At 38.5% G+C, this 217,013-nt stretch overlaps 2 protein-coding genes, 1 long non-coding RNA gene and 1 pseudogene across 9 annotated transcripts; 1 reads left to right on the top strand and 3 right to left on the bottom strand.

Annotated features, from left to right (window-relative positions):
- Positions 1 to 13,032: 13,032 nt before the first annotated feature.
- LOC113834286 lies at positions 13,033 to 13,736 on the bottom strand. Its single transcript, XR_003482699.2, has 2 exons — positions 13,298 to 13,736; positions 13,033 to 13,182 (listed from the first exon to the last, which is right to left on the bottom strand). It is a non-coding gene; the product is annotated as an uncharacterized LOC113834286 (long non-coding RNA).
- Positions 13,737 to 13,767: 31 nt separating this feature from the next.
- Mfsd4b (major facilitator superfamily domain containing 4B) lies at positions 13,768 to 25,270 on the top strand. 3 transcript variants are annotated; one of them, XM_027402165.2, is made up of 5 exons: positions 13,768 to 14,109; positions 17,753 to 18,219; positions 20,256 to 20,424; positions 21,075 to 21,191; positions 22,307 to 25,270. In XM_027402165.2, exons 3-5 carry the CDS (start codon positions 20,376 to 20,378, stop codon positions 23,518 to 23,520), a joined length of 1,380 nt encoding a protein of 459 aa, XP_027257966.1. In that variant the 5' UTR covers positions 13,768 to 14,109; positions 17,753 to 18,219; positions 20,256 to 20,375; the 3' UTR covers positions 23,521 to 25,270. The 3 variants fall into 3 exon arrangements, with proteins under 3 accessions (XP_027257966.1, XP_027257968.1, XP_027257967.1); XM_027402167.2 differs by lacking the exon at positions 17,753 to 18,219; XM_027402166.2 differs by lacking the exon at positions 13,768 to 14,109 and having other exon boundaries at positions 17,220 to 18,219.
- A 7,291-nt stretch (positions 25,271 to 32,561) lies between these two features.
- Rev3l (REV3 like, DNA directed polymerase zeta catalytic subunit) lies at positions 32,562 to 175,293 on the bottom strand. 5 transcript variants are annotated; one of them, XM_027402163.2, is made up of 33 exons: positions 174,823 to 174,959; positions 164,638 to 164,765; positions 131,493 to 131,682; positions 122,709 to 122,783; positions 120,187 to 120,347; positions 110,029 to 110,125; positions 107,495 to 107,589; positions 106,148 to 106,252; positions 104,907 to 104,991; positions 104,667 to 104,815; positions 101,921 to 102,040; positions 96,056 to 96,293; positions 90,958 to 91,100; positions 86,296 to 90,454; positions 82,608 to 83,515; positions 80,489 to 80,571; positions 79,167 to 79,292; positions 74,650 to 74,842; positions 73,215 to 73,326; positions 71,065 to 71,180; positions 64,798 to 64,916; positions 62,223 to 62,341; positions 59,918 to 60,059; positions 59,279 to 59,523; positions 58,234 to 58,342; positions 54,133 to 54,339; positions 51,027 to 51,136; positions 46,762 to 46,876; positions 44,646 to 44,783; positions 43,585 to 43,775; positions 42,772 to 43,018; positions 39,895 to 40,104; positions 32,562 to 33,692 (listed from the first exon to the last, which is right to left on the bottom strand). In XM_027402163.2, the coding sequence occupies exons 3-33, from the start codon at positions 131,585 to 131,587 to the stop codon at positions 33,552 to 33,554; spliced, it is 9,153 nt and encodes a 3,050-aa protein (XP_027257964.1). In that variant the 5' UTR covers positions 131,588 to 131,682; positions 164,638 to 164,765; positions 174,823 to 174,959; the 3' UTR covers positions 32,562 to 33,551. The 5 variants fall into 5 exon arrangements, 4 of the variants coding, with proteins under 4 accessions (XP_027257964.1, XP_027257963.1, XP_035296251.1 ...); XM_027402162.2 differs by lacking the exon at positions 164,638 to 164,765 and having other exon boundaries at positions 32,570 to 33,692; positions 174,823 to 175,293; XR_003482698.2 differs by lacking the exons at positions 32,562 to 33,692; positions 39,895 to 40,104; positions 42,772 to 43,018; ... (3 more) ...; positions 51,027 to 51,136; positions 164,638 to 164,765 and adding an exon at positions 54,794 to 54,920 and having other exon boundaries at positions 54,203 to 54,339; positions 174,823 to 175,293.
- Positions 66,478 to 67,868, bottom strand: LOC113834294 (annotated as a pseudogene).
- Positions 175,294 to 217,013: the final 41,720 nt, after the last annotated feature.

Below are 217,013 nucleotides of genomic sequence, written 5' to 3'. Positions count from 1 at the left end.
TGGAAGGATGCATGTAACATGGTCCCCAATTCATACTGGTTCAATGATTTTTTAATTTTTTAAAAATATTTTATTTATTATGACTTGTATGATGACAAATGTATTTATAATTTAAGACTGGCTTCTGCATTTACCATCAATTCTTATTATGTTTTAATTTTTATGTTGGTTTATACTTTTCAGAATTCACTTAGTATCTGGTCTCTTAAATTTGTCTTGGGATGTTTTTGGTGTGTTTGGTTGCTAGTTAATCCACAGTCTGGAGAAAGGTTCTGGAGTTGTCACATGAGACAGGGAACTTCAATGATTAGCCTTTTCAAGCTTCTGAACAGAGTATAAGGGGAATAAATCACCCTTTTCTCGTTTTAGCTGTCATGGTTCTTCTCTCTTTTGTGGTGGACAAGTATATAAAGGTGTAATTGATAGTGAGGATGTAAAACCCTAAGCAAAGCTCCCTGGCTTCAGAATGGCCATTCTAGCTGTACACTGAAATGTATGGTTTGAGACTGGGCAAGGTTTTTGGTGGCTGCCTTAATCTAGCCTTGTGGTGTTATTTGAGTTCATCACAGTAAAGTGGTTTTATTTAATAAAACATTAAATGATACAAGGTGCTTTAATTTTAATTATGATAAAACATTTATATAACATAAATAAGTTTACCTATCTTTGTGTGTAGGTTTCAGTGGCATTATGAACATCAATACTGCTATATAATCAAGCACTATCCCCATGTACCAAAGAACTCTCTTCATCTTGCAAAATTAAAACTCTGTATGCTAACACCCTGTTCCCCTGTCTGTGTTGCCATTGATATCCACCATTCTCAATTCTTTGCCTGTGATTTGAGTCAGTACCTTGTATGAGTGGAACAATATCACATTTGCCATCTTTGTTAGCTTCTTGCACTTAGCATAATGTCTTCATGACTCTTGAGTGTTGTAACATGTGTCAGCATTGCTTTCCATGTTTAGCCCAGTACATCTGTAGGTGGACAATTGAGTTGCTTCCACTTTTTTTGGTTACTGGGAATAATAATGCTGGGAATCTCTTCAAATACTGTTTCCAAATCTTTGGGAATAATCAAAGATTTATCAGAGCGAGAAGTGGATATAACAATTCTATTTTTAATATTTTGACATTCTTTTAGCTTTACTACTTGGGCTTAATCCTAATCCTGTTTATCCAGAAGAGAACAATAATAGGAAGCAAATACAAAAACACACTTTCACAAGTATTGTTTCCAGCCCACATGATAAGGTTGGTGCAATAGTGGCACAAAGCTTGTGGAGTAACCAACCACTATCTGATCCATTTAAGGCCCACTCAATGAGATGAAACCCATGACTGACACTGCTTGGGGGGCCAAGAACCTGAGACTATATAGGCCATGGACCTAGGGTTAACCCAAGTACTATTTTCTTTTTTTTTTTTTTTTTTTTGCTAGAGGGATGTAGCGACAAAATGATTCCTAACAACATTCTACTATACCCACTGATCAGTGTGTCACTCAGCCATCATCAGACAAGCTTCTTCTTACAGTAGATGGGAACTAACCCAGGATCTATGTCCAAGTGTCAACCATTCGAAAAGAAAAATTACTTTCCCAAATAGAGTCTCACTTAGTGTGTAAACCACCCCATGCCCAACAACAGTTGGCAAACACAAAATTAATTCAATGATATTTTTGGAATTTGTTTTTGTCTCCTAAGGCTTTGGGAATGTTTTTATCTTATTGGTATTTTGCTTATATATTATTACAAATTTTGTGTTTTTAAGGGTTTTGTGTGTGTGTATCTCTGCAAGTATATGTGTTTCTTGTACTTTTTTTTTTTTTTTTTTTGGTTTTTCGAGACAGGGTTTCTCTGTGTAGCTTTGGAGCCTATCCTGGCACTTGCTCTGGAGACCAGGCTGGCCTCGAACTCATAGCTATCCGCCTGCCTCTGCCTCCCCAGTGCTGGGATTAAAGGCATGTGCCACCAACACCCAGCCCTCTTGTACTTTTTTATATTTTGTTTTATTCTTTTTACCTGTTTTTCTAAAAGGAAAGAGAAAAAGAATGTGTGGAGTTAGATGTGCGGAGGGAGAATCTAGGAGGAGATGAGGGAGGAGAAGCCGTGATTGAAATATACTGTATTAAAAAATTTATTTTCAATTTAAAAAAGTTTTTTTTTCAAATTCTACATACATAGGTGTTTGACCTGCAATGATAGGTATCATCCATGCAGTGAGAGGATGAACTCAGAAAGTGTGCAGAACTCAAAGCTTTGTTTCTAGTTTGTGTTGCATATGTTAAACATATTTTAATTGGTTTGAGATCTTTCTGTGTGCTAGGCATTGCAGACTTAAGAGACTTGACTTCTCTTATCCTTTGATTACTGCTTACCATTGTGTGTGTTAGGATTTGAGACATGACAGAAATGTTAGGAGGTGTGGTCTAGCTGTATAAGCAGGGCAGTCAAGGAGAACTTTTGAAGGATGTCTCTTGTATCTGTCTATCCCTGTGTCTGTTTCTTGCCCACCATGAGGCAAGTGGCTCTGCCTCACCACATCCTTTTCCATGGTGATTCTTCTCACCAGAGGCCCCAAATCAACAGTGATATTTGAGCATCAAATGAAAGCTCTGCAACTGTGAGCCCCAAACAGTCCTTTACATGTTAAACAATCTCTCATGTAATTTTGGTACAGTGATACAAGTATTGACCACTGCAGGGTTTGGTTCTAATCTGCTAAATGAGTAGTGCTGCGTCGCATGCATTGTTTTCTACATGGGCTGCCTCAGAAGTAAAGGTGTGTGCTAGAGAGTCAAGGACTGGGCTAGTCTGTGCCTCTCACAGCATCTCTGCTACTTAGAATTGTTCTCTCCTCCTCACCCTAGGTCCCGTCCTCTGGGTATTCTGTCTAGATGTTGAAAGGAGATTGTGTAACCTGGCACACAATGAGTAAATGCCATTGTTCTATTTATTTATTTTGGTCTTTCAAGACAGGGTTTCTCTGTGTAGCCTGGGATGTCCTGGAACTAGCTCTGTGGACCACTGTAGAGCAGGCTGGCCTTGAACTCACAGAGGTCTACCCAGTGTGAGCCACCACTGCCCTGCTTAATGCCATTGTTCTATGGAGACTACCTCCTGGAGTTTCTGGTCAATCTGGGAATGGCTTGGCCTTAGGTCTGTCCCACTGCTCCCTTCTGGAGAGCTGGGTAGCTCACATGCCTTACCCACTACTCTGAAAGCAGAAGCACTTACCCCTCTGGGAAATTTCACTTTTAGTCTATGCCAGGGTAGACTGGGCTCAGCGACAATAGTCAACGGTGCCTGAATGACACCTGCAGACGCTGTGAACAAAGTTCTTCTTTTCAAATGCAATGACAAAAACAAAACAAAACAAAACAAAACAAAACAAAACAGGTAGCTGGGCAGAGGTGACACACACCTTTAATCCCAGCACTTGAGAGGCAGAGGCAGGTAGATCTATGAGTTCAGTCCTGCCTGGTCTACAGAGCTAGTTCCAGGACAGCTGGAGCTGTTATACAGGGACACCCTGTCTCGAAAAGACAAAACAAAACCCTAGCTAATTGCAAATTTCTTTTTGGAAATGTCTCTTAGTCAAAGTTAGTAGATTCTATTTTTAAAACTTATTTCCTTCGAGTGTGTGTGTAGTTCATGTTTGTGCAGGTACTCTTGGAGGCCACAAGAGGGCACTAGACACCCCCCACACAAGCTGGAGTTATAGGCAGTTTGAGCCACTACATGGATGCTGGAAACTGAACTCTGGTCCTCTAGGAGAGCAGCAAGCACTTTTAACTGCTGAGTGATCTCTCCTATCCCCAGACTGTACTTTTACCCACAATGATAAGTGCTAACACAATAGGGTAGCATTTACACTTGAAAGAGCTATAAATAGATCCCCCCTTTTTAAAATTTTTTTTTAGATCCCCCTTTTTTAATAGATATACTTACACTCCTCACCTGTGGACCAAAAAGGTTCCAAGCTCATGCACTTCAGTCATTTAACAGATACACAGCAAAAATGTGCTGTGCTCAGTGAGCACTGCTGGGAGCAGAGCAGGCAATTTCTGGCCTGAGCAGAGCTAGTTTCACTATTAAAAGTGATGGTTAATCCTGAGTGAGGTAACCCAGTCACAAAAAGACAGATATGGTATGTACTCACTCATATACGGATATTAGACACAGAGCAAAATTTACCAGCCTGCAATTCATACTTCCAGAGAAGCTAGGAAACAAAGAGGATCCTAAGAGAGCCATACATGGTCCCCGGAGAAGGGGAAAAGGACAAGATCTCCTGAGCAAAATGGGAGCACGGGTGGGGTGAGTGGAGAGGGAGTTAGGAGAAAGAGACAGGGAGAAGAGGAGGAGGGGAGGAAGGCATGACGGACCAGGGAAAAATAGAGATATATTTTATATTTACTTTTTTTTCCTTTTTTTTTTTTTTTTTTTTCGAGACAGGGTTTCTCTGTGTAGCTTTGGAGCCTATCCTGGCACTCGCTCTGGAGACCAGGCTGGCCTCTGAACTCACAGAGATCTGCCTGCCTGTGCCTCCCGAGTGCTGGGATTAAAGGCATGTGCCACCAATGCCAGGCCATATTTTAATTTAAATTAGAAAAAAGATGGTTTTACATGTCAATCCCAGTTCCCTCTCTCTCTCCTCCTCCTCTCTCTATATATTATTCTTACATAATAAAGTACATATATATGTATATATTTATATTATATATATGGAAAGAAAGTGATAGTTACAAGACCACATTTGTACAGCCGAGCAGCTAGAACAGCCTGATGGAGTTCCAGAAAAATAAGGTGGCTGCCCTCTTTATTGTTTGCTGTTTGATTTGAGAGGCTCTGGGGTCATACTTCATTTTGCAGTTTTTCTTTTTTGATTAACACAATGCATGTGAATTAATGTACCTATACCTGACAAAGCTACAGGAAGGGATTGACACTCCAAACCAGTGTCAGGGTTTGTCCAGCAGGGCTGAGGGAACACTGTGATGGTGGAGCTGGATCTTAGATTACAGCCCCTAGCACTCAGGGGTAACCCAGGGGATCGGTTTTCAGCCCTGTACTTATCATTGTAAGAGGAGCATGTCCTCTTCTGAGTCCAGACAACCTTTGGGCCTTTTAACCTTGTTTTAGTTTAAAATTGTGTGTGTGTGTGTGTGTGTGTGTGTGTGTGTGTGTGTGTGTGTGTGTGTGTGTGTGTGTAGGTCAAAGGTCAACACTGTGGAGTCAGTTCTTTCCATCCACCTTTACAGGAGTTCCAGGTATTGGGTTTAGACAGCCAGTTTTGCCAAGAAAACACATCCCCCATTGAGCCACCTCTTCAGCCTTGACACTTTGTTGGAGTGACTCAGGAACAGAGGCATTCAGGAAAGGACAGTTTACCTGCTGATGAGAGGTTGAGAGGCTTAACTGAAAAACAAATATATCTGATGTGAAAGTTTCCAAGTGTCTGGAGTGCCATGATAATCCTGTCCCTGAAGATCGCAAGTCCTCATAACAGCAAACACAGCTACAGAAAGACCCACAAAACTGCCCTTGGCGAAGGACTGGGGTTATGAGAAATGATCAGGTTTTATTGTTTTAAACATACAGCTACTAGGTTGATACTGCCATTCTTATCTTGGAGTGCAAAGTGCTTTTCCCTTGGCTGTGAGAAGTGCTTAGTGACACTGAAGGAGGGCAAAGGGCCATGTGCTTCTGCCTCCCTACAGTCCATATAAGCTCCAGGAGGAGAAAGGACACAAGACAAATGTGAAGGCAGTGTCCTCTTGTCCCCAGTGCTAGCAATAAGCCTTTGGTTCCACAGGTTTTAACCCCCCAGTTATGTAAGAACTACCCTGTAGTGTTCCAACTTTACCAGTGCTGGGCACTTTACACTGAAATGCCCACGTGTTTGCAGTGGGGCCTGAGCACTGACTTTCAGTTACTCTGCAGTTGAGAACCAGTGCCTTTTGGAATGCAGGAAATAGGAACCTCTGCTGGGCAGAGCTGGGGTACAGGCTGGTGAGCTGTGCTCCTTGTGGGTGTCTTTACTGTGCATCCTGTCTGAAGGACGAGCAGGGATGAGGAGATGCCCTGTTTTGCTGTCACCACAGCTGCTGCTTGGTCAAGTGCAGAGGAAGGTGGGTTCTGTGGCTGGAAGTTCTGCCCAAACACCAATTCCAGGCTGTCTGCAACTCACCTGCCTTCTGGTCTGGCACTCTAATACATTGTGATTTTATTCCACAATCAGTTGTAGTTTTATTTTCTTTTTGAATGAAATAAGAGGAGGACTTGACCACACATAAAGTATGGAGATTTTTAGTGTAGATATAAGGGAGAAAGCAGACAGAGGGAAGAGTTTAGGCTGAACATGGCCTGAAGACTAAACTGGACCCAAGGGAAGAGAGGAGGAGCAAGAGAGGCAGCTGGGCAAGAGACTGCTGGGGGGGGGGTGAGGGAGTCGGGGAGGGGAGGCACAGAATCCCCAACCCTGAGAGGGAGAGGTTTAGGGTGAGGGGTGGGGTGAGAAGTGCTGGGAGGAGCCACAGGTACTAAGGGTTTCAGACCTAACACTCTTAAAGAGTAGGAGTGGTCTTGTGAATTTATTACATCTACCTATAATTGCATTCACTGTTTATATGGTTTTGTATAACAGCTTGAGTACAATATTGTGCCATGTGATATAAATACATTTATAATTATAAATTCACAACAAATACTTGCTTTAAGCTTTGATTCGGGTCATTCTCTTATTTTTAAAGATGAGCCTGACATCTCTGCTTCAGAATTTAGTCAAGAATACCTTCACGTTTTACATTTGAGTGTTTCACACTTACATCGGGTTCCTACAATGCAGGCAATATTTCACTTCACACTGTTGCTATAAAAGTGACAAGCACAAGCCTTAGTGTTTTTAGCTTCTCTGTAGAGCTTTATGACAATTTCTAACCTTACCAGTTCACTAACGAAAGTGTTACTTGCTGCATGACTCACTATGTATATCGCTGCTAGATTTCCTAATGGAGATGATCATAGCTACTCCTCTGTCTCGGAGGAGAAAGGAGGTTTTCTGAATGGCATGTCAGGCAGAAACTAGACTGTGGGATCCATGGCCCTGCTTTGCACTTAGACAAGAACAGTGACACAGTTGGGTGTTTCCAACTCTGCATGATTCACTTGTTTGCTTATCTCCCCACTCATCACATGTATGAGTCTTTAGAAGATATAAAGTGGGAAAGTTGAAGTTGAAAGTGATTATACATACATCTAAACAATTATAATAAATGAAAGTCCTCAGTTACCAAAACTGTATTCGTCCTTCTAATACATCATGCTTTCTCTGAACTAATTGCAGCATTAGAAGAGACTCCTATCTGAAAGCACAGCTTTGGACCTAGATGTTTCTGGAGTTGCCATTGCACAGCTGTCAAAAACCTAGGCAGCAGCGTAGTGAAGATTAGTTAGCACAAATGAAAGATGATGCCTGAGCTTCTTCGAATGTTTGTAGAGTGAAAGAGGACACTAGGCTGAGAAATGTCAGACCTCAGGGGCAGGGCTCTGGCAAGTTTACTAGGTCCAAGCTGTCCACCACCTTTTCCTCCGCAGGGGACCCTGGGGACGGGCCTCATATAGTGGGTCTGAGAGTGCTTTTCCTTGGGGCTGAGAGGTGTTTTCTGTCAGGAGCCATGTTTGTACCCGCGCCCTGGGAGCCCATAGCCTGGGAGGTGGCTTGGGGCGCGGCCGCCAGCAGCAGGAGCAGGACGGGATGGGCTGCACCCATATCTTACTCCCCAGGGCAAAGTTGAGGGCGTCCAGAGCCTTTCAGAACCGCCGAGCTGGAGCTGGAGACAGAGCTGGAGTTCAGCAGGGCCCTGGCTCCTGACAATGGGCAGTGGCTCCTGCAGGAATCCCGGGCTCCAGCGACTTACAAGGAGCCCGAGGCGGCAGCGACCAGGCACAGCTGCAGGACAAGATGCAGGCTGCTCTGGTTCACCACGCTGGTCCTGTATGCCGCCTTCGTGGGGCTGGTGAGAGCTCAGGCTGCTCCTTCCCAGGCTGAGATAGGAGACTCCCGCAAGGAATGATCACTATCCAGATGCAGACCCACTCACTTCCCTAGCCTACATAGTGGGAGATCTGGTGCATTCATCTTCCCAGGGCTCCATTTCCCCATCTAGAAAATGAGCACAGTTCTAATCTTGGAGGGTTTCTGTCAACTCAAACGGATGGCATTAATGTGTTTTCGAGCATTTGTAAACTTTCATAGGCACCTGGGTGCCATGGGAGGCAATAACTGGAAGGGGGACCAGGGCCTTCTCCTACTTCCTCTTCAACCACCCCCGCAAACTCTAAATTTCTAAACCTTGTTTGTTGCTTCCTGCGTGGCCTTAGCTAGTTCAATCACCTGATCACCATGCAGATGAAAAAAGCGGGCTCCTAGAGAAAAGCGACTTTCTTCATTATCCAGTTGGTTAGGTGATAGGAGCCTGTGAATGTCTGAAGCCACATGGTCATAAGATTTTGTAGTTTTAGACACTGTGACTAAGTAGTCCTAGGCTGAGGCAGCTCTTGTGGTATTTCTGGGGTTACAGATCACCCACACCTGGCTGGCTTCTCCTGACACTTTGATATAGGAGAGACTGCAAAGGAAAATACCACAGGTGCTTAGAGAGCCCTCACTGTGTTAGTCTCACAAGTCCTTTGAAGGAATTTGCTAAGAACCTGTCTTCTGTCATTGAACTTGGTACTTGCTGCTGGCTTGTCCACGATGTAGTCCATAGCCCTGGGTTCCTGCTGCAAAAATAGGGAGCACATTGGTTTGAAGCAGACCAGTGCAATTCCCACTAATTACTCATGAAATGTAGATAAATTACTTAGAAATGTGTTTCTTTCTTTTTCTTTCTTCCTTCTTTTTTCTCTCTCTCTCTCTTTGAGACAGGGTTTTTCTGGGTAGCTATGGAGTCAGTCCTGGAACTTGCTCTGTAGATCAGGTTGACCTTGAATTCACAGAGTGCCTCACAGTGCCAGCCTCTGACTCTCAACTGCTGGGATTAAAGGCATGCACCACCACCACCACCACCACCACCACCACCACCACCACCACCACCACCCAGTCAGAAAAGTTTTTCTTAAAATCACCAGTAATTCCTCTTCAACCTTTAGATCTTGTTAACATGGTGTACAGGCAGCATTTTATCAAAAAAACCATTTTGTAACTGTGTATGTAATATTTCCTTAAAAGCCTTAGGCTCTATACTCTTTCCTGGTGGCTTTGGAATTTCATTAAAAAAGACTATAGATTTAGAAACATTCAGATAGTTGATGTCCAGCATACTGTATTGTGTAGTTCAGAGAAACCAACCTATTCATGTCAGAAGTATTGCATTTTTAACATAACCAACATGACCAAAAAATTAATGTTTGAGAATTTAAATTTTGATATCTAAATTCCTGTATCAGTTATAATAGAGTATATTTAAATTCAGATATTTTGAGAATAAATTTGATATATCTTATTAACTGTTAATGCAGAGAAATCTGGTAAGGTGCCCTTCAAAATCTAAAAAGGACTGCAACCAAAGCCAGACAAATTTAAAAAATGAGTAGATGAAAACTCACAGGATAGTATGCCTCTTATAGTAAAGGGTTGTATATTTTGTCCTGTTTGAATAAAGGGAATCTCTATATAAACACTGCAATCCCCCCTCCCATTCTTTATCATGGAAAATGCTACCATTTAAATAAGCATCAATTTAATGTTGGTAAGTTTAAAGCTCTTGTCGTTTTAAAATTTTAGGGAATAAGCATTGGTATCCTTGGGCCTACATTTCAAGATTTGGCAAGAAATGTGAACCAAAACATCAGTAGTCTGTCTCTCATTTTTGTGGGCCGTGCCTCGGGATTTCTATGCGGCACTATAATTGGTAGAGTTCTCCTCGACTATATGAATCATTTTTTACTTTTGGGTGAGTACACACTGCTTTTTGCTTCTTTTTTAATGAATTTTTAATTTGACTTAAACTTTAAAAGCACAGGCTGCAGAATGGTTGACAATGGAAATGGGTGTGGGTGTCCTCCCGGGCATCTGGGCTTCCATAGTACAGATTCTATACCGAAGTCTCTAGAAAACCTCTTGATAAGGTCTTTCTTAGGAGTGAGTGTTGGCAACCCCAAGCAGTGCTGACCTTCCCTGTAATGTGAGCTCCACTCCAGGCTCACACACTGGTTGACCACAAAGCTATGTAGTGGCATCTTGCTTTGGAAGTGAACTTGTGGTGGTGACCACACCCTATGGACATGGCTTCAGGTATTTAGATGTGACCCCATATAAGGTAGAGGAAGGTCTGGCTGGCTCTCTTGTGAATGGCCCCACAGATAGCATAGGTTTTAAACTGACCATTAACTGGCCTGTGACCCTGTCAACCTCGGGCACATTCATCCAATTGGATGCGTGGTCCATGGCACCAACAATGCGGTTGCTCTTGGAGCATTTCCAGGACACATGTGGCTCATACAGGTGCATGAACAAAACAGTGTAGTTCTTCAGCATGTCAAGGCCTTGCCTGCTCACTAGGCCAATGGGAGCTCAGAAAATGCAGTCTCTGCAATTACAATGTTCTCACCTGCTTTCATCAGTCCAAGAAAGCAAGTCAGACCTTTCTTTACTTTTAAAAGGGTTAAGTCTGAACACCTAAAGCCATGATCATAGGGTGTGACCACCAACACAAATTGACTGTCAAAGCAACATGCCCACTACAAAGCTCTGCTTATCTGAAGGTAGGGCTGGACTTGTGGGGCCATGGGGGTCAGAATGACTCCTGGAACCTGGCCAGGCTTGTGGACTAGGGCTGGAAGATGAAGGGACAGGGCAGTAGGGAAGTGATAAAGTTTACACTTCAGTCCTACTGCCCATGTCAGAGGTGAACACAGGCTGATCCTCTAGGATCCTGACCCTGGAAAAGAGGGCAGAACATGCCTTTTTCAATAAATGGGCACTATTAAAATTTTAGATTACTATGCTAAAACTCCTTTGGAGGCAAGGTGAATAATTTATTGCTGACAAATAAGTAATCATTATCACTTACAAAGTTTGCTAAAAGGCTATTTTTTCTGTCCTTCTTTTTCTTTTATTCCCCCCCCAAATGAACTTATTTGGTAAAGTTTTCCTATAATCTATTATGATTGAGTTTTATTTTTGCATTGTCACCTCACATAAAAATTATCTTTGAAGTAATACTTTTGGGATTGACTCATGCTCTATAAAAGTTATCTTTTGTTGCAATTTCTAATTTGGTCATTAGCAATGATACTGTATTCAAGGCATAGTAATTTGCATTTTTATAGTCCACAAATATTAGAAAAGATTTAGGAAACGTACCATATATAGCAACTGTATCTCTCATCTACTCACGATCCAGCATTTTGTAGTGGTGGTGATGGTGGTTTTGCCTTTTTGGTTTGTTTGTCTTTGAGACAAGATCTCACTTTGTAGCCTTGGCTGGCCTGAAACTATCCATGCAGACCATGCTGGCTCAAATTCATAGAGGTCTCAGTCTCCCAGGTGTTGTGATTAAAGTTAGTGTGTGCCACCATGTCCAGCCCAAGACCATCTGTTTTAATTCAGTGTTACTTTGCATTTTTAGAATTTTTTGTGATGTTCCCTTCACCTAGGACCCGGAGGAATACTTGTTTCTATAGTTGCTTTATTACCTTTCTTCTCAGGTGTGTCAATGTTGGCTACCACAGTTGGGTTTTATCTAATTCCTTTCTGCAAGAAGGCCATCTTGCTGATTGTCATGATGGCTGTCTTCGTTGCTTCAGTTGGCGCTGTGGATATGAAAGACCCCCGAAGAGGTACTTTCGTAGAGGGAGACCCACACCCAGGAATCAGCGAGGCCACAAACTGGATGCAAAAAACAAGAGGCTTTATTGGAGACGCGGGTACCCGGGGCGACTTAGCTTCTGTGTGGCTAAGCGCGCCGAGCCAAGGGAAAGGGGTCCTTATATAGGGAAAAAGGCGCAAGCTAGGAGCAGGGATTCTATTGGATAATTCTAATGAGGCATTATACAGAGCTATTCCCATTGGTCAATGTATATGAGGCGCTATACAGGGTTATTCAAATAAGGCAAAGTACAGAGTTATTCAAATGAGGTGAAACACAGAGTCTTTCAAATGAGGCGAAATACAGAATCATTTCCATTGGATGGTTCAAATGAGACACAGAGCCATTCCAGATCAGCATATTCTCAAGGTCTGGTGTCTGGTGTCTGGTACAGCAGACTCAATTCCCCCCCCCTTCCTGATGGCTGACCTTGGGGGCGGAGACCTTGGGACGGAGTGTTTCTCTTCGGGCGGGGGCTCAGGGGCAGGGCTCCAGGCCGGCTCACTCGGTGTTTGTTCTCGTGCCGACCCACCTGGTGCTCGCCCTCGTGCCGGCCCACCCGGTGCTCGTTCTCGGGCTGGCCCACCTGGTGCTCATTCTCGGGCCGGCCCACCCGGTGCTTGTTCTCGGGCCGGGCGTGCGGCGGGTGGCGGGGAAAGGCCGCCGGGGGTGGGGATCGGGGAAGCCGCCAACAGGAGGAAGAGGAGACAAACTTGAGAAAGAAAGGGCTAAGGGACAGGGGTCTTTCAGATACAGGTTAGTGAACCCTTCAGTGTCATCCCCAGAACTGGGGAAAGTAAGATGAGGAAGAGGAAATGCAGGCTACATGAAGTTGTAGCATCATTTGTCTTACTACTAAAATGGCAGGGACTCACACAGTCAGCATGACAGTCCCGACACCACTTCTCCTTGCCAATCAGGGCTGGACATGCCGATATACTCTAACTTTAATCACAACCAACCAATTGTTATCCCTAACTCTGAAGTGAACTTTGAGGACTGCTTTATGAGAGATTGTTGGGTTATCCAAACATGAAACATGGAAGGACTGCCATTCTGTGGAAATTACAGTGTAAATGGGGAGGCTTTCATTTTGGGATAGAGTTTGACCACTTTAGTGTAAGAGAAAAAGATGATGAGATAGGACAAAGTACATTAATTACTGTGTAATTGCTCTGATAAAACACTTGATGAAATCACTTTATAGGACAAAAACTGCGGGCTTGGGGTTTCAGAGGGTTGGAGTCCATGGTGGGGGAGCAAAGTCACAGTGGCAGGAGTAGGAAGCCGGGGTGTCTCATCTTGAAATACAAGCACAAAGCAAAGAGAGCAATTACACATGGATGGAGGCTTTTAAATTCTCAAAGCCTGACCCAGAGGCATACTTTCTCCATCAAGGCCACCTCCCAAACCTACCTAAACAGTGTTACCATGTATGAAGATGAGGTGTAATGCCGTTCTCTGGTGATGGTGGGTTGGAGTACCTTAATTACAATGTGGTCTTGGTGTAACATCACAACATCCTACCAACTAATACAGCCACCTCTTCCTCTACAAAGTGCCTGTCAAATTGTTTCCTTTACTTCTAGGTGGGAATGTCCTCATCTTGGCTCTTTGGGGTGACGAAGGAGTTGCGCCCATACAGGCCTTTTACTTCAGTTTTGCTTTGGGTGCCCTCCTGGCTTCTACTGCTGCCTCGCATCCTCCAGCTGCAAAACTCGGTGGCTCAGCTTAGTATGACTCCTCACCTGGGCCAGGAAGTGTAACCCCCAAGGCAACCAGATCAACTTTCGGTTTGAAACCGGCTCCAGGGTGACAAGAGACCTCACTTCCTGAATGTGGTCCGCGCAGGCGCCCTGCGATCCAGAGGGCGTGGCCCCGGAACCGCACCTGCGCGGTGGGAAGGCTTCGTTCCCGGGTCAAGCTCGCGCGGGCTGGTCCCGGCGGGGGTTGGCGCCCGGGGCGACTCTGGGGCTCCAGGGCGGGGCCTGACAACACCCTGCAGGCTTAGGCTCCGGTGCACGGAGCTTGGCGGGTAGGAAGAGTTTGAAGCCGCCACGCTGGAGTTGGAGCTGGAGTTCCGTGAGGCCGGAGGGCGGCGGCTCCTCTCGGCCTCCCCGGGGACAGAGAATGAGTCCGAAGCTGTGGCCTCCGCGCGGAAAGGCCGTGCCCAGGACGTGCTGCGCTGGTTCACCACCGTGGTGCTGTGTGCCGCCTTCCTGGGGCTGGTGAGAGCTAGGCTGAAACCCTCTTTGGCCAAGGCTGGAGCAGGCGCCTGCAGGGAGCATGGTCTCCTCAGTGCCCTGTGCATGCGTGACTCTCGGGTGCATTGGTTAATTCCTTGGGTCTCAGTTTTGTCATCTGGAAATAGTGGGCATAACTCTTATCGTGGAGGGTTATTGTCAGATTTAAATACGTTTTCCAACATGAGCAAACTAAGTTCCTGGTGCAACGGGGTGTTAGAGGATGGGGAGCCCGGGCCTTTACCCTTTTGCACCCACCCACTGATGCTCCAAATTGGTCACAGAAAAGCTTTGAGAGATTGCCCCTTCCTGGAGGTCTGATCAAATCCTGCCAAACGCTTTATTTTGCAGACGGGAAACTAGGTCTGAGAACAAAGTGGCTTTTCTGGTTAGATGATAGCATCAAGGACATGTTTCTTACCCTGTTCACAGCCGGGTTTAAATCAAGCCTTCAGATTCTTAAATGGTTTTCTTCACTCAAGTGCAAGAAAAGAAACACCTTTTAAAGATAGCCTCTCCCTCTGTAGCTCCTGCTGCCTGGCCTGGAACTTGCTATGTAGCTCCAATTGGCCTCTAACTCAGACCCTGGCCTGCCATTGGCTCCCTGCCCACAATGATGATGAATTGAGACAGGGTATCACTCCATAGCCTTGGCTACCTGGGAACTCACTGTGTAGATCAGGATGGCCTTGAATTCATGAAGATCCAGTTGTCTCTCCCGAGTGCTGGACTTGAAGCCCTGGGCCACTTGCCTAAACTTGATCATTTTTGACTTGAGTGTTATGAGGGCTAAACCTTTTTTTAATCTTAAGCTTTATTTAAATTAAAAACAATCTTATTTTACACACCAATCCCAGTTCCCTTTTCCTCCCCTTCTCCCATGCCCCCCCCACCCATCCTCCGAGAAGGAGAGGCCTCCCATAGGGGACCACCAAAGTCTGTCACATCATTTGGGGCAGGACCTAGGCCCTACCCAGAGTATCTAGACTGAGAGAGTATTCCTTCATAGGGAATGGGTTCCCAAAGCCCATTCGTGCACTATGTATAAATACTGATCCACTGCCAGGAGCCCATAGACTGCTTAGGATTCCCAACTGACACCATGTTCAGGGGGTCTAGTTCAGTTATATGCTGGTTCCCAGCTGTCATACTGGGGTCCATGAGCTCCCATTTGCTCAGGTCACTTGTTTCTGTGGGTTTCCCCAGCATGGTCTTGAGCCCTTTGCTCATCACTCCTCCCTCTCTACAACTGGATTATTGGAGTTCGGCTCAGTGCTTAGCTGTGAATCTCTGCTTCTGTTTCCATCAGCTACTAGATGAAGGCTCTGTGATGGCATCCACAACCCCAGAAAAGCAAGGAAGCAAGGAGTACCCTAAGAGAGACATACATGGACCCCCAACCCCCAAAGGGAAAGGGACAAAATCTGAATAAATTGGGAGCACTGGGGGGGGGGCGTAGAAGAAAGGAGGAGAGAAGGAGGGGGGAGGAGGGCATGAGGGATCAAGAAGGCTAAGTTGGGGGAATAATAGAGAAGGAGAGCAAGGAAAGAGATACCTTAATAAGAGGGAGCAGTTACAGGCTTAAGGAGAAATCTGGCACTAGGGAAATCTCCAGGAATCCACAAGGATGATTTCAACTAAGAATCTAAGCAATAGTGGAGAGGCTACCTTAAATGCCCTTCCTCTATAATGAGATGGATGACTACCTTAAATGCCATCATAGAGGGCTAAACCTTTGATGAGAGTCACTTCACATCACTTGGCGTCTCAGAGTCTGAGTCTCAGTTGTTTCTTAAGAATATTTTGATGGGAAAATAGGGAAGGAAGACACCCTACAGATAATAGAGACTCTCACTGTGTGCCAAGTCTTGAAAGTGCTTTGAAGAAGTTTTAGGAGAACCTACACATGCTGTGGGCTTGTGTGTGCCTTGTCTTTAGCCCTTGGTTGCTGCTGCTTGGGCAGGGAATACCCTCTTAGTTTATAGTAGAATAGTGCAACACAACCATTTATTTATTTATTTATTTATTTATTTATTTATATGCTGGGGATTGACCCAAGGACTTAAAGTGTGCTAGGCTTTCACAGAGCTGTATTTCCCACCCACAATCAATGGTTATCAAAATTCACATGTATTAGGAACATTTTTCATAAAGGTTCTTAGGAATTTCATCTGAAAGTGAGGTATAACCCTTGGTTCTTGCTAGTATATTATATAACATCTGTTAGAAACTTTCTATCTGCCGGGCATTGGTGGCGCACACCTTTAATCCCAGCACTTGGGAGGCAGAGGCAGGTGGATTTCTGTGAGTTTGAGGCCATCCTGGTCTCCAGAGCGAGTGCCAGGATAGGCTCCAAAGCTACACAGAGAAACCCTATCTCAACCCCCACCCCCCCAAAAAAAGGAAAGAAAGAAAGGAAAGAAAGAAAGAAACCTTCTTTCCATGTTATATTTGTTTTGCTAAGAAAGCCTTATAGCCCATATGTTTCCCTATGGTTTTGGAATTTGAGGGAAACTATAGACATAGAAACATTCAGATTGTTTATCGGCAGCATTAGATGTAGATACATGCATACGCAGTTAAAGGAGGGACTCCATGTGTTCCAGAAATATTGGCAACTTAATATAAAAGCAGAATAATTTGGAGCTTCATAATTTAAAGTTTTAGCAATTAAATGTCTATATTACTTATGCATATAATGTATTTGAAAATGGTAAGTATATGCTTTGAAAATAGTTCATTACATTTTTTTTGTTGTTGTTGTTGTTGTGCATAGGGTTTGCGTGCAGAGGCCACCTTATTCTTTGACAGGGTCTCTCCCTGAGCTTGAAGCTTACCAGTTCAGCCAGACTAGCTGGCTAGTGAGCCCCAGAGGTTGCTGGGATTCTAGGCATGCTGCTGTGCCTTTATGTGCTGCCTAGTTTTATGTCAAGCTGACACAATTTAGAGTTATTTGGAAGTAAGGAGCTGCAATTGAGAAACTGCCTCCATAAGATCCAGCTGTAAGGCATTTTCTCAATTAATGATTGATGCGGGAGGCCCCAGCCCTTTGTGGGTGGTGTCATCCCTGGCTGGTGGTCCTGGGTTCTATAGGAAGGTAGACTGAACAAGCCATGAGGAGCAAGCCAGTAAGCAGCACCCCTCCATGGCCTCTGCATCAGCTTCTGCCTCCGGGTTCTTGTCTTGTTTGAGTTCCTACCCTGATTTCTTCTAGAGATGGACTGCGATGTAGAATTGTAAGCCAAATAAACCCTTTCCTCCCAAACTTGCTTTTTGGTCATGGTATTTCATTGTAGCAATAGAAATCCTAAGCCAAGTTGGTATCAGGATTATCGGGTGTTGCTGTGACAGACCTGACCATGTTGTTTGGGAGGATTGTGGAAGGACTTTAGAACTTTGGGCTAGAAAAGTCACTGAGTATTGAGGGCTGTCTGTCAGAGCTTGGAAGATAGAATGTTGTGAGCAGTACACAAGATGGAGGCCTGGCTTGTGACGTTTCAGAGGGAAGCAAGGGTTCTACTAAGCCGTTTGGGTTAAGAATCTGTGCTTCTAGTCGGCTGGGCCTGAAGAATCAGCTGTGATTTAACAAGATAACCTTTGCTTTGATCTGACAATGGATGCTGGTCAGTGGGGACTGAAGAATCAGCTGTGATTGAGAAGAGACCAGCATCGTTGAGGTGAAATCTTCAGGGAAGTATTTCTTCAGGATCAGCACACAGAAGCTGTGTTCCAGAAGTGGCCAAGGTTGTACCTCTTGTTGACAGCTGACCTTGATAGTATGAGTCACCCAGGTGGTGCTGGTTTTGAAGGCAAGAAGGAAGGGGTCATGGAGAGCAGCTGAGGCCTGGCACTGTGTGGCAGGGCTGGTGTCCCTGAAGAGAGCCCAGGAGAGGCTATTGGTCAAAGTGCATCCCAGTTGCAGCAGAAGACCTCCCCCCCCCTAGCATTTTGGAGATGCCAGTCCCAGGGGATAGCCACCAAGATCAGCAGCAGGAGTGGATTGGAGCCAGCCGGAGCCTAGATGACAGTCTTTGTGTGCTGCAGAGGGCAGAGCCACACAAGTAACCCAAGCCCTTTGGAGGAGCCCAGGAGATTGTGAGTGAATCCCAGACAGTTGGATGTTGAATTATTCACACTTTTGGAGTTTGGCTTTCCTTTGTTCAGATTGTGACTGTGCTCTGGTTCTTCCCTCTTGAAGTAAGAAAGTACTCAACTTATTTTGATTTTACAGGAGCCCACAGTTGAATTTTAAAAGAGATTTTAGGTTTTAAAAGAAATTTCGAATTATTTATTTATTTTGAATTAGAAACAAGATTGTTTTACATGTCAATCCCAGTTCCCACTCCCTCCCCTCCTCCTCTATGCGCCCCCCCCCCAGCTAAAACCCTACCTATCACATATCCTTTCTGCTCCCCAGGGAGGGTGAGGCCTTCCATAGGGAGTCATCAGAGTCTACCATATCCTTTGGGATAGGGCCTAGGCCCACCCCTGTGTGTCTTGGCTCAGGGAGTATCCCCGTATGTGGATTGGGCTCCCAAAGTCCACACCTATGCTAGGGATAAGTACTGAACTACTACAGGAGGTCCTGTAGATTTCTTAGGTCTCCTCACTGAAACCCACGTTCCTGGGGTCTGGATCAGTCCCATGCTGGTATCCCAGCTATCAGCTGGGGACCAAGAGCTTCCCCGTTGTTCAGATCAGCTGTCTCTGTGGGTTTCACCAGCCTGGTCTGGACCCCTTTGCCCATCACTTGTTCTTCTCTGTAACTGGATTCCAGTTCAGTTCAGTGATTAGTTGTGGGTGTCTGCTTCTACTTCCACCAGCTGCTGGATGAAGGCTATAGGATGGCATATAAGACAGTCATCAATCTCATTATCAGGGGAGGGCATTTAAGCCTCTCCTCTGTTGCTTAGATTGTTAGTTGGTGTTATCTTTGTAGATCTCCAGACCTTTCCCTAGTGCCTGATTTCTCTGTAAACCTAAAATGTCTACCTCTGTTATGGTATCTCCTTTCTTGTTTTCTTCTATTCTTCCCCCAACTCAACTTTTCTGCTCCCTCATGAAACTTTGAATTTTTAAAAAGACTGAATTTTACAGTGTTTAATTGTAAAGATGATGGACATTTTAAAGGTTATAGAATGTTTTCTATTGTGATGTTGATATTAATGTGTGATCTTGGGGATGAAGAAGACAGGAAAGGTTATGGCTTAACAGTGATCTATTTGTGTGTCAAGTTGACGGAGTCCATTGTCTTGGCTAGTTTTATGTGAACTTGAGAGAAGCTAAAGTCATCTGAAAGGAGAGAACCTCAATCAAGAAAACTCCATAAGATACAACTGTAGGGCATTTTATTAATTAGTGATTGATGGGGGAGGGCCCAGCCTATTGTGGGTAATGCCATCCCGGGGTTAGTGGTCCTGGGTTCTATAAGAAAACAGGCTGAGCAAGCCTGTAAGCAGCACTCCTTCATGACCTCTGCGTCAGCTCCTGTCTCCAGGTTCCTGTCCTGTCCTGGCTTCTTTCATTGCTGGTCTACAGTGTAGAGGTGTAAGCCTAGACCAGTTCCTCCCCAACTTGCTTGTTGGTCATGGTGTTGGAACGGTAACTAAGACACTGTCCTTTTTAATATGAATGATGGGATCCACCCTCAGGACCTGGTGTTTGTGCAGCAGGCATTTCACTGACTGAGCCATCTCCTTAACCCCAAGTTTGTTACATAGTAACTATTAATACACAGTGGTCTCTTAGGGTATGATTCAGTACTAAACAGTTGAAAGGAAAGAAAATCAAATAGTTTTGTAAGTCATGTGTGTTGGAATACACGGGTAGTACCAATATTTGAGAGACTGAGAAAGGAAGGTTGTGAGTTAGAGGCCATCCTAAGCTACATAGTAAGGCTGAGTCTCCTAAACAAAGTAAAAACTTAAAATATCAAGGGTTGTGAGTAAAAAGCCACTGGGGAGTGTGTAATTCTACTGCTGGTAATGTTTGTTTCCTTAGGTTTCACTTAATGTAGTCGGAAGTCCCTTATGGTAGATTGCAATCCCCTGGCTGTGGTTTTGTTATCTTGGAAAAGCTACTTGTTGGGCAGTGTCTTAGTGATAGTAACACTGTCTTCTTTTTGTCTGTAGGGACTGAGTGTTGCTATCCTGGGACCCACCTTTCCAGATTTGGCAAGGAATGTGAACCGAAACATCAGCAGCCTGTCTTTCATCTTTGTGGGCCGTGCCTCTGGGTATTTATGTGGCTCTATGATTGGAGGAGTTCTTTTTGGGTGTATTAATCACTTTTTACTTTTGGGTAAGTAGTCATTGCTTGACTTCTTTGTTTCTGTCAACAAATTTACAACTCAGCTTTAAATGTGGAAAATTGTTGATACCAGAGATGGGTAGTGTGCTGGCATCCACCCTAGCAGCTGGATCTCTCTGTTCTTCTTCCCCTTTGGCAGCTGGAGGGAGTCTGTATTGATCCCCCTGGAAACTTGCTTGACCCTCAGGAGTGAGTGTTGGCAACCCCAAGAAGTGCTGACCTTCCTTGTAATGTGGGCTCCACTTCAGGCTCACACACTGGTTGACCATGAAAATCTGCTTATCTGGGGGTTGGGTGGGGCTTCTGGGGCCATGAGAGTCAGAATGACTCCTGGAACCTGGCCAGGCTCTGTGAACTTGGGCTGGAAGATGAAGGGATGGGGCAGTAGGGAAGTGATAAAGGCTGCTTTTCAGTCCTGCTGCCCATGTCAGAGGTGAACACAGGCTGATCCTCTGGGATCCTGACCCTGGAAAAGAGGGCAGAGCTGTCAGCATGCCTTTTTCAATAAATTGGTGTGACAATTTGAATAATGCATTAAAATTCCTATTGAACCAAGAATACTTTATTGCTGATGAATAAGTAAATATTTTTTTGCCAGAGTAGAGCTGTTTTAGCTGATTTTTTTTAATGTTTCTTTTCAGGGGTGTCACTTTCTGCTACCACAGTTGGTCTTTATCTTACTCCATTCTGCAAGACAGCAGTCTTACTGGTTATCATGATGTCTGTCTTTGGTATTTCAATGGGTCTTCTGGATACAGGTTAGTGAATCCGTATTGTCATCTGCACGATTGGGGACATTACTGCTAGGCAAAGGAAAGCAGATGAGATTATACTATCATTTGGAATGTCCGGCTGGGGCCAGAATGCCTGGTCAGTCACCCTCTAACAGCCCCATCAGAATACCCCCCTTTGAGCCTATGAAGTAAACATACAGTGTGTTTCTCTATGAACAAGAGGTAATGTAGAACCACCAAACGTAGAAGTACAGATACTCAGGCTATGCTTTTAGGATAGCACCTGGTCCTTTTACTGTAAGAAGCCATGATTTGGGAGGTCAAAACAAGTAAAGAGCTGTTGTGAGGCTGCAGAGGGGCAAACACAGCTTCCAGCTGAGTTTTGAGCTCAGTGAAGCCGGTGCTGCTTGCTTCTTACTGTTTTTATTCTTTCCTTTTCTGGAAAGTTCCTGTTCTCCTCCCCTAGCAGACCCTCTTCATAGGGTAACATGACAACACAAACTCCAGTACTCTCTTTCCTGCTCTTGTGTCATTAGCTAGATTGTGGAAATATTTTATGCATTAGGTGCTGTTTGGTTGTAAAACTAGAGTGGAAATGCATGCTTCTCTGAAAGTTAAGCCGAGAGCCAAAGATGTGATGCTCTGGCTGTCACCTTCTAGGCTTTCCAGCAGAATAGTGCAGAGCCTGACAGCTGTGCTTGGGGCTGTGATGTATGTCAGGACCCTGGGCATGGACTTCCGTGACAGTGGTTGCCAGGGGCAAGAATAGAAAGCTTTGATGATTTGGCTACTATCTGGTGCTAAAACCAATCTCTCTTGTAAATAGATAGGTGTGTTATGTTGGTTTACCCCCTGGTGTGTTGCAAGCACATTTTATGGAAAGCCTTTGCTAATGTTTTGGCCCTAGTGGGTAGTGGTTTACCAATTCATCGGTTTTATGTGTTAAGAAGAGATGCTGTGATACAGTCTATTGGTAATAGGGTGTCACAGCTACTCAAACACAGCTAAGCCCTAGCGCAGGCTTTTTATCACCACATTGGTTCTGGTTAGTACCAGTGCACCACCCCCACCTCTTTTTAATAGTGATGTAGTGATCTTAATACATGATCGTTAATTTAAATAATTTCTTTTGTTGGCAGGTGGGAATGTCCTCATCTTGGATCTTTGGGGGGATGAAGGAGCCCCTCACATGCAGGCCTTGCACTTCAGTTTCGCTTTGGGTGCCTTCCTGGCTCCCCTGCTGGCTAAATTGGCCTGGGGAACATCAGCATCCACTCAGAACCACACAGAGCCTGACTTTGACCTTCTAATGCTCAACGGATCCTCTGAAGCCACCTCAGACTCTCTGTTTGCAGTACCTGAGGACATGAACCTGCTGTGGGCATATGCTTCCATTGGCACGTATGTTTTAGTGGTGTCTGTCTTTCTGTTTGGTCTGTTTTGTAAAAAAAGCTCAAGGCAGGAAAAAGCCACAGTATCTGCTCAGGAAGCTCGAAGAGCTAAATATCACTGGGCCCTGCTCTGTCTCCTCTTCATCTTCTTCTTTTTTTATGTTGGAGCCGAGGTGACCTATGGCTCGTATGTATTCTCCTTCGCCACCACCCATGTTGGCATGAAAGAAAGTGAAGCAGCTGGCTTGAACTCCATCTTCTGGGGGACCTTTGCTGCCTGCAGGGGCCTGGCCATCTTCTTTGCAACATTCTTAAAGCCTGGAACTATGATTGTGTTGTGCAACATTGGCAGCCTGACCTCATCTTTATTTCTGGTGCTTTTTGACAAGAGCCCTCTTTGTCTCTGGATCGCAACTTCTGTGTATGGAGCCTCGATGGCAGCCACGTTTCCCAGTGGAATTTCCTGGATTGAGCAGTACACCAGCATAAGTGGGAAATCTGCAGCATTCTTTGTCATTGGTGCTGCTCTAGGAGAAATGGCGATTCCTGCAATAATCGGAATTCTTCAAGGACACTACCCAGATCTGCCAGTTGTTCTGTACACGGGTCTGGGGTCGGCCACATTCACTGCAGTATTATTTCCTGTGATGTATAAATTAGCCACCTTACCTCTGGGTCATCAGCCAAAAGGAAGGAAGAGTGAGGACCAGAGAGCTTTGCTTTCCAGCTCTGAGCTCAACGACTGTGAAGAAGAGAGTGAAGAGGAAGATGCAGAAAAGTGGAATGAAATGGATTTTGAGGTGGTTGAAATGAGCGATCCGATGCAGGAGTCTGCAAGGGACACGACTGGAGAGGTCCTTAGGGAGCCCACACCTGAGGCTTCTGACCACTTCCTGTCAAAGGCGTACTTTTCAGTCAGTAGCAGCGATCCTCTTGTGAATCACCAGGACAAAAGGGACTGACAGAGAGATGAATTACTGAATGACTTCACTGAGTAATCGACACTTCTCAACCACCTCTCAGGCAGAGCTTTGGCAGACTTTCCACGTGCATTGGCAATTGAAATGTGTGGGGTTCACAGAAAGCAGTGACACTATTTGAAGTGTAAAATTCTCAGTCTTCTGTAACCCACTATTTTTTCTTATACAGTAGGCTCTTGTTAGAAGACTGTGTTAGGTCCCCACCTGTCAGAAGGCATTTTCGTGTGAGGAGCTGGGTAGTGTGTCAGTAAAGACACTGTAGAAGAGTGGAGCTACTTGGCTGAGCAAATGGTCTTACATCCGGACTCCGCTGGGGGCTTGTGGAGAGTGGGTCACTTGAAAGAGCCAGCTTTGGAAATGGAAAGATATTTTCCTTAATTTTACCCTCTATGTAGGGTAGAGCTGAAAAATACTGCTGTTTCTTATTTCTATGAGAATACAGGTAGGCCATGATTTCTAGATCAATATCTAGCTTCCTTCCTGACTTCATGCTCATCTTTGACATAGTCTGGTTTATTGGGTCTCCTGTGATTCTAGAAATGCAAGTGAGATTATTTCCAAATTTTAGAGTTTGGGTTTGTTTTGTTTCTTGAGTCTTACTTTATAGTCCAGGCTGGCCTGGAATTTATTATGTAGCCCAGGTTGGCCTCTGACTCAACGTCCTGTCTCTGCCTCCTGAATTTTATGCTACAGGTATGTGCCACCATGCATGGTGAAACGTGTAAGTTTTAAAGTTGTCTAATATTTTTGCTAAAATAGCCCATTCATTTCAAATGTAATGTAAAACAAAAGTGATGGTTTAGCCCTCCGAATGTGCTTCAGCTTGTGAAATCCTACAGTTTAGCAAGCAGTTTAGTAGCACCGCTGGAGTCACTGATCTACAGGATGTCCCTTTCCCTTACACTCAAGGGTCATTATTTAAGTGTTCCAGCAAATTTTATTCTTGTTTCCCATGCATTTAAAAAATTTTCCCCAATTGCTGTATCATGTTTGTGTAATACAGCAGTTTACTGCATTTCAGAGATTATGGTATTTTTGCTGACACTTTAGAAGAGAGGGTTTATTTTTATATGTGAGTCTATATTGTGTTCAGAGGATTTGGAGACATTCTGTTGATTTTATGTAATTATTATTTTTTTAATGTTTACTTTTTTTTTTAGTGCTGGTGACTGAACACAGGGCCTTGCACTTGCTAAGCAAGTACTCTGCCACTGGACTAAGTTCCCGGTGTCTTATGTTTCAATTATAGAAGCAGTTACTACGTTGGCAGTAGAGGTGTGGACAGGTCCTTTGGTGCTCATAGCCTGCCTCAGTAGCAGAGGCTGGGTCTGGGCCTTGCAGTTAGGATTTGACTCTCACTGGATTGGGTTATTAATCACATATGTACTGTAAACCAGGCTAAAAGTTCAGTTTACAAATGAGGCACCATCTTTTTTGGTGATTGGAGAACCTGTGTACCCTCCAGGACTTGTTGAATTTGAAGTACCTGGAGACCAAAGTAAGGATGGTGTGATGGCGTAGGAAATCAGGATAAGGGATGCTGCTGCACAAGTGTGGCAGAACTTTGACCAATGGCTTGTACCTCTTCTCAAGTTTTATGCTGAGTGACAATGAATTGCTATTTGATGGCAATGTGTTTGCTAATCTCTTACCAGATTTTAAAATTTGCTTTTCTTAAAACAAGTGCTGTGTGTTTTCTTAAAAAAAATTAAATTTTTTTTTCTGTGTGTGACTTTTGTGACATCTATGTATAGGTGTACCAAATGGGTGCCTGGTGTTGGAGAGTCCAGAAGAGGGTTCAGATCCTCTGGGACTGCAGTATAGATGTTAGCAGCCACCTTGAGGGTCCTCTGACAGAGTAATCAGTGCTCTTAACTGCTGAGCCGTCTTTCCAGCCACCCGTCTTGACCACTGCCCATTGACCTTCCATATGCCAACGACCACACTGGTTCAGGTTACTTAACACAGCATTGGAGGGAGTGGGTGTTGCATGAATTATCAAAACCCGAGACAGATATTGGGGTTAATACTGAAGACTAGACGAGCAAAGCGGCAGCCACCCGAGAGTTCTCACCTCTACCAGTGCTCAGACAGAAGGGGTGATCCTGTCCTCAGACTGCATCTCCACACTGCACTGCTCCTCACACTGCCTGGACTGCAGACTGAATGCCACATGAGACCCTGAGCTCCTGTCTTATTCCTCTCTAGTGCTGGGATTAAAGGCATGCACCACCACTGCCTGGCCTCTATGGCCAGGCCTCTTCTAGGCCAAAACTTAAGGTTGCTGGAATAGGAAACAAAATTTTCCTAGTGGGTCACTAGGATTAATAGTAAGTGCAGCTGTTCCCTTTTCTGTCCCTTGATATCTGGACCCATGGATATTGGCCATGAGAGAAACTTTATCATAAATACGGATTCTGATTCAAAGAATATACTACCCACTGGAAAGCCCCCAGCCAGCTCTGTAGGCTGCTGCCACCTAATCGGTGCTGTAACTGTCTTCAAAAGGCCATTCCATCTTTCTATCAGGCTAGCTGCTTCAAGAGAGTGGATTCTGTGATTGTGGGCCCACTGTCACACTTCTCTGGTGGTGAAGTGAATTCCTTGGTCAGAAGCAATACTGTGTGGAGTATGGTGTCAGGGGATACAACACTGTAAGTTCATGGATGTTGTTGGCAGAAGCATTACATGCAGGAAAGGTGTCTTAGTCAGTGTTCTTCTGCTGTGAAGAGACACCATGGCCATGGCAACTCTTATAAAGGAAAACATCTAATTGGGGCTAGTTTACAGTTCACAGGTGTAGTCCTTTATCATCATGGCAGGACATGGCAATGTGCAGGCAGACATGATGCCAAACAGTCAAACGATGATTCCATGGGGGCCATACCTATTCAAACCACCACAAAAGACAAATCTACAACTGTTGTGCAATGTTTTATTCTTTTGGCTTTTTTGAGGCCCCACCACCCAGCTCCCCAATAAGTCACACACGGATGCTTATTCTTAGTTATAAGTACCTGACTTTAGCTTGGCTTGTTTCTTGCCAGCTTTTCTGAGCTTAAATTATCCTGATTACCCTTTGCCTCTGGGCTTTTTCCTTTTCTTCTGTATATCTTACTTTACTCTTACTCTGTGGCTGGCTGGCTAGGTGGGTGGGTGGCTGGCCCCTAGTGTCCTCCTCTCCTTGTTCTCTTGATCCTCCTTCTCTTCATTTCTCCTTCTATTTGTGCTCTCTGCCTGCCAGCCCCACCTGCCCTTGCTCCTGCCTCACTATTGGACATTCAGCTCTTTATTAGGACCATCAGCTGTTTTAGACAGGCAAAGAATCACAGCTTTGCAGAATTAAACAAATGCAAGATAAACAAAAGTCACACACCTTAAAATAATAGTCTTCAATGCATAACCAGATGAGTATCTACTCCAGTAAGGACAAAGCATTGTCCTTTCCATAGAGGCAATGGTCCAATACTGTGAAGCTAACACCGGGACACTGGCTGGTCACCCCAGGGAATGGTGCCGTACCTGGGGCTCCGTGTTGGTGTTTGCTATTGGCAGATCTGGGATCCAGTACTCAGCAGCAGCTTTAGCCAGGTCAGCCTTTTAAGTGGAAGTCCATGTTGTTGAGTTCTGTCAAAACCATCATCTCTGCCGCCAAGGCCACTTTGTCCATGGGACCATTGGGCAATGACTGATGATGGAGTTTCTGTTCTGCTTGATCTAGTAGCCATTTGGATCCAAATAAAGACACAGAAGCTTATATTAATTATAAACTATTTGGCGGATGGCTCAGACTTCTTATTGGCTAGCTTTCTCTTAATTATTAACCCCTTTCTATTAAACTATGTGTTGCCAAGAGGCTGTGGCTAACTTGTAATGCTCCGGTATGTTACTCCTTTGGTGGCTATGTGTCGAAACCCCTTCGAATCACTCTCTGTGTTCCTATCCCCAGAATTCTCCTAGCCTGGTAGCCCCACCTAGACTTCCCGCCTGGCTACTGGCCAATCAGCATTTATTCATCAACCAATAAGAGAAACACATATTCACAGCATACAGAAGCACATCCCCCATTAAACGACAGGGATGGCTTGAGAAAGGCTGACTGTCCACAGACTGGGTCATCCTATCTACTTGATTACTGAACTCGTCCTCAGCTGGTCACCCTTTGATGAGAATTTATATGGGATACAAGTATCTTCATTCATATCCTTAATCCATTTGGAGAGATCTATATATTTCTTCCCCAGATGTGACAATCCAGCCAATACATTGGCTACAGACTATGAATCACATACATGAGCAATCACACATCTGGCCATTTCTCCTTCCACAGCGCTGCGGTGCTGTGGCTGTCCACTTCTGGGTGATTCGCGCATAATGCATAGAACTTAACTATCAGTAAATCAGGCCCTACTCTTTTTGTCCTCAGTCAATCAGTCATATGGCACACCTCATGAGGCTATATAGGTACATGTAGACAGCACTATGACAGGAATAGAAACCATAGGCATTTGGGCAACTTCTTCATGTAATTTGCTTATGCTCTCAGGACTGCTCTGGCCCAGTCATGTATATACCTTTCAATTTGATAATGGTTTGCTGCTGTGTATGTCCTACTTGTGACTTGGTGGGTTAGATAACACCCAGCTCAGGTTGTATAGTAACTTGGTGGTTCACTGTCAAACTTTTGGTTTCTACTATGGCCCGAAAGCAGGCCAAGAGCTGTCTTTCTCTTTCTTTCTTTCTTTCTTTCTTTCTTTCTTTCTTTCTTTCTTTCTTTCTTTCTTTCTTTTTCTTTCCTTCCTTCCTTCTTTCTTTCTCTTTTTTCTTTTTTTTTTAAAATTAGAAACAAGCTTCTTTTACATGCTAATCTCAGTTCCCTCTCCCTTCCTCCCCTCTTCCCCTGCTCCCCACTTTCCCAACCCCTTTCTGCTCCCCAGGAAGGGGAGGCCTTCCATGGGGGACTCTTCAAAGTCTGTCATATCATTTGGAGCAGGGCCTAGACCCTCCCCAGTGTGTCTAGGCTGAGAGAGTATCCCTCAATGAGGAGAGGGCTCCCAAAGTCCATTTGTGTACTAGGGGTAAATACTGATCCACTATCAGTGGCCCCATAGATGGTCCAGACATCCAAACTGACCTTCTTGTTCAGGGAGTCTGGAACAGTCCTATGCTGGTTTCCCAGCTATCAGTCTGGGGTCCATGAGCAACCCCTTGTTCAGGTCGGCTGTTTCTCTGGGTTTCTCCAGCCTGGTCTTGACCCTTTTGCTCATCACTCCTCCCTCTATGCAACTGGATTCCAGGAGTTAAGCTCAGTGTTTAGCTGTGGGTGTCTGCTTCCTACTGGATGAAGGCTCTAGGATGGCATAAAAGGTAGTCATCCATCTCATTGTCGGAGAAGGGCATTTAAGGTAACCTCTCCTCTATTGCTTAGATTGTTAGTTGGTGTCATCCTTGTAGATCTCTGGACATTTCCCTAGTGCCAGATTTCTCTTTAAACATATAATGGCTTCCTCTACTATGGTAGAAGAGCTGTCTTTCAAAGGGAGAATAGTTGTCTGCAGATGATGGTATGGCCTTGCTCCAAACCCCCTAAGATCTCTTCTGTGATTCACCTATGGGGTCCTGCCGAAGGCTTCAAACAGCATCCCTATCTGCCACTGACACCTCAAGTACCATTGGGTCTGCTGGATCATATATGGTCCAGGTGGTAGAGCAGCCTGGACCTGTTTAAGAGCCTTCTGTTCCAGGCCCCACACAGAGCTAGCAGCTTTCTGAGTTACTTGGTATATGATCGGAGTAACATATCCAAGTGAAGACTGCTGTCTCCAGACTTTGAATTGGCTCATGTGTAGGTGTCGGGTTCAAAAGAAACTCCATTTCCCCAAATTCTGGCCGTTAGACACAAGCTAGCACTCCTCAGTTACTTGTGAAGCTGTTCCCCTCTATCAAAAGGAACCATTTCCCCTATCACAGTCAAAAGGGACACACGGCTATCAGTGGCGCTAATACCAAAGCACTTGCTGGCCTCCAGGATCCTCAGTATCCTAAATATCTGTTACTCATTTCAGAGTCCATCTTCAGCTTCTCTTACCTCCCCTCCCCTAAACTTCTCCAGCTCATAGGCTTCCCTCCCACCCCCAGATTCTCCATATAACTCTATTTCTCTTTTGCCTGTTTTGTCTTCATCTTACCCCACTCTACCTCCCCTCTCCCCCACCAAACCCTCTCGATTCTGCTCCTGCTTCTCTCATGGCCAGGGCCAGTCTGCTGGCCATGTTCAGTCTACCACTTTTTCTGTTCTGGACTCTTTCAGATGTCTCTGGCTATTCTTTTCCATCCATCCATCCATCCATCCATCCATCCATCCATCCATCCATCCATCCATCCAATCCATCCACCTTTTCCTTAACCATACCATGGAGTGGTAATGTCATCAGTTTATACATCTATTGCCAAAATCTCCAGGTGGGCTGTAAATGGATCCCCTGCCAAGGGGCTCGGCTTTTCCTAACCAAACCAAGCTTCTGAATTGACTCTTCTAAGGTATGGATCATTTGCCACCCACCACATTCAACTCCAGATTCTAGAGTCCACCTCTTAGATGCTGCTTCTCTCCACCTACCATGATTCTCCACTGATTCTGGGCATCTCTTGGCTTCTCTGGATCCTGAAGCCTGCTACCCCTTCCTGGGTGCCCACCATGTGACAAGGCTAGCTTCCTTGCCTCGCCCTGGGAGCTGCCTGCTCTGTCTGTTCCTCATTGACTCTCTAAACTGCCTTTTAAGTCCTGAGGGCACACCAAGCAGCTTCTCCATGCCTTCCTGGTCCTCTCTGCTGTTGAACCCTCCCTCTGGTAGAGTTCCTGTTTGCCATGCCTCCTTCCTTCTCTAATCTCTTTTCCTCACGGAGTCTTCATCAAAACTTTGCTGTCTTACTGCAAATAGCCTGTTTTCAGTGGAGCTCGATGGCCAAGGATTGCACTAGATTTCCAGTTTCTGCCACCACAAGCAAATTATCTCAAGTCTCTTATCTCCAAGCCTTTTCTATTTTCCACTATTAAAAATCTCTTATCTCTATGCTTTCTTCGCTGTCTGCTCTTAAAGCAAACAACAAACTCTCATGATTTGTAAGTATATTGGGTGTAGTTAAAAATCTGTAACAAAAAGTCAGCTTAAAATTTGTAAAAGGTGATAGTTTAAAAATCTACACATAGGTAATCTTAATTTGCCACCCCATGTTTATATGTAACTTGGATTCAACTTTTCTTTTTTTTTTTTTAATAGCCAATGCTCAACTTATTTTTCATGGTTAGTTCACAAATGGTACTTTCCCAGGTCATTGACTTCATTTTAGTTACCTGGTCCCTGAAGGTATTTATGTATCAACTAATTCACATTTCAGAAGAAATTTGTCATAAACCACTTGCCCATGTATCAGCGAAATATCAGATTTACAGCTGTTTATTTGAGAATGAATTTTCCTGAAGATACATACCTGCCCTCTCCAGATTTCCTGGTTATCCAGAAGTAAAATACTGTGTCACAGCATCTTGAAGCTGAACTTTAATGAGACGCTCACTGCACATGATGCAGAAATATTTTCTAAAGGCTGGTAATAAATTGGTGTCAACTCCCTCAAGGAATCAGAAACCCAAGGGAGAAGGTCTAATGAGGAAAACATTAACTCCCCCCGCGACCCCTTATTTTGAAAAATAAATCTGCTATGGTAAACTGTATATATAACTCAGATTCAACTCTTGCTTAGGAAAATAATTTTTTTCTTTTAAGAAAGAAGAAAAAGGGTTGTATGCCTGATGGGTTCACCTGGGAATAAATAACAACCATGTGGCTGGCAGTTAAGGTTAAAGAGAGTAAATACCATATAACTTCACCACTATCTTGATTAAGATGACCCCATGGTATAAACCAGCTAAGCACTCAAAACTTCTTAGTCCCACCAGGCAGTGGTGGCGCACGCCTTTAATCCCAGCACTCAGGAGGCAGAGGCAGGCGGATCTCTGTGAGTTCGAGGCCAGCCTGGTCTACAGAGCGAGTGCCAGGATAGGCTCCAAAGCTACACAGAGAAAACCTGTCTCGAAAAACAAACAAAAATCTTAAACTCAAAATTTTAAGGCTCAAACCTAACAGGGATAAAACAGCAAAATCTTAATCTTATAAAACCTGACTTGTAAACTGTTAAAGATAATTAAGATATGCAAATTATGGTCGGTCACCTTATAAATGATCAAATTCTTCCATGTGCTCAAAACTATCCTTGTAGCCACGCTAAATACAAATGGAATTCATTTACAAGGACAACCTTTAGCCTTCTGTAGATGCCAATGGTCCTGCTATCAACCTTCCTAAGGCTGCGACCCTTTAATACAATTCATGTTTTTGATGACCCCCAACTATAAAGTTATTTTTGTTGCTACTTCATAACTGTAATTTTGCTACTATGATGAGTGAGAATGTAAATATCTGACATGCAGGATATCTGATATGTTGATATGTGATCCCAAAGTGGTTGTAATCCACAAGTTGAGAACCACTGCTATAAGCTATGAAAGTTAAACTTAAAACAAGTAACTAAAAACAAAGTTTCTTTAAAAATCAGGTATACTTTATGTATTAGACGATGGCCCTCAAACTCCCCAAAGATCTGCTGAATATAGCATTTAAAGTGTTTAATGAAAAAAGCTTCCCTTGATAGAAATACCAGCTCCTAAGGGCACCTCCAAAGAAGATGATGAGGCACAACTGAACTCCACTGGGAGCTTGCTTTAAATGTGTGAAAGGTAGCCATCGAGTTAAGAGAGATTCTATGCATGTCATCCTCCAGGCAGAGGAAAGAGCATTCATGCTTTTAACCCCAAGTCATCCTCTTGGGTCTCGAAGCTTTTGCTATGGCTCAAAGGCACAAGTCTACTAAGTTTACCTCATTAATTCAAGAAAGCCCAAGGTTAAAGGGAATCCAGGTTGCTTATAGAAGAGATGAAGAGAATTCTACTTGTGGCAAGGTAAAAGTCACAGCATTGTATTTCATATTTTATTCAATTTTTAATTTGGTTTCCATTATTAACTCTTAAAACAAAATGATTTCCAGTTTAAAAAACAATGCACTGACCACATAATTCCTTTTTCATTTTATACAGTTATACAAATATCCTAAATACACATTTGTGTTCAAGGGATGGCAAATAAGATTAACTGTACAGTACATAAGGAAAGAATATTTTAAGCATATTTAGAAGCAATAGAAATGTCTATACAAAACAAGCAAAATGGAATAAATTTTTTATTTTATTTTTAAAGTATTGCAACAGGCCCACAGGTTTGTAACAAAAATGTCTTTGCACAGTTCCTCACAATGCCCCGTTAGTAGCTAAAGCAAGACAGCAGTCTTTAGAAAAGAATGTTTCAAAAAATGCTACACATGGTACTATTTGCACAGTTTGATCAAAGTAACAAATCTACCCTTGAGTCAAGCAAAACCTAGAGGAGATATACCAACAACGTGAAAATCATTGTATAAAATTCATTGCACATTATTTTACTCAGTTGTTTGAAAAGTAAAAAAGTGTATTTACAAAATATTTTGCAGTCAAAATTATAAAGTGAGTGGATATCTCTAAGCAACACATCTTGATACAGACAGTTTAAGGAATACACACAAATGACTTTAAGAGGTTTTCAATATTCCTTTCCACAGGGAAGTAAACATGATCTGCTCAAATGGATTTACAAGATGGTACATAAACTGGAGCAAATTCAACACCTGTATTATTATAAAACAAGGTTAAAAGGTGAGAGAATGAGGAATTTGTACATTGTAAGAAGTGAGCTATTCAGATATCAACATGTATACTTTTTAATTCAGTTAGCAGAAGTCTTCATAGTCTTTGATGACAGACAATGAACATCTTTGACTTGATGGAAGTTGAAAAAGCACCATGCAGAGGAGTTGAGTGGTAAACACTGAACAAATAGCACCTGGAGTTCTGTGATACTGTTAACTTAAAACTGGTCCAGTAACTGCCGAAGATATGGTGCCTTGGATAATTCTCTGTTTACTCGTGAGAGTTTGAAAAGTACTGGGCAGTTGAGTGAAACACATGGGATATGTCGGTCAAAGGAACCCGTACAGTTCCTGCATATCTGAAAGTATAAGAAAAACAGATAAAACAGTAGGAATACTTCTGTGTATGTATGTACAGTTTTAGATCCCTTCTGCTTACATTAGATAACCAGCAAACTTAATTCAGTATAGAAAATTCCATCTGCTAAATCTCCCAGAAACCTCATCTATGGTTTATGAGTGAGGTACTTGCTGATTAGGTCACAACTGAGGACTATACTTTGAAAACATGGGCAACAAAAGCAGTAACCAACAAATTGTGATTACATAGATGCTCTGTACAGCTAAGGAGACAGTCAATGGTGGAATGGAAGAAAGTATCAGGAGACCATTCATGCAATAGGAAATACCAAGAATATATAAGGAACACAAACTCAATGGCAAACCCACAGAAGCAGTTAACACCACTAACAAGCAGGCACTAATAACACCACAGTGGAGATCTGAGTTCCAGGCTAACCTGGGCTATATAGTATTCTCTATCAAAAACTAAAGCCAACACACAAATTTACAATGAGATATCATCTAATCTCAGGTTATTTTAAAAAAGATAATGAATCAGAAAACAGTATGGGGTTTCCTTAAAATTCAGAACTAAAACTATCATATCTATCTATCTATCTATCTATCTATCTATCTATCTATCTATCTATCTATCTATCTATCTATCTATCTAGGCAGGGTTTCTCTGTGTAACAGTCATGGCTGTCCTGGAATTCACTTATAGACCAGGCTGGCCTTAAACTCACAGAGATTCACCTGCCTCTGCCTCCCTAAGTGCTGGGATCAAAGGTATATGCCACAATGCCTGGTGATGCAATTATTTCTAATACTGAGTATATATCCAAAGGAATGAAAACAGAAAGTTGGTGAAGATGTAATTTAACAAAGGGACCATGTTCCAGTCCCAACAAGCAGGAGCACTTGGCAGCTTCAGCCTCGTGGTTCCAGCATTAGAGTTAAGGATAGAAGAAAGGGTTATGGAATTAGCCTCCACAGCTGAGGGAAGCCTCTGACGCCAGACCATGTGTCAGGGGTGTCCCTGAATGGAAGCCTAGAGAGGCCATTCACTGTGGGAAGCTGTGAAGGTGAAGCCTGGATTGCTTTGGAGACAACAAGATGTTGAAGATGGTAGTCATGGGATCTGCCATGGAAAGCTGATAACTGGGAGTAAATCCAGCCTAAAAGAAAGAAACTGAAAGGAGTTGGAGATTAGAAGAACACTTGACATCAGACATAGAGATGCAGAGTTTGGAGTTAGCCCAGCTGGTTTTGGCCTTGCTTTGGTCCAGTCTTTCCTCACTATGTTCCCTTCCCTATGTTTTGGAATGGTAATGTACATCCTGTGCCATTATATGCTGTTTTGATTTTATAGGGGATTACAGTTAAAGAGATTGCACGAATCTCAGAAGAGACTTTGAACTTGGAGACTTTGAACTTTGGAGTTTTAAACACTGTTGAGACTGAGACTATGAACTGAGACTATGACAGACTACGGGAACTTTTGAAATTGGACTGAATGAATTTTTGCATTATGATGGGGCTGCAAGCCTTTGGGGGCCAGAGAGTGGAGTGTGGTGGTTTGAAAGAAAATGCCCCCAAAGGGAGTGGCACTATTAGGAGGTGTGGCTTTGTTAGAGTGGGTGTGGCCTTGTTGGAGGAAGTGTGTCACTGTGGAGGCAGGCTTTAAGACTTAGATATGCTCAAGCTACACTCACTTTGTGTTGCCTTAGGATCAAGATGTAGAGTTCTCTAGTACCATGTCTGTCTGCCTACCACCATATTCCCAGCCCCCATGCTCCCTGCCATAATGATAATGGACTAAACCTCTGAAACTGTAAACTGCCACCTCAATTAAATACTTTATAAGAGTTGCCTTGGTCATGGTCTTTTTTTTTCCTTTTCTTTTTTTTTTTTTTTTTTGGTTTTTCGAGACAGGGTTTCTCTGTGTAGCTTTGGAGCCAGCCTATCCTGGCACTCTCTCTCTGGAGACCAGGCTGGCCTCGAACTCACAGAGATCCACCTACCTCTGTCTCCTGAGTGCTGGGATTAAAGGCGTGCGCCACCAACGCCTGGCTTGGTCATGGTCTTTACACAGCAATAGAAACCCTAATTAAGACAGAGCTTAAGAATAATCAATCATAGGAAGTGTTTCTAGCAAAGGGGCTAGAGTGTAATGATAGTCACAAATGTAGTTAAAATGATTACTAAACATGAAAAACTAGTTAGACCAATACTAGTGAGAACTCTTCTGAGTCAAGGAAATACAGACCATCCATATCTTTAGAAAAGGGAGCCTATGTTGCAAGCATGCAGTCCTAGCTACTCTGGAGGCTCAGCCAGGAAGATGAGTTGAGCCAAGGAGTTCTGAGGCCAGCCTCAGACCACATTTCTGAAGAGACTGAGTGAGCAGACAAGATAGCAAGCAGCAACAGTACTAGACTGTGTTTTAAGAGATGAAGGAGCTCACTGTAATTACAGCTCTAGTTTATTTGCAGGAGGGGTTCTGGTTTAAAGATGGCTCACAAGGCCTTGAAATTTTGATTTCTAAAACATCTCATGCCAACTGAAGGGCACATTTTCCAAGTCACACTGGTTGTAGTATCCAATGTTAGTTACTGCCACAAGCAAACTGCTTAGAAGCACATTCTCTGCAAAGATGGAGCAAATGAGATCTTTGCCAAGAGACTCAATCTCTCCTCCAATATAGTATTTCTGTGGTGCAGCTGTATGTGCTACAGCTATGCTCACGTGCCAGGACAAACTGATGAATATTTAAGAGCTCTCTGTTGCCTGTCTGGTAAACAATCTAGGCTGGAATAAGAAACTTGCTAAATTTAGCCCAAATGTTTACTTTCAAGGCTTTTACTGGCGATTTAAATCCTGAGTGTTATAGCTAAGTCACACTTAAGTTTAAAAAGTCAAACAACACAAGCAGGATACCTACATTTTAGCTAAAGAAGCAGACATTTAAAAAAATATCATTGTGAGATCATGGACCCTGGAGGTGAATCTATAACCACTACTTTACACTAAACCAGTATAATCTCTAACTACAATCTAAATACCTGTCCTCACACTCACAGGTAAGTGTAGTCTTCACCCTCATCAAGGAAACTTCTCATTGCAAGCTACTGAGACATTACAGAAAACCACATCAAACCAAAACACAGAGCTGTGGAGCCCAGAGAACACTGTGTAAGAGATTGAATGTCAGGGAGTTTGCTGTGAGACTGTATCTCTTAGTAATGTCAGAAACTACACTTTTAAGTCTAATCAACATGTCTGCCCATACATGACCTGAACAAACATATATTAAAGTAGACACAGGAAAGCCCAGGAAACCACAACCCCACACAAATAACTACAGGCAACTACAGGAATGCTGAGATAGACAAATAGTCTTTCCCACTAATTGGTTATCTGATACCAACTGGTCAGCACTGAAAACATATAAAAAGTAATACTATACAGACTGACCAGGTTGTGTTTAAGAGAGTGTGTGTGTGTGTGTGTGTGTGTGTCTGTGTGTGTGTGTGTCTGTGTGTGTGTGTGTATGTATGCATATATGTATGTATGTATATATGAATGTAAGCATGTAGCAACAATTAATGAAAAGAGAGGTCATGAACTGGAAATAGAGCAAGGAGAGGTGTAGGGGAGGGTTGGGAAGGAGAAAATCGCTTAAATTATAATCTCAAAAACAAAAGGAAGCAAAGCTTTGAGTTTACACAAATGACAAAGTCTACCATGTTATAAGGATGGACAATGAACATTATGCTTTGACCAAGGCCATGGGTAAACTGTAACTTTCCTGCCCAGTTTCCCTCTTCCTGGAAACTGATGTGAATGAGTGTCTGCATCCTTCAGTGTTTATCTTTGCTTACTTACAGAATGTTACTTCTGCTTCTACAATTCTATCTGAGCAACTGGTTTTGAGAAAATTTTAAGTGGATTTATTGCTTTTTATTATTTATGCGTATATGTGAGTGAGTAAGTGCATGCCATGCTCAGGTGTCCATAGACACACTGAAAGAGCAGGAAGGGATAAGCCATCTCTCTAGGCCCATCGCAGTCAAACATTTTAAATATTGTATAAACACCTAAGATGTGTATTATCTAATTTTGTTGATATACAACTGTGATGGGGGATGTCCTTCTGTAAATATGTTTCTCTTATTGGTTGATGAATAAAACACTGTGGCCAATAGAGGCAGGAACATAGGCGGGACTAGAAGATGAAGATAATTCTGGGAAAGGTAGGTAGAGAGAAGCTGCCAACAGGACACCATGAGGGACCGGGAGGGTACAACATGCCAGGCGTGCTCCGGTAAGATAAGGCCATGCACGTAAAAATACATAGATTAGTAGTTATGGGTTAATAAGTAAGTCAGAGCTGGCCAATAAGAAGCCCTAGCCATTAGCCAACAGTTTCATAATTAACATAGCATCTGTGTGTTTATTTGAGGCTGAGAAGGGCGGCAGGATCTGGTGGGACAAGAAAACTGCAGTGGCACAACCTTAAGAATTAGTTTATGATGTTTCAACCTTCCACAACTGTGTTTTTTTTTTTTTTTTTTTTCTTTTTTTTTTCTGTGTCCGGGAACTAGCTCTGTAAATCAGGCTGGCCTCTGCCTCCTGAGTGCTGGGACACAGATGTATTCATTTCTAATTCCTTGACTCGTCTTGGGCTGAGAGAGCTATCAAAAACTATTAAAACTTTCCCATCTCTCATTTGTAAATTATGATTTATGAAAATTTTCACACACACTTTCACTGTCTTAATTATAGTCATGTCCACCTTGCTTGGCTTCTTAAAGATGCCAATCCATCCTCCATCTTTATTTACAAATGCTGTCATTTCTTTTAAGCTGTATCTTTGTCAAGAGTAAGACCTACTGGCAGGTGAGTATGTTCTGAATCGATGGCATCATTTAGAGTGGTGTTTGTCACTGACAGCCGAAGACAAAGAGATCCTAGGAGAGATTAATTCACAGTTTGACCATAGCAGGTCTGGAGTTGTGCTCATACCAACATGAGACACCAGAATCCAATAAGAGAATTTTCTGAAATTTAGTGGTTGCTGCCACATGACAGAAGGTGGTAAGATAAATAAAAGCCAGGAGTACTCAGTGACTTCAGTAGCTGTACTGACTAGGACCACTCTACTAGTGCCAACAGATGTTACAAACTCCAACAGTACATTTCTCCTCTAGCCATGGACTAAGCAGGAGGTTGTTTATTTGCTTAGCAAATGTTTACAGCACACCACCACCAGTGTGAGCTAGACTCAGGCAGCTTCCACTCTTACAAGTACAGGAAGCAGAGGGAATGGTAGAAGTCTATTGTAGGGAAGGCTTCACTTGTCCAATTAATTTAAACTTGGCTCCTCTCACATGACTTGAAAGGAAGGGAGAAGGAGAGCATTCTTGGCAAGAGGGAACAGGGATTCAAAGACCAGAACATAGGTAAGATTAAGGTATACCCATGGACCCAAAAGGTATGGGAGATGTGGAGGGTACAATGTGACAAGTAAAAGAACAAGAAATGGGTACAGAGAGACACTTTTGTTTAGATTTCATTTTTCAACATAACAAAAAAGGTTTGCTTGTTTATTTTTCCTAGAATTATCACATCTGAGAAACTGTCTTTATATTTCATGTTAATAGTCTAGCTCAGCCACTTACTTATTAGGAGGATAATATGCAACATGCAAATTACTTAACCCATCAGCAAGAGTGACAAGAGCAGTCTCTATCAGGAAGACTATCTGGATTCTCAGAACTGCAGACTTCACAAGTCTACTCATCTATCTCTAAGATTAGTTTGATGAAAATGGCAAGTGATGGATCAATTAGAATCTTTGTGTGTGCTTGCGCATGCCTAAGCTAGCTTATGTGCTTAACATTGATGCAGGTCCCTGTGGTGGCCGATGGGCACTGGATCCCCTGGAATGGGAGTTATAAACAGTTGTCAGCTGACATGTGGGTACTAAGAACTGAACAGGGGTCCACTCGTAAGAGCAATACGCACTTTTAACTACAGAGCCAGCTCTCCAGCCCCAAATGTAGTATTTCTTAAATTTTTAGAAGTTTTCTGTTTAGAATGCTCACTTCATTTTTCATACTGGTTTCATATCTCATCCTACACTGAAGAGTTGATGTTATTTTCCTGGAAAAAAATCAGTGTTTGAGAGTTCAGATCTACTAAGCGAGGCTGTACCTTTACAAGTTGCTCCTGTTTGCGCTCCAATTCTCGGATTTCTTGGTTGAGGATGACTGCTACATGCTGAGGCTGGCTTCGACATTTGCTACAGATACCATGTTGAGTCAGGTCATCGCACACAGGACAGTGTAAAGTCGTGAAATACTGGGAGATAGTGCCTTTCCGCCCTTCAAGTTCACTTCTGGAGGAGCTGGTAGCTTTCTGGATCTATAACAACATCAATTCAGAAGTAACTCTGAGCAGTCTTCACAGCAAAGCAGCTAGTCCCTAATTCAATTTTTTCTTTCTTTTATTCAACAAATGCTGAATAACTACTGTTTTAGATATTGGGGTATACAAGTGGCCAAAGTCTTTACTTACTTGGACCTTAAAAAGATTTTTATTTATTTTACTTTATGTGTATGAATGTTTTGTCTGTCTTGCATGTTTGTGCAACACATACATGCCTGTTGGATCTCCTGAACTGGGTCTACAGATGGTTGTGACCCACCATGTGATTGCTGGGAATTGAACCTGGGTCTTCAATAAGAGCAACAAATGCTCTTAGCCACTTAATTATCTGTGGTGGCCCCAAGCTTACACTATCATCAGATACCTTGTTTTGTTAGTCAGTAGAGTGTAGAGTTCCAATGAAAGCAAAGCCAGAGCATTTCAAATTTAATTGGATGCACATTTTCTAGGAATTCTTCAGTTGACATTAATACCTGATTCAGAGATCTGGTACTCTTTTTACCTTGAAATAATATATTCTGTTCTTGGAGATTTTCGATGTCATCTAAAAATCACTTTGCACAAATATTGAGGAATAAAGTAGCTTAGAAATGTCATTGACTGAGAATTCTTATTGGCCTTGCAATTAAAAAACAAAAAACAAAAAAAAAACAACTGAGTTTCCTGGCCTTTGGCCAGGACATAGCATTTTATTTGTCAGCCAGCACAAATTCTCTGAAGTACACTCTTGACCTTACTTTCCTAGCTTATACTTCTATTTATTTCTAAAATTTATTTATTTTACATTCTGGCGCAGTTTCTCCTCCCTCCTCTTCTTCCAGTCCCTCCCCTATCCCCCTCTGTTCCTACTCCCCCAACCCACTCCTCCTTCATTTCTGTTTAGGAAAGGACATGTCTCCCATGACTATCAACAAGATATGGCATATCAAGTTGCAGAAAGACTAAGCACCTCCCCATGTATTAAGGTTGGGCAAGGTGACCCAGTATAAGGAACAGGGTCCAAAAGCCATTAAAAGAGTTGAAGACACCTCCTGTTCCCACTGTTAGGAGTCCCACATGAGGACCAAGCTACACAACTGTCACATATGCAGAGTGCCTAGGTCAGTCCCATGCAGGCTCCCTGGTTGTTGGTTCAGTCTCTGTGAGCCCTTATGAGCCCAGGATAGTTGATTCTATGAGTTTTCTTGTGGTGTCTTTGACCACTCTGGCTCCTACAATTCTTTCTTCCCCTTTCAATGCAGAATTCCCCAAGTTCTGCCTAATGTTTGGCTGTGGGTCTCTCATTTGTTTGCATCAGCTGCTTTTTCCTTCCTTTTAAAAATGCAATTTAAGTAACACTTTTTTTTCTTTTTTTTTTTTTAACCAGTTTGGCTGAATATCATAGGATTGAGCACATTTGAAATACATTCTCACAGATAAAAATGAGTATTCTCTTAGAGAAACATGCCCCAGATGCTTAGACTCACAATTTACCTTTCCAGGCACCTTGTGAGTAAAGTAAACTAAGCAAGAAGAGTTCAAGCAAAGCTCTGTGAGATTTGCCTAACTCTGCCTCCTGAGTGCTGGGACTTAAAGGTGTGTACCACCACCACTCAGCTGTGAAATGGTATTTTAACATTAGTTCTTTCATCTGGTTTCTCCAGAATTATATTTAGATATGGTATCCTCAAATATTCTTTTCCTTCGAGACAAGATCTTGCTATGTAGCTGAGGCTAACCTCAGGGTCACCATTTTCCTGCTTCAGTTTCCAGAGTTCTGGAATTACAGGTGTGTGCGACCACTCAGCTTATATCCCATGCATTTCATGTGTGTCTTTGTATACCTGTGTATAACATGTGGATCTCACTCACAGGTCGTTCCAGCTGTTTCCTTCTATTGATTTCCACTTTTTTTTTTTTTTTAAAGACAGGGTCTCTTTCTAAACTCAGAGTGTTCTGAATGGCTAGACTGGCTGACTATCCAGCCACTGGAATCCTCTCGCATTCCACCTCCTGGTGCAGGGTTATAGCGTGTGCAGTCATTTTACATGGGTGCTAGGATCTGAACTCAGGAAATCATGCTAGGGGCAGCAAGTACTTTACTTACTAAAACATATCCTCAGTCCACTCCTATGCATTTCTTAAACATCCACTTTGAAGGGGCTGGAGAGATATCTCGATGGTTAAGAGAGCTTGCTATTCTTTCAGAGGACCCAGATTCAGTTCCCAGCACAAACATGGCAGCCAACAAATATCTGTAATTCCAGTTGCAGGGTATCTGATGTCCCCTCTGATCCCCACTGGTGCCAGTCACATTCATGAGGCACACACATCCACCACATAAGCAAAAATACTCATAAAATAAAAATAAATATTAAATTTTTTTGAAGTAATTTTGAAGTATTTTTGTAATTCATTTGTTTTCCACTAACTGATTTACTCAGTTATTCTGTGGCCATTTACCACTTCTTGGGGATTCATTTTAATGTTTATATAGTTTGGGAAACTTGGTAGACGCAAAGAAGGTGTTTATAGACAATTAGTTTCTCTTTGGAGAGCATGGCATCTTTGTAAGTTTGGGTAATGGAGGATAACTTCTTGTAACATATATGAAATACTGAAATTTGAAATATTTATAGCACATGTATTATTTAGTAAACTTACCCTTGGTAATTCATGATACCAGCTGAAGACATCAATACCAATAAGAGAGAAGATTCTTGCCAAGGGTGGAAGAATTTGCTTGGTGATATAGTAGGTGGCATTCAGTCTCAGAGTCGGATCCTGCAGGACTTCTGATGGGCGTCTTATCAGCTGGATAAGGGGCAGTCCAGGGGTCCCATAAATAATAACATATGGCACTCGTTCTCCAACTCGAGGCTCAGAGCGCCGGTCATACGTAAGCATTTTCCTGTTCAAATCCAAATGAAGTACATAGTCAGAATGCCATAGGGGCACCTTCCCAGCAAATTAATTCAGAATTAAGCCTGAAACTATAGGCAATCTACAGGGCTACTTAAAATTAGACTGTTGCTTCTTTGAGAATTAATGTACACTTGGCTCAGCTACTATCAAGTAGACAGTGCTATAGCAGTTTGAAACTTACTCTCCATAGCACCATTACCTGGATGGTATGAGTTCCTAGTAAGTGTTGTTATCTAACAGCGAGAAGAGAGAGATCTGACTAAACATCTGGCCACAGAATGCAATCTAAACCCTTGCTCTGGAAGTTCATAATTGAGGCCTGCCTAGTGAGTCTAGGGAAGAAACAAATGTAATCAGAAACAATCTTATTGCATTTAGTTCCCTAAGAAAAGCCTGGAAATCAAGACCTTACAAAGCACAGGGAACATTTTAAGTGTGGGAAAGTAAGGAAAACCACTGAATCGTGGCTATTGTCTTTTCTCTCAGCGTTGCAGATGGCCTCTGGAATGCCCTGGCTGTGTACTGAAGATGGGCTGTTGTGTGCATCATTACCTTGTAAGTTCAAGAGCTGGAACACAAGCTCCAGGTCTGTAAGAAAAACTTCCTCTGTACTCCTTGGCAAAGATAAAATCTTGTATGCTGGCCTTTCCTTCCACAAGTTTCATACATTGTCGCTGTACATACTGTTTAATTAGACTTATATCTCTTGTTTCAAACAGCAGCTTTAGAGAACACTCAAGTATCTTAAAGCAAAAAGATACAGAAAAGATGAAATAGCTCCCAGTATGTTTCAGCATTACTGTTATGCTTTCATTAAAAAGCTATGAAGTACTGGAGTCAAACACACATACACATACACACATACCCTTGATCTTATGATTAGATAATAAAAATGATTAGAAACTAGAAGTATTTGAGATGTTATATAGCTTGCTGTTTCTAAGAATATCACACAGTTTGAGAAAAATCATATTGGAATGATATTCTAATGAAACACTTGCTATGTGATGAAAAACATAAAACTTTGCTTTTCTTAAATAGTCAAAGCACTTGGAGCATGAGAAATAGGACCAAATCTTACATACTGGAAGAACCCAATTTAGCTAAAGAAAAGATAAGGAGAAATTTAATATCACCAATGAGTCAAAGTATAAAATCAGCCTTTGGCCTTTTTTTATAGTGCTGTGATGGATTTCTGTGTTTTAAGTATTTCTGATATGACACGATCTGACATGCAGTGGGTTGACAGTGAAGTTCCAGTCAACTTGGAATGAACTCAGCTACTTAGGAGGTGTCTGACAGCTTCTCATCTTCATCCTGTTCCATACATTTTGGGAGCTGTTATATGAGAAGCTATCCTATCATCAAAGGTGACAGGAAAGAAACTCTTAATTCTGATAGAACAAAGATATGGCAAGACGTCTGAAACTAAAGTAGAATATTTTCCAATTAGAAATAAAATTCTCAAAATTCACATACTTTCCCCCTGTGGTTCCGTGTAATTATTTGGAACATAGTTCCTTCCACCAGCTGTACGTTCAGGATAGTTATATTTGCACCAGATTCTTTACTACATATTTCTTACTGTTGAAAACAACATATATAGAACTTACCTTAGAAACAGCAGGGCAAGAATCTCTTCTGACTGTTTCTATTCCTTTTGCATCAAATACCGGGTCCTTCTGATCCAGGGTTTCATACATGTAACCCACGTATCTTTTTTTTGTTTGTAAAACACAGGGCAAATATACCTGTATCAAAATTGACAAAATGATTCTCAGAACCACTTTCTCCAAACTATGACTAATTTTCTGTTATTGCTCTCTGTATGCAGGTATCAGTATACAATATTTAAATATTCCTGAGGATGTAATAAATTCCTATCTAGAACCGGGAATGTGAAAGCATACAGAATGAATTGCTATTACTTCTTAGCCATTTACTCCTATTTCTGCACTAACTTGCTTCTACTTCAAGTGACACATTTTTTTTCAAAAGCTATCAATTATATACTAATTTTAAATTACTTTATACCCACAAACGTACAAATTTAAAGTTATAAACAGTGAGAACTTCCTAGAGGTTTACTGTTACTGGCTTCCCTTGTGTCCTCCCAGAGATATTTGCAAATACATACACTTAACATACTATTCTCCCTACCCCAGAAGCTTACCATATATACTGCTTTGCATTTTGTATATTTAAGTCACTAGTTTTCTTGGGAGAGTATTCTTTTTGAGTGAGGAAGGCTCACCTGTCTTATAGCTACTGAGTAGTCCATGGTATAGGGGTGCTACCGATAACCCACTAAAAAGCACTGAGAAAGTCTTCAATTTTTAGGCATTAAAAATACTGCTGCAGTAAATAACCTTATACCTTACATGATTTAATCCTTGGGTCAATGGGACATTCCTTTTGTTTTAAATTATATTATGAATTTTGTCTTTTTCCTTGCCCCTAAGCTCCCCTCTCCAAAACCCCTTACTTAACATTTCCTACTTTTCTTTTTAAAAACACAGTCTCACTTTTTCTCAAAGTAGCTTTGAACTCCTAGGTTAAAAGTGATTTTCCTTTCTAGGCCCCCAGAGCAGCTAGGACTACAGGTGTGTGCCATGGTGTCTGGCATATTTATTCTTTTTTAATGTAAAAAAAAAAATTGATGTTTGCCATGATCAACATGGTAATTTGGAATGTATGTTTATGTGGAATGTCAAAGCTTTAGCAATAAGCACATTAAATGTACATGGCCTTAATATCCCAATCAAAAGGCAGAAACAATCAGACAATGAATAAAAAATAAAACTATTCTTAAGATTATTAGAAATCTATGTAAACATTAGGTCACAAAAGAGTAAAAAAAAACCCCCAAAACTAGAAAGTTACTCATGGTAATATTAACAAAAAGAAAGGCGGAAAAAGTCTTTGTTCAATACAAGGAATATTATAAAGAATAACTCTTTAAAGAAATAAAACCTGACAGTACTGTAATAACCAATTTGTAATTACAGAGACTTTAGCATCTCCATCTTGTGAGTGACAAAGAAACCAGTGAGAAGAGATGAGCTTCCACAACACAATCAATGAAAAGAATTGAGCAACATTTCCTACAGCATTCTAGCCTTTAACCAGATTATAGATAGTGATCCAAGGTCACAGGAAACATTTACAAAGAAAGGTGTTCATCACCATGCAGGCATGGCAGTAGAAGTTATCAGGTGACTTTAGCCCTTAGTGTTGAGTGCTGAGTCAGCCTTTGTAACTTCCCAGCTGAGGGTCTAGAAACTAAAGCAGAGACAAATACTCTGGTGTAGCTTTTCTAAATTTCCAAACCATAAAATCTGTTGATATGTTGGTTGTTTTATACCACTGAGTTTGGAGTGCCCAGTTTTATAGTAAAAGTAAATGAAATCATCTTAAGTAAATTTTCTTATCTTAAAACATTACTGAAAAAAAAAAATTGGGAGGCCTGGTAGAAACAGCTCAGTGGTAGAGTGTTAGTACAGGCTAGGCCCTAACATCATACCCAAACACCAAACACATAAACCCCAAACCAAACAAAATGAACCAAATGAACACAACCATACACATACAACTCTCCCAAACCTAGAGATCATATAAAACTAAAAATTTTAATAGTCAATGTATTTTCAGAGCTCCAGACTGAGTAAGTCAGAAACTTCTAAGCGGCATGTAAAGTCTGCATGTGATCAGTAACACCATTCCCCTTACCTTTTCAAACTTCAATTTCACTGGTTTAGGATTAGTAGCGGTAACAGCTTCAGCAATTTCTTGACCAATCTTAAAAGACTGCTCCTTGGTGGCTCCTTTCAGTAGCACAAACATACTAAGAGATTAAAAGTACAGCAGGGTAATGAGGAAGTCATTGTAAGAACAAATTTCATCAAGAGTCACTTCCTGGCTAATAAGCAGTCTAAACCAAGAAGACCTACTTCACCCTGACCTTTCTTTCTTAAGTTGCTTCCTATCACAGCTTTTCTGTTTAATTATCCCTTTCCCCTTGGATCCTTACAGGGTACCCTGTTACAGCTCTTAAAGGCTCAGCTACAACTAAAACTCAAGACACTGAAGCTTCCAGAAAGGTCCTAGATCACCCCCTATTCAAGGTTTTGTATGGCACATAGTTAATCAAAAAATACAGTCTTTTAAAATTGTACTCCTGCCCCAGGACTAACAACTGATTGGCTTTCTGTTACTACAGATTAGTTTTGTTTTTTCAAGAATTTTGTATAAATGGAACTATACCATACATACTCCATTGTGTCTGGCTTCTTTCACTCAGCATACCTATGAGGGTCACCTATGATGTTAGGATAGCTAGTTTCCTTTTATGACTGGCTATTTCACTGTACGAATATACCATATAATTTCTAGACTGATAAATAAAGTTCCAAAAAATATTTATATACATCTTTTTGCATGGACATCCTTTTTCCTTTAAATTGTACTTAAACATACAGAAGTCGGATTGCTGGTGTTTATGCTAAGAATATGTTTACTAAATGACTATGTTATTATTTTTAAGTTTTTCAAAAGCAATGATAAATTTTAAAAACAAGATGCTCATATACATATCTTTAAGAACAAGTTAAGCTATGGTGTCAGAAACTAGACATGTGGCTGCATGGGGTGTAGGTAGGGGAAATGAGATACTGACTATAGAAGGGAGAAATCAAAGAACTTTTTATGGCAATAGAAATAAATGTTCTGTAACATGACTAGAGTGGTGGCTGGTTACTCTGACCCACATATTTTTATATGAACTATACGCTATGTGATATACTAATATAATATACTTTTGTTAAGACTATATTTCAATAAAAGTGATAAAACCAAGTATGTTTGTGAGGTATATCAAACATGTCATATTCATTACTTTACCAGGTGGGACAAGTGACCACAGCATAATACTTATACTTCTACAACAGCACTCACCTCTATGTTCTCTAATTTTCTCCCCCATCTGTCTCCTAGAGTGCTCACTCTTCAGGACCAGACATAAGAAAGCACATACTGTATAATTCCGTTTATATAAAATACTTGAAAAAATAAAACTAATCTACAGTAATAGAAAGTGACTCATGTTAACCCTTGGGTCAGAGGTACAAAAGCCTATAGGTATGTGTAGTTTGTGTATGTATACATACATACAAGCACTCACTAGTTTAAAAGTTATTATATATTTGAGACTTTAGTTAATAGTATTAGTGGGCTTAGTAGTAGATACTCTGCTATGGCTAACTTAATTTGGAGTTCCGTTTCAAGGCAATTAGCCTGAATTAATGTGAAATTTTGGAAAAAGATGTCTTTGATGTCATAACTGTTTTGTTGGCCTTGTTAAGTAGTCATGTTTGGCCTGGAGCTCACCATGTAACCCACTTGAGCCCAGAACTTGGGATAATCCTTCTGCCTCTTGAAAGCCAAGTCTTAGGATTATAGGCATTAGCTACACCTGGTAAAAAGAGTATCTTATATACAATTCTCATCATCACTGTACTTTTAACCTATTTAAATAATATCCATCTTTGGGTTAAGAGGTTCAAGTACACATTTAGAATAATGATTAATATATATTCTAGGGACTAAATGGAGATATGAGTGTTGTTTAGGAGATTTTTCAATTAAGAAAAAGTTCCCAAGAGATTCTGATTTTACTTTCCTATCCTAGAAGTGTATATATATATTCTTACTAGAAGTCCTTCCCTATCCTGCCTAAGAATTACTATTATGAATAGCTTTCATCAATGATTGAAGCTGGTTATATCTCATTGGATGGAATAAATATGAATGAGAACCATTACATATGAAGTAAGTGTTTTAACCACCAAAACATACAGTGTGCTTATTTATTATACTTAAGTGGGCAGCAAAAAAAAAAAAAAAACTAAAACAAAACAACAACAACAAAAACAACACTGCTCTAGTGGTAAAACAGCCTCATGAGTCTCAGATGGGACCCAAGATTCTTTATGAATCATGATCCTTGAAACTGAGGGAAGCAATGGTGACTCACCATCATTTACCAAATTCCTTCATTCAGCTGATGAAGTAGTTAAGTCAAAGAAGCCAAGTGAATTATGACTAGCCATGTTGATATACTAGGAATATAGCTAGACAGATTTCATATCTTTTCTTTCAGTTGAGATTTCTTTTCCACTGCCAAGCATTACTTTTATTTCCAAGGCATTTTTTCAACCATTTATCATAATTATCCTCCCAATGAAAAAACATGACTTAATTTGAATTAAGGTAATTATTAACACATATATATGAGGAATATTTTTGTACTTCTAATAACTTATTTATACTCCACTGTTAGAATGGACATTCTAAATGAATTGTCCTTACACAGATTCAAGTAATGAAAGTGATACTGTCCATAAATTTAAGTGATTGGAATTTCAATATTCCTGTGAAATCTGATATATAGAGAAAGCACTTGCTAGGAATCAAAACATATATTCACATTATGTCTCAATTACTGAATAGTTGGTGACAATTTCTACCTAAGAGTGTTAACTTCCTAAGCATATAAACTGCTAGCCTAAGTAATACCACCCCCCTTTTGTTCTGAGAGCTTGAATTATATTTTGTTTGATATTATTTGATATTGATATTTTAATTTAAAAAAATTTTTAATATATTTGCTTTAAAGGCAGGGTCTCACTATGTAGCCCTGATTAGCCTGGGACTCTCTATGTAGATCAGACTGGATTTGAACTCACAAAGGTCCACCTGCCTCTGTTTCCCAAGTGCTGAGATTGAAGGGCATGTTCCACTACCCTTGACTTGTAATTCTTAAAGATTTTAAATGGTACATTAATATTCAATAAAAATCATACTAACTTATGATTCTGTGTATCAGCAACTAACACATGTAGACAACCAGTTAAAAGTAACAATTTAAGTATTTAACTTTTTTCTCTTTTCAACAAATTTTGCAAAGAATTCTAACATAATGAAGTTTGTTTTAGTACTTATTTTAATAGACTACCAAGCAGAAGTTAAACTGAGCACTGAATGCCCAAGGACAAACTACAATGTGGCCTTTGATGAGAAGCATTAGATAACACCAATGGAGCTTGGAAAATATCAAACTGTCCTTGTCTTCTGGTGATGAAAGGTTGCTGCATGCAACAAGGTCTCACTGAGTGTTATATAATGCTGATTGTATGTACATTTTCAAGGTCTAAAAGGATTAAATACTGTTTAAAGATCACTTACAAGTTATTTTTATTCGTTAGGAACATTCTCTCCTATTGCTCTGCTGCATAATGATCAGAGGGACTGAGGCAAGTACTCCTAACTTGATCACAATGGGATTCTAAACTTACTATGAAAACCACTTCAGACTGCAACAAATTAGAATATCTACATTCTAGAAGGACTTTAAGGAGCCAAACAAGTAAGATGTTCTATGAATAATGGGGCCTTGAAAAACATTAGAATAAGTAACAAAGAGAGCAGGCTGATGTTAGTACTCAGGGTTCAAAAGCCATCCCATTCTTCACCTGGGTGTGGAGGGGCTTGCAGAAGTCTGCACATGCTTTGGGATCAGATGGGTACATGTGTATGCAGGTGTTTACCAAGGACAGAGTATGACGAGTGCCCCTTTCTATCATTTTCTCCTTTTTCCTGCTATGGTGGCAGCCAGCAAACCAGAGATATTCCTGCCTCTGTGCTCCCTAGTGCTGGGGTTACTCATGTGGCCATGTCTAACTTGTAATGGGGTACTGAATCCAAATTCACAGAAAATGCTCTTATCAACTCTGAGCCTCTTGCTACTTAAATACAGTAACTCAGAAGAATTATCCTACCAAAAGATCATAAGGAAGTTCAGAAGACTGACATAGGCATAAGTATTTAAAAGAATTTCCCCTAAGCTATTGCAAACATCAAAAAGAAGGCATCAATAAATGTAAACAAACAAGAAAAAATCACCCCCAAACCAAATCAAAAACCCGTAAATTCATTACCTGTCAGTATCACCATAAACAACTCTAGCACCCCATTTCTTGGTATCATTTACTAGTTTAATTGCTCGTTCCAACGTTTCTCTGGCTTTGTGAACAATGCTATCGCCAACCTGTTGATATAAACATGTTGGAAATGATTCAACATAGCTCAGTAAAAGTCAAAATTAATTATTGAATATTTCTAGAAATTACGTAAAACCAAAATAGGTACTGGTGTCATCACAAAGTTAAAAAAGTGAATTTAAAAGAACCAACGACTATTGACTTGATGTTCCAACGTATCAGGAAGTACAATGGTTTATACACTTTTACAAGGTACACTGGTACATTTGATTCTTGGAAGAGTAAGCTTTGTTTATTCAAAGTCTGTTCTTTTTTTTTGGGGGGGGGTGGTTTCAAGACAGGGTTTCTCTGTGGTTTTGGAGGCTGTCCTGGAACTAGCTCTTGTAGACCAGGCTGGTCTCGAACTCAGAGATCCACCTGTCTCTGCCTCCCAAGTGCTGGGATTAAAGGCATGCACCACCACCGCTCAGCCACAAAGTTTGTTTTTTATTCCCATACAATCAACCAGGGCACAAATTACATTGTGTTGGGCTTAAATATAAGAAATGTGTGTCTATACCTTTGAAAAATTCTGTCAGTGTTTATGATAATGTATTTAAATGCTGAAATTAAATCTCTGTGGTTGATTATACATATTTTTTGGTAAAACTAAGTAAAAGACAAAAATGTATACAATTGTATGGCAGATAACATATTAACAGTGTTCAAAATAAAAAAAGTAGGTAAATAAATATGCCCCCAGGGTTCTTTCGTTGTGACTAGTGAGTTTTAGCAAGGATCATGGCATAAGCTAATAGAAGATACTAGGACAAGATGATGTGACTTAAGATGAGACACATCTTCATGAGATTACCTAGTTTGATAAGTTAAGGAGACTATAGAGCATTAGTGTTATATAAGCTCACTGAGATTAAAAGATAGAGAAGATTGCTGTCCAAACTAAATGAGGCATTCCCTTTTCAATTTTAAAATTGAAATGCTTTTTTGTCTTTTTGCCAATAACCAAACAACAGTAATAATGATGCTTCCTTTTTTTGCTACAAAAGTTGAAATTTCCAAACTACACGTAGGATTGAATAGTATTTAGAAAGCTGTCTCAAGCTGCACTGAAAAGTAAACACTAGCATATGAACAAAGGGATAGATAATAAAACTGGGAGCAAAAATCTAATTTGGATTTTAAATTAATATATCCTTTTGAGACTTGGAGTATAATAGAAAACCTTGAAAATGTGAACCATAACTTAATACACGAAAATACACTATGAATTACCATCCATAGTGGTGCATATCTTTAATCTCAGTACTCGGGAAGGAGAATCTCTATAGGTTCCAGCCTAGCTAGGATTACATAGTGAGATCCTGTCTCAATTTAAAACCGAATAATTAAAACCAACCAACTAACCATAAAAGCACTAAAAACCATGCTATCTAACTGAAACTAAGAAGTTTTAATAAAACATTGACTCTCTGCCCAACAGCCATTTTCTCCCATGGCCCCTTCTTCCCTCTGGCACTGGGGTTACAGACATGGCAGTCACACCATTTATGTGAGTACTCAAGTTTTCCAGCGTGCATACCAAGAACTTTACTGACAGAGCCATTTTCCCCCTCTTCCTCCTGAGCCACCTCTCCAGCCTTACATTGGTGCCAAAAACAAAACAAAACAAAACAAAAATGCCCAGGATGATGTGGTAGACTTTGGGGAGCCCCTTTTGAGGGCCTTACCCTGCCTGGGGAGTGGAGGGGGGATGGCTAGGGGCAGGTGGGATGTTGGGGGGGAGGGGAGGGAGAGGGAGAAGGATTGACATCTGAAGCAAGCTTGTTCCTAATTCGAACTAATAAAATAAAAAAATAATAAAAATGGAAAAACAATTATGATATGTGACTAGCATACACATGGAATCCAGAAGATAACTCTGGAACCCATTTTCTCCTTCCACGTTTTGTGGGTCCTAGGGACTGAAGTCAAGTTATCAGGCTTGCTCTGGTGAGCACCTGAACTTCTGAGCTGTCAGCCTCTGAGCAGGAGTGAAGCTCACCTGCCTACAATGAGCTTTGAGAAGACTCTGCTCCTCCTCTAGTTTTCTCTCAGCAAAATATGTAAATTGGGTACATCGAAGCCCTTATGTGACATTAAAGATCATTAGATCATTGACTCTCCTGTCTTTTCTCTGTCATTGGTACATTTATTATTCTGTTGCACTACATCATATTCATGTCTAATAAACATCTAAAGAAATCAGTCTTGTTCTATGAAAATGCTTCTCAACTGATCAATCCAAATGAAGGTTTACATTCTTTTATTGGTACACTAACAAATGCAGAAGATTTTACTTTTTGTATACATGGTGTGTGTGTGTGTGTGTGTGTGTGTGTGTGTGTGTGTGTGTGTGTGTGTGTGTGCGCACACAGGGGCCAGAGATTGACATTCAGTGTCTGCCTTAATTATTTTCCACCTTTTTGGAGACAGGGTCTTCCATGGAACTTAGAGCTGACTTACTCAGTTAGACTAACCAGTCAGTAAGTGTCAGCAAGCCCCAGGGATCCTCTGTTGCCCCCTCATCAGCATGGAGACTACAGGCAACAAGCTGTTGTTCCTGACCCTGCATGTGGGTACTGGGCCCCTCAGGTTTACACAGTAGGCATTTTAATGACTTAATTATTTCCCCAGCCTGTGGAATGATTTTTTCTTTATTGTAACATTTGGACAAGTCAACCTCACTATAATTTGGTCTCAAACAAGATATTAAGAGGAATTATTTCATATCAAAGTTACTGTAAACACAAGTATAAGCTGGCACTGAAACCCCAGGCTAATAAATGTGAAAATGTGAATATAATTTAAAAATTATTGAAATAAGGGAACAGAATTTTCAGTGAAAATACACAAATACTCAGGAAGATGCATGTTTATAGACCCAATTAAAAAAAAAAAACCTAATATGCCATGTGTTATGGAAATGACACTTAAGTCAAAAGTTTAAAAACTAACAAAATACTTTAATAGTCCCTTTTGGAAAAGAAAGTATTAAATGTGTTACCTCAATGCATGGCATTCTCCCAGAGAAATTAGCAGATGTATAGCCAAATGTGACATTTGCTATCAGCTTTAGTCCTAGCTGACGTGCATTAAGCATTCGTGACAGGGCTCTGTCTTGCTTGTAAGCCTTCATTGACTGCTTCACCATGAATCTAGTCTTCAAAATTTCTTCAAGCATTCTTGGTAGAACACCCTTTCGTATTGAAGGCTATCATAAAGGAAAAAAAAAAAAAAAAACAATGTGTAAAATTCCTCAGTCAGATATGCATGTGTATATATTTCGGTAACTAAGACGGAAACAAGTATAATAAAGGCCAAGTGTCATAAATTGAAACATGCTACTAACAAAGCCAGAGGACTGTCATACAAAATGATCAATTTTATTTCTTCTGAAGAGGGTTTTTCTTCTAAAACATTCCTGTACTGTTTAGAACTCAAATTCGGCACTTATATGTGAGCTCTGAGAACTCCAGGAAGCAGGATATCAACTAGTATATAAATAACCATACAACAAATTCAGAGGGAAATGCTGTTCAAACTTTGAGACCCCCATCCTTCTAGAAAGACATATGGGCCTGTATTACTCATAAGCAACCTCAGTTTTTAAAGCTCTCACCCTAATGACCCCACACAGTGCTCTGCATGGAACTCCATTTATCTACCTTGGAAGAATGATGAGCTGGGTTGACTCTGCTGACATTCAAACCTGCAGTTCCAGGGACTCTAGGTATTTCAAATCTGATGCTTAGACCACTAAGCCATCCCCTCCGGCCTATATTTATTAGCAATCTGGAAGAGGGGATGAATAATGAGGTGATAAAATTTGTTGTTGCCAAAAAAAAAAGAATCATTGTATTAATCAAGACTAGGGAGGGTTTATGAGAACTCCAGTAGGAATGAAAACCACAAAACAATTATGATGATTCATAGCCACGTGCAAAATAATGCATGTCAAACTGAACAATTAAAACCCGTTATAGGATAACCACACTTTTGAATATTAAAAAATCTTATTTTTATTAAGTTTTACATACTAGGTCAAAATGTAAATTAGGTTTTAAAAATGCTATTAAAGGGAGCTTAAACAAATAACCCATACATGTGACAAGGAAAATATAATCTGGTCTCTAATTCATTTGGTGTACCTTTTGAAACAAACTTAACTTTCCCTCTTTGTTCTATCATAAAAAAAAAAAACAAAACTATTGTTAGTGCACATTGTGAAAACTTTCATACTTCTGTACTATGTCTTCATTATTGTAAACCCTTCCTATTGTCCTCTGTAACACTCTCCTACCACTCCACTCCCCTTCCCGTTGTCTTCCCTACTAGAGCCTGTTTACTTTCAGGTCCTCGCCTCCAAACCTCTATTTTCTACATAGAAGAGAAAAAGTGGCATTTGTCTTTTTTGTGTTTGGGTTATTTTACTTACTATGCTGACTTTGTTTCCACTTCCCTGCAAACGACACAATTTTATTATTTGTTATGGCCAACACCACTCCATTGCATGTGCATGGCACATTCTTCTGTCCTCTCATCTGTTGATAAACAGGATAGGCGCCCAGGCTGATTGTAATACTTGCTGTTGTGAGCAGTGCAGCAATAAACAGAGCTTGCAGGAATCTCTCTCGTATGTTTTCTTTCTGGGTTATACCTACAAGTGATGCTGGATACCCAGTAGTGTAGTTTTAGTTTTTAAAGGAGGCCTTCATACTATTTCCTAGAGGGCTATATAATTTATTGTCCTGCCAGCTGGGTATAAGGGTACTTTACTCCTCTTACATTTACTGGAACCTGTTTTTTCCTTAATGACAGTTACCTAGACTGTGATGAGGTAGAATCCTAGTCCAGTTTCATTTACATTTCCCTGGTGGCCAAAGACACTCAGCACCTTTCACACTGCCACTGAATTTCTCTGAGATCACAGGTTTATTTACTGACTGGATCATGTGCTCATCTGGTATTAGATTTCTTGAGTCCTTTATAGATTTTGTGTATTAATCTGGTTGGAATTTCTTCCACTCCGCTGGGTATGTCTTTACTAGTCATTACTCTTCATTGTTTACTGTACTGACAGCCTTTACATTTTATGCAATCCCATTTGTTAACTGAGTCTCACTCAGGAAACTGTTAACAGTACCAATTTCCAGAAGTGTTTCTCCGATGTTTTTCTGTAGCAGTGTTAAAGTTTTAGGTCTTTAATTCATTTTCAGGTGATTTTAATTTGCTGATTGATGTATTTATTTTATGTGAATGAGTGTTTTGCTTTTATGTCAGTCTGAGCACAATGCATGTGGCTGGTACCCACAGAGCATGGAAGAGGGCATCAGATCCCCTGGAACTGGAGTTACAAGCAGTTGTAAACCACATATGGGTGCTAGGAATCAAAACCAGGTTTTTCAGTGCTTTTAACTGCTGAGCCCTTCAGGTAATTTTTATATAGAATGAAAGGCAGAGGGATCTGGTTTCAGTTTTCCAAAAACTGTTTGTTGAAGCTGACTTTTTTCCAATATATATTTGGCACTTCTGTCAAGAATTAGATGGCTTAGACACAGGTTTATTTCTAGGTTCCCTATTCTATTCCACTGTTCTATGTGTTGTTTTTATGCTAATACTATATTATGAAATTTTTTTTCTTTGGCTTCGTAGTGTATTTTGAAATTAGGTATTGTGATGTCTCCCCTCCATCATTACTCTTTTCACTTAGGATTGGCTTTTGCTATTTGATATCATTTGTGTTTCCATATGACTTTTAGGGTTTTGTTTGTTTGTTTGTTTGTTTACTTTGTTTTTTTTTCAGTTTGTGAAGGTTGCTTAGTATTTTCTTAGGGACTGCATCAAACATGTAGTTCAATTTTGATATGCCATTTTAACAATATTAATTCTCATAGAGTGAAGTTTTCCCATCTTCTAATTTCTTCTATTTTTTTTCCTTTGGTGTTTTATAATAATTCTTTTTTTAGACAGGGTCTCAACAATGTACACCTGGTTGGCCTGGAACTTGTTATGTAGACCAGGCTAGTCTGAAACAGAGACAGGCCTGCCTCTGCCTCCTTAGTGCTGGGATTAAAAGTGAGTGCCATCATGTTTCACTTACTGTATTGTAGTTTTTATTGTCAAGGCCAAAGACATGAAGTCTTTGGTTAGATTTATTCCCAAGGTTCTACCCCCCTCTATTGTGAATATAATTGTTTTCCTGATTTCTTCCTTTCTCAGTGAGGCATAATGTCTTAAGATGTAACATAAGAAGAATCAGGATCAAATGTGCAGAAACGTTACTTGAAAACAGATTTTTTTAAATATGGGAAAACAACAACAACAAAAAAATATACTCCAAAGATTTCTAAGAAAGGAATATACCATGAACTTATTGGTAAAAATTTTACATATAAATTGCTAATTAAAGTTTAGTATTTTCTCTTACTGGTAATAAGTACACCAGAATGAATTGGAGGGTTGGTGGAGTCAGCCTCCACCATCAACATCATTTCGGAAGTGTAGTATACACCAACTCACTGCTAAGGAACTAGAAAAAAAAATGAAGTTGGCATATGAGAGGTAATATAACCTCTGAAATCTCCTATTTTCTTTATTCAGTTAGGAAGCTTTCTTTAGTCTTTCTTGAGGAGAAAGCATACAGAGAATAAAGGGACCTTATCATTAGTTTGGATGACTTCTTTAAAAATGGAATCATTAAGTATACTAAAGTATCATCATATCCCAAGATGGTATTAATTAAATTTAAAATAATGAACATTTGTAGGATATATACATTAAAGCAATTAAAATTTTTGCAGGTAACATCATTTTAACCATCAAATTGCTATGTATGTTTGCCAGATTACAGCAGAAGGTAGGTAGACACTATAGGTGTACATTTATTTCTTTCAATATTTAATTCATTAAAATATAGCAATTAAAATATTTAAAATCTAAATTCAACCAAAGCAAGATGATTTTTTTCTTCAAAATGATTGCTTTTGATTTTATGAGGTAAAACTCTTCAAGTCAGATAACCTTATGTGTCAACAGTACCTAAACACTATTTGTTCTCTAAAGGTAAGCCACAGTTGATTCCTTTCATTTACAGGAGAATATTTACCTTGACGAAAGCTACTCCATTGGGGGACACTGTGATGTCATGCCTAATTTGGTAAAGTAAATCTGGAGGTACTCTGAGAGAGGTACAGCCAAATTTGAACTCCTCATACCTGTTAAGAAAGAAAATATTAAGCAGAGGCTTTCTCAGATGATAGTTAGCACAGAGTTTTTAGGCATCTTTCTAATCTCATCACACCTCCATTTTTCAAACTTGTAAACAGGAATTTATGTAACTAGTAATATGCTTACTTGGTTCATTAACAAAAATTCCTAATATATGCACAATCTATAGAAAGAAGCATTTCTTAAATGGTAGTACTTTACAACTTATGGCTAATACTAAAATACAAAATTTCAACTCAAAATATAATCATGTTACATTAAGCTCCCTAAAGAAATTTTCAAGTAAAAAGATAAGTAATTGCAAATTTCCTTTTTAATAAGAGAATAGGATTAATGACACAGTTTCTACAAATATTCCCTACGAAAGACACTACCAGGCCAGATCATAATACCTGGTCTCCAGCACACAAAATCAGTGAGGAGTTCTGTATTTCTTACAGACCAAGAAAAATATCCACTCCTTTGACAATTTAAAATGTTATTCTCATTGAACTTATATGAACTAACAAACTGTAATTTGTTAATTTTATCTTTTGAAAATGACAGCCTATTTCTAAATCAAAAGGAAGTGACAACTGGAATTAAATCATTATTTTCAAAATTTTCACCGAGAGCTGAATTAATAAAAACAATTCTCATTCTAAAGGAGATGACTGATATGTATGAAGAATCAAACAAAAAGATGCAAGGCTGATCTGTCTCTACTCACGATCCTCTTCCCATGAGCCATCCAGCTACAAAACTGAATCAATCATGTGATTCATGCCAGTTAGTAAGACAACTGCAACAATGAGTCAGCTGTGCTATACCCAATTCCTCTATTCTTAAGGACACTGTGAAGCACAGATCCATGAAGACAGTCTATAATCTTAACACATATAAAGCACAATAACATGACTGGAAATATAAAAAAGAAATCTTACTTTCCCAAATTCTCTACATGGCCAAGGCAAGTGGAAAAACAGTAGTTATATGCAATCACAATGGAAGGGTATAGTGACTGGAAATCCAAAACAAGAACAGAGTTGCTATAGAAGCGAGACTCAGGTTCCATGATGAGGGGAACACACTGTGGGGCTCTCATCTGGGATCTCTGCTGAACACTAGGTGTCACAGGAATATAGTTCATTGGTTTAGCAAAACGCAACATCATTGACTCTACACGGTACTGCAAAGAGAAAAGAATGTAAATGTACCTGGTCAAGTGAATACATGGTAATATTTTGGGGATGCCTTCCCCTGCAGATTAATCATATGGTTCTGTACATTATTTTAAGTATTATTTAGTCAAATTTCAAGGTGTCACTATAATTGATTATCAGATTATTTATTTTTATGTTACAATTATCTTTTAGGACTTGGAAGATGCTAAACTTAGAAATGTAAATCATGAGGTAGATATTCTTTCCTGGTTTCCCCACTGCTAAGGAAAACTCTAAGGATACTAACAAGATTCAATTACTCAGGTTCTGATAGTAGATACAAAGTTTTAAAAACCTAATAATTTCAAACAGGTTAAGAATAAGTATCTCATTTATGTAGTGTATAAGAAAAATTTCTACCTGTGAACCTCTTGTTAACACATGTAAAAACTGAATGCCAAAAAGTCTGGCCATTTCACTGGTTTTTCCAATTAGGTCCAGCTGTTCTAACATTTGGAGATTTCCTCGGACACGGCTAACATAATGATCAACCATTTTCCATCTGTCAAAAAAAGATTCCATGCATGAATATAGGTAGAGTGAGGTTACTTAAGGGGAGAGTCACAATATGAATGAACCTTTAAGTAAAGTATGTTAAGGAGTTAAATGCCAGAAAGCTTCAAGGACTAAAACTCAGTAATAATAAGTAAAATTTAAAATAGCACTTATGATAAGATATCATAAAGATAGTAAGTTTCAAATTTCACCTTGATTTTGCTAACCTGGGTACAGTTCGCTATTTCATTTGGCAAAAAGGTATTTATCCAGAATACCTAATTATAGGTGGCAAAAATGCATTTAGAGCACTATGCCATTACTAAACAAATCACATACAGTTTTTAATGTTAAGTTGAATATAAATATTATTTATTGCTTTACGTAAGACTTTTTTCTTGAGTGAGCACTCTTATCAGTGAACTACAACCTAACTTCTCTGTAAAGTTTTGACAACAATCCCTGTCCTTACTGTAGTTTACTTCAATTCCCTGAGTCCCTCAAAGTGGAATGGAAGATAAGTGAACACTGAGAGAGAGAGAGAGAGAGAGAGAGAGAGAGAGAGAGAGAGAGAGAGAGAGAGAGAGAGAGAGAGAATGGGAGCTGGGTGGGTGGGGAAGTAGGGAGAAAAATGGAGGAGGGGAAACCATAATTAGAATATACTGCATTAGAAATCTGTTTTCAGTAAACTCTCAAATATATGAGTTGTTTTTAAAAGTTGTATCTTTTCCAACATTACCACCACCATTTTTTAAAAGATTTTATTTATTTATTATGTATACAGTTATCTACATGCATGCTTGCACATCAGAAGAGGGCACAAGACCCCATTACAGATGGTTGTGAGCCACCATGTGGTTGCTGGGAATTGAACTTTGGTCCTCTGGAAGAGCAGTCAGTGCTCTTAAACTCTGTGAGCCATCTCTCCAGCCCCCTTACCACCATTTAACCTTATATTTAATAAGCCAAAATGCACTCATTTTTAATGCTGGACACCTGCCTTTCTTTCTCTTTCCAGAGTCTAAGTCCTGACAAATTAGAGATGCTTAGTTTTTTCTTTAATAATTTATTTTTATTTTACATGCATTGGTAGAGGTGCATAGTTAGGAAACACCTGGAGTCTGGTATATGCCATTCCCAAACACAAACCTGTCATTCAACAGAAGAACACCAGTTACTGGGAAAGAGGCAGGACACTTCCCATCACAGAACCTAAGCAAAGGAGCTCTGCAGCTAAGGAAGAAGCAGGAGAATCACTGTCTGCCTCTGGAGACAGGCAGAAAAATCTGTCTGGATGGAGAAACTGGTAATTACACAAATCAGATTTTCCCACAGTAGCAAGAATAGGACTGAGGAAGCTCATCTTTAGATCAGAAAAGAACTTCCAAAGACTAAGGCTGGACCAGGAGAAAAGAGCAATGCCCTCAAATTCACTCTGCATCTCATAATGAGTAACAATGAGCCGAGTGTCATTTTGTACAACTGTAATCCTAGCTCTTGGGAGACTGAGGGAGGATTTCAAGTCCAAGGCAATCCCAGGCTATGTACAGTGATTATGTCTTTAAGAAGAAGAATGAATAGGACAGATTAGGAAATGTGAATGAGTGTTGCCTTATCAGAAACAATGAGAGTCAGAAAGAAATCAAAATCTTTATAGAAGTTAAACAGAAAACAAAGCAAAACTCAATCCTAGAATGAGACAGTACAATAACAGTGGAAAATATTTTTTTTGTTTCTTCTGGTAAGTGCTGGACAGACTTTCAGTAGATGAACTACCAAAGGAAACAGACAACTGGTAGCAGACATAAACCAACCATGTGGCCCAGAAACATGACAACTACAGAAAGAAAATATGTGTTCACATAGACTTGCATGCACACTTATTATATGTTTTACTCATAGTAGTTACAACACACACTGGTGTCTATTAAGAGTTGAATGAAAAAACTGTTATGCATTTCATGTAACTATTACTGAACAATAAGAATGATCAACATGCCACATATTGAATCTCACAACAGTTGCAAGTTAAAAAAATTATAGCTTGAGCTTCATCAAACAAGTCTAACAAAAAGCCAGTGCATAAAACCACAGAGCTCTTTCTCCAGCCCCTAATGCGGATCTGGAATAAACACAAGATACAGTATCCTCTCGGGAGCATGAACATTACCTGTAGAGATCTGTCTTGTTATCAAACCAGTCTGACAGGACTCGAAAGGTAAAAAGGGGAAAGCGCTGATGGAGGACATGAAAGCTCACATTTTCAAAAGTGTAGTTAGTCAGAGCAACCTAAAAAAAGGGTAAGGCATAATTATATTTATGTAGATCATTTGTTTTTTTTTTTTTTTTTTTTAGTTAGCCCCAGCTCATTTGGTTTTAAAAAGTCATATTACCACTTAGAACTTTTTATAGAAAACATGAAACCTAATTGTAAAGACTATTTGCTACAAGTAAGCTACACATAATTAATTCAAAATATGTATAGCTTACTGAACATAAATTTTTACACAGTTACAATCAATTACAATGAGATTTAATATTAATCTCATCTCAGGATAGTGCTCCAAACTGGTCTATTTTACTTAAGTTTTGTCATCTCCACAGCAATGACATACTTCAGTACTCATGTTCTCTTGCCCTGTCACTCACTGGCTGACAAAGGTAGAAGGGGCAATGGATGAGGTAAAAACCCAGGAACTTGAAATGAAGAAGGACTGCACAGACACTGATAACAGCAGAGTAAAGCTCACCTTGAAAGCTGTAGGGAGAACACATGCATTAGAGGTCAAGTTAGTGCTATGGAGAGTAAACAGAAATGGCTTTCTTTAAATGCAGACAATGAGGGAAGTGATGGAAGTAACGGGAGGGATGGTATGGGGAAGATGTGACTAGAAACGATGATTGTTACCCTATCGGCAAATCTAACACTGTTCTCTGTACTGCCAAACCACCTGACAAAATCTGAAAGCCTAGATGGAGCTAATGATTCAAAAGGTCTTAAATATATTCAGTTTTCAGAGTAAGAGTCATATATTCCTTTAAATAGCTAATATATATCTTAAGGACTCAAGGTTCTAGTGGGAACAGCAGAAATTTTATTTTTAGAAGAATCATACAAGTTACAAATTTCCAAGCATCAAGAGAGAAACTCATAAGACACAAAGATTAAAAATGGGCCTTTAGAACTATTTAAACCCAGAAAACACACTGAGTGTCTCTAGTATGAAGTAAACACTCAAGGTCAGCTCTGGTTCAGAGTGTTGAGTGACAAGATACTACTATCACTCAAGATTTTATGGAAACTGTCAAATTGCCAGGAATAATTAAATTTTTAAGAAGTGCTGGGGAGATGGTTCAGTTGGTCAAATGCTTTATGAGGACCCGAGTTCAATTCCTTGAACCCATGCTTGGTAGCACAGTTTTTTTTTTTTTTTGTTTTTGTTTTTTTTACCTAGACAGGGTTTCTCTGTGTAGCTTTGGAGCCTATCCTGGCACTTGCTCTGGAGACCAGGCTGGCCTCGAACTCACAGAGATCCACCTGTCTCTGCCTCCTGAGTGCTGGGATTAAAGGCGTGCACCACCAAAGCCTGGCTTTGGTAGCAGTTTGTAATCTGAGTGCTGAGGAGGGGGTAAACTCCAGACGAATGAGAGATCCTGTTTCAAAATATAAGGTAGATGGCTGGCTCCTGAGAAATGATACCCGAGGCTGATCTCTGGTCTCCACAGACATGCACGTACACAAATCCTCACACACCACGTAACGACACAAAATAAAATTAGCCTCAAGAGATTCATATAATGCAGGGTTTCAAGTTAGATTAAATGTGAGCACAACTTCAGACTTGGGCATAAAGAAGAAACAGGAAGAAAAATGAGGCTATACAGTTTTATAAAGAGCCCATTGCTTTATCTGGTAGAATTTGCATGTGATAGGGCCCTGGAACGCTTGGAAAGTCAGTGTTTAACAAACTCAGGATAGCCACATGGTCAGTAAATAACAAGGGAAAAATAGAAAGCGTATAATGAAAAAGTAGTTTCAAATAGGAGACACCATTGGAGAATCAATTTTCATCTAATCGTTTTAGCTGTTATTACTCAAAGCCCAAAATTTAAAAAACAAACAAACAAAAAAAGCAACAAATCTTCATACTTCATGTAGAGAAAACAACCTCAAAGATGTAAATATCATCCAGTAAGCTCTATAGGCTTACTTTTATTGTGGGTGAAATAATTATTTCTATGAAGGATTTCAAATCAGTGGCAGAGTTTGTTGAAATTATTCAACCCAAAAGCCTACCCACCTGGATGCTGCTATTAACTATTTCCAAATAGTTTCTCTCCAGTTTGGCACAGTATTTAAATGTATTTATTATGAAAGTTTTCTTCCTAACATTTTCTTACGATGAGGAAATTATACAATATTAAACACAAATACCAAAATATTTTATTACAGTTAGACTTTATTTTTTTAAGGGTCTCATTATAAAGCTCAGGCTAACCATGCATTCATTCATGAGATGTATGTACAATGATACTGATTTTTCTAATTGCTAAGTTAGACGTAAATAAAAAAACAATGAAGGCATAATATTTTATTTTGTCATTTTATCAAGTATTCTGCAACTTTACTTACATACAACAATAATAAATCACAAAACAGAGAATTCATACTAATACTCTATAATAAGTAAACTGTTATATTGGTCTAATCTTTATCTCCAAACATTTTAAATAAAATACCTCACCTCATTTCTCATGATTCTCCAAAGGTTTAGTGTAATTCTGCCAACAATATTTATCTCACTCATTGTATCTGATCCATAGTCATCTCTTTCTGCAGCAAATCTGTTTTCAATTTTGTCATCTGTAAAAAAGAATGCAGATTGTATCAAGACTCACAGAAAACAAGCTTTTAGGTAAATTATGACGAAGAAAATGAAAGCAACAAAAATGAGAATTAAGACTAAAGATAAAATCTGATTCAGTGTATTTCATATTAGAATAAAAGAATACTCATTATTTTAACTAACAAAAACATTTTTTCTTTCTTAAATCATGTATGAATTTTGTAAAATAAATATACTTAAAGATATATGCATTCTCTTCCTCTTTCTATAAGTATATACACTTGTCCCTTGGATGTCCCAGAGGATGATTCTAGGATATTCTGTAGGTAACAAAATATGTGAAACACTCCTTAAATTAAATGGCTTAATATTTGTATAAGACCTATGCATAGCTATATCCATGAACATCAGCACACTGTCTACATATTGAGTACAATGTAAATAATTGCTTAGAACACATGTATTTTTGATCCATAGTTAGTAGACTCCATAGATGTGGGACCCCCCAGGATATTAAGATACAGCTATGTATATTTATTTCTATCTATACAAAATCCAAAAATATTTTAATTTTAGTATTTCTCAATGAAAACATTTCACTGATGTTTGAGAATGTACTTTGAATATAACTCCTACTAATATAAAGTATCTTCAAATCTTACTCTTACTTTTTTAGTACATTATTTTGCATATATAAAATAGTTTCATCAATAATAATTAAAATTTTACTACATTAATTTAGCAAATGTTATTTCCTTATTTTGCCAAGTGACAATTTTTTTATTTTTTGGGGGGAATTTTTCGAGACAGGGTTTCTCTGTGGCTTTGGAGGCTGTCCTGGAACTAGCTCTTGTAGACCAGTTTGGTCTTGAACTCACAGAAATCCACCTAACCTCTACCTCCCGAGGGCTGGGATTAAAGGCATGCGCCACCAATGCCCGGCAACCACGTGACAATTTTTAACAACATACTGATAGGACCTTTTTTCTCTGTACCCTCAAGTACATTTTTTTTTTTATAGGAAGATTTTCTTTTAAAGACTTATTATGTATACAGTGTTCTGCCTGCACATATCCTTGCTGGCCAGAAGAGGTCACCAGATCTCATTACAGATGGTTGTAAGCCACCATGTGGTTGCTGGGAATTGAACTCAGGACCTCTGTAAGAGTAGTCAGTGCTCTTAACCTCTGAGCCATCTCTCCAGGCCCACGTTCTATTATTTCTAACTAAAAAATAAGTACTGTTAAAAAATAACTAAATTTTTTAACTAAAAAAATAAGTACTATTAAAAATTCCAATGGTATAATACTTGTTTGTAATGAACAGTGATGAAGTTGTAATTTTTAAATTTTAATTATTTCATTAAGTCAAATGGACTGATCAACTGATTTTCATCCTCTTGCTGATATCCATAGCTTTTTCGCTAACAAGAACCATAAACTTCACAAGCATGAAGGTTTCATACTTTGAAACTTTAATAATACAAACTTTGTGCACCATTTAAACTGACAAGAAGGCACTGACAATAATGCAGACACTTTTTTCTTTAAATGATAAGGCTGTTTTCCACTCCATAAATACAGATTATGTGCTTTTATTTTATATGCATTGTTGTACAGTATCAGACAATCAAAGCTGCACTTCATTATTAATGTAATTTCTTCTTTGCTCTGGCAAATCTGATGACAATGGCTGTGGTAGAGTAGTACTGAGTAGCGTGTTAAAGAAGGTGGAATAGCAGCAGGATCAACCACTGGGCACCTTACAGACGATGCTTACTTAACACAGGAGAACCCCCGTGGGACTACTCTGTTTCTGACACACAGATGTGTTTCCCCCTGGCAAAAGGGTCTTCCTTTTCATCATGAGCCCTCCACTGTTAGCTGAATAACATCTACCTTCTTCATTGCTTCAGTCACTGAATGTTTACTAAAGACATCTGAACTTTTTCTATTTTTTTACAGAGGGCTGGGTAGATACTTTCATAGTGTCTTTCTTTAGTCTCACTGAACAAGAACTGTCTTCTTGGAATTTGGTCTCATCTTCATCAGAACACTCATTGAGAATTTCTATGAAAAGCCCACCTCAGACTTTCATAGGCAGCCCTTTTGTCACAAACAGGACAAATCCAAGTAGACTTCTCATCCATTTGAAGATAAAGAGCAACATCAAATCATTGCAGATGCCTATGAGTCACTGCATGCGACAGAGTCAGCCTCATATTCCCCAAAGGGAACATCAAGCATACTCAAAAATGAGTGTTATCAATTTCATTATCAGATGTGCAGTAAGTTTTTCTTTAATTAGTATTCTATTAAAGTGATGAGGTTTTCTACTACCTTTTATTTTTAATCTCTGTAATAATATGGCTGATATGAGCTGTCAAACAAGATACAAAGACATGAAGTAATTCTTTCCAATTTCAGTGCCCAAGATATAGAAATATGATTTGGTACACTGGAAGACAACCTAACTAAAGATGTAATATCAAGAGCACCCAGGGAGCTCCTGTCAATCCCAGTTTTAGGTAGGCAAAGCCAGGCAAAGGAGTTTCTCATTTTGCTTTTATAGATGGACTATAAGAACAGTTATCTTCTTTAGGACAGCCAGACCAAGTCATAACTGGACTTGGGCTGTATGACCTCTCCAGCCATCTGACCCTGCTCCCCCCAAAAAACCCCTTGATATGCAAATTTCTCCAACTTGCTAAAGGGTCAAGGCAAAACAAGCAAACAATAAACCCCCCCCCCAAAAAAAAAAAACTTCTACTGAAACTGATGAATACTGCTTTGAACTAAACATGTGGGCTTGATGAGAAAATCTAGGACATCAAGGGAGGGTAGGGATTTTAACGGCACTTTAGGAAGGCCAAAAGGAACTAGAGGAGGTGGCTGCTGCGTCTCAAGTGTGGGCTTAGTATCCTGAAGCAGCATAGGACCTACAGGAACCGATGGCAAATGAGGTGTCATTGAAGTAAAAGACAACAGGTGGACTCCAGCCACAGCAATTCAGGTTCTATTAGTGTTTTGATTCTGGATAAATCATAGTCTTTCAAGTGTCCATGGATACTGGTGTCTATATAATTCTTGAGTTTTAATCTGAACTGAAAGGCTGCAGTCACTATTCAATAAATGCAGCACCTTTATTACATTTATTTCTTTGCAGCAACTTTTATTCCAACACTGGTAATCCAGAAAGCCTAAAACCACAAATCACATTCACTGAAACATGCCATTTTATGCCCCTTCTCCCTCCCTCCCTCCCTCCCTCCCTCCCTCCCTCCCTCCCTCCCTCCCTCCCTCCCCCCTCCCTCCCGAGACTCCTCAGCCACCAAGACCTCCACCTCCTGTAACATCATGCACTAAGTGCCATTGAAGATGTGCCAGGGCTGTGTATATTTAAAACATAATATACCTTCTTTTAATTTAGCAATTTCCGTGGCTATTTTTTACTTACACATAATGCTACAGCATTTTTGTTTTCTTTTTTTTCCTTTAGCATGAAAAATGTCCATTGATGCTAGGTATGTACACAGAAGGTAGAATCAGGAATATTACAAGTTGAATGTCAAGTTATAATAAGACCCTATCTTAAACAACAAAACAAAACAATCCATTGATACACTAGTTATTTTTTTTTGGGGGGGAGGGACGATATCTTGTATAGGGGGTGTATATGCCTGCAAATGTGCACAGAAACCAGAGGTTGACATTGGGTGTCCTCCTCAGTTGTTCTCCACCTTATTTATTGAGACATTCCCTCACTGAACCTAGTACTGATTGATTTATGGAGGCTAGATTGTCAGTGAACCTCGTGATCCTCCTACCTCAGCTCCCAGGTGCTCACCACCATAGCTAACTTTTGCTGGGCACTTAAGGGCCTCAAGCTGGTGCAGAAAGAGATACACTGATTATGCCATCTTCCCAGCTTTTATTTTTTATTTTTGGTTTTTTGAGACAGAGTTCCTCTGTGTAGCTTTGGAGCCTATCCTGGCATGCGCTCTGGAGACCAGGCTGGCCTCGAACTCACAGAGATCTGCCTGCCTCTGCCTCCCAAGTGCTGGGATTAAAGGCATGTGTCACCAGCTCCCAACTTTTAAATATACATAATTCTTTCAAAATTTGAGAAACTCAGGACAAATCTCTTAACCTTAGAGTAAAGAGAACTGAATCTAGCTTTGTGGGTAATGATTTCATTGAAAATAATAATAACAAAAGAAAGCTGAGGGGTGCTGGCACACACCTTTAATTCCAGCACTCCATCTCCGTGAGTTCAAGGCTACAAAGTGAGTTTCAGGACAGCCAAGGTTACACAGAGAAAGCCAGTCTTGAAAAATCCAAAAAATGGACTTAGTGAATGCTGTTGACAAGAGGTTCTACAATATTTAAATATGTGTTTTATATCTTATACATCTATCATGTTCTAGGAACTTTACCAACATTGCTTTCTTTCCTTTAGTGCACCCACTGTAAGTTTCATTTTGTATTATAAAAATTCTACTTAGAAACATTACATCTTGTCCTAGGTTATATGGTTAAGAACAAGTTGTATTCTAAACAAGGATCACTTCACCTTGAAGGCCATGTACACTTACTGACACAATGTACAAAATACCCTGTTTTTACTAAGTTAGCAACAACACTTACACAGTGTTTTCTCTGTTTTCAGTCCCCATTACAATCACCCGGAAAGTCCTATTAGAACCTCCACTTTACAGAGGAGTAAATGGAGGCATGGCTCTGTTGAGTAATTTACTTGACATTATATAGGTTGATAGGTGCTTAGCCAGAATTTGAACCCGGGGAGTCTTTTCTCCAGAATCTCTGAATTTCACCACTACTATGCTACCCCTAATACCCCTTCTGTTGTACTCTGTTGCTTAAGAAAAAGTTTCTTTCCTCCCTCCTTTCCTGTGGTGCTGGGAGATCAAACTCAAAACCTCTGACACTCTGCTGCTGAGCTACACCCCTAAGGCAGGACACTAACTTCATCATTCTTTTGATTCTTAACTCTTACAACCAATTAAATGTAATTAACAAAGTATACCTGAGGTCTGCTTCTTCTGAACACTCAAGGTCAGCCTTGATATCATATACATTCAAAGGAACACCAAATTAATGCAGCAGGTTGTATTTATATATTGGTGTATATATATTTATATATATATGTATATTAGATAATAACATATATAATAACAGTCAAAGAAAAACAGCCCACCAATTTGAAAGGGAGTGGGAGTGGAGGTGTTGGAGGGGACAAAGGAGGGGCTAGCATGAAGAAAGGGAGGGGGGAAATGATGTGATTAGATTTAAAAATTTCAAAAGGACATTAAAAAGAAAAAACTAACAAAAATCAAAATGAAATATGGATAATAAAAATTGATATAGAAGAAACAAAAAAAATTATTCACAGTCAGGTGTGGCAGCTCACACCTTTAATCTCAGCACTTGGGAGGCTGAGGCAGGGAGATCTCTGTGAGTTTGAGGCCAGTCTGATCTATAGATCTCGTTCTAGGACAGCCAGGACTACACACAAAGAAACTCTGCCTCAAAAAAACAAAACCAATAATAAAAAACAACAAAAAGATTCATAAATTACAATTAATTTTGATATTAAAAATTATTACTCCCTCTCTCTAAACTCAATACCAAAACCTTTGGGAATTACCCTCAAAATTCATACTATTTTTTATGCTTATATTCAAATAAAGATAAAAAACTTAACTATTAATCTTTATTACTGCTCTTTGGCTCTTCTTCTCCCTTTCTACCAATTTAATGGGGAAAAAATAAAATCAGAGAAAACAATAAAATTATGGCTTATGGAATTCAAGGAAATATTAAGCAGTTTCACAATAACCATGAAGACTATCTCATAATATGGGAAAATGGTTTTAGGATACAGGATGGAAGAAGTATAATAAAGATGTAATAGATGGTATGATTTGTTATGAAAAGATTTATACATGAAAAGATGACTAAAAGTGGGAAAATCCTCAATATATAAAGAAGCATATATAACAGTGAGAATGCAGATATTTTTCTTTTGCTTTAACCTTTTCTATATGGAATTATATCTTACCATAATTTAGTATAAAATGGAGCTAGAATAACAGTATTTCCTTTAACACTTTGTCATTATTTACTTTATAACAACTCTACATACCTGGCACTCGAGAGATCATCTGACATAAGTCGACACTTAGAGCAGCAGCCCTCTGTAAGAGGTATCCCCAGGAATGCATCTGAATCTCATATCCTAGCAGAATATCAGGGTCATACCTAAACAAGAGGGTAAAAAAGATCAAAGAGCATACCTCACAACATTTAGACCTTTGCCCGTAAGTACCCTTTCATGGTGTAGAGGAAAAACCTAAAATCTGTATTCCACAATGGCCATTCTATAATGGGAAGGGATATGTCAGTGGTGCCTGTAGAATGGTTCCTATAGAATGACTTAGAATAGGTGACTATATGAATTAATTATTTCTTAAAATGAGCTTAATTTTCCTAAGACTGTATTTGTTCTACATTTCTTGGGAAAGGGCCTGATGAAATTTAGGGTGGAAGACAAGCAATTGCTACTGGAATATATGAGAGAGGGCATGACTGGGTAAGATGTGGGAGAGGTGAAGTGTGAGACATGTGTGGGTATGGTATGAAGATAAACATCTTCTAGGTCACTGAATTGTCATTTTTATTCTTAACCTATCTGGCCTTTCAATGCTGTTAATGCTGAAAAAAGAAAATAATTAAAACACATTCCTTATGTGTTGCTTGATTCTCACACAGGGTAGTGCCTGAGAGTGACAGGTTTGTCTTCTGAAAGAAGGACAATTCAGTTCAGTAGGAGGTTAAAATACTGAAAGGTTGGGAAAGTGAGCTCGAGGATCTAAGGGAAGGGCACTCCTTGTCATTACAGAATTGTTCTGGTAAAGCTGAACTGACAACCTGGATCAAATTCAGGAGGTTCCTCTTAGCACCTCCATGTGGTGAGTTATGGAAATATTTTGGCTACATACAGGAGAAAATAAAGTTACTTAACTTCAAAGGAAACTGCAGGGAAGAGAGGAATTGATTATAGTTATATGCTTTGAGAGTAAAACCTAGAGTAACTCCATAAAGAAACCTCAGAACCACTCTGATAGGTTTACTTTTTTGTATTATGTGTTTCATTTGTATTATTTACTTGTATATGTAACTTACTATTTCGTTACTAGCTGTATGCTAGGCAAGTATTCTACCACTGATTTTCAGCCCCTTATTATGTTTGAGACAAGAGTCTTATGTAGCCCAGGCTAACTTCAAACTTCCAATCCTCCTGGCTTTAGCCTTCTGAGTGATGGGATTATAGAAATAAGCCAACATGCCTGTCTTATTTTCACTGATTTTTTTATATTTAGCATGTAGGGTTCCTTTTTACACAGCAGATGAAGTACTGACTGTGTGCCAGATACTAAGCTATTTGTTTTATATGCATTAGCATATTTCTTATACAGGTTATTAACTTTTCAGATGCAGAAAATTAAGATTATGGGAGTAAATGAAGTGGGTAAGATGATAATACAGGTACTAGAAGACACCAAAGTCTGTGTTGAGCAATTACTTACAAATGGGATGAAAGAATGAAATAATCTTTTCATATTTTTAAATTAAAATGATTTTGTTTAAAATAACTTCATAAACTCTCACAAGATTTTACTTTCAACACAGATCAATTATTAAAATAAAAAAGGATAAAATAAAACAAATCAAAATATTACTGAAATGGCTGGGCATTGGTGGTGCATGCCTTTGGTGGTCCCAGCACTCGGGAGGCAGAGGCAAGTGGATCTATGTGAGTTTGAGGCCAGCCTGATCTACAGAGCGAGTGCCAGGATAGGCTCCAAAGCTACACAGAGAAACCCTGTCTCGGGGAAAAAAACAAACAAACAACCCCACCCCAAATAAATTACTGAAATGGTGTCTACCTCCCAAGGTAGAAACTTATTTATAAGTGAATACTACAACCAAACTTTTGTACAAACCCTATTACTTCAGAACCATAGCAAAATTATCTTAAAATCCAACTAGAAGCAAGTATTTTTCTTTATTCCCCAACTGTAAAAACAGAACATTGCTTGTCCTATCCTTATTTGATGGGCAGAGGAATGGTGACAGGAGGCTGAATGCAAAAATCTCTCTAAGGATAATTATATACTTCCAAAGGTCCTGGGAATGATTCTAATTCTCTTTTATATCTTATATCATCTGCATCTGCAGGAAATGACTGAACAAGAAAGACCAGAAAGAAAATCAGAAAAGATAAGATAATACCTCTTTATTATATTTGTAATTTCTTGAAAGAGTGCCTTCTCATCTGCAGCATAGGTAATTTCTAATCCTGTAATTCCAGATCTGATAAGTAATGGGGTCTGATATCTGATATCTAAGGAATAAAAAGTTTATTATATATAACATATCATATACTATTAAATAAAAGTAATACTAGTCTTTACTTTGAGTAAGAGAATATGAAAACTGAACCCCCAAAATAAAACTATAGTCTTAGTATTTGAAGATTTTCTTAAATGGTTTTTCTAAAAGTAACATATAACTTAAATTCAAGTTTCCTATTTTCAGTTATTCTCCTAAAGTCTTCATTTATAAAATTCCCAGGTACATATTACTTGCAAAGAAAATTAGTTTCTATGCTTAATTTTCCTAATGGTAAAAGCTTTGCTTCGCAGAAAATAATAGTATGCTAGAAAGTGGGTAACATCTGTTCAAGAAAAAACAAAACAAAACAATTGAACGTGTCTTTGCTTGCCTGTTTCCATTATGTAAAGTCATCCCATCATCATTAATTTCAAACTATTAACACTAGTTATCATTAAAAAATTCACAAAAATTCAATAATTGTCTTGTTAGTTGATGTTGGCCACAAGTAAACATCAGATTCTTACCAGTTTTCTTCTATACTAAATCTTCCTCAGTGAACTCAAAATAATTTGTAAGGGTTACCTTTAAAACTTCAGAGAAACACTTGGATTTCCTAAAATGCTTATATGGAATATAAAAAAAAACCTCTGAACTAAACATATACTTATTTAGGAAGATACATGAACAGTTATATCTCATGATATGAGATATAGCTCATAAACTATTAACTTACAATAGTTAGCAATGTCTGAAGTAAACAAAGTCTACATTAGCAGCAAATTATCTGGAGATACTGAAGACTGTCTACCCAAACTAATGATACCCGATTATGTGGATTTGTTGTGAATAATTTGTAGTCTATAAGCTATGTGGTAATTAGAAACTTTCTTAAGATCTTTGTGTCACATGGCTTCTGATTTCCCTCCCTTGTAGTGCTGAGGGCAGAACCTGGAGACCTCACACCCTGTTCAGTGCTTTATTCCATCTCCATTCAACTTGGCTGTAATTCACAAAGAAAGAATCACGAATCTACAAAAAAGTTATGTACAGCTTCATACCCCAACCTCAGCCAACATTAGTGAGGAGTCTTCCTCCTTTCTGTGGCTCTTCTAGAAGAAATTCTGTTAAGAGTCATTCTAAGCCATACATAGTAGCTGGCACATGCCTGTGATCCTAGCACTTAAGAAGCAGAGGCTGAAGGGTCAAAATTGAAAGCCAGCCTGAGCTGCACAGCCAGTACAAAGTCAATCTGGGCTATGTGAGACCCTTCCACTACGCCCCCCACCCCCACCCCGCACACAAACACATCATTACTAAAAATGAACAATACCTTGATGGGTGACTGTCTTGTCTTTATCAATCACTATCACACCTGTGAGTTCTGTTTTTTCTGTGTCTGGGAGTGGAGTGTCAGATGAAATGCAGTAGAACAGAGCACAGATTGGGTCAAACTCAGGATCTGGTTGTAAGTCTCTTCTAGTTCGAGCATGTAACTCCACACTAATTAAGGTAAGATTTTGTATCTACAAAAGGAAACAAAAACTATACTTAAAGTGTTTTGCAGTATGCATGTTCAAAGAAATCCTTTTCACTACTAAGACTTTGAGGAGACAAATAAGTACAAATACAGATATTGACATAAAAGACAAAGCCACAACCAGGTGGTGGCGGCATACACCTTTAATCCCAGCACTCAGGAGGCAGAGATAGGTGGATCTTGAGTTCGAGGCCAGTCTGGTCCACAGATCAGGTTCCAGGACAGCCAGGATTACACAGAGAGATACTGTCTTCAAAAAAAAACAAATCAAGGGCCTGGAGAGATGGCTCAGAGGTTAAGAGCACTGACTGCTCTTCCAGAGATCCTGAGTTCAGTTCCCAGCAACCACATGGTGGCTCACAACCGTTATGAAATCTGGTGCCCTCTTCTGGTGTGCAGATATACATGGAAGCAGAATGTTGTATACATAATAAATAAATAAAATCTTAAAAAAAAGACAAAGTCACAATCTAACAGTTCATAAATTTATGAAATTTAAGACTTTTGATTCCAAAATTAGATTAACTCATGTTCTTATTTCAGAAAATTCTTGGGCTGTTACTTCCCAATGGAAAAACTTAAAAAGTATTTGTTTAAAATATATGCAGTGCTTCTTAATTTCTGTTTGAGAAAAGAATGATTCAAACCACTCTGTCACTTTTGGCAATTAACTGCATTCGAGTTCTGCCTTTAGTTTAAACTGAAAAAGAAATTGTTTAAAGTTCATATTTACTAGTCTGCTACTATCTAAGGATTACTTAAATTTAGACAGTTTTGCACATGAGTCCATTTTTTAAGTTTTAATTTTACCTTAAGAAAAAGATTAAAAGAACTGTAAATCAACCATATAGTAAGCCTTTCATTCTACCAATGTCCATACTCTAACTGACATGCAACACTTTACACTTACTAAACTTTGCTACTAAAACCCTTTCAACTGTAATTCTTAGTTTCTTTTTAAAATCAAGACAGAGATGGGCTCAGTAGAGCACACTTGAAACCCAAACTACTTGGGAGGCTGTAATAGGAAGAATGGCTTCAGCTTACAAGCTCAAATCCAGCTTGGGAAACAGCAATATTTTGCCTCAAAAAAAATAAGTAAAACTAAAAATAAATTAAAATAAATCAACATAGTACAGGAAACAAAATTTGGTCTGGATTCATGATTATATGCTATATGGTACGATATACATACAGCTGGCATTGGAAAATAAGACTATTCATAGTCTTCTCATAATTATTCACATCACATAAATTAGCAAGTGTTGTAGTTATCATCCATGCAAGCCAATGAAGAATGTAAGTGCATGACTTCCATTAGTTACAGGAATAGAATCTAGCAAATTCTATTTTAGTCAAAAAAAAAATCTTCTTGGAGGACAATTTGAGATTATCTATCAAAACTTAAAATTTTAAATACTTATCTTTTAACCAAGCAATCCTACTCCTGAGACGTTATGCTATAAACCCATTCATTTAATCAGAATATAAGTAGAAGGATGTTCACTTGAGACTGTAAGAGCAAAAAACTAGGAAAGAAACTCATTGTTTAGATGGGAGATTAGTAACTAAATTAGCACCATAAAGATCATGTAATGACAAAATAGTAACTTCTAACATCTTTCAAAATAAAGAGCTAGATCTATATGTGCTAATATGGAAACATCAGTATAATATATTGACAAAAGGAACCACTGAATGTAGTATGTCTCTATATATGTAAAAATGAAAGCATTTGCACATAAAATATCTACAGAGGCAAGAAAATGTATAAGTACATAGGGCTTTTACAAAAGTAAACTGCTGGTCTGGTGTAGGAGGGAGGCTTATTTTACTTTGTCTATCTTTTTGTCCTGATTAAAATTTAATGCACACATGTAATATGTGTATTTGTTAGTATATTTACTATTATTTTTTTAATATGCAAAATATTATGTATGAGGAAGGCACAAGAAAAAATAAAGTAACCCAAAATCGACTACATTCATCAGAACTACATCCTCAAGATTTTGAAAAAAAAAAAATCCAACAACTAAGAACCCACAAACAGCTAGGCATTGGTGGCGCACGCCTTTAATCCCAGCACTCAGGAGGCAGAGGCAGGCGGATCTCTGTGAGTTCGAGGCCAGCCTGATCTCAGAGCGAGTGCCAGGATAGGCTCCAAAGTTATACTGAGAAACCCTGTCTCAAAAAACAAAAACAAAAACAACAACAACAAAAACCCCCACAAACAATAAAGTCGTGAGCCATGGGAAAGATTTTACTTATTTTCATTTTACTGGGTTCAAACCTGGGAATCTCATACAAGTTAAGCATACTCTAGGAACCTTATTTGTGTGTGTCTATGTGGTGACCGTGCCTGTGTACATGAGGCAAGCACATGTTGGAAGTAGATGTTGGTGTCTTTGTTGCGTTCCATCTCCGTTTTTTTGAGATAGCCTCTCCTGCTAACTTTGAGCTCACTGATTTACTAGACTAACTGGCCACAGAGCCCCAGGGATTCTCCTTTCCTTCCTCCCCAGTCTGGGGACACTATACCGCACATACTGCCACACCCAGCTTTAGATGTGGGTGCTAGGGATCTGAACCAGCAAGCATTTAGTGACTGAGTCATCTTCCAAGCATCCCCAAGTCCTAGGAATTTTTAGTTGGAAATGTATACTTTTCAGGATTTGATTGTTAGCACACGATAACTTAGCACAAAAAATTTTAAGTGGAAAACTTCTCTCCTAAAGCTAAGTAGAACAAACCAGCCAATTTAATTAGGAAGGATCAACAGGGCTAATAGGTACAGAGACTTGTGAGGACAATTTTAGGTCAAAAGACCCTTAAAGACTAATTTTATTTTTAGAAATTTCACACTTAAATTTTGTATTTCTGTCCTGAGATTTAAAATTCACTGCTGCTCTTAAGTGTTCCTAAGGGTGTAGTTTAAAGCAAACAGAGTAAAGAGTGAGCTAGACAGGTAAGAGGAAGGTGAGGAAATGGAACAGGAGTCCTTGTGTTATCCTGTACTGAGTACTGATAGCAGAAGAAAGATAATGGAAATACAATGGACAAAGTTCCCTAGACCAAGTATTCTGCAGAGAGTTCATCTCCTGTTCTGACCACTGGGCAGGTAGGTATTGAAAATCTGACCTGAGACATCATGGACTGATTGTAACTTCAAGATGTTATATCCATATAATAAAATTGTGTTTTTCAAATGAAAAGAGAATACCCAAAGGTAACCAGTTTTTCTAGGGGCTCGAAAGATGGCTCAGAGGTTAAAAGACCTTGCAGCACAATGATGAGAACCAGAGTTCAGATCCCAGAACCCACATAATATCTTAGGCATCTGCCAACACCAATAACTTCAGCTTCATGGGATATGTCCTTTTCTGTCGTCTGTGGACACACAGACACACAGACACACACACTGTGTGTGTATAGATCATAGGACAACTTATGGGAGTTAGTTCTCTCTTCCCACCATGTAAGTTCCAGGGATTGAACTCAGGTTGTCAGGCTTGGTGGCAAGTGGCTTTATTAGGCAAACCATCTTGCCAACCCAATAACTATAGTTTTAAAACACATTTCCTTTAATTTTTAATTATGGGCACACATATGTATTCCTGAATTTATCTCTTAATTTGTGATTTGGGATTTTGGTGCATAGCATAGTGGGATCTTGCTCCCTCTACTGGCTTCCTTGGGTATCAGCCATACACATGATGTACTTAACATGTAGGAAAATGTCTCTCTCTCTCTCTCTCTCTCTCTCTCTCTCTCTCTCTCTCTCTCTCTCTCTCACACACACACACACACACACACACACACACACACACCCCTCCCTCAATTTCACTACCAGTTAAACATGTGCATTGAGTTTCCAGTCCATACTGTGACTAATTTACATTATTTTTGTTGCTTTTGTGTTTTGAGACAGGGTTTCTATAAGTGTACCCCTAATTGTCCTGGAACTCACTCTGTAGATCAGGCTGGTCTTGAACTCACAGAGATACGCCTACTTCTGCCTTCCAAGTGCTGGGATTAAAATCGTGCTTCACCACTGCCTGGCTTTTCTAATTTAACTTGTATAAACTAAATTTTTGTTACTAATTTTGTGAAGGCTGTGAAACAAATCAGTCTCAGCAACTGGTCAATATTTAAGCTTTTTTCTATTTTACACAAATACAATAGAATAACAACATGAAGATTAATGAAGAAAACTGAACATATCTCTTTCTAGCTAAAATTCTCATACTCATCCTATGGACAAACCCTGATAGTTAAGCCCAGTGTGTACAACCTTAAAGTTGCAGTTTTACCTCGTGTAAAGCTTTCGCCTCTTGTAAGTTTTGTATGCTGACTTTGAAACCATAGGTATTATTTAAAGATGGTCCATCAATCTGAGAAGTTTCTTTCTTTGGAGTATTTACTGCTGCAAACTGATTCTATTAAGAAAGACACAGTCAGAAAAAAAAAAAAAAAACAACCAAACATGAACAGCCATTTCTTTAAGAAAAAAAGTTTTGTTAACATTCATTTTATTACAGTAACTGCAAAAATATGATATAATCTATAAACAAACCATGTGTTGGTATTTGATTTTACAAGTCCCAAAAACTGAAAGCAGTAGTCAGGTAGAGATGACTTATATTCCATGGATATTTATCTTGACTTGGCTAAAGTTTTCTAATGGTGTGAAAGTCTGCATAGTGTATCTTACCTCACTGCTACATGTATTAGGAAAAGCTTTCAAGCATTTAGAATAGATACTTTTTATTTCTCTGTCTCACTCTCTATAGCACAGATTAGCCTAGTACAGTGATCTCTCTATCTCAGACTCCCAAGTGCTGGGATTATATGTGTGAGCCACTTATCCAACTCTATTTTTCTTTAAAGTACCTTTTCTGCCATTTAAATTCATTAACCATTTTCCCCAATATGTTTACAATTCAGTTATGTGTTTTTAATACCAATAGCTTATAATTCAAAAGCTTTACAAATCCAAATTTGTAGTATAGGCTCAATAACATAAATATTAAAATACATCTCATATGTAATGATCTTAATGAGAAGTAGCTAATATGGAAGTGGTTCCTATCATTTATTTCCAATGACAATGTCTAATGTATTTCTTTCACATAATCTTATACTTCTCAATTAAGTATTATCTTATCTCTAGTATTTGAATAAGGACATTTATAATTTCTCAACTTCAACAGTAAATAATGTTTTCCTTTGTAATTTAGTGAAAGAAATTAAAAAATTAAGTTATATTTTTAAAAATAAACCAATGAAAAGGATATATTTCTGGTGGGATCAAAAATCACTTACTTGAGCTCTGCTGTGATTGGACTGCTCTGATACTGCCAGTTATCAGTTAATGTATGTGTATCCTCATAATCCACACTTTGGCTATCATATTCACTTTCTCTGTAATATTTGTATTTACACATAAGAATCTTTTAGATCCCAACAATTTAAAAAAAACCAAAGATAACTGTAATTTTTGTTGTCTCAAAGACATGTAAATAATGATGCAAAAAATAATGAAAACATTAAGTTCAGATACAGTTACAAGTTATCTGAGAGCTATAATTAATTCTTGGTCTTGCATTGACCTATAGATGTTTAGTATAGTTACCTTCATTTGTGTTGTCAGGAGAACTCTCCTGAGACTTTCAGCATCACTTCCTTTCTTATTACACAACTTCTGGGTTTTTGGTTCTGTAGAAAGAAATTTTATTTTTAACTTGCACATTTGCTTCTTTTTTAAAACGAATTTTGTTGTTTCAAACACTTAAATATCATTTGTAAGTATTGTTCTATAAGCCAGATTTCATAATTTAAAAGTAATAAAAACGTCAATCTCCACAAAATACTTCAAAATACTGTATTTGTAAATAAGCACACTTGTGCCTTACTATTGAATTTTATAACTTAGTCATTACCCTTGAGGATAATTCACTCATCAAATATTTATTATGAGGAGGGAACGGGATCAAGTTTCCCCTGTGTTCTAGAAAGAATCATAAATTCACCACACATAAATGAAGGCGAAATTACAATAGCTTCCTTTATCTGTATAGACTATGTTCTAAGACCTTTCAGTGGATATTAATGAATAGTACTGAATCCAATATATATTATGATTTTTGCTATATCTACCTACCTATCCCACATAATAATAGCATTTAATTTATAAACTAGGCACAATAAGATTAACAATACCCAGGAATAAAATATAATTATAATAATATACTCCAATAATTTATGTGAATGTCATCTTTCTCAAACATTCTTATTTTTTTCAACTTTTCATAAAGAAAGTATTTTCCCATTTCTCTTTGGCATCTATAAATTGTCAACATCATTACTTCTGTGTTTTGGGGTCATGAAGTAAAATAATGACTCTTTCATTCTAATTCCACAAGTTGACCGGATTACTAAGATACCTACTAAATCATTAACAAGAGAGCAATGTGTACAGAATGGATATATTGGACAAAGAGATGGTTCATATCCACAATACTCAAAACAGCACATGATTTGAAACTTATGGATCATTTATTTACTGAATTTCTAATTAGTATTTTTGGACTGCATTTGTGTGCGTGACTGAAACTGCTAAAAGCCAAATTCTGACTAATTGGGGATGTATATCTAGTTAAGACTTGGTGTCTTTGAACTGAAATATGCATAGTAGGAAGATGTAAATGATTTCTCCTGATTGCCATGCAGTAAGAGAGTAAGAAGGCCAGGAAAGAGAGAATACTGAGCCAGCATAAGGCTGTGGTGGCAGAGATAAAAATGAAGTAGAAAAATTTGAGTTATTTATAAGGTAAAAGTGAAAGAACATGGTAATGGATTGAACAGGGCACTTACTAAGGGGATCAGGTGATGTGACATGTGTACTGTGCCTAACTTTGGTGACTAATGAAACAATGCCATTAGTCACAGAGAGAGAGAGAGAGAGAGAGAGGAGAGGGGGGAGGGAGGACTAAGATTAGATGGGTCTGTAAATGACTAACAGGTCACATGAATCTGAGTGTGTTGGTCCTTTGAACATTCAATCAGAATGCCATATAGTCAGCAGGATAGTGTTCTACAGTCTAAAATAGAATTCACAACTGTAAATAAAAATTTGTAATTACCAGTATTAACCCTGTGGACAGGAATTTCATCATTTAGGAGAAAATCCAAGGAAAGCATTAGACTTAATGAACTGCAACATTTAGACAATAAATAAGAATAGCAAGATATGCCAGGCGGTGGTGGCGCACGCCTTTAATCCCAGCAGGTGGATCTCAGTGAGTTCAAGACCAGCCAGGTCTACAAGAGCTAGTTCCAGGTCAGCCTCCAAAGCCACAGAGAAACCCTGTCTCGAAAAACCCCAAAAAAAAAAAAAAAAAAAAAAAAAAAAAAGAATAGCAAGATATATTTAAAAGAAAATCAAGTAGAAACAAATAAAAATAAATATAAGAGAAACTCCAGAAACTATGTGTGGTCAACAGGCTTATGACTGCTTAGAAGGCATAATTAGAAAACTAAAATGCATCTGTTGGCTTTAGTTACAAGAAAATTATCAAGAAAGATGAAAACATTTCCATCTGAAGACTTCCTAAAACATGATGAGTCAAAAATAAACTTCCATTTCCTGAGCTACAAGTTCATTTACAAGACTATGATTTTGTCATATGTAATGCTTCATATCTCTATTTCTGAAGAAGGGTATGTAATCTTTCTACTATTTCTACACTTACCTACTGATAAAGGGCTAAGGCCAGTTACTTCAGGAAGCTTTTCAAGAAATTTTCTCTGCATAACTGGTGTACTATGAAGGCAAAGTGGATCACATTTCCCAGTTCTTGCTCTAGCATTTATTGGTGAGATCACTTGAGGTTCCCGAGAGTCACTGCATGGGCTTTTTGGGATACTATCTTTTATTGGCTTTAAGAAGTTCTCAACAGCTAAGGAACAGAGCTCCTCCACTGGTGATGAGTGTCTATCATCCCCATTTAGTGCTTTGAAATCTGGGGATGTCGCTTGTTGCCAAGGTGGAATGCCTGGAGAATCAGGGGAGCTGTAACTAACATAATTATCATCACCTTCATCTTCCTCAGGAACAGCTGCAGAGGCAACTGGTAGCAGTGTCTGACTGGCACTTACAATCTGACCACATCCTGTAGTTGGTGCTTGCAAGGCAATGTGAGCCTTAGTAACTTCTTCCTTGGTGTGTGCTGTAGTGGAAAGGGTATGTGGGCATGCATCCATCTGTGGAGACACTGCAGGTGCATCACCTGGATTAACTAAATGACTGACGTTTTCAGCAGATTTTATCACTCCAGTTAACTCAGTTTTAGGGAGTTTCTTTGAACGTTCATATTCTTCTTTGGCTTGAAGCCATGCTTGAACCAGTTGTCGACTTGGGGCATATTTGCAAGGCATAATTACAATTTTTTTATCTTCAACCATCTTATGGCTATTACTTGACCCTTTATTGACAACTGCTTGGCCATTACGAAGCGGGGACCCTGGTCTGGGACTCTGAGTCATTGCTGAGAATGCTGTTTTCCATAGGCGAAGTCCTTCCAAGGAAAAGTCTCCTTCAAATTCAACCAGGTCATTTGGAAGTCGAGTTTCCACCATGAGGAGCTGTCCACCAATCTCCCTATAAAAACATTTTAGAACAACTGTTTTTGACTCAAGAAACAATTAATTGTCCAAATAAGTTCCCACCTAACAGACTTAGAGTTCCTTTTGGTGTCTCAAATATTACAATTTCTTTTTTCCCACTCACCCCAAATGCAGAAAAAATATTCTTCAGCTTCAATATGCTTTTCTTCACTGGTGTGTAATTACAAAATTAATTTCTTTGAAAGGCATCATCAATACGAAAGAAAGAAGGTATTTTGTTTTATTTTAGTGTCTCATGAAACTTTTTCATTGGAGATGACACAAACTCATCAAAATCCTTACCACTATTAATCTCTGTATGTGTTTGGGTATATGTTTTTATATAGCTAACATATGTGGAGGCCAGAGGATGATATTATGTGCCTTCCTTACTTGCTCTCCTCCTTAGATTTTGACACAGCAATCCAAACTAAACTATAAGCTCAACACTTTGATTAGCTGGATAGCCAACGAGGTCTAGAGAACTGTGTGCCTGTAACCCCCCAGTACTGGGGTTATGGACAAGTGCTAGCTTGTCCAGATCTCATGTGAGCACTAGGAATCCAAACTCAGGTTCTCATGGTTATGCAACAGGTACTTTATCAACTGGTTCATCTCCCCAGCCACTCATTGTTAATTTTAAGTAATGTTCCACTGTCACCATACATAGATTAAAAAACAATGGAGTAATTTATCATTTATCTACAGCTTCTTTCTATATATCCTAGTACCTACAGTAGTTTAGCAAAATTAAATTCTCTCAATATTAAAAAAAAAAAAAAAGCATACACTTGGTGGTGGTATACCATGAGGCCTTGTGGTCAATGTTCAGTATCAAACAAAAGCCCATCTAAACAGCAGAGGGAAATAGCCATAATTCCGTTCTCTCATGCACTTGAGTTTGACATAAACATAAGAACTTTGGAACTGGCAGAACAAAAAATGAATAGCCTACATTCCACTAATGTTTGAGCTCATATGTATGCATTTAGATAATTAAAAGACAGACCTATTTAGCTGGTGTGGTTGTGTGTCTGTGTGAATGTGGCTGTCAGAGGACAAACATCTGGATGTTGTTCCTCAGGTGTTAGCCTCTCTCTTTTACTGACCTGAAATTCACCAAGTAGGATAGGTTGGCTGGTCAACAAGCCCTAGGCTCTACCTGTACCATCTCTATAGAGATACAGGATTACAAGTACATACCACCAGTCCTGTTTTGTTTTTTTTAAACAAACAAAAAAACCACCATGAGTCTGGGTTACTGGACTTATGTCCTCAAGCATTTTACCAACTGATTTATCTTCATGGCCCCAAGCTCTCAGATTAGATGATGTACTCTGTTAGTTCTCATCAGTTATATGCTACCTTGGTGATGGAACTACCACTGCAAAATAAAACAGTACTTCCCACTTCACTCCTTGAAGCATGCATCTCACTTCTCTGAAAATCTTGAATGAAAGAAATGAAAAGGAGAAACCACAACTTAATCACACCTCAGTAACTATAAAAAACTAGCAGCTCCGTCAACAAGACTAAGGATGCTGAAATCAAATGAAAAATGTTTAAAACAGAAACACCCCCAAACTAACGTTCATTTACTACCATAAAAGAACTTATGTGTGCTCAATGCTATCTTCTGGGTCTTTAGTGGTCCCCACAGGTCCATGCACTAGAGGTTTGGTCTCCAGCTTGGGACTTTGGGAGTTGCCAGAAACTTTAAGGTGGGACTTTCTGAAGGGTCTTTACATTATGAGCACTGGTCTCTTCTTTTTGGTCCTAACCTTTAAGTGAGAAGTTTTTCTCTGCCAAACATGCCTATCTTGATGTGCTACCTTGCCACAGACCCACGTCATAAGCTGAACATGAACGGGAACCTCTGAAACGCTGAGTCCATTGGATAAACTCTGTTGCATCCAGTATTTCTCACAGTGACAGAAAGCAGATGAACACATTTATTTAAAAAATAAAAATCTAAGAAAACGAGTTTTTTTTTTTTTTTAAACAGTTCAAAAATTCCAGGCGGTGGTGGTATATGCATGCCTTTAATCCCAGCACTCAGGAGGCAGAGGCAGGTGGATCTCTGTGAGTTCGAGGCCAGCCTGGTCTACAAAGCTACACACAGAAACTGTGTCTTGAAAAACAAAAACAAAAAAACAAACAAAAAAAAGTCCAAAAGCTTAATGTTGGTCTGGTAAGATGGTTCTACAGGTAAAGGCACATGGCACCAAGTCCGATGACCCCAGTTTGATCCCTGGGACTCACATGGTGAAAGGCAGGAATTGAGTTCCCTAAGACTTGTGGTATGCATACACCTACATACACATAATTAACACACACACACACGCTCGCACGCTTATTAATTAAAACTTCTACTGATGGGGTAAACCCCAGTGGTAGAGTGCTTGTCTATGATGTGAGGTCCTGGGGTTAGTTCCAGTACTGAATTCACGCACACACACAAAATCTCTCTCATCCTGACCTCCCCTCCTTCCCCCTCCTCCTTAGTAATTCTGCATCATGTCAAAGTGAGCCTCTGTTCCACTAATCCTTAATGGTGACACAGAGTTAAATACTAGTAAATTAAAGCCCAAGAATTCTCTCTCGGTGTAGTTTTTCAGTTAGTTTGTAAATGTTCTTAATCAGTCTATAATTACAAATAATTTTCTTCATTGTTCTTAAAAATGCAGTATGGAAAAGCTAGCAATCAGTTATGAAAAGTTACATAAATAAAAACTATTCAAAGTAACCCAAGGGGAAAAAATTAATTCTGATTACCTGGGTCTTTCTGGCACATCAGAAGGATTACTGCAAAATGGTTCCTGATAAATAGTTTCTGAAAGATCATGATCCAACAAAGTTGCCACAATTTCTTCCCTACTTGGTGGGGACATAAGTGGTTTCAGTATGTGAGCAGTCCGAGGAGTAAAACTGCCATTTTTAGATTGTAAGGGAGAACTGGCAGACCTTGGTGAACTATCAGGAGTTGGTGTCAACACATCATTGTTTCTTGAAACATACAATTCTAAATCTTCAGAAGCTGCATCCACAAGTTCTCCATCAGGGGAGGAAAGTATGGTAGTAAAAGAGGAATTAACTGAGTCAAGAGACTGTTCCATTTCTTTTCTGTTATGACCTTTAATCCAGTCTGAACTGCTTGCCTGTGGGAGACCGAGAAATACTTCTTTACTCATTGAACTCCTATTCAGTCTGGATTTTTCATTTAGACAGCCCTCTGCTTGCTGGACACAAAAAGACTCCATTATTGAATTAGAACGAGATGTCAGAGGATGAAAGCTATTTTTCCACTGGCTGTGCCGATGATTTTCATTGTTATCTGTAGAGGATTTCTCAAAAAGTTCAGGGTTTAAAGTACTGGTTCTAATCCATGGGCTTGAATCAGAGACATGATGCTTCTCCTCACTGCAACTCTGTTTGTCATGACTTAAAAGCTCGTTCTTTTCTATAGCTTGTCCCGGGAAAAGATCCTGAACAGCATCACTTAGAAACTTCTGAGGCAAATTCTGATCAGCTGGAACAAACTGACTACCAGAGTAAAAGCTACAAAACCCAGTCTGACCAATTGTGTTAATATCAAAATTATAATTATGTTCAGGAGACAGGCTATCTTCAAGTGAATAACAACTTTCAAAACCTGGATCTGAAAAAAGGACGGGACTGTCATCTGACAGAGAATTATCCAACTGGCCAGAGGTCTGTAGATTTAGAGGGTCCACTTTTAGACATCTGGAGGTTTGCTCCTTAGGTTTTGTTCTTCTGGGAGTCCGGGGTTTTCTTGGAGATGCCACCACTCGTGTTCGTTTATTAGCTTTCTTATGCTCAACCGAAACAGAAATATTCTTATCTGGCTGATTACTAGATGTTGAGTCTTGTATGACATTTGCACTTTGTGCTTTCTGCTGTCTTTTTTGTAACAATTCTTTTAGAACAGCTAGCCCAGATTGTCCTTCACCAAATACCGAAGGTGTTGACACGTTTTGATTTTTACATTGAGACAGTGCTTTGGTTTGTGAAATTGCTTCTGACAGTGACCTTTGTTTTACCTTTTCAGGCTTAAAACTTGACATATCTAAAACAAAGCCCCTGTGTTTCTGCTCCCATGCTATTTGTTTGATGGGACTTCTCAAAGAAGTTACAAAACAATTAGGTGCCTGGCCTTCTTCAGAAGCTGCATTTCCTGGAGAACATGTTTCACTGTGTTTTGGCTGTTCTGACATGCACACAGTCTGCTGCTGACTGTCTTTGCAGTGCAAAAAGTTAGGGGCACAGACCTGCTCTGGCTTTGATTCTAGGGAACTGCGGTACTCATTTAACTTTCCCATAGATGACACACAGTTTTTCTGTATATTGGCGCTCTCCTCTGTCTTTGGAGACATTACCCTGGAAGGTATCTGTGTACTCTGTGCTACCTGAGACAAATGGTTGGAAAGGTCAAATATACTTTTTTGAATCAAGGTGGATTCCTTCCCAGTAAACATAGCACTTTGATTATGAGACCGCTGAATATTAATTTTTGAGATTCCAGGTCCTATAGAACTATGAACAACTGATGAATGTAAATCATCTCGTGAACTGGGGAATGTTTGCAAATCCATAGACTTCCTGCTTTCTAAGAAAGAGGAGAAGCAGTTAGACAGTTTCTGCTGTGTATTAAGTCCAGTGGGTTGGCAAGTAGAAAGTGGATGATCCACAGCAGGGCCTGTTTGTGACATCTCTTTCTGTTTAAAAAGTCCTTGAGTGCCAGGGCTATTTGTGAGTCCAGACATATTCTGGTGGTTAAAGGCAAGCTTTGCTTCAACCTCAGACTGTGGTTTTATCTTTTCATCTGTAGCTGCTATGTGCTTTCTTGATGTACCTTTCTCATTTGTTCTTTGTTTCTGTTTTGCTCTTGGTTTCTTTTTTCCATTATCTACTAGTTTATTTGTCTGACTTCGTCTGTTTCTGTTTTTAGTAACTACAGAGGGATTAGCAAGTCTTGCTTTTGACTTCTTAGCCTGTGCTTTCACTCGACTAGCTTTACCTACACGAGGATTAACAGTCTTAGTGTTATATGCATTAGGACTCTTAAAAAGCATTGATTCTTTTTCTGCAGCAGCCAAAATTTCTTCAGCTCTTGGGTCTGTGGGAGACCAGCAGCGAGGTGGAGAAGAATTGATAGGACTTGTGCTTCTCTCAGAAAGAAAACCTAGCTTCGACATAACATCACTATAATTCAAGTCACAGTCTTCGGTTTCAGCAATGTAAGATGGTGAGGGAGGAGACAGAATAGCATGTGTCCGTTTTTTTCTGAAAGATAAAGTTCTCTTAATATTTTCACTATTTGTTCTTTGTTGCTTACCAGTTTTTTTCTTAGCAGACTTATGTTTTGACTTCCTTCTGTGACTTTTCTTTGGTGTTAATGGATAAATGGGATATTTGGTTGCAGGGGAATCAGGAACTTTTGGCCAAAAATCCTTCAAAGGTGCAAGCTTCTTATATAGCTCCATTTTTTCCTCAGTTAATATTACTTGCTTTTCTTTAGAGTCTATTTTACCTAGTTTCACAAGCATATTTTTTCTCCCTCTAAATCTATTAATAATAATATACTTTATAATGACAGGGGGCAGCTTTTTAGACATTTTTCTTCTTTTTCGGGATTTCAGAGTTCCATCTAAATTTTCACCAATTTCCATGGGATGAGGTAGGCTAATTTTCGAGTTATGTGTTACAAAACTTGACTCACTCTCTTCAGTTTCATAATTCACCTTGCGTTTGGCTCTAAGTGTGTATTTATTTCCATATAGTCCAAAGGACTGTTCTGTTTCTAAAGACCCATCTCCAAAATGACAGTCTATAAAATTTTCTGTAGATGCTTTATTTTCAAATGTCCCATGAGTAGCTTTAATTAAGTCACTACTCGATGTATTATCCTTCTCAGAAGTACTGCTGTAAGGGTTATTACTTGTACAACTGTCTTTTGTGGTTCCAGTATCACTACTTTTGGTAGAAGTTTCCTGATGGCCTATTAATTTCTTTTTATTCAATTTTAACCGGGCAGGTTTACTGCCAGATTGTAGTTTGTATGTAACAGGAGATAGTTTCTGTGGTCTACTGAGACAATTAGAAAGAACAACACTGGGAAAAAACATATAATGTGCTGCCTGCTGGCTGAGACTTGGCTTTTCCATTTTATGTTCTTGGAATTCTTCATATCGGATTTTAAGTTTATTTAGTCCACTCTCATCAGTGATACTATCAAGAGAATGCACCATAGTTCTATTCTCTCCTGAGCTCGACAGCATGTCACAACTTTCAGCTAATGAAGAGGGAAATATACTATTAAAAGATGTGCTGTTTCCTTTTTCAATTCCTTCAGAGGACAATTTAGTTTTTGAATGACTTAGGTCAGGAAAGTTAAAAGAATTTTTCCCCAATGTATTCTCACTAGTGTGACGGTTCACATGTATGAAAGGAGCATCCTTTTCAATTTTTCTCATGTTTGTATACTTTCTACTTGGTATTTGTCTTGTAACAGATGGAATATCTTCTTCATAATCAAAAATACTACTTTCACAGGAAGATACTGGCAAAGATTTGTCTTTCTTACAAATCTCTTTATGAGAATTATCCGAATGAACAGTACTGCTTAAAGATCCAGAGTGCTTCATGGAGTAAGTACTTTCATTTGTAAAAGTGATTGAATTATCTCGACCTTTTTCTGTATTGTTTGGTTGTGAAAGGTCTTCAATTAAATCTTCTTTGTTTAAAACATGGGAAGAAAGGGCACTTGTGTGTTTACACTGAAAGGTAATCTTAGCAGAAGATGGGGGTTCTAACGTAGCAGCATCCTTGTGAAAGATGGAGGGTCTCACTGATAGCTTGCTTGTTGCAATCACAGAAGAATGGGTTCTAGAATTTTCATTGTTTAATGGATTGTCTGGAATAAGAGAAAGAAAATAATTTACTCATTCACAGTTTAATCCCTTAACAAAGAATTTATATTATTTGTACGTCTAAAACAGTGATATGAACAAAAAGTTTAGCTCTATCATTAAGATTATACAACCTAAACAATCAAGGAACAATATTAGTCATTATTTTAAAAATACATTCTTTTGATCAGAAAAATGTTATAGTGGCTTTAAAGAATATGGGAAAATACTACATTATGTAAGCTGTTTCATAAAACAATATGTTTATTCTTCATGTTATATGAAATATGGTTAGCATATTTCTTAGTTTCTTGTCTACCTGAATGATACTGATTAAGGTTTATAGAGCTTCAATCAAGCAACTTACAAATATCCTACCCTTTTAAAAATAAGGAATCACGTATCTCCACCTTTAAAAAGAAAAACTCTTGTAGAAAGACAAAACATAATTGGGTCACTTATAGCCTCACACACAAACCAAATACCTACAATAGATTTGTTTTCTTACCACTATTTTCATCTGCAGTTCCATCTAACTGAGGTATAGAGAGATTGGCAAAAAGCAAACTATTATCACTCCACTCCATTTCCTCTTCTGAAGATGAGTCATCATCTTCAGTTGAACTTCTGTGGGCATTTCTACACAGTGACCTAGAGAATATTAAAATTCATTGGTGAGTATGATCGTTAGAAAAAGATGCATCTGGGACTTGAAAGATGGCTCAGCAGTGAAGAACATTCACAGCTCTTGCAGAAGACACTTGTTTCAGTATCAGAACCCACACAGTGGTTCTCAACTGTCCTTAACTCCAGTTTCAGGGGATCCAACACTCTCTCCTGGCTTCTGTAGGCAATGCACACATGTGATACACAGACACACATGCAGCCAATCATTCATACACATAAAATAAGTGTATAAAATATTAAAACAGTGCATCTTAGATGCAAATTTTCTGACTTGATTATGATAGTAAAACAATACAAATACATAAAAGTAACATTTTAAAAGGAAAAACAGATTTATTCTGCTTTATTTACTGCTATGCGACCTGCAAAAATTATTATAAATAGAATTTATGATCTCATTCATGAAGTAGAAAGCATCATAATTCTTACTCATAGCCACAATATCTTCCTCATAGTCTCCCCTTTATCCTAACTGTGGATATGATACACACACATACAACAAAGGAGAATCAAGTCACTTTTAAAAAGTTAGCATCCTAACATATTTTAAGGTATTCATAAATGAATCACTAAATTCTGACATGAAAAATAAGGTGAGCTGGGGCATTGAAATCAGGGATAGAGAAAGTAGCAGTGACCTAAGAGCTAGAAGACAATATAATAACTGAGTTGATCTTGCAATAGCTACAAAGCAAAGTTACTAAAATCTTTAGGAAAATTTGAGGTTCAGCTAGTTTAAGTTCTATCCTATATTTTATACTAGCCTGGAACTTTCACTCCCATCTAGATGCTCAAAATCTTTCTTCCCATACCTAACTTTTTCCCTTTGGCCTCAACTGCTTGAAAATAGTTTACCCTTTAAGTCTTCCAAATCACAATTTGTCATAAAATCACCTTTAAGTGCTCAAAGAAATATTACATCAGACATCATCTAATTATCATTATTATTATTTAGGTTTCTCGAGACAGGGTTTCTCTGTGTAGCTGTGGCTGTCCTGGATCTCATTCTATAGACCAGGCTGGCCTCAAACTCAGAGATTCAACTTGATATCTTTGAACTAGTAAACACCACTCAAGGATCGCTTTGGGACTAAAACTGCTCTAAACAATTCCAGACAACCTAGCTGAGATGGTGCAGCTTCTTGTAACACTCTGGCCAGAGCTTCAGATTAGAACTTCAGACATCACCTGCTACTCAGAGACCAGCTACAATGTTACAGCTCATCCTCTTGAGACTTAACCATTGCTTTAGTTTTTTTGTTTTTTTTTTTTTTTCCCCTTACAGGATACCATAGTCACCTTCACTCCAAGACAGCTGGGAGTAATTCTAAGAAAATAACTCCCCCTTTCCTTAGAAAATGGATACTTAACACCTGCTAAGGGTGTGGTTTTAAGTTGTGTAAGCTTGGGAATGGAAAATGATGTTCAGACTCAGAAATCTCTTTTAGAAAAGTTTAAAGGACATGGATGGGATGGGATATAGGTAGATCAGCATATTTTCTTGTGAACTATTTTAGCAACTATTAGCTACAGACAACTTACATTGTCATAGGTTCTTGTATGTTGAAACTTATGTAAAATTAATTTTGTATTTCTGCCTTGGATAATTTGTATATTGTTTCAAACTTACAATTATATATCATACTGTGTAGGCTCTTCTGTTTACGATGTTTTTGCGCACAAACATAAAACTTATCTTTATCATATTCTACCTATGTATGTTTCTACATATGTTTAAGATATTTTGTATATTGATAGAATTTAGGGTATTTTTATTATGTTGCACTATATAGTTCTACCTCTGATTTAGAGATTTATATAAATATGTATATAGTTATAAATTTGAAGTCATTGTCCTTATGCTGCACATCGGTTTAAAGATTATTTAAATTATATTTGGGAAACGTCACTGAACAATTATGTTTCTGAGAATTACAGATTATAGTTACCCATTCCCCTTATACCTAATGATGTTAGTCAGGTTCTATATGTGCTCAAAGATATACCCAACATAGATATTTGATCCTCAAACACTTCAAAGACCTACAGAATATGGCATTTAAATGTTTTAATAATTTAGAAATCCACTGACATGAGACATAATTGCTCCTGACAGCACCAAGCTATTCCTGAGTATGATGGGCATTGGTGACACTTCAATTGGGAGTTCGTTTTCCTCTTGGCTATACTGGCCTTTTGGGAAAAAATTGCTCCTACCTCACCACTGAATTTGGATACCCTGTCCAAACTGGACTAACAGCAGATGAACTTAAAGAGACTGCTAAATCTTGCCAAGTCAGGATAGGACAATTTTTCAGTTTTCCTGCTTCTAAGATGGGCTGTCAGATACTCTAGGCCTTAGCCAAAGTTGGTTGCCCAGATGTTACTGTGAGACCTTGGGTGACTGTTCAGGTAGCCTGATGTTTCTGTCTTTGCTTGTATCTTTAGGAAGTTGCATGCTTGCACTTCCTCCTTACTCTAGTAATATTATTTTCTTTCTCGGGTGTTTGATAAGGTTGAAGACTAGACACTCACAGCTAACATCCTCTCTTATCTTAGATAGAAAATACTAGGTACAAGACTTAGACTTTCCAGATTAGGACAGCAATCAGAATAATCTCTGTTGTATGCCTTTACCCTGGACCTGGACATATGTTTATTGCTTAATGCTGCTCTTGCTGGTTGTAGGTCTTAATTTGTATATGTTTCTACTTTTCTTTCTCCTGGAATATACTTGATATTTGTTACCATTGAATATAGTTTTTGTATCAGGTTTAAAACCGCCTTCTTTAGACAAAAGGAGAATTATAGTGGCATCTTGCCTTGCCAGTGAACTTCTGGTAGTGGTCACATCCTTTGGGCGTGGTTTCAAGTGCAGATGTGACCCATTACAAGGTAGAGGAGGGGTTGAGTCATGCTCTCTTGGGTTGCAGAGAGCATCAGAAGGGCAGAGACTGCATCTTCTAGAGCAGGAAGACCACACTGGTTATTTGCTCTTATCTATGTAAGTGCCCCCTAATAAATGCCTATTTATCATTTATCTTGGGTCTGGTGGAATCATTTAAACCATGCCTTCAGATCCTAATAATTCTAGTTTATCTGATACAAAAATCTTATTTTTAATAACTCTAATATAGCTCTGTTTTCATGTTCTCTGTATAAGGGCTTGCTGTGTCACAGGATAACCCTTCAATCAGTATTGGTTCTGTTAGTAGCTAACTGCCTTTTGTTATCACATACAATGAATATTTTCTTTTTTATTTAAAAAATTATTTTTCATTTTACATAGCAACCCTAGTTCCCTCTCCCTCCAGTGAATATTTTCAACTTCCATGCTATATTCATGGTTTATCCTCCAACATCATAAGGAATAGATATAGGCCATTTCCTACATGTTAATCTTCAATATTCACTTCTCCCTTAGACCAAATATTTTCTAATCTATTGTTCTTTAAAAATGATAGTGTTCACAGATCTTTGTAGTCATCTTCATTTTCTTTCCCTTTATTTTCTCCATCTTCTTAAACTGTGGTACATGTGGCAAAACATAACATTTAGTTATCAGAATACGTTTAACAAATTCCTTTCCATGTTTCTACTATTCAACTTCTCTCTAATATGGTTATGAAATTTTTGAGTCTCAGGAGCAGACTCAAACTAATCAAGCTCAGAGACTAATTAGAAAACCACACCATCTGTGATGGCTACTCTTGGGTTACCAACCTGACTGAATCTGGAATCACTTGAAATGTGTATCTCTGGGCACTCCTGTGAAGGACTTTCCTGACCAGATTTTATCTGAAGCAGGTAGTCCTGTGGGCAGCAGGTTCTGGTGGTAGCCTAGATAAAAGGGCATGGATAAAGGAAACTTGTTTTTTGCCTGTTTGCCCTCACTGTTGCTGGCATGTTCACCTATCCTGTTGCTGTAGCATTCCTTCATCAATATTAGAAAACACTTCTTTGGAACTCCAATGTAGACTGAAGAATAGCAGCTCTCCTGGAATCCTCCTGGCCTTCAACAACAGATCAGGCCTGCTGAGACAACAGCCTTGGAGACTGAGCAACTACCAGATGGCCATTGTTGGGATGACCTAGACTGTATCCAGTAAGCCAAATTCATGGATTCCCTTTTATATTACACATTATATATAGTTATTATAAATATATATTCCTTCTATCAGTTCTGTCCCTTTAGAATACCCTGGATAAAGGGTACTCTATCCAGTCCCCCCCCACCCCCACCCCTTAGGCATGGTCTTATACTGTAACCCTGGCTGGTCTGCTAGAACTTACTATGTAGATCAAGATGGCTCTAACTCACAGAGATCAACTTGCCTTTGCTTCATGAGTTCTAGTATTAAAGGCATGCACTATCACATCCAGTTCTTACTGACTTTAAAAGTAAACCAACAATAACAGTGTTATTGAGTTGCTTCTCAGACTATTTAGAGATAGGGTCTTACTATGTAGCCTTGGCTGGTATTAAAGGCACTTGTCACTAGAGCAACAATTTGCTTATGTTTAGTATTTAATTCATTCGGTCTAATCAGAACAGAAAGTTACTTCTTATTTTTAAGCTGACACTGCACCCTGCTACTTAGATTCATTCACAGTTACTCTCAGAGGGAGTTACTCTTTTCATGTTCTATGGTAAGGGAAAGCTTCAATTTTACCCACTGGTTCCTCACATGTGTCAATACTGTATACAAAACAGATGGTTTCTAGGCTTGGTCTTTTAAAATGTAGCAGATTATTTTCTGGGCCTATTAAATATATGCTACATAAAAAGTCATTATTTAAAAGAGATTTTAAAAGTCAATTTAGTTCACAAGACATTTTACAGTATGAAAAATAATTTTCTACTAAAGTACAGAAGTGACAAAAGTATTAGAGTAACTGAAATAACTTTAAAAAATCACCTCTTTTTGGCACAGTGTTCTTCAATATCATTGTCCCATCTCTGGGACATCACCAAACTAAGCTCCATTTCCTCTTTTTCAATCTGTGGTGCATTTTCTTCATCATCACTATTTTGGGGATTTTGAGAGTCTCCAAAGGAGTGACATGGTAATGGCATCCTATTCTTTTCTCCTTGATATCCATCACTTTCCAAACCAGCAAGAAGATGTACCAGCGCTTCATCAGGACTACTGTCCACTATAAAACAAGCAAATCAATCACCAACAAATAACTTAAAATTTCTAAATGATCTAATAATTGAGATCAATTATGAAACAACACAATAGATGCTGACACATACTAAAAATAATATAATTAGCACAAAGCCTCAAGTGTTGATGATGTAGGCCACCCATCAAAATGAGCTCCTTAGACCATCTGAATGAGAAGAATGTAGTGACCTGATTAAAAAGAAGATTCTCAGATTCCCTCTCACATCTACTAAATGATAATTTCTGAGCTAGGACCCAGGGATTGGTGTTTTTGAAGAGTTGTCCAAGCTTACTTAGGTACGAAGAGAATGAAAGAACATATGGCCATAACTGTTAAACATATTCAAATCAATGATAGCTAATTAAGTATAAGTATACATGTAAACATCTTCTCCTACACTTAAACTTTACTCACAGGATAGTCAAAATCTAGTTGAGATACATAAGTTTTAAAAAGTAGTTTATAGTTTTTTATGAAACAATACCATATATATTAAGATTCCTAAAGCTAAAAAGTCACATAGTGTCAAGTGTTAACAAGGCTGTGATAAAACTGGAATCTTCATCTACTGCTTGCTACAGAGGTTGTAAAATGTCTCCAAATCCTTGTAATCTTGAAAGTATGTCTTTTAATGTGCTAAATTTAACAGGTTGAGTGTTGGCAACCCAAAGAGAAAGGCAGGTTTAGAGTTGACACTCAGTCTCATTCTCCAACCTTCAGGGTAGTACAGAGTGGCTGATGGATGAGTTAATCACTATTGGTCAATGAGTTGTGCCTACATAATGAAACATTCACAAAACCCAAATAACTATACATTTTCTTTAATTTGGGGTTCCCACATTATATACAGGTACATAAAATCACACATATATTTGTATATATGAGATTTGAAAGTAGATGTAAAACTGTCTAAATTAACTAAGAGGAATTATGGAAGGGAGAGTGAGGTGAGAAAAAAAGTTAGCCCGTATGAGGGGAAATATTCTCAATGTACAAAATATACATTTCAGAAAGTTTAAATAAATAAATAAATAAATAAATAAATAAATAAATAAATAAGAAATGGTGGGGGTGCAAATCCTCAAAACTCAAAAGAGCTTACTTTTGAGAGCATCTGAATAGACAACACATCTGAATCCCTGGAGCCTGGCACAGATGACATGGGTGCTCTGGGCCTCTTCTCTCATCGCTTGCTATACCCACTGGTTCTGGCTGTTACTGGTAACCTTTGTAATAGCCTTTATAATTCAGTAATAAATCTGCTTGCCCTAGTTTGGTGATCTGTTCAATAAAATTAATTGAGCCTGGGGAAGGAGTATAGAAGCCCTTACTTGTGGAATCTGATATAGTCTCCAAGTGGATAAGGGTTAGAACTGAATTGAATCCAAGTGTTAACCATTCCAGAACTGACTGCTTGCTAGGTATGTGGGGAAAAAAATGCCTACATATCCAGTCACAAACATATTCTGTCTTGATTGTTATGGTTAGGAATTTATGAGAAACTGAGTTTATTTCCCCGCTACACCCACACTACATAACCTATTAACTCCACTACCACATGTATATGCAAGAAAACTTGAAAATATTTTGATGTTTTATACTTTTTAATTCTAGTGACTATCTGAGTCAACATACAAAATAATGGATTTCATTATGTCATTTAGATATAGGCACATCACTTCACGACACTTGAGTCTCCTCTTTTCCCCTACTCTCATTGCTCTCTCCCCATTAACTGCCTCACTTTCTGCTCTCATGACCTACATATATATTCATTTTTCTCCTCCATGTGTTTGTGTGTGGTGTGGGTGTCTTTGCATGTGCAAGTAGAGGTGTAAGGTTGATGTTGGGAATCTTTCAATTTCTTTTCTACATTAGCTTTTGTGGAAATCTTTCCATTGCAGTTATTTATAAAATGGGATTGATACCAAGAATATATAAAGAATTAAAATAAGTGCTAAAAAAGAAATTAATTAGTAACTAGGGAAATGGGTTAGTTCACAAAAGGAGAAATGCAAATGTCAACTAAATATATAAAAATATACTGAGGAAAGGATTTTTTTTTTTTTGAGACAGGTTCTCTCTATGTAGTCCTGGAATTCACTATGAATATCAGGTTGCCTATACTTCACAACTGCTAGAATTAAGAGCTTGGGTCACCAAGCCATGCTGATGTAGTACTCTTAATCAAACCCAGAACTCACTGATAAGGCTAGTCTCATTAGCCAGCTTACTCCTGGCATCCATCCTCTTTACCTTCTCAGGACATAATTATAAGTGGAGTGCCATGATCCCCTGGCATTTATGTGAGTTCTGAGGGTTTGAATGCCACTCCTCTTGCTTGCATGACAAGAACTTTAACTCTATATTCATTTAAAAATATGTATTTGTCTGATTTTATGTGCATGGATATTTTGTCTGCACGTAAGTCAGCACTCAAAGAAGAGGGCAGAAGTAGGGGTTGGGTACTCTGGGATAGGAATTAAAGACAAGTTTGATATTTGGGTGCTAGGAACCAAACCTGGGTCCTCTGAAAGAGCAGTCAATGCTCTTAACTGTAGCCATCTTTCCATCTCATAACTTAGTTCTTTATGGCTCTAAAACAAACAAACAAAAACACACCGTATGTACCTAAACCACATTTTCTTTCTCTACTTGATTATCTGTTGCTGGACATTTAGACTGGTTTGATATCTTGGCTATTGTGACTCAATAACCAGAGATGTACTGGCAGCTATTATCCAGGAGAGAGACGGTTGGGTTACTGGCAGCTGCTAATGTTTTGAGGAACTCTGTACTATATCCCATTGGGGCTGCACTAACTTATACTCCCACTTACAGTGTATAATATTGTCTTCACCTTTTGCACCCAAAAGTGGTATGTGAGCTCAGGGCCTCACGGGGGGAGGGGGGGGCAACGACTCTACTCCTTCTCCTTTATCTTCTAGTCTTCCCTTTCATCCTAGCAGAGCAGGCCTTGTACTTGCTCTCCTCCTGCCTCAGGACCAACAGTTGTTTGTTTCCTTGATGCCAGAGGTTCTGCCTGGGATGAGGTGGAATTACAATGTAATTTTGATGGCTAAGAATGTTGAAGATTTTTCCCATATACTCACTGGCCACTTACATTTCTCCTTTTGAGAACTGATTCATTTGCTTAGGCATTGACTTCTTTCTTTTAGGACTTATTTTGTCTGTATGAGTATTATCATGAGTGCATGTATGTATGTATACCACAGACATGCTTGGTATTCATGAAGGTCAGAAGAGAGCACCATATTCGTTGTTGGGAGCTGCTGTGTAAGTGCTGGAAACTGAACCTGGGATGATGGAGGAGTAGCACAAGCACTCTTGACTGCTGAGCCATCTCTCCAGTGCTCCCCACTTAAGAGTTTAATTATTTGTGTCCTATAGATACTCTAGGCTATCAATATTCTGTCATAAATATGGCTAGCAATGATGATAATTCCACAAAAACTTATTATTCCAAGATAAACATGTAATATTTATAATACCCCAAATTGGAAAAAACCCAAATACAAATCAACTGATAATCAAATTGTATTATGAGGTAAACGGTAGAATACTACTGATCAAGAAAAGGTGATTAAAAGCAGTGACATAAGCTATAGCGTGGATGAACTTTGAGAATGTTATGCTAAAAGCAGCCAAATACAGGAAAATATTTGAATGATTCCATTTATATGGAATGTTCTAGTTAGGTAAACCTAGTAAAAGAGAGTGTTTGGCCAGGGGCTAAAAAGAAGTAATTGTTGTTAATGAGTACATGGATTTTCTGGGGATGATAAAAAGGTTCTGAAATTGGAAAATAGTACAGGTTGCACAATTACAATAATGTACCTCAGTAAATTTTTTAAAGGATATTAAAGCAGCCCCCACCAATCTGTTACACAACTCTTCTCTCTATAAAAATGAGGCAAGGTAACATTCTCCATTCACTAAAATATCAAATTTTATGTTTTCTTTGTTAATGTTTAAGAATTTGGCTCAGGGAGGGGCTGGAGAGATGGCTCAGTAATTAAAAGCACATAAATCTCTTGCAGAGGGCCTTTAAGTATCAGGGGATCTGATGCCCTCTTCTGGCCTCCATGGACACCTGCACATTTGCCATCCTCCAGCAGACACATTTCAGTCATGTTAACAAACGTAATACAAAATGAAAATAATCACTTACAGCTTGTTTTGGTAATATCTGCTTTTTTTTTTTTTTTTTTTTTGTAAATTTGTTTTTCGAGACAGAGTTTTTCTGTGTAGCTTTGGAGCCTATCCTGGCACTCGCTCTGTAGACCAGGCTGACCTCGAACTCACAGAGATCCGCCTACCTCTGCCTCTCGAGTGCTGGGATTAAAGGTGGGTGCCACCAGTGCCCAGCCAATATCTACTTCTTAAACCTAAAATTACAATTAGTTTCATTTTTCTGCCTAATTCTTTTAGAGCTTTGATAACACTTAAATTGTTGGAATCATAAGGCAAGTTGGAATCATATCTGCTACTAGAATAACATATTTGGCTGATGAAATGAATTAGGGATCTGCCACTCACACTCCTTTTTCAATTTCTTAAATTCTTCTACGCCCTCTCTTAACTTTTGCTTAGCTAAATTTGATGTATGTATTAATTATTCAAATAGAGAAATATGTTTGAGATCACAACCTCAAATTAAAACAGTAATATGTTCATAAGACAATTTCTTTTTAAAATTTTATTATTCATTTAAAGGTTTAAAAGTTCCTTATCCAATATATTTTTAAATGAGTATATACAATAATTTTGGGATTGCCCACAATCAGTCGGTTTATGTTCCACCTAGATGAAAATGTAGACAGAAGGCATTAGATGGAGCTGGGATCATACCTGATACTATAAAAATTAAAAAGGGAAGCAAAGAAGCAACATAACATTGATGATATCAAGCCAAATAAGAAGCATAATGTATAAATGGTTTATGAGGATTAAAAGGCATTTAAGGTGATACAACAACACTCAGAAATAGCAGTCATGTGCTACACTGTTTTATTACGCTCCAATTAGAGTATTATTTTAAAATGCATGTGTTTGGGATCTGGCTTAGTAGTTAATGTGCTTACTTTGCAAGTTTAAGGACTAGAGTTTAGACCCCCAGAAATCCATATAAAAACTGGTGGGTAGAGCAACCGTGGGTAGAGCAACCCACCTGTAATTCTTGCTCTGGAAGGTGGAGACAGGGGGTTCCCTTTTGGGTCTGACAGACTTTGCCTCAATGAATAAGGTTGAAGAGTGTTTAAGGATGGTTTTTGACATTATCATGGGGCCTCCAGATGCATGTACACACACTTACCTTCTTATCTCTACACACGTAAAAACATGTACATATGTATGCATACTACACACATGGAAAGGAGAGAAATAATTTTTCTTTTTACTCCTAGAGTAACATGCTTTTACCCAATGTAGAGCTACAAGAAAGGCTTTCTTTTACAGCTTTTATTTATTTTTTTTTTTAAGGAAAAACTATGCAGCAAACACAAAACTACCTGATTTAATGTGATGCTTAATTTTAAGAAAAATAAAAAAACAGAAACTCACTTTGATTAAAACATGCTATATTTACTTACTGAAAGCTGGTGTCTCACTCAGTCTTTGAGTCAAAGGCTGGAAAGTCTGACTATTTTCCATGAGGTTCAAAATTGCTTCTTCATTAATAAGTGCCTCTTCTACTTTCTGTCTAGTGTTACCTTAAGATGACGAAGAACACAAAAGCATTGAGGCAATGACGAGGTTCTAAAAGTTATCAGCTTATAAGCTTATAACACAGAATTTGTGTTAAGTTATGGAAAAATACAGTGTCAACCTACTTTAAAATTCTGAAATGTTAATGAAATATACTCAATAAAAATGCAGTAGAAACTTAATTAAAAAGCCATAGGAACGTCTTCATCAATCACATGTGTTTAAAAAAATTGAAAAATGTTTTATTATCTACAAACTATAAGGAACTCCTATATAACAGACCAGAACTTGAAAGATGGCTAAGCAGTTATGTCCTTAAAGTTCGTTCAGATGATCAGAGTGCAGTTCCCAGAAACTATAACAGGCGGTTTACAACCTCCTAGTAATTTCTGCTTGAGAGGATGCAATGCCCTAATCTGGTCTCTGTGGGAACCTATTCATACACACAAAGACATGCAAGCAGTGCATGTGCACGCGCAAATACATACCCCTTAAAAAAAGTCAATTACCTAATAGGAAATGAGCAAAGAACATGAAAATAAATTATTAGATAAAAAAATCCATATGGTCTTTAATTTGTTTCAATTCACTGGTCATCAGAAAATAAAGATTAAAATAAGGAAAAGCCATTTCAAAGAACTATAGTGATGGGGGAAGACCTGTGCATATGTTTGTCTTATTGGTTGATAAATAAAGTACTGTTGGCCAATGGGGATGCAAGTTAGGCGGGACTAGCAGTCGAGGAGGATTCTGGGAAATGTAGTAAAAAGAAGTCTTCCTGTGCAGGCAGGAAGTGCCATAGCAGGCCGACTCAGAATATAAGCAGGGACAAGCAGAAAATCTCTCTCTTCTCTGTGGAGTTGCCATATGATCATTGGGAAGACAGGATGCACATGGCCAGCGTCCTCCATAAGATAAGTCTTAAAAATACATAGATTAGTAGTTATGGTTGATAATTAAGACTGAGCTAGCAGGTAAGAAATCCTAGTCATTGGCCAACAGCATTGTACTTAATATACATCTCTATGTGTTATATGGGTGCCCACGTGGCGGTGGGGCCCAGGCAGCTTGTGGAAAGATTTATCGTTACATTACAGCAGCATATATTTTTTTGTATTTCATTTGTATCTATTATTTAGCATATTCAAATGTTCTCTAGGGTCCTCCTGCCTAAAAACACTACATATGAAATAAAGTGACTAATCAACAAAATCTTCATTACTCTCCTATATACCAATTGCATACAAGCTATATTTTTGCATACATCCTAGCATCCAAATATACAGAAGTATTCTGTAGAGAAAGTCTTGCACAAAGCCATTAAGAAGGTAGATGTAGCCTTGGGCAAAAGTGAAAATGATCTAATACTTGTAAAGAAACAGGTAAGTATTAAAGTAAAACATTAGTGGCTAAAATGAATAAACAATGATAAATTTCAATTAAGATGTTTATATAAAAAGATAATAACTATTAGAAATGAAGGAAATAAAAATTAGGTCTCAGTAAGATAGCATTGCATACTCTGTAGAACAATTATATTAAAGAGATAATATCAAGTGTTAAATAAAAACACTAAATTATAGGAAGCCTTATATAATGTTATAAAATAGTGTACCCATTATGGAAAACAATTTGGCATTTCATTTAAAAACTAAACACAAATTTACCACATGCTCTACAAATTCCACTCACTGGTATCTACTAAAAAGAAATGAAAACATATTCATACAAAGACCTGTTTACCTAAGCATTACTTTAATCTTTTCCCCTTCTTCAAAGGCAATTTTTACAGTAAAGTTTACTTCACAACTGGTTTATTTGCTACTATTTCCAATGTTTTATAATTCTTCCTGTGACATTTATGTTAAATTTTGCATTTTATTGTTCATAGCAGCATTATATTTATGTTTCAAAAGTGAAAGCAACTGAAATATCTACCAACTGATACATGAATTAATAAGTAAAGCATCTGGTAATAAAAGGAATGAAGTATTGATAATTACCACAGCATAGATAAACCCTGAAAGGGTTTGCTAAGAGAAAGAAGAAAAAAGCCCATATTGTATGGTTTCACTTATCTGATGTATCTAGGAATGTAGACAGACAAGACTCTAAGGAAATGGTTATTTGGGAGTTAGAGCTGGGAATGGCCATGACCACCAATAAGAAAGCCTGTAGGCTGATGGACATTTCCTGAAATTAGAACATATGGAGTAATTATGTGCTTAAAATGAGTGAATTTGATGCTCTGTAGCTTATTTCTCAATTATCTGTTTAAAAAATATGCAATTTTGAATGTAAAGGCATGTTGCTTAATCTATGCGAAGAACAACATTGTTTTTTATAAAATTTGAAATGTTAACCAAAGCACATATTGTGGATACACATATATAAAAAATTGTCACAAAATTTTATGTTGAGATAGTTTATAGCAACTTTAGTATAGTGTTTATCTTTAGAGACACAGAAAGGGTAAAAGAACAGATAATTTTTGCTATGTCAAAATTTATTTCTTAGGAGAAAACCAAACAAACAAACAAACTAGGAAACAGCCAAATAGTAACTTAAGTGTTCAACGCAATGATGCTTGTTTTAGTATTTTCTGTTTAAAAGATACGCAAATAATCTCACCTTTGCTCAAATCTGTATCTTTGTGGACTTCTATCATATTGGCTGGCGTACACGGAAGCATTTCAGGAGAAAGAATCTCAGAGTGCAATGTTAATTCAGCAGAGAACTCTTGGGATCCATTGCTGTAGTCCACAGATCCTGATAATGTTCTGTTTAATTAAAGTGTAACTTTTACATATAACAAACTATACAACAAAGCAATAAAATTAGCTCTCAGATCTGTTATAAATAATCACTCACACAGAGAAATCATTCTGTTTGAGAATTTCTTGAAGTCTCTTCTGAAATAGCTTTTCACTTTCTGTTGCTGGCACGAATCTGCAATCTTTAAATTTGAAAGATGCATTAGATAGCAAATGAATGAAATACTTTACCTTTATCTTTTGAAAAAAGTCACAGCAAATTCTTATCTTTCTCCTAATCCATATTCACAACCTAAAAAGTTGTTATAGAATCATACAAAAGAAAAATGAATGTTATTAAACAATGAAATTAAGAATTTATCATCACTTCAAGTTTTATAATTACAACCTAAAACAAAACAGAATAGAAAAAAATATTCTCTACTCACAAATGGATCACATATCTCAAAATCAGAAATTTTCCTCTTTGTAAAATATATTTCTATTTTAAAGGGCATTAAAAACACACTTAAGTTTTATCAAAACATTTTTGGCACTCTAGATGTAACGCTGAAATTTAAAACTTCTAATTGGACTTCATAGAAACTTACTACAATATTGTTTTCTGAGTCATCCTTTATACTTTTAACAAATAATTTACTTGTTTTTATTTTATGTACATTGGTTTTTTTGCCTGCATATTTGTCTGTGTGAGGATATAGGATCTTGGAATCACAGACAGTTGTTATCTGCCAAGAGAGTGCTGGGAATTGAACCCAGGTTCTCAGTGCTCTTAACCTCTGAGCAGTCAGTGCTATTAACCTCTAAGACACCTCTCCAGTCCTTTACACTTTTATCTTTAAAGGTTTGCTGTATTCTGTGGCATCTGAACTTTCAAATTCTTTCAGAATATAGCAACATTTAATAATAAATGAGTATTTTCCTCAGAGTTGTACATGTTGATCAAGGTGAGGGTTTATAAATGACAATTTCGGGAAAACAGTGGAGGACAATTATTTCATGGCTGACACTTTCAAAGTAGAACAAATAAACTGGTGTTTCTAAGCTGAGAACCATGGTTTTCAGTATCTTATTTGGAAATAATGAAGAATATACTAGAGTAAGAAAAAGGCAAGAAGATAAGGTACTCAAAAACCAAGAACACACAGAGAGATAACAACAAAGTGACATTTTGGAGTAGTTATAAAGATTTATTGGTTAAATACCAATGACAATAAGTTCACAGAAAAATTAAAGGTAATTTAAGAAATAAAATCTAGTGCTAAGGGAAAACTCAATGACTATCTTTTCCCACTAAAAATACTTCCTTAAATCATTAAAGCATTATCAGGCTTATACCTTGTGATTCAGGCTGGGTAATTTGAGAACTTTCATTTCTGTTTCTTCTCCGTTGCTTTTCATCTTCCCATATGGCCTGCAGCCCAGGGTTTCCACCGATTTGAGCTGCAATCACAATACTACAAGGGTCAAAGTGAAAAATTCTTTCTATAAACCCCCTAAGCTTTAATAAATACATTTCTGGGGTGGGGCAGAGTCTTAGTGTATTATCCCTGACTGGCCTGGGATTCTGTAATCCAGGCTGGTCTGGGATTCATAGAGATCTGCCTGCTTACATCTCCTCAGTGCTGAGATTAAAGGCATGCACTACCATACCCAACAATATTATCTTTTAAGAAAAACATGTACAGCCAGGCAGTGGTGGCACACGCCTTTAATCCCAGCACTCAGGAGGCAGAGGCCAGAGGCCAGAGGCCAGAGGGCAGAGGCAGAGAGATCTCTGTGAGTTTGAGGCCAGACTGGTCTACTGAGCGAGTAGACAACCTCCAAAGCTACAGAAGAAACCCTGTCTCAAACAGCCCCCGCCCCCCCAAAAGAAAATACGGTATACACTATAATGGACAAATTATCCTAACTCTAAGTTTATCATGCTGCTTCCTTTCTAACTTTTTTCCTTTAATGACTGAAAAGAAAAACAAACTAAAAAAACCACCAAGGGAAAAAAAAATCAAGTATCTGATAAGATATAAGCCTAAGACATAGTATATGAGATTATTTTATGCTGGATAATGTTATTTAGTGTCACTTAGTTTCATATCTAGGTAACACAGTCATGTAGATGGAAACATAAATGAGCAAAAGACTTCCTGTTGTGACTAAACATGAAATGTTTTCTGGAAGAGTTGTGTGTTGACAGCTGTACTTGAGAGGTGAGTGGATTATGAGAGCACTAAGTCCATCAATTAATGATCCATTTAATTTAGAGCTGAATGGGCTGTTAGGAGTGGGCATAGTTGGAGAAGTAGGTTATGGGAGTGGGAGTGCTGCAATATTTATCTTCTGTCGGTCCCTTTCTGTCTGATTCCTAGCTTCCGTGAGGTGAACAACTTTGCTTATCATGCCCTTCTGTCATGTCTTACCATAGGCATGGAAATGATGGAGCCCAATTACCATGGATTGAAACTTCTGAGACTGAGAAGCCCAAACAAGTCTTTCTTTAAGATGGTTTCCTCTGGTATTTTTGTCAATGCAGAAGAAAGCTGGCTAACACACCCTCCCATCAGAAACAAACAGCACACTTAAAACATCTTGCTTTCTCCTTCTATAATATCTTACTTCTCTGCTTCTACCCTTACTTTCATCATGTTTTACAAAGAAAAATACGTATTAAGAAAATTGTGTGCGTACCCTCAATGTCCAGCCTGTTTAAGATGTCAGCAGCTACAGCATCCACTTCTAATTCACATGTGCTCAGAGGTTCAACACCTTCCAGTAATAAAGAGCTGAAAAGAAACAATATCAATGAAAACAGTAACTGTGCTAGCATGAGCTTCCCAAATTACAGTTGCTGCTGGGGATCTGAGATTTTTTTTATGCTGAAATTTATGTTTTGGTAGTAATGAGAAAACATGAGGATAGGAAATGAATTCATAATTATTCATGATACTATGTGCATGTAATAAATTAATAACAGGGTAAGAAAAACTGTAAGGACAGCCTATTGTTACCATGGTAAAATGCGGTCTATGTATTCTAAATATTTTATATGGAAGGAAAATTTAATGTTCAGCATGTGGTTCTGACCAAGAAAATAGTTAACAGAGGGATAACATAACAATTCATTAAAAATCTTAAGTATAGAAAGTAAGTTCTGCATTTCCCCCCGAAATCATATATGCTTTTCAGATAAGGGACGGTAAACAACTGAAAATAGGGAAAATGGTAGTCACTATTCTTGTCCTCAGCTGCTCCTAAGCTGGAGATGCTTTACAAATTTTCACAACTACTCAAGTGATAAACCACATGAATGTTGAACAGTGACAACAGGTACTTTTTATAGGAACTACAGCACCTTTTCACTAATGCTTTTGACTTGAAAACACGGGTTAGTTGGATTATTTTTGACCTTCTGAGCCACTGAAAAGAAAATTAGGAAGACACCATGTAACTGTCCACTGCTTCCAGAGTGCACAGAAACCTGGTGCAGGCCCTAGTCTGCTTGTTCCAAATGTTAGCTCTCAAGCCAGGGTATACACTACATGAAAATGAAAGATCAATTACTTTACTTGAAAGTAGATGATGCACATTTTATTGGATGTTATTTTATATAATTTAAGAAACACATTAGGAAGTTTTCATTTTCTATTGTCTTTTCCTAAGGAAAATGTGATGGGACGTAAGACATTAATTTGTCATGACTGGTGGTATAAACCTGCCTGGGATGCTTGAGGTCTGACCCTGACCCTTAACAGTACCCTCCCACTACAAAACAACAAACTAATTTGTTAAATCACACACACACACACACACACACACACACACACACACACACACACACACACCTACCTACCTACCTTTGTGCCATTTCTACAGAAGAGCATAGTAAGCTAACTTATCACAACATATCCCTTTACCTTTCAGAAAAAAAAAAAAAAATTGGCAAAGTAGATTGCACTCTTTATCCATATAAATGAACCAAATCCACTTTGCCATGATTTAAGTGCTAGACAGCAGAGTTCATGGTCAACAAATTTTCTTCTTATATTAATATGCTTTGTAATTTTGAAGAATTATATTGACAAAATGTAATTGTGAAAAAATGGGCATTATTAAGATTAGTACTTTGGGAACAAAGAAACACTTGCTACCAAACTTGATGACCTGAGTTCTATGTCCAGGGCTTATATAGTAGAAAGAGAAAACTGACTCCCACAAACTGTCCTCTGATCTCTGTGCATGTGTGCACATACCCAACAGATAAATAAATGCATGTTTAAAACCTTTTAAAAATTGAGTGACTCACATGTAGTTAAAAGGAGGAAAACTATAGCCATGTTGCCAATAACACACTGAGTAGTAAGAGGCTCAAGAATGCTTGAGCAATGCTACTTAAGATTAAAAAAAGAAATCCCTTAACTTTATACAGAAAAGCTACTGACTAATAATTTAGACAGATGGTGATTACATGTCTGTTTTATGGTATGAAATCTAAGCATTTGGAATATACTAGAACTTTAACAAAAAGCATAATCAACAAAAGAGTTAAAAGAAACAACAAATTGTATTTTGTCTTGTATTTATTTCTATAACTCCTTAATATTTAGAAACCTAAAGGGTTATTTAAAAAAATGTGCCATTTCAGTTGTAAATTGCTATTTTATAATAACTGAATTTTTAACTTGATAACTTACAAGACCTCAATTTAGATGGCATGATGAAGATCAATACTGGCAAGAAATATAACAACCTCCTTCAGATCCCTTTTATTAATTAAGTAATAACTATGTATGATTCCATGGTCTGTTTTTTTATTTTATTTTTACAATTACAGCTAATTTTATATTGTGTTTTATATTGTTCAGGTGTATGTGCCATCAACTGCATACAGAGATCAGATGACAACCAGTAGGAATCTGTTATCGCCTTCTATCATGTAGGTTCCAGGGATCAAACTCAGATCATCAGATTTGGGAGCCTTTACCTCTTGACATGTTGCTGCTCCCACCACCATGATCTACTCTTTAAACCTATAAATCAATGTTATAGTCCAACACTAAGACTTACCTTTTTATTTTTATCATTTTTTTATTTAAAATGAGACTTACTTTTTAAATAAACTTTTAAAAGACCCAATGTACTGAAACGTTAAGTTTTAATGATGATAACCAATGGTGACTAACTACATACATAAAACTTTCCCTTCTTTGACAACATTGGCTAACCTTGGTATTTCATCTTCTTCCCACCTAAATAAAGTACCAGCAGCACAATTTCCTGATAATTGATCCTTGAACGATCCAGTTGCATGTGATGTATCACCTAGAAAAAGAAAGGTACATTTAAATAAACTGTTCTTTTAAACTTTTATTTTATCTAATAAATCCATCTATGTACTTATTGATTGGAGACAGGGTCTCATTACACAGCCTTAGCTGACCTACAACTCACCACGTAGACTAGGACAGCCTCAAACTCATAGACCTAGCAAATAGTGCATCCTGAGTGCTAAGATTAAAGGCATGAACCACTATATCTGTGAAATTATATTTATAATTTGTACAAATTTGTTCTCTTTAAAGTAATTTATAAATCATGTAAAAGTACCTACACATTATATCTTAAAGATTCACTGATACACAGGATTACATACACACAGATGAGTGTAAGTAATTCCAAAGTAGAGCAGAAAGAAAGGGTTTACAATGAATTGGTTTGAGTAACAAACAGTTATAAAATTTCATAATATAAGTATATCTAAATGTTCAGGTAAATATAATTAATATCTCATTAAAAAATAAAGAACTATATTTTTTAGAGTTCAAATTGCTATAGTATTCTGAGCCTCAATAAATTTCAAGCGGAAATTTGGCAGGAAATTGAAAATATATTTTGATCCTAATGTACAAACAAAAGCACACAATTTATTCCAGAAATAACACAAATAGTGATATGATAAATTCTTTTTTTCAGTGAACATCTAAACTGATTCACACTTTTAGTATCTATGAATAAAGTTGCTGCAAAAATGTGCATTCAGATTTGATGGGACTACATTTTAAAGCACTTGAGCAAACACCATGGAGAACAATGGCTGGGTCCAACTGCAAGTATGATTAATGCTATGAGACTATGAAATTGTGGTCCAAATAACTACTATTTCACATTTGCCATTAGCAATGAATGAGAGTTGTTATGGTTTAATACACCACCCAGCATTTATTATCATGAATCTTTTGAAGTGCAGCCTTTTATAACAGGTGTGTAGACCTTTCTAGTTTTAATTAAAATTTTCCTATTATATAATTGTTGCAGATTTGTTAGCACTGTCACTCTGAGACTGCCAATAAAATTAAACCTTGAATCAGAGGGCAGAGTCCATGTTCAGCTGGCCAGAATAAACCACAGTTTTTGGAGGACCCAGAATAGGATACAGAGACACAGGAAGGAATAGGGAGGGGCTTAGAAGGATTCAAGGGCCTTTTTCATCTGGGAAGGTGGAAAGGCAGGGCCAGTTAATCATTTCTCTGTTGCTCTGTGGATCAGGTATCTACCCCAATACCTGACTCCTGAGTTTTTACTAATAAAAGAATAATCTAAGATAAACACTTCATATAATGTTGAATATCATCTTTTTATATGCAATCAACTTTAGGGGAAGGAGAAATGTGTTTAGGGCTTTTGGCCATGTTTAACTAGATTACTTTTTAAATTGATTTTTCAGAAACCTTTATATATTATAGGTACATTGTATATTAAATATATAAAATACAAAAATATTTACACTGAGACTTCTATTAAAAAAGATTCACATGGCATGAACTTGTGCTCTTTCTCTTGGCCGCACTCAATTCTGGTTACCTGTCTTTTGCCAAAGCTTGCCATGGATAGTCACCTCCTCTTGGCCTGTCTTCCTACCTCTGGGACCTGCCAGATCCCAGCCTGACCTCCATCAGAGACTCTTCAGTCACCACATGTGACCCAGAGTCCCAGAGCCTTGTCAGCTGCCTGTCTGGGACTCTTCTTCCCTTTTACTATCTGCCTTTGAGACCCAGGACCAATCCAAACCAACAGGAGAAACTTTTCCAGGTTCCTTAACCAAGCAGCTGAAAGTACTAGACTACAGCAGAGAAATAGAAGAGATGAGATAAGGCTGTTTCCTCAAAAGCCAGATAGCACAGGAAATGGAGATCGTAACCCTCCTATGATTGGTCCATTCCTAAACAACATAAACACCTCTGCTGAAAGAAGGTGACAAAATAAAAGAAAGAAAAAGAAAAACTCAATGAACAAACTAACTCCACCTGTGCAAATACAACACAAAAACAAAAGTAATGCAAAAATCCAAAATAATGTATCATCTCCAAAACACAAAAATCTCATAGCAACGGGATAGAAAATGCCATGGAAGAAACTACCACGTAGACAACTCAAAAAAGAGAAAGACAAAGAAATGAATGAAATAAATTAATTCAAGCATGAAAATAGTTTGAATTTTTGAAGAAAACCAAAACTGAAATGATGCTACAATTGAAAACCTCAATAAACCAATTACAAACAGTGTAAAGCCTCAGCAACAGACTTGATGTTGAAGAGAGTCAGGCATGGAAGACAGTATTAGAACTGAATCCCTGAGTAAAGATCAATGAAATTTAAAAAAAAAATCAGGAGGAGAAAGGTCAGTGACTTAGAAAGTGAGGCCTGTTAGAACACCTGATTCTTTAATAGAAATCTTTAAAGTCAGCAGGGCCTGGAAAGATATATTCCAAGTAATTGTCAACCTAGACTACTGCACTCAGCAAAATTATCTGTTAAAATTTAAGGAGAAATACTTCCCATGACAAAACAGAATAAAGGAATTTAGAACTACAACATAAGCCCTACAAAGTGTACTAGAAAAAAAGTAACTTCAATTTGAAGAGAAGGATAAACACACCTAAGAGATCACAGGGAACAAACAATGCTAGGACAGTTCATCTAAAGAGATCTGAGAAAACACCACAAAAGCAACACAATGACAGGAATTAATACACACCTTTCTCAATAGCAAGTCTGACTATCAATGGTCTCAATTCTCAAATAAAAGAACAAAAACACAGATTAACAGACTGGATTAGAAAACAGGGTCCATCTTTTGCTACTTCCAAGAAACACACCTCACCAACAAAGACAGACATCCCCTTAGGAGGAAAATGATGGGAAAAGATATTATAAGCAAATGGAATATCTGACTTCAAACCAAAATTAGTTAGAAGACATAACAAGGGGCACTTTATACTCATTAAAGGAAAAAAAAATCCATCAACAAAATACTATAATCCTAAACGCAGAGGCACCTAATTTTATGAAGAAAACATTGATAAAATCTATAGCAATAGATTGAATTTAGCACAATAATAGTATGCGATTTCAACACCCTACTCTTACCAACAGACAGGTTGTCTTGAAATGAACTAAACAGAGAACCCTGGAGTTAATGATATGGATCTAACAGATATCTTTAAGGCTTCCCACCCAATCACTAAGGAATACATATTCTTACTAGCAGGTGATGGAACTTCTCTGAAATCAATCACATATTAGAACACAAAGCAAGTCTCGACAAATATAGAAAAACTGAAATCACATCCTGCATTCTCTATCTGACCACAACAGAATAAAGGTGGATTACCAACAACAATAGAAACAACAGAAACACACAAATGAAAAACAGGTAGACTACTGAATAACAACTGGGTAAAGGATGAAATAAAGAAAATTTAAAAATTCCTAGAAATGAATGAAAATGAAAACACAACATTCCAAAATTTATGAGTCACATTGAAGACCGCCTTAAGAGGAAAGTTTATAGCAAATAAGCACCTACATCAAAAATTTCACCTTTAATCCCAGCACTCGTGAGACAGAGGCAGATGGATCTCTGTGCGTTCAAGGCCACCCTGGGCTACATGAGAGTAACTCAATCTAAAATAGAAACAGAGCCTGCACCTTTGATCCCAGCACTTGGAATGACATGCCTTTAATCCCAGCATAGAGAGGAACATAAGGCTGGAGCTGAGAGGAGCAGTGAAGGCAGTTGGAGGAGCAGTGGAGTCTGGAGATGCAATCGGAGGACAGGATAACCCCTTTAGTCTGAGCATTGGTAGAGGTAAGGGCTAGTGGCTGGCTGCTTTGCTTTGCAGATCTTCAGCTTTAACCCCAATATCTATCTCAGTTTTTATTATTAAAAACAATTATTATTTGTGCTATAAAGAGCACTTAATGTTCTTGCAACGAACCTGAGTTCAGTTACCAACACGCACATTGTAGCTCACAACCACCCTTAATTCTAGTTCCAGGGGATTTACCACTCTCTTCTGGCCTCTGCAGGCACCAGGCACACACATGGTACACACACGGAAGTGAGGCAAAACATGTGTGTCCATAAAATAAATAAATGTTTAAAAATATACCTTGGAATAAACCTAATCAAAAAAAGTAAAAGACTTGTAGAATGAAAAGCTTAAGACACTAAAAAAGGAGACTGAAGAGGAGGTCACAAGATGGAGACCTTCAATGCTCATGGATTGGCAGGAACAATATTGGAAAATGTACATCCTACCAAAAGCAATCTACAGATTCAATGCAATCCTCATCAAAATTTCAATGCAATTCTCACAGACACTGAAAAAAATCTTAAATCTCATATGTAAACAAAGGACCAAGGACAATCAAAATAATCCTCTGTAGGGAAAAGGGTCCAGCCAAAGAAGCACACCCTGAGCAGAGCCGAAGAAATACACTTTGGCCTTGCAACCAGAACCAAAGAAATGTACCCTGATCCTGAAACCAGTGCCAAAGAAACACACTTTGTCCCTGAAACCAGAGCCAAATCTGACCCTAAACCTATGCAGAAAACTAACCAATCCCTGAGCATGAGATCTAGCCATCTTAAACTCAGAGACTGAAATTTGACCAATCCCCACCCTGGAAAAACTCCACCTCCTAAGAATCCCTATTTAATCCCTGTGGTTGTTCAGCTTGTGGCTGTTCAGGTTGCCCAGCTGTCAGAGGGCAGCCACTCTCCTGGATTCTTCCTTCCTAATAAATCTCTTTATTAGGAATGAGGTTTGAGTGAGACCTTCTTTCTCCTGAGTGGAGCAGAGCAGAGCAGGGCTGTAACACTTTTCACTGAGAAACCTTTTCCTACAGGAGCAGAGCTGATACACTGGGGAAGCCTTTCCATGAAGCATGGCTGTAAGCTGTTATGTTTACCGTGACCTGTGGTATTCCCTGGCTCCCAAGTGCCAGAATACTTTCCACCCAAGCTGTAACATTCTGTATTCTTTGGCTCCCGAGTGCCGTAATACATCCCCATCCATGCCGTCGAAATGCTTACATCCTCAACAATAAAAGAATGGCTGGAAGTCTCACCATCCTAGATTAAAGTTATACCACATAGTTATTTCACATGTGTTTTGGTTAGTTTTTGTCAAATTGACATAACTTAGAGTAACCCGGGAAGAGGAAACCTCAGTTGAGAAAATGTCCCCTCAGAGTGACTTGTAAGCAAGCCCCTGAGGGGCATTTTCCTGATTGATGTGAAAGGGTTCAAACTACTGTGGATGCCATCCCTAGGATGTATAAAAAAGCAAAATGGACAAGGCAAGTGGAATATAAGCCAATAAGCAGCATTCCTCCATGGCCTCTGACTCAATGCCTGTCTCTAGGTTCCTGCCTTGGGGGGGGGGGTCTCTCAATGAGCTCAAGATATGTAAGCCAAATAAACCTTTCTTCCCCACCTCAAGCTGCTTTTGGACATGGTCTTTATCACAATAGAAAACAAACTAGAACACTATAATAATAAATCCAGTATGGTACTGGTATAATAAGACACACTGACAAATGGAATAGAACTGAAGACACATACACAATAAATCCACACTCCTCCAGCCACCTTCTTTTTGATAGAGAGGCCAACAACACATTAGAGAAAAGACAGCATCTTCAACAAACCGTGCTGGTCAAACTGGAAAGCTACATGTAGAAGAATGAATTAGATGCTTATCTTTCGCCCCATATAAAACTCAACTCTAAATGGACCAAGAACCTCAAAATAAAACCTGATAGCCTGAATCTGACAAGGAAAAAGTGGGGAATACATTTGAACTCATTGGCACAAAGAAAGACTCTCTGAACATGACCCCCAAAGATGTAAGCATGAAGAAAAGTAACTAATAAATGAGACCTCATGATGCTAAAAAGCATCTGTACAGCATCACTTTCAGTGAAGAGGTACAGAATCTGAAAACACATTTACCAGCTATACTGTGTTAGTTCTAGAATATACAAAGGGTAAAAAAAACAAAAAACCAAAACCAAAACCAAAAAACTAAACTACAAGGAAACAACTCAATTTAAAAATGAAGAATGGAAGTAACAGTGTTCTCAAAGGAAGAAACACAAATGACTAAAATATTTTTAAACGATGTTCAGTATCCCAAGCTATAAGAGAAATGTAAATTAAAACTACTCTGAGATTTCATCTTACTGCAGTCAGAATTGCTAAACAGACAACAACAACAAAATAACAGGCCAGGTACGGTGGCACACACCTTCAATCCCAGCACTTGGGAGGCAGAAGCATGTTAATTCAAGGATTGTCAGTTCCAGGGCAGCCAGAGCTATGTAGAGAGACAGTAGGTCAAAAACAACCAACCAACAAAACTACAAATACTGTCAAGAATGTGGGGAAAGAGTAATACTTACTCACTGCTGGTAGGAATGTAAAGTCATATAGACACTATGGGAATCAGTGTAGAAGTTCCTCAGAAAGCTAGAAATACATCTACCACATGGTCCATCCAGCTATACTACTGCTCAAGTAAACTCTTAGAAAAGAAATCTTTTAACTGGGATTTGCTTACAATTTTGGAGGTTAGTCCATTATCATCATGGCAGGGAACATGGTGACATTCAGGTAGACATGGTGCTGGAAAAGTAGCTGAGAGTTCTACATCCTGATCTGTAGAGTCTGGGCCTGCCATGGGCTTTTGAAACCTCAAAGCCCTAGTGACATACCTTCTCCACCAAGGCCACATCTCTTAATTATTCTAATCCTATCAAAGAGTTACATTCCCTGGTGACTATGAGCCTATGGAAGTCATTCTTACTCAAACCATCCCAGGGAAGGATAATTAACACTAAAGATATTTCAAAAATTCTTACAAGAAGTTTCTTGAAATACATACATATACAAATTCAAAGAGTTACTCCCTAACAAGGCAACAATGTCCCTACTAAACATCACAGAATAACAAATAAAAAACCCAGTGACAGTAATGGGTTACCTCTTTTGGAGTTGTTATCAAGTGAGATCCAATAGTCACCAAATTCGGGGAATAACTGGAGAGCAGTGCAAAATGATAGATAGAAGCACTCCTTGTAAAGTTCCAGAGGGAAGTTTGAGAGTCCCTTAAACACTATCAGGGGTGTTTGTATGATATATTTGAACTCTCTGGAACTGGAAGATAAGGCCCTATTGCTAAACATACCACATACTTGATTCATAGAACACAAAGGGAAATCAAGCTGATATCCACCTGGAAGCTCTATCTCCACTGGCTATATTGTGTAGTGTTTCATTTACAGCAGTCAAGCTATCATATGTAAAAGCTCAAGCCAGACAAAATTCTAGCATGGATAGGGGAGTTGGACTTCTACTTGTAGCTATGGGGTTATTGGTACTGATAGCTGCTGGGGAGAAAAAAGTCAGCTTCCTTTAAAGGTATGATCCCTAAAAGGTTAACCACACTCCAGTTAAGTATATGGGTAGGAGTACATGGGCAGCATAAACTGTACTTGATGAGATAAAAAAAAAAAAAAAAAAAAAAAAAAGAGGACACAAAGTATCACTGTCAAAGGCAAGGTGACCGACCATATGTGAGCCGTTTCAAGTGTGGGCTTATTCCTGGGCTCCACAGTGCTATCCTTTCACAAAGAAGCTAATAGGCAGTCAAGCCTATCTCACCTTTTTTTCTTAGTGATTCTTAGGACCCTAAGGAGAACTAGTCATTCAGACGATCTGGTTTCTTTTTCGTTTGTTTTGTTTTTGAAAATAGAGTTTCTCTGTGTAATAACCCTGGCTATCCTAGAACTCACTCTGTAGACTAGGCTGGCCTAGAACTCATAGAAATCCACCTGCCTCTGCCTTCCCAGTGCTGGGATTAAAGGAGTGAGTTACCACAGCCTAGCAAATCTGGTTTCTCATGAGAGATTTTTATATTATGCTAAGTCACTGAGAAATTAAGAAAGTATAATGTCATTAAAACTTGCTTACTATTAGCTAGTATTTATAAGTAAATAAATAAATAAATAAATAAATTATTTTGGCCTTTGAAGGGAGTAATGGACTGGGTTCAAGCCATTAATATTTAAGTAAATGTAGTATATGTTTGTCACTACAAAGTATTTTCTTTCTAAAAGGAGTTTTATTGCATCTAAATTGCTCCAAATAAAGATATTAACAATTGGAGAGCAAAAAATAAATTTAAAAACTGTTAATGAGAATGGCTTTGTATAGAAGAACTCTGCACATAGCATCTTTACTGGATAAAGACAAATGATAACTTTTCAATAGCCACCCCAATAACAATAACATCTAAATTCTTTGCTACTTTGGGCTATGTTTACTAGGTTTTACTTATGGAGACTAATTCTAATATATTCTAGTACAGTATGTATTGAACACATACTTGAATATTAAGAGAGTATGCCCTAGGGAAGATTTGCACTTTCTCCAACCAGATCTAAATATATTACCAGTTTAGCACCACCTTAGATCACATTCTATATTTGAAAATGTTTTAGTCCTAGGATATCCAAATTGGATTGAGTGTCTCAAGAGTGTTCTTTGTCTGTGTTTAACTTAAGGGTGTATCTACTGGTGGTCCTACCTTATTCTGGAGTCTCCATCTGCCAGGCAGACCTGGACTTGGGTTTCTCTTACAATAAGTATGGTTGCCTCAAAGAAGACTCTGAATTTCCCAAGATAAGTAAATGTCTTCAGAGCAAAAGCCGTCCTTACTACATTACTACACCTTTTGGACTTTTAATTGTTTGCAAATTCTTTGGTGCATTTACTACTGTTTGAATATTACCCAACTTTTAAATGATTTTTTAAAAAGACTGACCTCAAAATATAGACCATTAAAGTTTGAGAGTGACCAAAGAAATGGAAGAAATTAAACCAAAGGAGAATGGTTGGTAAACTTAGAAATAAAAATGCTGATCTCTGAGTGAAGAAGTATGGCAATGAGGGAAGAATATATGAAATCAGAAAGAACATTTTGGCCAAAAGAAAAATGTCCATTTTATTTGGACATTCTAAAAGAACTAGAAAGAAGAGATAACTCAGTAGGTAGAGCATTTGTCTGCACAAGTATATGTGCATGAATGTGTATACACACGTGCTTACTCGATGCCTCTCCACCCTCCTCCCCCTCATAAGCTCCACCACTGAACCCAGAAATTTTATTTCCAAGTATATGCTCAAAAGAATAATAGTAGTTTTCAAAATAGCATTGGTAAACAAGAATCAGAAAAGGAAAAATCTCCAAATGTCTATCAACTAATAGAGACAAAAATGTAGATTATACACACAGATTATTACTGTGTCACTAAAAGGAATGAAGGACTGATACATGATACATAGATTAGCCTTGAGATTATAGTAAGTATAAAAATTATGTTTCCATATATATTATAATTCTACTAATACTAAATATACAGGATAGGTAACTATACAGAACCAGAAAGTTGACTGTTGATTACTTAGCAATCATAGGCCTGGGGAGCTTGCAGATTAGACTGCTGAAGTATAAAAAGGTTTCCTTCAAGGTTACTAAAATATCTGAAATCTACATTAATGCCTGCATAGTTCCAAATAGATGAAAAACCTTCAAGTTGTCTTCCTAGAAGTAGGTGAACTATACAGCATGTGAATATTTCAGCAAACTAGTAAAACGTCTTTGTTATTATGTTGAAGATTTATTCATTTCTATGTGTATGGGCATTTTGCCTTCAAGTGTTTCTATTCACCACTTGTGTGCTTGATGCCTGAAAACTACACTGAATCCCTTGGACTAGAATTCAATATAGTTGTGAATCCAAATGTGGGTGCTGGGAATCAAACTGGGATTCTCTGGAAGAGCAGCCAGTGCTCTTACGTAATGAGCTATCTCTCCAGCTCCAGAAAATGTCCTCTCAAAAGCTAACCATTTTGAGCATTTCTTTTTATTCATTATCCACTCAGCATTCATTTCTCAATGCATACTACTTTGTAGGCCATTGATTACATAGCACCTGTTTCAAAGCCTTGACCTGAACTTGAAAATTAACCTTACCTTTCCTTCTTGCTTTTCGGAACTTGACAGCAGCCAGGTTTATTAAATTCATCCCATAAAGATTGTAGTCAATGAAGAGCTGCAGGAGGTAGGGAATATGTGCTTCATGAGGCTGATAAAATTTATTCATTATGGCTCCACTTTGTAAAAGTTCACATATCCTAAATTAGAAAAAGAAAGTTATGGAATTATGTTCTTTAAAATATCAAATGAATCAATGACTATATAAATATAGAGAACAAAAAACTAATACACAAATTTTCATTTCAATTTTTTGAGAAATGCATTTTATTTGAAGTAAAAAGTAAAATCAAAGTTTTAAAGTGAATAAAATGAAATTTTCTCAATGAAAAATAATTTATGGATAAATGGGGGAAAAATTTTAAAAACCACTTTTGAAAATTTAGAGAAATACGCACTGGGCCTAGCAGTGCTTGCCTTTAAACCTATCACTTGGCAAGCTGAGCAGGAGGATATGTTTGTGTCCAGTCTAGGTTTCCTGACAAGACCCTGTCTCAAATCACCAAGATGGAGTTGTTTGTGTTAGTGCTTCCAAAAGTAACTAAAAGCAACAAGTTATTTTTCCCATTTTTTTTTTTTTTAAGAAAAAATTTAGCACTCATGTCAAGTAACTTACAGATACTGGTAACTCCAGTTTAAGGGGATCAAACACCCTCTCTGGCCTCCTCAAGTACTCTATGTTCATGGGGTACACAAAGACAAGTATACACACACGTATACACACACAATAAATTTGAAGGAGTATAAGATAATACTGTGATAAGTTATTTTTTAAAAGGAAAAATACTGATGTTTACTTTCTGACTACTGAGTACATGAGAGATGATAGTAATCCCAACAATTGTTCTTTTGTACTCCATGGTTATAAGAAAAGTGAATAGAGGAGAACTGATACAAAACATCTTCCTTGGCATAATTCTGGAAGATTATTTTAGAAACTTAATAGAAGCTATTTTGGGTAATGTTAGGGGTATGTTACACAAAAACTAGTTTAAAGAAAATAACTATTGGGATTAGGGCACTCTGTCTCTGTCTCTCATATATATGTACACACACACACACACACACACACACACACACACACACACACACACACACACACACACACACACGGATTAGGGCACTCTGTCTCTGTCTCTCATATATATGTACACACACACACACACACACACACACACACACACGAGAGAGAGAGAGAGAGAGAGAGAGAGAGAGAGAGAGAGAGAGAGAGAGAGAGAGATTTTGTTTATGCTATAACAAATACAGCTTGCCTGAAGATCAGAGTACAAAGCTAAGCCACTAGGTAACCACAGAGGCCAGGCAGTGGTGGCACACCCCTTTAATCCCAGCACTGGGGAGACAGAGGCAGACAGATATTTGTGAGTTCAAGGCCACCCTGGGCTACACGAGATTGAATCTGTCTAAAAGAGAAACAGAGCTCACACAAGGATAATCTCAGTACTTGGATCACATGCCTTTAATCCCAACACTAGGGAGGTGGAGACAGGAGTGATGTAGCTAGGCGGAGACAGGAGCTCAGGGCAGTCTGAGGAAGTCAGTCTGAAGCAGTCTGCTCTCTTTGGTCTGAGCACTGGTAGAGTAAGAACTCTAGTGGCTGGCCTCTCTGCTTCTCTGATTCTTCAACATTCACCCCAATAGCTGACTCCGAGTTTTTATTATTAAGAACACAGAGAATTCATGCAACACACTTGTGTGTGTGTGTGTGTGTGTGTGTGTGTGTGTGTGTGTGTCTGTGTGTGAGAAATTTGGTGTTTAATTAGTTTAATTCAGAGCAAATCTCATGTCATTGGTTCTTGTGTCTCTTACAGTTCCTTAACTCACTGTAGAGAAACATTCAACTTATATCTTACCAAATGGTTAACTTTTGGAACTCAATATTAATCAGCTGAGAAGCTCTTACAAATAAGAAAATTAAGCAATAATCCAAAAGACCATTTATATTTTGTTACCATGTACATTTAAAAACCTTGAGAACTTACAATGAAATACATGTGTTTGTTTCATTTCTGCTTTCAATAACATGGGGTCTAGAATAACTAAAAAAATAAACTAGATGCAATAGACTAATTAAGGACAAAACAAAAACAAAAATTCAAGATATGAAGCAGCTAGTAAGGAGTCAACAAGAAGCCTCCTCACTGTAGTCTGTCTTTAGCAAGTTTCTCCTTACTTTGAAATCAAAGGGATAACTGCTTTTTTAGTTTTGAACATATGGACTGGTCAACAGGGCACTGACATTATATCACACGGTTATCATCTCTCCTTACATGATTCAACAAACACACTACATCTGAGACAGAAAAGAAGTAGGCAGGGGCCATAAATAAAGGACCTATCTTTGAAAGATCCTTCATACAATCTAAGCAATATGACTTTTTCTATTCATATGTGTGGGCATTTTACATTCTCTACTGTAATTAAACAGCCTTTCCTCATTTAAGTCATGGTCATTGAAATTTTGGTCTCATTTGTCTCTGTACCTTTTCACCATTGCAGGGTTGTAAAGATAGATCTTCATAAAGTGTCTTTCCTTCTCATGATAACCATAAAAAGGCCTGCAATAAAAGAAAAACATTTAAAAACAATTCCGTAATCCAGAAATGAAACAATGCAATTCACTGTCCTAATTAGGCTCAGCTGGTCTAATTCAGTCTTTAGTAGTCATTTAATATTATCCAAAACACATTTAAAAAATGCTCCAAGATCTTTCAACTAAACCTATTAAAGATTTACATATAAGAAACACCAAAGTATTTTAAAAAGATTTTTTTCAAAAATACTGCTTTGACAAAACTAGGGACCAAAAAGAACAGCAAACCATTTCTACCTTACACTTGCTCTTGTCTACTGTGGTAGTTTAATGAGAATGGTCACTATAGGCTCATATATTTGAATACTTGATCCTCACTTGGTAGAACTGTTTGGAGGAGGTATGTCACTGGGGGTGGGCTTTTTGGGGGGCTTTAAAAGTCCACTGCAAGCCTAGTCTGATCCCACATCAACCTCTTTCTTTTATAAGTTGCCTTGGTCATGGTGTTTCATCACAGCAATAGAAAGGTAATATACCTATCAATCAAGACCTCTAGAAACAGAAGAGTAGCTTTACAATTATGTTTGGTTCAGTCTACTGAGGTCCCCACAACATTTCCTGTTTAGTTTGGCTTCGCCTGCTTGAGGATCCTGGGGAATCAACCATACAAACCTGATGATAGGAAAGTCTGTACTACTACTAAAGTCACCCCACAAACAGGCACAGTGAACTAATTCAGCAGATGCACAAATACCAGCATAAAGAAGCATGAAGGTGCTTCCAAAGGAACACAGTAATTATCTAGTAGAGTACAAAGAAGGAAATGAATTAATTAGTTGGCAAAAAACCCAAGAGAATGAATTTTTCTGAAAAACTGCATGCACTATTAAGGAAAAGCAGACAATTAAATGAACCTAGGAAGATAATTCAAGGCATAACTGTGAAATTCAGAGAGACTGGGAAAATAAAAAAAAAATTAACAAATTAAATTATTAAAGAGATATATACTGGAAACATTTAAAACAGGAAATCTTGAAGGTAAAAAGCATAATAAATGATGTTGAGGATCTAGCTGATTGAGAACCTCAACAGTAGAACTGAGCATGTAAAAGAATTTCTGGGCCTGAAGATAGGTCTTTTGCAATAATCTAGCCAGGTTTTAAAAAGTAAAAGGTGTTGACACGTACTGAATTCCATTAAGCAAGTCAATATTCATTTTATGAGATTTCAGAACAGAAAGGAAAAAGCATAAGAAAAATCTGCAAACAAAATAAGTGATTAAAATTGTTATAATTGGCCAGGCAATTGTTGAGGTTAAAGGCATGATGTTCTGGAGTTCACAGTAGACCTAGGTACATGATACTGATATTCATATTCAGGAAGCTCAAAGGACTTCTAAAATATTTTATTTAAAAAGCATCTCTCTGAGGAATATTATAATCAAAAACTCGAAGACAAAGTAAAAAAGTTAAAACAAGGAAAGTACTAAGTCATTGGGATAAAAGCAGGAGTCCCAGGTGAAACAGACAGGGGAGAAAGAGACGTGATCTAACTTCTGAAAAACAAAAACAAAAACCAAAAACTCTGTCAAACATGAGCATTCTACCCAGCAAGGATTGGGCTAGGGTGCATTTGATAAATACTTGTGTGGTATGTGCAAAGCCCTGGATTCTATCTCTTGCATCACACAGGCAGACACACGAAGGGAAAAGGTACAGTGAACAAACAGAATGGAATAGAGCAGCCAGAGGAGAACTATGGCAAATAAAGACTGTGTGCCTTCCTCAGTCTCTCTAACAAAACCCAAAATGCTGTAGATGCTTAAAATAAAACAAAGTAAAAATATTGGGGCTGGGCAGATGGTTCAGTGGTCAAGAATGAGTATTAACCTTGTAGAGTTTGGCTTCAATTGCCTGAAACTCCAGCTCCAGGAGAATCCAATGCCTCTACAGGCCCTCACATATGAATACACATGTGTACACACACATAATTAAAAAATAAATCTAAAAATATGTTGCAGTAACATGAAGAATACCATAGCCACCAAAGCTATTTTCAGACATGAAGGAGAGTTTTGTGTGTGTGCACTTGTGCAGGGTACATGCACCTGGGATCTGGGAGGACATCTGGTGCCCTGTCCTATCACACAATCTCCTTATTCCCTTAAAACAGGATCTCTTACTGTGGTGGTTTGAATAACAATGGCCCCCATAGTTTCATATATTTGAATACTTATTGATCAGAGAGTGGCACTATTTGAAAGGATTAAGAGGATTAGGAAAGGATTAGGAGGTGTGGCCTTGTTGGAAGAAGTGTGTCACTGAGAGTGGGCTCCTCTGAGGTTTCAAAAGCCCATGCCAGGCCCAGCGTTGCACTTGCGTGTGCGCTGTCTATCTATGTATCTATGTATCTATGTATCTATCTATCTATCTCTGTGTGTGTGTGTACCCAACGATCAGGGTGTAGCTCTCATCTACTACTCTAGTGCCTGCCTGCATGCTGTCATGTTCCATGCCAAGATGAAAAACTAAGCAAGTCCCAATTGAATGTTTTCTCTTATAAGAGTTGTCTTGGTCATGGTATCTCTTCACAGCAATAGGACAGTGACTAAACACTTACTAAACTTGGAGTCAGGCTGACAGCCAGTAAGTCCCAGTAATCCTCCTGTCTTTGCCCCTCAAAACATTGGAGTAATAAGCATACACATAGATGTGCAAATTTAGATTGTTATGTGGGTCCTGGAGATCCAAACTCAAGTCCTCATGCTTGGACAGCAAACATTCTTAACTCAGTTAACTATTTACCCAGCCCAAGAAATGCTTTTTAACAAAAGCAAAACCTGAGGGACATCAGAGGGAACAATGCCTTTCACTTCAGAAATTATGCAGTAACAAAAGCTCCAGTGACTAACAAACAACACCTCCCTTCAAGTTAGATGGAGTCCAAGAAACATAGACTACTACCATTACTATTGCACAATGTTCTTTAACAACACTTATATGACCTTCCTTACTCAGCTTTGTTTATTAATTTCACAAGTTTACTAGAGAAAGGCAAATTATGTATCATATACATGGACTCATATGTATATGTGTCAACACATGACACATTTTAATAGCTGATGTCTTTAACATCTATACATATCATATGAATCCAGTGAAAATTGAACAAACCAGAAATTAAGAGCTTGAATGGGGCTGGTAAGATGGCTCAATGGTTAAGGGCATCTGCCGCCAAAACTGTTGACCCAAGTTTAAATCCTGGAACCCACACAGTGGAAGGAGTACCAAGTTACCCTAGTTTCCTTTGAGCCCCCTCAATAAATAATTAAATAACTATCTAGGGGCTTAAGAATCCTATTGTGTTATCTCAGGATACAAGACTGAACAAGAAAAGGGAGATGCAGATGATCATACTAAGGAGAAAAGTTTTCAGTGCAGGCTGAAGAAGCTGAGGTTTTCATATAATTTTAGGAGGACCTAAAACTCTAAAACCTCTGATTTTTTATTTTCAAACATGTTGTAATTAGAACAATACATGAACAAGGAGCTAGGGAGATGACTCAATGAGTACAAGTGTTTGCCATTCAAAAGCAAAAGAACCTAAGTTCAAACCCCAGTAACACATGCAAAGCAAGGTACAAGACACAGGTATCTGCAATCTCGCTGTTCCTACAAGGAGAGCAGAGATAAGAGAATCCTGGAAGCTTATTGGCCAGCACATTCATCCTAGCACACAGCAGAAACAAATGTAGAGAAGCCCCATCTAAAAATCAAGGCAGAAGATAAAAGACAACATCTGACTTTGTCCTCTGATTCCATATATGTGCCACAGCACACAAGTGCCCACACCCACCAGACACTGTGTACATAATCACACAATAATAAAATTTTAAAAATTTAAAAACAACTTCTCATACACTGGGCCACAGCTACCTCTATTATTGTTACCAAGTAATGTCTAATGAAATTTTTATTTTGCTAGTTCCCAACATCTAAAATGTGCCCCTATCTCATCCTTGTCTCTCACTTTAATACTGTCATTATCATTCACTATTCTTTTTCTCTGGCCATTTTAAACCAACTTGGCTCACTAATATGATCCCTTACTTGTATCTGATCCTTCCTCATGTATTTCTTTGCTTGCTATCTCCTCAGTCTAGAAAGCTCTGCTCCTGGCATTTGCATAGATTCCTTTCTATTTTCATTCAGATTTCAGCTTAACTCACCTTCCTCAGAATTGTATTCTCTGATCAACTCTGTCTTTCACCCGTTATTGTTAAGATTTATTTATTTTATGTGTCTATGAGTATACTACACATGTGTGATGGGGAATGTCTTTCTGTATATATGTTTCTCTTATTGGTTGATGAATAAAACACTGATTGGCCAGTAGCCAGGCAGGAAGCATAGGCAGGGCTAAGAAAGGAAGAAGGGGACAGAGAGGCCTTAAGAGAGACGCCATGTAGAGACCAGGAAGATAGGATGCACCAGGCATTCTCTGGTAAGATAAGGCCATGTAGAAATACATTTATTAGAAGTTATGGGATAATAATTGAGAGCTAGCCAGTAAGAAACCCTAACCATCGGCCAACTGTCTATAAATTAATATAAGTCTTTGGGTGTTTATTTGGGGCAAAGCAGCTGTGGGACCAGGTGGAACGAAAACCTCCATTTTCACATGTGCCTGGTGCCCCATGAGACCAGAAGAAAGTGTCAGATTGGATGGCCTGACACTGAAGTTGAATGTCTATGAGCCACATGTTCTGAGTGCTGGAAACTGAACCCGGTCCTCTGCAAGAAAAATAAATGCTCTTAACCACCGAGTCATCTCACCATCCCACTTTTATCATTTTATAAATAATAGTCAGTATCTTGTCCTATGTATGTGTGTGGCATGTATGCTCACATATGTGCATCTATGTAGCGTGTGTGTATGCATGTGCATGCATGCATGCATGAAGAGGCCAGAGGCTGATGTGAGGTGTGCCACTACTCCTTCTATAATTTGCTGCTTTTTCTATGAAGAAAGTGATAAAAGATGTATGGCACTGCGATGGCTGTTCTTGGGGATCAAACTGACCACATCTGGAATTAACTAAAAACCCAAGCAGTTGGACTTGATTGGACCATTTGAAGTAGGAACACCCCACCCTAAATCTATATAAAGGATGTGGAAGGAAGAAACGTTTTGTTTGCTTGCCCTCAATCTCACTGACAAGGTCACATAGCGTGCTGCTGAGGCACCCCTTCAGCCTCCATCTTCAGGATTCAGAAGTACACTGAAGATCAGTTGAGACATCCAGCCTTGTAGGCTGGACAATTATTGGATGGATTCTTGAACTTTTTTTTTTTTTTTTTGGAAACAGCCCCATAGCCTGTAAGCCATGCTAATAAATCCCCTTTATATGTGTATATAGATTTTATCAATTCTGTTTCCCTAGAAAACCTTGACTAATACAGATGGATTCTCATTTTTTTGCTAGTAAATTCTAACTTTTTCCTACGGTTGTTGTAGTTTTCATATACATAAACACAGCTCTCAGGAGACAGGTCAACTTCACCCCAATAAATGAGAAGAAAACCTCCACTAATGTGTTGCATGTTACCTTTGCTAGCAATCTTTAGTGCCCCCCCCAATTCATCTCTTTATTTCAGACACTGAGTAAGTCTGTAACTACTAAACCAAAATTATTTGGAAATATGTGATCCTGGTTTCTTTCATTCATATATATGTATATCCCTAAAATATAGCCTAGAAATTCTATATATTGACCTCTATTTCTTTTAGCCATGAAAGTCTCTGAATGATTTTGGCTTGCTTAGTTGGGGAATACAGAAAAATAGACTTATCTACATGTAGGTGAGCACTATCCAATTTGGTGTAAACAAAAAAGACAGAGAAAGGGTGATTTTTCTCTCCTTTCCCCAGAACTGGGATACATATTTTCTCCTGCTTTTAGTGACCACAGGTTCAAGCTCTCCAGCTTCACAGTCCCCCTAAGAAATACTCTCTCTCTATCTTATCCAACAGCCATATTTATAACCTATTGTTGTCTCTCTTTTGGCTAATATAGTGCTCAACATTGTGAAAAGGTACTAGTGTGTACTAATAAACAAATACACATGGCTCTTTCTCTGACTTAGGCTTTTTGGGTGTTTTTTTTTTGTTTTTGTTTTTCCAAGACAGGGTTTCTGTGTAGCCTTGGCTATCCTGGATCTCATTCTGTAGACCAGGCTGGCCTCAAGCTCATAGAGATCTGCCTGCCTCTGCCTTCCAAGTGCTAGGCTTAAAGGCGTGGGCTACTACCGCCCAGCCAGAGCAAAACTTAAAATAATTCAAGTTAAGGGCTAAAGTAAATAAAGAATGGGCTAATATATAGAATACTGATAATCATAACAACATTCTTCTGAAAGTAGTCATGCTTGTACAAAGAACTCAGGTGGGAAACAGTCTAGCATACACAAGAACTGAAAGCAAAGGTCAATGTCTCTCAATGGAACACAGTAAATAGGTAAATAGAGGTCAGATCATGTAGCTTGGTTAGAAGGTTAAGCTTTATTTCATGAGCTCTGTGGGTGACTTTTTAAAAAATGATCCAATTACATTATGAGAAGAGTTTTTTTTTTTTTCTGATTTGAAGTCAGGCAATTTGAAAAAAAAATCAAAACAGGAATCAACTAAAAATTACTATCCATAGGAAAGTCTAGATTAAAATGTGGAAAAAAAATTAAGTTCTATACTCGATTGTACAGACATATAAATCCAAAACATCCAAGCACAGACTCCAGATCTTTCCTTCAATGTGCTCCATCAATACAGACTCAAAAACAAAAAGTCCTATTGTCATTCTTGACATATTTCACAACTCTCAACCAACTGAACAGCAAATCTCAACAGCCCTCAGAAGTATATCCAGAAGCTGATCTTTGCATTACTCCCTTGCTACTACCCTAGTTCAAGCTACCATACTTTATTACCTGGACTGATAAAACAGTCATATTGTACTTCCTGCTTCTCTATCCATGTTTTCCTACATCTTTGTTCCCCTATACAGTTGCTACAGGAACCCTAGTTAGCTTACAGCAGACCCTGGCTGCTCAGTACCATGCAGCAACTCAGAAGAAAATTCCAAATTCACAGAACAGCCTCCTGCAGTGATCCTCAAATTTGAGTGCGTATTAGAACTGACAGAGAGTTTTATTAAAATACAGACTGCTGGTCCCTAATCAACAGAGTTTCTCCTTTAGTTTAAGCTTGCTAAGAAAGAAATGCAGTGAGCAGAATTTATTAAGGAGAACAAGTAAAAGGAAATGAGCAGAGAGACAAAGAGGCAGGGGATAGCCATCAGGCTTAGATACTGATCTGATCCAAGATAAAGGAAGAAAAGATGGAGGCAGGAGCTATTATCTTTCACTGCAGTGTAATTCAAAAAGGCAGAATACAGCAAAGCTATTGTAGAATTCTTGTCAAGTCCCCAAATAAGAGACCTTACTTAGTATTCTTCTTGTACTCAGAGGCTGGCTAAAAGTAGCCTACGGAAAGCCCTACATTTCACCATACCATTGTTCAGGTGCAATCCCTGTCCTTACAGATTTGAGAACCACCATCTCACAACTGTCAAATCAAATAGAGCCAACGCTGGAGAAACTAGAAACCAAAGTATGGAAAATGCACCTTTAAAGTTAGTGGTCTACATGTTCTTCTACCTACTCTCCTTCTGCTTCAGCCACCTGGGCCCCTGCTACTTCCTTCCATCTTACTCTTTTATGTTTTTATCCATGTAATAGCAACATCACTGACCTTATCAATGAGACCCTTTCTGAGCATCCCATCTACAATTGCTACAAGTCTTCCATTCTTCTTAGTGTTTTCCATCTTCTTTCCTTCTACACCAATTACAATCCAACAGATAAATTAGTCTACTTCATGTAATATGTACTGGTTATCACCTTCTTCTTCTTCTTCTTCTTCTTCTTCTTCTTCTTCTTCTTCTTCTTCTTCTTCTTCTTCTTCTTCTTCTTCTTCTTCTTCTTCTTCTTCTTCTTCTTCTTTCTTCTTCTTTGCAATATGCAAGTAAAATAGTTGAGATCTTGGATATCTTCTAAAGGTCCATGAGTTAAAGGCACTACTGAGAAGGTACCTTTAAAAGGAATAGTCTAATGGGAGGTCTGTCATTGGAGCACATTCTCAAAGGGACTTAAGGAACTAGTTTCTTCCTTTTCCTCTCCTGTGTCCTGGCCTATGGTGAGTAGTTTGTTCAGCTACATGTTCTGTACTGATGTACTCTCTCAACACAGACCCACAGCAACCAGATCAATGGGCACTGGACATATAAATGGAATCTATAAACTGTAACCCAAATCAAATATTTTCTCTTTATAAATTGATTGTCTCGGGTGTTTGGTACAGTGACAAGAAGCAGAGCAACATTCCAAAGACCAAAACAGTATATACAGTAAAGGTGCCATAAAGTAAGTATGAATTACATGAATTTCTTCAGTTCAAGGAAGCAGAGAAATGGGAAACGTTAAAACAAAAACTTGCAGCCATTTATTTTTCATTCCTGTAAAAAGTTACTTTGCAAAGTTTCAAAAAGAAATTCACCATAGCACCATTATTATAAAAGTAAAACTAGTATGAACAAAATATATTTCATTTGAATGTTTTCATCTAATTAAAATAACAAAAGAAATACAGAGAAGCAAAATTTAAAGGATAATCATATACTTACATTCCTGATACTAATGATACTTTGAACACATGCTGAGCAGTGGAAGATGGATTGCCTAAAGCCACATTAAGTGCTCTGTCGATACTGAATGCCATCTGAGAAAGATAGCTTTCTGGCTGTTGTCCATAGCCATCGTATGGCACATAGAGGTAAGGAAAGATGCCATGTAGATGAAGACATGTCTTCTGACCTAAAATGTAACACATTTTAAAGTTTAGTCTTCAGACAGTGTAACAATATAACATTCAGAATGCAAGTCATTTAAATGTTCTAATGGTGACATAGCTTATGTAAGGTAGGAGAAGAAAATTAATCCATAGCCATCTGTCTTAACCATATGTAACAATAAAACATTTGTAAGCATTTTGTAATCACAAGCACTATAGTATATTATTTAAATGCTGTACAATTTTGGTGAAAAGGAATGTAGCTACTTTATTATTACAATCTGACTAGTTTTATGTATCTCATTGAATATTCACAAAAATCAATGACTACCTCTCTGTGTTAATGTTTTTACCTAAGACAGAGATAGCTCTAGGAGAAAGAATAGAAAAAAGGAGTTTCGGTATATGAAATTTTGCTATTGGGAATAAGAAGGGAAATAAGGATAAATTTGTGTTGTTAGGAACAAAACAAAATAAAATAACACAACTTATAGACCAATTGTATATAACAGAAATAGACTTCTGCATATTTAAAATTCCTATTTGATGGAATGGTTTTACAGGGAGACACTATGTGATGGGAGTGGAAGACCCAAAAATGAAAAACCAACAATAATGCACACTTTTCAGATGCAAAAAACACTACTGACTCACCAGCACACTACTTAGGCACAGCCAAGATACAGAAAGAAATGAGGGGCTGGAAAGATGGCTTAGTATTCACTGCTCTAGAGAGATCTGGGTTCAGTTCCCAGGACCTACCCTCTTGTGGCTTTCATAAGCTCCTGAACACATGTGGTATACATAAATTCATGCAGGCTCTCATGAATATACATAAATAAAAAAGTACAGCAATAGTAGGAAGGTCAGTTTCACAAGGGATTAGGATCTAGAATTCCTAGGCCACAATATTCTGATTATTACTTTAGTGCTGGAACCAAACTTTAATAACTAGATTTCATGTGTGTGAGACAAGTCTTCTATCACTGATCTATATAACCAGCTGTGGGCTGCAATATTCTGATTCAAACTACCAGCCATCCTGTTTTAAAAAAACTGCTGTTTCTGCACTGGAAATTTATTTTCTATTTGTTTAAGCAGTTATGAAACTTAATTTCAGAGGAATAAAAATGTATTTTAAATTAAAAGCAAGTTATGTAGCAAATTTATTTCTAAATAAAATTATTTCTTAAAATTATAGTTTAAAATTCTTCAAATAAATAAAATTGGTTATAATGATGACTGGATCTTAGAAAAGATATCAATCTACTAATGACCTGCTTAAATATCTCATGAATGAAAGTTTTAAAAACTACCCTCGTAATATAAACCACAATTGAATTAACAGCAAATATGCTAAACTAGAGATTGAAGGAAGTAGAGAGACAGAAATGTTTTCTTTTAAGTAGACAAATTCAACACCAGTGACTTACAGAGCCACTAGTAACATTTACAGAACCACTAGCAACTGTAAAGACCTAAGATAGTATTTTTTATGATCCATATATCTTAACGGAATTTTTTATGCTAAAGTACTTAAGAGAAACAATTACAAATTGAGTGCCATTAATAAACTATCTTTAAAAACAACTGTATACCACCACTTTTCACATTTTCTGCTTAGTAGGAATCAAATTATTTTTCTATTCATAAACTTTGGAATTAAGCACCAGGCTAAATGTTTTACACCTATTTCATTCTGAAACTTAGAAACAACTTTGCCAAGTATTACATGGGCTAACATAGTTGAAGTTCTCAACCTTCCTGATGCTTCAGTCCTTTAACACAGTTTCTCATACTGTGGTGACCCCCCAACCATAAAATTATTTTGTTGTTACTTCATAACTGTAATTTTGCTACTGTTAAGAATCATAATGTCGGCCGGGTGTTGGTGGCGCACGCCTTTAATCCCACCACTTGGAGGCAGAGGTAGGCAGATCTCTGTGAGTTCGAGGCCAGCCTCGTCTCCAGAGCGAGTGCCAGGATAGGCTCCAAAGCTACACAGAGAAACACTGTCTCAAAAAACAGAAAGAAAGAAAGAAAGAAAGAAAGAAAGAAAGAAAGAAAGAAAGAAAGAAAGAAAGAAAGAAAGGAATCATAATGTAAATATATGATATACAGGATATCTGATGTGACCCCAAAGGGTTACAACACACAGGTTGAGAACCTAAGGCATATAGTGTTTTAGTAACCAAGGTTAGTTAGATCTGAAAGCAGATTGACAAAATCTGAAACAAATCATCTTTTTATTCAACATTAAACAATTTCTTTTTTTAAAGATTTATTTATTTTTATATATATACAGTATCCTGCCTGCATGTATTCATGAAGGCCAGAAGAGGGCACCAGATCTCATTACAGATAGTTGTGCATCACCAAGTGATGCTGGGAATTGAACTCAGGTTCTCTGAAAGAACAGCCAGTGCTCTTAACCTCTGAGCCATCTCTCCAGCCCCTAAACACTCAATTTCTAAAAAAGTTAATATTGGTTTCCTTAATCTTTTAACTTCTCAGTTCTTGTTTTGTTTAAAATTGTTGTTTCCTTGACTCATTTGATGACAAATTCTTGATAGGAACTGTTTATGTTTGAAGAACACGGTAATTTCAGGACTCAAGTGCAAAACACATACAATGTGTTTACTAAATACAAAGTGAAAGAATGTTCAACAAAATAGAATGATTGCTCGGGGATAAAAGAATGAAGTAAAAGCCTGAACATCATCTGAAGAAAAAAAAAATCATGAAAACATTGACTATGATATAGGAGAAAATGGGCATATAGTCTGATAAGACTTCCAGTTTATTTAATTTCCCATTCTGAATACTTTCTGTCTATTCACAGCCATACTGTCTGCATCAACACAGACCACCTTTCTCTGGTCCGTAGGGATGGCTTGGTACCTCACACATACCAAACAACTACACATGAATTCCTTGGCATACTATTAACAACTCTAATATGGAATAGGTATCATAGAAGAGAAAATTAGACAAGCCAAAAAACTCAAAAGTTAAAGAGACTTGTACAAAACTAAGTATGGGCCGGGTGTTGGTGGCGTATACCTTTAATCCCACCACTTGGGAGGCAGAGGCAGGCAGATATCTGTGAGTTTGAGGCCACCCTGGTCTCCAGATTAAGTACCAGGATAGGCTCAAGCTACCCAGAGAAACCCTGTCTCCAAAAAAAAAAAACAAAAAAACAAAAAAACCTAAGTATGTAAATCAACTTCTTTATAGCAGCAGTTTTTACTGTAAAATTGTAATTCAATAATAGCACTGTTTATCTTTACAAGGTATGAACCACATCTGTCGCCTAATAATAGCTCTACTTCATTTAAGTGTGTGGGACCACAGGTCAGAAAAGTCTTATTAGAGATAAACTATTCCATAAACTATTGCATTTCAACTTCATTAGTCAGGATTGGGCTCAGTTTAGGGAGAGCAATATAAATTCAGTAGCTAAAATGGCTACAGGTAGATAACTGTACTATGGAGAATTGCAGTCTAGTGAAGAACCTTGTCTTTAGTCAAGGAACCTATCCACTACACCACACTCAAAGATGCTGCATGTATAGCATTCTTTTAAGAATATTTTGCAACAGGCTGGAGAGAGGGCTCAGAGGTTAAGAGCACTGACTGCTCTTCCAGAGGTCCTGAGTTCAATTCCCAGCAACCACTTGGTGGCTCACAACCATCTTTTATGGGATCTGGTACCCTCTTCTGGTGTGCAGATATACATGGAAGCAGAATGTTGTATACATAATAAATTAATAAAATCTTTAAAAAAAGAATATTTTGCAAAATTATTAAGTATTTTAATCTAACAAATTATATTGGATTCTTAAAGATTTAGGGTATAAGCTATTTCTAGATGATATATAGATCTAAGGAAACATTCATTTTTTTGTCTCCAGACATCTTAGAAAAGTATAGTTTATAATAAAAACAGTGCATGTTTTGATATGTATATATTGTAAGATGACTAAATAAGGTGAATTAATACATCTATCACCTTGCATACTTATTTTGTAGTAAGAATTCCTTAAGTTAAAATCCAGTATCACAACAAATTTTAATTATTTTCTTATTTTTAATTGTGTGTATGTGGATATACCTGGGGGCCAAAAATGCAGGATTCCCCATGAAGTTGGAGTTACAGGTAGTTGTGAGTTGCCAAATGTGGGTCCTCTTAACTACTGAGTCATCATCTTTCCAGTACTCAAATTTTTCTGTTTTGAATTTCTACTTTGAATAAAATTGTCTAATCCAGAAGCTCTAACAAAGGTATTTAAGGAATGATTTGGCAAAATTCGTCCCATAATGGTTTTCAAACACCTGGTAAAACGTGGTAGATTAAGAGTGCCTTCTAATGATGTTTAAATAGATCTTATTTGTATATAAATATAGAGATGATATGAAGTGTAGCTACCAATAGTAAAAACATTGAAAGCAATAGAAAAATTTCAAAATATTGGAATTAATTATGATACAGCTTTTGTAGAAAACTTAATTACCTATTGTTGTAACAAATGTTTACTGAGATTCTCTGCATCCTATCTTGAATGAGGCTGTATAATTGACTGCTTTTGTTACAAGTTGGATATACTGCACAAGAGACACAGACTTCAAAGCCTAAAATACACATTATCCAGTACTATACCAAAGTTTGTCAACTTCAGCAACACATCCTATTGCATTATATTTCTCTGTATGAAGAGACATCTATAACCTATGACTATGTTAGACATTTCATTTTCTCCTCTTACAAATAGTGCTTTGGCATTCACAGTTTTTGTCATTTCAAGAGTCTAATCATACAACTGTCTAATATATACTTATATTACTAATAATGAGCATAACTGGTTCCTTCACGCATAAATACAGCTATAAGTTTTCTATTAAAGAACTCTTCAATGCCAATGTTAGATAATAAATCACAAACAACTTATATTTGTAGTCCCTGCACTCATAGTCATTATACTCTACTCAGAGATAGAGATACATAATCTGGAAATAATAGGGTGGTATAACGGGTGCTGCAGTGACAATCTATAATTACATGTAGAGATACAACTAACATCTGTGGGAACCTATGAAGTCTTCCTAGAGAAAGTGACATTTGAAATTTAAGGCTTTTAGCTTTTTAAAAAGGGAATGCACAGAGACCTGAAGGCACATGCATTCTAGAGAAAGGAATGAGAGAGAGAGAGAGAGAGAGAGAGAGAGAGAGAGAGAGAGAGAGAGAGAGAGAGATATTAAGAAGGCTATGCACATTCACAGGTCCTTGCGCATGCCCAGGAAAGCCCCGAGAAACACTCAAGTATCCTTTCATAAAAGCTGGGACAAAGCTAGGAGGAGGAGAATGGGCAAAAAGTCCCTTCCTAATCAAAAAGCTATTCACAACTGATAGTTGCTGGCTTGGAGAGGGAGAATCAGTTTCCTTGGGTATCCAGAGTAAGCGGTCAATATAAATCCAACTCCATGGTGTTTTTTTTTGGGGGGGGGTGGCTTGGTTGTTGTTTTGAGAAAGAACAACATAAATTTGGGGGTGTATGTATGTACGTAGGGAAGGATCTGGGAGGAGTTGGGGAAGGGGAAGTAATATGACTGAAATATATTGTATGAAATTCTCAAACAAGTAAAAACATTTTTTAAAAGCTTTGAGAAAAGCTAGTTCAAAACATTTAAAAAAAATAGCTGATCAATCATTAACTGTGTTAGGCAGGCTGTGCAGAACGATCTAAGAATGGAGACTATACAAAAATCTGTCAGCAAAATAACGAAATAATTAAAAACAAATACAAACACTGAAGGTGTGGAAAATCTGACTTAAATATTGGCTACTAACTTTTAAAAATGTCTAATTTTTAAAGAAAAGATTGCAAATAAAACAGTAAATGTGGGCTTATAGACAGGGAGTAAAAAAGCATTTCAGAAAAACTGTCCTTGATGTATGCTATACAGTGAACTTACTGGACAAAAACTTCATAACCAGGTACTACTAATATTTCAAAGAACTAAAGGACTATATCCAGGAAACATAAAGAAAGTATGAGACCATGTCTTACTAAATGGAAAGCATCAGTGAAAACATAGGAACTATGAAAATGAACTAAATAGGAACTTTGGACTTGGGAAAGAAAAATAACTGAAATTTTTAAGATGTAAGATTTTTGTGATATGAGGAAGACTTTATATATATATATATAATATATATATATATATATATATATATATCTGTTTCTGTAAAGTGGTGTGACTTTGTTTGTTTTTGTACATTGCACAATGCTGTTGATAAAACCCCAGAAGTGGCACATGCTAGGCTTTACTTTACTTCCACACCACATACCTAGCCATTCTTTTTTGTATTTTGTGTATTAACAGGATGACTAGTCCCTGTGGGTTCTGCATGCAGAGCTGAATGCCAGAGGAATCACCACAAACAGGGAGGCCTAGAACTTAGCCCCACCCCTAACTTCCAGGGAAGGCAAAGAAGCTGAAAGTTGAGATGATAACTAATGTCCAATGAAACAGCTAATCAGGCCCATGTGATGACACAGCAGCAAAAGCTCAAAAAGGGCTGGGTTGACGAACTTGTGGACTGTTGAACTCGGAGAAGTTCCTAAAGAGAAACAAGCCATAAGAGGCCTGACAACTCTGCCTGCCCCCTTTCCCTGTTTATCTCTTTAATCTGTTTATTCACCTGTACCCTTGTAACATTCTTTATACTAGCTAGATAAACTGTTTCTTTGTGTTCTGTCAGTTGTGTTCTAGCAAATTAATGAAACATGAGGAGAGTAGGTCATGAGAACCTCATTTTATAGTTGGCCAGTCTTAGAAGCACTAGCAATTGGCATGTAAGAAGAATGGTGGTCCCCTTTATACCAGACCCTTAACAGACAGGATCTAAGTCTTCTATCTCCAGGTAAACTGTTCAAATATTGAGTACAGCTGGTGTCTTGCCCTTGAACTGTTTTTAAAAAATAGAGAAGATGAAGAGAGGCCAATTAAGATTCTCAAATCTGAGGAATAAAAATGAATTTAAAAAAATGACATTTCAGAGATCTTTGGGATGCCATCAAGCATGCCAATTGCAAACACAAGGTGAGCCTTGGAATGAGGGGATAGGAAAGAGAAGCAGGGAGAGTATTTGAAGAAATAATGTCTAACAAATTTCTAATAAAAAATGAGTGTCAAAAAACTTAGGAGATATAATGTAAGGTAAACTCAAAGAAAGCCACATCTGAACATATAATCAAACTGCCAAAAGACAAAGACATATTTTCAATCAGCAGAAGAAAAATGTCATCACATACAAAACTGTTTCAGTGAGATTCATAGATAGCTTATTTAGAAACCATGGAATCTGAAAGGAAGTGGGAATGACAGTTTATGGGGTGGGGGACATCAACAAAGAATCCAGTATCTAGCAAAATTATTCTTTATGAAGGTGACCACTTGAAGTGTGTGTGTGTTGGGGGGGGGGTGTTAAGACATTCCTTGGTAAACAAAATGAGATAATTTGTTAGGAGCCAGCCTGTCCTAACAGAAATACTAAAGGGTGTTTTACTTCAGGCATCAATGAAAATATGCAGTGACTGAAATCCACAAAAATAAGGAGCAAGGATAAAGGTGACTACATAGATAAATACAACAGACGAGACAGATACAATTTTGTCTATACCTGTTTTATTCTATGTCATTTACGAGAAAAAAACATAAAGCCATAATTATAAAATTATATTGAGGGGTTATGAGGCAGAAAAATGTACTTTGTATAATGACAACAGCACAAAGAAAAGAGAAGAAAATGGACCCATAGCTGAGCAAAATTGTACAGTAAAATTACATAGGGGTTAATTCAAGTAATAAATGCCACTTTAAGATGGGGAAGTATAATCGCCACAAAGAAAATAATCCTGAAAACTGCATAAAATAAAACATACTAAAAAACCACCTATTTAACATATAAGGCAGTGATAGGGGTACAAAAAGACAAAACACATAAGAAACAATTTACTAAATGGGAAATATAAAACTATACAGAATTAGATGGCAGTGTAAGACATACTATATTTCAGTCTATAACACTCCACTCAGTGGTTTTGACGGTTAATCTTGATTGCCAACTTGACAGGGTCTAGAATCCTCTAAGCAACAAACCTCTTTGAAGGTGGACTTTAACTGAGTTGAGAAGATCTACCCTAATTGTGAGCAACACCATAAGCTGGGATCCCACAGCAAACAACAGTTAGGGAAGTAACCTAAGGCTCATATATCTATATCTCTCCCTGCTTCTTTACTGGAACACAATATGACCAGTTGTCTCATGCTTCTGCTACCATGCTTTCCTGTGAGACAAAATACCTTGGAGTGCCTTGTAAGAGAACTTGCAATTGAAACTGTTAGAAAATTGTTTTATTCTTATCTCATTTTTCTCCTTATAATTTCTTTCAAATGCTAAAAATGAAAACATAATGCCCTTGTATCTTCCTCTTTTTGTAAGGGAATTAGAATGAAATGAATTAAGGACCCTGTTTCTAGATGAACAACTGCAACACAAGAGCAAAATATATTACAAATATTCTTTAATAGTTAATATAGCAGAAAGTTGTTTAAGTAATACCTAAAAGCTCATTTAACTTAAAATTGTTATACAAAAGAAATCAGTAATTACCTTGAATTTTAGTAACTATAAAACTCAATTTGCATACTGCCAAAAGCCCTACACTGTAGCATACCGTTTTCTTTTTTGTAAAGCCTGCTCTTGAATGAATGAATAAATGAATGAATGAATGAAAGACTAACAGCAGTTTCAAGATTGAATCCCTAAGAAAATATATATTTCATAATAAATGTCATTAAAATAACTATGTTTGTTAACCTCAGGGAAAGGAAAAAATTGTAGCTTGTGAACAAAAATTTTGTTCAGATGTTTTGGTCAGAATGACCACACCCATTAATTTTTGTGGTTTTTCAATCTAAAGAAAATAATCAGATCTCAAAGTAAAACTAGCAATCTGGTTGTGATTTTTAAAATTCATCTTAGATACTTTAAACAACAGTAATAAGAAATCAAGAAAGACTTATCTAGTAAAAGTGTTTCTGTAAATGCCCAGGTTTTCAGAGGCTCGGTGGGTAAAGAGCACCCTGATCTTCCAGAGGACCTGAAGTCCAATTCCCAGTAGTATCCATATGGCAGTTCACAACTGTCTGTAACTCCAGTCCCAAGGAATCCTCACAGCCACTAGCCACACATGGTACACAGTCACACATGCACATAAAATACCCATATATGTTAAACAATACAAATATTTTTTTTAAATTAAAAAACATGAGCTTTCTTTCAAAAACAAAATACTAAGGGCAATTAACATCATCAGTAAGTCTAGCAAATTGTTCAACAGTTCTGCATGGTAGCTGAATACTAAAGGCCATTAAATTTAAATTTCTACAAGAAATTTTAAAAGCCCACAGAATGGGAAGAAAAATGCATATCCATATCTAGTATATAATTTTTATCTAGAATAAAAACTATTAACTCAGTAATAAAAAGAGATCCCTATTTTAAAATGTGTTTTCTAGTTTAAATCTTGAATGTCCTCAAATATCACATGTTGAGGTGAAGTCTTCAGCCTATGGCACTCCTGGAAGGTGACAGAAATCCTTAAGGTATGAAGCTTAGTGAAAGGAATGGGGTCACATCCTCCAAGGGGATGGGGCCCCAGCTCCTCCTCTTTTCTAGGCTCCCTGGGTGTCATGAGGTAAGTAGCTTTCTCTAATTCATACTCCTGTCATGTCTTTTCCTCATCTCAAGTACACAGGTAGAAGTGCCAAGCAGCTATAGACTGCATCCTCTTAACCATGAGCCAGAGCACATCTATACTCCTTGAAAATAAATTCCTTTTTTTTTTAGATGAAAAAAATGAATAGCATAATAAGCAATGAATCTAAATAAATGTTTTTCTAGAGAGGGTTCATGAATGGACAATAAGCACATGAAAAGATGCTCAACACCAGAAACTTCAGTAAAATGCAAGTCAAATCCAGAAGGGATGTTGCTTCACTATCCACCAAGATGGTTAAAATACAAGATAGAAAACAAGATGTCAGAGAAAAAAAGTGAAGATCTCATACACTGCACATCTACACAAAAACAGTATGTGAGCATTCATAGCAACATTGTAATAGTCAAAAGGTAGAAACAATTTCACTTGTCCATCAACTAAAAAAAGATCAACATAAAAGTAAAATACACATTGAAAGAAATGCTATTCAGTGATTGGGAAAAAATGAAGTGCTGATATATGAATCTTAAAGCTAGGCACACACACACACACAAAATCATTCATATGGATGAATCTTAAAGCTAGGCACACACACACACACAGAAAATTACATATGATTCTGTTTATAAGAAATGTCCAGAATAGACATATTTTTGAGGCAGGAAAAAAAGATTAATGGATGCTCATGCTTAGGGGATTAGGAGGGGGGCGGGAGAAAGTAGTAACTGATCCAGGGGATAGAAGATATTTGTGAGTGATGAAAATGTTCTTGAATTACAGTGCTGGCTGTCCAAATCTGAATGTATTAGAGACCATGAACTTGTACATATTAGGTGAGTCACATAGTATATGAATTACAGCTTAACAAAGCTATTAGAATGTTTAAATCTATCTATATTGTTTTCTTTTGAAGTCTCTAATGACAAGGTTTAACTTTGAATGTGCCATTAGTATTGGTATGTTTTATCAAAACTACTGGCTTTATAAAAGAAACCATAAATACACAGGGAAAACAATACTTAAGTCACTAATGTCACTTATAAGTCTTTGTTTTCATTTAGAGATATTAAATGTAGTACTAAACCTTAGATCTCATCGTATTTTGTCAATTTAGAGGTTCAATCATCATTAAATAACCAAAAAGTTAAAGATAAAGACTTACCAATATGGAAAAACTTTACCAAAACAATAAAAACTAAACTGCTGTGGTATTTAATAGTTACAGTGACCCTCACAAAAAGCAGCATAGAATTCTCCCATTCTTTAAAACTGTCTACCCATACCTAATATCCTAAAACTTTGTGTATGAATTTAAAAGGAGTTTTCTTAGGACTACCATTTATTAGAGCACTGAACTGATAGTTCCACTAACTTCTGCTAAACATAAATGGTCATTGAGAAGGCTAAATAAACAATAAATTATAAAAATTTACAAAATAAAGTTTTAGGCAGAAATATACTACCCAAACCTGGTAAGTATAATGCAATCTGAAAGTCAGGGGCCAATACCTTTAAAGGTTTTTTGTTTTGTTCTGTTTTTTTTTTTTTAAGAGAAGCTGTCCTTTTTTGTTGTTGTTGTTGTTGTTGTCCACATGGTTAGAGTATACAGTTTACAACTAGTCTACTCCACCTTCAGGCATGACAGTTTTTCAAGTGGTACAGACACCCTACAGCAGCATTCCAAATTGCTCTCTCCCGTTCCTTATAACAACACTGCCATTCACTCCATTTATAATTTTTTCTTTTCCTTTGATTTCCTGCAGTTTGAACATGATTTACCTAGGTATTCGTTTCTGAGAACATATATTGATCCTGTCCTAGATCTGCAATTTGGTATCTGCCATTAATTCCTGCCTTTATTATTTCAAATACTTTGTTTGCTTTTCTGATGAGCCCATCAAAGCTACTCTTCATTTGTTGTAGTGCTTTCGATTTCTAGCACCCACACACACACCTTTTTTTTTTTTTTTTTAGACAGGATCTTACTATGTAGCCTTGGCTGACCCAGAACTTAGTACATGGACCAGGCTGCTTTCCAACTCAAAAACCTACGTGTGTCTACCTCTAGTGCTAAGATTAAAGGTGTGCACCATCATGGCACGCCTTCTAGCATTTCCTAGTCTTGCAACTGGTTTTTACATTAGAACCTTGACTCTTAAATTCCCAATCTGAAAACCCCCAATCTCTGGCATATGTATATAAGAATTTAGCTACTGTTCTACTGTTTGTTGTAGCTATAGCCATTAATAGCTAAAATTAATTCAATGTCCTTGTGTTTGTAAGTCATCTTTGGAAACTATTTAAAACATTCATTCATGCCTCATAGTTCTTTTAGTTATACTAGAACTGTTGAAACAAGTTGGGAGAGATGAGGTGTTCTACAGCTCCATGACTAGATTTCAGTTGCTAGTACAGGCTGGGATTTCATAAGCACTTCTCAGCTTTTCTTCCCTTTTCCATAAAACAAGAATGCTAGTCATGTCTGCAACCTGATTTCTCTTTCCCTAAATTAATAGACTCTAGGTAGTATCCCATTTCCAGCATCCCTTTTAGAAGTTCAAAGGCACCCCCTATCCCATACACTGTCATCTTCGTTATAACAACCTGAAAAGGCTCCTGGAAGCAAACATCTCATGGAAGAGTGAAGGTTTCCTAACATTTGGCCCCAGCAACTTTTAAACAAATGTTTACACTCAGATTCAAAATATTTTTAAACTCCATTTCCTTACCATTTCTTGGCTTTACTGACTTCTGGTAAGATGTGACTCTCAATATTCACCTGTCTTCTAGTTTGGACATTTATTTACCTTGTGACATCGTTTTTCTTATTGTTTGTTTGTTTTCACTATGGAACTCTGGCTGCCCTGGAATTTGCCATGTAGACCAAACACTGACCTTGAACTCAGGGAGATCTGCCTGCTTCTGCCTCCCAAGTGCTAGAATTCAAGGTGTGAGCCACTATACCTGGCTTTGGTTTGATTTTTATAAAAAACAAACAAACAAAAAAACAGAAAACGATTTTGGGGTTGTTCAGTTTCTTTTGTATTGTGAATACAAGAATAACAATTTCCCTCCCCTCCTCTTTCCCTCTCTTCCTAATCAGGACTTCTGTGCAGCCCTTGAACTGCCAATCTTGCCTCAGCCTCCCAAGTGCTGCTGTATGCCACCAAACTTGGCACAATTTCTAATTTCTTTATATAGCTAATTGAGTCCTAAATTGAAATATCTAATTCAATTTCTCTTTCTGGGAATAAGACACTTTAGGTTTGCCTTATACTTTGTCTGCCCCAGATATAGAATAAATGATTTCTCAAGAGATAACACACCCCTTTAAAATTGGATAGTGTTTAGAAATCAGAATCTGAAAATGGTGTAATCCCAGCACTAAGATAGCGGCAGGAGAATCAGATATTCAAGAATTTCCCCCTTAGCTACATAGCAAGTTTGAGCCAGCCTAGACTACATGAGATGTTGTCTCAAAGTACAAATAGGATACTGAATATTTTCATACACTCAATATATTTCTTTATTTATCCTTCTATGAGAAACTCTGAGCTCAAAATGATACCCACCTCAAAATGATAGCCAATACCACAGAGACATTCTGTTCCTCTATGTTTCTCTCCTGAGAATAGCAATAAACCTGGATCCTGCTATTCTAAATATATGGTTTACTCTTACAAGTTTAGAATACACACGTGCATACACGCATGCACGCACCACTCCCAGAGTTACTAATCTTTACCACCGAGAAAATTTTATTTAAAAACTACAATTCAATGCTTACTTTTCTTAGTGTAGAACACTTTCTATAGAGTGAAAACTATGTTAATTAAGTGAACCTTGATCTTTTAGAAGTACATCTATCATGTCATACATATTTCCATCATGTTTGTGTTAAGTCTTTTTGTGTATGGTTTTATTTATCTTAGGTAAATATTCGTCAGACAGCGGGTCAACTGTTTGAAGTCAAGAGAAAGTCCATTCTTAAGTGTTTACCTAATTTTATATTCTCACCATCAATGCATTAAAGCTAGAGTCATATTACCACATTCATACCAGTGTTTTGTGTTAGGTTATTTAATTGTAGTCATTTTAACTACAATTAAATTGTAGTTATAATTTATAGTGTAGTTATAATTTATAGGGCTGTATAGTGATATCTCATAGTGACTTTAATTTGAACTTCTATGATGACAAGATTATATCAGGTATTTTTTTCCAGCCGGGCATTGGTGGCGCACACCTTTAATCCCTGCACTCGGGAGGCAGAGGCAGAGGCAGGTAGAGAAACCCTGTCTCGAACCCCCCCCCCTACCCCCGACCCCGCAAAAAAGTATTTTTTCCATACTTGCATACTAGATATTCAAAAATATTCCTTAGTGAAATGTTTATAGCCTTTTGCTGATTGTTTTCTAAAAATGAGCTACCTTTATAATTTAGCTGTAGAGTTGTTTAGACATAGAAAAAGTTGTTAGCTATATGTTTTAAAAATATCTCAAAATCTATGAATCACTTATTTCATTGTCCTATCATCATCTTTGTGCAGGAAGGTGTATTATGTTGGGGTTATATATACTGTGTGGAAGGCTCCCACATTACAGGGACTTGAATTTTTTCCTGAGATTCTCTCAGTTCCTAATTAGGAGTCTCCTACTGTGAAGGTCATTGGCTACAGCATTTTAAAGAGTGAGGAAATGTTAAAGATGACTGTAACTCTCCTCATTGCAGTAGAGGTAAAGAAGTAACTTATGAAAACCCCAGAAACATCTTTATTTTTATCAATGATAACCATGAAGACAGAAGACCCAGGATGGTAATTTCTGAGCTTCTGTGTTTAATTTTACATTTGGGGGAGGAGTTAATTTTCAACCATACTTAAAGTACATTACTCATTGTGTTAACATATTGAGGGGGAAAATTGTATTTATTGAAAAAAATTACAACCCTTCATGATTTGCAAAGAGTTATGTGGGTGGTTCCAAGACTCAGCCTCTAGCTAACTCTTGCCAAACAGCATACCACATGTGTTCTGAATCATCAGTAAACCCAAATGCCTTTGTATGAAACACTGCAAACCCAACTTTCAAATGCTAGAAAACCCTTCTACAGAAAAAAAAAAATTCATAGTAACACTGGCCAGAGTTAACTAAGAAACAAAATAATCCTATGGACAGAAAGAAAATGAAACCAAAAACTTCTAATACAAACTGAGGACTTTGGAGGAGTAATTTACCTTTTCACATTAATTTTGATTCAAATCTAAGGCCCAATTAAGGAAGGTCTAAACTTTGAAAAAAAAAGGTTTTTTTTGTTTTTGTTTTGTTTCTTATTAATTTTATGCTATGTTAGAGGCTGAACAACTTTTTTTTTTTTTTTTACAACAGGACAAAAATCAATTATTTTAGGATTTAGGAGCCAGTCTTTTACAACTAATTCACACCTATGGAGCAGGGGAACCACCATAAATAATAGTGTAATAAGCAGGAGGCAGTATGGTCCAATAAAACTTTAGTAACAAAAAACAGAGACGGATATGCTGCAGAGGCAGAGTATGTACACAGAATGCTTGAGGTCCTGAATTGGGCTGACTTCCTGTCTAACATATAAGCTCCTTTGTATCAAGAGTATCTTAATGCCTGGTACATGTTCTGTAATGCTTACAGTTATTTTTATTTAAAAATAAAAAAATTAAACAAAAATATATATTAGTGTAAATATTTATCAAGCACTATTAAGTATTAAAAACTCATGTTAAAATTTCAAAATTATTCCTCACACTAAGCTCTAATATTTTGGTTTTTTAATTTAAAACACTACTTCTTTAAATTATAAAACATTGTTATGTCAATATTGAAATCTGTTCAAAATTAATATTAATCTTCTGACTCCCTAGGTCATTTTGCAGAAATAAGATATCTGACTACTTACTGTAAGAAGTAAAGCTAAGGGATGGCAAGACAGTGCAGTGGGTAAAAGCACTTGTCATACTAGCTTGACCACCTGAATTCAGTTCCAAGGACCCATGTCAAACATAGAAATGGCCAGATACAATGGTACACACCCTGATCCCCAACATTCCTACAGTAAGAATCAGGAAAATGGCCTGTTGTATACAAGCAGTAACAGAAACAAGAGCCTACTTCAACAATGTGCAAAGGACAGGCTCTCTTAAGTTGTACTCTGACCTCCACATGTGTGCCATGGGATGTGCCTACCCAATCCACCACACACACACACACACACACACACACACACACACACACACACACACACACACACACACTAAATAAGCAAATTTTGGTTTTGTTTTTTGAGACAAGGTAGTACTATGTAGTACTGGCTAGCCTGGGAACTCACACTAGTAAAAATTGTTTTTAATCTGAAAAAGAACTGAAGCTGAACAGTGATATTCAGTTATTTCCCCAGGCAAATAAGAGCCAAAGTCAAAAGAAAAGAATTTTGTCAGCTGGAGGTGCTGGTGCATGCTTTTAATCCCAGCACTCGTGAGTTTAAGGCCACCCTGGTCTGCAAATTGAGCTCCAGGACAGCTAGAAGTGAAGAAATTATATAGATGATAAACCTAGTAAGCAGAAGCTTCAAAATTATTACAACAATATTTATATATTCAAGAAACTGCCAGGTGTGGTGGTGCGTGCCTTTAATCATAGCACTGGGGAGGCAGAGGCTATGAGAGTTCAAGGCCAACCTGATCTATATAATGAGTTCCAGGACAGTCAGTGATACACAGTGAAACCTTGTCTTGAAAAAACAAAACAAAATTTAGAAGAATGCTTAAATTAAGTAAAGATGTAAACTATATAAAAAGACTACAAATCAAAAATTTCAATTGGGGTGAATAAAAATACACATCAAAAATGCCTGATCTTTAATCAGTAAACTTGAAGACAGAACAATAGAAACCATCTTAAGCATGGAAAGAAACAACCCTAAAAAAAAATTCACAAAAGCACCCATAAACTACATGACAACTTTAAAGAAAGCCACATATGGTAGCTATAATTTAAGTGTCCGGGGGCAGGATGGGGAGGGGATGCATAATATGGTCTTAAAGTTGCACATAAGAGAAAACCACTATAGAGATGAGGAAAGAATTATGAAAAGTTGTATATAGGAGTCATTTAAGAAAAAGTGATTAGACTAAAATTGTACATTTAAAAAACTCTTATTAGAATGAAGTGGACCACAGTTGCCTCCTATGCTCTGTGATGGCAATGGAGGGACTGTAGTTTGAGCTCTGTCACTTCTTGGCTACTGAAACTCAAAATGTTCTCACTTTACTATGGTACTCCATAGTGACAAGTTTGAAACAGCAGTAAAAATAAAATTTAAGCAACAAGTTTTGTCAACCTAGATGGAGGAGAAAATATGTATGTCCTTCGTCCTTTGTGCATTTTGAGATCAAAATACATCAGAAACACGTACAGGGATGTCACAATGAAACCCCTCAGGAAAATTCATACATAAAAGATTAGATGCAGCAATGAGTGTAAACTCACACAGATATGATATGGTAATAATAGTTAAGTAGTCAAGTGTTTTGATTTTTTAAATACCAAAAAGTTCTTTGTAAATTTTAACTACTCTCTCAATCTTTATATTTTTGTCCTAAAACTAAATCTCAATTTGTTTTTTCATTGATCTAGTTTTTATTTTCCCTTAAAATGTTTTTTGGTAACTAACTTCTCTAAAAGGACTAAGTTTGTTTGACACAGGGAGTTTTACTGTATTTCACTGTGAATTTGTGGCAACACTCTCTTTCTGTAATGATTCCACATGTTTTATGTCTGTCCAGATATTCTATATTAAAACCACATTGCCACTTGCTAATAGATATGAGGTACTTCAGTGGAGTGGATGAGGTACCTTCTCAAATGAGCATACAATTCTTACGAAAGTCAAAATTATGTTCTAGGAATGGTTTGATTCTTGCCAAATCTTGCATTGAAAAATTACATTACTTAGGAAGTTGTCTTTCCAGTTTAGGATCAGATTTGGTTTGAGAAATTACTTTCTTTTAATCAAAACGTACTCATATTAAATTTAATTTCTTTAGTGCCAATTATAAGATATCCAATCTCATTAGATTGCAAGCCCATTAATTTATTCAGAAGTCTATGACAGTAAAACATGAATTCAGATCCTACCAGAGAGTGTTTGTATTTTAATCTTGTCCTCATAAGAACACTGCCTCATGGATATGATTGCATTCACATGACCCTGTAGGTACTTCCTGACACCTTCCAGGGGTGCATTTCCAGGGCCTCTTAAGATGAGGGTTCCTTCCTATGTGGGTGGGGCTTACACTAATACTAATACTAATACTAATACTAATACTAATACTAATACTAATACTTAGTAGGTCAGACACTTTTTAAAAAAGAAATTGCTTTTCAATGATACTTCAAAATATTAAATTAAACTGTTGGGTTTGTTTTGAGCCAGGGTCTCATCATGTAGTCCTGGCTGGCGTGTAACTTGCTGTATAGACCAGGCTGGCATCAAATTCTCAGAGAACCACCTGTTTCTGCCTCCTTGAGTACTGGGATTAAGGCTTTTATCATCCCTCACCATCCTTTCTTAGGGGAAAATTTTCTCCATGGTCCAAAATGAAATAATTATTTAAAATCTGTGAGGGCAGAAATTTAAGGTGGTAATAAGTGTGGCAATTTTATTTGCTTTTGATCCTGTAAAAAACAAAACAACTCTTAGTAGAATGTAATAAGTGAATAGGAGAAGCAGGGTTTTCATATCTGTTTTGGTTATTTTGACTGGGAAACAATCAGCTTGTGTAATGCAGAAGAATATCATCAATGAAGTACACTAGTTATCTCACAAGATGAAGAACTGGAGATGCTACTTAACTAAATTTATTCTGCATGGCACCAAGGCCAAAAGCAAACAGAAGCATAAAGAGGTCCCATACTGAACTGCATAAATGCAGTCTTACATGCAGAACAGTAGACACCTGGAACTGAGCTGGGAGTTTGAAGGGTAAGGAGCCAGACCTCTAGCAATTACAGAAAAAAGAAACAAGGCCATAATGGAATCACAACAGGGAGAAAGAAGGCAATTGTGTGTCTAATTAAGGATACCTCACTGGTATCCAATGGACACTGTAACTAGCTTTGTTACAAATACAAACTGGCTACTTGTCAACTTCTAGACTGTAAAGTTACAAGGAAAGGCATTCTGTTCCACTCATAATCTCCTTAGGTCTGATTTACACAAACCTACACACACAGACACACAGACACACAGACACACAGACACACAGACACACACACAGACACACACACACACACACACACACACACACACACACACACACACACACACGATTGAAATTTAACACTTTTTAGACATATATCTGGGCTTATATGGAAATGAAGTATTTTAACTGCAACTATGAAGAAGATACTAACTTCCCAGGAAGTCAGAAATGTAAATCCTACAGCACAAGTAAGTGTATAGTATATACTACTGACACCTTGTCCAAATTTAAATCAAATTTTGGCCAAATATAGAAAAAGAAGGTTTTATTAGATACATCAAAGCCTGACCAAACATTATCTCTATTAGGCACGCTGGACACAGTGTCACATGCCTATAAACAACACTCAGGGGATAGAGAGCCAAATGGGGGGGGGGGTGTTACATATCAAAACTTTTTAGTGTGACATATGCTGAAATGACTAGACATGTTTGTCATAACGCATCAGCTCAATAAAAATTGATTCAACTTAAACAGAACAATGAAAACATCTGCCGTTTCTCTCACTTCATTCACAAAGGTAACAACAGGGAGGAAAGTAAAGAAGTGGTAGTGACAGGCAAGAAAAAACAGCAGATAGGAATGATACCCAAAAAGCAGCAGCAGCTTAGTACACTTAGGTACGTTTTAACTACCTGAATAATGAAACCCTACTTAGCTTCTAAAACAAAAACAAAAAAGTACTAATGGTATCATCAAAATAACATTGTTGTTGTTGTTGTTTTCCCCAGACAAGGTTTCTCTGTGTAGCTCTGTCTTGGAACTTACTCTATAGAGGGGCTATAATTGAATTTAAGAGAGCCACTTGCCTCTGCTTCCTGAAGGCTGGGATTAAAGGCATGCACTGCCTGGCTCAAGTGGGTCTCTGATTATTGTGATTTCTCTTGGGTTCTTTTCTGCTAGTTTGTCTTGTCAACTTCAATGAATAGCTTTTGTCTTATCTTCCTATATTCTATTTTGAATATGTATAATTTATATATATATTATTTTTGTATATATAGACTGTATATATATATTGTAAATATAGCTGTTTGTGTATGCGCACACACACACACACACACACACACAGAGAGAGAGAGAGAGAGAGAGAGAGAGAGAGAGAGAGAGAGAGAGAGAGAGTTTTGTTTCAGGCTGGCCTCAAAGTCAAGAGATCTGCTTGCCTCTCCCTCCTGAGTGTTGTGATTAAAGTTTGTGGCACTACTGCCTGGCCATATTTTTTTTTCTGGCTATATTCTTTGAATGAATGAATGAATGAATGAATGAAAGAAAAAGTAGCTACTAGAGTAAAGGTTAATAACTAAACTGTTACTTCTACCTGCTGAGTGGGGATAAATTAATTTTCTAATAGAGTGACACTGGGTATATCAACCAATCCAGGGCAGGCCTCATGTTCAGGAGTAGTTCACTAATGTAAAAATGGACTTCAGTTTTTTTGTGTGTGTGCTTTTATTTGGTTATAGTTTGGTGTGTGTGTCTGAGGGGGTGTCTTACTGTTAATTTTTTTGTTTTTCTTGTTTTGGGTGTGGTTTTTGTTTTCTTGGTTTGGGGGATTTCATTGTATTGGGTTTTGTTTTGTGAAAAAGAACTTGGGGGAGGGGAAGAATATCAGTGGGTAAAAGCACTTGGTACCAAGCCTGAAGACCTGAATTCAGTCCCTGAGACCCACATGGTTGAAGGTCAGACCAACTTGCAAAAGGTCTTCTGACCTTCATGTTTATGTTATAGTAGAGAATGATAATCCCCTTTTATCTGTAGTTACACATGGTGTGGTCTGAAAACAGTAAGTGGAAATTCCAAGTTACATATGTGTGTGTGTATAAATTTTAGTGTGAATGTTTTGCCTTAATGTATCTTATAACATGTTTTGATCCACTATGCCTGAGTCATTCTTTTGTCTAGGCGCCCACACTGTATGTTCTACCCATCCACCAGTCACTTAGTTGTCTCAGTGTCACAGTATTGTAGTGCTTATGTTCAAATAACTGCTGTGTTAATTATGACCCCCAAACACAAGCAGCAGTGACACTAGCAATCCAGGTATGCCAAAAAAAAAGCTGTAAAGCTCTTCCTTTAAGTGAAAGGAATAAAGTACTACATTCATGTACCTTTTAGTATAGGATGGTATCAATTTTTTATTTATTTAAAACATTATAAATTTATATAATAGGATGTACACAAATGAAAAATATAGTCTGTATGTGGTTTAGCACTACCATAGTTTGATTCAACTGGTAGTCTTAGCAGCAAGTAACAACTACTTCAATCATTATTTTATATACTGTTAAAAAATCACAAGAATATTTTATATGTGTTATGTTTTCCCTTTATAAATTTTTAAATAGACTTTCTAATGGGCTTACTCTGCATATCCAATTTAATTCCAAATATTTTTCTACAATCAAGTATTATGTGAGGGGTAGATGTGTTCAAGATACATTGCTTACATGTATGAAGTTTTCAAAGACTAAAACATTTAAAAATATTTAGCTACAATTTCAACAATAAAGGAATGAGCATTACAAACTGTTGAGAACAAAGGTTAAATAGACCAAAATCCTTATGTCTATGAATTTTATCTTCTAAAAAAAAAATTGTCAGGGGCCAGACAGCTGGCTCCACAGACCAAGACACCCCTGTGAGGCCTAATGACCCAAATTCAACCCCTGAGACCCACATGGTTGAAGGATAGACCAACTCCCACTGTCTTCTGACCTCCATGCTCTTGCTATAGGACATACACACCCACACACACGTATACGCACAAAATAAATAAAAATTTTAATAAACAGAAATTTAAAAAAAAAAAAGCAAAGCTCCCTCTCAGGGCTGGAGAGATGGTTCAGCAAGTAAGGACGCTTACAGTGAGGTGAGATCACATACCCCTGGAACTGCAGCACAGTGAGGGACAAAGAAAGGAGAATTTCTGGGGCCTCTACACTCACAAATACACATGCACACTATTATACACAGATGCACACACAGCATACATAACATTCATACATACACACAAAGTAAAACCTAACACAAAATTGAACATTTAATCTTCTTGGGATGCACAATTTAGTGACAGTATTATTCAGCCATGACCACTAACCACCTTCAGAACTTTTCCATCATCCCAAACCAAGACTGTCCTCATTGAACAAGAAATTCCCATTCCCCTCCTCCTAGCCACTGTCAACTATGAAACTGGCTATTCTAAGTATTTCATATAAGTGGCTAATATACCATCATTCTTTCCCATGATTTTTTTCTAGTTATGGCATGTCTAGGCACCATGCATTGAGAACAGAGATGCACAGCATACTGAGCTACTCTTAAACTCACACCGTAGTAGAGAAGCTAAACAAAACACTCCCAGTCATTTGATACCTGTTCTAAAGAAAGCACAATGATGACACAAAGGCCAGGGTAATGTCTCATGACAGTCTTGCATGAAGAATTCACCATGATGAGCAGAAAAACAACACATTCTCTTTCAAATTTATTTGGGAAGGGTGACATTGCTAGATACTCTGCACACTTAAAAACATCCAAGGTCTGTGTTCCTTAAGCCACGAGCATATGCAAAGCCTTGAGGATTGTTACTTGGAGGAAGAACAAGCAGTTAGCGTGAAAAACTTCAGGAAGGACCAGTGGTGGCTGAAACAATAGCTTGGTGCCACATCATGAAAAATTTTGGTTACCCACAGTCTGACTTTATTAATATGGAATAGTTTGAGTACCTAAAAATATGTAAGAATCCCACTGGTACTTTTTAGTACTGACTCCTGGGATATTCCCAGAGATTTTTATTTCTTATTAACAGTAGATACTAGGAATATATTTTTTAATTATTGTTATTTTAGATGTATGAGTGTTTTACCTATATGTATGTCTGTACACATGTGTGCCTGGTGCCCATGGAGGCCAGAAAAGGGTATCAGATTTTCTCATAGCTATGGAGCTACCATGTGGGTGCCAGGACTTGACCCAGGTCCTCCCAAGAGCAACAAGTGTTCTTAAATACTGACTCACCTCTCCAGTCCAGAATTAATTTGTATTAATGAAAATGTTGTAATTCTAAGACAGTTTTATTCAGAGACTACAATTTGGGAAATACCTTTGGAATACAGGAAGTTGATACCTGGAGACTAGGCAGCAAGAACGAAAGGTCTAAGGACAGCCTGTGCTACCCTCCCACAGGCAGGAAGACAGAACACTGACAACTAAATACGGCATATCACTTATAACACACATTCCAATTGCTGATATATAAAAATATGGGGAGAAAGCATACTTTTTAGGATGAATAGAATATAGAATAATCCTTCTACCAAGTTTTCAGGGGCTAGAGAGAAGGTTGAGTGATTAAAAGTGCCTATTACTCTCACAGAAGACCCACATTTCATTCTCAGCACCACATCAAGAAGTTCATAAGCACTCCTCTCCAGTTCCAAAGGATCTAATGCCTCCTTCTGGCCTCCTTGGGCACCTGCATTGTCACACTTACACACACACACACACACACACACACACACACACATCATTAAATACAATAAAAATACCTACAATTCTATCCTGGAATATGGTGTTAGCTTTCATAATAATAAATAGGCCAAGTACAGTGGATCATGCCTGTAATCCTGGCAATTGGGAGACTGAGACATGAGAACTGCTGTGACTTAAGGTCACCCATAGCTATACTATTATTTCAAACAAGCCTGTCCTAGACTGAGACCCTGCCTCAAAAAACTAAAAATCAAAACAAGAAACAAATAAATTAGCTTCCATTACTTTTAAGGGCATTTACAATTTAGAGGCTTTCATATAATGATCTCACTTAACAACATAACACAGTGTCTTGGGTTACCTAGGAACATACTAGTTTCTACATACCAAAGCAGTATACAGAGGCAACAGGGAGAAACAGATCCTAGTTCAATAGAGGAAAACTGGATGAATATTTATGTCTCAGGGGTTATACAAAATCATTAAAACTGCAAATCAGGCAAGGCAATTTTATCGTTTTGTAAAGTAAAGATGACAAAGTAGACTAGACATACCCTATCCACTGGAAAACATTAGGTTGCTGGTTCATAGACATATTTATCTGGAGTGAACTTTTACAAATAATAGCAGCATTAATTTTTTTTAAATGCTACTGTGTGTACCCAAACACATGTAGAGGCACACATGTGAAGATCAGAAGATAACTTGTAGGAGTTGGTGCTCTCCATCTACCGTGTAGGTCCTCAGGGATCAAACTTAGGTGGTGATAAGGTTTGGTGACAAGTTCCTTTACCTAATGGTCCACCTAGCTAGTTCAACAAATTATCTTTATAAAATGGCCAAAGATAAGAATCTGTGATGGGCTAGTGAGATAGCTTAGTTCATAAATTATTTGCTATACAAAGCACTGGAGTCCAATTTTCAGACCCATAAAAAAAGCTGAGCATGGTAGTACACCTTTTGGGAGGTGGAGAAAAGAGGATCCCTTTGGCTCAATGGCTAGCCATTGTAGCCTACCCAAGTCTCGGGTGTCAATGGGAGATGATGCCTCAGACAACAACATGGACAGCTATCCTGAGGAGCAGTTGATACTGACTTCTGGCCTTCACCTATACAAACACACACACATGTACACACATGCACAGAATCTGTGGTAATTTACAACTTAAAAAAAATCACAATCTGATTGGGCTGGAGAGATAGCTCGGTGTGTGAAATGCCTGCTATACAAACATGAGGAACATAGTTCAGCTCCCCCCACCCCACTTCAGAAGCCAGGTATGGCTGTGTGCATCTGTAACCCCTGTGCTGGAATGAAGGAAGAGGCAGAGACAGCCAAATACTTCAGTAAGAAACCTGTCTCAAAACACAGAAGTAGAAGCAGTGGAGAAAGATGTTCATCTCTGGTCTTTACATGCACACACAAATATATATGTACATATTCACATCAGAATGGTACACAAGAAAAAAAACTAAAGTAAGGTTTCTGTGAAACTATCATAAGGAAAGCAAATAAATTGAAAAGGTCAAAAAGAAACGAAAAACACCAGACATATGCAGAAATAAGATACATACAAAACTCTGTAAGAGAGAAAGGAATGGAAACTACATTGGGAATGAGAAAGAACACAATATTATTGAAAACTATATCAGTAATGCAGTGAATAATAAAAAAGCTCATCAATAATGCAGAAATTAAAAACTAGCAGTAAGAGTGAAGATGGAATTGAAGAGATGGCCCAGCAGGTAAAGATACTTATTGCCACACCTGACAACCCACACTATGGAAGAAAACCAACTCCTACAAGTTGTCTTCTGACTTGTATGTGTGTTGTGGCACATGTGTACCCATACTCACTAAATAGATAAACAGAAAAAATGAATACTTAAAAGGAGATAGTGAGACCAGATGGGATAAAAAAAAATGCCTTTAATACCAGCATGGACCTCTTTTGAGGCCACCTTGATCTACAGAGCAAATTCCAGGACAGCTAGGGCTACAGGGAAAAACCTTGTCTTGAAAGAGAATTTAAAAAAGAGAGAGAGACAGTGAAAATGGGCACATTTTAAAAGAGACAGAAAGAAATGTTACCTAATCTGTAAGTAATTAGGAACTGCTAAAACTGTTTATTACTTAATATTAAAATATTAAAACACCACAAAGCCGGGCGTTGGTGGTGTACGCCTTTAACCCCAGCACTCGGGAGGCAGAGGCAGGCAGATCTCTGAGTTCGAGGCCAGTGAGTGCCAGGATAGGCTCCAAAGCTACACAGAGAAACCCTGTCTCGAACCCCCCCCAAAAAAAAAACACCACAAAAAGGAATAAGAACAATAACCAAAAGTATAATATTGGAATCCCAAACTAAAAAGCACCCACATCTTTGTAGCAAAAGGAGTTTCTTTACACAGTCAGAATTAAAAGACAAGAGCCTGTGTGATGGCTTAGTGGATAACATGTGCTTGTGCCAAGCCTCATAACCTCAGTTCAATCTCTGAGACTCCTGTGGGAGAAAGGGAACTGAGTCCCACAAGTTGTCCTCTGACCTGCATACTCATGTTGTCACACACATGTGCCCACAAATAAATGAAGAAAAAATTAAAGACATCAGAAAAATGTTCAAGACAATTTATAAAGAAAGAAATACCTGAGACACCTGCACAATACAGTATACTTCAGCTTGCTGGTCAGTAATATGCACGTGCAACAAAACTCATTCTCAGTCTAGCGTCCAGAAAAACATTGTACAAACATATTTGCCTAAATAATATCCGAAAACATTATCTGAAGAAACTAAGTTAATAAAAGTTGGCATCCAAGCTGGGAATATTGAAACACCTCTGTAAACAAAAATATCACAAGGCAGGGGGATCAAATTCAAACCTGGGCTACATATCAAGTTCAAGGCCAATCTGGCAAACCAGAGATGTTGTCACTCACGAACAAGCCATGAAAGCAACTGAATCTTAAAAACTGGGATTAGTGGTAGTGTTATACACATAATTAGTATGTACAGTGGGGTCTAAACTATCTTAATACATAAGCTATCTTTGTTGCTATTCAAGATATCTTTTAATTAGCTGAAAATTTTACATGTATTTTGACATCTTCATCTCTCTACCAACTCTTCCAGAGCCACACCTCCTTCCCTTCCCACACAACCTTGTGTCTTCCTTTTTTCCCCCATTGAGGTCAACTTGTGTTGCCTAAAACTTTTTTGATGTAATCACATTAAGGAATATGTGTCCACTAAGAAAAGCTATTGTTTAAGACAACATGTATAGTTTAGAACATTCAATACTTAATAATCTTACAAATTACTGTGGGAAGCTAGAAAGACCAAAAAACTAAATTGTTTATACAGGTTTAGTATCCCTACTTTGAAAATCTGAAATTTGCAATGTTCCAAAATCCCAAACATTTTGAGCATTGACAAAGTAAGTATGAAAATTCCACATTCAATCCACTGTAATGGGGCTACACTGTTAGGCTGTATGTATGAAACATAAATGAATTTCATGGATCCGGTCCTTAAGATATTTCATTATGTACAAGCAAATATGAAATCTGAAATTTTTCTATTATATGCATTTTGGTTGAGTGATACAAATCTGTATTACATAGAAAAATATTTTATCCTGTTCTTGGATTGTATAATTAGTCACAATTACATTTCAGTGTATATGCTTTTTTACACTAAAACATTTTACATTGCAAAAGCCAAAACTAAAGGAGGGAAGTTAAAGAGCCAACGTTAAATTAAGGGGTAACTTCTAATGCATAAAATTATAAAGATAAAAGAATAAAGCATATTTATTACATGAAAAATTTTACTGTCTAAAACCTTACTGAAAATGGGTTCAGACAGGTTTTTTAAAAACAGGAGTGACCTAAAAGAATTAAAATATAGCAACAGGCCATGATTTACAGTAAGTATCATAGAAGCAATCAAGTTAAAAGAAATAATGACACAGAACAAGAAATGGGATTCAATCGGGAATCAAAGAATCCTTTTGGATTGCTAAATGCTATTCAAGTAAATTTGTTACAGGCCTGCAACAAGACAGATGTAGAACCCTAAAATTAGCATTTAGAAAATTATGACACTCTGACAACAATTCTATCACTGTTAGGTAATAATTTTTAAAATGCAGCTTGTATTTGTTTCTAGTAATCAATCTTATTCAAGTACAGGAAGAAAGTTTCTTCACTATAAAGAATTTAAAGAACCGCTGTAAAGTCCTATCAGTCATGAAGCTTTTGTGTGTGTCAAATAACATATACAAAATGAAACAATTAGTGATGAAAAGTAAGACAAAACAGAAGTAGGAAACAAACCGCTCGTGACAGATGAGACAAAAAATATATAGAATTTACAACATTTGAAAACAAATTTTTTAAATGTCATATTTTCTTTATGTAGTTTTATGTTCTAAGATACCTTACCAGTTTAATATCAGCTTTTGAGGAAGAAAAATCATTGTACCAAATAAACATACTGTGAGCTACATTGCAATCTCAGAAATGCTTTTTAAATTTTTTAAAGGAAGAATCAAGGAACTAACCATCTGTCAATAATTTGTATCAAATAAATGAAAAATTACTTCAAGTTTCAACGATATGTATATGTATATGTATATAGATTGGTGACATAAGGAATTCTAAAAGAAACCTCAGTAAATTTAAAAAGTTAATAAAAATAGGATACAAAATACTGGCTTTCAACCATGTTCTACTATATCACTTAAGAATTGCTATTTGGTTTGGTTTTGATCTTTTTTTTTTATGCTACTGAGAAAAATTAACTTTGGAGAAAAGGTCTGGTAACCTTAAAAATGTTGAAAACTACACTAAATTACTGAAAATATGCTAATCTGTCTTTCTTACAATTTTGAATTTTCTTTTGTACACAGTCCAAGAGAGGCAAGTACTTCTCATCAGATGCTACACAGGAGATGACAGACACTTCTGCTGTCTCTTCCACAGCTCTCTGAAGTTTTTCATAACCTCTGGATTACTATTTGGTAGTGAGCAGCATTATTATTTTTTCCAAAATGGCTACATTTTATTTATCTCTCTTTTATGTGATCAATGAGAAACTAATAATGTAGTCATTCTAATGTCTGCATGGTTGGTTAGGGAAAGGGGCTGGTTGAAAAGATAAAGCAATGTTTGAACTACTACTGTTGTATATGTTTGTGTTAAATACACAACTATATATACAATGTGAAACAGGCAAGACTCAAAATGATATTATGAACAATTATTCTAATTAATATGAAGCATTTTTTCTATCTATGCTATACAATCTGATCATCTAAAAATAGTCCTTTAAAGGATGGCCCTATTTCTTGACTGTTATGTCAGAAAACAGTCTCACAATAGAAACAAATCTAGAAGAAGAAGAAGAAAAAATGACAGGACATTTTTGAAAAATTTTAAACCACAGACTTTTAAGGATAAACTCTCCAAATAATATATGTCCATGCTGGATCTTTTCTTTCCATTCTTGTACCAAATATTTAGGTATAACTTCATTGGAATGTGTTTAAAGGTCCATTTAAAATACACACACACACACACACACACACACACACACACACACACACACACACACACCAAAATTTTAAAAGTCATTATTTAAATAAAGAACACAGAACCAAGACTTCCAAATGGAAGATGAGGAAAAGAGAAATGGTGTATTTTAAAAGAAACGTATGGACTGGGGAATGTAGCTTGGTTGGCAAAGTGCTTGCCTAGCATTCACAATGCTCCAGGTTTGGCCCCCAGTACCACATAAACCAGGTATAGTGGTGAATGCCTATAATCCCAGCACTAAGGAAGTCAGGGCAAGAGGATCAAGTTCAAGATCGTTCTCAGCTAACAGTGACTTGCGGGCCAGCCTGTACTATAAGAAATACTTTCTGTCTAAAAATACATGTATGTATGCACACATGCACATATATGTGTGTACGACTCTCAAGCATATACAAAGACAATCTTACTATAATAAAAGAATGCAGGAGCCCAGAAGATAGTTCAGCAGATAAAGGCACTTGCTACACAAGCCTGGTACCCCAAGCTGGATTCTGGGAACCCAATGTAAAAAACGGAAGGGGAGACCTGACTCCACAAGGTTGTCTGTCCTCCAGTCCATACATGCATGCTGTAATGAGCACATGCACACGTACACACACACAAATAAAGAAATGTAAATTAATATTGCACTGAGACCTACACTTTTACCCATCAGATTTGACAATAAAACACAAGAACAAAATCTTCAATATCTGGTCTCATTTCTGATGGCAGTACAGATTAAACAACCTCTGTATTATAATTTTTATGATTTAAGGAATGTCTGGTAGAACATTTTTTAAAATGTGGTACACAAGATATATATGATATACAGTATAGGGTCATTTAAAAAATACTGCAATTACCTGCTTTTTCAGGTCTCTGTATAAGGCAGACAGCTAAGAAACTTTATCTAACAATAAATACCTTATTGTACAGTTAGTGGTATACAATGTAGGTATTTGTGAATGGGACGCAGAAGAATAAAAATAGAATAAAAGTGAGTAACAGAAAGAATTAAGTTTACCTGAACCATCAAATACACTATTTATGAAAACACCTCCAGTTTAGGGTATAGCTTGGTGACAGAATACTTGTCCATCACACACAGGGTTCAATCCCTAACTTTATTTTTTAAATTAAAAAAAAATACTACTTATTTAACAAAGGGAACAATGTCATAGTGTCAGCAAGTGGGAAATATGAGTCAGTCAGCAAAAATATAACAGATTATAATGACCTTTAATTAGCCATACATCCTTAGGAAACCCCTAAGGACAACCTTGTGAGTTGATTTGAACCATCAAACAAGAAAATATAACAGGGCTTGCCTTTACTTGCTGCTCCTAGAAACTCTGGTGTTATCTTCAGATGAAGAGTCATGACTAGCCTGCTAGGAACTTACGGTTCTATGGCACCCTAGCTAACAGCCAGTACCAAATTCCAGACCAAATAAAACTATTCTAGACTAACCACCTGACCTATCTGCTAATGGCAGACATATAAACAAGCACACAGAAAAGCAGTAGCAGAAATGCTTAACTAATAGGAGCCCCGAATCACAGGTTAATATAGCTATTTATTTCTTGACAATAGTAAGTTTACGGGAAGATTAATGTACACTAAAAGTGGGTACACAAATAAGACTTGTGATCAAATAAAACTTCTACTTTATTTTTTCTGCTTTAAAGTTCCACAGTGAAAATATAGTTGTCTCTACTATCTGTATAGGACTGGTCCCAAAGTCCCTATTCTTCTAACTCAGATATTTAAGTCTCTTCTATGAAATGGAGTGGTACTTGTACATAACCTATCTATAGCATTCCATGTATTATCTATGGGTTACTTATAGTACCAAATACAATATAAATGCTAAGTAAGTAGATACTATATTCAGTTGTTTGAGAAACATAACAAGAAAAAACAGGTCTGTACTCCTACAGCACAGATACAATTGGATTTTCCTCCCCCAATATGTTCCAAGACTGGATGAATTCCTGAATATAAAACCTACAGATATGAAGGTCTGACTGTAGATTCACAAACTACTTCCTTAATTATACTAAACTTATAAAAATATTTTCTATTAGATAAACTTCGAAGTCCAATTTTCTTACAAAGACATTTACCTAAAGTAATTCAGTCTAAATGATCACAAAATGTTGAGAACAGATAATACTGCTTAGGAAAAAAACTGATCAATGTGGATAACCAGTGTACTATTACTGAGACTAAGAATATGCTCACAGTCACTGTCATTTACAAACAATTTTCTGAAACATCACATATTTGCTTTTCTGTTTCTTTCGTCTAGATGAGTAATAACCTAATATGTGTTCTCTCGTTTGATCTCAGGTGCTTTGAGGCAAATATGCTACAAACTTAGACAAGAGTCAGTGAGCCTCTTCACATCTCATTTCCTCAGGTGTAAAACAGGGAAAACAGTACTTTTTATAGTTACAAGGACTAAATAAATTACTTGGAAAATGATATATAGTAAAGATCAAAAAATGGTCCAACACCTGTTACTAAAAATAGTGTAAAATTTAAGTACTTAACTAACATATGCTTTCTATTTTAGAAACCTTAAACCTAATCAACCAAAATATGGTAACAAAATTAACTTGGAAGATCTTTCTGACTTTGTGGGGAAAAAAACCTAACAAATTATTAAAAAAAAAAAACTGAGAAATATATTTATAAAATATATAGTGAAGAGAATTAAAGCACTAGGGAATAATGAATCATTCGACATATATTTCACAATCTTAAATAGGTTTTAAAACAAGAGGCTTCATTTTTTCTATGTTTATTATAAATTTACAAAAGGCAAAAACAAGGAAAGCAATAAATCCCTTTTGACACGTCACCTTTATTGTGACATCTGACATATGCTTTTAATATGTTCTACCATAACTTATGTATTTTATAAGCACTACTAATGACTATGGAAAATCAGGCTCCTTTAAAGAAATTCATTTAACTTAATCTGCAGCATTCAGAAAACTATAGTTACTCCTTAATCAATGACTTATCACTGCTCACTTTCAAGGAAAGATCAGACATGGACATTGCCCTGCCCTACATGAAACAAAGGGTTGGTTTTGTTTTGTTTTTAAAGTTATACCTGGATGAGGTGATTATAAAAATTGGCAAACTTTTAAAAGGTGTTTTAAATACATAATTTTTTCATCTAAAGACATGAGTCATTGACCAACTATAAAGAGCCTATCCCACAATGTGCAAGTGATCTACTTTTAAACTATTGTGAGGAATGCATAAATTTAACAAAATGTTACATTTTCTATTTCACTTCAATTGAAATATGTTAAAGAGCACTTAGTACAAATGAGGTAACAAAGAAGATCTTAGAAACAAGTATAAAAAAGGGTAACATTATGCTACTATATGGCAGGCATTTGCTTGTTATTTTATTCAGTAATAATAGTCCTGTGAGGTAGAAATCGATAAAACTCATGTTTTACAGAGAAGGAAGTTAAGGCACATAGAAGTAAAATAACTTGCCCAGGGTATCTCAGCACGGAAGGCAGTAAGATGGAGGAGTTATTGCGGGGTGAGGGGGTATAACTGAGGATAGAACTACATGACTATCTCTACATGTTCAATGCAGTAAGTCCTTTAATAGTAGTGTGGGAAAGGGTCAGGACTTGGAAAACCAAGAAGATAAACTCTGGGAGTGATCAAAGAAGCCAGAGGCTTAAAGAGCTGGATATTTGAGTTGTTACTTTTAAGGATGAGTATCAACTTCAATGCCAAGGATCACCCACCCCCCTCACCCCCAATATATTAACCAAAATAAATTACTTACTTGAAATTGAGAAAAACAATTTTGAGAGTAATCTTCCTCAGATATATTATTCCATAGTTTTAAAACAAATAATATGATGACAGTTTAATTTTTAGGTTGCTTTTATGTGGCTTGTCTTGGTTTTTATTCTGAAATGAAATTTAGATTAGTCATTTTCTTGTTCTGAGAAACTAGGAGTATGCCAACATGTTTTAACTTTACATTCTTTCACACAGCAACATGTATTCTTACTTACAAAGCCGTCTCTTTCACATCTTAAACAAACCTAATTTAATATATAAATTACTTTTAAGTGTAAATATATGTATATTCAAACTAAATGACTTCTTTTAAATCTTGTTACACTTTCTTGGCAATTGTAATTAGTGTAAGAAAAATAGAAAACTTTTACAAGCTGTTAAATATTAGACAAGGCATTTCTGAGGCAACACTCTTTTATTTGTTTATATAGCTAATGTTCCCCAAACCCAAAGAAAATTAAATAATCGTCCCCAAGGAAACTGATTTCTTAGTATTTTCCAAAACTATCATCTAAAATTAAAATAGAATTGGCCACAAAATATATATAAGTAATTTTCCATTGACAATGACTATCCATTTGTTTCAGAAATCACTTTGCTAGACATATATTCAATTTCTGCTGCAGAAAACAGTCCAGTTTCCCAATAATAACTAAGCAACCAATTTTCATTTAAACAATTGAAATATTTAAAAATCTGTAAGAACCAGAAGAAACACGGGATCATCTGGAAATCTTCAAAGAATAATAAAAATCAAAACAAAACAAACCAAAAAAACACCAAAAGGTTAAAGAACTGTAACTGGGAGTCTTAATCTTACTTAAGTATTTTGGTACCCTAAATACATCTACATCATGTTTGAATAGTAAGTGTCTTTCTGATTGCCTAAGATACCCATCTACATTTTATTTATATTTGCATGGCAACTACAAGTTAAGATAATTGTACTCAAAGTTCACTGTATCCTCACTCTTATGATTTCCTCTTATTTAGTATCATTGTGGTGTTAAAATAGAAACTAGGCCCCAAACACACACTCCAAAGCATATCACAAATCACACTCATTAAACTTGTAAGTATGTCTTCAAAACTAATGGCAACCTACCCTATTTTTTAAATGCAACCTAATTCAACTGAAATATTTTTTTGCTGTATACTAACTGAATGTATTATGATCCAATGAAAAGCCAGAGGAAAAAGCACACCACCAAAAGAATCTGAGAAGTCTAATACATTTTTAATTGTGTATAATTCTAATATTGATTTTCATTTCTAGCTTCCCTAAATTCTTCATTTATGTAAATTCTAATTATTATTATTAAAGATCAATTAACATCCACACACCCCACATACACTTACTTGAATGTATTCTGCAATTATATTCTCTCCTCTTCTAGACATAGTAGGCTTTTAAAGAGTTCTAAACTATGTAAATGACATCAATCATTCTACCATCAATATCTTCCTACAATATCCCCTCTAATCTGAGGGAGTAAGGGCCAATGTGAGTAGTAAAGGCTGTCCAGTTTCCCAGCTTTCAAACCTATCCCCATACTAATCAACTACTAGACACTGCTTGAAGCTGCTGCCTGTCTAAAATTCATGTGTGTGAAAAATATATATATATATATATGTGTGTGTGTGTGTGTGTGTGTGTGTGTGTGTGTGTGTTATTTAGTATATATTCTCACATATAAAGTTTTACATATACATACATATATACATATATATATATATATATATATATATATATATATAAAATAATAATTCTCCACCCTCACATTGTTAGTAGATTTTAACACCTTGGATAACAGAAGGACGCAAGGAACATCTCTATGGTAGTTAGTGAAAATCTGTGTGTTAAGATTCAACGTATTATGATATTCTTTGACATAGGTAATGCAAAAATTCATGTGTATGAATTTTAAAGCCAAACTTCTCACATCGAGAAGAATTTTTTTTTAAAGGGGACATACATATTCTATTAGTTACCTTGCAGCAAGCTAAAATGGTCCATCAAATGCACATAGCAAGCAGAACTGAAATTTGGACCTAGAGGTGGTTTTTCCCCCCACCTGCCCAGGCACCTTCTGCTTCCTTGTTATCATCAGTAGATGCACCTTGCACTGGATGGCATGCTCCTCAGGTATTTTGAATACAAGTTCAGAGCAGCTCCAAAATCTCTTTCCCTCAAGAAACAGCTGAGGCTGATGGCTGAAGTCATTCCAATTAGTAAGCATTTCAAAAACAAAAGAATTATTACTCACCCTGGTGTTTATAGGTACCCCCCAGAAAAGCCTCCCTTTCCACCTCTATTCCACTAGGGCCACCCTACAATGAGCCACAGTCAACAACTCCTGAGCAAATTGGGAGCACAGGGAGAGGGACTTAGGAGAAAGAGAAGGCAAGAAGAGGAAGGGGGAGGAAGACATGAGGGACCAGGAAGATTGAGTTGGGGGTAGAATAGAGGAGAGTAAGAAAAGTGCTACCTTAATAGAGGGAGCCATTATAGTTTAAAAAGAAATCTGGCACTAGGGAAATGTCCAGAGATCTACAAGGATGACACCAACTAACAATCTAAGCAATAGTGGAGAGGCTACCTTAAATGCTCTTCCCCTATAATGAGATTGATGGCTACTTTATATGCCATTATAGAGCCTTCATCCAGTGACAGAAGCAGACACCCACAGCTAAACACTAAGCCAAATTCCTGGAATCCAGTTGTAGACAGGAAGGAGTGATGAGCAAAGGGGTCAAGATCCTGCTGGGGAAACCCACAGAAACAGCTGATCTGAACAAGGGGGAGCTCATGGACCCCAGACTGAGAGATTGGAAACCAGCATAGGATGGAACCATGCCCCCTGCATGTGGGTGTCAGTCAGGAGGCCTGGGCAGTCTATGGGTCCCCTGGTAATGGAACAGCATTTATACCTAGCAAACGAATGGACATTGAGAGCCCATTCCCCATAGAGGAATACTCTCTCAGCCTAGACACACAGGGGAGGGCCTAGGCCCTGCCCCAAATGATGTGACAGACTTTGATGATCCCCGTGGAAGGCCTCACCCTTTCTATAGAGCAGAATGGGTTGAGGGTGGGTGGGGGAATGGGAGAATGGAAAGGAGAGGGAACTGGGATTGATACACAAAATAAGATTGTTCCTAATTTAAAAGAAAAAGGAAAAAATTACACATAAAAAGGCTCTGAATCAGAAGATCTCTAACAAAAATTAATATTTAATATTGTAACAATCATTTTGCAGCTGTTTACAGCAATTATTAGGATCTTTTCTTTTTGTTCTGCTTTACTAATTCCTATAACTACAACTTAAACCAGTTCTACTGACTGGTGGCAATTACTATCATCAAATTTTCCTATCTTGACAACAAACAGTACATAAGCATCACATCCGATTTCTCTACCTAAAACACACTCCAGTCTTTCACCTTTCCTTTTTCCTCTGACGACATGGCACCACTGATACACATGCAGCATTGTATCACAATGCAGCCACAGATATTCTTACATTCTATTTGACACATATGCAAAAATGTGAAACAAAATTCTTGAGGGGAATTGCTAATTTATAATAAAAAAAAGTATACTTTTAACTCTAGGAATTCTCAAACAGCTTTACATAGAGCATGAATCCTTTATAGTCCTACCAACAATGTAAGAGACTGGCATTTTCTTTCTTCACTATTCTCAAGTTATCCTAAATAGCTTTGCAAATATAACAGATGATGGAATATGTTATAGCTATAATTATAACTTTATAAGAAATACTATACACATATAGCACTTTTCACATGAATTTTCTTGTTCATTTCTCTGTTGGCAGGAACTATTTATTAGGAAGAAGTTGGTCCCTTTTCAAAAGTACAAATGAATTTACTAGTCTGTTTACCTTTAAGCTTCTGATTTCCCCAATACAAAATTTTGTCTCTGTGCTATAAAATTCAGAATCTAGCTTCAGCATTTTTTCATAATCTGAAAAGCATTTATCATTTCTGAGCTACATCAAAAATGATTATCCTGTTTCTTACTTCACATTTGTTTTGACTCCTCTGAAAGCCAACTTATTTTTTGTCCAGAATAGTAACAATCTATCTTTAAAATCCTTATTAAATAAGCATTTTTTTCTCAACTGAAAGATCAAAGATAGTACCTTTGTTTTAAAGTGCTAACATACATGAGTTCGTTTCTGAGCTTTACTCTGTTGCATTGCTATCATGTAGCAAAATCATGCCAGGCTCATGAACATTTTAAATCCTAGGGATAGAACTCAGGAGTAGAGTACATGCCTAATATATGCAGCACAGTGTTTGACCCTCAACACAAGAAAACATACCTTCATATACCCACTCCCACACCCATATTTTAAAATTAAAATAACTTCACACAAACAAATGGATATACTTCAACTAGAAATTGCCAGTTTACTTTAACAGAAAAAAATGCCTTTGCAATTTTCTTAGCTAAGTACAATCAAAACACCATAATGCAATTATGCATTTGGGTGGATATTTATTTTGGAGACCCTAATGAGACTTAAACCTTTGTCTTACTATATTTCTGAAGCACATCTAAGAAACTGGCTTTTTCTTAACAAGCATGTGAACAATCTTTTACAAACTATGTAACCAATACATGCTATCTGTAGAAAATCTGAAAAGTACAAAACACATTTCCTATAGAGAATCAACCTTTGTTTCAATAAACTTTTCTGCATTTTAAATGACTATTTTGTAAACTAATTTTTTCACAAAATATGACAATATTTTCCATGTTATTACATAATCTAAAGCATGATTCAGGAATGAATATTATTTTGCTGAAACATTCCCTCTTTATGTAACTATATCCCAACTGTTAAATATCTGGGGCTATTTCCTGTGATGACTATCATCCATTGATTAATTCTTGCAACGAATGCTTATGTTTTAAGCTCTCTGGTAAGCATAGCTCTGTAAGAGTCAACAACAACCACAAAAATTACTAGCATTTCTGGAGGTTACAATGAGGAAAAACTAAACATCAATCTCCAACATGCACAAAATAACAACTACAACAATGTTATGAAGGAGCTTTAAATGTCTGTGGGTAGTGATGACTTCCCCGAGGAAAGATAAATTGGAGTTTTAGAAGGAGGAAAAGAAAATATTCTTCTCACAGGGAAGAACAAGTACAATGCCTTCAATGTGGGAGGGAGCATAGCAAGAAAGGGGGACTGAAATAATGCCAATATGGCAGGAGTACAAAGAGCAAGGCAAGAAGAATACAGCTCAAGCCATGACTGAACAGAAAGGTAGGGCCAATCTATGCAAGACTTTGTAAGATCTTTGTAAACCAAGATTAGGAGGCTATTGTTGTTAACCCTTTCAAAAATGTCAGGAGCTTGGACTAGGATGGTGATGGATAATGAAAAGCAGATAGATAAAAAAGAAAATCCGATTTGCCAAAAGACTTACGCTCATAGACTGAAATCCTCCAAACTAGAATCAATGGGTCAAAAAGGAATATTTCAAGGATTTAGGTATATAGTGCTAAGCTGCCCTGCAGAGAGAACTTTTCTTCATTTGTGAGCTACCTTGTATCTGTTCCTCTATGCAAATTTTTAGTTCTTAAAAAATTTAAAATGACTTAATCCATACTTCCTTCATGACGCCTTCCCTGGACTTCCCTTTTTGCCTGTCAGGTGGTCGCCTCACTCTCCTTTTGGAGTCCTCACTATCTCTTACACACATTTCTATTTCAAACTAATCATTCGATGTTCAATTTACACTTCCATGTCTATCACTGCTTATTTTCTGAGTTTCTGGAGGGTAACGCTGCTTTAACAAAGGCACACAGAATATGTTGACATACGCTATGCTTCTCCATAGTGTTCCAGATTCAAGAGGGCTCCAGCCTGCTTCTGATTTGCTGATATGACTTCAGTCAAATATATTACATAAAAATAGTCAAGCTTTCTATTTGGGACTTCAAATATTTATTAAAGTGGACAACTTTAGCCTAACTAGATCTCTGTGTGCTCCAGAAAATCTCTAATAATTATAACTGAATAGGTCTTACATGACCTTAAGATATTTTTGAGTGTTTAGCTAAAAAGTAAACAAGATTCTCAATTTTTTGAGAATCTAAGATAAACGCTATAGTTTTCAAAATCATACTTATAAAACTGTATTTAATAATCTACCAACTTACCAAAACAGGTCATTATAATAGTCCACTGCAGCTAGGTTTATAAAATAGAAGGAGAAATGGGTCAAATAAGCCCCTATACTCATGTAGGATTTCAGAATTATAATCTATGTTTGTAAAGAACCATCTGATTTCATGTTACTATCTCCAACAATCTATAAAAATACTTCAAAGTAGGAGAGAAAGGTACAGTAGTGAAATTCCTGATCATAATCTTGAGAGCAAGCAGCTCTTCTATTTACTCCTAACTCTGCATTTTCAGCAAGGGAAGCTCTTTGAAAGGGTAACTATATTTAACCTGGTGCTAAGAAAACCAAGAATCATCTAAGCTCAGCATGAAGGGTGCTACATCAAGTAATGAAGCATGGGATGAGATGTGGAAACTGGACAGCATCCAGTTCCTCACCTGAGTCAGGTCCTCAGTAGGATTCTATGTGAATTCCCTGAGTAGTCACACCCACATTCAGTATAAATGAAAAGGCAGGATCTCATACTTTGGTAATAATCTTGCTTTTTGTTCACTAAGACAAGTTACCAGAATGTTGGTTATAAAAGAAAAAAACACTTTTTTTTTCTACAAATAATAATGCTTGGGACACAGTTGCACCAAAATAATGTTCAAAACTTTTTTTAAACAAAATATGAGTCTAGGGCCAATGAAAAGACTTAGCTGGTTTTAAAGGCACTTGCTGCCTGAAGCCTGATGACCTGTTTGATCTCAGAAACTCACAGGGTGGAAGGATTCCCTCTGATCTCCACCCATGTACATTCATTCTCATTCTCTCTCTCTCTCTCTCTCTCTCTCTCTCTCTCTCTCTCTCTCTCTCTCATGAAAATAAATATAAAAAATTTTAATGAGTTTGAAAGAACCAAAGATTTAAATTTAAAAGTAATTTCATCATTCACATGAAAATAAGAAATCACCATATTCACTTAGCAAATGATCAAACCCATCAGTCGAACTTCAAGTATGAACATGTTACCTAAAAAAAGTATGTATATATTCGCAAATTTCACCAACTCAAAACACAGAGGCTTTTAAATACAAGACACTGTTTACATTATGCAAAATATGTCCTTAAAACAGGACAGCAAAAGTTAACTGGACTGTTTCCTAAAGCAGAAAATTACTTTTCATGCAATAGCAGTATTCCAATCAGTTCAGAATTTATAATTCTTAAATAGCCATTTTGAGAGAAATATTCTTCTGATGTTATTTTTCAGGCCTTCCTTTGAAAAGCAAATTCTGTTTAAAAAACATCTTTTCTCCAAACCAAAGTAAAGAATTAAGGACTTCCATAATTAACACCTATAAAGTGAAGACATGTTTATGGCGCTTCATGGACTTATCAGATGTTACAAATTTTCATTCATGTAGTTTGCTTGTTAGTAAAGATGTAAACTACCTGCATTTTGTAGTAGTAAATTTGTTTTCAATAAAAATTCTAGCATTCAGAATTTTTTTTTTCCAAGACAGGGTTTCTGTTCAACAGCCTTCGCTGTCCTGTAACTCGATCTGTAGACCAGGCTGGCCTTAATCTCAGAGATCCACCTGCCTCTGCCTTCCAAATGCTGGGATTAAAGGCGTGTGCCACCACACCCGGCAAGCATTAGATTTTTAATAAAATGTTCTGACCTCTCTATTACATTATTATTTTCAAGTTTTATTTCTCTATGTGGCCTGGACTAGTTTTCTTTGGGAAGAGAATTCAAAAGCAGAAAACTCTGCAGCTTAGTTTTTGAGACTGAATTAATATTAATTCCACTGGGATTTTCTAACATTAAGAAATGCTTGATTTATGAAAACTGTAGACGTTCAGTGTATGCCAACTACTTCAATTTTCTTCTTGTTGAGGAGACAAGAATTGTTTTATACTATGTAAGGAATTATTTTATTGTTTTCTCTCTTGACCTCAGCTCCAAGGCATATCCAACCAAGTAAATTATTAACATACATTAATGAATGAATCATTGAGTGCTAAACTGACATTTATATTCATCCATGTGTCATGCTTGAAACAGAAAATTTTGTTTAAGCCTATAAATTTTACCTCTTTCAACCGGATAATCTCTGGCAATTTGAAGTTTGAAAAGTATGTTTTTATTCATTTACATTAGACATTTCAAAGTATACCATAATACAGTGATTTTTTTCTTTTTTTTTTAATTAGGGGCTAGTGACCTATTGTAAGATATTCAGGAAGGAAAGAAGAGATAAATACTTCTTTTGAAATATTTCACATTCCAATATTCAGAAACACAGGTGTATATACCACAGTCTATATATATGTAAAGGATATTCTTCCACAAAACTGTGCTGTTAGTGATAATCTGTGCTGTATTTCCACAAACAAAACTTTCTTACATAATACACCTTTAAAATCACCCAGAAATACATATTTAGTGAGTGTAGCAGGAAAAACAAAACTGTAGAAGAGCAACTCAACCAGCGTACAAACTGCTACACCACAACACATCCTATTAGCATGTTGCTCTACAACTTGAAAATCAACTTCACTTATCATTCTCTGCCCCTGAATCGAGAACAAGCAGGGTGTTTCCCATCAAAACAAAGACAGCACCACGATATTTAAAAAGGTAGAAAACCTATCCTGCAGAACAGTATAATGCCTCTTATCTTCCAGTCTTTCAAGTACCAAGGGCTGTACTCTGCACAAACTGTTAACAGCATTCGATTTCTCTATCTTCCACGGTTCACAGCGTCAAACTCCCACTATTTGAAAAAGGAGTCTTTTGCCAAACCTTATTTATAGCATTGACATTTTTAACAAAGAGAATTCACATTAAAAGGTAATAGCTTAGGATGGGGGCCTACATTTTGGAAAGTGGTATCATCTTGGTAGTGCACAGAAGCTGACGATAATAACAAAGATGAGTGGCGATGAGGCCAAGGAGCATCAAGTGGGAAATGCTATCTAAAATCCCATAGGGCGAAACCTGGGCAAGAACATCTTCCTCCAGAAAGCCGCTCTATCATTTCACGTTAACAGTTTAAAAGCATGTAAAAAGCAAAACAGAAAAAATGAAAACAGGAAAACCATGTGTATTTGGCCACTATCCTATTTATATTATAAATTCCAACGAGTGTTCCAGAACATAGCTTCTGTCATTTTTCCCACCATTTCTTCGAAATAGTCCCCCCCCCCTTTTCTATTTTTAAAATGCAGCCCTACAACCCAGCCTAGAGGCATTTAAAAACGTCTCTGCTGCTGAGCTTGGCTGTGTTTCCTAACGAATTCACCCCGTTAAGTGTAATATTTTATGTGGGGCGACACAAGCACGCATTTCCTATTTCCACGGATGCACGTTTCCTGAAAGCATTGCACCTGAGGATGCCGCTCTGTCCCCGCCGAGGCATTAAACTCTAAGCAGTCACGACCTGCACTCCAGCACAACCACATGGTCACTTCAATGAGAAAGATTATCTGGCCCCGGGCGCCACTTTCTACAGCCACAGCTTCTCCGGCAGGGGCAGAGGAGAGCGAGGGTGAAAAGAGGCAACAGCGAGCGCCTGACAACAGGGCTGACACTTCCCCTCAGCGCTCAAAGCCATTTCTAGAACAGGGCTCTAGGGAGGCGCAGCGGGTGTCCGGGGTCCCACCAACCACCGACCTCTGAGGACCCACCCGCGAACTCGTCCTTGGGGGGACGAGGCACAGCCACCGAGCCGGGGCCCCAGCCCGCCCGCCGCTCGCACAGTCCGTACCCGGCGCCCGCTGCCTCTCTGCCGCGGAGGGGGGCGCAGCGCTCGCACGAACCCACATTTTTCTGCGCCTCCTGTCACGCGCGGGAGAAAAGGCGAGCAGAGCGAGGAAGAGGGAAGAGTCCGCAGCGACCCCGGAGAGGGCCGGCGGCCGGCGTGCGCGCGACTACGCGGCGGCGGCGGGGAGGGCAGCCCCGGCGCCCCGCCGCTCGCACTCCCGCCCGCCCGCTCCCGCTTACCTGCCGGGGTCGCTCCGAAGACTCGTACCACCGGCACCTTCTTGACAGGGAGCTGGGTGAGGGGGGATTGGCAGATATCCAGCCCCCGCAGCGGGCTGGCCATGTAGTAGTCGGCAGTCACTATCCTCACAGAAAACATGTTCGCCGCCGCCGCCACCGCCTCCCCTCCACTGGCGACCTGGCAGCGGCGGCAGCAGCGGCGGCGGCTCCGCAGAGGCGCCTCCTCCCCTTCTCGCTCGGGTCGGCTCTCTCCCTCCTCCCTCCCCTCGCACGGACGCCGGGACGAGCGGCGACGCGCCGGGGGTGCGGGGCTGTGGTGCTGCCGCCGCCTCCTCACACGCTCCCGGCGAGAGGCAGCGGGAGAGAAGCCCTGGCGCGTTCGTCGGGTCGGGTGGTGCCGCTGCTGCTGCCGCCACGGCCGCCGCCGCCGGGAATCACACGGGCTCCTCGGTCCCAAGCTGCAGCTCTTGTTGCCATGATGATGATGTCACGGACGCAACCACTGGGGGAGGGGTGGAGGGGTGTGTGTGTGTGTGTGTGAGTGTGTGAGTGTGAGTGCGCGAGGGTGGCGGCGGCGGCGGCGGGCCGGGGAGGGCGGCGGGGTGGGCCGGGCGCGCGCCCCGGCGGGGACCCGGTTGGGGGGCGAGGAAGGCGTTCTCCCCGGCCCGGAGCGCGCGGCTTCGGCAAGAGCACGGCGGGAAGCCGGGCCGCGCGGCGCACGCCGAGGAATCGATGATTCGGCCTGTGGGCTGGGTCACTGCGGCGGGGCCGGGGGAGCGCCGATATCATGGATGGGCTCGGAGGGGCGCTGGGTTTTGGAGGCTCCTCGCGCTCGCCTCGCCGACCGCCATTTCACGTCCTCTAGAGGAGGCGGGCGCGGCCGCGGAGAGGATTTTTTTTTTTCCCCCCCCGCACAAGGTAAGGGAAGCCGCCCGCGGGAGAAGGGAGGCGCGGCGTAGATCTCGTGCGGCCCGGGCCTCGCGGGAGGGAGGGCGGGCTGGCGGCCGGGCCGGGGCGGGGCGGGGCGGGCGGGGCGCGGGACGAGCCGGCCCTTCTCAGGTAACGCCGGGCCGTGCGCCGTGCGCGGAGCCCGGGCCAGCGCGAGGGGCGGGGGCGCGCGGGCCTCGGCCTATAAAAGGGCCGCCCTGGCGCTCGCTCGCTCGCTCGCTCGCTCGCTGGCTCCCCCGCCCCCAGCTCGGGCGAGCCCGGCGCTCCGCCTCGCCCCCTCCTCTTCTGCGGTGCTGCAGTGCCTGCGCCCGGCCACTTAATGAGATTTATTCACGCGCGGCCCTGCCCAGCTTTGCCCAGGGTTGGCGAATACACAGCGCAGGGATTTCCCACCGCCGTGTTTTTCTCCCGCCCCCTGTTTTCCCCCCCTGTCCCCCCCCCGCTCGCCTTCTCCCTGCACCCCTCTCCAGGACTAGTGCATTGACTGTGGTTTCCTCCGCGGCCGTGCAGGCTGCACCCCAGCAGGAGCGAGCGAGTGCACGTAAAGACTTGTTTGCCCCCGTCACCTCCCTCCACTCCGCTCCCGGCCGCGGGGTAAGCCCTGAGAGCTTTTCAGAGAAAATGTTTGGCGTAAGGAACAAGGCTAATGAAAGTCGCCGCGTATTTCTGAACACGTGCAAGATTTTACTACGGGTTAACGCAGAAGAAAAGGGGCGTGGGGTAGGACCGTTAGACAAAAACCAACTTTATTTGGAGTCTGAACGGTTTTGGAGTGATGCAGTTAGGGACTGGGGGCTGTGGAGGGAACAGATGCTGCTGCTTTGGATATTAAATTAGAACCTATGTTTGGCTTGGTCACTAATAATTGGGCGTGACCTTGGACAGATAATTTGGTCTCTTTAGGCTTAAGTTTTCTCTCGTGTAGAACGAGAGCTTCACTTAAAAATTAATCTTTGTTCCCCTCCCCCCCAAAAAAAAGGATTTAAGAAGTAGGACAAAAAAACTATGGATTCAGCTTTGAGATTTGCTACTGGAATTAGGACACTTGTCAGTCAATATCCATCCAAAGTAGAGCTCATTCTGTCCCACTTACAAAATTATACAGGTGATTTTTTGCCTGATATTATATCGCCTTGTATTTGGAGTGGTATGACAGCTCCTTGTTTGCAGGCATTGTAGGTTTTCACATAAAATCAAAAGGCTTAAAGGGACACTTCACTGAAAGAGGGTTCCTATAACATAAATGCTAATAAGAATTTATGCTTAGGGTGATTTGAGACCGATCAATACTGTAAATTACACTCAAGCACATCATAATAAATGGCAAGACAAGGGCATAACCTACTAGCAGCTTTAGTACAAGGGAAATATTTTAAAATTTATTTTAAGTACTAAAATACTATAGTTGTGATTTTAAAATAAGACTGCCATGCACAAGCCCTAGGTTCATCTGTAATGTCCAAGTGCATACTCACCATGTGTTTTCTGATAAATATACAAGCAGAATGTCATATTGACAGTAGCAGTGATTTCCATGATGTTCTCTGGCGCTTACAGTATTTTTTAAATTGTGATTTTGTCACTTACTAAATCACATTTTGGGGGGATGGGAAATTGAAATCTGTATTCTTAGCAACCTTACCAGTCAGCCCTGTGAATCTCAAGCAGTGTAAGATTGAGAGTCCTGTATTATATTTTGATGAAATCCATACATAATTTTTAAATTATACTGTTTCTAACTGATGAAAAGTAAAGGTATCAAATTAAGATTAGGCTCTTTCTAGAACAAGCTTCTTGACTGTTGCCTCTGGAAACATTATTTACTTTTTCAAAAGGCACTTAACAATCACGTTTCACATTTTTCTAGAACTCCAAGGAAATAGTGTTCACTTTTGAAAAACATTTACAGCTTTGAGGTGAGGAATATTGTTTCTGTTACATGTAATTTAAAGTTTATGATCAAATAAGAAAACCTGATAACAGTCTCCTAACCATGATTTAATAGTTTTTATAAATATATTCTTCCTGGAAAAAAAACTTATAGCATTTTTAGTTAGTGAACTCCATTTTAAAATTTAATTTACTAGGTAAGTGAGTTTGTCTGATAACTATCAGTTTATTTTCTCATCTATGAAATGATGAGAAAATCATTTTTTTTCAAGCATGTAATCAGACTCAAAATTTAGTAATATGGGTGATAGTTCACATCCAGATGACCACTCTGTGTACAATATGTACAATGCCAAACGTGAATTTAAGTATCTTTTTTCCAAATGGCTCTCATTTGCTAAGATAATGAGAGAAATGGTGATAAGGTCTCTATCCTTGCAGAGTTTATATGCCAGAATTATATGAACTGTATTTTAATGATAGCAACTAATATTTGTCCATTTTTCTAGTTCATTGACTGACACTTATCCATTTACTCAGAGCCTTCCTACCTTCTGTATCAATACTTTTCAACATCAGTTGAAAACATTTGCTTCTGAGCAATTGATTATCTGGAATAGTAAGCAAAGACCACCCTATTTGTGTGTGTGTGTGTGTGTGTGTGTGTGTGTGTGTGTGTGTGTGTGTGTGTGTGTGTGTGGAGGGTTCCTGTTGGCTTACAACCCGTCCATTCTGTAATAGCAACTTTTCTTATTGTGGCCAGAACACATGACTAGAACAAATATACAGAGGGAAGAATTTATTTTGACTTAAAGTTCTAAGGAATAGTCCATAAGAGAAAGACGTGGTAACAAGAATTTGAGGTTGCTGCTTATATTTGTCCAGGCAGGAAGCTGAGAAAGATGAACTATAGTGCCCAGCTCACTTTCACCTTTTAATTTATTCAGGGACCCCAGCTCATAGAATAGTGCTGTTCACAGTCAGGTTGGTTTTTCCCTTGCCAATTAAACCTTTCTGGAAATACCCTTGTAGACAAAACTTGTTTCCTTGGTGATTCTAAATCTGACCACATTAACAATGAAGAGTAACAACCACAACCTTCTAGCTTGCTCTTCTATACTTTATAAGCTGGCAAATAAATTGGTTCAGACTCCCTTGCAGCTAGGGTACTAACGTGAGATTAGTGGTGTGATGATAAATAATTATTACCAGCCAAAAGGAGTATGGACCACCTGATATTTAGTGTTCAAGTTTCTACAGTGACTCCCAAGCCACCAGAATGATTTTACGTAAATGTGAATTAATTGGAAAGGATGCTAATAATCAGAAACTGGCTTCAGTGTGTGGTTTAATTTCCAGCAGTCAAATGCACTGATTCAAGGTATGTTTCTGAAAGTGGGCAACATAGCAATTCACCTGTTTGGAAAGATGAGGTCTTCTGGCAGACACCATGGTGACAGTAACTGATTCTTCTGGGGGGAATGCTAACATTTATTTGCAGTGTTAGAAATTATGACTGGCAGGTGGTATGTATGGATGGGTTTCACAAGAACAACACTAATGTGAGTTGTGCTTTCTTCTAGGCATTGTTTTTCCTGGAAGTTGTTTCTAGCTAAACCTTGTTTCCTGGCTTTGAAAGATTTGTGATCTAAATTGTATCCATTAATCCTTTACTACTTAAACTAGCCCAGTGATGTCCAGTTGCATAATTTGTGAACCTCAGAGCAAAATGAAAATGTAGCTTCTGGTTCCACTCCAGAGACAAAATGTCATTTTCTGTACTAAACTATTATGCTGTCACTGCTTCCTCTTCTCCCTCCTCCTCCTCCTTCTCCTCCTCCTCCTTCTCCTCCTCCTCTTCCTCCTCCTCCTCCTCCTCCTCCTCCTCCTTCTCCTCCTTCTCCTCCTCCTCCTCTCTCTCCCTTCACTGGCCATGGTGTTTTCTAAATTTGCTGATTTGTGGCCTAGACTGGCCTGCAACATGTGATCTTTCTGTCCTAACCTCCTGTGTGCTAGGGTTATAGGCATACAATACCACCCCCAATTTAATTTGCTTTTTAATGACAGTAAGTTTAAGGGAAAAAATGAAAATTTAAATTCTTATGATGAATTACACTATTCATCTTTATATTGTACAAAGGAGTTTTCAATGCAAATAAAACAGTATTTCACTCATGTGGACCAAAATTACCTAATTGGAATTTCATGTCTTCCATATCCATTTGTATTTGTGATGTCACAACTGTGTAAACTCAGCACAAACTCAACTTTTTATTTCCCTTCTTCATATCTTCATATGTATACATTCTAACAATATTTTCTACCTTCTGCTTACTGATAGTAAAGAAGGACTAAAAAGAAAGAATTCTAGATTGCTCTTTGTATGTTATTTTCAGGAAAATGATTGGTCACGGGAAAGAAACATGAACAAGAAGGGATGTGATAAGATTCTTTGCTTATGTGTATTTTTTTGGATGTTACCACTTTCTGCACCTGCAGCAAATTCCAATTCAAATGGAAATCAAGTATATTAAAATTGTCAGCACCTTGACTCAGTCATAGATGTAACACGCTTGTGTGCTCACTTGGACTCCGATTTACTACGCCTCATACATCCACTAATGTCTTCTATTCCAGAGGCATCATGCATATAATATACAAATGGGTGGCAAGTAGGAAAAGACATATATAGTCTTTGCCTCTATGTATGTTCTGTGTATCACTAGACTTAATTTAGAAATCAAATATTCAAGTAAAAATTTATCAGGAATTTCTAGATTTTCTGACTCAAATCATCAATCAAGACAAAGGGATTTCTGGCAATTTCTGTAAAACAATCATTGTACAGGACATTGAACATTCTCATCCCCTGGGCATTACATGCTGTTGTGACCATTAGAGTTGCCCCATACATTTCTAAATGCCAGCAAAAACTTGCTATTCTTGACCAATTCCTAGAGTACACTTCACTGTCTACATCTATGAGCCATAACCATTACAGATGCCAACTGTATTTTTTGTTAGTAATTCTCAAGCAGAGAAAGAAGAAAACCTAAAAAGTTTGAGTTAAAAAGCTTTCACAATTTTATACCTAGGAAAGCAGAATTAGGGGTTTTCTCCCTATTGTCAGAAAAAAAATATCATCTACGATGATTGTAAAACAAATTAGAGGGATAATTGCTAAAGTGATTATTTGGGTTTTTGTGTCTGTGATGCTGTGAAATATGTTCAGCCTAGTTTCTTTGCATATGACTGTCCTTGAGATCTTCAAAATAATGTGTCTTTTTGTATGCTAACAATGGATTTGATGTCTGGCAGCCCCTAGCTACATTCAGTGTGGGGCTCACCATCAGAAAGATCAAAGCAAGATTAGAAATGGAGACTTTCAGCCCCATCCTCTAGCCTCTAGGGACTTGTGTAGGGTTGAAGGTGAATTAAGCACCAGTTTTATTAAATATGCTATATAACAAAACCTCTATTAAACCCTGCAAAGGAGAGGATTCAGAGAACCACTCACGAGATAAACACCTGGATGTTACTGAGTAGTGGTATGCTAGAAGTACAAGGAAGCTCTGCACCCTTTTGTCACTCTTCTCATTTAATTCTCATAAGTATTCTTTAATATTATTTATAATAGACTGATAAACAAGTTAATTGTCTCGGTTCTTTAAACCACCCCTGAAAAAAATTGAACCTACAAAAGAGTTAAGGAAATAGAAACCTGGAATTACTGCCACTCATAAGCACAGATTAAACAATCTGGAATCTGCTCTTAGCATCCAAACACGACTACTCATTGAACCCTCACCTCTCAGATTTGAGGCTATTGGGTAGATTTGTGTAAGAACTGAACCGAAGTAGTGGGCATCCAGCTGGCATCTCGTGCTATACTAGTTGCTTGCTAAATGAGGGGGGGGGGGCGGGGAAATCCTCACATTGTGGTATCAGAGTGTGCTATGATACTAAAGAAGAAACTGAATTTGAGTTTTTCTATTTAGTGTCACATACAAATAAATTGTAGTTGACTTCAGATGGCAATAAGATTTTGTTTTGTTTTGTTTTTAAGCAGATACAGGGATGGAGAGAGGCTCAATGGTTAAGAGCACATACTGCTCTTGAAGAAGATCTGAGTTCATTTCCCAGGACTCCTGTTAGAACCACCTGTAACTGTAATGATATTTTGTTTGTGCTTTAACAAATAAAGCTTGCCTGAAAATCAGTGCAGAGCTAAGCCACTAGTTAGCCATAGAGGCCAGGAAATGGTGACATGCACCTTTAATCCCAGCACTCAGGAGAGACAGGCGGATCTCTGTGAGTTTAAGGCCACCCTGGGCTACAGGAAATTGAATCGGTTTAAAAGAGAAACAGAGCTCACACAAAAGGTGATCTCAATACTTGAGTCACATGCCTTTAATCCCAGTACTAGGGAGGTGGAGTTAGGAGTGACATGACTGAACAGAGAGAGGAATATAAGGCAGGAGGAGACAGGAGCTCAGATGAAATCTGAGGATTCAGTCTGAGAGGCAGTCTGAGGTTTCAAAGAGACAGCATTCAATCTGAGGAGTACTCCGTCTGAGGATGCAGTCTGAGGACAGAATCACCCCTTTGGTCTGAGCATTGGTAGAGGTAAGAACTCTAGTGGCTGGCCACTGTACTTCTCTGATCCTTCACCTTTCACAGCTTTCACTAGCTGACTCTGAGTTTTTATTATTAAGAACAAAGAGAAATCTTGCAACATGTAACTTCAGCTTCCGGGGATCTGATGCCCTCTTCTGGACTCCATGGACAAGTGCATTCATGTACAAATACACAATAACCAAAAATATTTTTAAAATAATAAAATACTTGTTGGGGCCAAAAATGGGTTTTTATTTCTCTCATGTTAAACCAAAGGGAAGTAATTGTAATCACAGATGAATTTTTCTAAGCAAATGCCTTATCTTTTAAACTAATTAATCCACTCAATTATTGGGGGAAGTTAAATTTTTATCTCTCCCACTTCTGGAAATTAGCAGTTAGGTCTTAGGAAAGGACCTACTGATACTATAAAAGATATGTTTTGTAAAACAAAACAGTATATTAGAACTGAGGCCTGAGTTTTCTAGGACACTCACTTATTACTTATTCAGAATTTACAGTGGAATTTTGGATGGGAGGGTGAGACAGGATCTCATTTTGTCGTCCAAACTGATCTGGAACCCACTGGGTAGCCTACACTATCCCAGGATTCTTGGCAGTGCTACTCTTGGCTGCTTGAGTACTGAGATTACAGGCATAAACCACCATACCCAACTGATACTGAAACATTTCTAATGGATTGATATAGGTAGTCTGGAAGAGAGGGGAAGAAACATAACATTAAGACTAGATTAAGTGTTTCCAATTTAAACAATTAACAAACAGTCCAAACCAGAGTCTTACTTGGACCAGTGTATTCCAAGATAGTTTTCCAGGCTCCGAGACTCTTATCACACCTGTATTTTCACATCTTAAATTCCAGGAAAACTTCACTCAGTAACCTTTTTTTTTGACCCTGAACTCTCCTGAGATTTGATCTCATGCTGTATCTTCATTCCAGAAAAAAAAGCTATTCTCAGATGTCTAAATATGGGTTGGCCCTTGTACTTCTTTAGTTTCTCAATCAAATGTGTTTTTCAAATTGATACTTTAAATGTATAGCACAGACATCAAGGGAAACCAAACAGTGTGGATTATTCAATCCTTCCTAGAGACAGCCTGATTAACATTTTACTTCAATTATTTCTAGAAGTTTTTTCTATGAATATATTACATAGTGGAAATAGTGTCCTAGTTTTTTCACTCTGCAATATAGCAAAAGCTTCTCATGCCAATTAAAACTTTTCATATACATTGTCATAGTCGCTGTTCTGTTGCTTTGAAGAAACACCATGACCAAGGCAACTTTTACAAAAGAAAGCAGTGAAACCCCCAGGGTTGCTTACAATTTTAGAGGGTTAGTCCATGATCATTATGTTAGGGAGCATAGTGGCAGTCAGGCAGGCATGGTGCTGGTGAAGTAGCTCAGAGCTATGTCCTAGTCCACAGACAGCAGGCAGAGAGACACTGGGCCTGGCATGGGCTTCTAAAACTTCAAAGCCTAACCCCAGTGACACACTTCTCTAGCAAGGCCACACCTGCTAATTCTTCTAATCCTCAAACAGTTCTACTCCCTGGTGACTAAGCATTCAAACAGATGAACCTGTGGGGGCCATTTTTATTCAAGCTACCACAGTTATTTTAATGACTGTAGAATACACTGTGGTAAGGCTCTAGGATGGTCTACCTATTTTCTGGTGTTGGACAACAGATTGCTACAAACTTTATAGTGTTATAAATAGCACACTGAGAATTTGTTAGTTGGAAACCTTTGCCTATTTAAAACGAAATCTTAACATTTAAAAAATTCTAGTTTATTATTTTTATTTTTTAGTTTATTCGTTTTAAAAGAACAACAATTATTGACTCTTGGCATATTCCTTCTCCAGCAGAAAATTACATGTAATATTCTGATGGCCACATTTGCTCTTCCCCATTTTTTTTCCTACCTGTTAATTCACCTTTAAAGTTTCATCTCAAAGATTATTTTCTTAGGGAAGCCTTTCCAAACTGTTTGATTATGATTCTTTTTTAGATCTTTTGTCGTGTCATTTTTTCTCTAGCATGTATCTCTAGGTGTAATAGTCTACTTATTTATATATTACTTGAGTAATTCTGCTTCTTCCCTTAGAGTAGAATACTGCAGTCATCTGGATTAGAAAACATTATAATGTATGTTACAGATGCAGAATGATTCAGAAGATCCCATAAGTATCCCTGTGATATGTTGGGTTAAAGCTTGAGATTTAAAGAACTGGAGAGTTGTCTCTAAGCACTTTTTCTTGCAGAAGACCAGGGTCTAGTTCTCAGCATCCTCATGATAGTTCATAATCCTCTATAACTTTAGTTCCAGGGTATCTGATGCCCTCCTTTGTCCTCTGTGGGTACCAGGCATACATGTGATGCACATACATAAATGCAGGCAAAACACAAACATAGATCTAAGAACACACACACACACACACACACACACACACACACACACACACACACACACGAACAACTTCATATTTAAATATGAGCAGTTAAGGGACTGGAGAGATGGCTCAGAGGTTAAGAGCACTGACTGCTCTTCTAGAGGTCCTGAGTTCTGTTCCCAGCAACCACATGGTGGCTCACAACCATCCATTATGAGATCTGGTGCCCTCTTCTGGTGTGCAGATATGCATGGAAGCAGAATGTTGTATACATAATAAATAAAATCTTTAAAAAAAATATGAGCAGTCAAAAATATTTTTGTTCCAGGCATTACTCTATGAGCTGGGAAGACCAAAGGAAAAATTACAAACATAATTCCAGTTTCACGGGGCTTAAAGTCTACAAAAGAGGTCAACTAACTTCTCATTAAGGGACACATAGTTACTATTTTGGGTTTATTAGGTCATATGGTCTCTTTGGTATAATTCAAAAATCAGTAATGGATAAAACAGGAGTGTGGTTGAGCTCTGGTCAGACTTTAAACAAAGGTTGTAGTCTACATTTGACCCAGGGCTCATCATTTATTGATCTCTGTTCTAACAGATAAGAGAAGCTATTAAGCAAGTTATTTGAAATGATTACTTTAAAGTCAAAGGACTGGATGCTATGAAATCCCATCACACAATTGCCAGATCTAGTCTGGAGAGAAGAATAAAGGTTGTGTTGGGGGAAATGACTATCTTAGTTACTGTTCTATTGCTGTGAAGAGACACCATGACCAAGGCAGCTCTTACAAAAGAAAGCATTTAGTTGGGAGCTGGCTTATAGTTTCAGAGGTTTAGTCCATTATCATCATAGGCAGGGAGCATGTTGGCAAGCAAGGATGTGGTCCTGGAGAAGGAGCTGAGAGGTCTACATCCTGATACATAGACAAAGGAACAGGTTGGCATGGGCTTTTGGGAAATCTCAGATCCCACCCTAATAACACACTTCATCCAACAATGTCACACCTTCTAATTTTTTTAATCTTTTCAAATAGTGCTACTCCCTTGTGACTAAGCATTTGAATATATGAGCCAATGGGGACCATTTTTATTCAGACCACAATGACTTTAAAATTTGAAGAATATGTACCTCAATAATAGTAGAGAACTCAAAGAAGATATAAATGATAATAAAATGTATAGAAAAATGATTATTGAGCTTCAAAACTGATAAATTTGTATAAGCATAGCATAAAGACAGATCAAGAGCATGATGAAGAGTTGCTAAGAACTAAAGAGGAGTTATCAGTGAGATGTAACAGTAGCAAGAAGTTGAAAACATAAGATAGCCTGGTCCACTCTTCAATTTGACTTGAACATTCATTGATACATGAAATATGGAGGTTGGAAAATAGAAACCTAAGAATTTTGAGATCCTCAGTTGCTGAAAGATACCATTTCTGAAGGATAAATAGAAGAATGGGGCTGAGAAGTGGGGAGGAATATAATGTTGAGAAAGAACAGTAGTAAAAGAATGAGATAAGTAAAAGAAGTAAGAACACATTGTAGGCACAAGAGGTGCTCAATATTTTACAGTGTAATATAATGCAAAGGGATGGTGAAGAGTTACCATGACCAAGGCAACTTATAAAAAGTATTTAATAGAAGCTTGCCATTTCAGAGATTTGAGTCCATTACTGTCATGGCAGGGAGCATGGCAGTAGGCTGTCAGTCATGGCATTTGAACAGCAGCTAAGAGCTTAATATGAACCATAAATGTGTGTGTGCCTGCATGTATGTATGTGACACAGAAAGAGACAGAAAGGAAGAGACAGGAGAAAGAGAAAGCATACTAACTGGCAATGTCTTTGCTTTTAAAATCTCAAATCCCTCCTTAGGGTTTTTTATTTCTCTGAAAAGACACCATGGCCATGGCAACTCTTATAAAGGAAGACATTTAATTGAAGTGACATATAGTTTCAGAGGTTCACTTCATTATCATCATGGTGGGAAGCATGGTGGTATGCATATAGACATGGTCCTGGGAGGTAGCTGAGAGTTCTACATCTTCCAGGCGACAGAAAGTAAACTGAGACACTTGGTTGGCTTCTGCATATTTGAGACCTCAAAGTCCACCTCCACAAAGACACACTTCCTCCAACAAGGCCACACCCACCCCAACAAAGCCACACTTCCTAATAGTGCCACTACCTATGGGTGCCATTTTCTTTCAAACCAACACACACACACACACACACACACACACACACACAGAGAGAGACAGAGAGAGTAACATACCTCCAACAAAGTCACACCTCCTAATCCTTCCCAGTTTCACCACCTGGGGTCTAAATATTCAAATATATGAGTTTGTAGCGGTTATACCCATTTAAACCAGCAGATTCCACTCCCTGGGCCTCATAGGCTTGTAGGCATATCATAATGCAAAATTCATTTAATCTTAAATTCTAAAGTCCCCATTGTCTTTCAGTGCCAACACTCTTTTGAAGTCCAGTCTCTTTTGAGACTTAAAGAAATCTTTTAATTGTAATTAAAAATCAAATTACATACTTCCAAAATAAGTGACACATAATATGTATTACCATCCCAAAAGGGAGAATAATGAAATCATGGTTCAAAGCAAGACAATACCTATCAGGGCAGACTTCAAATCTTGTAGCCCTCTGTTGGATATGAAGGGCTTAGATGGCTCTATCCTTCCAGATTTGTGACCTTTGACACAATTATCTCTTCACCTGGTTCTACTCTCTATCTGGAACATTCCTTGGCAAATATACCACAGCTCTGGCATCGCTAACATTTAGGTCTCCAATGCACAAATCTAAGCTTTAGCTTCATTGGGCCTCTAAGCAGGGACTCCTTCCCACACATCTGGCCTCAGTGTCTATCCTTAACATTGTAGAAAATTCTAGAACCCCTTTACTCTTGTATCCTTCATGACTATAAAACCAGAACCATGTGACTAAGAAGTTTTGCCTAGGATGGAACCTAGCTACCTCCTTTAATTTCACATGCGCAAGCTTTGATTTGTTGATGGCTTTTCTTTGTTCCATGGGCTTTCCTTTTTACAAGTTGCTTGAGGACACCACTTTCTTTATTCCATTTTACATTATGTCTTTCTTTAAATTTCTCATCACTTTTGAGCACACGACTTGACTCCAACATTAAATTTCCTACCATTCTGTATGTCCTCAAATTGTACTTTTTGTATATATTTTTCCCTGATTGTTATTTTTCTTTGTAGACCTGCATAAGTATGATCTCTAATAGCCACATGACATAATCAATATTAGGTTGTCTTGAAATCTCCTCTGCCAATGAAATTATTCCAAAACTCTTCAGTTTAGTGTCAGGCAGATTTATAGGATATGTGCAAAAAGCAGCTACATTCTTAACCAATATATCATAAGAATGGTCTCTAGTCCAGTGGCCAACATTGCTCTCCTCTGAAGCCACTTGTGCTGGGCTCTCAGCACTGTCTTCCAAGTTTCTACTAGGATAGCCCATTAAGTCCCACTTAACAGCATTCAACTGCTTTCCTGGTTCAAAGTGCCAAATCTTTCACATTCCTCAAAACAAACAACAAAACAATTAGTCAGCATGATCAGATCTGTCACAGCAATAGCTCCATTCCAGGTACCAACTTCAGTCTTATTTCCTTTTCTATTGCTATGAAGAGACACCATGACAAAGGCAACTTATAAAAGAAAGTATTTAATGGGGGCTTACAGTTCTGGAGGTCGAGTTCATGACCATCATGGCCAAGAGCATGGCAGCAGGCAGGCATGGCACTGGTGCAGTAGCTAAGATCTTATACCTGATCCACAAGCATGAGGCAGAGGGAGAGAGAGAGATAACAGGGAATGGCTTTGAAACCCCAAAGCCCATCTTCAGTGACACACCTCCTCCAACAAAGCCACACCTAATCCTTCCCAAATAGTTCTGCCAAATGGGGGCCAAGCATTCAAATATATAAGCCTATTGGGGCCATTCCATTCAAACCACCATAGAATGCATTTTGAGTTGTTTGTGGTGTTTTGGGTATGGGAGGGTAAGGTAAGGTCTCTCTGTATAACCCTGATGGGCCTAGACCAGGCTAGCCTCCAACTCCTAGACATCTGCCTGCCTCAGCCTTCCAAGTGCTGGGCTTAAAGGCATGTACCACCATACCCACTGGAAAGAGCTTTTGCTCAGCCTGGTTTTCTCAGTAATCTGGAAAAGGATGCAAGTGAAGTCTCCGTGAGCCTCAGTCCCTAGCACAGGTAATCGTGACCTCCATTCCCTTCCTCCAGGAAAACTTGACCTGATTGCTGACATTTTCCCCCTAAAAATTTTAAAGAATTTTAAAAATTCTTAAGTTTTTTCTACATCAATAAAAATGTCACAAAGTTGGCACATGAACAAGAATTGTTTGTGGCTAAGGCTTAATTGTTTCAATAACACCAACTCAACTATTTTCACTTATATTAAACATACATTTTTATTACTTAGTTCTAATCTTTCTGTATTAGTACTTTAAAGTTTTATTAATGCCCTGGTATTCCTAAAGTCCTGTATTAGATGCTGTGGGTGATTCTAAAAGGAGCTATAAGTCATAGCCAAGACTCGAGCAGTGTTGTTGACACATGGGTTGTAAGTTTTTTGACTTTGGGAATCATACTTTGTATTTCCTTTTTACTTTGCACAGCACCAAACTTTTGGTTGTTGAAATTTCTCTCTCTGTCTCTGTCTCTCTCTCTCTGTCTCTCTCTCTCTCCCTCCCTCCCTCCCTCCCTTTCTGTCTCCCCCCACTCCCGCATTCACCATTTGGTGAGTAAGTAGTGCCCAATCTGGCCACTTCTGTATGACTTGAACAAAACATGCAGCTGTCTGAGCCAGTCAATATTCTGAAGCAATCGCCTTCATAACAGCAGTGTTCAGCTTGCTGAAGCTAGAAGTCTGTGTAAAGGCTATCTTGCCAGGAAATAGTGTGCTGCCTTGTACTTTGAAGTTTATAAACAACTGTTGTTTACCTTTATTTTCACACCTAGAGAGGGGGGGGGTAGGAAACTACCCCCTTTTAAGAATATTTGCTCCCCTAAATTAAGTATATCCAGTCTATTTCAAGACTTAATTTATTCAAAGCTTTAGAGTCTAGCCTATAGCTTTTCTTTACCTTACTTCCTGCATTCACCCTGAATGAACTCACTGCTCACTGTCTATGTAGTTAGACCATTTACTACTGTTGAGTGGGAAAGATTATATCTGTCTTGTAATAACCTTAGTCTGCCATTTATACCTCAGACCCAATGTTCCAAAACACAGTGTTAGGTAAAGATTTTCCCTTCTATACCCCAAATTAGCAGTTCCTAAACATGCTTGTCTCCATTGATTCTTTTTTTTCCAGCTTCTCACTGGATCGTTCCATATATGTAATTTCATAAATGCAGACTTTATGTTCTCCAGACAGACTTTGGTCTTATCTTTCTCAATCAGTCTCTTCCAGTATGATCAATTTGTTTCCCTGATGTTTCATCTCCAGTGTTTTTCCCCACTCGGTGTCAGTCTGTCATCCTTTTCTAATTGTTCTGCTTTGGGACCTGCAGTCTAGAGCCTTTGTTCTTCCTCAGAGCCTTCTCCTGTCTCCATCTCCTTTCTTCTCTAGCTGCCTTCAATTACATTACTACTCTTGCCAGAAGCCACAACTCCCTTTTCCTATTCTACAACTTGTGTAACTAAACACCAAATTTAACCTGGTGCCTGTACTCAGATTGCTGAGCACCTAGATATTAAAAAAAAAAAAAAGACTGTAGTGTAGATTGGCATTTTAACATTGCAAATTGAAGATCATAGAGTTCAGTTAAATCCCTCTTTATCCATGCTGATGAGAAGGGAATAATGTACCTTATGCTATATTAGGCTCAACCGTTTCCACCTCATACTTTAAATGCCAGCGAATTCTCACTTACATATCCAAAGTAATTAACAGAACATTACAGTTGTTACCTACCCTCTGACTGTCTGACCTAGCTTCTGTGTTTTTTTCCTATTTTGCTTTATGGTTGGGGGAGTCTAGTTTATCAGACAGTGTAAATTTCTAATATTTTTAAATTAATACTTAATCAATTGAAAAGAACACATCTTAGATATTCTGGGATGAAATGATATCTAGAGAGTAATCATTCCTAAGGATAGTGACCTACCTAAATAGGCTTTTATAAAAATCCAAGTACTCGAGACTCAGGTCTTGTGAGATATTTCATTATCTTTCCCACTTTCCTAAAAACACATGACTTTTTTAACAAGGCATAGAAACAGTGCTACTTGGGAGAGCATTGGAGATGTTTTATTTATAAGTACAGGTAATGTATTAAATGATAGAGTAGCATAGTAGCTGAGAGTCAGGCTCTGCCGCCCAGTTTCCCTTTACCTGCTTGCTCTATACCTTTCATTCAGTTACTCTCTCTGCTTTGTCTCATCAGTATAGTATAAGAGTGGCAGTACTTACCTTACAGTGTTGTGCCAGTCTAATAATGGATACTAAATAAGTTAACCTTAGACTGATAAGCACTCGGTAATATAAGCTCTTATTCACAATTTAGACACAGCTCTATTTCCTAATAATAGTCTTACCCATTAATAACAGAAGAGCAATTTTAAAATCTAGGAACTATTAAAATTTCAATGATAAGATGTAAAAAGTAACATTTAAAATTGCAAAAGATTGAAGAAATTATTTAGATCATTGATTCTTAATCAGTAACATGCATCAGAATTCTTTACAAGGTATTGTAAAGATACAGTTACCTGAGCCCCCTTTTCATGTCTACTAAGTCAGAATGGCCATGGCCAAGTCTATTATAGCTTTCCAATCAAGAACCGACAAAATACTTTAAGATTTTAGATTTTATTATGAGAAAATTGAGACTCAGAGTAAATGTCCATAGAGCACTCCATAAGATTCATTCAAGCATCCAAATCACTTACCACCTCTTTTGCATAATCTTCTGTTCTGTTGCTTGCCTGATATATTGAGAGAAACTAATATAGACATTTTTCTTTCAGTACCAGAAAGAATAAGAAATGTTTTATTTGTGTGTGTGTGTGTGTGTGTGTGTGTGTGTATGTGTGTGTGTGTGTGTGTGTGGTCTATCAGGGAACCTGGAACTTGCTGTTTAGGCTAGCTTGTCTGGTCAGAAAGCTCCCCAGGATCCACCAATCTTAGTCCACCAGTGCTAAGGTCACAAATGCTATCCACCATGCTAGGCTTTTGTTATGTGAGTGTTAGGGATCAGCCTCAGGTCTCCAGGCTTGTGCATTAATCACCTAGTCACTGAGCCATCTTCACAGCCCCAGAAAATGCTTTTGAAAGGCACTTTATTGGACTTTTAATTAAAAATAACAACATTTGCTATGCAACTCATGCTGGGAACTATTGTACATTTTTATAATAGAATTTGAAGTAAAGTTTGTTCTGTTTTTCTTGTGGGCATCAGTCTTTAGCACAGTAATTCCAGTTGGTGTAAGAAACATTGCATGGCAGAGAGCTGAGCAGTTCACCCTCAGATTGACAGGCTAACAGTGCTCTACAGGTTGAGGTAGTTGTTTTATGTAGCGGGTTAGAGCATTCCAAAAGAAATATGCACTGCTTACTTAAAAAGTGAACTTTTTTTCTTAACAACTTTAAGTGTTTTTGTTTTGTAAATTTTGTAAGCTATTTTAGAATTTTCCAAAATGTTTGCTGGAAAAGAAATTAGTTGCTGTTAGCTTCTTGTGCAACTTTACTATTGGTAGGTTAAAAGACTAAAAACTATGTTGAAGAGGAAGACTAAAAACTGTTAAAGAAGAAGAAAAATAGGGGATTTTGTATTTTATAGGATATAATATCTTTAATAATTATTTTTCTTAATCCATTGTATCAGTTACTTTTCTGCTGCTGCAATAAAAGACCGTGATCAAAAGAAACTTAGGGAAAAGGGGAGTTGTTTTGGTGTATAATTCTAGAAATGTAGAGTCTGCCATTCCCGGTGTTTTCTCTCTGCCTCCTGCTTATGGAATAAGAGGTAAGTTCTTAGCTATAACCCCCACCATGCCTTTGCCCTGCCACTAGGACTCTAGGCCTCTGAAGCTATAAGCCTGATTAAATGTTTTCTTTTAGAAGTTGCCTTACTACTCATAGTGTTTAGCAAACTAATAGAGCAGAAACTACGACACTCCCTGCAAACAAAGACCTGAAAGAATAGATGGGATAGTTGGGGAGAAGAACCCCTTCCTGTAGCGGGGGGGGGGGGATACATAAAAAGTGATGGAGTGAGGGTGTTGATGATGAAAATACAGTATATGCATCTATTAAAAAGGTTATAATGAAACCTATTGTGTATAACTAATGTATGCTTTGAAAAGAATTAGTGGCAAGTCATACATATGGAATGATTGAGAACACTGCCAGATAGCATTTTAATTAGACATTGAAAGTAAGGTAGAAGAGACATTCCCCCCACAGCCTGTGGGCTAGTTGTCATGCTCCTGATATAACCTCCAACCCATGCTCCACGTCATCTTCAAGCATCTCTAAGATACATTCATTCTCTCCCTTGGCTGTCTAGCTTAGTACTCTTTTATCTTTTTTGAGTAATAAATTGCTTTTCTTTATATACAACTTGTTGGAATACTTTCAAACTGATTAAAACTGAAAAGGTAGTTTGATTGTAGGGGAATGTGCCATTGTAAAATGAGGGGGTGGGGAAGTAGCTAAGTTGGCAGAGTGCTTGCTTAGTATACATGAGGCCCTGGGTTTGATTTCCCAGTGCCAGACAAACTGGGGGTAGTGTTGCTCACCTATATTAGCCCAGTGCTTGGGAGGTGACAGCAGGAAGGCCAGAGTTCAGGTCATCTTTGAGTGCATAACAAGTTTGAGGTGGGTCAGGGCTACATGAGACCCTGTTTGTAAAGAAAAAGTGTGTGTGGGAGGGGAGATACTGTGGAAGTAGAATTTTTTAAGAAGAGTAAAAAGGTACATTATTCATTAAAACTATTGACAGAAAACCTAGAAAAAAATGTTAAAACCAGATTATGGAAGATTTTGAACAGTGAATCCATTTAGAGTTGGTAGCTTGTATAGAGGAGTCTGATGAGTTTGTTCAAGAAATTACAGTTGACTTGTAACAATTATATACATGAAGGATTTAATAGTGAAGAAAGAGGTAGAGGCAATAGGCTAGTAACAAAAAATAGGAAGGACATTAAGATAAAGACACTATTTCATCAAGTATCTAATACATACAAGGCACTGTACCTGGTAGGTGCTGGGGAGACAGTGGGGGCTCTGCCCATGTCAGGAAGGAGTTTGCTATCTAGTGATAGATGACAACCTCTTCAAGGTTCCTAGATGAGTTCCTACACAAAATTTTGGTACTCCACTTTTGACCTATGCCTGGTTACTAGGAAATTAGTTCCTTATTTACAATGCTACATATTCCCTGTAATCAATCTACTTCCTGAGAAACAAGAGGATGGCAGCTGGTTGTCCCTGGCTCCTGATAGTGCAGCCTCAGCCAAAGCTGTTTGAAACCGATTGTACTGATCTTTTTGCTATCACAAGTCTCGAACTCCAAGTGACCATGCAACCATTTCCACCTTGGCCAGAGCAAGAGTATTTCTGCTGATGGTCTAAGGATTGTTGTGACTAGTCCAAAACGCACATCTTAATGACCATGATTGATGCCAAGAGACAAAACCAAGTGGTGCAGGCATCCCCTTCTGTGTCTGTAAAGCAGACAGCTCAGGTGCCCTTAGTGACTTGCCTAAGAGATACTACTGAGCTGCCTCTCTTGGTGTTGCAACATCAGGTCCAATAAAAGGCTTCCCTCAAGTGCTCTTTTCTTTCTATAGTATAAGCTTTCTGTAAGTGGTGCTTGCTGAGCTGGTAACGTGAGGAACGAAGTAGTAGAGACAGCAGAAGAGTGGTGACGATGGCAAAGACACCACAACCCCAGTGCCAATAACAACAGCTGAGCTGTTGGCAGGCCATGGTGTGAAAGCAGCAGAAGCTGCAGTTCAGCAGTTCTGCAGTAACCAGGTAAAGAAAGAGGGTGGTGAATGAGAGATGGTAAAACAAGGCAGAGATCTGAGACTGAACAAAGGGTAAAATAAGATACTAGAGAAGAGAACCTGCAGGCCAGGTTACTAGAAAAGCTCTAGAGAACTCTCAAGTCTTCAAGGCCAAGGGTCTCAGACCCTGAGCTGAGAGCTATAACAAACACTGGCTGTACCAGGGGCTAAAGGTCTCAGTACCTGTGTCCTGTATGAGGACTGGTACATTAGAGGGTGCCACTTGCTGCTGCTGCCTGTTGCTGCCACTTACTTATGCCAAAAACCGAGTGAAATGAAAATTGCCAGAGGCTACAACTTTAAGGGCTTTTTTTCCCTTCCACAGTTGGTTTCTGGATATAACCAAAACCTCTCAAGCTGTGTGAAATATTTACATCTAGGTGGATGAGAAAGTCTCAGAGCTATAGAACTCATCATTCACACATTTTAGTTGGCAGTTGAAAGAGAATTGGTTGTTGGCTGTGGTTGTACATTTCTATGATCTCAGCACTAGGAAGAAGTAGGTTGCTGCAAGATTAAGGCCAGCCTGAGCTTCATAGTAAGGCCAATCCAAGGAGAGAGATGGAGACTGGGGACAGGGAAGGAGAATTGGTACAGATAACAGAAATAAGTGGCAAGGCATTGAAAGCAAGAACTAATAGTTTTCTGTAGTGGTTTGGGGGTACAAGAAAGTAAGTTGAAATAATGCCAGAATAAGGTTTTGACGGATTTTTTTTTTTTTTTTTGAGGCAGGGTTTCTCTGTGTAACTTTGGAGCCTGTCTGGAAACTCACTCTGCAGACTGTAGACCAACCTGGCCTTGAACTCACTGAGATCCGCCAGCCTCTGCCTCTGGAGTGCTGGGATTAAAGGCGTGTGCCACCACTGCCTGGGTGGATTTTTTTTTTTAATAAAGGACAAACACAGAGCCTAAGACAGTAGTTACTGTTATAGCTCACCTGTCTGCCAATTGGCTGCTTTCAACAGAGCTTGCTTATATAGCTGCAAGCTTCCTGGAAGCTTTGCTCTAAACTAGGCTATCCCACTTACCTATCATGCTTATCCTGGGTCCAGGTGGCTTCCACGTTCTTCCCTTGGAAATAAGAAAAGTACTTAAGAAGACAAATAGAATGCATAGGCCTCTTGAGATCCAGACTCCAAAATAACATATTTGTGCTTCTGTTTCATTCTGTAGACAGAGCAGTTTGTGTCCCAGTCCATATTGAAGGGGTAGGAATTAGAATGTCTCTCTGTAGAGGAATTGCCAAGTGATGTAACAAAAAGTGTGGGTTCATATAAAGGTGCTAAATATATAGAATGAGGAAGAGAGGAATGTAAGGAGAAAGATGAATACCATCCATGTTAAGGTTTAGTGTCCCCACAAAGGTCCATGTGTGAAGTATTTGCTCCCCATTCTGTCATTATTGGGAGGTGCTAGAACCTTTGAAAAATAAGGCTTCGTCAGTGGAAGATACTTAGATCATTGGGTATATGTTCTTGAAGGGAAATGTAGAGTCCCTGTCCTTGTTTCCTAGTTCATGATATCACTGGTTCTCTCATGAGCTCCTGCCATGATATCCTATTTTAACCAGAGGCACAAAGCACTCCAGCCACTGGTCCATGAACTTCCATAACAATGGACAAAAATAAACCTTGGCTTGTTATAAATTACTGTAGGCATTTTATGATGGAAAGCTGACTAATACAATAGAGAATTAACCTTTGAAAAGAAGAAACACTTCTGGGATTGGAAAGGAAGAATTTGAATGGGTTTGACTTAGTAATAAATTAAATTACTAGATTTATCTAGTTAAATTTGAGTTTCAGACAAACAATGCATGCTCTGGGGGGAGGGTTAAGACCTCAGTTGCCCAAGCTAGCCTCAAATCCGTATCCTCCTGCCTTAGTGTGTGTGTGTGTGTGTGTGTGTGTGTGTGTGTGTGTGTGTGTGTGTGTATACATATATATATATATGTGTGTATATATATATATATATACATATGTATATGTATATATATGGCGTGTGCCACCACCGCCCAGCTTTCAATTTATCATTTTTATAAAGATTTTATTTATTTATTATGTCTTCTGCCTACATGCCAGCAGAGGGCACCAGATCTCATTTAAGGTGGTTGTGAGCCACCATGTGGTTGCTGGGAATTGAACTCAGGACCTCTGGAAGAACAGTCAGTGCTCTTAACTTCTGAGCCATCTCTCCAGCCCCTCAATTTATCATTTTTAAATCATCTTAAATACCATTTAAAACCGGGCGTGTTGGTGGTGCACGCCTTTAATCCCAGCACTCCGGAGGCAGAGGTAGGCAGAGGTAGATCTCTGTGAGTTTGAGGCTAGCCTGGTCTACAGAGTGAGTTCCAGGACAGCCTCCGAAGCTATAGAGAAACCCTGTCTCGAAAAATCAAATAATAATAATAATAATAATAATAAATAATAATATTTGGGATCTAACATACTAAAATGCTCCTCATTTGAAATGAGATTTTATCTGGGCATCCTGTATGTTATCTTCCAACTCTGCTTTGGTGGATTTTAAATAAACCCATTCTAAAGTGACTTCCAAAAGGATAGGTACATTTGGGGATTATGTCTGGAAAGTTTGGAACAGCTGCTGTGGATGCTATGGAGCGTCAGTTTGCTGACGCAATGTTTGCTGAGCAATTGTGAAGGCTCAGTTAGCTCAGGTGGCAGACTTTTTCCTGGATAAACCAGCAGTAAGGTTTAGCTGGGGAAAAGCTAATGATCACTGTTACCTTCACCAACTGTGGGAGAATATTCAGGCATTGAACTAACCAGAGCCTGGGCTATCAAGGAAAGCAGATGAAACCAAAAGATGGATTGGGAGGGACTGAGAGTCAGATAGTCACAGTGCTCAGGGGGGTGGAAGTTCACCTAGAAACCGAATCTACAGCCTGGAATAGTCTTGTATAATAACAGGGTTAAAATTCACTTTCACATTAACTAGAGCTAAATTAAAAGCAAGAGCCCTAGAGACAAGACACCTGATTTTGAATTCTGGTTTTGTTTGTTTACACAAATGTCCCTGTACCTTAGATCCTTATTCATAAAATAGGAATAGTACAGTTTGCTCAATAAACCTTAATAACTTATTATGGAGTAAGTAAAATAAACCATTTAAAACACTTGGAATATATCAAGCACATAGTAAGTCCTCAAATGTTTGTATTTTTTTATTATTTTTAAATACCATTTAAGGGTATTAGTAATTAATAAATATAAGTACATTAGAGATTGTGATTTTAAAGAAGAAAAATGTCATGTATACATTCATTTTGTGTTTTCTTCCTCAGTTAGCAAATAATGTGTTTATAAATACATCCCAATTCTCTACTTGTTAAAGTTAAAGCTCATACAACCTTTATCATTTTAGGTTGTTTTCTTTAGTGTTATTACTAGGAAATAATTACACTGGAATCATTTCTGTCTCATTTCCCTCTAGGTGAGCATGTTTTGGGATTTTCAGTTTGAGTAATTCCTATGGGCTCTGCCACCCAGCAAGTTAAAGACAGAATTTCTCCCAGGGGTTTGTGTTCTGGGAATGTGTGCAGCTTGTTTTCATGAGACAGGTCCCTTATTCTGGCCCCTGTTAGAAGCTGTGCTGTTAGTTCTGTTAACTTTAATTTTTATTTTATCATAATATAGTTTCTTAAGTTATTTGCACATTAAAATTTTTGAAAGCAAATGTTTGATTGGGAAATTTTGCTTTTATACAGAAAAATTAAACTACTGATCTGTATTTTCTCTGAAAATAAGCAGAAACATTAATTGATATTGTTATCTGGTAAGAAAATAAGAGAAAGAATGGCTTTGCTTCTAATATTTTAAAATAAGGCAATAGTCTCTGTTGGAGTCTTCTAAGGAATGACCAGTTTCATACACAGTCAACTTAAATGCATTCTTTATCTTTAAAAGAAAGGACTATTGGGTAAATCACATGTGTTTACAATCTTGTCTTGTGCAATCAGACTACACAAACACATTATTCTGTACTCAGAGGGATAAGGGACATTTGAAGCAGGACTTGCCCTTAAGAACCTTTTTCAGTTTAAAGAATGGTGCAATGAAAGACCACACAGCAGAACATAACAAGAAACACCTTCCAGCCTTCCTCTACCTTGATGTTTGCTGTTCTCCTTTATCCTCTAAGGACATTTGTTGTAATGATTATTCAGTATTGTAGAAGACATATCATATTTCATGTATTATTTTTCTACCACAATTATTGTTTCCTTTTATGTCATACCATAGGGTTTTTGGAGGGTTTTGTTTGTTTGTTTCTGTTATTCAAGACAGGGTTTCTCTTGGTAGCCTTGGCTGTCCTGGATTTCTCTGCAGACCAGGCTAGCTTCAAACTCAGAAACAGCCTGCCTCTGCCTCCCAGGCACTGGGGAAACAGAGAGAGGAGATCCCTGGACCCCTCTGGCAAGCTGGTCTACATTCCACATTCAGTGAGAGACCCTGCCTGGAAAAAATAAAGTGGGGAGTGATCAAGGCAGACACCGGACTTTGCCCTCTAGTCCCCACGTCCAGGCATAACTACACACCCATGCACACGAACACGCACCTGTTTGAATTACTTACAAGAACTTATTGATGGAGTTGAGTCATAGAATGTTTGTCTGGAATACATGTGGTCCTGAGTTCAGTTCCCAGGATTTTGAATATACATGTTTGTGGGCAGAAAAGGCATAATTATATAATATATAATTAAGAAGTGAACATTTTAGGGGATGGAAAGATGGCTCATCAGTTGAGAATGCTTGCTTCTCTTCCCCTGTCCAGTTCCCAGCACTTGCATGCTCACTTATAACTAGCTACAGCTCCAGTTCCTAGGGTTCTAGGATCCTCTTCTGGCCTCCCTGGGCATACATATGGTGCACATACATTCATATAGGCAAACGTGCACAAAATAAAAATAAATTAATATTTTTAAAAGATAAAGGTAAACACAAGAAATGTCAATAGTTATCTCTGACCCATAAGATTACAGATGATTTTTATTTCTTATGTTTTCTAATTTCCTTGTAGGGAGCCGTCCCTGCATTCTCCATTACAAGATGGCGCCTGCATCCGGCAGGCACCGAATGTAAACAAGACTATTGCGCAGGCGCTGGGTAATTTTCCATTCCTTGATCTCTGCCTATTCCGTGGCGTCATATGGCCTGATGAGCTGCAGCCAATCATAGGGTGACACGTCCCAGGCGGCGGCTGCCAGCCTTTATTAGGGGACGGGATTCTTGGCTCAGGGTCTCCGCTCTGGTAAGCTTATGCTCTCCTCTCAAGACGCATTAAAGCTTTCCTGCAGAAGGATCCGAGTGTCCCGTGTATGATTTCTTGCTGGCGAGAAATACAGAGAGCGCGCGGGACATATGGTGCCGAAACCCGGGAACATGTGAACATCTCTGGCATCACGGAGACCCCTTGGCTACAAGGCGGATTCAGAACTGCAGGGTGGTAAATTCGGAGAGGTATGATTTTTCTGGACTTTGGCTTGGGAATGTTGCTATTGTGGGAGGTTAATATAGAGGCTTCTATGCTTTTACTAGGAGCTATTTTGACTTTTCTCACTGTTGTAGCAATCTTAAAGAAGTCCAGAATTACATATCAGAAACCGAATGTAGTGAGAGATGGGGCGCGCCTAACAATAAAGTATAAGAAAAAAGGACCTCCCGGGATGTCTAGTGACAAGGGAGTGAATAATTTGTTAAGAGAAACAGCAATAAATAAGAAAAAAGGACCTCCTAGAATGTCTACTGACAAGGGAGTGAATAATTTGTTAGATGATTCTGTAAATAAGTTTAAAGCTTTAAATCTTGATAGCTCTAATGACTCTAAAAGCTCAAGAGATGGGGTTTTGGAAGGAACAGCTCAGCTGGATGAGGGAGAGACAGAGAAGGAGGGAGAGAAAATAGGGAATAACCGGTCACACCCCGGTAAATTTAAGAGACCTGTTAATCCAGCGGGTGTACTTCCATCAGCACCCCCACAATTTGGTACCGACTCCTTTTTACCATCAGAGGAGCGGAGAAAATTACAGATGGCTTTCCCAGTCTTTGATAGGGGAAAAGGCCATGCATGTTATTCAACACTGCTTGGAGGCCTGGGATGCCTGGGAAAAGCCTCATATCCTAAAGATGCTCAAGTAATTTATGTATGCTTGTTTTAAAATGTTCTATTTCCTGGTACGGCCATTTTGTAGCTGGTCACATGACTGACGGTAGCCATTTTGCTAAAGTTAAAAAAAGGATACTTAGACCGCCATCTTAACTAAAGGTTACCGCATGGAAATCAGAGGTACCATCTTAGAAACAAGTTTTTCAGTTAAGATTTAAAATGTTAATGCTTCTATATATTACAGAAAGACCTTAAGGAAATTTAAATTTCTTTTTAAAACCAGTTTTCAAATGTTTGATTTTATTAATGTTTATACTTAAAGAGCTTCAATTTAGAATTTTTAAGCAAAGCCTGACAATGTAAAGTTCTTGTTTTATAAAAGATGCTAATCTATTATGTTGGTAGCACACACCTTTAAGCTCAGGGTGTTGGTGACACAGGCCTTTAAGTTTAGGGCGTTGGCGGCATACGCCTTTAATCCCAGCACTCGGGAGTAAGAGACAGATGGATCTTTATGAGTTCAAGGCCTGCCTGGTCCGGCAGATCGAATTCAAGGACAGGCTCCAAAGTCACAAAAAAAACCCTGCCTCAGAAAGAAGTTAAGCTACTGTTTAAGGAAGTTCAGCTGTATTACAGAAATAAGACTTTACCTAGCCACCTGTGTGCTTCTTAAAAACAGATAATGGGCCGGCTTATACCTCTCAAAAGTTCCAGCACTTCTACAGACAGATGGAAATTACCCATCTAACTGGCCTACCTTATAACCCTCAAGGACAAGGCATTGTGGAACGTGCCCATCGCACACTTAAGTCTTATTTAATCAAACAAAAGGAGGGAATGGGAGCATCCTTACCCTCGGTGCCAAGAGTTGCAATATCCATGGCACTCTTTACCCTTAATTTTCTAAACACCGACGCTCAGGGCCATACAGCGGCCAAGCGTCATACCTCAGAACCTGAAAGGTCTAAGGAAATGGTAAAATGGAAAGATGTCTTAACTGGTCTTTGGAGAGGCCCGGATCCTATTCTCATAAGATCCAGGGGAGCGATATGTGTTTTTCCACAGGATAAAGAGAATCCCCTGTGGATCCCGGAAAGACTCACCCAAAGAGCCCCTTTGGACCCTCAAAAGTCGGAACTCCACCCTCTCCCCGGGAGTTGAGAGCCGCTATTATCCAGATTAACTCCTGTCCTTGACGGAGGGACTATCATCATAGATAGCTTCAGCTGTCTCCTATTTTAAGGAAATGGGTGGAGGTGGGATTGTTTGGTGCAGCCGTTTGCTGCGGATTGATGTTGCTTCTCTGGCTGGTCTGTAGGCTCAGGGCTCAAACTAAGAGAGACAAGGTGGTTATCGCCCAAGTGCTTGTAGCTTTGGAACAAGGGGCTTCCACTGATATTTGGCTAACTATGCTTAAGCAATAGGCTGCTGGCCAGACAGCTCTTGCACACCCGGAGCCTAGGCTCATTGCACAGGGTAGAGTGTCTGGTTTGAGCAGCCCATGAGGGATGTCGAGCAAGGCATCGCACAGAGAGTTGCCCAATATGCAGGCTTCTCTGGGAGGTACGTTGACCTGCATAAGGGTTACCTGCCCTGAGACTCCCTTTCCCAAAAAAACGGCAGAGGACAGGTCGAGAGTGCTTCGGGTCAAGCTAACAGCCTAGTTGCGACTCCCGTACACAGTCTTAATGTTTGATTTTGGGAAGGTTCAACCTCTGCCTCTATCCCTCAACATTTGGGTGACCTATTTGCTTGTAAAAATATAAAGCCTTATCATTAATTAATAAAAAAGGGGGATCTGTAGGGAGCCGTCCCTGCATTCTCCATTACAAGATGGCGCCTGCATCCGGCAGGCACCGAATGTAAACAAGATTATTGCGCAGGCGCTGGGTAATTTTCCATTCCTTGATCTCTGCCTATTCCGTGGCGTCATATGGCCTGATGAGCTGCAGCCAATCATAGGGTGACACGTCCCAGGCGGCGGCTGCCAGCCTTTATTAGGGGACGGGATTCTTGGCTCAGGGTCTCCGCTCTGGTAAGCTTATGCTCTCCTCTCAAGACGCATTAAAGCTTTCCTGCAGAAGGATCCGAGTGTCCCGTGTATGATTTCTTGCTGGCGAGAAATACAGAGCGCGCGGGACATTTCCTAAGTAAACAAGTTAAGCTTTTATAAATATGAAAATATGTACTATTAAATAAAACAGAAGTGAGGAAGCATGCTGATTCAACAAAAATAACTTAAATAAGAAATTATAAAATTATTCAAAACAAGTTTTTACTGGGAAGTAATTCAGATATTCCTAGAATAACATTCTTCAATGTTTTTTTCCACATCTCTTAGCATGTTTGTTGAGATAAAGTCTACACTTCTAGCAGCCTATAATTTCGGTGCTACTTTGTCTGTGAACCACCCTCTTGGTTAGCAGGCTCTTGTACTACACTGGCACTATCATAGCCCCTAACTAAATGGGGTACTAAATACTAGAAATGTAGTTAACCCGAGCTGAGATACATGTAAACACTGGATTCTGAGAACTCCATACCAAAATAAAGGGTGGGGTAGCATAATCCTTTTACTTGTACAATATCTTCAACATACTATGTTCAACCAACCACAAATTAAAATTTATTTTACCTATTTTTTCTTGCAATTTTTCTGTAACTACTAGGAATTTTAAAATTACATTTGTGGTTTATAATTTTAGCTTGCTATTATATTGATACTGAAATGTCAGTATTAGTCTAGAATAACTTGACAGGATTTTACTTCTGCTAACTTCAGTCTGGATTTTGTTTATATAAATATAATTCAGAAAAGGATTAATAACCTACTAATGGCCAGATTAGCAATCTTTGTGTCTTATTATAAATATTCTCGATACTTCTCAAAATTTATAGGTAGTGGTTAAGTCTGCCTAAGAATTTCAATTGCTTTTAAAAGCCGGGCAGTGGTGGAGCATGCCTTTAATCCCAGCACTCGGGAGGCAGAGGCAGGTGGATTACTGTGAGTTCAAGACTAGCCTGGTCTACAAGAGCTAGTTCCAGGACAGTCTCCAAAGCCACAGGGAAACCCTGTCCCAAAACAAACAAACAAACAAACAAAATAAGAAAAATAGCTTCTTTTTTAAGACTTATAAATGAATATGTTTTTAGGAACCAATGAGTTTAATTGGTTTTCAGATGTAGTCCCCCAAAGTGTATAATGAGTCTTTTGAGTCTTTGGTTGGTTGTCAATATTCATGATGGTTATTCTTTAACATATTTTCTGTATATGCACAGCAGTTGTTTATGGGAATTGGCCTAATTTCTATTAAACCACTTTCAGGGGGACGGGGGGGGGGGGGGGGGGGGGGGGGGGGGGAGGGAGAGAGAGACCCGATATGAATTAATGTGGCTTCCAATAATGGTGAAATTTAGTTGCGAATTACTTTTCTCAAATAGAGAAGGAGGTTTAGGACATGTTGTTCACATCTTATAAAACCCTAAGACTGCCTTCCTATTCTCCTGAGTTGTATCAGTACAAGAGCATTAACTGATAATTAGTGTCTGTATAACCTCATGGGAAATTTTATGGATTTATGATGTTGATAAATACACAGAATGTATATGAGAGTTTGCACCCTTATTTATTAGAAATACTTGCGTGATATGAAAATGCACACACACCACTTCAAGCTTTCTGTGTGAGTTGCCTATTTGAAAACTTCATGGTTTGAGGCCAGCCTGGTCTACAAAGCAAATTCCAGGACAGTCAGAGCTGTCACACAGAGAAACCCTGTCTCAAAAAAAAACAAAAGAAAAAAAGGAAGGAAGGAAAGAAAGAAAGAGAGAAAGAGAGAAAGGAAGAAAGCCTCGTGATATTTCTGAAAACATTTGTAAGCATTTACCTCCATCTGACATTAATTTCCTCTTTTAAGGTTTTTACTTCTGTAGTAATCTTAGGGTAAATGGAAGTACACATAATAATGAGCCCATCTAGATTTTTAGCGCCCTGATTTTCTTAGGTAGTTATGTAATACTGAAGTAATTCAAAGCAGAAAACATCAGTTCTGCATGTGCACAGTGAGCTACAAACCGACCAATATCCCATTCTCTTAGCTCTCTATATCTAGGCACATCCATTCTTACTATAGTAGAAACAAGATTTGCTCTCTCCCTGGAGTAGCCTATGCATAATAAAAAGTGAATAAATATTGATAATTGCTTCTTTATATCCAGAGATTTAGAAGCAAAATGTTAGAGGACTGTTTCAGTTATATCTGGAGTTTAAAGACCAAGCATGGCAAATCCAATCTGTTCCTTCTGGTTTGTAAAGCACTGCATCTACCTTCCTCAAGCACCAATGCTTTCCTCTCTTTGTTTTTTATCCCTTGCTTCATGTGTCACTGAGAAAAAGCAATAATCAGAAAAACTTCACCACCTCACTACAACTACTGCATGAGTCACCTACCTGTATCTGAATTGTCTGCCCTTTCCCTCTTCTGAATGAAGTGTTCCTAGGTCTGCAGTGCTGCAATTTGTACATTAGGTCTTGTCGCTTTCCCTACTTAACTGATTGTGATTTAGCAACCTTCTCTCCTCTCCTGCATCATCACTCTTTTGAATGCACTAGAAACAGCCTTGTTAGAAACAGCCATCAATTCTCTAGGACTCTGTTTTTAACAGAATGTTGGAAAAGATTACCATACATGGCCGGGTGGTGGTGGTGCACCCCTTTAATCCCAGCACTTGGGAGGCAGAGGCAGGCAGATACCTGTGAGTTCGAGACCAGCCTAGTCTACAAGAGCTAGTTCCAGGACAGCCTCCAAAGCCACAGAGAAACCCTGTCTCAAAAAACCAAAAAAAAAAAAAAAAAAAAAAAAAAGAAAGAAAGAAAGAAAAAAGAGAGAGATTACCATACACGGGATAGGGGTGATGTAGGTTAATTTTATTGGGTAGAAGTCACATGAGAAACTGATTACCCAGGGTCAGCACTCTGAGCATCCAATCTTGGCTGCCCTCCAAGATCTGACTGGGACAGAGAGAGAGAGAGAGAGAGAGAGAGAGAGAGAGAGAGAGAGAGAGAGAGAGAGAGACTGCGTGCCCCTAGGTACCCAGTAAGATCTCTCCCCACAGTGGGGATGGGCTTTGAGGTCTCATACATGCTCAAGCCATGCTCAAGCTAAGTCTAAGACCACTTCCTGTTGCCTGCAGGTCAAGATGTAAGAACTCTCAGCTCCTTCCCCAACTCCATGTCTGCCTGCATGCTGCCTTGTTCCCATCATGATGATAATGGACTAGACCTCTGAACTGTAAGCAAGCTACCCCAATTAAATATTTTTCCTTTATAAGAGTTGCTGTGGTCTTGGTGTCTCTTCCCAGCAATAAAAACCCTAACTAAGATACTCATAAAAAACTGAGATTCACGGATCATGCACTCTGATGGAAATACACCAGCAGCAGCCCAGAAACTTGTTATGTTTATTGTATACAATGTGAACAAGGAGCATGTTTATTATATACAGCTAACTGAGGAGGCAGGTTAGCTAATTTTAGTAGGAGGGTGTCTCTGTAAAGGAGTAGTCTCAGGTTGTATTCATCCTTAAGGAAGATATTGTGGTTGATAATTTCTACACACACTGTGAGCATCCATACTTGACTAGGGGAAGGCCTTACCATTCTCCTGAGCCTAAACCAGGGAAAGAAGGGGTCTGAGGCATAGGAGTCCTTGACATGACCATGCTCATGTCAACAGTACACACTCACTCCAGATTCTGTCTGATCTCTACCCCATACTCTGTGAATGTTCTGTGTGGGTGGGTACCCAAAGAGGCCAGAAAAGGACATCAGATCCCCTGGAACTGGAGTTCAAAGTATTTGTGAGCCACCTTACTTACATGGGTGCTAGAAACCAAACTCAGGTTCTCTGGAGAATCAATAAGCTCTCTTAACTGTTGATCCAACTCTCTATAGCCTATTTTTATTTTTAAGTTTGTGTATGGCAGGGAGGATATGTGCACGTAAGTGCATGTAGTTGAAATTTTCTTTGGGCCGACAACCAGCTCCCAAATAAAGGCATGGAGTCTGTTTCTGTTTATGTATGTGATGCCCTGAGGCTCATTTACCTCATCTACCATACCGTCTGTCCTGCTTTCCTGCTTCCTCCATGTCTGGCTGGCTGGCTTCCTTTTTCTCTCTGCCCACCAGTCCCACCTATCCCTCTTCTGCCTAGCTATTCGTCATTCGGGGTTTTGTTTTGTTTTGTTTTGTTTTGTTTTGTTTTTCTATGATGCAAACTGCACGAGACTTTATTGTTGTTTAACAAGCTAACCCCATGTTAGCTTGGGTCTTTCATCCACCCACCATGGCGGATGACCAGAAAAGACAGCTCGAAGCATCTGCATAGAGATCTTATAGGGCAGCATAAGGGGAGTGTCTAGGGGTACGCACAGGCTCAGGATTGGTGTGCCTCCAGGCTTGGAGGGCTTGCCCTGTGTTGATTGGTCAACTGGTTGTTATGGCCCATAGGCCCTCCCAGGGTGGTTGCTATGCTGTAAGCTTGTCCGTAAAGCACACCCAGAGCTGTAAAGCATAGCACCACCAACTAACTTCTGATTGGTTCCTTACCATGAGGCAGGCACCTAACCTCCTAGTGACCAAGGCAAGGTCAGACAAGCACGTGTTCGGCTGTTATGGCTGCCGAAATGGGGAGCTGGTCCCTTCATTCCCCCCCCCCCTTTTTTTTTGGAAATTCCAATCATGGAATTGCTGTCTCTCCAGCGTTCCCATCAGGGAGTGAGAGATATTGGCATCCCCATGCAAGGGAGTTCCTTCTGACTTAGCATTTCAACCAGGGAAAATGGGCGACGTATTCTTTCCCATGCTACTTCTTGCTGACTTTGGGATGAAGTTAGGGACCCAAGAAGGCTGAAATGCTAGTCAAAAGCAAAAATGGGAATTTAGGCAATGGGGAATCCATCAGGAGTTCTGGTTGTCAGACTCTGTTGCAGAGACAGGGGGTGTCATATCAACTAAACTGGTTCACATCCACAGCACATCCAGGGCTCGCAGTCTACTTAGAACAGCCTGTAGTCAGCAACTGATATACTCAGATGTGTCTGCCAGAAGCAGAAACCTGTTTAAGACATGTTTAAACTAGGAACAGAAGTTAAAACTTATTTACTGAAGCCCACAGTGCAGAAAAAGCAGATATCTGGATATCTGTTCAAACAGCAGGAAGATATTTATAACTTTGAGTCCTAGCAATAACTACAGATATGGGCTAGAAGCATGTGCATTTTTCTTCTGTCCAGAGAGCCAGGTATGGATTGGACAGAGGTGCCTTTGGCCTGATGAAAAGCCCTTTAAGTTTATACCTAGATGACAACCAAAATAAACCTAAAAACCTTGAGCTTGTGACTGAACAGTAGATAATCATTGCTTTATCAGCTAACATGCTTACTATAGTCTATAGTGGATTTCACTGCCTGATGCTGTCAAGCTGACAACCATTAATATTTCAGAGATCTAAGAATGGTGTATTTTATCCGAATCTACTAAAAAGTGACAGAAGTCAGTTAGAAGCCAGTCCATATACAGTTAGCCTTACCCAAGCTCTCCATTACCTGCTGGAGGCAGATGTCGCAAAGAACAATCTTCGCCAGGCCTATAAGGTAAGAGGTTTTTTCTCTCTGTGGAAGAGGGACATGGAAAAGACTGACCTTGTTTTGTCAAGGCAAAGGGATACAATCAATTTTCCATTGTCCAGCAACTTTGTCCACAGTCTCGGCCAGGCCCTGGCAGGCAGCATGTAATCACATCTGAGCATCTCGCTCACTGGTCCAGGTGCAGGAACTCGGGTCTTCTTTGGAGACTTTGGGTCACTGTCAAGATCTGACAGTCTGTCTGATATTATAAATTTTAAAGATAACATTTTAAATGCCATATTCTGCTGGTCTCTGAAGCATTAGAGGTCTGTCTGTCTGTTTTAGTTACTTGCCTTAAGCACACATTAAGCACACAGGTAGCTAGGTAAGGTCTTATTTCTGTAATTAAGTAATTTAATCTGACTGTAACTGGTTTTAACTTAGTAAAATATTTGAAACTTAGCACAGCTGAATTTAAAACTGCATAGAGTTACCTTATATTCCTTAAACAGTAGCTACATGTACACATTTTAGCTGCTTGCTTAAACTTAACTTCTTTCTGAGACAGGGTTTCTCTGTGGCTTTGGAGCCTGTCCTGGAACTTGCTCTGTCCACCAGGCTGGCCTTGAACTCATAAAGATCCGACTGCCTCTGCCTCCCAAGTGCTGGGATTAAAGGCATGTTCCACCAACAATTTAAGAAACATAAACATTTAAAAAACTGGTTTTAAAAAGAAATTTAAAATCCCTTAATGTCTTTCTGTAATATATAGAAGCATTAACATTTTAAATCGTAATTGAAAAACTTGTTTATAAGTTCGTAACTTTAATTTCCATTCGGTCATCTTTAGTTAAGATAGCAGTTTAAGTATCTTTTTTCAACTTCAGCAAAATGGCTACCATTCAGCCATGTGACCAGCTTGCCATGTGGCTGGTTGCAAAATGGCAGTGACCTGCACCTTTTGTTTTAGCTGTATGCTTGTAACAGAACATAGGTTATGCCAGGAAACAGAACATTTTAAAACAAGCATACATAATTTACTTGAGAAATAAACAGGACTTTTTAAACAGAATTAACTTAATAGGGTTAAAATTTTAACTTACATTATCAATTTTTAAAATTTACTATTTGTAGACATGAGAAACCATAGCAAATAGTTTACATTTTTCTCTGACTTTTAACAACCTTTTCTTTGACCTTTGACAACTTTCCTCTGACCTTCTACAACTTGCTTTGACCCTCTATAACTTCTATATACCTTTTGTTTATTCCTCTGATTTTCTTAGACATTCTTAGACAAATTTCTCTTTCCCTTTTCTTCTTTATTACTTTAGTCTCCTACATTTTCTCTCATTTTTCAATCAACATAAAAATTCTTATCAAAGTCCTTTTTATAGTTTTTAATAACTTTAAGGCCATTTCTTTAGAACGTCCGGATCAGGCCAGAGAGTTCACCTGCCCCAGCTCCATGTGGTCAGGACAGAGACCTGGTGGGGGGGGGGTTGCTGGTAATTCCAGACCCTCTGCCAAACCCCCACGGTTTCCCTGCATTCCACGTGTGTGGAGCACAGAGAAGGCCGGACAGCCAGGCAGATGGTGGCCTTGCAGCCACGTGCTCAGGGCAGAGAAACTCCCGCTGCAAGCCAGGACCCACAGCAGGATGGCAGGTGGGGCAGAGACAGCTCCACTTTGCATTCCTCACAGACCGGCAGGTAAGGATAGAAAAACAGACTCACCTACATCAGCCAGGCTTAGCTGTGAGGGCCGCAGCTATGGTTAGAGTTCAGAGTAGCAGCCTCAGGGGACTCTGCCGTAGCACTCTCTAACCCGAGGCACATGACAGAGGAACTCTATCCCGAACGCCATGTGCTCAGGGCAAGAAAAGACCTCTGACCCACACATGCCATGTGCGTGGGCAGTAAGGACAGAGAAAGATGCTTAACAAACACACAGCACCAATGTGAAACTTGGACAGACAGCACAGTAACACAGACTAGGGTCCTATTCAGAATTTCAGATGGCTAGAATTACTTACAGATGTCGCTAGTGACCCTAATATAGGACCTTTACATTTACAAAATTAACAGAAACAGCAGACCTGAAAACATAAAACTGACACAGCACCAAAAAGCATGTAGGCAGAGTGTGGATTGCAACAGATAACAATCCTGCCCAGTCACCCAGCCTGTTCCAACCCTCCAGGCTTCACAGAAACCATACAGAAACAAAGACTGGAAAAGAAAGTTACCTAGTGTGGCGCCACATGACTTAACAAACGGGGGTGTCGTGGTGGATCCTGAATTGAAAACCAATGATAAAAACACACAGAGACAATAGACAGAAAAGAACAGACACCAACCCAATCCACCCACGCCGCTTATAGGCAATGGCGCCAGGCAGAAGAGCGGCAGAACCAGGGGGATACAATCGCCGCTAACTGAGGAGGGTCCAAGCATCCTTGGCCTCTGTACCTCCTGGGTGTCCTCAGGGCAGCAGTCTGTGATCCTCCAGGCACATCTGCCGATCACAGTAGAGGTAGAATCCGGGATGAGGGTGGTTAGTACAGAGACAGACACAAACAGCAAAAACCGAAGGACAGAAACAACAGACAGGACAAACCATGCGGCAAAGGAATGGCGCCCCAAACCAAAATTACAAACAACCATTGGACTTTCGTCCAGGGCGGGACCAAGGGGCCCAGAGAACGTCTGCCTCTGGGGCACGTCTGCTTTCCCTATGGTCCAAATCAAACGACCCTCGGACTTTTGTCCAGGGCAGGACCCAGAGTCTCAGGACATGTCTGTCTCCCCCTGTGGTCCAAATTACCAAATACAAGTCCTGCACAGGCACAGATCAAATCCAAGTCATGGCGCCAAACCAACAAAACAGCAAGAGACATCAAACATGGACATAACAAGACACAAAGCTCTACCTTACCTCCAAGATCGACTCCACTCAGGTGAGGGGTGGTCAAAAATCTAGGATGAGCCCCCAAATGTAAGACCCCCGGAAGCTCAGGCCTCCAGGATCTCAGCCCAGGACCTCGGTCACCCCAATCACCAGGTGGAGTCGAAAGCTTGATGCAAACTGCATGAGGCTTTATTGTTGTTTAACGAGCTAACCCCATGTTAGCTCGGGTCTTTCACCCACCCGTCATGGTGGATGACTAGGAAAGACCCGCCATTCAGCTTTTTATAAGACCAGTCAGGTGCCATAGGCAGGCAAAGTGAAACAGCAACACATGTTTACATAATTAATCAAATGCAGCATAAATACAACACATCTTTACAAAATTAAACAATTATTCTGAAACACAAACAAATGTAACAATTTTTACTTAGTTAAACAAATATTCTATTCCACCACAAGTATAGCTGCCTGAGGAAGAGGTGTTGGATGTTATAAGTAGTTGTGAGCTGCCCATTGTGGGTACTAGGAACCAAATTCATATCTCTGCAAGAGTAATGTGCACTCAACCACTAAGCCATCTCTCCAGCTCCAACTGGGATTCTTGCCTATCTGGTGTCCTTTCAGTTTCTATCACCTTTGATGTGTTTTCATCATGACAGCCAGAATGATATTGTAGGTGTCCAAGATAGTCATTTCACCACTCTGCTCAGAACCTTCCAGAGACTTACTGAGTGTAAAAGTTAAAGGCCTTACGAAACCTTTCTTGGTCTTCCCTGACCTCTTTCCCTAACATTATATGCTGTGTTCCTTTGGCTCTTCCTGTACCAACTATACCAGCTTCTTTATTTTTTCTTAAATACCCAGGTATAATCCCAAATATTTGGCCCAAATTTTCACTTCTTCTTCCTTATTTTCAATATTCCTCAACTATCACCTAATCAATGAAGTCTTTCTGCCTGCTGACTCTAACACCTGGGATGCTGAAAGTATTGCTCACTATAAATGTACTTGCCCAGCATACAAGAAGGAACTAGATTCTGTCCCTTGTAGGGCTTGGGGGAGAAATTATTTCCCCTCCTCCTTGCTCTGTTTTCCCTTGTTACCATTATCTCAATCCTATAAAATAAAACACATTTTTAATTATTGTTTATAGTCTGTCTCATCTGCTCTAAGATCCATAAGCAGTTTGGATTTTCACCTCTTTGTACCTGCCTCACACATTACTAGTATATTCCTGGAACATAGCAAGTAGTCTGTAAGCACTGTTAAAGAACAAATCTGTTTTTATGAGTGTATAACTAGAAAATGACTTGGAAAAATAAATGCAAATTGAATTTGTTTTTATCTTTTTTCACCGATTCTGATCCATAGAATTCATGTGTTTGGCTTCAAATGAGGAATTTGTCTAGGAATTATGGGTGTCTTCTCTTATATAGTGTAAGAGGAATGCACTCTGAAAGAATTATGTACCTCAGGACCAGCCAGGTGTCTCAGTTGGTAAAGAAAGGCACTGCCACCAAACCTGATGACCTTAGTTTGAACTTTGGAACTTAACATGGAAAAAGGACAGAATTATCTTATACATATGCTTTTCTCTGACCACCACATGCTCATGGCATGTGTGTGCCCACATGTATAAATAAATGGTTTAGTCTATTTTTTCTCTTGTTGAGATTATAACATTTCTCCCTTCCCTTTTTGTGCCTGCAAACTTTCTCATATACCCCGCCCCTTGTTTGCTTTCAAATCCATGTCCTCTTTTTTAGTAATTGTTGTTACATGCACGTGTGTGTGTGTGTGTGTGTGTGTGTGTGTGTGTGTGTGTGTGTGTAAATATATATTGCTAAATATAACTTGTTCAATCCATATAATGTTATTTAGATGTATGTTTTCAGGGCTGATCATTTGGTGTTGGATAAACAGAGTGTGTGTGCTCTTCCATTCCTCCACTCTTAGCATTCCTCATTTGCCTTTCTGTGGGGTTGAAGCCTCATAAGATTTCCCCATTCACTTTGGCATGTATTTTGGTGGTGTCCTTCTTCAGCTCATATTTAGGCAGTCATATTGGTGGAACTTTATGAGTAGTGTTTGCCTTTAATCCTAGCACTCAGGAGGCACAAGCAGGCAGGTTTCTGTGAGTTCAAGACCAGCCTACTCTACATATTGAGCTCCAGGTCAGCCAGGGATACTAGTGAGACTGACTCTGTCTGAAAACAAAATATTGCTTTAATTTCCAAATATTTTGAATTTTTATAATTTTTTGTTTTTCTTTATTTTTGTTGATTGCTAATTTCTGTTTTTCTTTATTTCTAACTTACTTTCATTTTATGATAAGAACTATGTTTTTATCATTTCAGTCCTTTTAAATATTTTGAGACTTATATACTGACATAGTAGATGATCAGTATGAATATAAATGTTTGAAAAGAAAAATGTATATATAGCAATTGTATGATAGTGTTCTGTAACATCAAATGGGCTGAGTTGTTTGGTAGTATTACTGAAGTCTTCCATGTCTTTGTTGATTTTCTGTGTGTTTGTTCTGTCAATTACTTTATTGATGAAAGAAGTTGGAGTTTCTACGACTGTGAATTTATCATATCTCCTTTCAATTGTATTAGCTTTTACTTGTATTTTGAAGCATTGTTCAGTAGACAAATATTTAAAATGGTTATAGTTTCCTGATGACTGACCCTTATTTGTACCAATGTCTGTCCTCTGACCTAAAGTCTACTTTGTTAATAGCCACTAGTTCATCTTTATTATGACCAGTGTTTAAAATGTGTATCTTCACCTGACCTTTCACTTTTAATTTGTGCTTTTATGTTTAAAACATATTTCTTAATGATAGCATACAGTTAAACTGTGTTTCACTGTCTAGTCTGACATTTCTGCCTAATTAGTATGCTTACTTCATTTGCAGCTAATGTAATTATTGATGTGATTGCCATCTTGCTGTTTTGTTTCTGTTTGTCTCTGTTCATAGCCTGTCACTTTCCCTCTCTCTTCTTCCCTCCCTCTCTTCCTCCCCACTGTGTGTGTGTACATTTGTATATAGAGGCCCAAGGACAGTCTTGGATATGTGGTTCCTTAGGTGCTGTCCACCTTGTTTTTTGAAATGTCCTGGACCTCACAAAGTATGCTAGGCTGGCTGGTCAGTAAGTCCCAGAGAACCTCCTATTTCTATCTCTTCAGTTCTTGGACTACAAGTATGAGCTACCACGCCTGACTTTGTTTGTTTGTTTGTTTGTTTTTTAATATGGGACTCAGATTTCCATGTTTGCAAGGTAAGCACTTTATCACCTGAGCTATCATGCCAGCCCTTTTCAGTCTTCTTTTGGGGATATTTTTCAATCATTTTATCTTCTTCATTGATTATAAGCTATGTCTCTTTGTTTTATAATTTTTAATTGTTTTTGATTTTTTTATTTTGTGTGCATAAGGTTTTGCCTGTATGTATACATATCACTACATGCATGGCTGGTGCCCTCAGCAGAAATGGGGGGTGGGGGAGCAGATACCCTAGAACTGGAGTTATAATGATTGTGAGCCAGCGGGTGGGTGCCTGGAACCAAACCTACGTCCTCTGCTTCCTTGCCCGAACAGCTGTTTTTGGTTTTATGCCGAGAGGCCTACTTAGGAAGCCTTCTCTAGCCCAGGAGATTCTCCCACAGAGAGCAGACAGGGGCTGTGTGCTCGCCATATTTATTTCCTTCCCCTCCTTGTTTGCTGAACCAGGATGCATTTTCCTTCATGAAAGAAAGGGTCAGAGTAATGTCCTTTGGACTTGGTTTGGAATCTATTGCCAAACACACAAGATTTCAAATGGCCCTTTGTAAATGGGCAAGCTCCATTCTCTGACCCCCCCCCCCCGGGACAGGCTTTATTTGTACAAGCAAGATATCACCACAGCCCTTTTATTTTTAAAATGCTTCTGTGGCAAAGGCAGGGTGGCACTCTGTCAGTCTCCTTGCTGACAATCCTACATTGTTCTTATTCAGGGTTCTGCTAAATGAGGCCCATGGCAAGGAGGTGAAGCCATGACCCCAAAGGTATTGCCTGTAGTATATGCTGAAGCTATACCAGTATTCTGTTGACCTAGATGGGAACTGTACAGAGAGTCACATAGTCAGGGCTATGGTGGTAATACCGGGAAAGCTCTCAACCAATATAGATCCTGAACTTTTCTCTGGCACCAAACTAAGTAGCACACCAACTAATCAGAGCACTGTGTTTGTTGCATTAGTCAGCAACTGGAAGGCAATGAGGCTCTTGAACTTTGGTAGCACAGCATTTCATCCTTCGTTATTGCCTACTTGCTATTCCATTTCTGTGATACTTGAAGAGTCTTCTTCCAAATGCCAAGAGGAGTTAATCCAAAAAGAATCTCCTCCCTCCCTCCTGTCTGTCCTTCCTTCCTTCCTTCCTTCCATCTTCTCTCCCTCATTCTGTCATTCACTCTTCACTTCTTCTCTTCCGTCTTCTTTCTTCATTTTAGACAGGTTCTCATTATATATTATATCCCCACTGGTCTCAAACTCTCAGATACACACCTGCCTGTCTCCCAATGCTGCTATTAAAGGTGTTGCACCAAAAAATGCCCAAAAGAAAATTGTCTTTTGCAGAGTGAGCAACAGGCATGCAGCATTTTAATCTGAGGTTCATTGTCCATCCCAGGCACTTGACTGATCCGTAAAGAACCAGTACTCTTTTCACCCTTATGACATCAGTTCCCACTAGCTGCTCTGGGCTCACTGGATTGTTGCCACCTAGTTTTGTACCCCAGACCACTGTAAAGCAATCTGTACTGTGGCTACCTTATGGTCTTAATATCACACCATTCTCCAGTCAATGAACTGGTGATATCCTGTGTCCCTTATCAATTTATTCTTGACAGGTTTGGTGGTACATGCAGCAGATCTTTTGAGTTTGAGGCCTGTCTGATCTTCATTCCAGGCCAGCTAAAGCTACATAGAAAGAATGTGTCTCAAAAAAAAAAAACAAAAACAACAACAACAACAAAAAAAAAAAACAGGAGAGATAGTGGGGAGGGGTGGCTTATTCCTATGAGTATCCTTCTGACTGAGGAAAATGGGTATATCTTAAGCAGTGTATATGTGCTTATGATATCTGAGTCCTGCATATGTAGATAATAGTGACATTATAGCTAACTCAGGTTTCCAAGAAACTGGAAAAGGGCTTGAAACATCAGTGTTAAAGGTGGCAGTGACATAGCTGTGCGTTGGTGGCGCACGCCTTTAATCCCAGCACTCGGGAGGCAGAGGCAGGCGGATCTCTGTGAGTTCGAGACCAGCCTGGTCTACAAGAGCTAGTTCAAGGATGGCCTCCAAAGCCACAGAAAAACCCTGTCTCGAAAAAAACAAAAAAAAAAAGGGGTGGGGGGTGGGGAGGGAATGTCACAGAAAAGTTAGTAAACAAGGAGGACCCTAAGAGAGACATACATGGTCCCCTGGAGAAGGGGAAAGGGACAAGATCTCCTGAGCAAATTGGGAGCATGGGGGAGGGGAGAGGGAACTAGGAGAATGAGAAGGGGAGAAGAG

This window comes from Cricetulus griseus, chromosome 2 (genome assembly GCF_003668045.3).
Source record: "Cricetulus griseus strain 17A/GY chromosome 2, alternate assembly CriGri-PICRH-1.0, whole genome shotgun sequence".
Taxonomy (NCBI): domain Eukaryota; kingdom Metazoa; phylum Chordata; class Mammalia; order Rodentia; family Cricetidae; genus Cricetulus; species Cricetulus griseus.
This window is presented reverse-complemented; position numbering and strand designations above follow the sequence as displayed.

What these genes read in the sequence shown, in the direction of transcription:
- Mfsd4b (XM_027402167.2), top strand. Translation starts at nt 20,376, where the DNA reads ATGATTGGAGGAGTTCTTTTTGGGTGTATTAATCACTTTTTACTTTTG. An exon ending in TAATCACTTTTTACTTTTGG is followed by an intron (nt 20,425 to 21,074) that starts GTAAGTAGTCAT and finishes GTTTCTTTTCAG; the next exon opens with GGGTGTCACTTTCTGCTACC. An exon ending in AATGGGTCTTCTGGATACAG is followed by an intron (nt 21,192 to 22,306) that starts GTTAGTGAATCC and finishes TTTTGTTGGCAG; the next exon opens with GTGGGAATGTCCTCATCTTG.
- Rev3l (XM_027402162.2), bottom strand. Translation starts at nt 174,961, where the DNA reads ATGTTTTCTGTGAGGATAGTGACTGCCGACTACTACATGGCCAGCCCG. An exon ending in AACCCTGCAATGGTGAAAAG is followed by an intron (nt 120,348 to 122,708) that starts GTACAGAGACAA and finishes TTTCTAATTTAG; the next exon opens with GATATGTGAACTTTTACAAA. An exon ending in GAAGAAGATGAAATACCAAG is followed by an intron (nt 107,590 to 110,028) that starts GTTAGCCAATGT and finishes GTTTCTTTTCAG; the next exon opens with CTCTTTATTACTGGAAGGTG.